General features: G+C 41.4%; 6 protein-coding genes across 6 annotated transcripts in view; 2 read left to right on the top strand and 4 right to left on the bottom strand.

The window, feature by feature from the left end:
- The window catches only part of LOC118102230, a 60,921-nt gene extending 54,307 nt beyond the window's left edge, over window positions 1-6,614 (bottom strand). The window contains exons 1-4 of the mRNA XM_047338844.1: window positions 6,451-6,614; window positions 6,090-6,210; window positions 5,341-5,451; window positions 4,682-4,735 (exon numbers count right to left, since the gene is read on the bottom strand). Of these exons, the coding sequence (XP_047194800.1) occupies window positions 4,682-4,735; window positions 5,341-5,451; window positions 6,090-6,210; window positions 6,451-6,582 (418 nt within the window). The 5' untranslated portion in view covers window positions 6,583-6,614. The remainder of the gene's footprint in view (window positions 1-4,681; window positions 4,736-5,340; window positions 5,452-6,089; window positions 6,211-6,450) is intronic.
- Window positions 6,615-7,634: 1,020 nt separating this feature from the next.
- LOC118102238 lies at window positions 7,635-11,414 on the bottom strand. The gene is made up of 7 exons (XM_047338843.1): window positions 11,249-11,414; window positions 10,885-11,006; window positions 10,210-10,320; window positions 9,798-9,851; window positions 8,715-8,873; window positions 8,348-8,470; window positions 7,635-8,080 (listed from the first exon to the last, which is right to left on the bottom strand). The coding sequence occupies exons 1-7, from the start codon at window positions 11,253-11,255 to the stop codon at window positions 8,042-8,044; spliced, it is 615 nt and encodes a 204-aa protein (XP_047194799.1). The 5' UTR covers window positions 11,256-11,414; the 3' UTR covers window positions 7,635-8,041.
- A 2,071-nt stretch (window positions 11,415-13,485) lies between these two features.
- On the bottom strand, window positions 13,486-20,861 carry cd68 (CD68 molecule). The gene is given in 7 exon segments (XM_035148254.2): window positions 13,486-15,777; window positions 16,252-16,428; window positions 16,836-16,905; window positions 18,375-18,494; window positions 18,764-19,168; window positions 19,170-19,312; window positions 20,702-20,861. Coding segments are annotated over 7 exon segments (1,104 nt in total). The 5' UTR covers window positions 20,751-20,861; the 3' UTR covers window positions 13,486-15,637.
- A 3,665-nt stretch (window positions 20,862-24,526) lies between these two features.
- Window positions 24,527-28,823, top strand: ing2 (inhibitor of growth family, member 2). Its single transcript, XM_035148259.2, has 2 exons — window positions 24,527-24,854; window positions 27,501-28,823. The coding sequence occupies exons 1-2, from the start codon at window positions 24,710-24,712 to the stop codon at window positions 28,199-28,201; spliced, it is 846 nt and encodes a 281-aa protein (XP_035004150.1). The 5' UTR covers window positions 24,527-24,709; the 3' UTR covers window positions 28,202-28,823.
- A 2,531-nt stretch (window positions 28,824-31,354) lies between these two features.
- Window positions 31,355-35,131, bottom strand: rwdd (RWD domain containing 4). Its single transcript, XM_035148301.2, has 8 exons — window positions 34,939-35,131; window positions 34,363-34,443; window positions 33,876-33,985; window positions 33,222-33,372; window positions 32,887-32,989; window positions 32,248-32,297; window positions 32,127-32,129; window positions 31,355-32,032 (listed from the first exon to the last, which is right to left on the bottom strand). The coding sequence occupies exons 1-8, from the start codon at window positions 34,960-34,962 to the stop codon at window positions 31,994-31,996; spliced, it is 561 nt and encodes a 186-aa protein (XP_035004192.1). The 5' UTR covers window positions 34,963-35,131; the 3' UTR covers window positions 31,355-31,993.
- A 26,068-nt stretch (window positions 35,132-61,199) lies between these two features.
- On the top strand, window positions 61,200-261,032 carry adam19a (ADAM metallopeptidase domain 19a). Its single transcript, XM_035148187.2, has 23 exons — window positions 61,200-61,427; window positions 96,504-96,583; window positions 152,217-152,293; window positions 182,121-182,202; window positions 194,593-194,669; window positions 206,925-207,108; window positions 211,697-211,762; window positions 212,399-212,470; window positions 212,845-213,011; window positions 215,227-215,311; window positions 220,183-220,325; window positions 220,630-220,807; window positions 224,775-224,864; window positions 226,351-226,546; window positions 229,022-229,130; window positions 234,989-235,193; window positions 239,634-239,711; window positions 246,836-246,944; window positions 247,976-248,117; window positions 252,923-253,022; window positions 254,025-254,276; window positions 256,139-256,347; window positions 260,168-261,032. Exons 1-23 carry the CDS (start codon window positions 61,298-61,300, stop codon window positions 260,217-260,219), a joined length of 2,883 nt encoding a protein of 960 aa, XP_035004078.2. The 5' UTR covers window positions 61,200-61,297; the 3' UTR covers window positions 260,220-261,032.
- Window positions 261,033-277,938: the final 16,906 nt, after the last annotated feature.

Here is a 277,938-nt window from a genome sequence, read left to right as displayed (position 1 = left end):
AAAATGGTCTTTATTTCTATTTGCCATTCTCACACACATTCCTACAATTGTGTCTATAGAGCATACCTACTCTGTGAGAACAGTACAGCCGTCAGGGAGATTTGGGGTCAGTGTCTTGCCCAAGGGAGGGATGCAGAATGGGGAAGACTGGGATCAGACAGCCGACTTTCTGGTTAGAGGACGACCCGCTCTATCCCTGAACCCCGCATATTCAATTAAACCTGCATCAACGGAATTGTAAAATAAAAGCTTCTTAGGCTGTCCTTCTTCAATTTTAATGTTGCATATGTGGTGCTATATTATGTATTTATACTGATAGTAAAACATATTTTTTAAATATACAATTTGGTTTGGTAAAATTACCTCATTTTTGTATCAGTACTTTTAAGCATATTTTAACAATGCCACAATATTACAGATATCTGTGATCCTTTTTGGTCACTATGGTGCATGACACACATTTTTTCACACCAGCTCCTCTAATTCCAAGTGAATGAAGGTTTTATCTTTCTAACTTGTCCTTTGACTCCACAGAGCCACTAGGCAGATGAACTTTACAGCTATAAGGAAATGAGCTTCCTAGATAGAGTACGAGGTGTCAGGAATGTGTGGCGTGGAGTATGTTTCATGAATACAATGAATAATAATGAATACTGACAGGAGGACAGACTGGATCCTTTTTACGTCAATCAACCTGATCATGAAGTGTTTTAACTATGTCTGTTTAGCTGTGAGTTTAATGTATTAAATATGTATAAAGTATGAAAAAAAAAACCTTGTGTGACAAATAAAATAAAACAGTTTATATATACGTACGAAGTGTTAGGTGTACACTACTCATCTGGAACAAAGTCAGACTGAATGTGCTGGATTTACTGTGTTATTAGAAAATACACATCAGCAAGTTATGGAATTACAGAACATATATTAGGTAAAAACCACCAAACCTCAGAAATTGTAGAACACGTAAAGGCTGCTGATCAGGCAAAAAACTCTTTTGGACACGACTCTCCTTCTGTTAGTAAATTAGTGATTAAGCTTTAACAAAATGAACAGTTATCAGAACTTAACTGTGAATGATCTTATGAGCTTACTCCTGTACGGATGTGTGCACCTGTGATGATTCTGATTTGTTCTAGTACGTGAAAAGAAATGGAGCAATCGGCCATTTTCTTTTCAAATCTTAACTCATTGATGCTTTTGGATCAATTTGTAAATTTGTTTTCACGAGAGTAGTGCGCTGTAAATACTAAACAGTAGTATACCGGATTAAATACCAGCTGTGCTTCAAGGTACACAGTGACATGTCTTCTCACATATTGAAACCAAATCCCATTTTTTCCCAAGAAAAGCAGCAACTGCAAGCAACTACAGGTTAACTTTTTGTGTTCTGATTAATTGCAGTGACAAAGGAAAATTAATAGGCGTTAATAGGTAGTGATAGTTTATAAAGTTACCAGCAATCTGAGCTTCAAGTGTTTTTTAAGCAAAAGCGTGTGTATAATAAGCATTAAAATGAAATGTAATTATCGTCTCCATACAGTTGAGGTATTAACCTTCTCTAACCTTCAACAGAGATATGGTTATTAATAACATGTTCAGTTACTTGTCCCCATTTCTACTGTCATCCAACGTTTTCAACATTACTACAACTGTGAACTACGACCCTGTTCACTTATCCTACCTGGCATTAACATGCATGCTGAGTAATCCAGTCCCATGTAAGCAGGTCAGTGATGAATGCACCTAGGACATATTGGGCTCCGACCTCACATTCAGAGATGCGGCCACATTCTGTCTGCAGTGTGAATAAGGAATGTTTCTCCAGGTGTAAACACACATACATCCCTAGAGTCTCCAGAATGGATATTAATATAAGTCTGAAGGCCTATGATTAGAAACCATGAGAAAATGAATACATACAAAAACAGATCTCATGGAAAAGTGTTCAGTCATATATGTGAGGACATTTGTAATTTTACTAACACTAAAGCTGCATGTATTGTTTTCATACCACTCGAGGGCACTAGGACAAGCTGTAAACAAAACACACGACATATTATCTGCAAAATGATTTGCTCCAGCAAACAGTGACAGTGGAGATCCTGCTAGTTCCTGACTTTCTGTGCCTTCCTGCTCCATGATCACCTGCACTCTCTGACTTGAGTGTCGCTGGTTGCTCCTGAGCAGACAGTGAACAAGTGGTTTCATCCATTTTAGCTTTCAACAGCTGCGACTTCAAAAAAAGCAAAACAACGAGCTAAAGAGGCTAAACAGGAGGAACTCAACCCAACACATTTCACATTACACACCATAGGGTATGTAAGTCCACTGTTAATATAAAAGTCTTAGTGCAGCTTTGACATTAGCATTAGTGTGTGACTGTGCATCCCTTTATGCCGCGTCTCCCTCACTGTTGGACGGCGGGGGGCTTGTACAGTGATCACCGTCTGGGACAGGAACAAGGACAGGAGACATTTAGGCAGAATGAGCAACTACTAAAGTAAAATGGTGAAGTAACTGTTAAATCTTTAGACTTCTAGTTTAAATGGGCCCTAATGCCAAATCTATACAATTCCAAACCCAGCTGGTTTGGCCTGATTTCCCGGATTTAGCTGATTTTCACCAGCCTTTCTTTTTCGTTTGGTATGTTCAGGCGTCATTAGGGAAACCTAGAGCTGCTGCAGCATCCCTGGCATAGTGTCTACTCACCATTTTGGGGCCTGGTGAGCAGCAGTTGACACCCTTTGCAGCAGTGACTGGAATGTAGGTAGCGGAGATGGCCAACCAGGCAGCCTGGATGAGCACAGACTCAACAGAAAGTGGGAGCGGATATTCTGAGAAAGTGAGGCAGCTAATTGGCAAAAGAAAATCAATGAAAGGAAATATCAAATTATTAGCTGTCTAGCACCAGTCTTTAAAATGGACGAATATTTCTAAATCTATCCAATAATTGTTTTATTGTGGTTTCAATTTTATGTTAATGTATTTTTTTAAACATTGACATTTACATAAAACTTGATAGACACGTGTAAATCTGACAAATAGTGTTTTAAGTAGTTATAGAAATAAACCACCTCAATGTTATGGCAGATTTCGCCAATTCGAAGTGTGCTGTTGTCGTAGTGATTGTGCCAGCAGTAGACGGGTGAGTCCTCCCATTTAATCAGACAAAGGATCCAGGTTGAACAGGGACGCATACTCATACAATCTGCATCCCCAGACAGGCTCTCAGCTGAAAGACACACACAGCAAAATACAGGGACACGACTTTAAACACAGTTCTCTCTAGAATAACACTTTTTCCCATCTACAGACGAAATGAGCGATGGACTTGATGTTTAAATCCTTAAATAGCTAGATGCAGCATTTGAAATTGTCATGTCTGGTTTGAAATAGGGGCAAGAACTAGTGGTGCACCGATGTATCGGCCGTATATCGGTAGCGGCCGATATTCGCCTCGTTTACTGCCATCGCCGTATCTGTAATAAACTTGACTTTCACCGATAACATTGGCCGATGTTCATTGGTATGTTTTCTGCAGCCTGCCAATCTGGCATCCAGATTATGGTACACTGACGCCGGGTTTACACTGGCGCTGGCGCAGCGCAGCGCCAAGGAAAGCCAGGCGCCTCCCATCCACCCCCGTTAAACCTTTGTGCGGTTCACATGGGCTGCGATGCACCGCGCGCGCCAGCACCCTTCACCGATGGTTTCCGTGCGGCGTACCGCGCCAGGAAACAGACTGAAAAATGATTTTAAACGATTTAAATGACATATTTGATATGATATAAATGATCAAATATGCATCCCATACTTTGTATTCCCCTTCTGTTGTCCTGGAGTTTTAATTTTCCCAATTTTCCCAATCACATAATTAAATGTCCCCCTCTGCCCATCCACTACAGCCACACAAGCAGTCATATAGATAAAAAGAGAGAGGGGGGGGGCTAAAGGCTTGCTTGGAGAATACGTCATTTACCCCGACACCCGACATTGAACGGGTTACATACAACAACAAGCGGAGAATCGCGGGCTGACCGGCGCGGAGAAATGCGGGTCGGTGTGAACAGCCAGGCTGTCGAAAGAGAGACGAGAGCGGGAGAGGCGGGAGAGAGAGAGAGAGAGAGAGAGAGAGAGAGAGAGAGAGAGAGAGAGAGAGGTGTAAGGTGAGCTGTGTGCCACTCTACTATAGAGTAAGATTTTACTAAAACTAGAACTAGTGTGTTTAGCTTCTCCTCCATGTTCTTTTACAAGACACACAGTCCACAGCATTTAGATCAGTCCTGCTCTGGATCTGTCTTTGAAAAATCCTGTCACTCTCAACCTGTATGTATATTTGCCTAAAGAGTCAACAGCCAGCTCCATTCAGTCTTTCCCAGCGACTCACCTGACGGAGGAAGAGACAGAATCCTGCAGAGGATTTATTGCTGTTGTGAACGCGCCTGAGCAGAGAATCATCTGCTGCGTTATTAATGTGTGAAACCCTGGAGAAAGTCCTCACCCATTTCTCAAGGTCGTGTCTGAGAACAGCTACATTTTCTTTCGTTCTTCATTTCTCAACACTAAGAATTTGATTTGTCATATTTGCTTTTCCCGAAAAAAGCAGAAGTTGCCTTGTTACTTCCCCTTCCTGTGCACAGACTACTACTGGTCACCATGTTCCCACCAGCTCACTCACCGTTGGCAGATGGAGGTTCTGTGCTGCGACAGCCACACTCCCGGCTATCACCACCTGTGGAGAGAACAAAACCACACTGTCACGGAGGCAGGGAATCACATTAAGAGTCTGGGTTAGGGTTAGGGTTTTCAATTTGGGGTCAAATAAACTTAACAAAACTGGTAAATAAATGGTTCTTAGTATGAAAAGAAGTAATCAAGCATTATGATGATTAAATACAAAAAGAAAAAGAGTGGAAAATACCCAAAATATGAATATAGTGTTCGAATAATTGGAACATTTTAAATGTTTGAGTAAAAACAGATCGACCAAAACAAAAACCACACAGTTATGTGTTTCCTTTTTACATATTTATCATCTTTGACATGTTGCCTTGAATTTTTTCATGCCACATAAAAATGAAATAACACGGCAAACCAAAAGATGAGGAGGACTGAGCTTCAGCGTGGACCTGCTAATACTACAAGTTTGAAATAGAAATGCATTGTCTATGCTAAAATGTATAATCAGCTGTCCAATCACAATCAGCCTCAATGCTTCTATAATGTCATTAAATACTTGAACATGTGAAAAGATGCGAACATGTTTTAGAAGAAAGTATCTCTGAATGAGTGAAGAGAGTGTTCAGATTTTGTCTGACATCTGGAAGACGAGCTTACCAGTAGAGATGAAATGAAGAAGGCGATGTCGATACCTATGTGACTCAGGCCTTTGGCCAGAAACACGGCCACACAGACGATCTGAAACACACTCAGGCCGATCTGAGTGACCTGAAACCAACACACACACAGAGAAGAGCTCAGGTGAAAGGTGCCCAACAACAACACACACACACACACACACACACACACACACACACACACACACACACACACACACAAGAAGCTCAGGTGAAAGTTGCCCACAACACACACACACACACACACACACACACACACACACACACACACAAGCAGCCCTGTCTCCATAACTTCAGAGGACAAGTCCCCATAATGTGTCTGTGTTAAAAGAACGAAAACACGTCATTCCCTGTTGCCAGTAGGTGGCGATATGACATTAACTGAATATTGGCATGTGGATGTCTATAACATGTGACACTTGGGGAAGATTGGCCAATTTATATGTGAGCTTCAACCATTCCTTTTTGAATGGTGAAACAGAGAAATTCACCATGCTGTACGCGGACAAACCGCTGTCACAGTGAGTGATCATCAATGTCTTCATGTCTGTCTGACCTAGTTGATGGTGAATGTGATCAACCTGCCATAGGAGAAGCAATTAAACTATGAAAAGATGTAATTATCAGTAGGTACAACTATAACTGGAACAACTATAAATCTCTCTCTCTCTCTCTCTCTCTCTCTCTCTCTCTCTCTCTCTCTCTCTCTCTCTCTCTCTGTGTCTGTACCCCCAGGGCCTTGGGTTCCGCCTCCAGGTACTTCTGGACCCTTTGGACGTTTTTCTGGAAGCTGACCTCGACCAGGGGCTCTGGGCCGGCCTGACGCCGTCCTCCACCGTGGCTGCTTCATCTAAAAAACACATGTCATGTCGTGTGTGTTGTTAGTGAGCAAAACACGGCGAAGGAGAGGAAGGAACATGGAAGAACATGCACTCGCAGGCGCGTTTGCAGCGGAAGCTTCAGCGTATCCAGCCGAGCACAACATCTGGATTGCATCACTCCGGACAAACAACAACTCGGGTCCTCATGCGCCCTTTCCTCACCGTTAGCTGAAAACTGTGCGTATTAATAAAGCGTCTTTATTTTTTACCTGCCATGGTCGCAGTATCCGCCACAAGCTCACAAACTGATGTCTTCCCCTTTTTGTTCCTGGATCTACTGGTCCCAGACTGAAGTTTTGCAACAGTTTGGACAGTGAGAGTGGTCGAGTCCCGCCCCACATCTGTCACTGCAACATGACTCCCTGCTGCAAATATATATAAATAAATAAATAAATAAATGTATAAATAAATACATAAATAAATGCATAAATAAATAAGGAAATTAATTAATTAATACAGAAATAAATACAGAAATACAGAAAAGAAACAACAGATAAAAACATAAAATGCCTCCGTACTGCTCCTGTGGTGTCATCCGAGTGTCCGTAAGCCCCGACATTCACCCACCCCTCCATCAGCATGTAGATAATAAGGGAATTCTCTTTGTTAGTGTAGAACGGGCCTATTCAACTAGTTTTCTATGGCCTGTAAAACAAGAGAGATACTGATTCATGTCGCTCGGCTACAAACAGTATATACTTGTCATGACAGATTCTCTTAATCATGTTTTTTAAAGTGAATATGATGGGGAAGACCCCGGACCCCCCCTCGCTGGTTATTTCTCCCACTGGCTTGTTACTCCATTTCTTTCAGGAGATTCAGCTCAGCCTGAGCAGCTTCAGTCAGATCCTGATCGGGTCTAATACACTGTTTTACTATATACATCTTGTTTTCTATACATTTGTGAATATGGACACAGGGATGTCACCTTTTGCACATCTGTATCAAGCCTTAATCATCGCTTTACTTTTCTTTACGTACCGACCGGCAGCTGTCTGAACAAAAGGGATGCATGTCCCCAGCTTATTCTATGTAGTAAAATATCAACTAACATAAGAGTTGTGAATATTGAGTGTGGCCCACAAACCCTCAGCGCTTTTCCTGTTTGGCCCACTTGTTATTGACGTTGAATAGCCTTGGTGTACAACATGCAGGGATATGATCTCACAACCCGTCCCGATTAAATAAAAACAATTAACAATGAAACCAGTTCACAGGGATGTTCACTATCTTGTCAGTGCCGGTTGTGCAGAATGGCCTCATGATTTATGTGTTAAAAGATCAAATAAACATCACTGGAACATTGGATGAAATGGTGGAGCTACATACGTGAATTTGTATATCGTTGCGTTGTTTTTCATATGAAGAGAAAGCTGAAGATCACACACACACACACAGAATATATCAAACTTTATTGGCACAGGCAGTTACAAACAGGTGAACAAAGTGCTCACACACTGTGGATAACTTTACATGCAGCGAGGTCCCTCATTTCTCCTCACTTCCTCACATCACCGCATTACCTGATTGGACGAGCTCCAGCTGCACTACACCCACTACTGCTGCTCCTGAGCAGACAGTGAACAAGTGGTTTCATCCCATTTTTAGCTTTCAACAGCTGCGACTTCAAAAAAAGCAAAACAACGAGCTAAAAGAGGCTAAACAGGAGGAGGAACTGCGGCAACACATTTCACATTACACACCATAAGTCATGTCGTCCACTGTTAATATAAAAAGTGTTAGTGCAGCTTTGACATTAGCATTAGTGTGTGACTGTGCATCCCTTTTGTACGCGTCTCCTCACTGTTGGACGGCGGGGGCTTGTACAGTGATCACCGTCTGGGACAGGGAACAAGGACAGGAGACATTTAAAACAGAATGAGCAACTACTAAAGTAAAATGGTTAAGTAACTGTTAAATCTTTAGACTTCTAGTTTCGTGGGCCCCTAATGTAAATCTCTGTACAATTCCAAACCCAGCTGGTTTGGCCCTGATTTCCGGATTTAACAGGTCTTTTCACCAGTCTTTCTTTTGCGTTTGGTATGTTCAGGCGTCATTAGGGAAACCTAGAGCTGCTGCAGCATCCCTGGCATGGTGTCTACTCACCATTTTGGGGGCTGGTGAGCAGCAGTTGACCACTTTGCAGCAGTAGGTGGCCAGAGTGACGGAGATGGCCAACAGAGCAGCCTGGATGAGCACAGACTCAACAAAAAAGTGGGAGCGGATATTCTGAAAGTGAGACGACGTTGGCAAAGAAAGAAATCAATGAAAGAGGAAATATCAAGTGTGCTTTCATCTGTTTTTGGTCTTTAAAATGGACAGATATTTCTAAATCTATCCAATAATTGTTTTATTGTGGTTTCAATTTTATGTAAATGTTTTTTTTATTTTTAACATTCACATTTACATCAAACTTGATAGACACGTGTAAATCTAATAAATAGTGTTTTAAGTAGTTATAGTAATAAACCACCTCAAGGTTATGGCAGATTTCGCCAATTCGAAGTGTGCTGTTGTCGTAGTGATAGTGCCAGCAGTAGACGGGTGAGTCGTCAATTTTAATCAGACAACAGATCAGGTTGAACAGGGACGCGCCACTCGCCACAATCTGCATCCCCAGACAGGCTCTCAGCTGAAAGACACACACAGCAAAATACAGGGACACGACTTTAAACACAGTTCTCTCTAGAATAACACTTTTTCCCATCGACAGACGAAATGAGCGATGGACTTGATGTTTAAATCCTTAAATAAGAATGATAAAGGCAAACAAGTTCAAGCTGCACTAGATAAATTATAACCCTAACAACAGCATTTGAAATTGTCATGTCTGGTTTTAAATAGGGGCAAGAACACACATGCATCCCAGCATCACTTTCATCTGCTGGTTATTGATGATGGTGTGTAGTTTTGTCCCAGTCTGAGTTTACAGATGTGTCCGTTGTTTACGTGTGTGTCATTGAATGTGTGTTTCTGTCGAAAGAGAGAGAGAGCGGGAGAGAGAGAGAGAGAGAGAGAGAGAGAGAGAGAGAGAGAGAGGTGTAAGGTGAGCTGTGTGCAACTCTACTATAGAGTAAGATTTTACTAAAACTAGAACTAGTGTGTTTAGCTTCTCCTCCATGTTCTTTTACAAGACACACAGTCCACAGCATTTAGATCAGTCCTGCTCTGGATCTGTCTTTGAAAAATCCTGTCACTCTCAACCTGTATGTATATTTGCCTAAAGAGTCAACAGCCAGCTCCATTCAGTCTTTCCCAGCGACTCACCTGACGGAGGAAGAGACAGAATCCTGCAGAGGATTTATTGCTGTTGTGAACGCGTCTGAGCAGAGAATCATCTGCTGCGTTATTAATGTGTGAAACCCTGGAGAAAGTCCTCACCCATTTCTCAAGGTCGTGTCTGAGAACAGCTACATTTTCTTTCGTTCTTCATTTCTCAACACCAAGAATTTGATTTGTTATATTTGCTTTTGCCGAAAAGCAGAAGTTGCCTTGTTACTTCCCCTTCCTGTGCACAGACTACTACTGGTCACCATGTTCCCACCAGCTCACTCACCGTTGGCAGATGGAGGTTCTGTGCTGCGACAGCCACACTCCCGGCTATCACCACCTGTGGAGAGAACAAAACCACACTGTCACGGAGGCAGGGAATCACATTAAGAGTCTGGGTTAAGGTTAGGGTTTTCAATTTGGGGTCAAATAAACTTAAGAAAACTGGTAATTCACTGGTTCTTAGTATGAAAAGAAGTAATCAAGCATTATGATGATTAAATACAAAAAGAAAAAGAGTGGAAAATACAGGCTAAAATGTATAATCAGCTGTCCAATCACAATCAGCCTCAATGCTTCTATAATGTCATTAAATACTTGAACATGTGAAAAGACCCGAACATGTTTTAGAAGAAAGTATCTCTGAATGAGTGAAGAGAGTGTTCAGATTTTGTCTGACATCTGGAAGACGAGCTTACCAGTAGAGATGAAATGAAGAAGGGGATGTCGATACCTATGTGACTCAGGCCTTTGGCCAGAAACACGGCCACACAGACGATCTGAAACACACTCAGGCCGATCTGAGTGACCTGAAACCAACACACACACAGAGAAGAGCTCAGGTGAAAGTTGCCCAATAACACACACACACACACGCACGCACGCACGCACACACGCACACACACACACACACACACACACACACAAGCAGCCCTGTCTCCATAACTTCAGAGGACAAGTCCCCATAATGTGTCTGTGTTAAAAGAACGAAAACACGTCATTCCCTGTTGCCAGTAGGTGGCGATATGACATTAACTGAATATTGGCATGTGGATGTCTATAACATGTGACACTTGGGGAAGATTGGCCAATTTATATGTGAGCTTCAACCATTCCTTTTTGAATGGTGAAACAGAGAAATTCACCATGCTGTACGCGGACAAACCGCTGTCACAGTGAGTGATCATCAATGTCTTTCTGACCTGGTTGATGGTGAATGTGATCAACCTGCTATAGGAGAAGCAATTAAACTATGAAAAGATGTAATTATCAGTAGGTACAACTATAACTGGAACAACTATAAATCTCTCTCTCTCTCTCTCTCTCTCTCTCTCTCTCTCTCTCTCTCTCTCTCTCTCTCTCTGTGTCTGTACCCCCAGGGCCTTGGGTTCCGCCTCCAGGTACTTCTGGACCCTTTGGACGTTTTTCTGGAAGCTGACCTCGACCAGGGGGCTCTGGGCCGGCCTGACGCCGTCCTCCACCGTGGCTGCTTCATCTAAAAAACACATGTCATGTCGTGTGTGTTGTTAGTGAGCAAAACACGGCGAAGGAGAGGAAGGAACATGGAAGAACATGCACTCGCAGGCGCGTTTGCAGCGGAAGCTTCAGCGTATCCAGCCGAGCACAACATCTGGATTGCATCACTCCGGACAAACAACAACTCGGGTCCTCATGCGCCCTTTCCTCACCGTTAGATGAAAACTGTGCGTATTAATAAAGCGTCTTTATTTTTTTTACCTGCCATGGTCGCAGTATCCGCCACAAGCTCACAAACTGATGTCTTCCCCTTTTTGTTCCTGGATCTACTGGTCCCAGACTGAAGTTTTGCAACAGTTTGGACAGTGAGAGTGGTCGAGTCCCGCCCCACATCTGTCACTGCAACATGACTCCCTGCTGCACACTTCCCCTCAGCCCCGCTATCCGCGCTGTGAAAGCAGCCCTCTGATTGGCTGACTGCAGGATAAGTCACTTCCAAAAATCTGCTGCCATTTCACACTGGAGCACACAGAGCAACACACATTACTGTTCAACACGGTGCAAGGTGAAGCACGTTAAAGGGATGGTTCACCCAAAATATGGAAATTCACTCATTATCTATACATGCAGATGGAGGGGCGGGTATGCAAGCCCATTTCCGCCACTGTGATGGAAAAAATATAGATCCTGTAAGTCATTATAAAGAGAAACCTTCATAACTAAGTCATAATTGTGATACTCGACCATTACTGACAATACTCCATCAATTCATTGACCTTCCATTATGCTACAAAATGTTTATTCTAATCAATGCTGCAAATACCCTTATCTTTCTGATGTTCTCCTTTACACATGACATCTATTGCACTTCTGTCCGTCCTGGCAGAGGATGTCACACCTTGTTAAAGACCTATGAGACAAAGTGTGATTTGTGAATATGGGCTATACAAATACAATTTGATTGATTGATTGACTGATAGTTATGAGATAATTAATATCTCATCAATACATGTTACTGACTTGACTTCTTCCCCGGAGTCCCTTTGCCTTATCGTCCGCAGATCCAGGGCCGCAGCTGTGGCCACATCGTGGATTATGATCTGTGGATCGCGTATCAGAGATCGTAATGTTGGATCCAGTATGGCGGATTCTGTATCGTGCTGGCTGATCATGATAATAATGGCAGATTCTGTATCGTGTTGGCATCTGATCGTGGTGGTGGACCACAACCGAGGTGGCAGCTGCTGATGGATCCTAATGGACAATGACTGTGGACTATAGTGGCATCCAATCTTGATGGTGGATCATGATCGTGCTGGCTGCTGACCATAGACTATGATTGCAGCAGGACTGCTCAATACATAGTATTTCTCCTCAGATACTCGACCATTACTGACAATAATCCATCAATTCATTGACCTTCAGTTATGCTACAAAGTGTTTATTCTAATCAATGCTGCAAATACCCTTATCTTTCTGATGTTCTCCTTTACACGTGACATCTATTGCACTTCTGTCCGTCCTGGGAGAGGGATCCCTCACATGTGGCTCTCTCTGAGGTTAAAGCCCTATGAAACAAATTGTGATTTGTGAATATGGGCTATACAAATAAAATTTGATTGATTGATTGACTGATAGTTATGATAGTCTGTAAGCCCCGGCATTCACCCACCCCTCCATCAGCATGTAGATAATAAGGGAATTCTCTTTGTTAGTGTAGAACGGGCCTATTCAACTAGTTTTCTATGGCCTGTAAAACAAGAGAGATACTGATTCATGTCGCTCGTCTACAAACAGTATATACTTGTCATGACAGATTCTCTTAATCATGTTTTTTAAAGTGAATATGATGGGGAAGACCCCGGACCCCCCCTCGTCGGTTATTTCTCCCACTGGCTTGTTACTCCATTTCTTTCAGGAGGTTCAGCTCAGCCTGAGCAGCTTCAGTCAGATCCTGATCGGGTCTAATACACTGTTTTACTATATACATCTTGTTTTCTATACATTTGTGAATATGGACACAGGGATGTCACCTTTTGCACATCTGTATCAAGCCTTAATCATCGCTTTACTTTTCTTTACGTACCGACCGGCAGCTGTCTGAACAAAAGGGATGCATGTCCCCAGCTTATTCTATGTAGTAAAATATCAACTAACATAAGAGTTGTGAATATTGAGTGTGGCCCACAAACCCTCAGCGCTTTTCCTGTTTGGCCCACTTGTTATTGAAGTTGAATAGCCTTGGTGTACAACATGCAGGGATATGATCTCACAACCCGTCCCTATTAAATAAAAACAATTAACAATGAAACCAGTTCACAGGGATGTTCACTATCTTGTCAGTGCCGGTTGTGCAGAATGGCCTCATGATTTATGTGTTAAAAGATCAAATAAACATCACTGGAACATTGGATGAAATGGTGGAGCTACATACGTGAATTTGTATATCGTTGCGTTGTTTTTCATATGAAGAGAAAGCTGAAGATCACACACACACACAGAATATATCAAACTTTATTGGCACAGGCAGTTACAAACAGGTGAACAAAGTGCTCACACACTGTGGATAACTTTACATGCAGCGAGGTCCCTCATTTCTCCTCACTTCCTCACTTCACCGCGTTACCTGATATTGGACAAGCTACACCCACTACTGCTCTCTGTAAAACTACTGCAGAAGCTGGCGGTCAACGCTGACACAGTTGGAGATTGGCTAGTGATTGATTCCAGTCGGTCATTTCCCAGCACTTCACATTTTTATCATATTAACACAAGTAGGGGGGGTCTTCATTAAAGGCAGGTTTTAAGCCAGCTCACACAAATAATATTTCCCCCTCATGCTTTCCATGTGTGCAGCTAGTTCTAGTCCAGGTTTTGATATAACAACTTTCACCAGAACTACCTTCTATTCGATAAAGTGTATTCCCTATAAAACCAGCTTAGTTTGTGCATTACACCAGGACAGTGAAGTGTATCAGAGTGGACTTGATGGGGAAGGAGAGAGGAGATCTTAAGATCTGATGAATGTATGCACCCACTAAACATTTAATCCACATCAGACTGACCTACACCCTTACATTTCTATGAAAACACAACATCAGGTACATAACATATTAAAAAGACAATGGTTGAAACAGCAATCAGTGCAATTAATGTTGATAAGATAAAAATAATCCCTTACTAACATCCTGTTAATTTTCCCTTTGTGCTGATTAATAATGCAAATACATGAATAATCACCAGTAAGGTTAGTGACTGGTTAACTTCCCTTATTTTACAATACAAAATCCCTGGATAGCAGAATACACGAGATTTGAATCTTTAAAACAACATAGGGATAACAAAACATTTGACACCATGCTAACATAGTGAAGTAAAACATTTGTGGAAGTAGAACCATTGGTAAAATCTGACTATTTCACTTCATGACACCATGATCACAGCTCTGACCACTAATGTCAGTCTCTCACCCTATTTTTATGGCATCACCACCAGGGGGAGATATAGATTTTAGAGGCGTCAATCTTTTTATACAGTCACTGAGTTATCTATCATAAAAACCATAACCTGAACTGATTATGATGAGACATCTTGGTCAGTTATTACACAAATACACAGGATGTCAGTTTTTACTGATGTGTATCATCATTTTTAGTGTCCCAGTGTCGAAATACTGTGTCAATGGCTTGATGAGAACCATATTCTCTGGTCATTTGTCTTGTACATTTGTGCCAAAACAATTGTCGTATAAAAACTGTCTACTGGCACGTTGAGATCAAAAGTTTTGTATTGAGTCTGAAGTGTGCAACTGGAATAGAAACAGTAAAAGCTGTTAATTAATAAAATTATTCGTAAACTGTGAATTATTAATCTCAAAGTAGCAAACATATACTTTCCTGTTTAGTTTTCTTGTCACTTTAAAAATGATTTAATACATGATTTTTAAAATGAAATAACTAATTCGTTTTTGAATGTTACTTTTTGTTATTTGATTCACTTGCATGTCTGCTTATACTATCAACTAATACCTTGGGGCTTTAGGGCTTTAAATTAATGTAAAAAGTTATAACACAGGGCGTCAACTCACAGTTCAATCTAAAGTCCAAGGCCGGGTTACTTGTTGGCAGGAGTCTGGTCAATCCGAGCTATCTCTGCTGCTCTGTGGGTCAGACTCTGCTGAAACATCTTGAATTGAATAGATAACAAATCTACACGTTGAAGCAGAAGGTTAATAAAAAGTGAGACAGAATTTGAAAGACCAATATATAAGTAAGTTTGATATTTGAATGCCTTTCTTGAATTGAAGGATTAATGAGCAAATTTAGTGATTTTCTATTCTTATTTCTCTTTTACTTTGGACTTAGATACAACTTCTAAGTGTTACTCCAATTAATTCATTTATAACAGCTTTATAAATAAGTCAACGTATTAATTGATTGTATACTGAAGCTCTTTAAGGTGGCTCACTACAGGGACTTGTACTGTAGATAATTGACAGTACGGAACAGTAAGATAGGTAAACAAAGGCATTAAAGGACAGGAAAGGTTAGTTTTCAGTGCTTCAGCCCCTGCGAAAGAGCCTCATAGCCTGACTAATTTATAACATGCATCACCTCTGGGGGACCTCTTCTCACTCTGACCCTCCCCACCTCACAGAGACTGGTAGCCATCGGTTCTCCTCCTGCGGCTCAGGATATACGCCACCACCACAATGATAATGAGCACCAGCAATGTCACTCCCACCCCGATGGCAACACCGTAATTGGGCTGGTCCGCAGGACAGGCATCAGCTGGAAACAAAACCACACAACATGTTATTCGTTTTGTCCTGACCAGTTATGTCAAAGTTCAGTAAATCAATGGTATTCATCACCTGCCCCATTTGAAAGGTGTCATTTCACCAAGCATATTTTACTACAGTATGTATGTCTGTGACTGGCAATATTTAAAATGAAACAATTAAATCCAATTTAAATTTTCATTCATGTTTGAAAATACATTCTTATTGCCAAACTAAAATCCAATCAGGAGTTTTCTGAATGTGTCTTTTGGATAATTATACTAATCATGGAAAAAACAAGACAAAATTAATAAATTTGCTTAGAATTAATACCACAATAGAGTACTTTCGTATTGTGGTATTATGTAACATTGTACAATCAGTACTTTTTTCATCTATTAATGGATCTAACAATGTATTAATGAGAAACTCTCATTTAGAAAGAAATTCTCCCTTATTGATTCTTGTATATGAAGACACTTACGGGCGCCAAAGTCATTGGCCTTGGTCAGATTGAAGGCCTGCAGCCGGTCCTCATCGACGTCCAGGTACAGTCCGTCCCCCATGTAAATTGATTCAGCCTTGCAGGAGTAGGAGTGTCCAACCTTCGCAGAGAAGAGACTCACTGAGTCGTTCTTGGCTTGGTACTGGTCCACAGCTGCTACAGTCAAACAAAGCAAAGTCAAGTCACATTTATTAATACAACACACTTAAAAACAAAGCTCAGGTGCTTCCAGGACATCATGCCATGATCTTAAAAACAAATAATGATGATCAGATATGGACTTGTTAGACTGCATTGCACTAAAAGTAGGTCGGTTGTTACCACCAACACACTTTCCAGTAACTCCACAGAGAATTTCTATACACAGACGAAGAGACACACAAACACGGAAGTCGTTCCCTCTCTAATGCTTCTTGTCTCTGCTAATCTTTGCCAGTCTTCCACAACATCCACCTGCAGCTGAAATATCAGTGCACATGCAGTGACCCAATTCGCAGAGTCGAAAGTTGAATCAGTAAAAGGCAGTAAATCACATGCAGAGACTGATATAAAACACAACTTACCTCCTTTGCTGAAGATGTAGGAGATGTGGAAAGACAGAGCATTCACATAGACAGTATTGTTTGCAGAGCTCTGAGGAAATATAAGAGAGTAGGACAGAATTTATGTGAGACATTGGTTTCCATTTCAATGAACAATGACCATGATTGAGAATATTAGCAGGCTACATTGTCCTGGATGCTACACTGATAGCCAGAATGTTCAATGGAATCCTTAATGGATCAAAAACGATAGATGAATCTGTTAAGTCAACATATGATGCTGGCATTTGAGGTAATTCAGCCACAGAGACATGGGCTGTGTCCCAATTCAGAGGCTGAATCCGATGGAGGCTGCGTTCAAAGACCAAGTAGACCAGGATTCATTGCGCGCCATTGAGAAATTGCTTTTGAAAAAGGGAAGTTGGCGGCAAACACTGGAGACAAAACAGAGTCTGAGGATTACATTTATAAATGTAAGTATCAGGCTTGAGCTCAATCAAATGGATAACGGTACAAATGCTAAAAAAAAAGAAACAACGGGCGACATTAATGATGATGACCGAGCTGCAGCAGCTCAATGTAGCTATTGATGCAACGGTAGGGCCGGATAAGCGGGTGATGCAAATAGGGAATCCTCTGTAGACCCGATCGTCTTACTTCGGTTCAGCCAAACCTCTGAAGGGTCCAGTCCCTGATTTGGGACACAGGTACAATCTGTCTAATGGTTTCATGAGTTCTACCCCATTTAGGTGATGATCTGCTTCCCTTAACAGTGCTGCTGATTGTTGACAGTGAAATGACCATGAATTTCGCTGAATATTTTTCAATGGTTTATTACATTTTGAAACTGAAAGTATATATATGCTGAAAGGACAAGCATTAAGAAGCTAACAAAGTCAATAAATAGTTAGCTTTCAAGTGGATGTTTTTTAATGCTATTAAAGCTACTAAGGATAATATGTCACAACAAGATGACAAAGGTAATTACATTCATTATTCTCAGGTTTCTAATATAACTACATGAATCTCCTTTCCAAGACCATTTCATTTGGCTATATGTACATACTGCACTAGCTGGGTTACTGTATGAGATACAGATATCTGTTGATATAATTATAACTGGGTTCTACAGTGAGTTTGACACTGGCACCGTGAAGTAATACTTCACCAAGTACCTATCACATTCAAACCTGTTAATCTGGACCGTCACGCAGAAAACCGCAAAATGAATCACACAAGCATTGTTCATTGTCACATGTCATGTGTTCTTTGAACATTCCAACCACAGTCAACCACAGTTCCCTTTTTTACTGTCGTTTCTGATTCTACTTCCTCCACAAAGTTTCAAGTCATGCTATTTTGTTATTCGTCAAAAGACCAAACGGATCAATTCTGTTAATGTTGCACTATTTAATTGCTTGAGATCTCTATTTAAATGTCAAATCGTAGTAGGTCAAAGATAAGTTAGGCCTTTAGTAAAAACAAGGGCTGACCTCATTGCCTCGCTTATCACAACATTATGATGACGTATTTGTGTCAAATCTTGGAAATCAAAAGTACCTTGTTGAACATGAAGGTGATGTGGCCCTCTTTGAACTGAAGGGTAAGGTTGGCCTTGGTTCCCTTACAATCTCCGACAGCTTTGGTATCCTTTGGCTGAACAATGAAGGTTCCATTGAGCTGAGAGACAAATAGAGAGAAATCAGTTAGATGACCACCTTGTTAAGGAAATGTCTTGCGACAAAAAGACGACACAATTACTCTTCTGCTGTCATTAAGCCCACCACAAGGAGGAAATCAAAACATGCATTGCTAAAAGCTGAGTCAACGACTCCAAAATGGCATAATAAAACCTTTAAGGATTTTTTTTATTAGAATCTGCCACAACATTGGCTAGACCTTTTTGGACTATGGTCGTTGGCACTGTAGTTGTGACAAATGAAATGTACCTTTGGTCTTGCCACTCGGATCTGCAATGACATATGAGCCATCAGGCAAGTCACATTTTTGTCTGTCTTTAGGCTGTAGTTTCCTACAGTCAAGTTGGTAGAGGGAGTAGGTTCAGGAGGAGGAGCTGTAGTCTTCGGGGTGGTGGTAGTCTTGGCGGTGGTGGTTGTCTTCGGGGTGGTGGTAGTCTTGGCGGTGGTGGTTGTCTTCGGGGTGGTGGTAGTCTTGGCGGTGGTGGTTGTCTTCAGGGTGGTGGTTGTAGTCTTGGCAGTGGTGGTTGTCTTCGGGGTGGTGGTTGTAGTCTTGGCGGTGGTGGTTGTAGTCTTGGCGGTGGTGGTTGTAGTCTTGGCGGTGGTGGTAGTTCCTGGGTGGTTGTAGTCTTGGGGTGGTGGTTGTAGTCTTCGGGGTGGTGGTTGTCGTCTTCGGGGTGGTGGTTGTAGTCTTCAGGGTGGAGGTGGTTGTCTTCGGGGGGAGGGGGTGTTGTGTAAATTCCTTTGCAGGGGTCACAGTTGCAGGATTGGATTGCTGTTCATCTTTAGCCAATGACAGTGCTTAAATCAAAAGGACAGAGAGGAAGAAACAAAGCCATTTAAATGTACATATATACATTATATATATAAATACACCACCTCCCAACTTAATGATCTTCTTGAATTAATTGATCAATATAATTTAGTTCAATTTGTATATAGCCAAATTATCATACATTACCTCAAGGCACTTTCCATAATAAGGTCGAGGTATTTTTGAAAACAAAAACAGTGGAAAAAAGCATACATCTGGCAGAGTGTCGGCTTAAGAAATGTTATGGTTAGTTTTAGAAAATCATTTTGGAGTTGTTCCACATGACGAATGTTAGTCCAATTTTTTTACTTTTATCCTTATTTTGGTCTCCCCCAACTTATGAAAAACAACACTTGCTTCATCAGTTGCCAGATGTTCTTCACAAACTGGTCACAACCCTTGTCTATCTGCTGCTTGGTGTGGGGCAGTTAGCATAGAGTGGGTTCATTGAAGCTTTCTTGCATAAAAGTTTCTGGGCTGTTAAACCAAAGTAATGAGCTAAAACAAGCCGAGAGACAAAATAACTAAGTGGAACGGCAGAGTTTGTGGATACAATTGAACCTTTTCATATTCAAGATATATAATCCACTGTTAATATAGCATTAGTCCTTGTAAAGTGCATCTTCAATGTTTGTTGACAAAAACTGCTAATGTTTGAACTACGAGCAACTCCATCTGTCAACCAGTCTGACCTAGTTTAACTTGACTGCAGTTCATGTTAATGCCAGCTGATGCTGCCATATCTATGGTAATACACTCTGCCGCACATTTATGACACTGTTAGGGGTTTTTTTTCAGTACACACCTTATCTGCAGTTCCATGCCCCATTTGTAAGGTCAACATTAAGTGAACAGCCAACCACAGTGAGCGCACATTCAGAATAACAGAACTTGATTATAACATATGACTTATTTTAGCGTCAATCATTTCACTCAATTGCACGTGAATAACCAAACTCTGGTGTTAGGATTCAAAGAAAGTTACAGATTGATCCTGTCTCTATCTCTCTATCTCTCTCTCTCTCTCTCTCTCAAATAAAAAAAAGGACCAGGCCTCTTCTGTAAGCAGACATGTGACTCAGACCTGCAACTCCACCGAAAGACTGCGGACATTTCTCTTCCCTAAACAATCCAGGAAGTCACACTCTGGTCTCATAAAAACACGTCACACCTCATTTTTAGAATTAATAGACTTTTTGATAACAGCATTGAGACCGGAGCAATCCTAACATGAATGCAGCGTTATACCGCTTAGAGGGTCCAAGTTCTGAGGTGAAATGAAAGTTTTATCTACTACACATAGCAAAGTACTGGAGCATATCTAAGTTTTGCACAATGCCCGAAGTGAAATGTTGATAAAAAAAACAATGTCTTACCTGAGAACGCACAGCAGACGACTAACACGAAAACAACTGCTCTGTTCATGGTGACAGGTGCTGGCTGGCTGGCTGGCTGGCTGACTGACTGACTGACTGACTGACTGACTGACTGACTGACTGACCGACCGACCGACCGACGCTTCCCGCTGAACTTGTGACACTGACACAGTGAAGCAACTGATCTGCAGCAGCACGAGTGTCAAGGTTTAAGAGACAGGCACCCGAGAACACCACAGGAAACCCCTTTAAAATAAAAGCACGCCTACCAGGCAAAGAAGAAACCCAACGTGCCAGGCGATGTTCACGGTAATTAAAAAGTAATGTATCTATCTCTTCTTTACTACTTGTCATGTTCATGTTATATTAGTGAATACTATTTGAACTTTCATTTTGAGGAATCAATGTGATCATTTGGGATGTGAAATATTTTTGTCTACAAATGAATGTCTCTTATTCAATATATAGGGAATATGTGGGTAAATGTACCATTTCTGTGGCAAATTCATTGACTGTAATGTTTCAAAGTGGTCTGTAATGGTGGAATGATTAAAGGTGTTTTAAGGCCTTAACCTGAGAGGTAGGGGACCTTGTGTCCTAATATGATCAATATCTTAATAAATTCTGTTAAATTGTGAGTTAGAAATTAAAACTTTAATATGTTGCAGGGCTTTGATGGGGTGTCTGCATTGATAAAGAAAGTTTAAAGGCCTCTTAAATTCACAAGAATACACTACGCATATTTTAATAAAAGTGACAAATTATTATTGGTATTATTTTGATCAATTTATGTTTTTTTTTATCGCAATATGCTCAAACATATGATTTGTCTTTAAGATAGCTCATGGATCAAATGTGGAAGTGAACTGGTATATGAGGATTAGAATAAGTGTTAATAATGTCATATTCTAGTTTTTATGCTATAGTCTGGAATGAGGGGTTATGACTTGTGTATATTGAGGGTCGCTGTGGACATTACTGCAGTGAATGTATTTTGAAAGCCCTAACCGGAAGTACTAGTGTTGATTCTTTTGTGACTACGATTCTTGTCTACTTATCATTACTCAGGAAACGAAACCACTGTGGCCGGAGGGAATGAACGTGTTGACTCTGACTGGAGGGAAAAGGTCACATGTTATTTTCCACGAGAATGAAACAAAATCCGTTCAGTCCAGTGCTACATTTTATCATCATGACCATGGAACATCTGTCAGCCGAACACATATCTGACTGGAAGTGGCTTTAGTCTCGTACAATGCACTGTGAACACTAATAACTGAAGGAAATCCATCTTGGACAGCTCATACAAAAGCCCCTGACTTAACCCACATGAAATACATCTACATAACTTAAATAAGGACACGTTTGTTATAACGGCACCACTGAAATACCAAATGCTTTGTTCATTCATGTAACCCCAGTGTCAGCCTGTGTCAACATTTTGTTTCAGTTTTGATTCCTTCACTGTTTTACTTTGTGTTGCTTCCATTTGTGTGCATGTAGAAGCTGAAGTTATTCCATCAGAGGACTGTTAGGCTGAAGTATCAATTTGAGCGGATCGAAGCTTAAGGTGGTAAATACCTGTATATAACACTTTTCTAGTCTTGATGACCCCTCAAAGCACTTTCCATTAAAGTTTTGCCATTCACCCATTCACGCAGTGCATATATGTGCAGCACTTTCTCTATCGCACATCACTCACAAACTGTCAGGGGCAAATGGGGCTCAGTACCTTGCCCAAGGACACTTCGCCACACAGAATGGGGGAGACTGGGATTGAAACATTGACCCTATGGTTAGTGGACTGCCCACTACAACTTAACTAATTTTAGAGGTATTTATGCATGCTATGATTCTTTCTCATTTGTGTTACTGTATTACATGTTGGGGACAGGCTGGTGAAACAACCAGAAGAACTCTTGAGTCCCCATACAAACAAACCTTTTTTTTTTTAAAGGCTTCGTCTCTGTAGCGTTGTGGAGAAATGTATTTTACTGAACTCGGACAGCTTAAATTATTTGCTCATTTGTGACAATACATTGTCAATAATAATATACCATTTCGCCGCGCTGCATTTGGGAAATCGGCTTTTTCTTATAAATGGCCATCGAGGAGGAACTTGTGTTGTCATAGTCAGGAGTGTCCTCGCCTCAACCCTGTGACCCAGTGTATAGCACATGATGTCAGCAGATGTTTTAGATGTCAGCAGATGTTTTAGATGTCAGCAGATGTTTTAGATGTCAGCAGGTGTTTAAGACGTGAGGCCTGAAACCTGCTTTGCTTTAACAGTAACAGTTGCCATGTTTGGATGTTAAGTCTGTAAATTCAAAATATATGCAAACATCACAGTAAAACAGGTTTGTATTTTAAATTCTGACTGGCCTCAAAGCCTAAACATGCTGATTCATATCATTACATTCACAGTTGATGGGAGAAAACGTCACATTCATATGGGCCTTTAATCTTGTGGCAGCCATGACGAGAGCTGGTGATTCTTTAAAATTTGTTACCTACACCTCGGAAATTACTGCACGGATTTTGGAAGGATGCGAATCAGGGGGCAGATCCTGGATCTTTTTTCTCACTTTCTTTAACATTGTGTGATCGCATTTTGTTTTTCATAATTTTCACCATTTCCCCCGGGGATAATTCATGGATCTTGAGGAATACAAAACAGGTACATTCAGCAAGATGATACATACTTTATGTGTGAAATTTGGTGAAGCTTGATTTAATTTAAGGGGACTGTTGGGCCTTAACTGAAGCACGCGCTCTACTGTGTCCCTTTCTAGTTAAGATTTGTGAAGTGTGGCTGGACTCTTAAGTGACAGTGAAGATGCTTCAAACTGCTCATTATTTAGAGTCTAAATCCAGTTGAGGGGATTTCTTGGTGATCATAAGCACAGATAGAAGACAACAGAAGTTAGTCTCAGGCAGACAAGCAAAGTAAACAAAAACCAGAGAGGTTGGTTCATGTGTTTCTGCGGGTGAACAATGATTTGCAGCTCAGTGAGACTGGCAGGAGATGAGTGAACAACAAGCCACTCCCAGCCAATAGCACGCACATGCAGAAATGCCCACACAGGCAGAAAAACCAGGAAGTAAAACAAGATCAAGAAAAACATATTCCTGACAGACTTGGAATCGTTTCGCATATTGCATATTGCACAAGCATATTGCATGTCTTGTTCACAAGACCATCATCATCCTCATCATAAGATCACCTCAAACACAAATAAACAATTTTCTCTTCTCAACAAGTATATGAGATGTAAAAGCGCTCATGCCAGAAAACCGTATATACTTCTACCTGCATATAATAGGTGTTAATTTTATGCTATTATTTCCACATTTCAGTCATTTTTGTTTCGTTTCCATTTTATTTTTAATAACATCCTGTATTTTTGACTTCCTATGAGTAATTGATGATCTATCTATCTATATATATACTTTCTAATTTCCAAACTTTATGTAGCACTTTCATTCTGGTAGGGGGGGGGCATAACTGTCTGTACAAAATGTCATAGCAACTCATGTAATATTTAAAGGGATATTCCACCCTGGACCAACATTGTGAATTTAGACTGAGACACCATGGTTGAAAATTTGCTTATAAGTTGTAAAAAAAGTAATTATCAATTAAATGTCCTAAACACCTTAGGACAAATGTCTGTCTGTCTGTCTGTCTGTCTATCTATCTATCAGTGTTTTGGACCTCCCCATTGGTTTAATTTCCCGGGAAAACCGTATGATAATGAGGTCGCTCTCTACCAATCCTGGTGCCGCAAATCCCCCGTGGCCCCGCCTCCGATGACGCCCGACAAGAGGAAACTGTACGATGCCATATAAGGGAAACACTGGCGCATGCGCAGCGGCCGGAGTTTTGTTTGAAGTGAACTGCCCTACAAGCTGCAAAGTCGCCAAGCATTTGATCGCAACTGTATTTTTTTTTTTTTGAAACACAATTTCCTCCCCACTCGCGCGGCAGCTCCATGCGTCGCAGGGGCGATGTTAGCCCACCACCACCCGAGCACCGACAAGTCGCAACAACTGGTCAACTATGTGGAGGATTATCTGGAATGTGTGGAGTCCCTACCTCTGGACATACAAAGAAATGTGTCCCTGCTCCGAGAGATCGATGCAAAGTATCAAGGTATTGTGCTTGGGCCCTTTTCTTTTTGTTGTTGTTGCTGATTGTCGTGCGTGTTTACAACCGGAGAGCATTAAACGCCAGATGATGAGGAGGAGGAGGAGGAGGATGATGATGGGCTGAAATGGTGGAACAGGCGCGGGGCTTCTGTTCCCATTTTGCACAGAACCCCCCCCCCCCAAAAAAGCGAGCGTCCCTTGTTCCCTTCTCTAGAGCCGAGGTGACAGGACGTGGGTCGTTGTGGTGTCGAGACGTGCGTTCGGAAACAAGCCGTCCGACAGTTAGCATAGCCAGGAGACACTCCGTCCTGTGTGTGTGTGTGTGTGTGTGTGTGTGTGTGACGCCAAACTCATTGAGAAAAGAAAAAAACTCCGAATAGAATCCTCCGTTCTCCCAGCGAGCCTTCGTGTGCGCCGCGACCCGAACCCGGTCTGCCATGACTACTCGCTGTCCGGTGACACATTCGGCGCCGACACAATCCCCCAAAAACCCAGCCCCGCGTTACAGTCGAACGTGAACTTTTTCCAGAAGGAACACACTGCACAACACCGCCGCCCACCATACTGTTTCCGCGGAGGGTTATCGTGTGGATGCCCAGAAAACAACGAGCGAACTCGGGTGGTTTTATTTGAAACAAACGCTGCTTGGTGTGTGTGTGTGTGGCGGACGCCGAAGCACCCGACGTGCAGGCGATGGTGACTTCTGCTCACTGACGTGTGCACATGCCCCCAAACGACCATGGTTTACACACACTGGCCATGTTTTTAAACGTAAGCTGGTGTTGGCACTCTGCACACGGAGGAAGCCCCGGTTACCTGTCAATTTCCGCCCGGCTGCCTGCGAGATATTTGTGCGATACATTCAGCGGATGCGGGTTTATTAACGGAGTCAATGTTGTTAGCGTGCAGACGTTTGTTAACAAGAGCAAAAAAAACCACACAAGTCTCATTGTTGCTTAATGTCGACGCGGAGTGAAGAGCAGCAGCAGCAGCTTCCGCTCCCGACACGTCCCGCGACACCCTCCGTAGCTGATCACAATACGTCGATCACGTGAACACGCTTTAGCTAACGGGATCACTTCGAGTTCGATCGCCCGATCTCGGGCTGGTGCGACGTGTGCACTCGACCACTGTGCCCCCGTCGAGTGCGAGCCGCAGAGCCGGAGCGCTCCTCTCCAAGGCAACCCCCTTCTTACGCCACACTGACGCCACTTCCTGTGTCGAGGACCTCGCTGCAGCTCAGCCCTCCTCCAACATGTCCAGCTCCTGCTCCACCTCAGCTTAGGTTTAAAATGTCCGCGCAAAAAACTGTACAAAAAAACAATGCACGCGAGGGGAGCACTTTATCCGGAACACCTCTACACCTGCTGGCTGGTGCGACTCTCCTGTCAGCCAAAACATATGACATGGTGAGATCATCCGTTGTTAGACATTCGCTGTGGTGCAGCAGCAAAGAGAGCAGTATAAAAATAGACACCAGCAGAAGTAACATTGAGGAGATAATAATTCATGTAGCACTTTTTTAAAAAACTGCTTACAAAGGGCGTTGATAGCAAAGCAGGAAAAGTAAATATGAGAGAAATGACAACCAGGCAGGACGCAATGTGACAAGGAGGCCAGGCAGCCACGTCCAGGTGGTCGGGGAAAACAAGGCAGTGTGCACATACAATCAATAAATGTAGAGCTATGGCACATACAACACATAAAAGCAGTAATATGACAATACAAATAAATGCACAAGTAAAATAAAAGGTGAAAAGAAAACGGTAAAAACACAGCAAAAATAGAAAGTTGAATAGAAATAACAATGCAAACTGAATGTATAAAGTGTGAGCAGGGATTGCACATGAGCCATTGATACGCACAGACACAGAAATGAGCAATTGCACAGTTAGGTGAGTTGAACTTGAGTTTACAGTGCAGTCCCATAATTGGTGTGTGTGTGTGTGTGTGTGTGTGTGGTCCAGTGGGAGAAGAGGTTGTTGTGCAGTCTTACAGCTGCAGGAAGGAGCGACCTGTGATACCTGCCAGGGGCTGTGATGGTGTCCTGCAGAGGGCGGGACTGGCTCTCCACAAGGGATTACAGCTTAGCTCTCATTCTTCCCTTTCTCTTCCACGGCGGCCACAGTCACCGGCTGTGAATCCAGTAGAACCTCTGACATGTGGTAGAGCAGGAGATTGGCTGTGCAGCGAGCAAACGCGGAGCAGAATCTCAAGAGGAAAGTTTCCAGCATCTTGTTAAACCCATCCCACAACGAACTCAGGCCAGTGTAGAGTAAAAGGAGGAATTCCCAATATATGAATGGTGGTCCTAATAATAAAGTACTGATTGTTACGGAGAAATCCAACTCCGAACATAGGAGTCAAGAAGTGTCAGATTAAACCAGATGCTCTGAGGCTGACACATCTTTTCTTTAAATCCATATGTTGTATTTTTCTCTCTTCTATTGTAAGGTTTTTATCAGTATTGGAATATAAAAAATAAAATGGCCATGTTTTGATTATTCTGTTATAGCAGAGAATGCATTTAGATTTTTAACAAATTTACAAATATTACTGAGAAAAACCACAGCATATAAGACTGATTAATGAAATGTGCACATTTTACACTCAGTCCCATTCATTTGTCTTTGTCTTCTGTACTTTGCAGATGTGCTGAAGGAGGTGGATGAAGTCTTTGAGAAGTACAAAGGGGAGCAGGATGCGGCTCAGAGGAAGCGCCTGCAGGTCCAGCTGCAGCGGGCGCTCATCATCAGCCAGGAGCTGGGGGACGAGAAAATCCACGTGGTGACCCAGATGACGGAGCTGGTGGAGAACCGCTCCCGCCAGATGGACTCCCATTCCCTGTGCTTCCAGGAGCCCAGCGAGGCGGAGCGGGTCCCCACAGAGCGGCGTTCCAGTGTCCAAGAGCCCCCAGCACCGGAGCGTACCTCGACCCGGCGGCCGCGACGCCAGCGCAACAGCGAGAGCCGGGACTCCAGCCACCCGTCGGCCAACGGCTCTCTGGTGGACGACCCCTTGGAGGAGCTGTCCGTCCCTCCTCCCCGTGAGAAGAAGTCCAAGTCCGCAAAGAAGAAGAAGCGCAAGTCCAAACAGGACCGGGACGCCTCGCCGGTGGAGTTTGCCATTGACCCTAATGAGCCCACCTACTGTCTCTGTGAGCAAGTGTCTTATGGTGAGATGATTGGCTGCGACAATGACCAGTGCCCCATCGAGTGGTTCCACTTCTCCTGTGTGGGGCTGACCTACAAGCCCAAGGGCAAATGGTACTGCCCCAAATGCAGAGGGGACAATGAAAAGACAATGGACAAAAGCTTAGACAAGAACAGAAAAGACCGCAGGTCCAGGTAGTGACTTTCACCTTGAAGACGTCCTCAGGTTGAGGGTTAGAACTATTGCTCGTAGTCGATAACAGTACTTGTGATGTTGTAAGAGCACAATCGAACACCATTAGTAGCAGCGCTTATTATGAATCAAGGACCGGTTGTGATTGAACTTGTGCTGTTCCATCACTGATTGTTTCCACTGGCAATAACCGTGCTGTTGTCTGTGGGATGTCCAGCTGCTGCAAGAATCATGAGCTTGAAGCTGCCAACACCCTCAAGTGTTTTATTTTGACATGTTTGTTTTAGTAACCCTTTCATTCTGGTCAAGGTCCTAATAAAATATAAGGTATTCCTGTTAATGATCATTATTTTTATCGTTATGTTTCGGCCAAACAAATTGTAATTTCTTTATTTTAACTTTCTTAATAATACTCAATTGTTTGGAATCTGCGTGTCTTTATATAATAATGGAGTCTAGAGAATAACTTTCACATGTAATGTGTAAGAGATTGATATTTAATTGAGGAGATGATTGTTGATGGGACACTGGAATAGAAGGTCATGTTTGTGGACTGAACGTTTTCACTGGTTCACTATCACTATTGTGTACATTTCTTTTTATATTCATTAAAACAAAGTATTTGTCATTTAGGAAACCTGCTCTGTTTTCTTCAGTGTGAAGCTGACGAGGTTTCTCGACAGGCTGAATTAGTGCAGCGCTGTGGCATTAGAAGACACCTGGGGCAAGAGTGAAATATCTCCATAACTATTCAAAAAACATTTATATGAAACTGAAGAGACATGCACAAGCTTCATATAATGACTTTTGTGATTCCGCCTGGCTCTGGAGGCAATGAATGTCTCTGGCGTCTCTTCCACAGATTCCATCTGTCTCTCTTCAAGCAGCAATCTAAAATCTTTCACTTTGAAAGGGACTGAAGTAAAAGATATAAAAGTGTAACCACCAGAACATTGGCACCGGCCTCCATTGTGCTTTCTTCTGTTGTGTGTCGTTTCCCCACTTCTGACACGTTTGCTGGCACGTTCCAAACATGACTCACCGGGGTATCTTACCTGTGTATACCTGCTAATACGGTGTAAAAGAGGTGTATTATATAGAATGCATTCTCCAAGTGGTGCAGTTTTGTCTAATAAGTTGCTAATGCCCTACTGTCCAAACGCCTCTGAGCTGTGTTGGTCTCAAAACTAGTACTAATTACACTCATCACTGAAAGGTAATTATATTGAGGTCTCAGTTTATGTAGGATAATGTGACATATTCCACATTCTGTCAATGTGAGCAGGAGGATCCTGTCTTTAAAGTGTGTCCGATGAATCCTCCCCTTCTTCCTCACTGCTGCTGGACTCTCCAAACAGCTCTCCGTCCTTGGAGACTCGAGGTGCTGAGCTGACGGTTCTGGATGTTGACCTGACGCTGATGGGGTGGGGGCCGAGGCCGAGCAGGACAGAAACCTTGTGCCCGCGAAGCAGCTTCATGCAGAGGACACGTGCATCCAGGGAGAGCACGGACAGGACGCTGCATGTCCCCAGGTCCCACAGGCTCGACTGTCACTGTGACACATTCTGCTGCGTATGATGACAATGAAAATAAACATGTTTCCTAAAGAAGTTAGATTGATATTTACCTTCAGCAATGAGGTTTTCATCGCTGTTTGTTTTAGTTCACAGGATTTAGTAAAAGCTACTGAAAAGCTATTACCATTAAGCTTAGTGGAAGGATTATATTCAGAGGCACTCTGCTCAATCTATGTACTTGGATGTGTGAAAACATGCTCCAGCATGACACCTTGATGTGAAAGCATCTTGAGGAAACAGTTGGTTTTTAGCAGCAGAGTGTGAAGACAAACCCACACCTCAGTCATATGACTACAGCACTGATAACCCGTTCCACAGGAACCTTTAATGCTCACTTCTGTTTTTCGCCTGACAGCAGAAGGACTATGCTCCCTCCCCCTGTCATGTCAACCTGACTGGGCTCTTCAGCAGGTTCCCATAGCCACAGATGCTCTTAGCGTTCTTCCTGAAGGGCTCCCACACTCTGTCAGAGCAGAGAGATAAATGCGGGGGGCATTTTCACACCCAGACTGAGCACACAATTCATTGGTGGCTTTTTCTTGTCAGCAGAATCCTAGTGGACAGTTACAGCTACAGCAGGGCCATATTAACCTGTGTGTGTGTCCCATCCCCCACTTGTCTCAATATCTCCTAATTAATTTGGTTAGAAATTGATTAAATTAATTAATTTCAGTGTAAGGATATAGAAATATCAAATGGTATACGTGATGGACACAAGTACTGAATTAATCTAAAACTGATCAGACCCCTTTTTCTTTTCTTTTTGAGCTGCAGTCTAAAATATACCATAGTGGCTTTCGATTGTCTGTCCGGTGACCCTCTGCTCACCCACACGAGTACTAAAACTAAACTGGACCTATGTCAGTCAGTCTCTCCGTCTGTCTTTGTGGAGAGTTTAGATCAAATATCACCCACGAGACAAGCACAATTTTCCTTTTTTCATCATCAGGAAAGTAACAGATCTGTCCTTAACCCTCAACAAGAGTAAGGACAAAATACCCCAAACCCCTTTTAACAGGGGAAAAGAAGGTAGAAACCTCAGAGAGAGCCACATGTGAGGGATCCCTCTCCCAGGACAGACAGAAGTGCAATAGATGCGGTGTTAAACTGAAAATAACAAAATAACAGTATTTGTTATTATTACTATGTTAATTTGTATCCCATAATGCATTGTGGTAGTAAAATGAATTTATTCCTGCTCAATTGTTGTGAGTTTTTGGAATACACTATGGTACAGCTTATAAACTACGGATATAAATATAGACATTTAATTCAAGATGTGGAGAGTCTCTACTCTCCTGAATTCTGCTAAAAACAGAGTAGTTCACAAGGACTTAATCGGACTTCACTGATTAGTGAACGACAGTCTGATATCTTTGAAAAGATAAAAAGATATTACATCGTGTGTAGTTGGGAGCTATTAGCATACTGGACCAGAAGTATCATGAGATGGGTACAACACCAGTGTGCTAGTGTATGAGGACTGACTACAAAACTCCTGCAGGACAAACTAGTTATTGTCTATAATCAGTAGATTATACATATGTATATATAGAAAGCGGTGATAAATGATACTGTTAGATGAGCAGCAGACCAAAGGTAATTTTATTTATACATAAAAAATTTAAGGTTTTCAATTCATAGGGGAAATGAAACATTTACCAAAATAAGAAATGGTAACAGGAGCAACATTTTGCGAGTTCTTAAAAATCTCTCTGCTTTCACAAACTCACATGGTACCTCAGATGAACAGCAGGATGCTACTTGACATTTTGACACGTGCACTCCAAACCACAATCCAACACTTACAGCTCAGCGCCTGACAGCTGGGCCTAACCTCGCCGAATGAAAACATGGCAGTGACAGCAAGTATCTCAAGCACACTCCACCCTGATGGATGATGGAGCAGAACATCTGGCGGCTAAATGAACAGAACCCGGTGCGTTCCTCTTCACGTCGCTGCTTTACACAAACACCACAAACACAGGAAACACGGCGAGGCCTTCAGATGAATCCCACCTCAAAGTCTCAGTTTAGCTAAATAAATGCGTGTGTGTGTGTCCACCATTGTCCAGCCTGCTGTGGTCGTCAGGGTGGAGGCAGCCATTGTGAGTGTAACATGTTGGTGAGCTTGGATGTGAAGGCTTCTGGACAGCAGCAGCAACAGGCTGCAGTGATGTCACTGCAGCTTCTCGTGTGAAGCGGCACCAGATCACTGCACTCACATTTGGTCGTCATCTTTCCCTCCCGTTCTACTCAACTGTAACAAAAAAGCAAAAAGAAACTGTGTGTAACTCTGGTCTGTGTCAGTGATTTGCTTCAGTGCATTTTAAGCTGAGGTGGTTTTTACTTACATGCTGGTGGAAGGTTGTTGCAATGACCAGGGAGAAAAGACAAAACATCACGAGTCAGTTATTTTGTTTTAAAAGTTGAGTATGAGCACCATCTAGTGGAGGAAAGGTAAGATGCACCTACTTTGATCACGTCAGTCCAGTTCCAGCCTCTTGGCAGTTCTCCCTTGTGATCTAAAAGCACAAAAATGGGATGTGATCATAGATCATAAGACACAATAAGACAACTTCATGTAAAAAATATTGGCTTAAAAACCAATTGAAAGTTAAATTACGATTACAGATTAGCTCGGGGTTTAGCTTATGCTTCATGAGAAAAGAACATCGGCCTTTAGAAGCTCTAATTGTGAACCAGGCAAGTATGTTTGAGGTATAATTTAAGGAAATGTGGACAAAACCATGTTCATTTCTATGTGTTGTTGAGTAAGTGTCGCTCTGTCTAAGTCTGTTCAGCTTTGGGATCTGGTCTGATCTGGTATCACCATGCTGGTCTAAATCAGGTCAGCTCCTACTTGCATCTCGTCCCACGTCAGGTTGACTTAGGTTTGGCACAGAACCACTTAGGCCCGCAGTGTGGAGAGGTGGTGTATGTTGGTTTATTTGGTTGTAAAGCAGGGCACTTTTCAAAATAGGAGGGGAAATTACAAGAGAACCTGTGGTACTTTTAGTCTGTGGGCTCAGATATATAACATATAAACATGACCATTATGATAAGCAGTAAAATCCATTATGCATCACGAGTGAACCGGCCTGTCGGAGGTACCTGTTCTGCTGACGATTCTTCTCTTCTGAGATTTGGTCAGCTGCTCCTTCTTCTCCCTCTTCTTGCCTGTTGAGCTGGTGTTGATCTCACTGCTGGGCATCGTCTGCAACCACAAGAAACAACCAACGGCTATTTTCTCGAACCTCGAAGACCTTGGCTGTTGCTGAATCACATTTATGTATGCCTGTAAACCTTCCACTAAAGTAGGAACAACAGATTTAGAAACTGTATCTGAAAGGAAGGAGAGAACTCTTCTTTCTGAGGCAGCGCAGTCCACAAACATTTCAGTGAGTACTCAAGATGGCTGTGAGACAGAATGACTGTACTGTACTTACAATGGCGGTCACTACAGGTTTATGGTTCTCCATGAGGGCCTCCTGGTTTTCCTTGGCCCACTCAAACAGGGTGTACATCATGGCAGTGCCCAGGTTCACCTCGACCTGCTCATCCAGCTTCGACAGGATCTGCTTCTTTGTCTCTGCAGAGCTGGGAGTGAAACCAACATGATGGAAAGAAGAAAACATTATGTAATGTGTGTGTGTGTGTGTGAACAACAGTATCATACAGCAGCCATGACCATGAATCTAAATAATAATAAAAAAATAAAACCTTTTAAATGGTCTGTGTATATAAAGCGCTTTTCTAGTCTTGATGACCACTCAAAGCACTTTACAGTACAGGTTGATGTGGGTCAATGGGGTTGAAGGTTGCATAGGCACTTTGTTGATGGCACAATTTTTCCCCTGGTTTATTAATTTTGTATATTAAAGAAAAAAATCCAGCACATTTCCTGGTTTCAACAAATGACAGTATTGCACGGTCGCTGCTAAAACTACATCTGCAAACCGTTCATTTAAGTCCTGTGGTCCTACAGCTTAGAACCCTGTGATTGGAGCTTCCAGATGTTTGCAGTGCCCAGTGCTTCACATATAAAAGCACAGCATGACAGAGGAGGGACATCGGACAATACATCGTGCTTGCAAACGTACATCTTTTTGTTGAAATAGCCACCGAGGGACATTTGTGGGGTTGTTTCTGGGTACGTCTCTGGCCATGTGATGTCCAGGATGAACGCTTTGGTGTCCTCCAGGTCTCCTATCTTTCATTATAGAAACACAAGATAAGGCGAGTTACGACAACAGAATCAAACCTAACTGATGTCCGTAAGGTCTTGAAGAACCAGTGAAGGTGAATCATGAAGGTTTCTGTCTTTTTTTGAAGTTGATGTATTCGCTTTTAAGACCTTGTATCGCAGATAATGGTATTTTATAGGTGTAGGAGACATAAACCCTGTTCAGACCTGGTTTTAAAATGTGTCCCGAGTGTGTCTCCTGAGTGTGGCATTAGCGTTCACACATGATCGGATCTCAGGACACATTCAGGCCTGTACTTAACACTGTCCCCTCGTGATCAGATCCCTCAGGGACGGATGTGAATACCAGGTACGGACAGCAGAGAGCAGGGACCAGTACTCACCCGGAACTGGAAGGACACTGGGCTGATTTCCTTGAAGCTCTCGTCCCCCTCGTAGATGGAGCGAAGCGCCTCCAGCTCCATCTGCGATCGAAGCAGAGGGACAGTGACAGATTGATACGTGCAGTCAACATGTAGCTTCCGTGCACCAAACACCGTTCAGAAAGATTAACTAAATTAATTCAATTATATCCGATAAAAGCAGAGGACTACACGGAATAGAAATAAGACCTTACACGTGTGCATTACGACGTGTTGTTTAATTCGTCATACATGTGAACGGAAATGGAGTTCGGCGTGAAATCAGCCCGGTTCTGATCAGCGCATGTCACAGGTTGATAAACAGCTGAAAACACACTTGACACGCTGCCCTGCACATGTCGTCAGTCTCATAAAGGTCTGACACGTCCCGCAGCATCCAGCGCGGTCACCTGTCGGACCGGACACGGAGCAGGAACAGCCGCGACACCGAGAGCCACCGGAACCCCGAGGGCTACGAGTCATGCTAGTGGCACGTAGCTGCTCGTTAGCCGCTAACAGCTAACAACAGTTTCCCAGCCAGCATCGTTCAGGCCTCACCTCCTGGTCCTCGTTAGCTGTCATGGCTCCGCCGCTGTCTCCGTGTGGTTCTCTCTCTCTGCTCCGAGCCGCTGGCGTCAACCTGCCCCAGTTAACAGTCCATTTCGGCCATTACAACTTTACTACGTTCATGTTCGCACAACTTCCCCCGACCGGTGCAGTCGCCACGCTAGTACACGCATGCGCAGCCGGACCCTCTGAGTCAACTTTGAACCGCATCATTCGCGGATGTGAAGCGACGTCGCTCAAATGAATGTATTACAATTTAATAGGAGCTATATATATATATGAATACTGTTTGCAGTATCAATACAAATCTAAATAATATTGAAAAGATTATATCATTTTTAGGGTTTAATCTAAACATTCTATAGAGGTTTGTGGATGTATAATATATATATATATACAAATACATATGTACAAATAAACAAAATAAATACAAAAATAATCTACACGTATAGATGTGTAATTTGATAAAAATACATATATATATATATATATATATATAACTAATATAAAACTAATAAAACAACACAAATATATGTAATACAAACAACTATACCTACAATCAGCTACACATGGAGATATATAATTTGATTTGACATGTGATGCAAAAATAAATCTGGTACTGTTGGAGCATTTCAGCTTATTTAAATCCACTATACGTGCTCTTTTCTACTCTTGTATGTCCCTAGTGATGGTGCCAGACACATTGAAGCAGACAGCAATATTCTACATGTTAAAAACATACACATGACAACTAGATTCTTGAGACTCATCCTGTGAAAACTATTTGGGCAGACAATAACAACAGGATTTAGCATTTCTTCAGCAGAAATTCGAAATTTTCTACAGGGTTTGTGGATGTAGTCTTACATATAGCTTACATCACTATAATAAATACATTTCAATTTAAAGGAGCTCTAGGTTTTTTATATGTGACCGTAAAATCAGTGCGATACATGTGGACATATGTAATTTGATACAAAAACATTTAATGCAAAAATACATCACATATTGTTGGCTCATGGCATTATACTAACAGACAATTTTTCACTTTTTGACTTTTTATTTCCAGTCACCTGAGAAGAATAAGGTTTATGAGGCTCTTCATTAATATTATAAAAGAAAACACTCAAATCAACATATCAGGATAATAATAGGCAATTTAACTTTGCTTTTAACAAACTAAAATTATCTTGTGATTTCTGTGAATTACAAAAGTTACACCATTTTACTTTTTTATTTCTTTATATTGACACACACATTTTAAAGGGTTACAGTAGTTTAATTTACACACTGGTCTATTAATAAAGAAGACGAAAATAAAAAATAAAGAAACACAGAAAACCTCAAACTGCATATCAGTGCTAATAACTTTATGTAATATGCAATATGAGTAAAAGTTTTAAAAAAATCACATGTCAACTGCAAATCCCAAGGTGTGAAAACATAGACGTGTTGGTTTGATCACGGTATTTATACAACTACAGTAGGAACATGTGAGACATTTTAAATAAATGAGGAGCTGGATCAGAGAGAGATGTAAAGTAATACACGTCGGAGCTGCTGTAACTGAGACTGACATAAGAAAAAATAGGTAGAAATAGCAGCCGACTGAGTTGCTTCATCTGGATTCTTTAAAAATAGGTCCTCGGGCCACACACACACACACACACACACACACACACACACACACACACACACACACACACACACACACACAATATTTACAACATTTATGAGAAAAGACGGCATCTAAGAGGTGTATTAATGTTTAAAGTATTAATTCAAAAGAAAATGTCTGACAGAGATTAAGTGTGCAGTAATGACAATTGTAATGATAGAGGTATGGCCAAAATTGGTTGTATGCATGAGTAGGCGTATTGTATATCCAAACCATCAAGTTTAATCATAATTCATGATCAGCTGCCACCATGATCACGATCCACAATGTGGCCGCAGCAGCGATCCTGGATCTGCAAAGACAAAACACAAGAAGCAAAGTCAGTAACATGTATTGATGAGACATTAATGTGACGACGAGCGAGAGGAGGAAAGAGAAGCTCCATGTGTCTCCTGACAATTCAGACCTGTAGCAGCAGAGCTAAGAGCTGGTCCAATTCAGACCTGAGCCAGCTCTACATATCAGCTTGATCAGAGAGGAAGCTTTTAGCTGAGTCAAAAACATACTATTCCTAAAACGTTGACTTTCTGCATATGAATTACAAATTGAATTTCTGTATAACTTTACTATGTAACTTCAATGCAAAGGGTCACGTTTAATTACTCAAGTGTCAAGTTTAATTTGATTGAATTGAGTTACATGTAGACATTATTCTTGATATTTCTAATATGAATGAATAATGAGAGGAGATTGTTCCACAGAGCAGAGTGTGCCTGCAGCAGCAGCAGCACTCACTGGGGAAGAAACATCGCTGAGACTATAATGATAGTGGAGTCTTGCATTAGGGAATAGACTACACTCCACAAGTTCTTACATTTTTAATACTTTATGTATCTAAAAGCAATTTTGAATTTACTTTTAAATTCAAGTAAAATGTTTGAGTACTTCCTCCACTACTGCTCAGAGATTTTGAGGTATAATGTTTAATCTGGGACGACCTGATAGCTGAATAATAATAATAACAATATCCATACTACTACTACTACTACTACTACTAATAATAATAATAATAATTCAGTATCTAGAATCATTGTTGCTTCGTATGTCCCACTTGGGGTTACCAGGAATACACAACTTTTTGTTATTATCTTAGATATTTTTGATGAAATGGACTTGATGAATACTAGCTTGTTTTCTTTTTTTCCTCTTGTGAGGGAAATGCCATGACATTTTTATGTTTGCTAGTCTTCCATTGACACTAGATAAAACACAAAAATAAGATTAAACACAGAAATAAGGATTACAAATATAAATAAAAGCTACAGTAGACATTCTTTTATATACACACACACACAAATAAATGTGTATAAAAAGTACAGTTTGCAAAGTACAGATAAGTACGCTTCATGATGCTTGTATACTTTAAAAACAGCTGGAAAGGGAAAGAATATAAGGCAGCATGGTGTAGTGAAAGTGCTGTGCGCACGTAAGTTTTATATATCCCACATATTGTATATAATGTGTGTTAACAGCATCCAATCCTGTGTGACAGAGCTGGTGCAACACTCACATAAAGTTGCAGTAAGTCTGCCTATGGAGTCACAGCGTAAAAGAGAATTAGCTCAGAGTGATGAGAGTGTGACGATAACTGGCAGCAGCAGCTTTTTTTGTGGGGGAAGCAGTGATCTTTTTTCCCTGTGCAGCTGAAAATGACACATGGTGTTTGAGTTACGATTATGTTGATCCTCCGAGTGATTCCCCCCAGGTGACGAAGGCAGCCATGGTGGAGGAGGAGGAGGATAAAGGGGGGATGAAGAGAGAGGAGGTGGCTGAGAGGGGTTCCGGCTCTCACCGGGAAGAGTGTGACAGTTTGCACTCCTGTGATAAGAAGAGCGAGGCTTTGCTTGGTCAAATAGGGCTGGGAAACAGAGGGGAACCCATTCTTTTCCATATTTAGTATTAACTGTTGTAAGTTAAAGGTGAACCCACATAGGGAAATTGTTCTGGTCCACTCTGTCAAACTGTCATCCGGCCCACTTGGGTGGTCCGCTCCTGTTTGCCAGACCTGAGCCACAGGTTAGCGATGGCATTACCACATGTCACCCAAAGGTGGCCTAAATCAGCTTTGTGCTATTTGGTCCATATTCACCATTTACCACTTAAAGGTCCAGTGTGTAAGATGTAGGTGAAAGGGATCTATTAGCAGAAATTGAATTTAAATTAATCCTAGTGATGTTTTCAAGTGTGTTTCATCTAAATTGTACAATTCGTTATTTTCTTTACCCTAGAATGAGCTGTTTATATTTACATCGGGAGCAGGTCCTCTCTATGGAGGCCGCCATGTTTTTTACAGTAGTTTTTTACATGTTTGCCAAAAAAGACCCACATTTGTTTTGGGATATTTAGGCTCACATCCGATGTTTGCGGGCCACACGAAGGCCAGAAGTGCTGCATCTTTGCCTGAAGTGGCCCACACGCTCTCTGGGCAAATCCCATGTAAAGACCAAAACCAACAATGCTTTTAATGGTTTCTCAATATTTTCTGACTTCCTCATTCTGTCAGTTTTCCTTATTGCTAAACCCAAACTGAAGACTCTAAAAATGCTGGAATCAGCTGAAATGGACTGAAAACTCCACAGGTTGCCAAACCTCCAAAATGAAAAAAAAATAGTCTGGATTTTGTTTCCAATCTCCAAGTACATTGGAACAGCATGAGGAAGTCATCTCTTTGCAGCCATTATCAAAATGGAGGAACAATTGCAAAGATAAAAAAATCCAATTACACATATGAGCGAGTTTGAATTGTTTTGGGACAGAACTGGAACTGTTATGGCAAATCCCAACTCTGAATTATTTTTCCTCACTGGCTCTGTGTAACACTTTCAACACGAATTTAATGAAATGAAAAATGAGCAAACATTAATATAGTTGCTGGAAGAATATCAATGGAAATCTTATATGTTCTCTCATTGTGCATAATACATTATAGTGCATTCATTATAATCCTTTGAAGACAAATGTCACTTTGTCTGTTTAGGACATTTTCACCTGCTTCACAGTTTGTTGTCCTCTGTCGATTTCTTCCACTCACATATATGCTACATATTTAGTGTCAGATGTCAAACCAAGGCTAAAAGTGCATACATGTTTTACTGATGATAAGGAATTGGTTAAATCTACACTTGCTTTCTAAATCCCTGGAATAAGTGTCTCAGATTTCAGACTTGACTCTGAAAATAAAATGTTCCATTGTAATTTAGTTCATACTTATGTATGACACTGCAGTCTGAGGTCCTATTGTATTGGAATACATATTTTTGAATATTTTGTTCTCAGGAAGGCAGACGGGTACTGTGCATGTTTGAGTCTGCACGTTCAGGTCGTCAGGGTGACCGGGCTCCATCCAGGGTCTTAACAAGCAAGGAGTTGTCATGAACACTAGAGGGCGCTCAGAGCTTATTTTGAGAACGTGCACACAGCTTGAAGTCGCTTTGGATAAACGCGTCAGCTAAATGATATGTCCTGTACCTTAATGTAATGGATGCCTGATTTAAGAGTTTTCTGTCTCAGTTGAATATTTTCACTCCCAAAGAACATTTGTCAGACGATCATTGAATCTGCTTTGGTCGATACAATATCACCTCAAGGGCCTTCAATGCACTTTTCTATCTTAATGGACAAACTAACTGTACCTCTCATTTACACCCTCATTTACTCTCTGTTATTTGCACATGTTTAACAAGTTCTTTTTGTTGGGGGACCACCACACCTTTTGACCTTGACCTTTGACAATAAACTCTAAGAGCCTTGAGATACCCCCTGAGGAATCTTCCCAGCAAGCTTGGTGGGAAATTGTCCATGTGTTGTTGAGTTATCTTACACACACACACACACACACACACACACACACACACACACACACACACACACACACACACACACACACAGGGGTGTGTGCGTTTTTGTTCTGTCTAGACTTACAACCAGTAGCAGATACATTATCAACCCATGGGAATGATGGACAAGAATGTTGCTTATCACACCTACAGGGATCACTCCCTCTTAATCACTCGCTTGTTGTGAGCCATGTTCAATATCCCCCCTGTTCTAACATTGTTAAATTAATCAGCAGGTTTGTAAAACTGCAGATGGGTGTAATCTTTTGGAAATATGAAATCAATGCAAATATTAAAAACAAGTACTATCTGCCAGAAATAACCAGCAATTGACAGAGAGGATACAGGCTCTTCTTAAAGTGTTCACTGACATTTTCACTATGTTCACACTATGTTTTTTATGTAGCTGTTCACGTTATCTTGTAAACTGTGGCCAGTATCAGACTCCAATGTGAACTGGTCCCTGATGTGACTCGCATGCACAGAGGAACAACAAGTAGTCACATGCAGCACGTTGTGTACGGAAGTCCACAAGGAGAAGAAGAAGGTAATCTGATTTGGGCCACTTGGGCCCGCTGTGTGCACGTAGTGTTAATACAATCCTATACATAGTAGTGGTCACAGTTAACAGGGCATGTAGTAATAGACATTCATAGAAGACCAGACTTAAAAACTGAATCACTCACTCAAAACTAAAAAGCCTCTAACAAACAGAAACTTTCATGCCATCATTTATAAACTCTATGCACAAGTGAGGAAAAACAGGTTAATAAGCCGACAACAAATGATGTCAAAACAACAAGGGTAACTGTGGCTTGCTTGAAAGGTGCAATGATAGCAGACAAAAAGCAGAAATGAAAAGAGGAACAATCCAGCACTCTGTTTTTGTTATTTTTGTTCTTGAAGATCTTTTTTCTTTTAGGAGGGTGAGACGCTGGGAGATTAATCCCCCTCCTGGTCGCCAGCGTCAGCGGCCTCTTCCCCCTCGGGTGCGTCTGCAGTGGCAGAGGCCGCGGCCGAGTCTTTGGCAGGAAGTGCTCGGGCATCGAAGGGGTCGTCGGGTATTAAATCTGAAAGGGTTTGTCTCTGGGTGGTTGTGGCACTCTCATGCTAATAGCTCTGCTCAGGGGGAGAGGGTGAGAGTCACTGACTTAAACTGTCAAATCAACATGATTTTACGCTGTGAAATGAAAACACAGGTAAATAACCACAATACAAACAGTGTGTGAATGTTTCGGCAGAGGGTCACAGGGGCCAGGATTGTGTATTCATGTGAGGATCAGATAAACAGTAGAGAAAACGCTTGGCAAGAGCCTTAGAAATAGATTAATGCAGCATTTATTGACTTCCAACATGGTTTAAATGAAATTTTACCCTGCAAAGAACAATTAGATGATTTCTTGTTATTTGAAACTTAGCGTTGAGGGACCCTAATTGATCACTATGCTTCATCAAGGAAATCATGCACACAACATTATAGCTTAGATTCACTCTAAAAACTTAAACTTAAACAAATGTGTATTCACGTTATGTCAGTGTGTTCAAAGTCTGCTTTGGAAAAACTAACTGCTGTCATGTATCCACCTATTCTATGTATGAATATGAGTATATGAATTTTTGGTGCCAGCTGAAAGACTCTTGGGAATTAAGGTGGAAGGCGAATTGCAGGCGGATTGAATACAATACAACCAATTATTATCTTATCTTTATATTTTTCCTCATCTCTTTTAATGATATTTTGCTATTCTATCTTTATCGTTTTATCTGTCATTATTTACCTGCCTTTGGTGTTTCCTCATTTCAAATCTTTGAGATTTACGATAGCGTTTCCTCACTTCCTGTTAATATTGTTTCGCTCTCTGCCTAGCTGGGTGGGTGTAGGGTTTGGATTATGTCTTTATTGCTTTTATTCTGGAAAGTAATTTCTGTTAAAGTGCTATATTCAAACGTCTGATTGATTGATTTGCATATGGTGTCATTTAAAATACTTTTTCATGAGGTATTTTTTTGCCCGCACCCTAGACACATTCAAATTTTCAAATACTTATTTGATGGTATATCGACAAATTCATTTGAATGATAGATCTTGAATCAAGGAGTCAGTGGAGAGGTGCTGAGGCTGCAACAAAAAAATAAATACGCATGAGTTCCTTCAGATTTCAGAAATATACTTTCAAAACTTCATGCTGCATTTGAAACTTACACTGAGTCATATGGATCAAAAGAAAAGAACATATCATTTAAAAACACAACATATGTTGTATGACGTGGGTTCGATCCCAGTCTTCCCCATTTGAAATGCCAAAGTGTCCTCGGGCAAGATACTCAACCCCAAATTGCCCCTTCTCATAGAAAAGTGCTGGTCATCAAGACTAGAAAAGTGCTTTATAAATATAGAGCATTTACCATTCAGTGCGCACAGACACACAACTACATGCAACTTCAGGCTGACAAGTGCACAAACACAAGCCTACAACATTTGAACACATACACACTGATTCCACATGAATCGGTGCAGGCTCTATGATGAAAACTCCCATAGTGTGTTTGTAAATATTAAAAGGTCTGTATTTACGACACTTTTCTAGTCTTATCAACTCCATGTACTTTACCCAAGGACAATTTGGAAAAGCAGACCGGAGGAGCTGGGGGTCGAACTAACAACCTTCTGAATAGTGGATGATCTGGTTGAGCTCCTAATCCAGAAAATGCTGAAAACATTTGTTCCCTCAGTCATTCACGTGAACAGACATTACTGTCGGGATTTCAAGAATTCTAAATAGGGGAACTTTTCCAGTGTTGACAAAGACAATTGAATCTTTGACCACGAAGTGTGATACAGTTTGTGTGACACGGAGAGTCTCAAACACACAGAGCAGAGACACTCCCAAGGACAGTGTTCACGGCTGCACAGTCAGCAGGGTTTGACTCAGCCACAAAACTCGGCCTCTGCTCCTTCCCTGGCACTGGGTGGCTTCTTGATGTACAGCCAACCGTCTTCCTGCTGGCTCTCACACTCTCCCTGTTTATGGGACAACAGAGAAACACAGAATGGAGGGCTGAATTACCGCTGTGCGAAACTGAGAGGAAAGAAACAACTATTTAAGTCAGCTTGGATCTTGGTACACAAATTACCCACAATACAAGACAGGGATGGTCTCCCAGTTGGGGACCACTGGTGCAGATCATGAGCCAGTCAGGCTGACTTACTGTGAACTGGGAGCAGTGGTGGGATGTAACGCAGTACAAGTACCCGTTTTTATGTATCTGAACCTAACTTAAGTAGCTTTATTTTTGCTCTTTTTCAATTTTACCCCACTACATATATCAGGTAAAAGAGGGGGAGTGGTATATTGATCCATCGGAGCCGGCAGGTAACATTAGACCCCGCCTCCTGCAGCACCATCACTCATTGGTCAAGAGGAAACGCCCGAAATGGATTCAGAAGCGACAACAGCCGAGATTTCAGCCACTCATCAATATGACAACATGTTCTCAGTGTAGCATCATCTGCAGCAGTATAAGACAGAGTCTGTATTATTCTTGTGTGAAACAGAATATAGTAGTTAATGTTGCATTGGGGAAAACTTGGCAAGTACTTTTACTTTCAATACTTTTTCTTTGTCTATTTATTTGTACTTTTACCTCAATGAAATGTTTGAATGCTTCCTTGGGGGAACAGCGGTCTTACATGAATACAGTCGGACGCATTCGATGACAGAGTGTGTTTGAAGAAACAAACAGAGGCTCATAGTTGTGAACACTCACGTCTGTTTGTTTGCATTCATCTTTGTGCTGACTCTAATCCGACAGGAGCCAGGTTTACCTCCAGTGCCTTGAGGGAGCCTCACTACATCTGCGTTGCTGCACCGGAGACGTGAACACACACAGCAGGAGATTAGACAAACTTCCTCGTTTGTGTCATCCATCCACGTGGTGTCAGAGTGCCGCCTGACACCCCCCCGACAAGATTTAGCAACTGCTCGAAAGAGCTGCAGTGGCACAATCCATCCATCCGTCATGTATAGAATACTGTTAGAGTCTCCAGTTAACCTAACCCAATCTGCACGTCTACGTAAACCAAATTGAATTCACTGCAGTGCCCGTTGTAAACGTACCTGTCTGGAATGTTTGCTTGGCCTGTGTCAATGCTACGGAGCTACTTCTGAATTATTCCTCGTCATTAGTGAGTCCTCCTCCCACAGTTCTACAATATACTGTCCCTTTTTATTGTTTGTGTGCAGAGCTTTTTTAAAAACAGTCCACGGGTTAGGGTATGCACACTCTAGTGTACAAACAGACCCAGACTTTGAGCTAATTATACCAAAGAAGATCTTTATCTGAAGAAGTGGAGAGAGGAAGAGACAGTAAAGTAACCTGGTGTGTTTCTTCAGTGCCCCTGCCCTCACATCCTGTAATTGGCTGGGAGCTACACGCCCACTGACCGTTGGATGCAGCCCAGAAACATCCCCAACACGAAAATAGATGCCACATTAACACACAACCACAAACTGAACACAGTGAAAAGACCTATTTTTGTACAAAGCTAAACGATCTATGCACCAGTACAGTATACCTTCAAATTAGCAATAAGCCTGTAAATGATTATGATACTTTTCCATTCTCTTTTTCTCAGCTGGGTTTTTCTCTTGCTTGTCAATGCTACCTGTGTGTAGGCCAGAAAACCAAAACAAAGAGCTGAAAGAAGGCTTGAAAAAAGGCTTTCTTATTACATACAATCTTTATTCAGATTGTATGTTCTGAATCTGCAGTTGTATTATGAGCAGGTCCTTCCCACCCCACTGCTTCGGGTAAATAACACATGACAGGTTGTGGCAGATTAAATGGATCAGTGGTGTGTGAGTGATCGTGATGTTTCCACTCTGTTACTGTGAATCTTCCCGGAGAGGAGAGCATTACCAGCTGAGCCGCTGGTGACCCTCCCTCCCCTCCCCCCGCTGCTCAGATCGATTGGTTTGGTCAGATCACTTCACCCTCGGCAAGCCTGAGTGCCTCCTCTTTACTCCTCAGCATTAACATTTACATGAGGGAAGATATGTGGCGAGCTTTTTCATGCCAATTCCAGTCAGATTGGATTCACTTGGATGAGGTAATTGAAGAGAGAGCCGGTGTGTGTGTTTCTTTTTCTTTCTGAAGCAGATAGTGAGACTGAAGTGCGGCTGTCCTCCGTCTTCTCCATACTAATGTGTAAAGCTCAGGGCTTACTGCATGATGATTATCATCTTAATATCCATCCTCTGGAAAACACACACACACACACACACACACACACACACACACACACACACACACACACACAAACGGCATTTTTGTACTTGCAGATCACTCATATTTTGGATGTAATTACATTTTTACCATTTAAATGCCAGGACTTAATCAATAAATTAGTAAAACCAGCGTGCAGTGTTTCCATTTGATAAATATTCTTATCTGATTGTTAAAGCATTAGATCTGTCAGGATAAGAACAAGTGTAGAATATCATTAATGCACAAATAGGTTAAAGAAGTAAAATGGTACAATTGATGGTGAATTTCCTTCATCTTTGAGGCCTTACACCCCTGATGGCATCAGGGTGTGTGCGAACTTTGTGTATCCAAAGATTTGTGTAACTTTATGACATTCACCCAGTGAGTGTGATAGCTGAAAAGTGAGTGGATAGATGTGTACAGGGGTGCAAAGTAAGTGAAAGACTTCTTCTCTTTGTCACTTTTTAGTCTTTCACACACGTACAAACTCATTTGTTTCAAAGCAGACTGTCCTTAAAAAGCACAGCAGCACGTTTGAAAGGCAAACAGATAAGATTAGATCAGAAAACGCTGTTTGGAATGAAAAAACAAATGACCTTCTTTTTGTTTGCCGAGGTTGGAGGGTCATTCCCCCTCCACCAGGACACTGAATCCTCCTATTACCTCTGCCTACACTTAGAACAACATGGAATTGGGATTTCTGCTAAGTAAATTCTGCATAGACATATTCTGGTATCAAGTGGAGTCTCTGGAAACCATTAGACTTTAACATTTTGCACTAACCCACTAAATCTGAAATATAAGTCGTTCAAATAAATGCAGATTTCATGCCCTCTCGCTGTGTTTTCATTAACTGAAACAAGACAACATATATATATAAGCTAATAGGACTTTAATACTGACAGCCTTGATTTTCCATTCGATTCTCCAATGCCATTTCCATCAAAGGCAATTAACAATTACATTGTGTTCACTGCTTCAGAGACCTTTTTGAGGGTTGTCAGTCAGTTGGCATGGTTCCACTCAGGCCTCGTACAATTATGACACGTTTTTATCTTCTCGGATACACAATGACCCCCCTCCCACAAATATTGAGCACGAAATGCAATTATTGTACTGCAGGAGAAGAAAACAAGGCGGTTATCGTCCCCTTCGCTGTTCTTAATTAACTTATCCACTCTGCAAAAAAGATTTCTGGCCTATAGGGCAAATTCTAAATTGGCTGAGGGAGGCATGCTTTCCTCTTGAGATGTGATAATCCAAATAAACATCTCTCTCTCGCCAGGATACCTCAGAGAAACTCCGCGCTTTCGTGCTCCGAAAAGAGTGAGCAGGGGGGAGCTTTGTTCTTGTGTTGTATCAGAGGGGGTAAACTTTAGGCAGAGTTTCTGTCATCCAGGGAGCCAGCTAAGCCCTGATTGATAAAAGTGGGCCTGTGTTGTGCGAAGTGTGTCGCTCTCCCCAGACAGGCCTGCTAATAACATTAAGCAGAGAGGAAGGAAACGTTTGACTCTATCTTTCACGCACAGGATGTCACTCGCACATTTCATTTCTCTTCAGAGGCTGCAAAGCAAACACACACAACACTGCGAAACCATATGGCACAAATAAATAAGTTATTTTGTGGAGAGGGAGCATTTTTATCCAGGCTACGTTCAGATAACAGCTTTGTGTTTGTGGTTTTGAACTGTCAACCCTGTGACGAGGTGGAGTCTACTCCCAGTGTTGGGACGTTTTCCTCCTGCTGCTGGCGACAGTGGCTGAGAACAGTTTGCTCAGAAACGACCTTGTTGTTGTTTGCTAGTACATTGGGCCACTACTGTTGTTCATTAAAGGAACAATCCAACATTGGGAGTAAGATGCGAAGATTAGTATGAATATTACATCTGTAAAAGGGACAGTTCAACCAAAAATGAAAATTCACTCATTATCTACTCACCACTCTGCTGATTGAGGCGTGAGTTAAGTGTTTGAGTCCACCAAACACTTTTGGAGCTTCAGGGGTAAACAGCGTTGCACCCAAATCCAATACAATTGGGGTAAATGGTGACCACTTATTTTTTAGCCTAAATCTCTGCTGTTATCCTCCCCCTATGCTTCAGTAACTGCAGCTATTGCGATTTCCCGCGACACTCGTGTCTTCTTCTCACGCTGTCGGCAGAACAGCTGCAGCTAAATGTAGAACTACTTCTGTTTTTCAAGGTTTTCAGCTATAGGTATATCGAAAATATAAAAAATTTTTTCCCTTTCAGGACTTTTCCTTTGTTGAATAAGTTAAGAGTAGAGGAGGGAGTGAAGCTGAAATCCAACCAGGGATGTTATGATTACATTATCACCACAGGTCACCCAGCGATGTTGTTATTATTCTTTTGATCTGGTGTGGAGGGAATTCAGGTCAGTTTCACATGTTTTGCACAAGAACGAAGCACATTTCAATAATTGTGTTACCATGGTGATAAATTTCGAAATTCATGTAACTCATTATCTTAACAGAAATTAGGGGGAAACGTGTCAAACACTGCTGGGATTTCTGCCTGTTCCGCCCCAGTCCCATCATTTTTGTCAGCCCTGTCTCATTAAACATCCCATCACTTTAATTTCCGATCCTGTATTTGTCACGAGCAATGTTTTCCCATGTAGAGTAACACACAGAGACTGTTTCATACGAATGAATTAGAGTCCAGGTCCACTGCAGCCTTGTTGTGTGATACACAACATTCATGAGCAGAAGAATCAGGAGGCACGGAGAGGTTGAACAGATCATCAACAGATCATTTGTTCACCAAAACCTGTCATCACCCACAATGATGATCTTCTTTAGGTTTTGAATGATCAGATTCTGGTTTATCGTTCTATCAGTTATCAGAACATACTCACCAAAGTAAAAGGATGATATTCAACTCAATTCAATTTGTATAATATACATTATCTAAAGGCACTTTACATAGAGGGTCAAGACTTTAATAATGATAGAGAAACCCAACAGTTCTCACAATGAGCAGCACTTTGGAGACTGTGGAGAGAAAAAGCTCCCTCACTAACTGGAAGAAACCTCTAGAACCAGACTCAAAGTGGGCAACATCTGCCTCAACTGGTTGGGGTGAGCAGAGAAAAATGGGGAAGAGAGGAGAGAGAGAGATAGAGAAAGGGGGAGGGGGAGGAGAAGGGGGAGAGAGAGGAGAGAGAGGAGAGAGAGGAGAGAGAGACAAGGAGCAGTTGTGTACCGCCAGGTTTCAGCTTTACAGACTAGTTGTTGAAACGATATGTTGACATCCCTGCAACTTAGTAAGCAGAAGGAACAAGTAGCCCACCGACAGTAACACAATCAGATAAGAAGCCTCACTTTAACTAGATTATGTAAACCTCTTTATTTGGAGGTTCAAAATCTGAAATGCCAGAACCTGCCCCTCATTCAACCATGTCACCTAAAATGTAGGCTGACTGGTGCCGTGCCCGCTCTGAACCTGTCTATTTGGAATGGGCTCTTTGTTTGGCTTTTGGTGCTGCTGGTTGGAGCCTTCTTACTGAAACTGTAAAAGTGACCAGCAGTAAGTAAAGACTTGCTGCTGGATTCAGTCCAGAGAAGCCCGAAGCCACTGCTGCTGCACAAGGAGCTGTTCACCTGCTTTTTCAAGGAAGCTCCACTTAGTGCACGGAACCCTGAACCGGACAATCAATTATCAGTGTTGTCATGATCAACATGAGTCCCAGCCGCTGCTCTAACAGAGCGCTGGTCGACTGCTTATACATTTAATTCATATTGAAGGTTTCCAAATCACAAGATCCCTGCACTTCCTTGGGCTCTTAAAGGGATAGTTCACCGCAAAATGTAAATTCACTCATTATCTACTCACCACTGTGCCGATGGAGGGATGGGTGAAGTGTTCGGGTCCACAAACAATTCTGGAGTCTCAGGGGTAAACAGCGTTGCAGCCAAATCCAAAACAATTGAAGTAACTGGTGACCACTTCTTCAAACTAAAAATAACAAACAGGAAATGCCGTCATACTTCTCCTGTGGCGTCATCCAAGTGTCCATAAGCTGTTTACCCCTGGAACTCCAAAAGTGTTTTGTGGACTCGAACACTTCACCCCCTTCCATCGGCATAGTGGTGAGTAGACAATGAGATGTGAACTATCCCTATCCCTTTAACAACACACGAGCCAAGTGTGATGAACGGTTCTCGAGATATGTGAGCCACAGACGGAGACTTCTGGATTTACTGGACAGATACAGGACAGCAAATGCCTCTTGGAAAGTTCAGTTGAAGTCGTCTCTTCCTGATAACTTTTTGTTCACCTAATTTGGGTTTTGTTTGAAACCTATCTGATAAAACCTAAACCTCTCCGCTTGCTCCATATTTCTTTGGAGCAAACACTTCAGCCACTTTCAGAGGCAGACTGATATTTATCCTGCACTGCACACACGGTCAGAATACGCTGAAATTATACAGGAGCAGCAGGATACAAGGGCGGCAGGCTCAGCAGCTTCATTCTGAGTAAACTGTACGTGGATGAAAGTGGCGATGAAAGGGTTGTTTAGCTTCACAGTTGGATTTCCATGATGCATGAACAAAGGACAGTTAAAAAAAAAATCATCACACTAACCTTGCAGCTCGGTCGTGCGGAATCTCAAAGTACACTTGAACAGAGGCTCTAATCATTTAGCGCCGGCGCCTCTATGTTCCACTGGCCCTGAGGTCCTCATTTGTTCAAAGTGCGGTGGTCTGTTCATTATTTCGGCTTTTTTATTTTTTAGAGACAGAAAATTATTCCAGTAACATTAGGAAGCTGATATGATTCGTCTTTCACAGGGAGATGAGGAGATGAGGGGGTGCAGGAGGAGCTTTCCATGTTAACACTAAGGAGGTGCGATGAAGGAGGCCGTCTGTCCTCCTCGTGTTACCGACTTCACCGGGCTTTGGGTTGAACTCATGGGAATAAAAAGAACCCCAACCTCCTGCAGTTTTGCATGTACTTTGCAAATTCATAGCAAGGCTGTTGTGATTGAAGTGTTTTTCAGCAGTGATTTTTTTTTATGATTATTGAATTAAATATTTTTTTGCCCTAATAGTTTGAAGGCTGTATTTCAACATGGACGAAGAAAAAAAAAGGAAGACTCCACTCACAGCCTTCATCATTCAGTTATTACTAACCATGAGCCACAATTTAATTTCAATTTGTTGCCATTTGTTGTTCAGAGAGAAAAGTTGTTCCTGTGGTTCATGAGCAAACAGGTTAGATAGAAAAAGGTGCATAGAACAAAACGTAGATTTAGATAAACCTTCCTTGAGGTCAGTGAGCGAAGCTAACTAGTAAATCAAGTGTACCTCATCTTCATTGGTTATATGTCTCACTCCAACCCTGTCTCCTAAAAAGTATTTTCTCTAAAACTAACCTGTTACAGCAAATATGATCTGCCAGAAACATAAGCTCAGCTGGATTATGTTCATACGCTGAATCATGAAGAAAATGTATTCACTGCAGAGTCGCTAAGCGGTGGATTGGAAGGCTGGTGGGGGCGTAAAAAAAGTGCAAGTTTCCCCGGTCCTGTCAAAAACACTGGTGTAGGCTAAAGAAAGACGTGGTTTAGTTAAAGGTGAATGATCACACTGGGACTGAGGTTTCATGTGAACCTTTTCTGCATCAAACTAGACCAGAATCGTTCCATCGCTATCTGAATCAATCATCTCCAAACCCACCATAGTTTCCAATTTTTGTTTTTTCTTCTTACAGATTCCTCACTGTTGACCTTGAGTTTGGAGGCCTATCTACTTATGGACCATCCTCCAATCGGGGTGTTTGTAATAACCGTTTCCTATTTCTCTCTTACTCCAAATTGTTCCAGTGGGTTTATATAACTTTTACATCCACAATGTTACAGTTACAGTTTGTTTGGTTATTTTTGCATTTATTTTATTTATTTATTTTGTATTTAGATTTGATGAAGATTGTTTTGTCGTCTACATTTTAGAAGCTCTGACTCCAGTGAGTTCCTGGTCCATGACCTCTGTCATAGTCGTTAGCTGGTTGCCACCTAGTTGTATTGTTTGTGTTTTACTGGTTGGCTGTCCATCTTGTTAGCAATTATGCCATATCCAGTGTAAAATCTGGTTGATTCATTGGAGTTTTCAATTCTTGCGATATTGGTCAGGAAAGAATCAAATTTGGGTGGTTTGACTGGTCATCAAGACTAGAAAATATATATGTATGCTATATAAATACAGACTATTTAGGGAGCTGTTCTCTGCGATTGATGCAGCTTGGGCTTTGGTGGAGGTATGCGCTCTGCTAAATGCCATCTGGTGTCAAGACTGTGGGACTGAGGCTGGCATCTTTTTTGGGGTTCTTTCATCTTTCCTCTGTTCAAGGATATTAGTCAGGGCATAATCTGTATTTCTCCCTAACGAGGGAGCAATGTTCTGAAGTTTCTTCCTCCTGGGAGATCTACACAGAGTTTTTCCACTATTGGTATTTGGCTCCACACTGGCTTTTAATTTGGAACTCTTGCCATGTGGTTAATCTTGCTTTCATGTTGTTCTTCCCTCTTTCCTCCAGGAACTCCTGAAGAGCTGATGATCTAGATGACTGGGTTGAGGGCATTTTTTCGTGGAAACTAATCATGAACACTGATTGACAAGGTGAAGGAGCTTTGATAGAGAGAAAGAACTTTTCCAAGGAACTTGTCTGCACCGCAGCAGATTGGGACTGTATTGAGGGCAGCACAGAAGCAGTGGGGTTTGGGCTCTGCTTCGTCATTTCTTGGCTTTCCAGGTTAGCTCTCTCCTGATGGTTTGATATTATTACTTCTTGCGGTTGATTTTCCAGCAATGTAGTAGACAGGGCTCTGATAGAAGTTTCATGGTATACTCTTGTAGGCTAATCTTAAAGCTGGGCTTTCCTCTTGGATCATTCAATAGGGACGCCTGTTGGCCAAGTGTAGAACAGTTTGTATTTTGGCATGAATCACCTGCAGGCAGGACAATGGCTGCTCAAAGGCATAGAGGACCGCCTCTCCCTCCTCCGTGTATGAGGTTCTGATTGGTGTGGCATGTCTGAGAGTGTGTGTGTGATTGGCTTAGCAGGTCTGGGTACTGGCATGACTCGTGACTTCTCCTCTGCAGGTTCCTGGTGCACCTGCAGCCGATTCCCACGAATAGTCTCCCACAGTTTAAGAATCCTGGTCATCCCTCCACTCCTCGCCAGATTAGATGTCTAATACTAGATAGTATCGCTCAGTAGTTGGCTCTGATTCAGTTCTTTGCTCTATGCTTTACCTGCGAATCCCAACCTGTCCAAGAGACTAATTGTTCCGCCCGATTAGTTGGCCTGCCTATCGACCCCTCCTGTATCCTGCCTGCCCTGTCTGTCCTGCTGGAATCCTGTCTGAAGTATTTGTATTCACTGAGTAGGCTAGTAGAGTTGTGCATTTGGGACCAGTTCCTGTTATTTCCACAACAAAACTTCTCTTAAGCTTGTTATTACCGGGTCATGGGGCTCTGACCTGTGGTCAAATCTATTCCTCACATACAGAGGGGTTGAAACATCTCTCACAGTGGACTCTATTCCCCTGGTACGGGTGTGGAAGAGGATTACATGCTATTGCTGGGTTCCCTGGGTATTTAACTACATAACTATTCCCTCTTAGGGGTTTTATTCAAAGTTATGGTAAATGATAAATGACGAGTATTTATATAGAGCTGTGTTTATAACATGGATGAGTTTTGCCATTCACACACACATTTATACAGTGCATCTATGTGTAGCACTTTCTCTTTATACACACACACAATGCCGTCAGCCCTCAGGGGCAATTTGGGGTTCAGCATTTTGCCCAAAGACACCTTGACACGTAAAATGGGGGAGACTGGGATTTGTTTGGAAAACTGGTGCCATGACATATTAGACTGGCTCTGCTCTGCCTCAATATGCCTGTTTTATGATTTCACACAGTGCATCAATGTTAAACGTTAAAAAATGAATGAATTAATTAACCAAAAAGTTTAAATCTACGCTAAAAAATCTGTCTAAAGTTTCCCGGCAAAAACCTGAAGAGTCAAAGCATGTTCTTGGTTGAATGAGACATACATTCATTGTTCGTACATGTGGACAGTCCAAATAAAACGATCACATGTGCTTGAAATATGTTCTGGCACAGAGCTCTCACACATGCTGTTATCTGTAGAACGAGGCTTCGCTGTGGTTCCCATCATAACTGGCAGCACATGTTCATCTCTAACACAAGAATTTTACAACAAGTACTCTCAACGAGGACACTTCTCTCCGAGCTTTTTACTCTGTGGATTAAAGCAGTTATCCACAGACCTTCATTGCCATGGTTACAATAATTAACATCCAGTTAAACATTTGTTTTGGTCACATTTAAGCACCAGGGCCACCGCTCCCACCGTGCACATCACGTGCTGGGCGCAGGGCACCAAGTGTCGGAGGGAGCACCACAATTAAGATCATCATCATGATAACCATTCATAACGATGAATTGGAGTATGATTGAGAAGCCTCAGAGACAATCATCCCAAGACCGGAAGATGCACGGCTTCATACCGGGTCTGGGCGTTAAGTTGAGTACATGGCCCGACTTTAATCAATGCAGTAAATATACCAGAAACCTTGCGTAGCAGCGCGCTGAAATTTACAACAAGAAACTGATGGTTTGAAGAAAAGTCAGTAACCCGAAGGCAGGGGCATCCATGCAAGGCTTCAACACTTAGTTTCAATCATGCAAAAACCTTTTTTTATTAATTCTCAAGCTTTAAATCCTTTTTTAATTTAAATTTGTACTGATATTTATCCCCCTAACCCTAACCCTAACCCAGGATTTAGAACCTATACTGCAGCCAGCCACCAGGGGGCAATGGAGACTCTTTGGCTTCACTTTTGTGGAGCAGTCATGTCGATATTGTTTATATACAATCTCTGCTCTTCATTCAACATCAGCTGACGGTCTGTCATTATTACTGTGGCTTTCCAAAAACATATCCTAACAATACGATTTAATAAGCTTCCGCACTGTGCGTCGTTGTCAGTTGATGGTAAACATTTTAAAGATGACCATAGGAGCGATTAGTTTTTCATAGACATTCTTCCTCTATACTGTGCATTTGATTCGTGTACCATCAGCATGAAGGAGGAGTGCAGACGGGTGAAGACGTCTGTCAAGGGGAGCGAGATCCAGGAGAAAGAATTTACAGGGACGACAGGCACCTCAAACCCATGAAATGGCCTGATTTAGTGTGTTTGGTGTCGTAAACAGCCGAGTCACACACTGAGATGGGGCTTTTGTTGCGGCTGGTGGGCGGGGCCCAGGGGGAGAGTCTGCAGCTCTGCATCTCTACATATAAGGCTTATCTTAACTCTTATCTTCTCCCCTCTCTGATGTCGACAGTGCTTTTCTCTCCCAGAGCAGTGTGAGTGCAACGGTGGATTTATAGAGACGTGTCTGGGTCTTATAGCTTTTGACCTTTTTATTGTGACAAGTGGCGGTGACAGTATTCCCCCCCCCCAAACAGAGCTGAGCAACAACAAAAAAAACAGGCCATTAGTGCCACGGCTCAGTGACCGAGCCTAACGTCGACTCTCCCACTGGCAGGATAAAGAGTCACTGAAATGGTCGAACGGAGGAGGAGACATTTTCCAGATGAGGTGAAATAAATCCGTCTTATCCAGCACCCCCTCCTTCACGCTAAGTCTAAATCCCCGCCATAATTCCAATGTCAAAGAGAGGGAGCATGACACCATGGCAGGGGAAAGGATAGACGATGACACCGGGGCTTCCTGACGAGCCAACCCACACATTATGGAGGAACCATCTCATGAAGACATGTCCTCTGGAGGACACGGGCAGCTCTTCTGAACTATAGACCTGAGCTGTGGGTGAGAAGTGAAGCTGTTGAGATTGAGTTTGCACAGAGCTCAGATATGAAGAGGGCAGATGGGAGAATATACCACAAAGAGGAAGGAGGATAAAGTTTGAATTTCTCTAAATGTTTGTATTCAGTATGCTAGAGGCATAAAGCTTGATGTTTGAATTAACACTGAATAGATGCTTTTACTCTAGTGGTAATGGTTTTCAATGCTGTATGCAAATCGTTCTACTATAGTGTCCAACTAAAGGCAAGGCAGGACAAGTTTATTTAAAAAGCACCTTTCATACACAGAGGTAGAGTCAAGGTGCAGTGCAGAGACGTTAGAAAATAAAAATGAAAGAAACCCCAGTTTTATACACTTGTCAAGCAAAATAACATATTTAAAAGAGTAGAATAAGAGATGAAAAGATTAAAAGAGGTTAAATAAATTAAAAAGGATAGATCTGTGTGAAAATGAAAAAATAAGTTGAAAGGGAAAAACATTAAATCAATGGAACAGTGTAGAATATTAAATAGAAATGGAATAATAATTCAACGACGGCATGACCTTGTAAAATAGCTTACTTAAGGCACTTCAATAAAAAACGTGTTCAACCTGGTTTTAAAAATTGCAATGGATGGATCATTCCTGAGATCACCCGGCAGTTGGTTCCAGTGCTGTGCTGCGTGCTGACTAACGGCTGCTTCTCACCACTAGAAGACCCCTCCTCAGTGATCATGTCTGTTCGGTATTTGAGCTCCATCCCGAGATTTATAATTGAGCTGTGAAACTTCTGTGGCTTTCTGGCAGCCAGTGTAGAAATGTAAAAACACTAGACGTGGGCAGTCTTTTTAGATTTGGTTAAAACCCTAGAGCTGAATTTTGAACGAGTTGTAAGTGCCTGTTTGTCTTTTTAGGAAGTCCTGTTAACAGTCCATTGCAGAAGTCGGTTTCACTGGAGATAAAAGGATCCATCTGTTTTTCCAAGTCTTGTTTTTTGGTCATGAGGTCCCAGCTGATAAATGTAAAAAACAGCTCTATGTGGCTGGATGAAACCCACAGTTTTACAAAACTTTTACCATCTGATTCCGAGCAATCAAATTCCATAGTTGACCCTTTTGAGGGTATTTCATCCACAAATCCCTTACAGTTAAATTATTATTATCACAAGAAATTATATTTCATTATTGGCCTTATTAGGGCAGTTCATCCACAGGTATAGACTACCTCATAGTTGTATGATTATTATCACAGGCATCCGTGTCTTTCCCACTCCCACAAACTTATCACACATACACCTACACACACACACACACACACACACACACACACACACACACACACACACACACTTTTTGGATGTGATTTAGATTTAAATGCCAGGAATAAAGGAATCAATAAATCAGTAAAACCAGTGTGCAATGTTTCCCCTTTATGAATATTCCTATCTTCTTACACACAAACTCACACAAACAATAAATAAATAAATGTAATTACGTAAAGAAGGAACCATGGTTTCTGTTCTAAAGGTTTCTAATGGTATATCTTCTCAACATTTTGAAAAAAGAAGAATCATTAGTGAAAATGAAACTTTATAATAACAGGTTCTTGAAATCCATATTTCAATGTTGTCCCAGATTTATGGATTTGTGTTAAGTTTTGTGGTGCGAAAAAATATATTTATATATTGTTTCACAAGTTATTATCCTCTTCATGCTATGAAGTTGTTCACACAAGATATTATCTTGTGGGAGTGAGCATGATATCACCACGCTGCTGTAGCAGGAAGATGGACAGTTTCCTTGTTATTGTAATGTATGCATATGAGTCATATAAGCACACAGGTTTTGTTTGCACCAAAATGAAAACACATGTTTCGGACACCGGGGCCTATAAATAACTTATTTGTGAACACAATGCATTTCTTTACACTTTGCGTGGAGCTGTAACTGTTTCAATAAAGTTCCCCCCATCCGGTAATCTAAATATTCAATGGGATCTTTGTGTGTGGGTAAATGGCGACCGAAGTGAAAATGGAAATGCAAGTGGTGCCCTGCGATGCATTATTCATTCTGTCTCATTTTCCTAACTTTATGCAAATTGATGAGAAATAATTCATACACATTACAACAGAGTGGGGCAGTGCTGTGTTTCTGACATCCTGCCACCCTGCACTTACATTGTACTACACCCCCACCCCCTTTTTTTTTGTCTTCTCTTTTTTTCCCAGACAGCACGAGCTCCGATAAAGTTTTAAAGACAGGGTATTCAGCAATTAAAACAGAGCTCCAGCTGCTTTTGTGTATTAAGTGAGATGCAGAGCTTCATGTGGCAGTTTGGCTGAGTTTGCCAGGTTTTTAGAAGCTAATGTTGAGGCTGAAGATACTTTATATTCTGAGTTTACACATATACCTCCAGTGACTTCCCCTCTGCCAAGTACCACTGTTCTAATGTGGGCTGCCAGATACCATCTCTAAGAGCAGATGCTGGTTCTGGTCTCTGTACATACACGCAGGTTTAGAAAAAAGCTGGCGAAGCTCGGTTTGTATTGTGTTTGTGAGCAGAGAGATTATGTACGCAACTGTAACCTTTGGTTCATGTACAGAAAACAATAACCTGACCGGAGCTCTGACAGGTCCCGCTCACTGAAGCTAAATTACCCATGGTCCTCTGCTTCCTGAACCAGAACTAATGTCACAGACCAAAATATAATTCTTGACATTTTAAAAGTTTCCATGGATATCAGAGATAACCGCTGGTTTTGAATGGCCTCCAAGTCTTTTTGAACCGATCTACAGTTCAGCTTTACTCTTGAACTTTCTTGGCCTGACTCCTCTGACGATGTCTCACTTCTCACATGGAGATTGTACCTGATCACCACAATTAAGCTGTTTTTAGACATGAACTCCAGAGGATGTCTGCAGAATTTGGTCTGGACTTTCTCTGGAGTTGGCCTTTCACACATGGACAAAGCAAAAAGAGATTCTCCACTGCAGACATCACTTTTTTTTTTTTTTTACAGCACATGGATACTGGCCTTGGCCTTTATCACCAAAAGCTCGATTGACCTGAGATTTAGTTTTTTCAGTTTTGCATCTGTCCCATGTTAGAAACGACATCAACACGCTCACTCATGAATCCTGTGGACTTCATACTAAAGGGGGCTGTCCGGAGAAAGTCTGGAGAAAGTCTCGAGACTCTCACTGGGACAGTTGCATTCACACATTCAGCCCCTCTGGAGAATGTCTGGAGGTTCTCCAGAGTTCAGTATGTGTCTGAAAGCAGCTTTAAGTAGAACAGACGTTCAAGGTGAGGAGTGGGAATTAAAGAGGCATCATTATTCTTACTACAACTACACTAACGTGCAGCCTGTACAACTCCATTCTTAACATAGAGACAGATTGATATGACTCTACTGATCATACACTACAATATAAAGCTAATATTATTTCACAAAATGTTGACATATTCCTTAAGACTACATTTCTACATAATATAATTACTTCAGGCAACATTGCCCTCACGAATTCCTATGTGATGGCAATGTAGTTTAAAATAAAAATATATTTCCATTCAGCTTATTCTTTCCCCTTACAAATTACAGTTTTACATGTTTATTTTTACTTTGATTCATCGTGTAATTGTTTAATTGATTATTTCTGATCAATTCTGATGCATGAAACCAACATTTTGAAATCAAACTCCATAGCTGAGACATTCTCAGAAAAGTCTTTCTGCATCCTGACAGTTCAGTTTACGTTGAAGCAACAAGAGCAAAATCCAGCCCGTTTTTTATCGAGCGCCGAGCGGCGTCAAGTCAATGGCAATCACAAAACGACCGGATGACAGATTATTTGAATTTCAAAGTAAAAGCCCAAAATTGAGAACATATTAGAGCGAAAAGTGTGCACATTAAATAAAAGAATAAGATGTAAGTACTTAATAAATCTTTTTGATATTGCATTTGGTGGTATTTAATTGTCCAGTGTAGTTTATTTGGCTGTGGAGCTGCAGCCTGTTTGCAGCTGCATGTCCCCAGGCTGAAGAATGAATAAAACAAGCCTGTTTGAAGCATGGAACTTCAGCCGACAGTTTGTTCTCCCCATTCTCTCTCTTCATGTTTTCACTGATTTCCTGAAATATTTGGACACTTCAAACTAAGAAGCTGTGATATCTGAGTCTGCTATCGAACAGCTTTACATTCATAAACTGTATATCTTGAAACCAAACGCATACAAACAAAACAAAGAATACCGCTGATGCTGGCAATTCATTTGGCCATAATGCAAAATAGAGTTATGAGACAGATAACACTCCTACAATATTTTCATTTAGAAAAAAATTGTTTTGACCCATGTTTTTCAATGTGTCGTGTAAGTAAGGCAAACTGTGGGTGGTGTCGACCACCCTTCTGCAGGTGTGCCTGCAGAGAACTGTGTCAGCCAAACCAAACTGACCTCAATGTGGAAGCATCTAAAAAAACAACAACACAGAATTATTTATTACAGTTTTGAATGTAAATTCTAACTTAAGATGTGACATTACATGATGAACGTACACAACATAGGGTTAAAGTTGCTTGATTGCCCTTTTTGACTGAGCTGCCCCTCTGGAGAAAAAAACGTGTTTTAAAAATGTGCGTTAATATGAGCAGCCCAATTGTTGCTACAATTTGACCAAATTAAATCACGATATGAAATATGAAAACGAAATGATGCAAAGCGAAGCCCTTTGCCTCTTATAATGTGACACTGTCCAAACCGATGTTGACATTACGACTTGGAGTCTGAAATTGCTAAATGTATGTTTTAACATTTCTTAAGAAGAGTTTATTTTCGAAGTTTGAATATTGTGGTTTGAAATTGGATGAACGATAAGGTAAAATCTTATCACTGCTTCAAGTAGCTTCCAGGAAATATAGCCTATTTGCAACAATGTGTTGATTACGATAGTATGAGATGAGATAAGATAAGAGAAGAAAGGATAAGACTTTATTAGTCCTTAAGGGAATTATTGTGCCAGCTTTACTCCAAGATTACAGTATAACAATACATGACAGAGTACAGAGAATGGTCTGTATTTATATAGTATTGCTGACCACTCAAAGCGCTTTACAGTAAAGAGTTATTGACATTCACCTATTCATACAGCACTTTTTCTGTGAGGGGCCATTAGGGGTTAAGTATAGAGATTCAGTTAGAGGACAACCGCTCTGCCCCCTCAGCCACAGCTGCCCCCAAAAAGAATAAATCAATACAGCGTTAAGTCTGGGGGATACTGCTGATGGTATTTAATTGGTATTTAATTGTCCAGTATAGTTTATTTGGCTGTGGAGCTGCAGCATGTTTGCAGCTGCATGTTACCAGGCTGATGAATGAATAAAACGAGCCTGTTTGAATCATGTAACTTCAGCCGACAGTTTGTTCTCCCTGTTCTCTCTCTTCATGTTTTCCCTGATTTCCTGAAATATTTGGACACTTCAAACGAAGAAGCTGTGACATCTGAGCTGTGACATCTGATTAGCAACTGTATGGTTGCGATGGTTGCGATGCGCGCCTCGGACCTTTATTGTGACGGAGCAGGGGGGAAGTGGCGCGCGTGAGTCCCGGCTGGTTCGACGGCCGGCGGAGCGAGAGAGGGAGGCAGTGTCGAAGAACGGCGAGGAAAGGGAGGACGAGCCGGCGGCACCGAGGGTCACAGGGATGTACAGTAAACACAGGCAGAAAAATGGCCAAACGTCACCGGCGACATGTGCACGTCTGCTGCTCTTTCTTTCCGTCCTGCTGCTGAACGGAGCTCCGGGAAGAGCCGGCGGACCCACCGGGGACGAAGGTAAAAGAGACAGCGGGGCGAGCATTGTCCAACTTCTCCGAACATCTACTACCAGTTGCTGCTGGACACGCCGGAGCCCCCCCCCCCCGGCACGGGAGCGAGTTCCCAACTGTGGCACCGGTCGTGTTTTGTGTGTTGCGCGGAGACAGGCGCGCTCCGTTGTGATGCTGCTCAAACTTTTCTCACACTAGATCCCTGGTTTTATCAGGACGAACCAAATCCGATGTAGAATAATGGCAATTGAATGTCCCGCAGTGGCTTTTCTCGATCTAGCCCTTGTGTTTATTCTCCAGTGTCACCGAAAGCTTTGATTCACAACCTCTGTGTCTCACTGTGACACATCTGTACTTGTTATACTTCAGCATCTGCCGCCTGACATCGGAAGGAGGTTTGGAATGTGAGAGGGGGGGGAAATAAGGTGAAACGCTGATGAAAGTTGACTCCGCTGAGTTGTGCTTTTCTCGCCGAAATCCCCAGAGGATGTCCGTTTTTCGAAGAGCAGACAGTTATATGTTTCCCCGCGTGTTTTTGTTGAGCTGTGTGCAGAGCTGCGTGGAATTGTGACATTCATCAAACGGCTTTCGGGGGGGAACGAGCGTGTCCTCATCAAAGGCACGGGTGAAGCGGGCTGGCTTTTCTGACAACCACAATACAGTTATAATCGATTTCTTTCTTTCTTCAGTCTCCCATAACTAAAGATCGTCCGTTTATCGTGTACTTAGGCACGAGGACTAGCTCCATGTAGTATTCATGTTACAAATCCCCCCTCCCATCAAACCAAAAGAAAGAAAGAGCCCAGTTCTCTTTGTGCCTTGTCCATAAAAGGCAGAGTTCAGAGTGTAGTACGGGTACAGTAGAGCATCACAGATTTCAGCCAGTTATACCACAGAGGGTGTGTTTTTACAGACTTTTCATTTGTTGAACCCACCACAAGGCAAATTCCTCATTGGACTCATCTGTTCACTTTTGAGGGACCGTCTCAGCTTGGAGGTCCTGACGGGAAAGTCTGTATTTGAAACGAGCTTAAAAAAAAAACGTTTCATTGAATGTGTTCAGCACCTTCCCCCTGTCAGGCAGCCAGGAGCGGTGAGACAGTGGCTGGTATGAAGATGCATCAGTCTGTCCAGTCATGTGGGGCTGACTGAGCCTCCCCAGGGCAAAATGAGACTCAGACAATAACCCCCATTCAAAAAAACATGCTTCAACTTAATGCAGTTAACCGCTTCTCTCTCTCTCTCTCTCTCTGCGTTTGTGTGTGTGTGACTTGTGTACAAACCAATCACAAGGTCAAGTGTTTAGTGGATCATACTGTATTTAGTTCATACAACATAGCTTGGTTGAGTTTGTTGTGTTCAGTTCATTTTGGAGTCAGCACTTTGTCCACATTCTGCATGTTTACTGTGGAAAGCTCTTACCACTGCTCATCATGTTGTTAGTTTAAGAACTCAACTTGTGGCAGTGTAGAAAACCCTCTGTTTGTATATGATGTGAAATGACATGTTTTTTTAAAATGACTAACACAGTAGTCAGCATTTATGATGAAAGCAGTTCCTGTGGGCATGTTTGACAGTGTACCCTTTCTTGTCTCACTTAACTGGAAGGTCAGAGGTTACATTAATGCTGCAGAGCTGGTAGACATTCAGTAATGTCCTTGAGAACAACTGGGTACGTGTATACTGGCCCCTGAAACCAGTGAAGCGTCTTATACTTTTCATTAAATGTTTTTCTTTTTGATTAAGTCAAAAAGAAAAGAATTGACAGTTCTGATTATCAGTGAATATAACAATAAAGTGCATTGTATAGAACATATACAAAAACAAGAGATTAAGTGCTTAAAGGGATGACACAGTTAAGAAACACATTCAAACAAATCCCTCAAGGGAGTAAAGTTAAGAAGAACCACTACAGAAGCAAAATAATAAAAAATATTTATGAAATATTCAAAGGAGCTTATTCCAAAGCCTTTTGAAAGAAATCTGTTTTCAGAATCTATTTTAGAGACTACTAATCTTGCAGATAGATAGTTTGTGCTGAGGTTGCGGTGCCCCAACAGCAAAAGCTCTGTAACCCTTCAGTGTTACATCCTGACGTGGGTAGTACCAGCGAGATCCTGTCTGAGGACCTCAGAGTACGTGCAGGTTGATAAGGGGAAAGCAATTCAGCGACAGTCTGGGAAAAGGCCACAAAGTGCTTTAAAAGTCACAAATAGAATCTTTAAATGGATTCTGTGATAAACTAGTAGCCCATGTTGAGACATAAATAGGGGAGTAATATGATCTCTTCTCTTGGGTTTTGTTCTACTTGAAGTACATGCATAGTTCTCTGTAGTAACCAGTTAAGAGACCATTACAGAAATTTAACAATGAAGAAATGAATGTGCGATGGTTTCTGTGTCTCTTAAGCTCTGACATGAGGTTTGTTAGGAATGTTTCGTCATCTCTAAATGAAGGTTTGAGTCAAATAAGACAGAGATTTCTGAGAAAACACTTGAGTGTTCTTAGAAAAAAAAGCCCAAATTAGACTTTAAAATTTATTAGGGTCAATGATAAGGATCTCCCCGTTTTCTGGATTTTAACTGAATTTAGCAGACATTCTGTTTTTAATGTCACTTAGACACTTTAATCTTGGATAAGCTGGTCGTGTTTTAAGGCTTGACCGGGACATATATTTGAGTGTCATCAGCATAAAAATGGTCATGCTTAACAAATATCTCACCTATTGATAGATAGAGAACAAGAATTGGTCCCAAAATGTAGCCATGGGGCATGCCAAAATGTTCAAAGGAGGGGGGTGAAACATGGTCACCAATAGAAACAAAAAATATTAGGTTAGACCAGTAGGAGATCAATCCTTGTCCCAGTTAAACCCAATCAGTTTTGCATTCTACTGATGGGAATATTGTGCGGTCTCATTGCTGTGGTATTTTTCGAGACCGGACAGGAATTTTCCATATATGTGGTTATGTATCAGAGCCCCCACAAATTGTAAAGCCACTGACCTTTCAAGGAGTTTAGCTGTAAAGGGCAGCTAAGAAAAGTGGTACTTGCTCTTATTTAACGGGTCTGGACCAGGATTGGTTGTGTTCAAGCGGTTCTCAGATATTTTTGGTCACAGATGAGCAGAAGTTTTGAGAGATTTGTGTAAATTGAAATACAACTTAGACAAGGGGCATCAATAAATGAAAAAACAAATGTTATATTATATAATAATGAAACTTAAAGATTTCAAACATTTTTCAGGAGATGATCCACACTTGCATCTGACATCATTGATCAATAGTAGTAAAATGGACTTTGAGACTGTATCAAAACAGAAGAAAACATGAGTTTTTCATTTTTAACATGTTCATTGAAGGAGGTCAAAACATGATTTTTACCTTAATATTAGTGTCAATTATTTTTCTTGACCCCTAATACAACAGACCCATGTACCGTTATGATAGGGATATCAGAGAGTATTCATTCAAGGTTTGGAAACAGAGTAGGCATGTGATTCAGGTGGTAGAAATGCAGCTCAGGGTGCTAAGTGGGACGAGGTAAGAGGAACTACAGGGAGGGGGGGGGCTGATATCAGATCAGGAGTGTAAGTGTGGCATCAGGTGAATTTCAGATGAAATTTATGAGCGGCTGTATGAAGAGAGTAGGAACTGTTTGAGGCCAAAACACAGGCTCCCAGGGGCATTTGGATGGATTGCATGCTTTTCCATTGAGGGTTGCGTGCTGCCAGAAGAGATTAAACCTGTCAATGAAAACCATGTCATGTGTCTGGCATGTACACTGTAGCCACGTTTTGGAGGCGGTGGATCCCTCTGAACTGCTCACCTCCTTATCCCAGAGTTGGAATGGGGCCAGAGATAAAAACATGTTAACTGCTGCCTCGAGGAGGATTGAGAAGGTCGACTTTATCATGCCGAGGTAGTTCTGACTGTCGCGGTGCTGTGTTGCTTAAATCAACATCAACTCATATGTTGGCAGACGTGTGGATATTGATAAAGGAGAGTCTGGGGAACCGTTCAGCGGCATCCGGCACGTTAGCACCTGACATGCAGTGTGTGCCAGTGTTGTGTATGAATGGCTAAAAGAGCGCTGTTTAATGAACCTCATATTTTTTGGTGAATGGTGAACTGAACGGATCTCAAACATGAGACGTTGCATCTTTTCTGTTTTGGATCACTCGAATATCGTTGCCTTTCCTCTATTTTCTCGTACACCATTGACTAAATGATTGTAAAAAAATTATTGATTGATAATCCTTTTATAAACCTAATCGTAGCCGCTGCTCCTGTGAGTTGCTTAGACCCAGGGAAGGAAACAACATGACTTCTGGTGTTTAGAGTAACAATCCAATAACAATAACAATGAATCAACCGCAGAGAGCACTGGACCTCTATTTGATTTGGCTTATATTGTAGACGGGTCTTTATTTCAAATATAATGATGTGATTTCTTATGTTTTTGTAATAAGCCTCCCTGTTTTCTGATCTGCTCATGTTTTAATTTGCAGTAAATGCAGTTTCAGCCCATCCTGCATGTATTCGTCTTGATGTCAACATCATGTATATTTCTACTGCTCTAATTCCATCAGTATGATAACGTTTATTTTTTTATTTTTAGAGAAAATAAATCCACTACAACCAGGAAATGTGTTTAGCCTACAATGTAGACAGTTTTATACTATAGCAAACATCAGTCTTGCTCACTTGTTGAATGTCAAATAAATTAAAGTTTAAGCTAATGAGCAGTTCAATTGGGCTATTTATTTATTAATATATAAAACGCATCCGAAACTAGAAATTGGCAGCAGTTGTAACAGGAGAGTACTGTACCACTTTCCCTCTCGACTCCCCAACCAGACCCTCCTCCTCCTCCCTTATTGTTTTACCATATTGTTTCATTTTTCTGTGTCAGCGTTCCCTTCTGCAGCGTGGCGTCAACCAGTAGAGCGCTGGTTAACTGGCCGCAGAGCATCATGTTCTAAATAGAACAGTGATAATTGGCTGTTCCTCCTCTCCAGCTGCCTTTTCAAAAAATATGCTCCAATAGCACAATACAGATGTCAGCAAAGCATTTGTGCCATTAACACTGGGGAATAATTTGCAGAAGTCAGCAGAACCATAGTCATTAACCATCCCATCAGCCATCTGCCACGACGGTTCATTGCTCAACATTGTCTCTGATCGTCTGAAGACCAGAGAATAGACTGTGTGCCCCTGACAATAATGCGTTGTTTTAAAAATAAGCACATTACAAGCAAACAAAACAATGTTGAATGCTTTCCAGCGCTGCAACCGACGATTGTTTCCTGTATAATTTAATCTGCGTATCATGTTCTTGAATAATTGCTTGGTCTAATCTGTCAGAAAGTGGTCACAATTTTATAAAACATTTTCAAATGTGTTTTTTGTTCAAACAGCGTAACAAAAATATTCGATTTACTGTCAGATATGATAAAGAAATGTGGTGGCGAAATGACTCAAACAATTCATCTAGTATCAAAATAATTGGCCTTTAATTTGTTGATCAACTAATTGAATAATTGGTACAAAAGCAAGTGTGCAGTAACTTGTCATGAATAAATTAGCAAACAACTGGCAAAATTAGTATTCAATGCTGCATTCATTGTTTTTTGGCCCGATAATTGATGTATAATCACTGTATAAAGTTGTTATGGCTAACATGTTTGCAAATAGTTGCCTATTACATATCCAGCAGACACAGAGCATTAGCATTTATTCGATGTTATCTCTATTAGCTCAGTTTTTCTTCTCCACCACCTCCTCAGATAAATATGTTCGGCTGCTAAATGCTCCATTATGTTCAGCATTACATCATTTCACATTACAAATAGTAATTTCAATTGTTCATGTGTAAATATTGATTAGTGCTGCTTTAAACCAGGGACTAGCAAATATATTAATAACGAATGGCCGGGCAGTTGATGCCAACATTCATCCTTTTACACATTTGATACTCGAGAGCTACAGACACAATTCTGACTGCACCAAAACAGTATTTGTGTTCAATGATCAGTGAGAGTAATACATTACAATGAAATTATTTTTATATTTGAAATCCAGCTATTTGAATTGTTCTCAGAAAATCAAACTGCAAGACCAATGTCACAGAAAATTCTTACTAAAATAACACATCTTAGTACGCACCATGTTATTTTGTACAAACATATAATGCTAATAAACATATAAAGATAAAGTATTCGTAACATATAGAAATGTACTGTAAACACAAGGAAGCTTTTAAAGAGGCTTCATCTCAATGGCTGTAATGGGAAAAGAAAGGAGCCCATTTTCAATCAATACATAAGTGCTATAATGTTATTTAAATATCATTCCTCTTATGGCAGGGATCTTTCTGCATGGCCCCCTGAGCACAGCCTTTTTATAATCAGCAGAAGATATGATAGTTCAGGGTTTTTTCAACATGAAAACATTTTTATTTGCATTATCATATTTCACTTGACCAAGGAAGCTCACACCCCTTATAGATATTAAGATCTTTAAGTATTTCGCATAACAGCTGATAATTGTAGCTCTAAGTAAAAGAGAAGTAAAATAATGGTTACCATGGACATAAATAATGATGCTATTCATTATAGAGGAACCACCAACTGATATGAGAATTAATTAAGTTATCTTATTAAAATAGAAGGCTATATTTTTCTCAGTGTATGGTGGAGACCAAACCAGGGGTGAAAATATTTAAATATTGGACTTGATTCATTGACTGATCTCTGTATCTGGTGGATCTGTCAACCAGCGGTTGTTGCTCAGGAGATAGAGAGGGTCATCCACTAACCAGAAGGTAAAATACTCAACCCCAAATTGCCCCTGATGACTGTCCTGGCAGTGTATAAATGGTATGGAGTAGAAAAAGCCCTGTGTATAGAAGTGCTGTATGAATTTGTGCCTCGGTAAATGTGACCTGTACTGTAAAGCGCTTTGACTGGTCGATAAGAATGGAAAAGTGCTATATACAGTCTATTAATAATTTGCTCTGTTGCCCCCAAGTGGCCAAAAATTCCAACAATGCAACAATAATCAATAAAAAAAAACTGTCCATCTATGTGTAACCTGAAAGTGACACTGGTGTCAAGGTCAGAATGTGTATCTGTCAGACTCCAGCATTGATTCATATTCATGTTGTCATGCTATTAAGTTGGTAAACCTTTCTGCAAATGAAAAGGTGAGGTGGTAATCATATTGTTGACAATGTCTGCACAAAGACAAAGTCATAATTGAATACAAATTGAGTCCAAACTTTCCGAAGGAGCGCCAGACCAGCAGATCTACGAGATCCAACTCTTGTAATTCGATACATGGACTCAAGGACTCTTGCAAATCACAATTCCGATTCGTTCCTCTCTCAAAGGCTTTGGCTAATGAATTTTAAAATCGGGAACTTTTTATCAAGCACGTCTGGGACTCTGAGCCCATACAAACTTCCTATTCTTCCACTTCTTTGTGCGTGTTGTGTTTTGGTCAGGCACCTGCTGACTACTCATGCCTCGCTCACGAATACAAGTGACCTGTCGTTTTGAAAGGTTTTACAGCATGGTTTCTCGCCGCAAGGTAAATGCAATACATCTCAGTGGGCAGCATGTTTTACACCGGCAGAACTGACCAGAGTTTTAATTCACTTTGAGTGTTTACTTTGGCCCAGTTAGATAAATCCGGGGGTGCGGTTTTCACGGTAGACATATTTCATTCGAGTTTAGTTTGATCAGTCACAGATGCACCTGATGTATCTCCGGGGTGAGGAGTTATTGTGGCCATTGTGCGTTGTAAAAACATGTTATTTCTAATCATTTTGGAGCATTATTACTAGAATATTTATAAAAACACAACACAGTAACAAAGACAAGAAGTCAAGTGAAATGCTCACTGATGAAGTGAGAGCGATGTCCTGAAGTCTGTCACGTTTCTGAGTGATCACACTGTGTGCACTGTACAGAATAACATTGGTCAAATAAGGCTTACAGGAGTGGATTCGAACAATATTGCAAAATTATCAGCCTCCCACAATCTGGCTGCTATACAAAGTTTCTGTTTGGTTGATCGTCTGTAGACAGCTCTGAGTCCCAGTGGCCACTAATCAGCTGACTGAGTTACTTTGGAGAGTCTCGTTCCTCTCGAATCATTATTTCCTCTGACAGTTAACAGTTATTTTTCTCACTTCAGTCTTTCACAGCTCATCATGTGTGTCAGCTGTAATTCTTGTCTGTTTGACATATTCTTCCCTGGTTCATCACTGCGTTTCAAACTGGACCAACCAAGCACTTATAAGGATGATTAACTCCGAGGGACTCACTATAGACAGACCGGAAACAACTTGCTAACTTAGCAACATGACATGGCTACAGCCTTCCATTATCTATACCAATTATCCTTTTAAGGGTCATGGGGTCAGGGACTGGAGCCAATCCCAGCTGATATTGGGCAAAAGGCGGGGGGGGGGGCACCCTGGTCGTCATACAGACTCACTCCTCCAGTCAATTTAGAGTCTCCAATCAACCTAACCCAATCTGCATGTCTTTGAACTGTGGGAGGAAGTCAGAGTATGTAAACTCCACATAGAAAAGCCCCGTCAGGATTCTAACCAAGAACCTTTTTTGCACCACCAATGCCGAAGGGTTACAAACAGTGCATAATGCATCATTCTGTGTGAATACACTTACTGTATTCATAAAGAATCTGTTGCAATAATTGAACACCACATTTTTTAGTCCTGGAATATGAAAGAACCTTTATAAACCCCAACTTTCGGATATCTTGGAATATAAAAATATATTGTCAGTTAGGGTGAATTGGGGTATTCTGGGACGTAATGTAATGTGGGACACCTAAGCTTCAGTCGGTTTATTTCCTGTTCTAACCAAATCTATTCAACAGGTCTTTTACTATAGGTTAGCATGGGTATCATGTGACTGAAATTGCATGACTTCATGGGGGTTGATGTCATGGAAAGGGGTGGGGTAAGTGTCAATCAGAAGCTCCCACTTTGGAATTACATGACATAGGAAGATTAATGTTGAAAAAATATGACTTTTGCATGTTAATATGAATCAATGAAATGTCTATTAACAATATACATTTTCTTATTCTTATGCTTAAGCTTGACATGCATAAGTGACCCGTCCCAGATTATCAAATTATTATTTTTTACACAATAGAACACTGAAAGCTGTGCCATGTCTCCTCTGAGTGTGATATCTCCATTCTTTCTTCTGATGTGGTTAGAAAACATCTTGAGGATTACAGAAGGGTGGAGAACAAAGCGACCGGAGAGGATTATGGGACAAGAATCTGCTGACATTGCTCAACCCTATATTTCAGGTCCTAATAACCTCTGATTAGTGTTGATGTTTATTTTTAAAGTGTAAAGTGAGTGCAGGTCAGTAGGGGAGTGAGGAGGGAGAACATGTGAACATAATACAGCATGGTACATGGTACCCGGGCCTCCGCTACAAAATGAACGTAGCATTGTAAATGCAGGCTTGGGAACATTTTTAACCGAATTAACAGACATGAGCAAGATTAAGTCAGATAGAGGTTATAAATGTTGATTTTGATTCATTTTCGCCTAATTGCCCAGCCCTATCATGACCTGTTGTTTCTAACACCTTTGCCTGATGTCATCCATAGTTACCAGTTGGTTTTATGTGTAGGTTTGCACATCTGTATGATTCTGTACCCTTAAACATATGTGTTAACCTCAGTAATGTTGCTTCCTGTAATCATCATGCTCTGCACTCTTCCCAACAACTTGTCAATCTCAGACATGACATCAAAGGGTAAAAAAAAAACGACCTACAAGCTTCTAATGCATCTTTGCTGTGCAAGGATTCACATAAACTGTGCGCTCAGCAGTTTTCTCTACAATATCTGCCTGCAACATGGCCCATTTACCAGGCACAGAGCGCAGCCTGCCCCGGGCCTGCGCCCCACATGCCTTTTGCAATGCAAAACCTGTTCTTGGAGCCCAGAGGAATCTGTATGGGATGACTTTAGAGTTCTTGAAAGTGTGGGCTGTTATTTCCAGTGTGTGTGTGTGTGTGTGTGAGGGGGCAAGCACTGGCTGTGCAGTCTGCAGAACTGTCGTGGCTCGACCGCTGAACAGGCAAACTATCATTAGCGACTCGATCCCTGACAGTGCCCAGCGCACCTTTTCACACTGCCTCATTTTTCAGCCGCAAAACACCGGGGCCCGGTGTGACAGAGAGGGTGCACCCTTGAAGAATATTTTGTTTGAAATCTAACTAGATTGCGTGGTGTTTATTTTTTCGACACCCACAGAAATACTGTGCCTGGTCCTCTCTGGTCTGCTGCGTGGGCTTCTTCCAGTCATTATTCATTCTCGAGTGTTGTGCTGAGCGTTACAGGTCTGCGGTGTGTAGGTGAGGGGCTGCCAGGGAGCACGGTGTTGCTGAGAGCTTCCTGTTCCAGTCTAATGCTATCGGTCCCGGTGTAATGTAGTTCCACAACAACATGTGACAATGGTAACCCCTTTTACACTGAACAGAGATAAAAGCCTCTCTTGCACAACAGATTAGTGATGCGCCTCTCCTCCGTCAGAGACTTTACATGATGTAAAGCAGAGAATCAGAAAAGTTCGGTTTTATGCCTCCATCCAGTAAACCTTACTCTAAATGCCTTTTTAATATTATTGTCTGATATGTTCAAGAACAATTCTGTTTCGAGTTTGTAGATTGTGTTTACTGTCCCTTTTACTATTAATTGAGACTGTGATTTATTGCAGTGACAGTTCTTTATTTTTTCAGACAGTGAGTAAATGTGTCATCCAGACCGAAATTATATTTTGAAAAAATCTGTGATGACCACCACCCATGCATCCATACATTGTCTAAGTTTACAAATTCGGCTGTTTTTACCCAGTCTCAGTTTAGACATGTGTCCGATGACACTGTATCTGTGTGTGTGAGCTACGCAATTCTTTTATAGTGATCGACTGCCTATATTGATGAATTTAGTCCCGGACAAACGTGATCACTATAAGCAGTTGTCGCCTCACAATTAACCCTTAAGGTAAAAGTTCTGGTCTATCTGTCTCTTGTAGAAACTCCGAACTCATAGAGGTGTAGTAACATTCACAACTCTTGTTTCGAGTTGCGGTTTGAAAAAAAAGGATCAGTCCCTGGATTTAGATGCATTTCTGAATATTAGAAGGTGGTGTGTTCAATTGAAAACCGAGCGTGAAGTTGCCCTTTAAATGCCAGACTAGGCCATTACCCTCTACCCTGGCTAAATGATATGCTCTTTATCACAACACGTACTGGAGATGATGTGACAATGAAGTTTCTAAGACAGGCTGTCTGTGTGTCTGTGTGTCTGTGTTTCTGTCTGTCTGTCTGTCTGTGATAACTCGGACAGTTTTAATCCAATTTGGATTAAACTTGGCAGGTGGGTTCAGGTTATTTGTCTGTCAACACTCAAGGACACAGCATTGGATCAAAGTTTTCGCCCAATGCTAATGCATGGGGAATACATTAAAAGCACAAATACATATACATACATATATTTTATACAGTTACACATTGTGTTAAGAAACCACACGTATACCCACAGAATAGATATTTTATACTCATCAGGACTTACCATTTCCTTTTACAGTGGCATTATCAATGTGTTATTATTTGGCTGGCCTGCATCCCTCTTGTAATTGTCATGTGATAATTATTTCATACCTTGTCAATCAACAAGATTCATCTGTGCTCTAAAGTTAAAACGTTTACTGTTACTTAAACAATCCAAAAAACAAAGCTTTTAACAATCAAGCAAAATTGAATATTTCCGACCTGAAAAATTCACCGGTTTACACAGTGCATCTACAGTATGTGCAGCACTTTCTGTATCAGTATCTTATGCAAGGACACTAGCAAGTGGAATGGGGGAGAAAGGGATCCAACCGCAGACCTTTTTGTCAGTGGACGACCCGCTCTACCTCCTGAGCTCAGTGTTTTTTACTGTTCTTGCTGCAGAAGGAAGCCCATCCTGTAAAACAATACAAATCTAATCGGAACTAAACAAGATATCAAAATATTACTTTTGTGTTTTGAGAAAAAAAGCCCAAAACATTATTATCTCAGATATTATGGACAAGCTGCTGCTGGACCTGTGAACTCCACACGAGGGCCCTTTGTTTGATTGGTTTCCTGATCCACGCAGCCTGTTGCAGATGCTCCTACTTGTTTTCTTATTTTTTCCCCAAAGTTGTCCTTTCTTCTTTTGTCATATGCTTTAAAATATTTCAGAAGTAATTTATTTCAGCTGCAACCTCTAAACCTGCTAGTACTGACAAATTCTGGTTTGAGAGAAATTACTTTTTCAGCTACTGTTTTGTATTTATGTAGGAACTTGTTTACACCTAAAGCACCAACTGATCAGGTCGTCATGGTGACCAGGACAATGCACATCCCTGCAGAAATTAGGACTCATTATCACAGGCAAAGTGAGAACAGGGGACAATGAAATGGTTGAGCTATCTGTCTTAGTGAGGAACATGAGGAATTTTTGTAAGTGTAGTGTTTCACAGAGTTGGAGCTACAGGATGATACTCGGGATCCCAATGCTGCCGTCAGCACAGAGGCAGAGAAACATTTCTGCAGCCCAGACATTGGACTGTTAGCTGAAGGGCTACATCCATACCACATGTCCAGAGAGTCATCATAGGCCTTGGTCAGTTAACCTGGCAACGGTGTGTGACATCATCCACTGCACGGCCCGGTACCTTCTCCATGATCCCCCTCTGTCCACGTCCACTCAGTTTCTGTGATACCAGAGGACGTGCTGTGTGCTGATGTCACAGAGGCCCTGATACATTTGTATTTTTACTTTCTTCCTCCTAACTGTTGTGCAACATGACCAATTCCCCTTTGAGGAATTGACAACTGAGCCATCTCCATGACAACTGAGTGAGCGCCATCCCCCAATGTTTTGAAGCTTCAGAAAAAGCTTGTAAGTGGACCTTGATTTTAGATATTCTTTTTTTTTCTTTTACCAAGACACAAAAGTAATGTCAAGATTTTTTTTGTTTGGACTTGTCTGTGAGAAAGTCAGCCTTGCTTGTGCATGATGGGTATCTGAGTCAGAGGAAGCAGACATTTTCTGTAAACACGCTGGATGAGTAACATTTACCAGAACAGGAAGAATAATTGACATCACATACAGTTTAATCCAATGTTTTGTAGGGCTGATAAAAAATCTGTGTGTGTCTTCTAAGTCACTTAATTTACCAAGATATGTAAAGATGGATCCTTTAATTAAATAAAACCGAATTCCTAATCCCTGTTTCTTTGAAAATAAAGAAGAGCCTCAGCTCATATGCACATCAGACACAGAATCACCTCCGAGCGGAACACAATCCCTGAAGCTATAATGTTGTGGAAGTGATCCCTCCTTCTTGCAGACGAGAATGGTTTGATTACATCTCCTCCCTGAAGGAAGGGGCACACACACTTGCGATGGCACAGTATCAGCGAGCTGTGGCTCAGCTCAGAAGAATGCTGTTTGCAATTCTGTGTCATCACATGTGCGAGTCACTCTTCCACCCTGTCTCGAGCCAGATGATTATCAAGTGCTTATACACGGTGCGATCTGTGGATGTTCTTTCCCTGATTGGCCGAGCTTCACTCAAAAGGGCCAAAACCAACCAGTGTTTTCATTATTAGCCTGTGCACTGATGTGGCAAAGAGCACACTCTTACAGTGCCGGGCCGGTGCTAAGCTGATAAATGTGTGCCAGAATACTAACTACCTATTAGCTCCGTAGTTCTGAATCAGCACCTCCAATAGCTTGTGAAGATAAACAGGCTGTACATATTTTTTGTAAGTGTTCGATAGGGCTGCATCTATTGCTTACTTTTTTTAACGATTGATCTAACATTTATTTTTGCGATTAATCGATTAAATTAATGATACATTTTTATTATTCGATTAATATAATAATGAATTTATCAAAAATAAAAAAATTAAAATGGTGTCATTTTTATTTATTTATCTTGTCTTAAATATGAACAAATCTTACAAAAAACAAAGTATGCACTGCAAGGAATTACGCCTCAACAAAATCTAGCCCTGTCTGAACTGCTAATCTGCCTTTTACAGTCCCATATCTCTCCAAAATAAAATTAGTGCAAGGTTTGCATTTAAAAACAAAATGAAGAGCTTTTGAAAAAGGCATCCTAAAATAAGGTGCTTAATTTTAGAACAAAATTATAAAAGAGATGGTAACCAGTGAAGGGAGCGGAGGAGCGGAGTAGTGTGAGTGAATTGATAGTTCCTGTGTTGATAGGTTCAAATAGAAAAACCTAAAAAAATAATTTCCCTCCTCATCATAGAGTAAAAATATAACAGGAGAACAGCAATTTTTTTCCACAACACAATGAAACAACCTGAGTTAATAGGTGTTCAGAATGTCTGCAGCGTTGTATCACTTGCTGAGAAAGACGAGTAAAACCCACAGTCATTCATATGTAAATGTTACAGCTTTTCTGGAATTGCAGGAATAATTTTCGCCGTGTCATTGGATCTGGTGATTATTCTATCCTACACACACGCATTGTAAAGGCAGCTCTCATTGTACCTGGTGTGAGGGCAGGTTAACGGAGCCTTTGACTATCATCAGTGTAGCGATAGGGAGCTACTCTCCCCTTGGAAAGCCCTCACGCTGACAGATAGCATCAGTTCAGTCCTGTGGAAAAACTAAGAAAGATGAGAGAGGTGAAGAAAAAAAAACTAGGATGAGCTTAGGAATCCTTGAACTGAGTGAGAGAGAGAAAGAGTGAGGTTAGCAGATGAAGTCTTCGGGGATTTGGGATATAGGAAATATAGTGTAAGAGTAAGCTGTTTATAGGGGGATTGGGCTTTGCACTCAAACACTTAGATGGAGAGCTCTACTGCTTCTGTCACATGGACCCATGGGATTTTTAAAACCTTGTGTCCTTCGATTTGGGCCGAATAAGCGTTGCGGTTCTTTGTTGCTGCGTCCACACATTGTTATTGTTTAATGTCCTGTTCTCATGTCCATATTTCTTAATGAGATGCTGCCCTTTGATAATCAGCTGTGTAGCAGGGTAGTGAAGTCAATCGGATGTGTCTTTTGTTGTAAAACTGTGTGACCAGCGCATCCAGACTGGAGTTTTCTCAAGTTGACTCATTTACATATGAGCATGGGTTATAGATTGAATACAACCATTGTCCTGCTGATTGTTATGGGTGCATTCTCAAATTCAGTTCATGGGCAGTGATTTGTAGGCTGCAGGCGAACTGCTGCACAGTAGAAATACCAGCATATAGAATGTTCTTTCTTTTTTTTTTATTAAAAAAACAAACAAACAAAAACAATCGGCGTGAGGAAGAGTGGTTTTACTTTTAACATCTTAATGATACCCCCACCCGAAGTGGACCCCTGCGCACATAAAGCCCAGTAACACTTGGAGGCATAGATTTGTCAGGACATAACGCCAAGATGTAAGCAAAGCAACGTGCAGTGTGTAGTTCAATGCAGCGAGGAAAGATCAGACCTGTGCATTCCTATATATCTAAGAAGAAATGATGTGATTAAACTGTAGTGATCCTTTACTTTTCCAGGAAAATGTGGAATTCTGTGACTTTCTCCAACACTCTGTGCAGACAGTGTGAAAGATTTGTCATTTATCTGTGACATGATGTGCTAAATTGAACATGCATTATTAAAATCACGAAAAACCTGTGTGCAGTCCTCCTAATTAGCAGAACTCAGTAGTAGCCTTGAGCTATGGGAATGAAGGATAACCTAGAACCCAATATGACTTCTCTATATTCCCACTAATATCTGATATGTTTCTGTAAAGAAAACTCGAAGCAGATTCTACTTGGTGCATTGTTTTTCAAGTTGAACTCCAACTTGAGGCATTTTCACATAAACCATTTGAACATAAAACTAAACCCTCAACAATCAATATTGCATATCTGCCTTCCCAACTGTGCCATCCTTCTACAGCCCCTACCTACCTCCTTTTCTATTTCACCATCAATTTAGTTCCAAATCCATGTAATTTCCCTGCTGCGTGGTTTTAAATGTTTATGAAACTCTTCTTCAGTTCTCGGAAAGTGCCTTATAACCATTGAATATTTGTAGTTTGCTTTGGTTTTGCTTTTGGTTTGACACAAAAATTAACGACATACACTGCACTTTATCATGAAATGTTTAGGATGAAATCACAGATGGGGACAAAGTGCATTTTTACTGTGGGGCCCAGCAAAGTGAATGTGAGTGCGTTGCTCTTTGGAATATTTAAGCAGTCATTTTGCTTTTAAATGAGAATTGTGCTTCGGGAAAACAGCCATAACAGTACAGTAACATATTCTGGAGGCATTTACATGTCGATAGCGTAAGTGATGTATTCATAGAACTATTGATTTGTATGGTGTCCTTGATTGTAGACTTTCAAATTTGGGACAGATTTGGACACATATTCTAGAAGTTTCATCTCCGTGGTGCAGACTAACACAATGCTGTTTAAAGTATAGGGTATGAAAAGTTGTAGACTCATGCAACAGGCAATGCAAATAAATGGACCACCCTCTGTATTTTTATTTAATATTGTATCATTAGGCTGAATGATAATAAATAACAGGCACAGGGATTGAACCTTGGGGAACTCCACAGGTTATGTCTTTTTTTTTACGACTGCTTCATTGTCACCTGAGGTGTTATAGTTCTTGTCATGGAGATGAGAGAGAACCCTCCACAGGACTTTTTCTGCAATACCAACCCAATGTCGCAGTTTATCTTGTAGTAACTCATACAGCAGGACTACGAATGGGATTAGTCTCAGTCTCTGTCTCTCCTCATGATTATGGCTTTTCAATATTGTATCCTGCCTTATAGATAAGTATTCATGCACATTGGTGGTGAATAATTCAGGATGGTAATTTAAAAGCTGAAGTTTGAACAGTAATAACAGAATCCACTCTAGGTTTTATTCAGTTAGAGAACTCATTTAAATATTTATTTCAAGCATCAAGCATAAAGACACGTGTTGTTTCGCAGCAATGATATGGAAGACTTGGAAAGTTGTTAACTAGACAGGTCTGGAGAGTTAGATGACTTGTCCCTCTGACTGTCGTCATTCTACCAGCTCACTCTTCAGAAGACAGAGATCACAAAAAATGAGTTTCTACCAAGATCTTTCTTTTAATGAGGCTGTTGCATTAGAAGTACGAGTCCTTAATGTCTAGTGAAAAAGAAACTGCTACACTGGCATACACCACGTGTCACACTTTTTTTATGCTTTGTGTTCGTACTGCAGGAGTTGTGAATACATTTACGTTTCTCAGTGAGTGTACAATTTCAGTTTGGGGAAAAGTGACATCCGTCCTGTCTTTCTGTCTTACTTTCTCTCCCTGTTGCCGACCAACAAACTTTCACCCAGTTTCGCAAAAAAGTCCCCAAAGTGTGGACTCATTCACATTCAATCTGGCACTGGATGGCAGGGAAAGCGTATGCTGCTGTGCCATCTCATCTCTCTGGAGCTCCACACTGGGCATTAACCCCAGGGAAAAGAAGAAGGGATTCAGCTCTTGAGTGGGACTGGGCATGCATGATATGGAACAGTAAAGCAGCGGCTATGCAAACAGGCCAGATCTGTCATCACTGGCAGTGCCGGCAGTGGCAAAAGGCCAAACAGAGGTGGCTTTTGAATGTGACAACATAAAGCAGCTGATTCCCCCCCCCCCAATTTATCTCCTCCCCTTTTTGTCTCCCTAGAGAGCTATCTCCACGCCCTTTACAAAGTGAATCCATACAGTAATTTCTCAAGAAGATAAAGTATTTGCTGTGTCTTATTCCTCCTTTCTATGCACATGCCTCACCCCCGCTCTCCCTCTTCCTGTCGCCTAGCCGCTGGGGTAGCTGTCAGATATAGATCATGCCCCTCATTGTAAGTGCCGGGGGTGAGTTTGAATCCTCCGGCTTTCTCCCTTGATGTTGGCTTTGAGTTCCTCAGGGTCCCCAGGGGTAAAGAGAGTAAATTTAAAAAACATTAATAAGCCGAACGTTTGAGGTGTATGTGATGGGGAAGGACAGGGTGTAAGTCCTTGAATATCTAATCAAAAAGCGAATGTAAAACAAGGACAGATTGTTTGGGCAGTGTGTGTTTTTTGAAAGTAAAAGAAGCCTGAATACACCACACACATCCTGTACAGCTAGTCTGGTTCTATGGATGGCAATGTGGATTGGTCTGTTGGTCCATTGCGAAATACTTCATTAACTATTGGATGGATTGGCCTTAAATGTTTTGCAGACATTCATGGTCCTCGGAGGATTGGCTCCTGCTAAGTGCTGGCTGTCTGCTGAATGGTTAAACCTTTCCAGCTGACTATAGTGCCACTGTGTTCAGACATGCCACTGTCCTGTAACCACATCACAGCTCACATAATTAGTAGCAGCAGCAGCAGCCCCCCCGGCCCAGTCCCCAGCAGGCTCGTATTCTTACCAGGCCTTACAGTTCCCAGTTTTATTCCTGTGTCCCAGTGTTAACTGCTCATTTATCTCTTGTTGTAAAATATTTATATCCTAACATTTTACCAGAGGTGGGAAGTAACAAAGTACAAATATTTTGTTACTGTACTTGAGTAGATCTTTCAGGTATCTGTACCTTACTAGAGTATAATTTCTTCTGACAAATTTTTACTTTTACCGCCTACATTTTACCACAAATATCTGTACATTCAAATCCTTGCATTTTAAAAACAGGCTTGTTCCTTTGGTTTTAATGCATATGAGGGGAATTTTCCCATAATTTTTTTTCATTTTGCATCATCGAGCTCCCCCTTTCCAACATCAAGAAAGATTTCAATCTAAATAGAACAGAAAAGAGGATTCTTTGTTCTGTATCTACCAGTGCATATGAGCACAACATACGTAACAAGGACTTAACAAGACGAAGCAGACAAGAGGGAGAATCAAGCGCAGAGAAGAGGTGAAGTGCACATCTGTGACAATTTTATTTGAAGTAAGAGTGGTTCAAGTTAAATGGTCTTCGAGCGATATTAATGTGACATGAGTCTCAGTTTGCTTTGCACAGATACAGCCGGAAGATAACTCTTTTACTTTTATAATTTGAATACATTCCAGAACCTGTGCTTTTATACTTTTGCTTGAGGAAAGATGTTGAATCAGTACTTAACACAAGTATCTGTACTTCTACTTGAGTTAAGAATGTGTGTACTTTTACCACTCCTGCATGTTTACAGCACAGCAGAGTATTTTCTTCTTCCTGTAAAACATGTTCGACTGCACATAGGGGCGTTTGCTCATTTTGTGTCCAGTGATGATGCTCTCAGGAACTTTTCACTTCCTCCCCGTGACTATAAATTCTGCCAGTTAGGGACCTACTCTGTCCCATTCATCAGATAAATTCACAGGTGTAGGTGAAGGTGGTGGTGAGAAGTCCTTGACCGCAGAGAGCAGGCGTCATTATTGCGCTGCTAGTAACTGTCCACTCTGCCGTGGAGGGTGTGACACATATTTAACACTAATCTGCAACCATAGACAGCAATCGACATCCACAACAGTTCCCTCCATTTCTCCGTGCTTTTAAACGACACATATGCAGAATAAAACAGCTCTGACATCTATTTTACTGGGTCTTTAACCCCTATACACTGGGGCTTAATGGAATTGGAAAATCGTATTCCATAGAATCCTACTTAAAAGCATTGGATGGAGTTTCCAGGGTGATAAGGAAGATATATATCGCTGCTGTTTATTTAAAATTGTACTTCTCAAGGCTGTGAGCGCCACATTCACCATTATATCGGAGCTTAGGCAGAAATCTCACGGACAGATATATATATATGTCTGCATGGTTACATCCCAGCTGAAGTAAGTGAGGAAAAATGTCTGTGTAATTTGGCGAAACAACACTTCACTGCCAAGCGGATGTGTCCGTCGACTCCCAGTGTGAGAGACAAGTTTAAGAGGGGCTGTCAGAGCGGAGCAGTCCAGGCTGCAGCAGCTGCTCTGTCAGCCCATTTCATGCTTCCTAAAAACTAGACGTTACAGGCAACAGTCGGCGCTGTCCACGTCCACTCAGTCAGCACAAAGCAATAATGGGAAGTGTTTTCCTCAAGGAAGGATGTCTCTTTCCCAGGGAGGCCAGTCACCACAACCCAAATCTTTTATGCTATTCATGGTAATTTTGTTTACCTACTTTTTTAAAGTCAAGCGCTTGAGGGATTTGCCTTTCGGGGGAGCTGTGGCTGAGGAGGGAGAGTGGGTAGTCCTCTCACCAGAAGGGCAGGGGTTCGATTCCCAGGTTCAGTTTGCGTGCTGTGTATAAGTGTTGTGTGAATGTGATTTTTACTGAAAAGAACTTTGAGTGGTCTATACGACTAGAAACATGCTATATAAATACAGATCATTTACTATGCCATTGGTGTCATTACTTACAAAACACAGGTTACTTGTTTCTCACAATATTCACCATCAGCATGTGGCTGGAATTGAAAAGCATTGAGCTGATATATATCAAAATCTATACACCTTGGGCCATTTTATGTGTAGACGGCCTCCACCTCATTTTATGTTCTCAAAACATTTACTAATATTAATCTCCTGACTATCATAAAAAGTGCAGCGGATTTTGCAATTGGGTGTGTAAGCATCTGAATTGGGGATAATCACATAGACTCCATCTCCCTAGAATAAATGGCAGGTGAAATGCCAGCCAGAAAAATATAGCCTGAAAGAATGTGCTTTTTTTTCTCAGAGCATTTCACTTTGGTGGAGTTATTAGGAGTTTCACAACTTGCTCACGGCAAACCGACGTTCCTAATCGACTGTAGGTGGAAGAAAACATTGTTGTAACCCTTGTTGCAAATAAAAAGCTGAATACCACAATACAGTATCAGGGAAGATGGACTGTCTACAGCATTGAAAGAACATTTCTATGCTCTCCTGACCCTTCATTTTATGTATTTGCCGGTCTCCTCTCAGGTTCTACTGTAATTATCTATCTGCTGTTTTTTTGCTGCTGTGATGACCCACTTTAATTTCATCTAATTTACAGGGACTTGTGTACCTTGTGTCTACTTGAGCAGACAAAAGACAAAACACATTATCCCCAAGTGATTAATTATTTCAAGTCTTTTGGGTGTATTTATCGAAGTGGGGAGATTCACCTTGAAGACAAGCTGTTTTACATTGGTAAGAAAATAAAAACATTGTGTTTTTGATTTCCACTTTCACCAAAATGTAAATGCGTGGAATTAAAGTGGTTTACAGGAAGTAAGTAGATTATAATGAACAAAGACCAAGCTGTGTCCTGTCATCTTAACTTACCGGCTTCTATATTGTCATTTTATTTAGGATCCTCAATCTCAATGGATGTGCATTTTGGAGTAGCAGGGACAAATGATTTGTTGCAGAGAAAGAAAGATTTACTTCTTTTTTTTTTTAATAGTTCACTGTGCAAAGATGCAGAAAATACTAGTTTCTGCGGACTGTCTCTGCCTGGCCTCCTAGTATAGTGTTTGTAGAAATTCAGGAGAACTCAACATGTGTATAAAGCAGCGGATCCCCGCTTCTAACACGCGACAGACACAAAACTGAAAAAAGACAAAAAGAAAAACAAATGTTTCCAGTGAAAAAGCTGTTGCACATAGAAGACACAGACGAAGACGTCAAGAGAGTTTATGGTGATAAGAGCTGACGGGACGCTGTAAACATGATCATCTGATCTCTGCAGCAGAGCTAATACGGAGGATTTGTTGCTGTCGTGAACGCGTCTGTGCAGAAAACCTCCCTCTGTGTGGTGCATGTGTGAAAAGCAAACTCTAGGTTAACTCTGTAGCCAATTCTCTGGATATAGAGCACTCTCTCTCTCTCTCTCTCTGGAGGTGAGAAAAAGGGCAGAGTTTGAATTCTCTCTGAACCGCTCCATCCTCTTTCTTCATACAACTGCTTCTGACGCTTTTTATGCTGTCCGTACGTTTGTTCGACCATCCTATTCTACAAACGTTCACTCGGACTCAAAGATGAACTACTACGAGTTTGGTGGTCAATGGCCAAAGCTCAAGGTCACTGTGACCTCTCAAACCACATGTTTTGACTTGTGAATGTGATATCTCAAGACGGCTTTAAGGGAATCTCTTCAACCATGTTGAGCATCTTCAAGCAGTTTGTATCTGTCGTATGTCGGTGTTGCAAAATGCAATGAAAATGGGAAAGTTCATGTGCCTATTGGTTTCTCAACAGTAAATCTGCATTTTTACCCAGTTCTTATATTTGCCTTGCCTTGCCTGCCTTTTCTTCTTGATTGCTCTGTCACAAGATGGGGACAGAGAAGTTAGGCAATATCATAAGCTCATAATGGAAACTGCTTCAGGTCTCTTCTCAGTTTATTTTCCCGAATGAGTGTAAAATAGAGTGAAAAGAATAACACTTTCTCCTTAATGACTCCCTAAAGTCCAATGTGGATTACATCATGTAGTACAATGTATCAGAGCCCCTCGGTTTTGTCAGTGTTTTGACTTTAAGATGGGCTCAGTGCTCTGCTTTAAATGCGGATTGTAAATCCAGGGAAGTTGGAGGCTGAGCTTCACCTTCTAACCTTTTTTCCCATCATGAGATTTTCATGAACGACCAACTTGGAGAGGAGCTGAAAAAATTGCTGGTTAGAATATAACACATGAATTGATTTACTTTGGACCCAGGGTAGGCTGTTGTGGAAGACATGCTGAACTGCCTCTCTCAAACTTTGTCCAACCCATTATTCATCCGTCTCAAAGTGGATGCTGAGGTCAGAATTCTTCCAAACTTTGAAGCCGCTCAGTGCTCTGCAGCCTCCGCTTTGCACTCAGCCAGATGTCGAATTATCCAGCAGCATTAACAGAGCTATAATAGGAGACAAGTCGGCGAAGAGGGTGAAGAACATGACATGCGATTACATGAGAAGAAGCATTTAAATGATCACCAGAGAGCTCTATCTCTGTTTCTGACAGATCCCCTGAGGTTGGTGTTTAGAGCAGGGGGATAAGATGGTGCATCCAATGAGCTGCTGCTAAACCGAGTGTTGAGGTTTAGGATCTTGTTTAAAGGAGCAGCTGCCCTCATCCTTCCTCTTCCTCACCCTAATTACTGTTTCCTGCAGAGAGGACGTCCTAATGCCAGAGACTCCGGACCAGTGTGTCATCTAATGATTTAGGCAGTGAATGAATATTGAAAACAGATGATACTTTTTTTCAGGCACTGCCCAAAACACTCCCCTGATGCTATTTTAAAAAATGGAGCTCAATACCAAGTTAGAAGTGAAATGTTCTGAATTTTGGATTTGGATTTCCATGACCAGGTAACATGAACTGAGTCTGTCCACTACAGTTGAAAAGCAAAGTCGAGCCGCACCAAGTGTATCAAACCAGTACCGAGGCCTGTATCCGAACAAAGTCCCATTTTCTAGTCACACATCGACACTTCTTGTGTGCAAAACAAGTACTTTTACAAGTTCAAATTGAACCCTGCAGTAATGATCGATTTCCATGTAAACTCAAGTGGATTGAGTGGGCACCCTTGTTCTCCGAAGGATATGCAGAGGTGGGTTGCTTCGGGGAGGATGTCATTGTTTAGCAGAGTGTAGCTGGAGATAAGTAAGTTAGATGCTGATATTCCATTAGGTTGTTGTGCTGTGCTGCACTGTAAACCACTGCGATCAGAGCTCATAATGTCTGTGGACAACACAGCTTGGGGAGAAGTCTTGTTTATCATGATGACATGTCAGAAACCTGAGTTCACTCAAGCTGCAGTGAACACTTTTTTGTCTACAGCTCCTTAATATGAACATGTTTTTACAAACAATCAAGACTGGTGCCATACTTGACATATCACATCCCACCTGGTGCCTCCATTACCCACAATGCAACTTGATTATTAAATGTTTGGGTTGTGTATTGCTAGTGGAAGCTAATGTAGCCTCAAGCATCCCTCAGCAGAGATGTGGAGCAGGCTCCAGAGGTTTGGTAAACTCACCCTCAGATTTTCTTCCTTTCCAATCTTTTAGTCTTCAGAACCAACTGATGCTGACGCATATGATGCGATCACTTGAGGACATTTATCAGACATCACACAGCTCCCTCTGGAGACTCTCAAGGCTCTAAACCACGTTCTTCTCATGTGCACAAGGGTCCTCAACACCTGGAAACAGATTTTGATTTGGGGAACGAAAGATATTCACTGTACAGTGTTACAAAGTACATGTATTAGAATAGACTTATTAAATTCAAAAGAACTGCAAATATATCCCCAACTACTAAATATGAATGTTGTTAATTCCTTTGAAATTCTAAATTATAAAGAGTAGATTTGATTCAGCTCACTATATCTAATATTTTTCTGAAAAAGAGGGTAACCATGACCAGCACTCTTAAACAAGTTTCATGATACAAAATTAGATCAGGGAGTTTTTTTCTCTCCACAGTTGCTTGCTTGTCAGTTATTATATATATATATAACGAACACATACAAACATAAATCGTTTGATCGACTGTTAGTTCAAATGGTTTGAGCATTTGACTTGAAACTAGATGAATTTTAAAGGTGTAGAGCTTTAAAAAAATGGACCAATGTGGAACTAGAAACTGGAGCTGAACTGATGGATAGAGCCCAGTGCCTCTACTATTTACCCTTAAATATTGTACATGACCTGTATTTGGTGAGACTTAGAATGATGCTGCAGTTTGTTTTTGGCTGCCTGCGGAAAGAAAAAATCCTTGTCTAGATGCACAAGTATTTTTATTGATTGAGCAAAGAGTAGATGATGGCTCCTCTCTGTGGCTAAATCAACAACTTCTGTGGCTGCTTCACGATAGAACCCTTCCTGCTGTTTGCCAGTGGGATCAGATAATCGTGAAGCAGTAGTGGTCGAGTTTGAATGACAGTAGCAGTTGCTGTAGTAGTAGCAGTAGCAGTAGTAGTAACACAACAAAGGACTTCCCGCAGCTATGCACCATGAAAGAGCATCAGAGAGGCTTCTATCTATAGCAGTGGTTCTGCAACTGTGGAAGGGGGGCATAGAGCCACGGGAGGGGAGGTGTGGATGAATAGGGGAGAATATAGAGTAGAACTATTCTGAAAATGAAAGGGAGGGAAAATAAAGACCAGGGTTTTTTATCCTATCCTGCTGTTCCTTAATACACAAAAATTATACATGGGTCCTTTTCTTTGTGGTTGCTTCCCCTTTCATTGGTTCTACATCTTGTGCTTATGACAACAGATACAGGATCTGGAGTTACATGCCATCACCTGGCTGAGGCAAGAGAGAAATTAGTTAGGTTGATTTTTTATTTCCCATGATTTCCCCCCTCTAACTGGCTGTGTACTATGCGTGTGCACCACCCGGGTGCCAAGACTGGCCATTGAGCATACTGGGCTGCCATATTAGTTGGCTGGTGGACTGTCAAAAATCTGTCAAAGTCTGTACAGGCTCTGTCAGTTATTTTACGGACCCTCTGTATGTGCCTGTCATGGCGCACATGAAAGTGTGCTGTATGTGTGTTGCGAGTGTGGGCTTACTGCACCTGACCCTAATGGGTATATTGGGGGCAGTGGACCATTTTTGGCCTCTGATGGGGGCATGCTAGACATTTTCTTGACAACCTTTGTGATTCACTGTTCTAAAAAATGAACTGCAACTGACAGCATATTTAAAGAATGGCTGCATGACCACACATTGAGTCAGTCACCAGCTGGAGCACGCTGACCCGTGAAAACGCACCTTCTGATGTGGGGCTGCTCTGGAAACCTATGTGCAATAGCATGTCAGAGGGTGAAAGGAATGGATAAAACAGGATCTCAACCTCAGACAACCATAGATTTCAATAGCACTCTGCTCCTCTCATTATTTTTACCTGCACATTTGCTGAGATCCTCAGATGTTCGAAGAAATGCTTCCTCCCGTCTGCAGCACTTCCAGGCCAAATGCTGCTGCCATTTGATGGATTCCTGTCTGTGTCATCAGCTGTTGGTGGTTGGGCTTCGCTTGTGGGATAAAGCATTTGATCTCGCCCAACTTGAAGAAAATACACCGCAGGTTGCTGTTCTGATATCAAGCTCTATAACCACAGCAGATTCAAAGGCTACTTTCCCTGTGCAGAGCCTTTTGTTATAGTGTTACACAACTATGCAGATTGCGCACTACACAGAGCGCGTTGGGGAACGAGACAGATTAATGGATTACTGTACAAACAGGGAGAGTGTCTTTCAGGCACAGTGGATTCAAGGCTTTTAGAAGAATAGGTGACAGGAACATGACAGAGGCCTGTGGTGACTTGCTGGGTGCTTTCGTTCAAGCAGTGTGATGGACTTTCCCAGTGGGATCTTGGCTCAGTTGGATCTTAGCTAAAAGGGTAAATGGCCAAGAGAGCAGTCTCGCGCAGTCAGTGGTCTGGTTGTTGTTCTCAGATTTGGCGACATCGTCTATCAAGCTCCTTAAATATGTCCGATATAGACATATTCAACTGATACACTATTTCTGAGTCATAAACATGAAGGAGAATTTTGTGAGCACAATTCACATTAGGTGCAGCAATGTGCTGGTTGAACACAAATCCATCCACGTTTTTAGTAAAACTTAATTCCTACCAGCATTAGGTCTTGGAGATGGACCTGGGCCAATTAATCAATTATCAATTCAAGTCAATTTTATTTGTATAGCGCCAAATCATAATATACATAATCTCAGTTTACATAGAAAAGATTAAATAGTAGAGAGGAGTAGAGGGACCAGGAACAGTTGTGTAACCATCATGCTTCAACTCTTTCAGGCTGTTTGCTATAATGAGAATAATAAAAGTGATACATTTAGATGTAAAGATGTTATTAATGATAGCAGTACCAGTTAATATAATAATAATTATAATAACAGTAATGATGATAAATAATAGTAATAATAAATATAATAGTATAACTGCAGAATATGAGAGAGAGAGATAGAGTCTCTAAAACTCAAAACACAAAATACATATGGGGGCAGAGAGACAAAGAGAGGGAGAGAGAAATGTGCTCAGGGCATGATGGGAGTTCCACCAGCAGTCTAGGCCTATAGCAGCATAAGTGATGGTTCAGGACTCCGCCCCTAACTATAAGCTTTATCAAAAAGGACTGTTTTAAGTCTCACCTTAAATATAGAGATGTCAGATCCTCCATCATCCATCAACACACACTCGGATGGGTGTGTGTTGATGGATCTGTATTGGCCAGAATGAAGCCGATTGCTATGCCCATCTGTGTTTTGTCCCCCTCAGCCTGCTAATGTGATAGCAACACTCTCCTTCAAAACAGCTGGGCTCTATAGATTGAGCAATCTGCTGCACGCCCAAGTGAAAACTGAAAACAGACACTGGTTCGCCAAGTACCTAGAGTCATCAGGCTACATGGCTAATTCTCATCTCATTAGCAGAAGAAAAAAACAGTCATCAACAGCTTCATCTTTAGTGGACACTGACACTTTCACCGTATTACTGTGACAAATGGCACAAGTGGCAGGTCACATCAATTTAAACCGATTTAAAGTTGGCATGACTAAGTTGAGGACTTGTCTGTAGTGGGGTTTGTGTGCTCTCTGTAAGCGGGTGTCTGCCCTCAGCCAAAGATCATTTGTCAGGGGAAGAAGTTAAAAACACTCTTCAACACCCCAGCTGTGAATGGACTGACTGTGTCGGTGGTTTCAACAACTCGAGCGGAGTGATACAGCTTCACTTGAGTGCTTCACATCAGTCACATGAGTAGTCTGGCATTTAATATCTTCCAAATAGGACCTTCAGTATTTGGATAAAGAGGCTTGTAGGGAAACAAGGTGCTTCTTCAGTTTGATTCGTCATTTCAATCAATTACTCAGAAAGTATTGGGTTCGGCGACTGTATTGGCAGATACATCTTAAATACATATTAAAGGATTGATTGTGTCCAAAGACGCTTGCTCTCGACATAAAAACAACCTACTGATTTAGAGCTGAAAGAGTGACATTCAAAAAACCGAAGCTATTTACTGTGTTGTTCAGCCACATAACTAGCAAGATATGACGGACATTGCTCTTTGCTGATAAAGAAAGATTGAACAGATATTAAACATGAAGGGCACTTAGAGAGCGCATACTGGATACGTTGCTGGATCAGATCTGGACCCAAATGAAATGGTTCTTTCCTTTAAATATGTGATAAAATATTAAATTGGATTTCTCAAATTGGAATATCTTACCACATTATATTTATGAATATTTAAAGAGAATAAATTAAAAACTAAATCTCACACTGTATTTTATTTTAAATCTCAACAGAAATATTCTATGTTAAAATGTGTCACTAACGTCATAATGTAAAAGTTGAATCAACACTTTAAGTATCTGAATTTGACATTGCTTGTAGATTAAACACCATTTGTCTATTTGTAAAATGTCTTGTAAAAGAAATTGTAGAAGTGATGATTTCTCTCTGATCGACACATGCTTCACACACGCACCACACACCCATGTCATCAATTCATCAATCATGTTCCTGACCCCACTGACATGATTCCACGGCACCTGGACTCCAGAGTTAGATTTACCATCAGTGCCACAGAGTGGAGATCGTTTCCATGTTTCTGTGTCTGGCCTCTGCTGAGCTGCTGGGGCTGGTCGATCGTGGCCTGTGGTTACACAGTACCAGGGCGGAAAAATTAAGATGCTGCCGCCTTCATGCTGGCAGGTTAATAACCATGTTCATAGTCACTGGCTGATTATTGATTTTTTTCGTTGGCTTTGGGAAGGTAATCTTGAGACGGTTTCTTCTTGTCATGTCCCAGACATCTCCTGTTGGCTTCTGGTTCAAAAACGTCCATTATTCATTTGGTAGAATTGGAAAGGATCATTACTACAGGTTGTTTTGCGGCTTTAATCTTTTGTAGCTTGAACAACTGTGTGTACTTGTGTATGGGTTTGATTCAAATGCTTGATAAACCACAGCCTCTGGTCTTTATAAGCCTGTTACACTCCAGCCTCATATTGCATCTTGTTGTGTCTACCAGATGATATCAGCTAAATGTTCCCCAGAGTTGAAATGAAAGTTCTGAAAACCCTCTTCACTGCTTTCCTGCGAAGATTAAAATGATGTTGTTCCCTAGTTATCTGTGATAGAATGTATCGCCGCCTCAGTCGATGTATATGAATCACTCTGTTTTAAATTCAATGTTCCCCGAGAAGTGTTTTTGTCAATTTGAAGGGAGCTCATGATTCATCTGAGCTGATCTAGTCATCGTGTTGAGATGCTTGCTCAGTGGAAATAGTCGCCATTATTCCACAGAACTGCTCTGGTGATTTGACTCGAAAATCAAGTCAGGACGAATACCGAAACAAAACCTGAGGAAACAATACTCATCCAGTGGCTGTGGAATATACATTTTCAAGTCTATACAGCTTGGATAAAGAGAGATTGTCCCAACAGGTCGTTGCCATGAGTAAGCATGAGACAGCGGTGATGCAAATTTGACTTAAAAATGGTGTCTGTGCTCACAGTAACTTAGCTGTTAATACATCATAGAGGCCGTTTAGACCTGGTGTTATCACCCATCCAGAGGGATCCGCTCTAAGTCTGAAAAGGTTATGAAAACAGCCAAGAGGCATTGAGAACATATTTGTGATCCGATAACTCAGAAGACATTGGGAGGTGGTTACATTGCAACTGTTTCATAATGTGGCATAACAGTAGTTTTACAGTTCAGTGTTCATACTGACATCGATTTATTTGTGGACACCAACACAAAATGAACACTGACCACAATATATTGATTTTCACTTTTTAAAGCCCCTCCTGACACACACATGCACACGCGCACACACACACACACACACACACACACACACACACACACACACACACACACACACACACACACACACACACACACAACCACGTTTATTTACATATACACAATGCCAGGTGTGAGGTGTGAATGATGAACTGACCACAGATTTTAATACCGGGCCTGAGTCTATTAGCAGGGGCCAGATCAGTGTTCCTACTACAGGGGGTTTAATTCCCACAGAATCAACATTTTAAGTGTGGACGATCTGAAAAACGTAAAAGCCACGGGGATTTATCTAGCTATATATTTTTTAGAGCCTTTTTGCCTTTATTTGATATAAAAAGTTGAGATAGAATTAAAATGTAGTGAGAGAGGAGGGTAGAAACGTGCAGTAAAGGTTCTGGACAGCTGGGAGACCTGCTGCTAATATATATATATATATATATATATATATATATATATATATATATATATATATATATATATATATATATGCCTGTGTGCTACACACATTTACCATTAACCAATCATGTTGCTTCGCCCAGGAGCATTTCTAATGCTGCCATGAATGATATTGAAGAAATACATCAAATCCAAACGTAATGTCCTGTTATCACTCATTTTAATATTGTTTCTGCAGCTCCGTCCTGAGTATGTGACTTTATGTTCGGTCACTAATGTGTGTAACATGATCCAGTATGCTTCGATGTATCACAGCTCATAGCTGCATTCATCAGAGGTTTTATACATCAATTGCTGTTGGTATATTGTCACTATTCAGTAGTTTTTTCGGTTGCTGAGACTTACCTCCTGCTAGCACCTCCAGTTCAGCAGCTTTTGTTGTCTGTCTATCAGCAGGCAGCGAGGCCTTGACTGCTTCTCCTGATCACACTCCTTTGTGAAGCGTTCTTATTTATCTCAGCCTCATGATATCTGAAATTGCGATGTGTTTTGTGTCGTGACAAATAAGTAATGAAACAAGAAAGAGGACATTTCTCACGGAGTGGTGTTTTTTTTCTTCTCTTCCTATTTGTGCGCGTGTAATTCAGTCGTACTTTAAACGATGGCACTGTAGGTATTTCAAATTGAGCCGACTCTGATGTAATAAGGTAGAGATGGAAAAATTTGATGACTGATTGAGTCTGATAACGAAACATTATTTGGGCTGTTTGCCAATTTCACCATTTTTTCCTGATTCTTTTGCAGTCGTCTGGGAGTATACAAGTCACTATAAGTGACTATAATCCACATTTTTGTAATAGTAAATCAAATTAAAATGGAAAAGAGTGTGAAATGTGTTGCTTGAAGTGATGAGCCTACAGAGAATCATCAGCTGAATGTGCTGCTCCCCTCGGGGGGGCTTTGTAGTGGCTTTCATCTCATTATATCTCTGGACCACAACTTAACTGTTTTGGGTAAATCTCTCACTGCTTTTATAGAGTCGTTTTCCGATCCACCAGCTAGCTGGTAGTGAATGTTGGACTTACGGCCACAATAACACCACTTCAATGAAATAACAATGTTGATGTGCAGCTTCTGGGTGTGGAAATAAGCTCTCCATGCTACTAAAAGTTGATGAAGCGCTAATGTTCTGTTCACAACTTGTCTACGCCGAACAAAAATACAAGTTATTGGAGGTTTAAATTTAAAAACTACACCACAGATGATATCTCTTCATTCAAGATGACTGCTGGTGGTAGTTTACAGGTACATGAGATGAATTTATGAAATTTGAAATGAAGCGTCTTGTTTGAAATAACAGCTCCAGCACCAGGGACATAGCTGGGGGTTGACATGGTCTGGGGCTAAACCATAGGCTGTATATAAAGATGCACGCCATGACAGCTCCCAGAGGTGAAGCCAAATCATCTGGATCGCTCCCTGGTGGCTGGCTGCAGAACAACCTCTGTCCCCTCCATTTTTGCAGATGGACACTGACCAAACTAAATAATCAAACTACAAAGTACATGATTTCTGTGATTTTCTGTAATCCTAAACGTATATGTTCAAATGGTGAATTTTTCAGGTAATTTTGTTTCTTGACGCGATTAAAATGAGCAGAAACATAATTGAAAGCCCAGGATGATGAGTGATTGGTTGGGTGGGTGTATGGGACATCTATACTGCAGCTCCCCTCCCCAATCACAACTACACAGCTAAAAGCAGTGCCCATATCCGGGAAATTTCCTGCTTCCTTTTTGCTCAGTGGGAGAAAAGTAGGGGCATTTCTGACATGGGCTGAGGTCAAGGTAGGATTTTGTATTAATTAATACATTTTTTTCAATGAGCCTGGAGTGCTCCTGTGGGTTGAATGGAAATGTGTAGCCTTGAAAAACCTAAGCTCAACTTAGGTTTGTCATTTCAATGTTATAGCATGAAGGCTTTTGGAGGCATGTGTTAAAACGTTTTGAGGCTAATTGCCACTGTGCAATCATTCATTTGTTCTGCGGTGAATTTCCAAGTTCTTACTTGAATTTGATCTAAAAACTGCATTTATTCTCCCTCTACAATCCAAAACTTACTTTTTCTTCATATAATTTTGAGTCAAATTTCTCTGAGCTATCAAGTGACAGTGACATTTAAACCAAGAGTTTTAACACTTTTTCAACTTGAACTTCATCAAGGTAAAAAAAACTGAGAGATGACAAAGTAAGTTGCATTCCCAACACCGCTGAAGTATAACGGCTCTGTGGCCCACTCCCCGTGCAGCTGAGGAGGAGATACGGTTTGCTGCTTTGTTCCTGTTCCCTGGATGTGAGAAGATGCAGCCTCCCACCTGACTGCTCTTATATGTTTTTATATCTCTACATTTATGGGAACAGCAGAGTGTGTGGGTGGTATGAGGACACAGCGATGGCCAAACACAGTTTAACATCACAACCTCTAGACTTGCTGAACTGCACGTCTGCTTTCACAGTAGTGCCAGTCAATAAGCGTAGGCGAACTCAGGGTCAGACTTTAAGGCGTCATGAATGTTTTTGTTTTTGTTGCTAAAAGTCCGACGATTATTAACATCTGCAAGCTGCTGGAATCCATATATACAACCAAATGAGGGTTTCATTTACAGATAATAATAATGTTTAAAATAGACAGCAGTCAAAGTACAAATTCTGGTCTTGCTTTTCATAAATACAGCTCACGAGCTTTAGGCTGTGTCTGAATTTATTCCCTTCTTCACTTATTCCCTCTTCCATATATAACTATTGGTTTTTTCTCTCCTGTCTTTATTCAAGAGCGTGGTCTTTCAGTTCGAGAGCTTGACTCATTGATTTTGCGCTCAGATTTTGTAATGCTCTCTCTCAAAACCCTGCGCTCAAATATACTCTGCCTTTGCTCGATTTTGTGCGCTCCAGCTTCCCCTCTTCTCATCGTGCTCTCGCTGCCTCTGTGCACGTCTGCTCGCGGATTTCTCTTCTGCTTTCTGCTTTTTTTTTTTCTCTCCTGAAACTGTAAAGACCACGCGCTTAAATAAAGATCCTATATAAAACAGTCTTAAGTCTAAGTGATCAGTAACCTGTGATTTCAGACACAACAGTTAAATCGCATGTTGTAAGTTGGTAACTCCCTTTAAATATCTGTGGATCTTTAAAATGTGATGCATTGTATGGTGGGACTGTTAGAAAGTACATGGTGCCACGGGCACTATATGTTCTGCTTTAATCAGCCTTTTTTAAACACAGTCGAGTTACAACTCAGGAGGAAGGATACAGCTGTAAGCGGGATCCTTAATGTTAAATGTCGGAATGCACCAGCAGATATCACAGTACGTAGCTTTGCTCAATACAACTCCCTCGCTGAAGTGCTGCAGCTGCAGCTGCTAGCCCTGGCACTCCCACTACTCTCTTCTGCAGTCCAGAGAGTTTGCCTTTAATAATGGCCATTGATAATAATAATCAGCTGTCGTTGTGCGAAGTGTTGTAATGAGAGAGAGAGAGAGGGGGAGAGAGAGGGAGAGAGAAAAAAGAGACAAATGTTCTGTTCCCTAATTGAGAGAATATAGTTAAAGCCGACTGTGGGTTTCTGCTTCAACTCCAAACATGTAGCCTCCACTTTCTATTTTAATAAAATGTTTAACGCAGTAGCAGCATTGATTGCACACTGTCCATAAACGAAGGACGAGACATCCCACCGATTTAAAAAAAAGGTTGAAAAAAATGAATTGATTATCAAATATTTGTCAATAATATTTTTGAAGATTGATTTAATGATTTACTGATTAAAGGACTTGATTCACTCCGACTTTGGCCTTCTATCTTTTTCTTCACCCAGGTTTGACTGGCTGGTTTCTTTGTCTCGACTTTTCCCAACGCAGATGGTTCATTTTCTCCTCCCCTTGTCAGCAAAGTGAATGTTCAATGCATGTGCTCAGTAAATCACACGCAGAGCTGAGTGAGACGGATGCATCTCATCCTGGTATCGATTTGTTTAGATTATCATGTAGACAGTGAACTGCTCATATACTACATGCTCTTTGCTGTACAATGCTGTACCCCTGTTCATTGTCGCTGTGGCTCAATAAAGTTAAAGGGGTAAATTAAAATGCACTCATTATCTACTCACCCCTATGCCGATGTGGGGATGGGTGAAGTTTCAGGGGTTAACAGTGTAGCTGATTAGTGACCTATCTTCCGACGTGAAGTGTCCGGAAGCCCCGACATTCATATTCAACTCGAAACAGGGTCATTTCCACCGTATTTTAAGCTTAAAAGTCCAACAGAAGTGGCTTAGCTAGCGCACGTTAGCATTTCCGACGGTCCCTGAATGCAACTCGTCAGAAGATATCAGAGGACATTTAGGCTAAAAACTTTGCGTCGAGTCGAAATTGAATGTCGGGACTTCCGGACACTTGGATGACACCACAGGAGCAGAACGGCGGCATCATATACTGGGTGTTCTGATGGGTTGGGTTAGGCTCACTGAAAATGGTCCAGCAAACCCTGAAATGTGGGTGTTAATAGCCACATTGTTTATCCACTTTCGGTGCAAATAGCTGCTTCCATAGTTTTGCCAACATGTCAAAATTGACTTTTATTGTTACCCTGTTTGCTTTTTTCTCAGTGGTGTAAAGACACGACACCGTGTGCAGCTGACTGCATTCATTTCACTGCTCTTCATAACCTCCGTGTGAGCATTTCCCATCTGTGTTGACCCTCCTCCACATGTAATGTTACAGTCTGTGTAAGCAGTCCTACATCCTATTAATCTCCCTGCTGCTTTGTGTCCTCCAGGGCTGAGGAGGGGAAGGACAGTGACGGCGCAGTGGATTTCTGAAGGCCGAATCAAGAGGGAAGCTGAGACCCCGCCACAGGTCAGATATCTCATCAACCTTTTTTTTGACCCCACACTGACCTCACCGAATAAAAAGCAGCTTAAACACTACAACTGCCTTGCCTTTGGCCAATCACTTAACTGTTATGGTGAGACCGACATGTGTCTGGTAACAAGAGTAAAAGTCTGTTTATGGACACAATAGCCTGTAGTGGTTATTACATACAAGATTTACTTGTTGTACAATCTCAGCCACCCACACTCAGTTTCCCTTTTGCTGAAGCCTCACCAGTGGTGGGATGTAAGATATGAAGGTCATAAAAGTGTTCAGCTCAAATATACAGTATAATGAAGCATTTTTTTTTAAATTTCACCATCTCTTCTTAATGGAACGGCTTTTGGTGGTTTAAATATTTAAATGTTGCAGACGACCTTTGTTGCAAGATGCTTGTTTTCCAACCACCCTTCGTCACAGTCTGGTTTTATGGCTAAATGGAGGGCATCTGTTCAGGTCGTTTTGTACTCGTATCCTAAGGGGACACTTGACATTGTGGTGAGATTATTGATATGGAAGCTTTTTACTGCCCCTTGTTTTCAGCCACCCTATTCTCCACAGCCCCCTCATTGGTCCACATGCAGTTCTGAGTATTGCATGCCCGCACGCACGCACGCACGCGCACACACACACACACACACACACACACACACACACACACACACACACACACACACACACACACACACACACACACACACACACACACACACACACACACACACACAAACAATACACACACAGGTGGAAGGACAAGCAGGTTAAAGACTGTGGGCCCTTCGGAAACTGATGATTACAGAAGGGGTTTTTGACCAGTGTGGCTAATTCACCAGCGAAAACAAAAGAACAGGCAGCTTTAATGTAGATTAAAGACTAAAAACAGGACATTTATAATAGTAATGGTTTCCCAGACTACAGAGCCACTTTAGAGCCATGTCATTATAGTTAGAATTTTGCATCACAAATTGCAGCGAGAGTTGTGTGTGCGTTAAATATTGAAAAGCCGAACCGCCCACTTTTCCCCTCACCATTACCTTGACTGACTGTGCTGACATGTTAAACTCTTCTTTTTTTACTGTCTCACCCCTCCCACATGCAATCTAGGATACCGAAATTTGGCGTCCGCCTCGAATATTTCTGGGGGCACAAAGTTTTAGTTGGTTTTGTCGACCATGATTATCTTGTCCCCATGCAACTTCCTGATATCGTCCCCATGTTCTTTATGCTTAGGGAAAGGTTTTTGGTCTGACACCATGCTGCCACCAGATCCACTTATTCTCTCTAAGCTGCTTCATTACCATTGCTGATGAGGCCCCCATTGCTGTGGAGAACAGATGTTACCATGTCCTCAGTGGAGTAGTCAAACTGGATGGGGTCCAGGGTGATATGTAAACAACCAAAAATTGTACAAGTCTTCCAAATGTCTTCTTCCAAAAGAAATCATATAAAGATTGCTGGTTTAAATTAACAAACTGGTGAAAGTAAACACTCCCCTCTCTGTATATCACAAGCTTCCCCCACCTGTTTGCTGAAACATCTCTGAAGCACCTGTAAAGGGTGAGAAACCGTGGTTGAAAGGCTCCTGCTTAGGGACCGTCAACTTGTTATGGCAGTGATATCTGTTATTGTTGACAAGGAGTTGGATGGCCTTGTCCAGCTAAGCATGGAAACATGGCTCAGTGCCTTGCTGTACAGATGTCCCTGTTTGGCCTAATGGTTGCCTTGGCAAGGGAGGAGAAGTCGGGGTAGGTTTGTTGGGGCGTGAGAGGAAATGAGTGATTGTAGTCGAAGCTTGAGGCCTGACACCTTGAGAGCAGCCATCAGTCTTGTCTAGGGCCTCTGTTTAAAGAGAAAACCAGAAATCAAACATTTTAATTCTATTTCATCCTCGCTTTTATTCTGATGGAAGTAAGGTCAAGGTCAAGGTTTGACTGCCAAAACAGTTAGTTTGTAAATCAAGGTTAGAGAGACTCAACAATTCAAAACCTGAACATATTCAGTTTACAATAAATTAAATGCTATGAAATGAAAAGAGTGAGTTGTGGAACGAGCTACCCATTGACATCAGGACAGCAGAAAATATACACATCTTCCACCTCAGGCTAAAAACGCATCTGTTCCGACTAAAACTCACACTTATATGTTGCACTTACATGTAGCACTTTGTAGTTTGGCTTTTTTGATAATGTACTTACATGATTCTTGCTGTTTTGAGTTTCTACCCTCATGGTTGAATGCACTGATGGGTAAGTCACTTTGGATAAAAGCGTCCACCTAAATGATATGTAATACAAAATGTAATGTGACGTGTGACGGAAGTTAAACTCAAAAAAAACAACACCAATACAAATATATCGGGACAAAAAACAGGAGCCATACCCGTAGAAGACACCATCAAAGATTTCATCATGGAAAGACAACACGATTTGAGATCTTTTGGTGATGAGTTGTGTTGATGTGCTGCAAACTCAAACTAGCAGAATCTATACGTTATGTCCTGTCTCCTGCATGCTGCACCACCTGATGCTCCAGAGATTGTCCTGCGCATCTCACCCAAGAATCTCCTGCTGCATTCTGCATATGTGAAATGACACCATTCTGCACATTTTCCTGTCCTGAGAGCTGATAAATTCCTTTTCATAATTGTCAAGCTGACACAGGAAAGACAGTGAAAAAGACTGGATCTCTGGGTTGAAGCTCAAACCTGAAAGTGTTAAAGTATTGCAGCACATCAGGCCTTTGTCAGTTCATTCTCATTTTCCTGTTGATGATTCCCTGCAAGGCTCAGGCCAGCTCCCCTGATGGGTACCATGTAATTGACGGTAATCACTGGAGGCGTCTTACTGCCTCTTGTGCATCTTAATGCTTACAATAATGGGGAAGAGAAGCCCTGCAGAGAGACATTACCTCACAGAATGATTTAGACCCATGTATTCATCTGCATACAAGAGTCCTCACGCTAAACAGCATGCCGAGGAACGGATATTGATGCTTGACTGGCCAGTGCATGCATTAGTGGAAATGGAAGAGGGTTAGTGTCAGTACAGGAGAGATCAATGGGATTAGAAAACAATAAGAAAAGCAAGGTGGAGGATTGATGGCGAACATTTGTGTGCTCCTTTGTATGAGGAGAAAGTAATTGATAACCACACAACAGCATAAGGCCTCGTCTTCCCTTAGAAGCGGGCCTGAATTGAAAACCTTTTTGAACATGTTCTTGATCATGCAGAATGGATGTTTTGCCAGGTAGTAGCAGTCTTGTATTTACATATATATACATTTTTAAATGGCATGGGTCACCCAGATTGTTTCTTCTCCTTAGGGCAGCTTAAAGGGTCCAGTATGTTTGAAACGATCTAATTTGTACAACGTGGCGAACTGAAATGTATGATATTGCCCTTGGATGTACTCAAAAGTAATTGAAGTGTTAACCACACCTACGTTCACAACTCTCCGCACCTCGCCTGTGTTGAATGGACAAGATTGTCAGTTAAATGATCTAATGGGCATGCTGAGCTCCTCGGGTCATGGTCTGATGAAGACTGGCATTGTGTGAAATTTGCAAAATCTCTCATTCATTTCAATTAGGCTGTTATGTGAAGAACAGCCTTGTTCTCATAAAAACACACTAAACACAGAGGCCAGCAACCGGTGAAACAGTGAAACTCAACATTTGCTGCAGCACTATTAGAACGTATCCTGCAGTTCACACAGTCGGCGAATGTAATATGCATGTTCACATTCCTGGTCTCACAAGGTCTCAGTTGGAAAATCCTGTCTCATAGCATTTTGAAAAAGTGCACTAATTTGGCATTGAATAAGCCTTCAAATTTGTGGATGCTTTAGTTCAACAGAACATCCCAGATTGCATTACATTGTCTCCCCAGTACCTTAAAGAACACAGCCCTAGCCCCTTGCCTTTTTATACCCTAACCGGTAAAAGCCAAGGCATATTGGTTTTGGGTTTTCAATCCCTCCGTCCAATCCATCCATCTGTTTCTTGTTGAAGGACTCGGTTCAAATTTGGTTTCAAGGATGAAATAGATCCTTAGATGTGTGAAGCCTTCACATTTTTCGATTTTTTTTTCTAGCCCCTTGCAGCAACATCCAAAGCATTGTCTATTTTCATGGCTACAACTTTGTGTTCTATTCGAATCAGCTTTATTGGCCCGAGCATGTGAACACACACAGGGAATCTGACTCTGTTTGTTGTTTCTCTCCACGAACGTTCACACGAATAAAATACACAAATCAAAGCTTAACCAAGTCAAATAACTTTTATTTATGTATCCCTAGACTGCATGTTTCTCACACAAGATTATTGACTTGGAATCATACATGTGAAAAGTTATATTTAACATTTTACCTGGTTATGAAGGAATTTGTGAATAACAGGATCAATAGGCTCAGGAGATTGAGTGGGACATCCACTCACTGGAAGGTTGGTGGTTCAATTCTGCTCCTCAAGACTGCATGTTGAGGTGTCCTTGGGCAAGACACTGAACCCTAAATTGCCCTGATATCTGTGCTGGCAGTGTGTAAATGGGATGCGTAAGTGAAATAGAATTAATGGGCTAAATATAGAAGCACTGCATTAATATGTGAGTGAATGGGTGAATGTGACTCACAATGTTAAGTGCTTTTGAGTGGCCATTAGGAGAAGTAAAGGTCTATATAAATGCAAAAAGATAAGCTATTTACAAAAGTTCTAGATGTGAGAGAACTGTTTATATATAAACACATAATCAAAGCTTGGTTGCAAGAGAGTGGGGTGGGTTGGAATAGAATCACTTGCATTTAAGGGTCATTGCTCAAGGGTACTTTGATACCTATGGCTGCTTTGTTCTCACCAACTGCATGTTTGGAAAGAAAATCACCAAATTGGTGCAGCATTCAACTCCTTTCATACCTTCACCTTTTAATTTTTGCCTACACAAAAGAAGTTACGCAGGGTCAGAGGTTTCATTTATCACCATTTGTTGTTGTAGCCTTAAACTATGTCTTAGGCCCTTCGATTATTTGTCAGGGGAGTTGAAAGACTCACTTTGGCCTCCGTCGTCCTCTGACTCATTTTTAATCTCCCAGTCCTGTCAGCGCTCTGCAGCCTCTGTGGTGGCTGTGGATCTGGAGGTTCAAAGGGTCGTCTATTCAGAAGCTTGGTGGTTTGAAGTTTCCTTGGGCAAAGACGCTGTACCCCCAAATGCCTGGGATTGGCATCAGTTATAGACAAAGCACTGTAGATATAGAAAGCACTGTATGAATGTGTGTGTGTGAGTAGGTGAACTTGAACTGTGATGTTCAAGTGCTTTGAGTGGTAGCTACGTTTCGAGAAATGATCCATAAATGAAATCCATTTACCATCTTCCTACCTTCCCCACATCTTTACTTTCTTTTCCGTCTCTCCCGGGATTAGATTATGTCTTACCTCATGAGCCTGCTGGGGATTGCAATGACATTTACACTGGCAAGATTAGGGGGTGCACATGTGGATTCAGGCCTGGTGCAGGCACAGTGAGGAGAAGTATTTTACAATATTCTTTGATCAGCTTTTGAATGCACATCCGACAGTCAGACCAATTAAACTCGCCAGCGTTCGGTTGATTTGAATTTTAAAAAGCTGCTCGTAGAAACCCAGCAAATGAAAATCCCCCAAAAGCTCTGGCTTTCCTTTTAAATCAATTGAAGCTTAAGGCTTCCATTAGACAACTGGGTTTGTATTGATTAGTTCATGGTTGAAATATGTCACCAATCAGTTAGCATGGTTTTTTTTCACTTCCTGGCCAGTATCCAGCCAGTCATACTGACAAAGTGAATGTGTGCAAAAGAGACTCTGGACTGCCTATCCATTTTGTTTGATTGCGTCAATAAACAGAACTAAAGACTTGTTATTGATAGTTTTTTACTCACAGAGCTTTTTTCAATTTGGTGTGACATTTCTGTCCAGAAGCATTTGTAAGTATCAAGGCATTTCGAGCTGTCAAATGAATCTGGATAAATTGTATGTCCTCAGAGGAAAGGCACATTTGTGTCAACGATGTGGGGGTGTGTGTTTGAGTATGCATATATGCATTTTTAATATTTGCTTCAACTAGCATTACATGCCCTTTCACTGTCTTTGTATTTATACAATGTTTTTATGTCAGCTGACCTACATGCAACATTTACTGCACCTTCACGTTCCTACAGGAAAAAGAAATGCAAGAGATCGGTTGTCAAATGGAGGTGAACTTTGGGCAGTGGTTAGCACTGCCACTTCACAGCAAGAAGCTTCTGGGTTTGAACTCTTAGGTTAGACTGGGGCCTATCTGTGTGGAGGTTGCACGTTCTCCTTGTGCTCCCTCTGTTCTTTAAACTGTGAGCATGGACGGCTGTTTGTCTCTACCCTGTGATACAGCCGAGACCTGTGAAGGGTGCACTTTGCCTCTTGCCTAAGGTCAGCTGGGATTGGCTCAAGCCTCCTCCTGGGCCTGAGCCTTCCCTCTCTGAGCAGTGATATAATAATCACGGATTCAATTATACTGTCAGTTCTTAAAGGGGACATAGCATGCCCATTTTACCACAAGTTGATATGGTTCCTTGGGGTCTTAATGAAATGTCTGTAACATACTTTGGTCAAAATACCACAAGGATCATTTAAAACAGCTCCTTTTTACCCTGTATAAAACAGCCCTCCACAGAGTGACCTGTTTTGAGTGCCTGTTCCTTTAAATGCTAATGAGCCAGCTCCCCCCTCCCCCCTCTCCCCCATGATTTTAAACGATATAAATTACATATTTTATATGATATAAATTATCAAATATGCATCCCATACTTTGTATTCCCCTTCTGTTGTCCTGGAGTTTTAATTTTCCCAATCACATAATTAAATGTCCCCTCTGCCCATCCACTACAAGCACACAAGCAGACAGACAGAGAGAGAAAGAGAGGTGGGGGGCTATGAAGACCATCATTTACCCCGAACCCCGACATTCAACGGGTACAACAACAAGCGGAGAAAGCAGAATCGCGGGCTGACCTTATATATACAGTCTATGGGGCTGACCAGCGCGAGAAATGCACGTCCCGTGTGAACAGCCAGGCGGCTGCGTGCTGGAGAACGGCGCTGCGCTGCCTCGCAGCGGCGCTTCCGCGTCCGGTGTACCCCGGCGTAACGAGTGGGGGGGCTCGGTGTCTTTGTGCCGGTGTTACAGTAGTGCTGAACACTGCGGAAGTCTTCCACACTGCTGGCTGTGTGGCGTTGACACAAATTCCAGCTCACGCATGGGAGAGCGAGCGGTCGCGCCCGAGCAGCTGCTGCAGCCTCCCAGTCCCAACGATCCAGACAAATGCCACATGTGAGTGAATCGCGGGCTGACCAGCGGAGAAATGCGGGGGATGAGGTGGGGGGTGGGCCAAGGCCATGTAGGGAGACTTCCAGTTCCTTGTTACGACACAAAACCCAGGAAGCTCAATCGAGTCGCTCAAGCATGACGTTTCTGACTTAGAGGAACCATAACAAAACGCGCGAGTGTTTTTTTCCCAGAGTTTTTGGGTTGGTAGACATGCCAGATACCCACATTAACCTGTAGAAGCACTAACAAAGTGGAATTTGCATGCTATGTCCCCTTTAAAATGAAACAGACCATTATTTGCATAGTCCTACTTGTGTTGATCAAACCCCATTCAGACAGAGCATTTATAGTTGACAATTTTGTTTAGTGCCACATCATTTGGTGTATGGCATCTACGGCAGTCAAGGGAGAGTAAATAATGATTTAAAATGGTAAATGGTCTGTATTTATACAGCACTTATTGTCTTGATGACTCAATTTGCTATACAGTACACTTTTTCGCCCATTTACACACACATTGACACAGTGCAGCAATGTGTAGCACTGTGTCTATTGCACATCACACACTGCCAGCACAGCCATCAGGGGCTGTTTGGGGTTCAGTATCTTACCCAAGGACACTTTGGCACGTGGGGGAGACTAGGATTGAACTGCCGACCTTCTCGCAAGTGGACAACCATCTCTCTCTGTACCTCCTGAGCCGTTTAAGTAAATAAAGGTGTGCCACAAGGCTATATGCTGGGATATTGGAAACAATTGTTCTCCATTTCCATTTCCATTTTGGCATAACCTTTTTCTTAAATGACGAGTCCATCTTTGTACAGATGATACATCTATATTTTGTTTTGCTAATTCCCCACAGTTAGCTGTTATGAACCTGCAAACATCCTTTATTATTCCCAACTCAGTTTAATTTTGAAAGTTCACAGAATAAAGTTTTTTGTTTTGTTTTGTTGAGAGAGTAATGCAGTCACGGGTAACCCACATAACTCCACTGTAGATGGATTCAGATTTGAGAAACTTTCAGAATATAATATCTTGGCATCTAAACTATGGGGAGAAAATCACTTTCCTGTGTAGAAATGGAGCCAGTTTCTCTGTGTCTAGCAGAGAGAGGATTATTGAATCAGTATTCCTGTCAGTTTTAGATTATGCTGATGCGATTTAAAAGCATGCAGCTCCTTCTATCCTCAAACCTATGGTATCATTCTGCCTTCTGGTTTTTATTACCGGTGATGTTAAAGGTACCCATAATTGCACCATATACAAGAAGGATGGTTGATCCTCTCTACTTAAGAGACTATTCCAGTGTCCATTCTAAACATGTTTGGACTGGGCTGTTTGCTTGTTCTGTGTTAATGCTGGTGGCAGCTTTATGAAACTGCAAACGTAAACTAAGTGTTTGGATGATTTACTGAGTTGGAACCTCCCTGATCTAGAATAATAATCGGCTTCAACAGAAACCCGCAATAGCGAGAGCGAGTTGATGGGAAGCGTCACCAATCGGACGTTGCGTACTTGTACAGCTGCGGCTAAAAACAACAATACATTTCCACCTCACCTGCAGCTCGCGCTGTGAAATGCATAATCCCGCCATGACTGAATCCATAGTTGTTGTTCCTCCTCCGTGTGTGTTTCTCTTCTGAAGTCACGTTTAATCACGTGAATTCTCCACACTCCAGTTCAGAAGGTAGAAGATATCACAAGTTTCTGGGAGTGTTCAAGTTCAAGTGTCTTGAATCGCCACTGGGAAATTGTTTCCTACGTGTGTGTGTGTGTGTGTGTGTGTGTGTGTGTGTGTGTGTGTGTGTGTGTGTGTGTGTGTGTGTGTGTGTGTGTGTGTGTGTGTGTGTGTGTGTGTGTGTGTGTTCTGATGATTTAAGAATAAAAATCGGTTAAATCTATCATTATGTTTGTGGTGTTCCCATCAGTCAAAAGTTGTAAATCCCCCGCAGTCGTCAGTGCTGCTCGTTGTGGGCTCCATGTGTTGAGATCCCTTCTGATGCCACCACACTGCAGGCTGCTGAACATGGCCTGCTTCTGCTGTGAGGTAACTAATACAATAGGAATACTGGTAAAAGTAACAGTCCATGTATCTCGTAAGGCCAACCCATTGACTGAAATCTCTGTCGCTACAATGTGATTATGTCAATATGATGCTAGTTCATTAAAGCATTTCGTATGGAAGAAGATCCATGCGCTTGTGGACCAAACTGGAGTAACAGCCTCAGGAAATGACTCAAACTTTCCGGTGCTGGAAACAGATGAGAGACTTAGAGTTCATGGGAGGTTTTTCCTTTACAGCATCACAAAAAGACAAAAGATCAGCCTCTGTCAAAACCTTAAAAACATAAAATACAAATCATATGCATTTTGGAATCAATGGCTCTGATCGTTAAAAAACACTACTTTTCAAATAGTATCATCAATCAAGCTTTTATAAATATTAAATGGTGGTCTGTTTTTAAGTCTGAAAATATCTTTGTTGTGTTTCATCTGATACTTTCATCAAACTCAACTTGTCAAGTTGGCCACAAAGAATTACTTTATCTTCCCAAAATACAAACATGCTCCCGTGAAAACAAAAGCAGGCCAACATCAATATGACAGAACCAAATGACATTTGCTTGTTGTGAATGCATCACACTGTTCTTGCCTGTAGCTGAGAGGAACGTGCCATAGTTTTTTACGTTGGCTTATTCTTTGTCTTACTTTTTGTATGAATAACATTTGTACACACTCTTGCTTTTCTAGTGTGTGTGTGTGTGTGTGTGTGTGTGTGTGTGTGTGTGTGTGTGTGTGTGTGTGTGTGTGTGTGTGTGTGTGTGTGTGTGTGTGTGTGTGTGTGTGTGTGTGTGTTGAGCGAAGTCAGCAGTAAGCTGCTGTCTGGATTCCTGCAAAGCCCCCCCTTCCACTGCTATGTGCCACAGTTTAGGTTTGAGTGTAGAAAGAAATGTTTGCATTGATACTTAGTGTCGACTTATTGTCACACGTGGACCAGGCCAGAAATGTTATCATGGTCATGAGTCAGATCCGCATCCCCATCCTCACCTCATGAATTTTTTTACCAAGTTTTAATTAAAAGTTATTTTTGGGAAATTCTTCTAAAACTTAAGTGAAGGATTAAACTAAACTTCCTTGAAAATGATTTGTTAATCACAGACCCCTAAAATAAAGCATTACCAATTTGTTTCCCAAAGTGAATGTCTAAATGGGATTTCAAATCCCTCCCCACTCCACTAAGAATATAATTCTGGTGGAGAAACACTGAATCCCGGTGCAAAAATACTTGTTTTTAAAAACTGGAATAAGTTTAATAATATTCAACTTTTCAAGTCAAGTTCAGCTGCTCAAGAATGTTTAAGAATATGTACTTCCCCGTCACTGGTAATGTTGGGGAAGTCCCAGAACAAATACTGACTTGATGTCCTCAGTGTAGCCCTGTCCCCCCCATGGGAGATTTAAAGTGTTCAGATAAAACAGGACATACGACTTTGTCCCATTATTCACATGATGTTATCTGCTGTTTATTACCCAGTGGATGTGTTCCCGCTCTGCTGTCACATCATGCGCTGACAGCGTGAGACAGCACGTACTACTGGATTGGAAAAGTCCGCCCCAAATTTCAGCTCTTTCTTATATTTTTCATCAGCAACATCTCCCTTTTAATTTTTTGTCTTAAAACATTAATGGGTCACTACTCACAAATGATGTCGTCTTCCTTCACCCCAATATGATTGAGGAAAGAATTTTCATTTGTGGTGCTTAGTGTTGAGAAATAAGAAATTCCTCTGTTAAATAGTCTTAGCTCAACTAGTTCCTAAACTAAAACTACTGACTGTATATGTTCTTATTCAAAGTAATACTACTACTACTTGTGTAAGTCATTTGAATTGGCCCTTTAAGAAAGTAGTCATACAGCTCGGGGTTACTGCAAATACAGGATGTTGCACACATTTAAATATGTTCACTTCCTCCAGACTTCACCGCAGTGACATTTTATGAAAATGCCAAACATCTTCCAGTTCCAGATTCTGTATGACGTCTTTTGACATTTTGTCAAACCAAAAATAAAAACTTCAGCTTTAGGACAATATGATATACTTTCACTTTTACTATATTTTCTTTCTATCTTTTACTAAAACTATTGATTAAGTAAGGACTAAAATAATTGATAAATAAAACAGAACAATTACATGTGCTGTACACTTTCATGCCACTTTTCAATTTTATTTTGTGCTGTTCCTTTTCTTAATAAAAAACATTGTAAGGCCAGAATTAAGAGAATGCATGCTTTTTTGTCAGGGTGTGTTTTTCCTGGTATGGGGTCCTTAGTTCCAGTAAAGGGAACTCTCATGCATACTGATATTTCAGACAACTGTGGGTTCCAGTTGTGTGTTTAGTGAAGGCCCTTTCCTCTTTCAACATGACAGTGACTCTGTGCATAAATCCAGCACGAGATGTGCCGGCCATGCAGAATGTGTGTTTGCGTTTTAAATTTTTTTTTAACCTTAAATCCAGTAATTGTCCCGACCTTTGCATTCTAAAAAAGCAAGGGAAATTGAAAATGTCATTTCTGCATGCAGATCCAAGCTGTCAGTCTTAATTTGAGACATTGCTGCACAATAACGTAAGCTGTGCGGGGGTGGAAGAGCTCTGGAAACTATTCAGGGGGAGGAATTACATTTCCAGACAAAAAAAAGAGAGGGGGAGAGAGAGAGAGAGAAACTCTGCAGCACATCAGAGCACCAGATTGTGTTATACCAATGTAAATTCATTTACTGCTCATAAGTTGACTTAAAGCTTTTGAGGAACCTTGGGCAACAAGGGAAGAGGATGACTTTTTAAAAGCCACGTTCCAACTCTATTTTGAGAGAAAGGATTCCTGCCCTTGGTTGAATAACACAGGAGATAATTGATTTCGGTGTATTTATTCATGCTATATGAAAGTAGCCAATATTGCTTGAGGAAATGTCAGGATTATATTACCATCTTATGAATATGTGTGCAGCACTGCAATGAAAGGTAACTTCGAGTTCTGAGTTTATTAAATATTAATTGCCCTGAAATATCCCATTTAAAATGCATCTAAAAGTGTTTTTGTGTAACATTGAGCTACACATCTTGAATTACAGTACAGTCCTAGCCATAGCAATGAACTGGGGGAGCAAATATGAGGATCTGTAGCCATTGATTCATGCTTGGGGCTGTGGAACACAAATTCATCTGACTCTGCATTTTTGATAAAGCTTGTAATTTAGTCCAGTCCTCCAGATTCAGTGGTTACGCGAGAAGCAGTCCAAGTAGAAGGATGCTTTGAAGTCTCGGCATCCCATTCCGCACAACCACTGTAGTGAGCCAAGGTCAAAAAGACAAATCTCCACTAAACGCAATTTAGTGTCTTTCCAGCTTGTAATGTTTCCGTTTTGGTTGTTTTGTTTTCTATATTTTAATACTATATGTAATTGAATGACTAAAGGAGAATCTTGACAGCCAAATGTAAACTGGCTAATGAAGCAACTGCTAACTCATGGTGGTGTTAATAATAAACAGTGTGAGTGCCAATGTGTAAATTTAATCGAATGGAATTTTATCTATCATTTCAAACCCTTATACTGAAACCTAAAGAAAATAGGCAAATCCTTTTCTACCCCTTAATCTAACCCTAACCCGCCCCCTAGACAACCCCAATGCTGTGAGAGTGGAAGTTCTCCCTATAGTAGAAATTCTCTGTTTTGACAAATCAAAATGTCTGCCATCAGAGAGATGAGATCTATTTTTATGAGACGCGCGCACAAAGCAAAGCAAAGTGTGCCACTCAGCGAAAACAAACTCAAACAGAAGATCAAAGACAGAAGACATCACAGTGCTGTCTGTGCTGTTTGATTGACTGCTGATCAAAACACAAACCCAGCACGGTTTTAACAAGAGAAATTTAAAAAACAGGTTTCCACAGACTGCACAGATTATCACTTTTAACTCTTTACTACTGCTGTTTCGTTATATTATGTGTGTGCGTTACTTTTCCTCAGTCTGCAGTTGTCTATTAGTTATTCTATTTGTATGGCATGGACATTAACTGATTTGAAATGGAATTGACCCCCAATCTTTTGCCAACTGCTGCTCACAGCTGTGCCGAAACTCTGTTGGTTATCCTGCCAGATTGACAATGAGATGTTAAGCAATGCTGGGACTGCTCATCCCTCGTGTGCATCTGGTTCCTTCCCCGTGTGACTATTGTTGAGAAATAAATTGGCAAACCATCTCCACTAAACCTCCATCTGGACCGGAACACATGACACCAGTGGCTAGATGCACACACAGTTCTGTGATAATAAAACTGACAGGTTTGTGTTTAACTCCAGTCACAAAGGTCTGCCAGTGTACCTTACAGGCGGCAAATTATATTACACCCCTACGCTGGTGTTTTGTCCCAAGGGTGGTGCTAGAAGAAGGTCAGTGGGGTAATAAGATACAAAGAGGTTTATATGGTTCATCTCTTTGCAAGGTTTTGCTGACAATGATCCTAGAAGAGAGATCTGTGGAAATCATTGGGATGATGAATATACATAGCAGACTTCATAGAAATACTGCTGCAGCCCGTCCCCTTGATATTACACTTCCATAGAACTAAAGTGCAACACATTATTTAGGAATCGTACATGCTGGTTAGATTATGTTCAGCGCTTTAGTTAAAGTTAGAGAAAGATGAGGGTTTAGGCTAAACAGCTGCAGCATCATCCAGACAAATACTTTGTAGCATCAACTGTGCATTTCTGCTGTTTACCCAGCATCTGTTGTGACAAAAGATAAAATGATCGCTTCCCAAAATAAAGGTTTTTTTGGTCTCTGATAAGCCTTTCATCGCTTGAATCAAACTGGACTTTGGAGATTGTATTTTCATTGTCCCATCGGTACCTAGAGCAACACAACCCAACTGACGCAGCTGATGATCTTCTTAACCCCCCTCTAATCTGATCTTGTAATGTGTTCAAACTAGTGTTGCACAGTATACCGATACTAGAAAGGTATCGCGATACCCGGCCGTGAAAAACATTACGATACCTAATTTTGTTAGTATCGGTACTTTATGAATGATGCCTGGCACACACCGGCTGCATAATGGCTGCTCCGCGAATGGCTGCATGTCACGGTTACCATTTGTTTGCACCGGCTGTGGTTCAGCCTCAGTTCTGCTACTGTCAGCGCTGTTTTTACAAAGAGTTTATACTGAACATGACCATAAATGTGTGAGTGTGTGAGAGAGTGTGTGAGAGAGAGACTACTGCCCATCACCTGAAGTTCTTTATGTTAACTTTTAACATAACTATAGCCTTTGTGAGGTTTCTGGTATCTATGAAGCCGTGCCTCTTCTGCTCTTGCAAATATTTCACAACCAAAAAACCAAATGAATGGATTCAGTCAACAGAAACACTGGAGTTCATTTATTTTGAAAAGGGTGTCCTACAGGAAGTGTTAGGGTGTCTGAAGAGCACCGCCGGACAGCAGCTGTTATTCTGGTATGATCTTGATCTTTACAATAATCCAAATTATATATAGTCTTAATGCATGAATACAAACAAAAAAGAAAACAGTTAACAGACAAACTACAATTTAAACGAACATGAATGACATTGTAAGTCTGGCATTTCATGGTGATCAAACCCAGGACTAGCCTGCACACTACTGTAGCCTCACAAACTACTTAAACCCTCATTTTTCTAACCCATTTGTTTTTCACTACAGAAGTCTGGTGCCTCTGTCGTATATATACACCACACCTCTGGCTACGATAGAGCTACTCTTTTTTTTCAAACAAAAAGTATTGAAAAAGTATCGGTATCGAAATTCATGACTAGTTATCGGTATCGAAACCAAATTGTTGGTATCGTGACAACACCAGTTCGAACAACACATTGCACATTCTACTTTGTTAAGAGCATACTGATTGCTAATGTTTAATCGGTGAATCAGATTTTGACCTTTTAAGAATTATTGCTTCGTGATAAGTGTCTATAAATACTTTCAGACATTTGTATGATTTATGGTTATTTTCCTGTAAGCTTACTCAAAACGAACTCGATGAGGCTGTGTCTATGCTGAATCAATACCCTTTTGTGGGAAAATAAATACAGGCCATGGTCCTTGGACCGGTGTCATCCATCTGCACAGAGCTCATCAGTAAATCTGACAGCACATATGTTTCCAAAATTATTATTCATTTTTTACTGTCATCCAGTTTGAACATTTGTCACCAGCTGTGTATCGGATAAACCAACAATGACATCTTGTCGTCCTCTCCAACTGTGCATAAGAAGCCCTGTGGCCTTGTCACGAGTTTAGGAGCAACACAGCTGTTTTCTTGCTGGAGTCCTATTGTGAATGAGTGCGCTGTGTCCCAAAATCCTCCTCCGGTGTTTTTGTAAACACTGGGATCATATCTTCTTAATCCCTTCTGCTAGTTCATCTTGCTCGAGGTTGAGCCGGTGGGTCTGATTCTCAGAAGAGATGCTGTAAAAGAGATCAGTGATTCCACAGGGCCGCTGAGCGGGGACTCAACCAACCTGGTGAAGAGCTTCAGTCAGCTCTAACCCAGTTCTCTCTTATAATTAGACAACGTATAAGATGGACTGTTGTAATCATACTGTAGGTTTCACTCTCCACATAAGTCTAGATGGTAACATTTAATAACCATAAGAATGCAAAACATGCACATAACATGGATTGTATTAGTGTCCATTAGGCACGGACTATGGCTGAGCAGCATTATTAAAGCTCCTGGATGAGGTGGCATGATCAACTCACTGCTCTGCACAGTGCCATATTGGATTCACACTGGGCAGATAGATGTCTGAACTTACCTAAACTACTTTTTCTCTTTGTAATTTAAGTCTCATGTGATTTCATTTGTTCCTGATATGGTGTTAGAGTTCTGAGCCATCCTGTCATTAGTACTTTAACTGATTGAAAAGTAAATGAATCAGAAACTGTTTGAAAATCAGATGATAATGTATCTCATAGCCAAACATTTGATGGTCCCACTTTCTCAAATGTGAGAATTTGTCGCTTTTCTTTGACTTGTTGGAAATAATTGAAAAGTTTTTTCCCTTTGATGAAAAACAAATGCAGCGAATGCAGTTTTAAGATGTTTTAAAGAAGATAAAGAGCAAGAAGAAGAAGTACAGAGGATCTCAGGTGACACTCGAGATTACATGAAGTTAGCAGGTCAGAAGAAAAGCCACATTTATATGTGCCCTGATTATCCAGGACTCAATCCTGGCTCCTATGCAAAATATTTATCAGATATTAAGTGAAATAAAGGAACTAATCATTTTCCCTGTGTTTTAAGAAGCTTTATAATGGTAGCAATGCTTTGATCAGCCATGGCAGTGCCACTATTCAACACCCGTTTAAATGTGAACATGAGTAACAAATCTAACTCATTACATTGTGTAATATTTCATGAGACCGAATGAGCAGTTTTGTCCATTTAGTTGTTCTTGACAGTTTCTCCACCTGCTGAACACAGCTTCAGACGTCACAGTTGCTGTTGACACCACCCGTCCACTGTACTGCAGTGGAGTTCCATCATGGTCTATTTTTGGGCTTTGCTGCTCAAATTGTAGAAAACAGGATCGTTTTTATTTCATAGAAAAAGTTTTGTCTTCTAAAGAAAATGAAATGTGGCTCAGTAACTCTCTCAGTAACTGTCACATGATTTTCATCTTATGAGTCAGTAAGTGCAGAGAGAGATTGTTCGATAAAGCATTTTGTAGACAATATGATGCAATTAAAAGCTCTGGGAACAGTAAGTAAGGGGACCTTGAGTCAATATTGTTTTGTCAAACTATATCAAGACTATTATCATCTCACTCTCTCATTCATTTTCAAAACTGTAGATTGCGTCTATTGCAATGATTTGGTCTGATCTGACAGGATTGCCACGGCCTACTTAGCCCAAATGATAAAATCATTTTTCTCAAACATAACATACTACAAGCTGTGGCTTACATTCTACTCACATCAAAAGATATTCAACATGTCCCTCTGAAACCCCCCCAAGATGTTGGGTACATCTAAATATACTGTAGCATGTCAAAAGTAAATTGAATGCCTATAAGGACTTAAACTGAGGCTTTAAAAGCAATCACATCTATTTATTCAGCTGATGCTTATGTTCCTGTCACAACAGAAATTGAAGCCAGCTGAGGAGATAAATGTTTTACAATTTATATATATATATATATATATAATGAATATAGGTGGAGAAAGGTAGAGTGAGAGAGACATTTTGTACTGCATGTAAAATAGCAGTAAAAGAGAGCATGGATGGATGGATCTGTTGGCAGTCTTGTTTTGATCACAGCAGGGTCGGCTTTCTGAATGCCATGGAGGCAGAGTCTACAGCTGTGCTGTTCCAATAGGAGGCTCTTTTGATCAGGCTCTCTTAAGAATACAGAGACATCTTCAACAATGAGCAGGGAGATGTCAGTCTGCTGGGGTTTAGGGATATTTCAAGGAGCACAAATGGGATATGACTTGTTTTCAAAGGAAATTTTTACTTTGAATTGTAAGCAGTGTGCCTTTTTTTTTTCTTTCTTGAAGCAGATGCCAAGCGCGCACGGCCGTGACTCATAATAAAGAAAAAAAAAATACAAATGAAGACATGGAGAATGACAGGTGCATACAGAACACGAAACAGACACAAACAATAAACACTTCCTTGTTACGTTTATCATGACAAGCCGATCCCTTTTCTCAGAATAAGCACCTTCTTAAACAATCAATTTTGTCCTGCGAGATAAAGGTGCAGGCTGCTCGTGAACAAACAGGCTGCACATTAAAACACTGTTTACACAAACAAGGATCGGATTTATAATGAACCCGCTTCTGTTTCATCCCACCCATTCATCTCTGTCCACGCTGCCTTTTGGAGGATATCTCTTGATGATATCTTGATCTTTTTCAGCATATTGTTGACGTGTTTACATTGAAAGTCTCTGAAAACCGTTTCCTGCCAACCCAAGTGTGCACAGTGAACACATCTGCAATAATGTTGTCTTCAATTTGAGCTTCTGACTACAAAAGCATCCTCTCTGGCTTTGTTCTAAATACAAAGCATTTGGTAAAGCTTAGAGAAACATTATTGGTCTTGCAAAAGTCAAGAGATTCATGATGCTTTGCCTCAGAGGATTTTTATAAGTAAACAAAGTGTTTTAATAGTCTAAACTTAAGCACATGTGGGATATATAAAACAGTAATAAGAATCTAAGTACATGTAGAGAGAAAAGCAAATGTGCAGAAAGTAAAAGTCATATTTCCAGTGTGTCCAGAGATAATGAAGAAGGCTCTGTCTTGCAGTGACGAGTCAACGACACACGCTGTAGCTGGGTTGGTAGCAGTGGAATCCTGAGTATCGTTCTGTCGCCATGTCCCTGTGAAACACATAAAACTCCAATTCCTCTCTAGAGCAGCGAGCTCGTCCATCTTATTGTCTTACGCTGCTCATTATAGTAGAATGGAGATATGGCTTATACCTGCCTGGGCCCAGCTTGAATCCCCTCATGCCTCTGTCCGTACTCTGCAGCCTCGGTGTCTTCAGCTCTCGATTTTTGAGGTGATGTCAGTTGATCTGGCCACCGTGTTGTCCCAACTTCAGCGCCATCGGCTGGTCCCTAATGTAAACAAGTAGTGTTGCTAAATAAAAATAAATCACTACTGTAGCTACAACAAGTTACACTATGAAGAAATCACCCCAAAAAAACACATCCCAACTGTCTTCACTAGCAGGTATGCAGTTTTAAAAAGTTACTAAAAGGAAGTTAAGAAGTAGGAAAAGTAAGAAAACAGCTATAAAGCATTAAGTTTCCAATTTTTAGGAGAAGGGTTTAAGGTGGTGATCACACCCCACAGATAGTGAGGCTGTTTAGAGCCAATTGGATTTCGACTCATCGACCAAAGACCTGTGGCAATATAGTTGCACTTCAACACATGATGAGGGCGTTTGAGGCTCAGGAGGTAGAGCGGGTAATCCGCTAATCGAGAGGTCAGTGGTTCAATTCCAGATTCCTCCAATCCTGAGGCTATAGAAACTTAATTTTAGGAGCAATATCCTCCCGGGCTTATTTGTACAGAAATGTGTTTTATTTGCACCAGGTAATAATGAAATAAGCAGTCTTGACATACAGTGTTGGAACAGTTCTAACAGAGAATGTGAGACACATTAAGGAAACAGCTTTGGTGAAGAGAGAGCGTTCCCAGGACCCGAAAATAACAGAGTTGAACAGAAGGGGGATCTTGCATATCTCTTTTCCACGAAGTCAGCCAACTGGTCATAGCTCAGTCTGTCACACCCGGGTCCTTTGCTACCTCCAAATTCTGTTCTCTAGTCCCATTACTTACGTCTGAGAGACATTTGGAGCGCACATGGATTTGAATTTGGAGATAACTTGGCTCCGGACCGATAATCCTGTCATGTCGCATTTGGGCTCAATTGTATTGACTGCGCCTGGGTTTTGTCCCAGTCCCTGAGTGAGAACCGGATGCAGGGATCAGAGAGCAGGAGCACAAAACACATGTAAAAAAGAATCGTAACTCCTTTCAAATGGCTTGTTTTTGGCGAAAATTATGCAATGATTTCCTCCTCACCCAGAGCACTGCAGGCGGCCCAGTGCTACATCTTAATTCAAGCCATATTTTTGGATCGGATTGTCTGAAAATGAAATTGAGAGTTCCCAAAGGTCTTTTGCATGACAGTAAATTGATTGCCACTGGTATTGTGTGGCGGGTATTCAACCGTGGAGTGTGGGATTGGAAGAAAAAAAGAAGGAAACGTAAAGGAAGAGTGATGTGAATGCTGGCCCTTGTTAGAGCAAACTGAGGTGGCGGTAATTACAATTGGCCTCTCCTTCCACAGAATGGATTAGATAAAGATTGATACGGTAATAGTGCTTTCATTTCAATTTCATTACAAGACTCTTTGTGTGTGTGAGAGTGATAGAGAGAGAGAGGGAGAGAGAGAGAGAGAAAGAGAGGAAGAGAGGAAGAGAGAGAGAGAGAGACGGTTTGAAAATGACTTTGTGTATGAATTGTGATATGTGGCGAGTAGGCATGTGCATATGGAAGCGTGGATCAGTATATGCTTTCACGGAGGAGCTCGGTAAGAGGGAAGCAGCAGAGGATCTGTCATAACGATGAAATGAGGTGCGGCGGGAGATGGAAGCAGCACATTTGGCAGGAAGTCTGTGAGAAACCAATATCATTGTATTTAATTTTGGGCCAGTGATTTGTCAAAGCCCGTGACTGTGATGGAAAGTTGGATGCGGGGTTGACTGTTCTTTGCAGTCACATGGGATGGAGGTGGGGGAGGGCGGAACTCATTGAGTGTAGGTCATCCACTAAGATGTGCTCTAAGATGCTTGTCTTTCATATTTAACTCAGTATGAGTCACTTTTCTGTGTTTCATGTATGACACAGAATGTTCATTTTAGACCTTTAAAGTGTGACGTACTTTAAAGCTTTGTATGTGCAGAAATACAAGGTTCAAATGCAAGACGGCTCCATTTACATCCAAGTTGACTCAGTCATTTAGTCGATTACGTCTCTACTTAATCCATTTAATCTGAGTGACAATCTAGTAACTCAGTTAAATGCACTGGATGTATTCATGCTTTGAATGTAAATGCTAAATTCAGAGCCAAATTCCCTCTGTCCATTTCTCATGAAAGCAATACCTGAGGATTCAAGTATGAACTGATTAGAATTAGGTGGTCAAAGGTCAAGGTCACTGGGACTTTGGAACCTGTGAATGCAGCAACTCTGGAACAGTTTGAAGGGATTTCTTCAAATGTGACACAGATATTTGCATGGTCGGAGAAATAATCCCTTGTGCAGGAGGCACTGCTTTAATGAAAGTGATGCTTAAAATCCACATGTGACCTTATTGCAGCAGACAGCCTGAATAAAATGTGGATCTCCTGGTGGCAGTAATTATATTTACGAGCGGAAATGGCAGGTCATAAATGAAACACAAGGGCCTTGTTTACTTTTATTTTCAATTACCTACGCTGCTTAATTGCCACCACATTTATTCCAGGTAGTGTGGGTAAATGCTCTACCTGCAGTTCATTGCATAGTGTAGATTAGTTTCCAGCTGCATGCACGCAATCTCTTGCATTGTTTGCGTTGCCATGTGGACCAGTGAAACCTGAATCTTTACAAGCCCTTTTCAGGTCGAAGCCGCCTCACGTTGGTCTGTGATTACTGTCTGCCACAGATTAAGGCAGGCTTGTTGGCCTGGATGGCAATAAAACTACACGACTGTATTTTGGTGTGGGAGAAACAACTTTTCCCACAGCTAGTAATGTGCCTGAAGGGGGCTAGATAGTCACAGAGCTGTTATACAAAGCTAAATTAGAGCTGAGTTGGTGCCAGCGAGCAGCAAACGGAGGAACACACCTCCAGATGCTCCTCCATGCCAACCTTGAAAATCAATATTTTAGAAAATATTTCTCTTTCTATTAGTTTCAGGTATGTCCCTGACACTGAGCTTTTTTCGTTTAACCTAAAATGTTGAGTCCCTCCAACCAGCCTCACCTGAAGCTAAAGCTAACAATGTAAGCTTTGATTCTCCCAGTGCAGCGACATGGATGATTTGCCATTGATGTGGTAGAGCGCCTCCGAGAGGAACCTTTAACAGAGGTATTGGAAATTGGAGTTGCACCTTCAGAAGGTGCAAAGCTCTGAAAAGGAACTCCTGGAGAGGGTGTAATCTTTTAGGGGGCAGGCTCTGGAGCTGGGGAACTTTCTAGGGTTCTTGGATAACACAATCCCCAGCCTAAAGATTTGAAAACAATCCACTCAAGCTCAAAGTGAACGACCTTTAGTGTCAGACGCGCCACAGCAACACTATAATTGTTGGGACTATAAAGGATGTGAACCACTAGAATCAAGAGCCTAATCCTGAACTTTATTTTCTCTGACTACTCAACAGAGATGACATGGAAGTGGTGCAATTCTTTTCAAGCTCAGGGTGGAGTATGGCCTTCACTCACCAGAAGGATCAAACACAAGGGCCAAGTCTTTCAAAAGAGCGATGAGGAAATGTCATTAATGAACACTGACTTAGAGAACTCTCTGTTCGTTTTTATACAGAGGATAAATCATACATCTTGACTTTTTGGCTGTGAGATAACCCAGTTTGACTTTATGAGAGACTGTCAATTCGTTTTTTTACACCAACCAGCTATCCAGCATGCATTTGGTTAAATGTGTTCTTTTACATTACAATGCATGTTTTTTATGTATCTTGTACTATATAAAATTTTACTTTGCGTGTCCTTATCTCCGAGATAATGTCAGTATAAGACAGCACTGGGCATAGCAGATTTTGGGGAAGGAGGTTTCTGGTTTCCGTTTGTACTTTGACCAATCACGTTTGAGCAGGCTTTGGTTTCCTGCATGTAAACAGTCCATGTGGAGAGCAAAAGAGGTGGAACACATTGACCGAAATGCATCAGCTATCAGGCTTTTAGTTTATCTACTTTCATATACACACAGTGGTGGCTCCTGCCAAATTTCTCAGGGGGGTGCAATTGTTGCGATGATGGCTAAGGTTACCTGTTTAATGGGTAAATAAATGAATCCGTGATTAGTTCAACTTCGGCTTGGTTGTTCTCTGTAGTGTTTTGGTTTTTCCACAGCACCTGAAGGCAGCACCGTAGCTCTGCAGCCGCGGAAGCCACGCCCAGTTAGGGAGAGCTGTGTGAGATTTTTTTCATGATTTTTAACCCTGCTTTTACATACTGTTGTTAGACAGTTTAATGACAAGGTCATCAGACAAAATAAACAGCGAAATCACTCATTTATTTTGAAGCACACGTTTTTTGACATATCATTTGCCTGTAGCTTTCTCACAGGCCGTTTCATTAAATCATTAGATCTGTGCAGAGTTATTGGTCTGACCATTAGCATAACAAACCAGTGTTTTTGAATGATGTCACCAGAACATTCAACAGAGTCATTATTGTTTGATCTTACCTCTTGACTCACTTTGTTTCACTCTTTGCTGAATTTTCAAAGTAAAATGTCATTGCAACTTTAGAATTTTTTCCAAAGTCAACATTTTCTGCTGGGCTAAATTATGTTTTTCAACCTTGAAAAAAAGTTTCAATTTACTCAGAATTCATTGTAGGCTACTGTAGACCTGTTCAAGGTCGTTTAGAACTAAACTGCTTCCAGAAATGCTTTAATCTAGACATCAATATAATATACGAGATTTGTCATTTTTAAAGCTAGGGTTAGTAATCCTGGAAAAGCTGCCAAGAGCAGGCTACAAAACTGAAACCAATACATCCCACCCCCTTCCTTCAGCCCCCTCGCCACAGATACGCTCCATAACATATGAAAGTGCACTGACAACTGACTTTTTCGCTCACAAAATTCTGTGATGTATGTCTGTAGGGCGCACACAGGCAAGCAGGTCTGTAAATGACAGACCTCTACATCATTCTCAATGAAATGGTTGGTGGTGTTTATCACAGTGCTGCAAGGGCCACAGACACTGGCTTTTTAATATTTTTGTCCATCAGGATGCGAAGAGGATTTCAACAAATAAGATTCAGATTCACAAACAACTGACCAACACTGACTTTAAGCTAGAATGTATCTGGCCTCAGATGAGATTCATCTCCATTGCAAGGGTAGCTGAGACTTTTGGGTACTATAGTGTTTAGATCCAGCTGCCAAACCAAACTGCCAGCAGGGTGGGGTTTGCACATTTCCAACCACAACTGCCAGTCATGCTGCAAGGAGATTTCTGAACCTGCCTCTTTACTAATACATCAAACAAGAGCAGGCAGACAGGCTGGAATCAAACCAACTGGTATCATCCATCAAACTGATGTCTTTAAAAAAAAAGAAAAACTCTGATTACTTTCCATAGAAACGTTTCTTGCACAGTGAAGGGTAATGAGCAACACCATGGGGCCTTCAGCATGTGACACAGTCATGTTTGGTACACTGTATTATCTCAGCCAACATAACCTACAGTATATCAGTGTTTAGGTATTCAGGAGGTTTCATGTTTATTTGTTGAAGAACATTAAGGACAAAGGCTTTATCCAAAAATGAATGAATTTAACGTGACACATGAAAGATAAGTTCTGGCGTGAGAGAATGAGCTGCATTGCAATGCTGTGGTGCAAATGTGCACACTGCAAATACCACTGCGCACACCAACTTCTAAGAGATCTCTTATGTTATTATGAAAAGTGTAAAACATTGGTTTTGTTGCTAGCAGGTGAGCCTCCAGATTTCCTATAAGGCAGTTGCATGGTACAAAGACAACAAACAGCCTCACCTCTGATTGTTCCTTTGCCGTCTACGGTGTCTGATGTTTTGTTGTCACGATTATCTTCTCAGGACAGCTTCGCTTGCTAGTGGCCTCCATTTTCATAGCAAAATAACGTTACATTGCTGTCTTGACTTTACTGATAGTAAAGAGGGGAAGTCAACAGGTCAATGTGACCGTGCTCAGCCCCTGCTGGATCAGGACACAATCTACTTTCAAATAAAAAGTCTTATCAAATAAAATTTTCCAATGCAAATATACAATGGGGAGACATTCTTCGTGAACCTTTTCTTGCTGCCGTGCGATTATGTTTTAAAATAAAACTCCTGACTCGTCACAGTGCAACGAAGCCGTGGTCTTCTCTGCTGCTTTATCAGCCCTAAGGAAGCACCTGGTGAATTAAGACATAAACGTTGGTTATGTAAAATAGATAAGACAATAGTTAAAGCTGCATCATAAACATAATGTAGAGGTGATTAGTGTGTTTGTGTGCTAATCACCATCACCTAGCTGGGGTACCGTCAGTGGTGTATCTGAAGGTTAATGAGGTGTTTCATATTTAATTACCACCATGATTAGCCAAACGTGGAAGCACAATGGCTCACTAAATCCAAAGAGAGTTTGGAAATGGTTTTGAAATAAGCTGACGACAAAGGAACCTTCAGCATTTCAGATTGTATTGTCCACTGCCTTTTTATAGTGTAAATCCACTCACACACACACACACAAAAATACATTAAAGTGTGTCTGTCTTCCTGAACTTGAATTTAACTATCCCTAACTTTTAGTTAACTTTTAGCTAACTGTCCAACCAGTTCTGGACAGTGTTTTTGTATTTTCTGGCTGGTTGGTTGTTGGGAACCAGGCTTCCTTCTCTGTATCTGGGGCTGCCATGCAGACCCTCTGCCCTCAACCAGCCCATTCTGTAGTTTATATGCTCATTGGGAAAAATTCGTATTTCTACAGTGTTTATGCATTTTTGTGTCTGTGTGTTTGTGTACATGCATTTGCTTGGACCAGATTATAAATCACATTTTCAATTGGTGATGGGCCAGTATTTTCACCGCTTTGTTTGATTGAAAGATTTTCAAGAAGGACTTTGTGTTTTTTAGAAACTGTGTAAATGTATTATTCGTTATATTGCTATTTGTCTTTTCATTTGCTCAGAGGGACAGAATATTCCATGTTGAGAAGTTATAATATAAGATAATATACTTGTTTTCACATAGCTGTAGGCGTCCTCCTCTTCACACTCCACCTCCTCCTCTGAATTCTGGAAGTATGTTTTGGGGATTATTGGCTTTTTGGGAGATCAGCGCTCGCAGCAAAGTAACAAATCACCATGCAATCCAACAGACAGAAGACATGTTTTAATTTGTCACCTTGCTAGCTTTCTTGCCGCCGTCAGCAAGGGGAGAAACACCTTTACTATGTGTTTCATTTCATAGGCTTTAGTGTTGTAATCCACTGTCACCTCCACTCATATATCTGGTCTGGGCTCAGGGTTCAGGAGTGTGTGTAAGTCGGTGTGTGGTTCTTCTTGTAAAGACACGAGGACGCAAATCCTCCAGTGAGGATACTTAACCATTTCTCATTTTTTTCTCATTATTAGTTTAGGATTAGGATTTTGAGTTTTAGATTAGTATAAGAAGGTTGACTCTCATCCTGTCCAAAGAGATTGGGATTTGTGTTGAAATCACACTCAGAGTGAAGTTTCAGGTCAATGATGTTCCCTATGATCGATGAAACTGGTGGCACTGTGTGTGTTTAAATGTTCTCTTGGTGTTTAGAACTTGATGACAATTCTTGTCTCTGTATACGAACCTAGGGTTGGTTTCAATTCACATTTGAACTGATTCAGTACTGTTACCCAATGTTACCTTTATTCTGTACATCACTCTCTCTGTTGATGTACGGCTTCCATTTTAAGGTGTGTTGTTGTTGTCGTCTTTGTTCCTACCGGTAATGGTCTGTATTTATAGAGCGTTTATCTAGTCTTATCGACCACTTAAAGTGCTTTACAGTACAAGTCACATTCACCCATTATTTTTCTATCACACTCTGCTGGCAGAGACATCAATGGCAACTTATGGTTATCTTGCTTAAGGTGCACTTTGGCATGTAGACTGGAGGAGCTGGGGATCGAACCCCCGACCTCTCTGTTTGTGGACGACCCGCTCAATACTTCAAATATCCTCAAGGTTTAGGACATACTGAAAATCAATCAAAACTACTCGAGTGTGTTGTAGCATGTTAGTAGGATGCAGTCAATGGGCATTTGGCTAACGCCAGTAAGTCATCATCCATGGAGGCTTGAGCTTGCCATTTCATCACATCTATGAACTGGACTTAACATCAAGGTTTGACTGAATGGAAAGGCTCTATTTTCATCTCATGGGGATCAGATCAAGCATTGGAGATTGAAGAGACAAATGTGTATTTATTGTTTGACCATGAATCACCACAAGTGCTTTTGCTCTGTAATTTGAATTGATAACTTTGCTCTACGTTCCGCCAATTCTGAAACTGCACTGTGAAATCAGACACATCTGCAGTCTCTGCTGCGTCGTCACTCTAGCTGCTGGTGTGAGTTACTGTTAATAAACAAGAACTGTGACTAAATATGTTCATCAATGACCTTTTATCTCACGATGAAGGCGAGGACGTTGATGAGCTAAATATGACACCATTAAATAATTACTGCTACTAAATTTCCACATAGAAAGATCTGACAAAAAAGGGATGAGAAGTGGGGTTTTCTTTACACAGTGAGGCAACAATATACGTATAGGAACAATCCAGCGGAGGAAATAACCTGTATGCTATACAAGAGAATACCAGTGCACTTATGTGGCACTGCTCTTCCGTCCATGCACTGGCACAAAAATAGAGCCCTACGTGTTATGAAAAAAAGGAAGGATATAACAATACCAGCCCATTATCCCAATGAATTATTATGTCTTTATTAGATCATTCTGAAGTGTATGATTCACATGTGACATCAATGGCCACTGCTGTTGTAGGAAGTGTTTAGCTTAAGTACTGAAGGGGGAAGTACAGGGTTGGTGGATGAGCAAGAAGTGCGTCTGAATTATAAGCGAGATGTGTGTTGACATGTGCTTTAAAAAAGAAAACAAAAAATCCCTTCATTTAAAAAGAACATTTTAGTTGCATTACTTCAGCTGATTAAAATGCAGCTCCTTGCCTGTACAGAGAAAACCAGAGAATTGTCACACACACACACACACACACACACACACACACACACACACACACACACACACACACACACACACACACACACACACACACACACACACAGTTTAAGTCTTGAGTGTAAAACCCACTCACACATTGCAGATGTGTGTTTCTGCATTATCGACTAACGGTCCAGAAATCACTGAATTGTTAATATTGAATTGTATTTCTATCTCTGCTGTGTCTGCTGATTAGAGGTGTCTGTGTAATAGAGCAGTCGGCTCTTATGTAGATCCAAGTCGAGTCCAGTATGGCTGCTCATCAGAACGGGGGCTCATTAGTGGAGGAGCTGCAGATGTAACATGACATCTGAATCAGTGTGGCCATTTGTACTGGAGGGAAAGAGGATGATTAAACCCATCGCTAATGGATTTTGACCGCAAAGGCTCACACATGCTCATCCGAGCCCACAGGTGTACTGCAGCACAGATACATCTCCTTTAAGAAGTACATGTAGTCAGTAAAGGCTCTTACAAGTATAGCACAGCAAACACACACACACAGACATACACACACACACACGCACACACTCAGTCATGACTCATCCCTTTTATCCCTGGCGTTAACACAGTCAGGCCTGTTTGACACGTCGAGGGCCAAAGCACTGCAGCCAAACACTGATTTCACTTTCCCTCATTTAGCTGCTCAACAAAAGCCAAGCCTGTGTGTGCGTGCGTGTGTGTGTGTGTGTTTGTGTGTGTAAGGGGCGGTCATGTGTTAAATTAGCACACAACACCTGCCTCCATTACATGGCAATTAGACTCCACATCACATCCACACACATTACGGGTGAGCTTTTCACTTGAACGTCTCTGTCTCTTTAGTGCACTGTAGTCTGTGTAGTGCTCTGTGCTTGTGCCAGCACGCCTCTGTTTATTCCCGTTTGATTCCGAACCTTTACACTCTGTTCCGCGCGCTCTCATCTGACTATTTACCTTCGGCTTTCCACGCGTCCACATTTTCTCGCGGCTCGGTCTGCGTTTACCTCGGCTTTTGTTGCCACGGAGCTTCTTCCTTTCTTAACTGGCAGGCTTGAAAATGAGAAGCTGCAGCAATATTAGCATAATACTTTAAAACCGAGGGAAGTATACAGAGTCGTTTAATAGACAGAGCAGGAGGCAGATATTTGTGAAGAAGAATTTGTCCTCCTCAGCAGGTGGTCCAGATGTTCGGTCTGTCCTTGGTGAGTCGACTCAGTTGACTTTCAGACTTTGTGTTCAGATGAAAACGATGTCGGACATTGGAGCTGGGCTACTACACGTCTGTACACCGATACATTAAAACAGAAAGAGACTGTGCGAGCATCATTATGCTGTATTCCTTATAGCGATTTAATCTTGTGAATGCGTTATATAGGGCTGTTTATCCAAAAACTGAACTCTTATTTAACCAAACACACACACACACACACACACACACACACACACACACACACACACACACACACACACACACACACACACACACACACACACACACACACACACAACTGATGACAGAAAGCTAGAACATTTTTTCATTTTAAATGTTGGTATTAAATGGCTGTTTTGCCCTGTTTTGGTCATATGTCCAGATAGTCAGTCAGCCTGGCTCACTGCTGCAGCTTCTCCCCCAAAGAAAATGTCATGTTATTTGACTGAAAACTCTGCATTCGAACATCAATTTGTACTTTTGTCATTACAGTGTTTATTATGGACAACACAGGTTGTTTGTTTTGTTTCTGACTCTATAAGTAGAAAAGTAGAACAGATATACTCACAGACGGAATATGTCCTAAAGTATTCCTTCACTTTTTCAAACCTAACTCGCTCGTATTTTAATCCATACAGTATCCTTTCCTTTCAGAGCTGTAGAGAACTCAAGGCACAGCTAAGTGCTGTGTGAAAATCACATCATATCTGATCCTATTAGCACACAGTCTCGATCCATGATCTGAATTCGAGTTCCCTATATTTTGAAATGTACTGTTGAGATTACGCGAACTCAAATCAGTCTATGGATCTATCCATTTATTAATTTGCACCATTTAAAACACACTATTGCATCAAAGACACTGGCAGATCATCAGTGTCGTAAACACCACATGTTCACACCTTTGAATGCCACCACATCCTTGGCTAAATAGAATGTGATCCGCTCTGCCACCTCCAATCATATCTGCTGCTTTTATCACTTGTTTTCCACTGATAACTGTTAGTTTCAGAACCTTTTGAGATACAGATGAGTGTGGTTGTAACAACCTCCCTGCAGGTGCTTCCTTTTTAAGGTGGTTGAATAAATTTGTCGTACCACCTCCAGAAGTGTCACCCAGCTGCCCGACAGAGTTTACAGATAGCTTATCACAGTGTTCAGAGCCAAACTCCTGACACACTGACGTCAGGCACTTCTTTGGGCATCAGCTCCTCATCCACCACGCTGCTGGCACAACTGTTTTTACGTTACAACTCATAGGAAAGATACCGGTCGTCATTCTGTTGGTTTGTGGACGGAGCATAGATTGTGTTGTTATGGTAGACTAAGAGTAAATGTCATCAAATGTCACCATCTCTGATTCACCTGAAAAGTAGATTGTAGTCACCCACCCATAAAAGTATTGTTATAATAGTGGGGAGAAACCCTTCCAGCCTCTAGTAACGAGTTTTTTGACCAGGACGATTCTTTTCTTGTTCTACTATAGAAAACATGATGATACGTGACATGAAATAAAAATGTTTACTCCCCCCCAAAAAAAGGCATTGTGATGCTAAAATCATAAAATTATGCAATTTTATTGTGGGAAGAAGCAGGCTGAAATACCATTTCTTAATAATGACCACTTTGCTTCTTTATCTGGCGCTGGGATCGTAGCGCTACGGGAAAAACACCATTATTGCAAATGTACAGGCATTGTAGTTGTGCGGCATGTTTATGGAAATTACTCTAACACTGGTGTATTTCGAAAGATCTGACATAAGGACGGAAAAAAAACGTGCTGTGAATTCAGTTCCTTCCTGTTTTTTTGCTCTCTGCTTTCCATTAACTTCTCCCTCTATTTTCCACACCGGCTCTCTGCGCCCTCTCTCCCCCCCAGTCATGCAGTAGAAAACACCTTTCTCAAAACACTCCAATCAAGAAGCTCTCCACATGTTCCCTTCCCATCCCTGCTCATCTATTATTAGTTAAGCATCAGCCGAGCAGCGGGATGGATGCACCCACTCCGCCCGGACTCACCTCCTCGGGTCCATGCATGGGCAAATACCCCATTTTCTCTCATCATGCCGTCCATTGTTTGGGAGAAGTCGTTCCACCGAGGAACATGTTGTGCTCTTGTATTTTGCTGAGCAGTCCATAGCAACAGGAAGAGGAAAGACAAGACACATGTAATGACACAGAACAACAGTTCTTTTCGTGCATTGGGACTCTGGTTTCTCTGGTTCCTGCTCTTTCTGCTTGGTCTGTAAAGAACAGGTTGAGACCCAGGAGCGTTTTTCTTAAGTGGAACTTGACTGTACGTTTTGCGGAGAGGAATGATAGTGATTTTGACCCTCACCACTCACACACACACACACACACATTCTCTCTCTCTCTCTCCTCTCCTCTCTCTTTCTCTCTCTCTCTCTCTCTCTCTCTCTCTCTCTCTCTCTCTCTCTTCTTAAACTCCCCACTTCTTCTTCTTCTTCTTCTTCTTCTTCTTCTTCTTCTTCTTCTTCTTCGTCGTCATTGTCGTCTTCTTTTCTTGCTCTTCCACTTTTGTCAAATCACTGTAATTTCATGGCCAAACCACACAGCACTGGATTTGATCGTCTTCTCAGGAGGTGGGGAGGGGAGGAAAGGGGGAAGCAGACCACCGCTGACCTAAATGTGGCTCTCATTAAAATGGCCTGCACACGAGGGGAGGAGTGCAAGCCAAGACAGCCCCTCATCCTCTCTTTTTTCCTCCTCTCTTACTTTCGTCTCATGTTGTGTTGGCCTTTTTTCCCCTGCTCTCCACTCCTTCTTTCTTGCCACTCCAGCTTTTATTTTTCTTCTTTCTTCTCACCCTTTTCTATTTTCATTACGTTTCCGTTTTCACCACCCCCCCTCCATATTTTTCTTCGCCTTCCCTTTCTTTATTTTATTTCTGTTTCTTGGCTTTAGAGGGCCAGTGTTTAGATGTTACAAAAGAGAGGGTTTTGCAGCCGGTCAGGGAGGAAAACAAGGTTACAGCACAGAGATGAAGAAGAAAAAACAAAATCCTATTTTGTGGCAGCTGAAGATTGCTATACATCATTCTCTGTTGTTTTTTTTGTGTGTTCTTCAAAATTGAGGTTGTAACTTTTTACCATTTCACCTGCCGCCTAGTATTGCGGTGTTTTGCCATCCCAGCCTATGGAACATGATTTACTATTAACATGGATATAAGAGTTGCCTGACCTACTTTTTTTCCACCGCAAAAAAAACAAAAAATCTATACAACAGTAAAATAATGGCGACAATATGGTTCCCCGCCTTTAAGCCTGAATAATAATAACACGAGGAGCAGAAAGCAAGATTAGTGCAGACGAATAAAACAAAATAGGGCCATAACAATTTCGGGCTCAGTTTTGAGTCTCTCCCGGCAGAGAGAGAGAAAAACCCAAGCAGGCTACGGACATTAGAGAGTGATGCATGCTGTGTGCGGAGGAGCAACAAAAGAACATCACAAAAAACATGGCTTTGTCCTTCTCCCCCTCAAAGTAAAGTAAATGGAGGCTATATGGGCGTCTTGTACATTAGTCTGATAGATGAGTGTGTATTAACCAGGAACAGAAATGGGGCGTTGTCTCTAACGAAATGTCTAATGTACCATAGCTGATGCATCTGGAGATGGTATCCATATGTTAGTGTTTATGCGCTGTGTGTGTGTGTGTGTGTGTGTGTGGGTGTGGGTGTGTGTGTGTGTGTGTCTTTTCCTGGACATGAATAAGTCTTTTTGCTCAGTCATGGTCAGAAACAGAGGCAGGAAGGAGCTCGGCATTAAGGCGTAATCAACATTTCCAATCAGGGCTACGGCTTCCTAGTGATTAATTTCATTATCATTAATCTACTGATTATGGGCCCAAAGTGACATTACTTGAGTGTCTTTTTTTGTCTGACCAAAAGTTCAAAACAAAGAAATCTCAGCAAACTATAATGACTAACTTGAAATAGTTGATTCCCCCCCAGTTTTGCTTCAGTAAGACGGAGAAATCTCTCCTTTCTCTCCCTGTTAGAGTTAAGTCAAGACGGTGCCATACATTGTGCAGATTGCACACACTGCTCCGATGTGAAGCTGCATGTAGTCACAGTGGTGCTTAGAGCTTATACTAATATCCATAAGTTAACATGTTCACATGAAATTGCTTCTATGTTTATACAGTTTCCTTAGACTCATGGGAATCTTGTTATTTAAAGGCTGCTGCACACTAGAGGATTTTCGACTCATAACTGTTTTTAAAGACGTGAGAGACCACAGACATAATGACAGGTTGAACCGATTTTATCGATTAATCTTATAATCTTCAGAATGCACACACCTTCCATATGTAGGAAACAACAGTGGTGATTCCAGAGACTTGAAATCTCACAGGAACTTTGGATATCTTTTTTTCTGATGTTTGGAAAACAACTTTAAGGTGCATTACCGTCACCTTCTGAGCTGGAGTGTGGGACACCCGAGTGATTGAATGTAACTTCAGAAGAAAAAGACACATGGAGGAGAACCGACGTCGTGTGTTCTGTTTTGCAGCAAAAAAAAAAAAACTATGGATAAAATCATGGCTGAGAAGGCTCATACATTTTGCAGCGTGAGCTGGAGGCGAGTTGGAAATGTATGGTTGCTTTTAGTCCCGGCTGCTCAAATAAGCAACATCCGGTTAGGGATGCTTCCTGGTCAGCTCGCTCTCAATGGCTTTTGCAGGTTTCTGTTGTCGCCGATTATCGTCGATCAGGGAGGCTCCGGCTTAATCGGTGGCTTTAAGATTGTTTTGTAAACCCCTCACACTTCAGCATTATTTGGGCAGCTAACTGACACCAACTGACCTTTAGTCAGGAACGCCACCGCAATCGTCGGAAGGAGCGAATTGGGTCTAAAATCAGCCTAATTATCCTCTCGTGTGCAGCACCCATTAAAATGTGTTTCACACACAATAACTATGTGGGTGGAAATAATAATCACATGGGAAATTTTCATAACTGCGAGAGATACAACAGCAGCCAAGCAGCTTGCAGCCATTACCCAGAAGCAGTCAACATCAAAACTGTGCATCTCAGCTTGACTTGCAAAGATCTTTTAATGATCGCAGAATAGTTTGACTCATTCGCTAGTTCCAGCTTCCCAAATATCATGGATGTGCCGCTCTGTGCAATGTCACTGTAAACTGATCGTGATCCGATAGAAGTGAGTTTCTGACAATTTTGTGAGTTCCTTACAAATCTGTCATGTAAAAAGTATAATCAGCAGATTAATCATTGGAAATATTTGCTATAGTTGGGGCCTTAAATTCAGCAGGTAAGGACTTTTACAAAAAATACCCTAGATTTAATTTTTAAGAAGCTTTTAAGAAGCAGAACTGTGGTTGTCATTTTCTAAGTGGATCGCAGTCCCTCCAGCATATCACTGCGTTAGAACATTCTTGTTTATGTTCATTAGTGGTTTCTATTACAACAATTTTTAAACTTGCAGGGGAGAAAGGGGGGAGGAAATCAAAGCACTGTTCTTTCAAACCAGGCTATTGCACACAGCTGTTAAATGAAAAAAATAAATAATGTATGGTGTGGGCCTACATACTGAACTGTAGCCTAGTTCTATAGAGCTCAGACCCAACAAAGAGTCCTTGTTGAGGCTCTCTTGTTATGTCTCTCTCGCTCACACACACACACACACACACACACACACACACACACACACACACACACACACACACACACACACACACACACACACACACACACACACACACACATTCACATTCACACTGCTGTAATGTCACTGTCATTATTTTACAGCGTGGTGTGTCACAGTGTTTGTTTCTTTCATGCCATTATATACTTTCTTCTATCAGCTATGCAGCCTGTGTGCAGTTGTCTGGTATGCATAAACCCTGTTTTGTTAAATGCGGCGCTCAGATTTTTTTACTCTTTCACATGCAAGTTAAAAAAAAACAGTAAAGAATGTGAACAAGGAAGTTCTACTACAGACAGATTTTGCTGGGGGACCCATCAAACTGTGATTGTAGGCATCAAAGTGTCAGGGATCCTTTTGGTTAGTTGGTGGCATCTTAACGGTGAAAAATGTTTGTGATGTGTCTCCCTTTTGTAACTTAACTGTTACCTGTCTTTGCGATACGACTTCAAATTGATATCACAATTATTTCAAACTTTTACTGCGATAAATAAACTATTATTACATTTTTTATTTCCTTGTGCCTCAATCGGTTCAGTGGTCGCACACACCATCTCCTCTCCACATCATCTTCTATAGCTTTTCTGCATGGCTGTACTTCAGTAAAACTTTTTAAACATTCATTAAGTCTAACTTCATTTTTAAAGGCACCATTGTTTTGAAGTACTGGAAACCCCACCGCCAACTGAGAAGAAATGCTTACAATGCGGTTTAGGCTCCGTGTCAATCCTTCTCCAACATTCAATCCAACTCCCCTTTTCTGTAAAAAAATCCAGACCCACTGTGTGTGTGTGTGTGTGTGTGTGTGTGTGTGTGTGTGTGTGTGTGTGTGTGTGTGTGTGTGTGTGTGTGTGTGTGTGTGTGTGTGTGTGTGTGTGTGTGTGTGTGTGTGTGTGTGTGTGTGTGTGTGTGTGCATTTGATACTAGTGTAAGGGTTTAATTGCTGGTCAATGCCTCTTGGATGTCAAGTACAATTAGCGAGCTGAGGGCTGTGTGTTCTGTCCATCTGGAGGTGGTACAAAGTGACCAGGATGGAGCCAGAGATGGACTTGCTCATGATCCCAAAAGCAATCTGCGAGCCGGGCTCCTCGCCTCTACATGCCACATTGTCACCACCCGGGAATTGAGCCTGCCACTCTCCGATAAGGGCTCAGCTGACTGCTTAACCATGCCAGCGCTCATTACCTCATGCTAGATCAAATCCCCGAGGGCCTTCAGCTCCCCTCTGAGTCCCTCTTTACGGGCCTCCGGCAACTCATTTAGAAATGAAAGTGGAAAGACTCACCTGTGAACTGAAGCTACAGGGACAGCAGGTGGAAGGAATGGATGTGAAGCCATACCTTCTTCCCTCGTCCAGGATCTCAAAGCTGTCATATTGCACTTTTTCACACAATGTGCTTCCTCGCAGAATTCTTTTCATCTCGTTCTTTTTTCCAATCCCAGCAGCTTATTTTGTATTTTCAGTGCCAGCAGAGAGCACCCCAGAGCGTTTCAAAATTTCCTACGGTACCTTTTGCCTTGAAAGCTTGACCCTGAAAGGAATGACAGGTACGTCCATGTTCTGTAGGTCAGCTCTGTGTTTATAAAGCACAAGGAACATGTTCTGTAAAGTCGTGATTTCTCACAGTTATCAGATGCTGTGTGTACATGCTCGGAAAATTGTTTGTTTCCCTTGGGGAGAAAGCATTTTTACCACGGTGATGGAGAGGTTAACCCTGGTTTTCAGTGGGATCTCTACGTTATCTGGATAATCACACCTGATCAACGGGCCTTTGCATTTACACCTGGCATTACAAAGTGTGGATGTAATCTCCATTCTGCCAGCATTGTGTTCAGATTTCAAAAAGCAAGTTAGTTAAGCAGGGCTGTTGGACTTGTCAATAAACATGCAAATACTGATCCCAGGTCATTAGAACCAATGCAGTGAATGGGAATCTTTTATTTCTCAATCACAGTTTGCATGGACAGACTTACTCGCTATTGCTACTGTGGGGGACACAAAGTGAAGTGACCTTAACTTGATCACAATGTGAGTAAGACCTCCTCTAAGTCATCGGCCTGATCTGATTGCATTCCTCTCACAGTGCGTTCCCTGTGCATTTGCATCTGTCGTTAAGTTGCATTGCCTTTTTCCTTTTTTACAGATAAGGTATCCAGATGCAAATCTCATGTTGAAGAAGGGGGGTAAATGGGGGTCTTGATGCAACACTTTAAATCTGAATCACTTCTCTTTGTGCAATGGGACAGCAGTCGCTTGTTGTGATGAACCTACTGGTGTTTTTCAGGGCTTCACTTTGTTCCTGTTATTTAAGTCCAGACCTGTAACCCAGTGGTACCAACCTATATTCAGTCTAACAGGGTATAATAGGTAGCAACCTATTTCCAAGAGTTTGGTGTTAGTGCGTGAATAAACAGGAAGTCAGAGTGGATGTGTGCAGGTGCTTTCTGCACAATAACTGGTGTGGTTTAACAGTTTTTTTTTTACTTAGAATTAAAAACAACTTTTGGGGGTTTTATGGATGATGGGTTTTCTTGCAGGTGTTACATCACTGGGTTTGTACCAAGTGTGATGGACATACTGCTCAGCGAACATGGGTTGGAAATATATGAAATATCATTCCAAGTGCATAGTTGCTTCAGGGGAAGGCTTACACACAGATTCTTGACAAGTTCTCTCAAATATATGAATGTTTTTGCAATATTTACACACTCAAATTTAAGATAAATGTGATGATATTGGAAAAGGCAAACAAACAATTAGGACCATATCTTATAATAAAAGAGTAAAAGAATAAAACACTATGACTTAACATAATCAATGTTTTGAGAGGTGGAGATAATCAATGACTGAATAGTTTAGAATGTGAGAGTATAAAAAAACGGAGGCAAATATTGAAAATGAATGGATAACGGCGTCGTCTGTCACTATTTAGGGATTCTATCACCTGAAGTGTGTTAGAGAAAAGAAAGGACCTCCATCCGTCACATGACATACACTAACACGATGCATGGTCAGGGAAGGATAACAGTAGTGTTGAGGAATTTCTGACCAACCTCACACATTACTGTATATGCCACTTATATATTATGTATATTGTATAATACACATTATATCTGTAGAGGAGAATGGTGCCTGTCTAAATTCCACAGATACTCCCTTCTCTCTCTATGCAGTACCAAGGTCAGGTTATAGATAAAGGGCCAAACAACAGTGCATTGGTCCCCGTTGAGGGACTTTCATATCTAACTCAGATGCTCCAGACAGAGAGGCACCAACTTCAACTCTCACCGACTTCAACTCTTTTGCATATTACACCAGGGGCAAGACGTGAGGACACAATGTGATTCAGGAATGCATACTTTAGGCTTAACTATCCAATAGGATGTGAAGACCTTCATGTAACATAGAGAGTGACAGCAATTCTAGCCTTTCATGGATGTGCTTTTAGAATAGTAGAGTAGAGGAAGATATATGGGGATGTTTCGGGAGACATCTTCAGACTTGGGGGGTGACAATTGCTCATGTTACTCTGTTGAAGTTTGTATATTGTTCCACCTTCTGGTCTCCTTAATGCATCAAGTCTGCATTAAAACCTTCTGCACAAGACATCAGCTGCTGCCTGAGTTCTCCTTTCACCAGCTTCCAGGAAACTTCCATAACAAGTAGGATGACGGTGCAGTCTCCTGCAGCCCAGTCAGGAATCCCTCATGCGGGTCAACTGTCAGCATGAAACTAGCTGTTCCATCGAAGCTTTTTGTCGGCAGCAGGTGTTGTTTGACAAACTTGGCAGGTTGTTGAGGTAGCGTGGTCATACCACACCGGTCTGATGACACTTCTTTGGTTGGTTGCCAAGGCGATCGCACCACATGGAGAGGTAAGCTGAAGGTGGGCTCATGTCATGCAGGTGGGGAGAGACACTGGGTTTCGGATGTAGTAAGACAATGACAAACCTCAGGACCAAGGCAAGGGTATTTTTTTTCTCACAAAACTGCAGTTAAATGCAAATCAGATCTATCACAAGCACAGTTAAAGAAGGGTGCTGAAAGGAATGTGTTCCTCCACCTACACCCTATCTCGGCATGTTAAAAAACGTGGGGGAAAAAAATGCCTGGACCCTCCTCTAATCCGGATCCGCCTCATCCCTCCGCAACATTTCATGGAAATCGATTCAGTGTTTTTGCATAATCCTGCAAACAGACTGCAATAACAACATAACCTCCTTGACAGAGGAAATTATTACAGTCAGGAATACCATTCTTACACTTAACGTTCAAACCATTTCAATACGTGAAATTCTGTGGTTTGCATTTCTCAGATCTCTGTCAGATTTCCATGTAGATCTGAAAGGAATTCAGTCAGATTTCCTTTGGTTTGTGAATGTTGGCCTGAAGATTGTAAATGCAAATGTAAACAGGGATCATCCAACAAGAGGTTTGTGTCTGTTATCAGACGCCGTCCTCCTCTGGTCACACACCAACACCAACAGAGGTTAGACTGGAGCAGGGAGAAGCAGGCAGTATGAAGTACATGGAAACCAGTGTATCGAATGGCTCCATCCCACTGCTTTCACCAGCCTGGTTTCCTGCTGTTGCAGACAGCTGTTTCTACCTGTAAGGCTCTGATAAACTCACTGTGATACCTGCTCAGCACCGAGCAGCAAAGTTAGAAACTAGCAGGTAAACCAAACAAACTTTTTTCAGGAGATGATGGAGACCAAGTGATAAAAGTGAATAAAAATTGGACTATATTGGAATTATCCGACAGTAACATGATGCCACAGGAAGGCAAAAAGTTTGTGTTTGCTGGATGTGTGAATACGAAACAGTAGCACATTTGTGATATGTCAGAGATTTGTCTTTCCTTGTTGTGCTACTCACAGTCGACTGCCTGGCAAAATCCGAACCCCTTCTTCACAATGTCATAACACCTTTAATTTGCAATGTGCAGCTCTTCAATGTGACCCTAAGGTTCTTATAGGTCTTATATTCCTGACACTCTCGTCTAGCCATCCATGTACAAATATTCAGGAAAAAAATCTAAATAATTCAAAACTGTGTAAGGGTTCTTTAAAAAATCTTCCGAAATAGGGGGAGCGGGGAGGGGAGCGGCCATGTTTCCTTCTATGTCCTCTGATAAACTTCGGCAGGGGTCAGCAACTGGGTCAAAACCATGTCACACTGACAGGGTCACGACACTGAACAGGGTCATAGATAGTTGGGATTGGCCTGACCTGTCTCAGGGGGGGCAGAACCATCCGTGAGAGCAAATAAACATGAGCTTGCAGGTTGTTGTGGTTTCAGGCTAGGCTGTTCTAAAACCCTGTAAGTCAAAGGGATGACAGCTGAGACATTAAAGGGCTTCAAGGTTTAGAGCAAAAGATGATCCAACATTTAATTCTCCGACCCGTGTCAAGAAGCGTCAGCACATCCTGCTGCTTGCTCACCTCAAATCAGTGCTCTTAGATAAATGGAGAGTGTATCTCTTTTGGAAGCAACTGGTAATGCGGCTGGCTCTAAGCAAGCCACATTATTGACAGCACGAGTGTGTTCCAGGCAAATGTAGAGAGGGGTGTTAAGATAAAGCAAACAAGCCAGAGGACGAGATATTTTCATATTAGCCTGAATTCAGAGAGCTCTGTCAATCGCTTTCCCTTAGTTTCGCTCTCAGGCTCTTTATTTCTAAATGGCTTTGGAGGAGTGGTGTTTATGGTGCCTGGCCCCAGGTGAATATTAAATAGGTAAACACAGGCGCTTTTCAGCGAAGATTAAGTACCAAAGTTGCAAACGAGAGCCCCCTATTTCTCATATCAGCAGTCATCCAGCCACCCACGTCCATTTCCCAAAAAACATTTCATGCTGCTGAAGAGTGAGGCAAGGTGCTAAGCACTGTGAGTCGGGAGCAACTCGCTCCTTGGCTGATAAATTACCCTTAAGGAGTGCGTCTAAGCCTCTTTCTTCATGGTGCTCAGGTAGATAACTACAAAAACACCTGCGACTGAAGTCTTTATTCACCAGACGATACATTCTTTTCCAGAATTTCTTTTTTTGTGTCTCCCCTTATATATATTTTTTTCTGTAACTTGAATTCACATCTGTAAGAGCCTCATTTACCACGGTGCCTCAATCCTATCATTCCAGGAAAGCTCTCGGTGCTAGGAATAGATGAAGATCTGAAATCCAGGATGACGATGGCTTGGGTGATTGGTCACAAGTTTAAAGTGACTAGAAATTGAAACTGTCCTGTTTCTTTGTCCTTACATGCAGCTCCATTGGGTGCATTTGTTGCTTTTTTGGAGGTGGAATTGTTTCCCCCCCCGCCACAAGTAATGTAAAGAGGAATTTCCATCTTCCGTAAAAGCATCATGCTGTGAATTTGCCTGGTGAAATATGATGTGCTGAGTCGGAGACGGAGTCGAATATATCCGCGGGAGGAGGCGAGAAAAAGCATGACTTTTTGGCTCCAGTGGGTTTGATTTATATGGAAATGATTTTGTACAAAATTATACTTTCAACTCCCCTGTTTTTAAGTCTAAGTTGTTTTGATGATTGAAGCTTGAACTCGTACAAGACTGCTTGATATACAATATGTCTACTCAGATACTCTAACATCATTTACCTTCCATTATGCTACAAAGTGCTTATTCTAATCAATGCTGCAAACACCTTTATCTTTCTGATGTTCTCCGTTACACGTGGCATCTATCGCACTTCTGTCCGTCCTGGGAGAGGGATCCTCACATGTGGCTCTCTCTGAGGTTTCTACGTTCTAAAAGTTTTTTTTTTAGTAGTTTTTACTTGATGGTTGATGGTTAAGGGCAGAGGATGTCACACCTTGTTAAAGCCCTATGTTTCAAATTAGGATTTGTGAATATGGGCTATACAAATATGATTTGTTTGTTTGTTTGTTTGTTTGTTTGTTTGTACAGGGCTGGCAAAGTAAAGTGACTTTACAATGAAGCTGAAAATCACAGATCCGGTGACAAAGACAGTAAATTGGCCTTTTCATGTAAACAGTCTTAGATAATATGGTGATGAACAGAGATCGTTCTTTCATCTTTGTCCTCTGTGCAGGTCAGGGACATACAATGCCTTGACTTCTGCATTTCTATTTTCCTCTAAGTAACTGCTGCTGAAGATTTCTAAAGCCTGATTCCAAGTGAAACAAATTAAACATTCTTCATCTGATGGAATCTACACTTTGTTTGATGTCGTTTGAGGGCTTTGTGATAGTGGGTTTTGAATATCTGATGGCAGATTAGTTGGTTTACTGTTTTTAAAATCTAATTTCATGTATTCTCAAAGGTCTACAGCGCCCGATGTAAACACTCCACTCATTGTAAGTAGAGTTGCAGGGAATGACAATATGGAGGAAATAATCCCTATGGTGAGATACAAACCAATGGCGTAATGAGCTGTTGTTGAACTATATGTTTAAACTAATGATACAACAGGAAACTGATTTAAAACCCTGATAGTGGTGGATTCTTAATTCCCTCAACCAATCAGAGAAGATCACTGTTGTCTAGCAACAGATGAGGGGAGAAGCATATGCTTTGACATTATTTAAAACTAAGCAACTGCAAATTATTTCCCATACATTGTGTTCAAAAGCAAGACATCAGATAATAAACAGTTACACAGTTAACACGGTACAGTTAATATAGCTGTTTCACTGTCGGCCACAATTCAAATTATAAGTTTTCAATCATATTCTTATATGAGTCTATGTCTATGAGTGTATGTCAATAATTAATTATTAGTTTGGAAATGATGACGTAGACCTGCTGGTTGGGTATTTTTGGTCACGCTGTAGCCTTCACTGATTTGTCAAGCTCCTGTCACATGACCCTCTTCCAAAAACAAATTAACAGGCGTTAACCTCGGCTACCAGCATAGAACACAACATGGATGATCAATTGCAAGCCTTGCTGATCCTGTTGTCTGCTAACACTGTTGTGGGGTTAAATTCTCCAGTGATACAACTGCTTACATGCGGAGATTAGCTGTTATTTGAGCAATCTGCGACCAACAACCAAAAGCTGCCAGTGCACACCGACACGCACATGCCTTGCTGTTTAAACCGGCACGCCCATGCCCAGTGTACATAATTCATGTAATATTCATTTTCAGGCTTGTTAGTACGGATCGGGAGTAAAACTGAGCCAAAATGTGCGTGTGGATTGTTTTCGTTTGAAAAAAGCAGTTTTCAATCAAAAACATAGTATCGGAGTATTTTCGAGTATTGCCTTACAGCCCAGACATGCAGATGAAGTATTGTTAACTTGAAATTTCTGGTACTTGCCGTTGTGTGAATGGTTGTGTAGACAGTATGCAGTATGTTACCTTTTTGACTGGCGCCGTACTCCCGACGGGCACCGCCTTTTACCCAGTGTGAGCTGAGAGGCCGGCTTCAGATTCAAACAGAGGTTGTAGGAGAAGTGCTCTCTGCACATTTCTGTCAGTACCACTGCTCTGTGAACTCTGAGTGAACCGAGTGAGACATCTCAGTGTTTCATATCATCGTCAGGGAGATCATGCTCCTAACTGAACTTTCAGTCATATCATATCAATAAACTGAGCTTACAAACTTACAGAGCTTCAGTATTTGTAAAGAGAAGCTCAGAAAAAAACAACATGTGAGATAAAGTATTGCACAGCTGTGTTGTTTTACTCTGTTAGATACATAGTGTTAATATAATAATCAACATTCAAGTAACGGAAATTCAGAATGACATCAAAGTCAGTATTGGCAGATCCCCAATATTAAAAGGCTGCGTTCAGGATCAGGGCCAAATTTGATCAATACCAGACTCATAAATAAGAAATAAGTATTAAATATCTTATATAGAAGAGAGATTGGAATCTAAATAGAGAGAGCGAGTGAGAGCGCGAGGGAGAGAGTGTTTTTTGGGAGGGGGGGCTCATCATGATTGTGAGATACTTGTGTATTCAGGTGGTTGATTAAGACATTGATCTCTTTCCAAGTTGCCTGAATGCGATTCATCTGATGAGTCGCTCATCCAGTGTACCCGGTTCCCACATTAGCATCGATTATTTAAAGAAAAAATAATTTATTCTATCAAACCTCATCTTTATCCCACATGACAGTTGTTGTATTTGTAGCAGTCACTATAAACTCAGGAAGAGTGGAAGGCAGGAAGTGTACAGATCTCTCTTCATCATGCTTTGGATTGTCTTTTATTTCTTTAAACTAGAGGGAAAGGATTTCAATCTTAATGCACATACCTATATACTGGGAAGCATATGTGAATAAGCTAGAAATGTTTCTAAATAACTTGATGAGTGAAGATTATTGGTTCTGAAAGTAATGATTTACACCATTTGAATTTGAAACCAACAAACTGATTAAATTGCACTTAATTAAAGATAATCACGTCGCACTCAAGAATTTTTCGACCTTGTAAATTGTTCTGTCCGAGGCTGAAGCAGTGGCCGATCAGTCCATCTCCCAGCAGCAATGTCCTGCTGCTGTTTTACTATGTGGACTGGACAGCAGACAGCAAACCTTGTGTGAAGTTTCTCCTTCTGGAATATATTCTAGTCTTCAAGTCCATCGCGGCCTCGCAAGGATTTAATCAGTGATCAATTGTCTCTCAGAGCAGCGTTTGGGGACGTGTCCCTGAGCTGTGCCCTCTTCGCCTACTGATTATGTCTTCTCCTTCTTTTCTGTTCCCTGCATTGACATAATCCGTGTGACAGAAAGTAGCACAGGCTGGAAATGCCTGGGCTGTCACTTGTTTTTAGACCAGGGGCCAAATGAATATTCATGACAAATGTTGCCCAGTTTTCATTTGGAACGATTCAGCTGTAAAGCTCGACGTCTGCGTGGAAACAAAGCAAAAACACAGCTCTGCCCATGTTTTAATAAGAAAGTTCTAATTTCTGGGCCTTTTTGTTTGACACAAGCCCCCAGCTGCGCAATCACAATAACATGCTTTTCTGAATCCCTCCTCAGAATGGATTTGGTAGCAATTAAGCAGGCCATTAGCTTTTTATTGTTGTTTATCGCATAAGGAGTTCTTCGATGTGAATTCATAGAGTAGATCTGAGTGCCGCTGTGATGCATGTGATTAGCCCGGATACCATGTCGTTCGCAGCATGAGGCAGCGTCACAGCCAGGGGATCCTGACAAACATCAACACACTCCCAAACAAGCTGGTGTCAGAGCAACCGCGGCCTTATAATAGAAATTCATATTTGGTGGCTGCTTCTCTGAGAGAACCAAGTGAGGCTTTTTTAAATGTTACAGTACTGGCAACCGTCGTGCATTGCCAGAAGCACTGTCGACAAAGGAGACCGTTAGATCTGTGCAGATAATAGAGGGGTGTATGGTTGATGCTACAGATTAATCATGATACATTCCCACTCAGATTCAAGAGGATCTCTTGTTTTTGCTGGCTCATAAATAAAGTGTGGCAGAGTATCAATATTTTCGAAATTCTAGCACTGAGTCCAACATGACCCAGAAAATCATGTCTACTGTTAATCTAACAATATAAAGCCACAGTGAAGCAAGAACAGCCGGTAAATGAATCTTCTTAAAAGTCTAAGTTGTCTCAATGTCAGCCTTGGGACATAACAATAAAAAATCATTGATAAACAGCAGTTACAACAAACTAACATTTCACCTATTTCACCATTTCACCATTTCACCTAAACCCTATGACCAGGTTTTACTTTTTCAGAAAGTCAGAAGAAAGAATCCCTTAGTGAGAGATAGTGTAACCCATCATTGTAAAGAGAAGGTGCAGCTTTGGCTTATAATTGTCGGTAGTTTCATCACAACCAGTAACCCCATTCATCCCACACTATCACAGTGTTGTCCTTTATTGTAAACATATAGATTATTAATGGCAGTGTATCCCAGTTTGAGAATAGTTCACGAAAGGCTAAAAGTAGGTTTGTGAATTGCAAGCACCAGGGTCCGCTGATTGTCCCTGCGGAGTTCCTCCAGAAGTTCCAGCACTCAAGACTCTTGACACACAAAAGCTGAGTTTGAACACAAAGTAGATGAAACTTTAATTCCCAGGAACCTTTTTCAAGGAACTAAAAGGTTTTTGCACACACCTGTCTGTGGGGACACTCATACCACTTTTAGTCTGGACAGGACAGATGGGTATGGACACATACAGCAAGGTACTTCTGAAAACGCCATTTTTGACAGTTGCATTAATTTTCTTTTCTCCGCATTTAGATCTCGACAAAGGAGTGCACTTTTTCTCCAATAGGTATTCCATCAATTTCCAACACTTAACATAACAAGATATTTGATTCCCACATTATTCAACGTTATTCAATCTTAAATAATTCAACAACTTTTAGGTCGAGCTCCCGTCAGTCAAACAAGTTTTGAGGAGTTATATTTTTTAATAATTGTCTTGTTCTCAAGCTTTATAGTCTTCTGTTTTCATGACGTGACTATTTGACGACACCAACATAGCCATCGGTTTCTCAGCCTGACGGATCATTGGAAGCAGTCGGAACCCCACTTTGGCTCAGTGGGGGACTGAAGGGAACATTAATAAGTACCGTGGTTTATGTGGCCATGCCCGTCTGCCCCCTGCCTCCACCCCTCCACTTTCCTCCTCTGCCTCTCAGAACAAGACTTGTTTAATTTTAGCCGCTTTGACATACATTTGACATCGATTAATTACAGAGGCTCTTCATGTCATTTAGTGACGACCACACACCCACCCACCCTCAGACACTCGCACAGAACTGGAGGACCCGATTATTCCGGGTCCCTCTTTCTCCTGCGACAAGTCAACTTCCCCCTCGGGAACCTGCAGCAGCTGTCCCTCCTTCGCCACACGCACACCTCCTCCACTGTCCTCGGCATCACTCCGTCCTCCTTCGCGCCCACTCTCCGAGCCATCTCGAGTCTCAAATGTGATTGCCTCTTCCTGTAAAGCTCCATCCAATCACACCTTTCCCTGGCCCTTGCACATGCTGCTTGACTGATCAGGTGAAATTGCGCTGGAGATGACTGTGGCTCTTTCAACAATTTCATGGCCCAGTTTCACTTGGATAAGAAAAACAGTCAAAACAGGAGGGAAGAGGTGAATGGTCCACAATCAGTCATCAACCAAACTAGAAAGCTCCATCGCTGGACCGCTTCTCTTTTATTCACTCTTCAATTTGTGTGTGTTGGCAGAAATGATGAAATGAATCACGTGTACTCTACGTGAACCATATTCATATCCAAATTCACAGTTACTGGTCCAGTTAGTGGTGAGAAATAATCTTTGGAAACAAAAATTCAAATTCTTTAGGAAGTTGGATGTTTTATTCTGTCAACCAATATGTTGGGCGTTCTATTATAGACATGTGGGCTGAAAAGTCAAAAAATGCAGCCAATCAACAACACCCACAACAAAAAAAACAGTCTATCTAAATATATATGACATAGAAAACTAATGTTCACGCATTACTTCCTCTTTTACTTTGAAATACTCAGCTGTCCAGTTGTTTCAGCTCCTGAGCTTGTGCGTCTGCCAGCTACTTACCAGCCATTGAACCCTGTGTGTATTTATACAGTGATCAGCCACAATGAATAAATAAGGGTTCTTTCAAAACAGGTCACAGAATGGTCAGATACAACATTAAAAACATTTACTGTCTTAACTGCTTGTGTTTTTGGCCTCATCTGACTATGGCCGAACTAGGGATGTCAGGATTAACAGATTTTACTATGACCGAGCATTCATAACATCACGTTTTTAATAACCGTAAGAATTGTAAAAACAAATTTATAAAACTTAATTGATATCTAACTATGGTGTCCTGCATCTTCGGATTTAAGTAATTTGTGTGTGCGTTGTGCTGTGAAATCTCCTCTTGTGAGTCACGTTTTGTGTGTGCGGTGCGCTTGTTTGTGTGTGTGAGCCACTGAGACGTTAGTTGAGAAGAGTAAACTGACGTAACAGCCTTATTTCCACCAACGCTGGCCAAAAAAAACTCCGTCGGAGGAGTTCAAAGAGAGAGGAGAAATCCTTGTTTGCTTTCGGTTTCTGACCGGATCCGAAGGAGCGGCTGACATTTATTCACCTACACTGAGAGGTATGATGAGGACACAAAGAACGTGTGCTTCAACCAGAGCAGTTTGCCTGTTTATTTTTTGCACAAATAGTCAACACTTGGCTCCCAAAACAGAACAACTTCTGTTGTATAGTTGACGATAATAAATATTTTTGTTCATTAGCTATATTATTAGCTATATATTGCTTGTTGTGTGTCTTTTTCCTTCTATAGTATTGATAATCCTGAAAACCCTGAAACCGGGATATTTCCTCTGACAATAATGGTGGCTCCATATTGGACATATGAATGTAAGTCTCAGGTTTCAATTAGCCAGAATTATCCGAGGTCTCACAGGGACATTTTGGGGCAGCCATTTGTGCAAAATTTCAGCTTTGAGTTTGTTCTTGTGTCATTAAATGAGGACACATTAATTGTTGCTCGACAAAGCCTGACTGGCGTCATTTCATGCAGGAGATGAGCTTTAATAGAGCACACTTACTGTCACTGTGTCAGCCCACAGTCGCATCAAAGATGTGAAGAGCGCATACATCATCACATCTTTGTATGTTTACTGTTCATAACCCGGTATGATAATCAGCCCCTCTCAGGAGGAAAGGGAGGATTGTCAGGGCCCTCTCATCATATTCTTAGCATGTAGATTAGACAAGCTTTGATCCATCTAATAAGCCCTCCTCTGGCACAGTGTGTGTTAGCTCTGCTTCATTATAGAACAGAGAGGACCCCGGCTTGGAGCTCCATCTGATGCATGGATGCTGCCGTCTTCCCTCCTCTCCGTGTATATATCCACAGCCCCGAGCAGACAAGCATCAGTGACACCGCCAAGTTCAACAACTGTCCTCCTCCTTTCTTGTGCCGTCTCCTCTGCTTCCTCCTTTCCTGTTATTTCACACCATCGATTTGTCTTTTCCTGTCTCTTTGTTGTTTCGCCCCGTGTTTCTCTTTCAGTGCTCTCTGTTTTGCAAGTGAGCCTCCTGAACGGCGCTTTTCTAACTTCTCGGCACGAAATGGTTTCTACCTCTTAATTTTTCATTTTACAATCTCACCCTCTAGGATGCGGTGTACTTAAAAAATCCAATTTGACTGACACTGAAACATGATCAAACATGTCACTACACACTGTCGAAATTTGCGTACGCTTGATGCGGCTTTACATTATACATTTATTTGCTCTTTAAGCCAGTGGGGATGCAGGATGAAGATTAAAGCTACGCCAGCGTAACCTCGAGAAATCGGGAGGAGCAGCCCTAAATCACTCAGAGCACAAACACCAGTGGCTGCTTTGCCAGATCGACAAATGCGACTGAGGGAATGTGGGGATTTGGAAAGTGTTTGATCAGTTAATGTGCAGATACCCTATAACAAATTCAGTAAGCAGAGCCTCCGAGTCAGTCATTTTTTGGAAGAATTGACCCTGAGATGTTACCCTGCAGATATAAAGAAAAGCAGTGGAGTGGAGAAGGGAATGAAGATGCTTTCCCACATGGCTGAATAACTGGTCATTTGAAATCTAGAGCTGTTAGAAAAGCATGAAGATGATGAAATCTGATGAATTGCAGTGTTGTTTTTAACCCCTTCTCTTCTGCATATCAATGTTTCACAATGAGATTCTATAGCGAGAACTCACTAAGTTTCAAAACATAGACTGTACATAAAGATGGACGGCATGATTGCCCATACACAAAAGTACAGCCAAGGCCACTTGGCTCGCTGCAGTGTGGGTTATAAATCCAGTTTCCTTCATGTTCGTGGATGGGACCAAACTAAATAGTCAAATAAATTGTTCTTCAAATATTGTTTTTTTAATTTTCAAGGTCCAGTGTATAATATTTAGGTGAAAGGGATCTGCTGTCAGAAATTGAATTTAAGAATGTGTAGTGATGTTTTCACTAGTGTTTTTCCTCTAGTTTGTATGAATTGTGGTTTTCTTTACCCCAGAATAAGCCCATTATATTTAAATACTTTATATTTACATCGGGAGCGGGTCCTCTTCACAGAGGCCGCCATGTTTTTCATTGTAGCCAAGACCTTTTGAGTTGTTATGAAAACTGAAGGCTACCACAGGTTCTCTTTCATGTTTGGGAGGGGAGGTCGAGGTGAGGGGTATTCAGCTGCAACATGCAACTTCACCACTAGATGTCACTAAATTCTACACCCTGAACCTTTAAGCATAATTCTTATCACACTGATATATGTTTAAGTGCTACAATTACATTGTTTTAAGTAATTTGATGCTTTAAAGGGGGGTGAAACATCACAATTAAGAGCTAAGACTAACTCACGATTGGTTGAGCATGTCAACTGGATAGTTTATGGATAGTGGGAGGAAGTGGAGACACGTCGTCCATCTTTATATACTTTATATATATGCTTCAAACCACCTAGGTCACATGACAGTTGTCATGCCACTGAAAGCATTTACGAGAAGAACATAAGGGAGCCACTCATGGCCAACATTGCCAAAAGGATGCTGACGTGATTTGGGACATGGAATTTGATTGGATTAGAGCCTGGGGAGGCCATGGGAGAAGACTTTTTGTCTCATTTTCAATGTTGGCTGTAGGGAAAAGGCATAAACACTCTTGCCTGCAGACATATATGGACAACACCCTTCTGAAGGCAAAAATAACATTCTCTGGACTCAGAATTTGTGTAGGGAGTAATGGTGTGCCCTTCCAGACAGTCTCCCTTTGGTGGTTTTGTGTGCAGTTGTACATGCTAGAGTGTTAAATGTACTTGTGTCTGAAAAACAATGTGAAGGAAAGAAAATCACACTGTTCCTACTTGTACACCCCAGTGGACACTTTCAGTCGAGGAATAAAAGATGGTTCTTGTTGCATCAGATTTTTGGAAGTTTGTTGAATACAGTTTCCCCTGTTTCCACTGTCAGAAAGCCTGTTTGAAGCATACTGAGGGTTTTCTGACCTTTCCTCAACTATTGTTGCTGTTTTCAGGCCAGGTTCATTTGAACATTTGAAGCAAAAGTGTTTATAGCTGTTGGACAGCCATACTCAAAGGCTGGGGGTAAAGCCCATTGTATCACAAAGGGACAAGACCAGGTAATTCTTTAGTGAGTGTTAACAGCTCACACTTTCCGTCTTTCTGGAGGCAGTCATGGCATTGTATTCTGTTGAACAAACACAAAGTGCTGAAAGTTGTAGAAGTAAAAGTATCAAGCTTTCTCACTCCTAACCTTACCCTCCCTCTCACGGCTCCCACTCTCCTCTCATTGTGACCCTGTTGTGAGAACTTGCGCTTTTTTCTTGTAGCTGGAAAGAAATTTTGCGACTTAACAGCCAAAAAATGATTCAAGAGAGGTGGGAGTGCATCTCGTGAGCTTGATGTTGTAATGTTACGTTTAATGAAGTGGTAAAGAGCAGTCTTGAAGTCACAGTGGGTTGTTTTGTTTGGAGATTTGCTCAGAGAGGGGAGCCAAATGAGAAAGCTGGTACATGAGGCATGCTCAAAATGAACTCCACCGATTATTCATTGCACTATGTGACACTCGACTGGGGGGGCAGCACGTGGTGCGGTGGTTAGCTACAGTATGTTGCAGGGTCTTTCTGTGTGGACTTTCTATTTCGATACACTGGCGACCTGTCCAGGTCCATTTTGCCCAATGTCAGCTGGGGTTAGCTGCAGCCCCCAATAACACTCAAAGGATAAGTTGTATAAATAATGGATTGATGGACTTGACTTTTGTTGCATCAGTATCCTGGTTTTACAATAAACCATGGTATGAAAGTTGATGATTATCTTATCATGCAACTGAATGATAAGATAACCTGATCTGATGACCTTCTGAAGGGAGGACTACTGATAATCGCACAAAATATAAAAATAATACCCCGTCACCCACAGAGGCCACTGCGGCTGAGGGCGTAGAGCGGTCGTCCTCTAACCAGAAGGTTGTGGTTTGATCCCAGTCTTCCCTATCTGCATGCCAAAGTGTCCTTGGGTGAGATACTGAACCCCAAATTGCCCCTAATGTGAACAAAACTGCTGCCCATAGATGCACTGAATGAATATGTGTGTGAATGGGTCAATGTCAAAAGAAACTGTTCTGTAAAGCGCTTTGATGATGCTTTGATCAAGACTAGAAAAGCGCTATATGAATACAGACCATTTACTGTGTGCTATATTACTGTTCATATGCAATATTACTATTCATATGTAATATTATTTGTGTATTTATGTTTAATATTGGTTCATCTATTATATTCAATATCATGATCAATATTACTCCTATTATTATTACTACATACTATTTTATTTTACTTATCTTATTTTAAACATTACTATTGTTGTTTATAGGCACTTGTTTCTGCATTTACTGCATTTACACTTTCCATTTGTATTTTTTATCTATAATACATTTTATACTTTTATTTAAATTAACACTTGTATTATTTAAATGTAATACTGTACTGTCTTATTCGCTGTACTTTAATCTGGGGCAAGCTGGAACAGGAATTTCCTTCAGAATGGAAAAAATCGTACATTTTCTTTTGTGACGGCATTTCTCATATACTTACTGACTTTTTACAAACAAAACAGTCAATCAATAACATAGTTGCAAAGATTCCCACCTCAACCACCCGCAACAGTAAAATAGTAACAGTCACAGGGGATATTTCTCTACCCTGACTACGTTTAATGCCTGCGCTACATTTGTTTTGTAACATTCATGCACTTACTTTAAATTAACATTTTCAAATGCAGGAATAAAGGATGTGAATATTTCCATTACCCACAATCAAACTCAACCACCAATAGGTCAACTGGAGATTCAGGCGTGTTGGCAGCGTCTAATGTAGCCTCGGGCCTGTAGCCTCAAGCACAGATGAGGATTTGTTTTTTTACTTTTTTCAAACTTGTAGTGTTTAGTCCCACCTGACATTGACTCTAAGTGATCTAATAGAGGTCAGGAAAAAATACGAGATGTTTGTCCGGGTCACAAACAGCCACATGCTCATAATGGCATCAAAAGCACCATCCCAGCTCCGAGCTCCTGGCACGTTATAACACTATATGGTTCAGAAACATCCTCTTTGAAAATGTTGTAGGAGTAGCAGGCGTGCGGTGTCACTTGAGATCCTTCACAGTTGCTCTTCTTTCCTCTCTGATATTTGGCAAAGGATTTTCTCAGTCGAGACAAGTGTAACGATTTCACAGAGCTTGTAAAGACTTTATGTTGTTTGTCAGCTGCGGTGCAGAAGTCTTCCTTAAAGCAGAATGCTCGAGTTAACTTTTACCTGGGGATGTGTAATTTCGCTGCAGATTGTTCTCAGCGCAAGTGTTCTGTTCTCAGCGTAGACACAAAAGGTTTTTGTCGCCGCAAAGTGCAAATCAAAGTCTTCAACCTCTCCAACCCCTTTTCTCTCACATCTGACTCTTACTTTGCTGAACTGCTGTTACTCAGCAGAAAGAAAAAACATATTTCAGCTGAGTTTCATCATTAAAATGTGACATCCGCTCGTTGGTGGTGCGTATGTCTAAATTAGAAAACATTCATTACTCTGTCAGATAAGCTGCCATCATATATCATATCAAAATGTGCTGACATCAAGATTTGGTATCTGCTTTAAGGAGATTTTTTTCTGCACAGTTAACTCAGTCTCATCTTGCGCGTCCTTTTCACTCTCACTTTTACTGTATGCTAAACCGCTGTCAAGGTCAGGCTCTTCTGGGCTTGTAACATTTCGTCACCCCCCTCCTCTCCTCTCTGCATCTGTGAAATGTGTTATCCGAAAAAGAAAAATGTCAATTTGCAAATGGAGCTATCTTTCCTTTGTTGCCTTTTGAAAAGACGCAGCGTGAAGCTGTTGGACCTCATTGTTTGTGGTGATTGGCGATGGTGATTAGCAATGAGTGAGGTGTTTATTTATAGACATAAAAAGCTCATACACTTTTCTCATCATGAAAACCATATGGACAAGTTCAAATGAAATATGTCTCCGGATTTTTTTCTTCTACTGCCAGTGTTGGTCTGATGGTAAACAAATGACCAATGGAGACAAAAGAACAAAAGTAATATTTATTTTCAGCTCATTTCCCTCAACTTTCCTAGTATTTAAAAAAAGATAACAAATTGACAACAGATGGTTTAATCTGTATTCTTCAGTTGTACTGTTTCAGCGATTGAACATCATTCACAACACACTGTGAACAAGTGAATGCAGCTCTGGAAGCCACTCGGATGATACTGTTATGCCGACAGCTACTTAGATCACTAGGAAATGTATAGGTCAGTGATCAAGGTCTCCAGAGGATGACTCCTATTGATCGCCCGTCTGAGCTTTCCCCTTGTGACAACACGAGTTTAGATTTTTTATCTGCATATTCAAATTATGAAAATCTGATCCCCCCGATTTGTACTAAACATATTCATGTTCCCCAGAGTGGAAACTTTCTTTTTGCTGAAAAATGCTGAAAGTCATACCACGCGGGGATAAACCTCTTTCCCTTGAATGGTCATTAAAAACTACAGTTTTTGATCCAGCATTTTTTTTTACCCACATTAGCAGTCAGTCCACCACTTTGATTCAGACTGAAATATTTCAACAGTTGTGCTAGTTTTGGTGTATGGGCAATCATGTCGTCCATCTTTATATACAGTGCATGGTTTGAAGCTTAGTGACAATTCAAGGCAGAGGTTCACGCTATATATTGTCATTGTGAAACATTGTTATGCAGATAAGAAGGGGTTAAAAACAACACTGCAACTCATCAGCATAAACTGTCATAAATTAGTCTAATCACAAAATTTAATACATGACTTGACACAATTTACAGATTATGATAATAAGAATTGATTGATTAATGGAAATATTTGACAATCTCAATCGTTTAAGGAATTTATCAGACAAAAAAAGACAATTTTCAAATTTAAAGGTTTGCTTTCTTTCTCTCGGTTCAGTGTTAACCTGGATATGTTTTTAGCTTGTTGGATGAACAAAACCAGACATTGCCTCGGACCCAGGGAACCTGCTTTTAACTATTTCATAGACATGTCTTAGATATTCAAAAATGAACTTACATATAATTGAAAAACGTAACAGATGAATAAAATAAAAATTGGTCATTAACTTTACCCTTAACTCTTACCCTACTAAACTATGACATACTAAACATTATTCCTGCTAAACATTGACATTTAGCATCATCATCAGCATTTAGCACTTAGCTCACAGAGTTGCTTACAAGGCTTTAGAAACTTTTTCTCTTTCTTTTAAACTGCCTGTCATGAGAGTGACCAGAAAGCCCGCAATTTGATCCCATGCTCCCCCATTCCACGTGCCGAAGTGTCCTTGGGCAAGATACCGAACCTGCATTGCCCCTGACGGCTGTGAGAGAGAGATGCACTGTGGGAATGTGTGTGGGTGAATGACCAAACTCTGCTGTTAAGCTCTTTGACTGGTCATCAGGACTAGAAAAGTGCCATATCAATACAGACCATTTTCCAGAGTGCGCTTTGAATATATTTCCACTGAACTACATGGTCAAATTCACACCTGTATCATACAAAGAAATTGTCTTTATAAAGGTTTTGAAAATATTTGTCAAAGATATTTATTTGCCACCAATGTTCTTTTGCCAGTCTGCTTAAATGTACTGCCTTTAAACAACTTGTAGACTGTGTTACCTGACAGTGACATAAATGCACTTTCAGTAAAGTGTTCCTGGATTGGTCCTTCCACTGCAATGACCTGACCTGATCTCTCCTCTTTAACTCCACAGGTCGAGTACCCAGTCAGAGGCGAAATAGCACTCTCATCCAACGACCTCCAACTGGTGCTTCAAGTTGAACGTAATCAGTGAGTATTCCTTCTCTTGTGCCATCTTCACTGCTGGAACACCTGTAATACGCTCCTCTGTTAGCCCCCCGGAGCAATGTGGAATTAACTGGGAGACTGGAGGGTGACTGGAGAGTGGGCTGATAATCGAGGGATGATGCTGTCGGGGCTGTTGCCGTTGGTCGGCCTGTGATTCACTGCACAAGCTCAAGGTTACTCTTAGAATCTTCCACTCTTATTTTTATTGTGTTTTCATATGGATGAAAGTAGTAGCACCTTCAACTGAGAGGAAAAACGAGAGCCTCATCTCTGAGAGATCCCTCTCCCAGGACGCACAGAAGTGCAATATCTGCCACATCATAGTTTACATATATTTACATACACTTTAGCCTCCAGTACACTAGTACAGTAGTGGATGTTAACAATGGTTTACATTCTTTGCACTTCTGTTTTGAGATGCGACTCCCTCTGGGTGGGTTGGCTGCTTAACTACACCTGTTATCATTGAATACGTGTATTAGAATCTATGTGAATACTTTTGTGGTTTCTCAAGTCTTTGTGCAAACATTACTTTAATCAATGCTGTTTACTAACAGCCTTACACATACTGTACGTGTGATGAGCATATTATTCTGCTCGTGTTAGTTATTATACACTGCACGAATCTCTGTCAGGTCTTATTAGGCTTTTAATTACTCTATTATTAAAAGCTAAATGTCTGATTTTAAAACCAGGTATAAAAAATGGGTGCCTGTATATTGAAACAAGAACAAGACCAATAGATTGTTCGACAGCCAGTATTAGCTTTTCAGATATTTTGGTGTCAGTGTGCCAACATGTGTGTATGTATGGAAAATGTATATCAAATTTAGGTAGTAGCAGGTGAAAAGAACAACATCTAGCAATATATACATTTACATATAAACACACACACACACACACACACATACATAAGACCATACATTACCAAGAGGAATGTAGCTGTCAAGGCTGTTGTATTCAAATATGAACTCTGGCTTTGTCTCAGTGAATGTTTGTTATGAAGCAGCTCCGCACTGCAGGTGCGTGACTTCAGAAGGCATGAGCGAGTGTGCGACGCTCCAACGAGTTGCACACTGAGGCACATCTCGGTGTTTGAGTCAAAGGCAGTGTACACATAGTGGATGCATAGGATTGCAGTTGCTTGGAAACAGATTGAGGATTTGGAGTAAGAGGAGACAAATGGAGGAAGTGACAGAGACCGTAAAGGAGGCGGCTAGAAAAAAACAGAAGCCCTAAGACAATGGTGGCATGCATGAAACAGACAGGCAGTGATAAATGAGATGCAGAGGAGACGGAAATGTATAGAGAGTTGGCTGGTGATGGTCCACTGAGTCCGGGCCAGGGAGTCACTGTGTGTAATTCACTGTACTGGCAGACTCTGTGTTTATTTTAAAAGAGCAGCTGAGTCCCAGCAAAGCGCATGGGCTTGGTCCGGACCGTCGAATGTAGGTCAGAGACAGGGGGACGCATTCTGGGGAAGCAGTTGCTCTTGCTGAAGGAGGAGTTACTGGAAACTGAGTTTATTTTATGTCCGGGCCGTCTTCCACTGGGAGAGGACTGGAAAATGGCCAGGAAACAGCCTGGTGCTCCGAGGCCAGGATCATTAATTTTACATTCATGAAAGGAGGAGAAAATATGTCCGGTTTAAATGATAAAAGTATCAGTTTAGTACATCATTAGGAAAACATACAGTGCATCTCATTATAACGGTATCTGTATCTCATTATGAGTGTTACATGAAATTTAAAAAAGATACCTGGTTGTTGTAGAAACGATCCTGTTTTCCTGACAACTCCCTTGAATAAAGGAAAATCTTGTTACATTGACAAAACTAACTTTTTCACGACAAAACTTCTTATATGCTAAATATATACAATATAGTTCTACATTTATACTTAAAAAAAATATGTTGTTATCCAAACAAAGCTTCAACTTATTAACAATAATGCATATTTTGTATTAATTACGCAACATGAATCAAAGCTAAGTATGTTCTTTAAGTAAAAGAGGATCATCTCAAGTGAAAAGCATCTTCTTATTCTGATCACATGACCTCTTCAATAGGAGAAAATGTTGTCTCCAGTATAAAAGTACCTAGTTATGCAACTATAAACATTTAATTGTAGCGTAATGATATATTTGGAGCCATTACCTTTTGCTGTTGTTGTCGATAGCAAGGACTCAAATTGTGTTTCTTATCAAACCAAAAACTCATTCTCAATTGGAAAAAAGAATAAAATAAGATTCAGCTCTCATACTGCCATACTTTATTTTTCTTGAAGTTTATACAAATTAATCAAATCATCAAGTCTCATAACATAGTGAAGTTTGACTGTACAGCACTGTACAGTTCCTGCTGTTAACATCCACTATCAACCAAAATGGCATTCAGGAGGTTATTGACTATTTCCATATTGATTATTTGGTGCAGGGCAGGTTGTTCTGTTGTCTCGGTCTAATCATCAGACATCAGATTGTTTTCTTTGACACTGTCAGTCCTTTTTTACTTTGAAGGGGGACATTTTAGATGGATGCTTTTTTTGTGAAAAGAAACAAATCTATAACAGAACAGGCCAATTGGTGTGGTTTTTGTGTTTGCTTTGGTCGGGGAGGAGAACCCCATCACACTGGAGCTCGGTGGAAATGATTAACAGATACCTGAAAAGTGCTACATCACACTGATAGTGTGGCTCCTTTTGTTTCAAGTGGTTTAAACAGACATGAGGGAAGAGGAGAAGAGAGGGATGGAATGAGAATGAATGTGCGGCGATGAAAGCTGACCTCACCACACACATCCTGAGCTTGAGCGTGAGAGTGGGGAAGCCTGTGTGTGTGTGTGTGTGTGTGTGTGTGTGTGTGTGTGTGTGTGTGTGTGTGTGTGTGTGTGTGTGTGTGTGTGTGTGTGTGTGTGTGTGTGTGTGTGTGTGTGTGTGTGTGTGTGTGTGTGTGTGTGTGTTTGTGTTGGGTCCTGGAATGCCAGCTGATATGGGGCTGGACATGCCTTTGCTGGCTGAAGTATCCGGAACAGTTTAACTGGGAAGCACGTCTGGCCGTCATGACACTGGTTTGCTTGTTTGTTTGCTTGTCTGCTCGTTGTGGTGTCCCAGGGTGTAGAGTGGGGCCTCATGGCATTCGACAGCACTGCGAGTCAGGGCAGCCCACTAACAACTCCAACCCACAGGAGGGTGACCTCAGTTATATACGCAGACATGGACACGGATGCATGGATAATCCGCAAAGGAGATTATGTTTTCATTGCTGTTTGTTTGTCTATGTTTCTGCAGGATTACCCAAATTTAGGAGTGGATCTGAATAAAGAGGTGGATCAGGGTTTTTTTCTTTTTTCACTTTCTTTTAGAAATTGAAATCGGACATTTAAATTAGCAGAGGTATGGACACTTTGATCGCCCCTCTACTTGTTTGTTTTTCACTCTGCTTGTAGGACATTTTCCACATTGTAACCCCTTCCGTTTGCTGACGAGGGCGGTGAGATGTTCAAACCTCCAAACATGCAAGCAGTTGTTTTGTCACTTATGAGTGGTTATAAGATGACCCCCTTTTCTAACATCTTGTCGATGAGGAAAATACTTTTTGAGGACGAGAACCACACTGGGAACATTTCTCTGATAAACATTAATCCAAGGAGATGGTTCTCATCACTGAAGCCTTTTAGTGCATCCTGTCCGTCAGTGACTCCCTCTCTCCTGTCAGACTGTCAGAAGCAGTCAGATTCATTTTCTTGGAAAGGCAGTGTTGGACAGTTAACAGGCTGTTTTTTTGACAGATTTTATTCTTAATACATCATTGTTACAGTTGTAGCATCCAGATCAGGGGTATGTCGTTATATCACGGGCCCCAGAGAAATATCTACCGTTTCAGTAGGCAACCTGATTGGCTCACCTAAATAAAAGGTCATGGGATCAATCTTAACTATTTACATGCCATTGAATTGGTAAATGGTCTGTTTTTATATAATTTTCTAGTCTTTATAACCACTTAAAGTGCTTTACAGCACCGTTTTGCCAATGATTCATTAACACATTCACTAAGGCATCTATGTGCAGCACCATTTCTCTCTCTCAACTCTTACACTGGGGTCTATTTGGGGTTCAGTGTCTTGCCCACGGTAGAGTGGGGGGGGAAACGTGGATCGAACTGCCGACTTTCTGGTAAGTGGATGACCCCCTCGACCTCCTGAGCCACCGCCGCTCAGGAGATTGATATTTTGGTCAAAGGACGAACCACAGCATCCTTCTCAACCCTGTGTTTGTGCACCTGTTCCTTTTGAAAGCTAATATAGCCACTGCCCCCCCCACCACCACCCTGCATGCCCTCAGAGCTGGGAGCTGGGTATTGTTTTGTTATAAATTTTCACCATAGTGGGAACATTCCCTCGGAGAGAATCTCCGGATAAATAACTAATAAGAAGCTGATCGAGCCGGTGGGGATTACACACTCTCTTACAGAGCAGGTTCAGTGTTAAGCTGAGGTCTGTATACTGCTGACAAGTGTATGGTTGTTTTGCGTGAATGCACACAATGCAATAGGTTTCGATCGAGTTTATTCTGAATCCTGCCTGTCTGCCGGGGACGGTAAAAAACTTTATGGATTGTTTAATGGCCACAGACACAGGTGTATGTGTCTGAGGAGCAGAGCTTGGTTAATGTTATAGGGCAGAAGCACAGCTGAGTAAGTGTTAGGGCCTGATCTACTAAAGTTTTTGGGTGTGTAAAATCGTGTGCAAACCGGATTGCATGCAGTATTACCAGCGCTGTCCATTTAGTACGTTTGCCTTAATGAATATGCAATATCTGGCGTTTCTACCCGAGTGCGCAAAATATTGGGAGGAGTAGATGCAAATAAATTAATTTAGCACACGCATTGTGATTTACAAAGCCTGAAAGTAATTGCGGTGATTGTGACTGCGTCTATATTTCATACTTTTGAAAGGTAGGTGCTAATCGGCACAGCGTTGCGCACAGATGGCTGCAGTTATTGTGGTGAGGGGGAGACGGCAGGAAGAAGACGGAGAGAACGGGTTTATTCTGCTCGTGTTAACATGATTGGATTGACACAAGCATCTTCTCTTAAATTCATCCGTTGTTGATGTTTCTTTGCTGTAGCTCAACAGCATGTTTGTTTGCCTCTTCCACTAACACCTCCAATTCCATGGCATTAAATTTCGCTTATGGGATCTTAGTAGATCAGGCCCTTAGTTGTTCTAATTTACTAGTGGGTGGGTACCATTTGCATGCCGCCCAGGGCTGCCGGCTGTGAAGTTATGCAGCAGATTTTGAGGGCGAGGTTCCTGTGTAGTGATGGCAGGGATTTTGGAGTGCCTTCTTCACTCTTCTTTCAGGTGACGCTGCATCTCCACCAGGTCCAGTAGAGCCTTAATTCCCACACACACCATCAGATCTTTGTGGCTGGGATGCTCTTGCCATGGTAAATAAAAGTAAATCCACTTAACTCCTGTGTCCTCTGAGGCGGGGTGTCCTTGTAAAGATGCAGCCAACAGCAGAGTGTGTTTTGCGCTTGGCTCTCATTCACGTACTCCTGCAGGTCCAGTGCTTGATGAAAAGGAGTGAACGTTGGCGAAGATAGTTCTGAATTTAAGGGGTGGAGAGCAGGTGCGGGTTCTGAAGGTGGTTGTAAAATTCAGTGGTTTCTCCCACATGACATCATTAGGGGCTCCAAATCTGAAGGGCTCACTGATTCACATGTTTGCATTTAACTACCTAGTTTCTTATGCAGTGGTAGCCACCACAGAGAACCAAGTGCATGTTCAAATGCCCTGAAGGGGGACATTCTCATAATAAGTCTTGTCGTGCTATGAAATTAGCCATTGTCTCATCCCAAAGGACATAATGTCATAAAAGCTGAAGCTAATTAAAAGCTAGTTCTTAAACATATACACTGAAGCCACTTTCATGAAAAAAAGGGGGAAAAAAGTTAGTTCATAAGTTGAACTGGCACAGTGTCAGTTATTAAATTAAGAAAAGTTTTTTTTCATATTAGAAGATAAGAAAATGTCAATGTATAATGTTCAGATTGGTGCCTGTCTGGGTGTCTGAGTGTGTGCATGTGTTACTTAAGCAAGTAAAAAGAATTACACAAACACACTATATTGAAGATAAGCCAACAGGGTGATCATCATGTGTTAAATATTAATGCAATCAAAACAATTGGCCATATCATTCAATTAGTCTGCGGTGGCTGGTGGCGCTCAGCAGCTTTATCTCCTCGCCTCGGTATCTCTCTCACACACACACACACACACACACAGCTCAGGATGCTGGCATTGCACTTAAGGACCACATTTCATTTTAAATGGCAAATTTTCTGTTGAGGGTTAGTAAATGGAGTGTAAGCTCCCTTTATGTTAATAAAAGCCTTGATTACACTGCCACCCTTGGATGATACGTAATGAAATGGGCTATATATGCCATTGTACATGATGATGAGGTGGACCCCTGCAAATGTTTCTAGTTGAGCTGACAAGGTGTTAATTAGCACTCAAGTCTTCGGAGAGTTCCCCCTCACATAGAGCGGAGTTTAGAGGCACTTTTTAAGCACCCTCCTGGCAGCCTCTTTTATTATCCCAGTTCCTTCATCGATTCTTTTTCTTTTTTCCTCAGGAACTAGCTTGTTTGAACTTGGCCGCGGTCTGACAGTGTTTCCACTTTAATAATGATTCAAATCAATAATGAGCTTTGTTCTGTTAATCTGCTCTAATCCAGCTCGGATGTCAGCTCAGACGATGACTGGCAGCTCCGAGCCAGCTGCGCCCAGGTTTTATTTGCGAAGGAAAATCCCAAGAAAACCACTTCGATTTGGAGCCGCTTCAGCTGGCAGGATGAAGGGAGTAAGGGGAGAGGCAAAGGGAGGGAGGGGGATGACTCTGTAGTGTGGGAAAGACAGAGACACTGCAGAGGGTTAGCGAGGCTCACAGGAAACAGAGGAGGCCTTCAGCAAGTTAGTCCTGGGGGTCATGGAGGGTAGAGATGAGGACGAGTGGATGTAAAATCAGACTGAGAGCAGGTGGTGATGTTGGGAGATGTGAGTCTGGGCCTGCTAGACCTGCTGTATACCCTGAAGACTCTGTAGTGCTTCCTGTTTGGCATGCACTGAGGAAGTCCTGCTGTGCAGCCTTGAAACTTTATATTTTTACTCCGCATTTCTGCATGATTGCGTGGCTGTACACACACACCGCAACACACGCCATACGCGCACACACACACGCACACACACACACACACACACACACACACACACACACACACACACACACACACACACACACACACACACACACACACACACACAGACACACACTCCCTCTCTTACTGACATCTGAATACAGTACAGTCCTGCTCACCGCTGTGTATGTGTCCGTAAAGACAGCATAGCCTCATCTGTCAGGCCTTCTGTGACCACGACTAAGTGCACTTACTTTGTTTGGTTCAGACCTTCAGACTTTTCAGTTTAGTCCCAACCAAAATAACAGGTGGGAGAGGAAACTGAGACCATCATGGTCCGTACCAAAATTGAGTCCAGGTAGTTGACACAGGATTAAACAACAGAAGAAGAAAGCACAAAGAAGGGAGTGGGGCTGGTAGGGTTTCTGCAGTCCTTCCCTCCGATATAATGTTTGAACAAGGAGGACGTTCATTTGGTGTATTTGAACCGTGTGGAGTACTGCGCCTGAAGTTGGTGATGCACCATGGCAATCACATGAACCAAATGAACCGGTTCATTCATTTTCTCCATTCAAACAGAAACACTGCTACCTGCCCAACAGTAAACATGCCGACATCAGACACACGCCAATTTACAAACTAAAAAAACTGTACGTTTGTCATACAGAATTCTTTAGTGCGCTCCCTAAATAACAATGTGTAACCAAAATGGAACAAAGACATAAAGCTTGGTTTGGACCTTGGTCCGGACTTTCAGGTGTGAATGGACTCTAAGGCTCCATCCTGTAGGACTTTGTTACCATCTCACATTTCAGGTCACACCTTAAGGTCAAATCACACTTTTCCCACTTTCTCAAACAGCTAAATTATAAACCACAACACAGCTACGAGGTTGCAAAACCAATTTAAATGTTTCCAAGATTTGATCAATTGGTTAAATGCTCCGTATTTATATACAGAGTTGAATTACTCTACAGCAGAGGTAGCCAACACGTGGTTTATCTCCTGCATTTCCTTCAATACAAGTCGGATTATGTGCGAGACTAGATGTCAGGACTCTACGTTCTGAAGATGCGCATCTTTCAGTCTGTCGATAACAATCAAAGCCCCGTTGGAACAAATGAGTGGATTCAGAAAGTGAAACGCTGGAGTGCTTTTACTTTGAAACGTGTTCGGAAAGTGTTGTAAATACATTTGTGTCATAGACAGATAAACATTTTGGTTCACAGCAGAATAAACAGAGAAAATGATCTTTCACCTGAGTTTTAATGTTTATCTGATGAATTTATGTCACAAACAAATGGTTGCAACACTTTCTGTAAGCCTTTTCAAAATAAAAGCACTCCAGAGTTTGTTAATGATACCCATTCCCTTGTTTAAAAAGGTTTTTTTATTGTGAAATATTTGCGGGAGCGGAAAGATGCACGGCTTCATACTGTGTAGTACTGGTTTTTATTTGAGTACAAGGGACTTCTTTCATACAAGGAAATAATCATATTTGTGGCCATATTCAAATCAAAGCCTATTAGTAAAAACATTGTGCTGCAGTAGCAGCTCCTCTGCAGAACATGATGTGGAACTGAGAAGCTACATATTTTGCATTGTAAATATGAATTGATATTAATTTGAATATTGTCATTGAATAGAAAAAGTTGCACAACTGCCTCTCTTTGTGTATATTTATTTCTTCTACATTCAGCCTTTAACAGAAATTGCAAAAAATAATAAATATGACCCTCCTAAGTGGGTTTTTTGGAAGATATCAGGGTGGTAGCTCTCGGCTTACGTTTGGAATTAAAAAGTGCTCTTGGGCTCGAAAAGGTTGGTGACCACTCATCTACAGCAAAGACTCTTTTTCAATTTTAGAAATTTATTATTTTAGGTTTGAACGGCACATTTTTTCCAGATTCATTTTTTGTTCTCTTTTTTACCATGTAAATACATTCCCAAATATGTTAGGCCAATTGTTGCCATGAAAATGACATTGAGTTTTATTTTGTACTGAGAAAATCTAAGCCACGGTCAATGGATGCCTCTTTTTTTGAAAAAAATAAAATCTTTAAAAATATGGCTATATAGCCTTTGCTAGGTCTCATCTCTTTACAAGCCTGTTTTGTTAGATTATATAAATCATGCAAATATTATATAGTTTTTAACTCTTTGGGACTGTCAATGTGTTGGCCTTCATGTTGTTCACATATGATTGTATTTGAGTCAGTTTTTGAGATATTTAGCTCAGTGCAAATTCAAGTGACGAAATGCTAAATAATGCACATTCAGCCAAGACTGCACCTTGCACACAAACACCTGAATGGTCACTGTATAAGGCACGAAAGGCTCACATTTGGTAATGGTACAAACACGTAGTTGCCCTGAGCCATCGTCGCTGCTTTTGTTGTCGGAGGAAGCCATTAACCTTGATCCTGTGACAGGGGCTTCGGGAGTTGACAGCGCGCTTCACAGACGGGTGACAGGCCATGAACAGACGTAGGGGCCAATTAGAGCTGGTGTGACAAACATGGAGGTTCCTGGTTGTCGTGTCACCCCTTGAGCCTGTTCCACTGCCCTTGTGTGAGAGTTAATCCACGCATACATATATGCTCGTGGTTCCAAAAAGTAGTTCAACTGATACAATATTAATGCAATACAGCATGCTTGTATCACATGTGATCAAGTGACAATAGGCATTTGTCATTTCTGTCATTTCCCCAAAATGACATGTTTGAAGAAGCAAAAGATGACAATGTAAGTGACAGTGTTACAGATCAACACTGATTTGATTCCTACTTCAGACCGGATCGTTATTTCTTATGATCACAAGCGTCTCTGTCGTTATCCACGATGAAAGAGTTCTCCAAATGTGTCCCTGACCGTAACAAAGTACTGACGCTAAAGGAAGTTGTTTTTGAAACACACAAAGTCTTTTTTACATCCCGATAGCCATCGATAAAAAAAAAAGTGTCTGTGGCCCTTGCAGCACTGTAATAGACCGAATGAAGTGATTGGCTGCTGGCGTACCTGTCTGTCATCAACCAACCTGCCTGGCTGCGTTTCCCCTGCCCATGCTCCCGCTGTAGTCCTCACAAGCTGTGGCTCAGTGGCTAGAGCGGGTCGTCCTCTAACCAGAAGGTCAATCCCATTCTTCCCCTCCTGCATGCCAAAGTGTCCCTGGGCAAGATAATGATCCCTAATTGCTCCGGCAGCTGTGCTGTCTCATAGAGAAAGTGCTGCACACAGATGCACTGTATGAATCTGTTTATGTGTTAATGGGTGAACTGTACTGTGAAACGCTTTGATTGGTCATCAAGACTAGAAATGCTTCATATAAGACTATGTACCATTTACTACTATTTAGCCAGAAAGAAAGAGAGCGAGTCACAGGAAAGTTGGCTTCCAGCAGCACACACACACACACACACACACACACACACACACACACACACACACACACACACACACACACACACACACACACACACACACACACACACACACACACTAAAAGAATAAAAGAAACTGCGGAGTTGACGTTAATCCTCTGTGGCTTTGTAGGTGTGAGAATCAGCTCTCACATTCTGCAAAGTCATTGGATCCATTGCTAATATGAACATTATTGATCGTTGCAGCTATTGGTTTCACGCAGTAAACCATCAGGCCCATATGCTGAATGAGTAATCATTGTGCTTCCCGCTCTGCCACTTGCCTCTTGTGAAGCAGCAGTCATGTGTTTCATAGATTGAGTTAGGTCGTGTGCTGCAGTGAGTAATCCTCCTCAGCAGGAAGGGAGCTCTGACTTCCAGATGTCTGTGAGAGGACCAGGCCGAGCTGCACAGTTCTTATTTTTTTTTTCCAGACACCATCACCCGAGTGTATCTCCAAGTTAGACCTGTAATTACAATTAAAGTATTTGTGTACGCTTTACAGTGAACAATAATAGGGTGTATGCTATTCTGATGAAGCTATGGGAAACTGCACCTGAAACCTGGCTTCTATCATTACTATATAGTCTTTTATCACCAGCGCTCCTGCTCCCAGCACCACTCAGCCCTTCATCCCTGTGATGAATGTCCTCTCTCAGCCCCCCCGTGTTTGTGTCTTTGAGGCTCAGCACAATAGGCTCATTGCAAAAATGCATGAATCTTCAATTATACCTGTTTTTCTCCCCTCTCTTTTCTTCTCTTTTGGTCTCGTTAGGCTCGGAGCCAGTTTTCATTCGATAAGAGCGTGTGCCGTTTTCTCATTTCCCTATTTCACAAAACACAATTTGTCGTTGGCCTTCATGTAATTTAGGTCATGGTAGGTATGGCATGTCTTGGTGTAATCCATTATGAAATGATTATGCAAAAGAGGCTGTTAGTTATATTTATGAGACTTTTATGAGTCTTGTGTGTTCACGGCACGCAGGAGGGGCTCTTCTGGAACTTGTGTGTGCTGGGTATGGGTAAGTATTGATGGGTAAATAAAAGGCAGGGGAGGGGGTTGGGGGAAGATGAACAGAGACATGATAAACAACATATGGCAAAACCAACGCTCCTGAGGAAGTGTGTGAGCAACAGGAGGATGCACATGTTTTATGCGTTTCCTCATGTGTCTTTCTGTTAGTAGGGCAATGGGTCACTTTTTCTACCCCCCACCTCCTCTCTCTCTCTCCCTCTCTCCCTCTCTCTCCCTCTCTGTCACCCGTCCCTCCTCGTCCCTCTGCCAGCTCTTGGCAGTACTTCATTTGTAGACATAACCAACAGCTGTCCGGGCTCTCAGACTTGTTGTGTTGTTTCAGCTGGCCAATAAATACGCCGTTTCTGCAGCAGAACAAAAGGACATTAACGAGTGCAATCACAGTGAAACATTGAGCACTGTTTGAGTCTTGTACCATATATTTCAAATTACCCACTTTTTTGGGTCTTTCCCTAGTTAATTGCCCACAGATCAGAACTAAGTTGGAGTGGACTGTGCCGTCACTCCTTTATGGCCTCTATTGATCCACTGCATCCGAGGGTACATTGTAAAAATCGGAATCAACCCAACAATAAAATTCATGTGGCCACACATTTAAACAGACCTGCTGGACGTTTACCTGAGAGAGAGGAAGTGAATGAGGTGTAAATAATTACAGGGGTTTCTCAGATGAAAAGGCAGGGGCAGTGTGATACTGCTGTTGAAAAGTCCCACTGCACTGGAAGTGGAAATGTGTCGTGTTGTGTAGATTGACATCTGCTGCTTGTGATCACCTTTTCCGGCGCACACACACACGTACGCACGCACACACACACACACACACACACACACACACACACACACACACACACACACACACACACACACACACTATATATATTTTTGGATGATAGAAAAATGTCCTCTCATTTCATATTATTCTCTAGTGTTTATTTAATTGTTTCACAAATAATTATATAGCAACATTTTCATCATGTGGACAATGTTTTGCCTCCACACAGCAAAGATGTGAGCAGAAAACCAGTATTTACTAATTATAATAAAAAGGAAAAGTAAAAAGAAAAAAAGAGAATAGTTGATTCAATATATACTGTATAGGTTGGAGGGTTTAATCAGGTTTAAGTCAAGGATGCCCTCTGAGCCACAATTCAACATTTCCTGTATATTAATGAGCTGGCAGCAACAACTCTGAAGTCATCTGCATCACCTCAGCTCACTGCAGGGGGCAAGAATAAATGACTCCTGCACGCAGACAACCTTGTCAGAGTGTCTCCTCCAGCACAAGAGCTGCTGCAAAAATCTGCCGTTATTGGAGAAAACTGGGGAAATGAATTAATACAGAAAAGCATCAATTACATTGCTAAAAAAAACCCCTTATTTTTAAGAAAACCCTCAAACTATCAGCAGATAATAAATGTGCTTCAGTACATGCTCCTCTACGTGGTTTGAGATGGTCTGAAAGTTAACTATCATTTAACCCCTTGAAATAATATGTCACAGAGAACATGGCAGATGGGATGGATGGCAGAATAGCTCACAGTCATTGCCTGGATGTCTGCTGATGATTCTGGATTGTGTATGGAACATGTAAAACTGTTTGACAACTCAGTGCAATCATCGTGCTTAATCGCTTCATTTGGAGTATGAGACCGGGAGATATATATGGAGGTGTTTTCATCTTTATTTAAGGATGCAGTCTTTCAGTGTGAGAGCAGAACTCATTGATTCCACGCTCAGATTTTGGAATGCTCTCACTCAAAGAGCTGTTGGTACTGTTCCAGTGAAAAATAAGGGGGAAAAAGAAACAGAGCTGCATCTATATTGTTTTTATAGTTGTTAGCCACAGTGTTCTCACGATGTTAAGAACTTGAGATCTTTGATTTTTTGGAGCTCCACGGTGACCAGCGATCTGCTGGACTCATGCTCCATCAAGGTGTCATTGTTTTTTTCTTCAAGCTAACCAATGAGAAACTGGTGAAATAATAACGACGTGGAGGGCGTCAGTGCACCTGGTTAAAAAGTTAGAGCTAACACATCCACAACACAGATCCGACGATATCACTTGTCAACACTACACGTGAGTTTCCATTCGTTGGGGAATTTTGACGGGCTCGTTGCACAAAAAAAATCAAAGAGCAGAAGAAAAAATCGGAGAGCAGAGGAGATATCTGAGAGGAGACGTTTCACGGGCGCCCAGAAGCAGCGTGGGCATGAGGGGAATAGCTGCAGCTGGAGTAGCCGGAGTGCGAGCGTAGGGTTTGGAGTGAGAGCGTTACAAAATCTGAACGTGAAATCGACAAGTCCTGCCCTCAGACTGAAAGACCACGCTCTTGAATAAAGAGAGGGGAAATTATCCATAGAATTAAAGATGTGCCTCGTGGTGTTTGGAATGGACTCATCAAAAATATTCTCATTCCATGCAGAAGAAAAACACGACTGTCCAAACAACAGAGAATACGTTAATCTATTTCAAATTAAAACGGACTCAGTGGGATTTACTTGCTCTTCCTCTTATTTAATTTCTGGCAGTGAGGGTGCAGCATAAGAATATTTCTGCCCCCCCACTGTTAAATGTCTCAACCATAACTGACTCACCCCTGCCCCTTAAAAAAAAAAGAAGCAGATACTCACAGTCATGTTGTGTAAAGCAAATCTAAAACTTCTCTAAATTTAATATTTGGGCTTTTTTTTTGGTCTTTACCATAGAGCATTTCCCGTGAGCCCTAGACCATCATCTGTGAAGCAATAAACGGTTGATGGGTAGTTTCTAGTTCAGTTAAATGAAAATGTCTCAATCACCCCCTGCTGCATTTTAGGTTACGATCAAGTCGTTTTTATCACATTGTTAAATGTTCAAATGTTAATTTTGCAAATAAATGATGGTTTTAATTAGTTTTTCGATACTTTAAAAGCACCAGTGGTTGCCGATTGTACTGGGACCTCGATACCACGGCTCAACTCCATGATCACTACTGGGCAAACTGACTTAACCAGTGCAATATGACAGAACCCGTATCAGAGATATTTTTGCTTGGAGATGCGTCATCCATCTTACAGTCATTGATTCAGACTGAACAGTATAAAAGGTTTTTGGCTGCAGAGAATGCAACTGCAAAGTTTGAGTTGTACGGATTTGACCTCAGTATACAGTCTGCCAGAATTTTTTAGATGTGTTTGAAATCATGAAGATTTTTTGAGAGACTTTTGAGCATGTGTCTGAGCATGCAGATCTCTTTCCCAGTGCAATGGACCAATTTAAGAACCATGTCTTCTGACCTAACCACATAACAATTTATAAATCGAGAATGGATGACATCAATGTTATATATTCAAGGGGCCCGTCCTGTGGTAACCATTACTTTGTCATCTTTCGGTTGCAGTTGGTCTCGTACTCATTTTGTTGTTGTGCGGCCACAACATCTCGGTGCAACTTCAATGCACTGCAAAAAAGCTAGAAAAGGTGTGAAAACATTCTTCTAGAAGCTCTGGCCCCTCAAACTCTGTTGCTCCCTCCTCCTCAGGCATGTTTCAGCCGCTTGATTTGTGTTTGTTGCTGAAGAAGAATTTGGTCTGTTATTACAAGGTCAGTGACTCACCGACACTTAGAGTGTCAACCAAATGTGTCACCTTGAAGGCGACGTGGTATATTTTTGTCCCATTTTCATTTGCAAATTTGGCTTTTGAAAAATAAATTTTGCTTTGCCCTGACAAAGCTCCATCTCTTTTCTTTGCCTACGATTAACGATCAGCTTTCAGGAGAGCAACATTTTTGTGGCTGTTGATTAATGTTCAGTTCACTATGGGGAAATTCACAAATTTACACAAATACATTAAACTGGGAGTATTCACTTGGTATTCAAATATGTTCAGATGAAAAAAGAGCTTCATTTGAGAACTCTATTTCACACCTTAACTCTTAACACATCTCATATAAGCAAACAGCTTAAACACCTCCTTATTTCTTTGTGTCCATATAGCTCTTATAACCCACTCCCCCAACTATCGCCTCTCCTCTCCTCTCACCCTGGCTGTTTATGTCCCACTGACCTATGTTGCAATGATGCGTGACTTGACCTGAGAGGCATCATGTGAGACCAGTTACAACACATGCAAATTGTATCTATGTTTGCATCTTTGCTGCTAAACCAAGGCTGTAAAGCCTCTTTCCCAATATTTACAACTTCTTTGTGGTTTATTGGTTATAGATCCGGGCCTGGATCTGGACCACAGGCTGCCTATTAGTGGCCCTGTCCTTAAACTGATACAGTCTGCGGCCGTGCAGAAAACAGCAAAGTAATTGAACAACCATAACGACATGTAAATCACAAAGAAAAAGCTTCATTATTACCATACGTGTCCCCCCCCACCCACATGTTCTGTCCTGTTTCCTTTATCTGAATGATATCTAACGCTATTTCCTGCCAATGTGGTTCCTGAGACGGTCCAATCAGATCAGTTGGTTGATCCACCACTTTGGTCCAGACTGAAATCTCTCAACCACTGTTGGATGGATTGTCATAGTCGTGGCCCCCAGAGGAGGAGATGGAGCCTAATGAGACTTTGGTGATGTTGGCATTTCTAGTTAGAAGTGACTGGTTACTGTTGGATGGAGCTCCAAGAAATTTGGTTCATGGTTGAACTTTTTCCTCTAGTTTTATCATCTGGTCAAAATGTTACTTTCTCCTGATTAGAACATGTAAGCAAACTAAAGTAAGAGGAGAGATTAGCTAAGTAGACCCTGACAAACCTGAAGACTCTTCATCTATATATATGCACATCTATATTGCTGATTTTGCTACCAGCCTCAAAAGTCCAGTACTGGGTGGTCTAAGATATACGCTCAATCTACAGTTCAGATACACCTTGCTAAAACAAATCCTCCATTGAAGTTCTTTGTGCTATAAATGTATTAAAGAGGTGTTGACTCATCTGTATGATAATTTTGGAGGCTGTAATTTGTTGTGCTGCTCGGTTGAATTTTGCTATATCGAGATTTGTATTCTGTTATACTGACATCTATTATATTCTCGACCGGATTTATATTAATGAGGGCAGGGTACAGAATAGAAACACCTTTCTGTATAATGCAGCACAGGTCTCCAGCACCACAAACTGCATCATTCAAAATTAAAACCAAAACAAGACACACATATTGTATTATATTTGCACAATGGTTTGCATTAACACACAAGTTCCACTAGTTTCAGTTAATAAAAACAAACTGATTCTGTGATCTTCCACCTTATATCTATCCCATACATGGTGTAGGGAAACGTGTTCCACCCATCAAACATCTATGAAAAGCTTGAACTATTTTGTATGGGTGTGAATGCACAGTTTGCCTCATCACATCCATCTAGGAGAAATAATATTATTCTCAAAGAATTTGCATTTTTGTCATCTATCAGACTCAAGTGTAGTTTCCTTGGAATCCAGCATATTGTTTGTTGGTAGAAGAGGTGTGTGCTGTTTTAATGGACTGTTCTGAAACCTGCACTGCTCTCCACATCTTGCCGTGTGTGCAAAAATAAAGCCAGTAATTAATAACACATGTGAGACTGTGGTTTACATAGGTTTTTATAATTAATTAAACCTCACATAAAATGTTCATTATTAAGTCTGTTGCTGCAAGGCTAGGAAAGACAATCGTGTATCTTTTGAATATGTATGCTCTCACCCTCAGCCTTGTATAGACTGGTTGCTTAGTGAGATATACACAAAGCTGTGTGAGGTGATTTTCCGGTTTTTGCTTTGCAAAACAGATGATCCTGCTCAGCCTATTCCAACCTGAGACCGTGTCAGCGTTTGTGGTAAACCTCATCCTGTCACACCTTTTTACCGAACTTGCACACCTGCTGTGTTTTCAGAGAAGTCAGGCATCACTCCCGGGCAACAAACCGCTCTAAAGCACAAATATTAAAGATGTTGTTCTAACACATGCAGGAGTGTGCGTTGACACTTCCTGCAGCATCAGGGCAGATTCAAAAAAACATCAGCTCCTCAGCGGCAAGCGAAATCACAGTGTGACAAGAAGAAGGAACAACACCCATTAGAGTTCAGTTCTCACTTCCTTTGTGCCTCGGCAACATGATTTCATGGTTGACTGCAACATCAGTTCCTGTTTAAGGCTTCTCTGATGATTCTGTCCGCTTTGAAATGTGTTCTTCGAGATGAATATAATGAAAATGACTTTATCCACCTACTTTATTTCGAAGAGCAGCTTATGGCAGTTATGATTTGGTTGATGGAATCTTTCGACAGTCAGTAGGTGTTTACAATGGTGGTAACTGGAAGGTTGGGGAGAAATCCTAGTCATCCGAAACTTCTATAGACCTTTAACTGCAAGCTAACATTATTTGACTCTATCTGCAGTTGGCAAGTAGATACGGGGACACTTGCCAAAGTGGTACACTTCTACCGTAAGCTGGCCTTTTGAGAGTATGTGCACCAGTGCCTTTTGACAGTGCTGTACCAGACACAGAGCAAAATGTTCTGGTGGTGTTGAACTTTGCATGAATAAAGTATTGAAGCAGGAGGCTGCTAACAGCATTGAAATAGTTGTAAAACATTTTTGTGGAAAACATTGCATATTTGCTTTCTTGCTATAAGCGAGATGAGAAGATCAATGTCATTCTCATGTCTGTGCGTTCTCAGGTAAGGTTGTGGTTGGACTAGTTTAGCATAAAGTAGGGGAAAACCACTTTTTTGTTTCACTCAAATTGAAATGTAAAAACAACTTTTTGTGAGTGTATAATTACGTCCCAGTATGTTTGTTTGTTTATCAGCAGGATTACACAAAAACCTCTGATTTGCACAAGACTAAAAAAAAGGCCAAAATAAGAACCCATCAAACTTTGGGAACGATATGGACAAAAGGGCTTTTGTCAACATTGCGAGTTTTTCACCAATTCCCCAGGCAATAATGTCTGGATCTTAATGAAAAAATATAAGGCACATTTAGGGGACTGATGTATATCAGTGTGTGACATGTGGTGCAGTCTCAAATAAAAATCCAATGTCTTGATTACCAATGGTTTATCCATCTACCCAGTACAAATGTGCAACATGTACAGGTTGCCAGATACTAGTCAAGAACAGGCTTTGTTTTAAGTGTGAAGACAAGCCCCATGGTACCAAAGCTGGAAGCCTCACTTTCATGTCAAGAATCTAGGAAACCGCTGCAGTTAATGCAAGGAAATTTAAGCTGGTGTTCACCAACAAATAGTTCCTGCACAAATGGTCATTTCTTTATGTGTGTACAAAATAAACACCACTTTTTCTGGAGGTGATGTCAGGTGTAGTTTTAGCTGTTTCCCCTTGCTTCTAATATTTACACTAAGAAGGGTAAAGTATGACTTCAGCTCCAATGATATATAACTGTAAATGAAATCAAATTGCTTTATATCAGTGGTGAGTGTATACAAACACAGTGTGAAAAATATGTGCTTTTGTAAAGGTGTCTACAGAAACATCCGATGAAATACTCAGTGCTTAAAGTAATCACACTACATTTTAGAATTTGCTTCTTATTTGCGGCTACATCCACATTTCAAGCATCGTTGACTGTTTTCTATCAGCATCACCTCGGCCTCGGGGTGAACTGACTTTCAGAGAAATGCAACAACGAGGTGGAAATTCTACTTCTCGTTTCATGTGTGGTCTTGATTGTGATCAGCATGACTTACACAGCCAGCTCATTTTTTTTTCTCTCACTTTATCAGTGTTACATGTATTTCCGTTTCCTAGCGACATGTTTTCGTACCTTTTTTTTGTTGTTTCACTGAAGTCCTGGTTCCTCGTAGAGGTTGTATGTACAACTATCGCAATGACTCAGTACTTTAACTTTATCAAGTAGAGTAGAAAGCATGGAGGACATCTAAACGAGTGAGACTGGGTCACTTGGGGCTTGTACTATGAAGTGTGTTCAACACACTCAGAAGTGTTTTTTAATCTGGCTTCATTTAGTCTCACGGGGTGTCTTTAAAGAGTTACCTCGTACTTTTGGAATCTTTAACAGAGAGGAGAGAGAGAAAAGGATTATGAACATATGTTGCTGATAGAAAGTTAAAGTTATGTCAGTGTTTCTTCTGCCAAAGCAGAGAGGACAGGACTAGATGACCAGCTCAGTCCCACTGACATGTTCATTATACTCATGGAAATACTGAACAGTGTGTGGAATCATTTATTTATTTTTTAATTAAAGGACATCAGAGGCTTCAATCTGTATTCCTCCTCATGTTGTTCTGAGCTGCAGTAATAGAACATCAACACTGTTAGATTTTATGTCAGAAATCAAAGCATCTCCGGTGATTTAAAATGAACCTACAGTATTTGTGATGTATTTATATACGGTGATAAACTCTCTCTTTGTTTGTTTGAAGCTGTTTTAAAACCATCACACTCAATATTTGCTGACATTTATTATTTTTCACGTTACTGTAAACTCTTTTGTCATACATCTACAGGATCCCTCTCGGCATGGGTTACCATGGTGATTTACCTCGATAACCCAAAATCCTGCTTTGTAGTACAGGAGCCTTGTTGTCACTTGGCAGACAGTTACATAATAAGGTTGAACCTTCCCCACAGCACACCACTGGGTGCCTTCTGTCTTCTTAGGCAGCACATATGTTTTTCAAGGTTCGGTTATTTCTTTTGTGCAGTGATTGAATGTGTGTGAATTGTTTTTGTTGTTGTTTTGTTGAATCAGCTTGGGTCTTTTGTAAGGCTGTAGTTGTTGGTCTAGTTGTTTTGAGTACTTGATTATATTTTACTTTAGGGCAAGGTAAGGTTTGAACCACAATGTTCTGTTGGGAGGGTTCAGTTCCATTTAAAAGCTAAAAATAACAACTGCACCAACATTTTTTTTATTGTATTGCCTAGAGAGATAGAGGTTCTTGTGAATTATAAGAGAACTGCTTGATTCACTAGTCTATGGCTAGTCTTGCATAGAGATGTTAAAATTACTCTATATCTCTGATTGGTGTTGAAAGCACTTACCTTACATAGCACTACCCCTCCTGATAAATACTTACATACACCAAACGTCTTTTTGAACAGTCATGCACAAGGTTTTTTGTCAAGATATAGACTCTGAACTATAAATGTAGCAATATTCCTTTCTGTGTGAAGTTTGCATGTTCTACGTTTGGATGTCAAGCCTTAGTCCACCACCTGCCACTCATGGTGAGGGAACAGGTGATGATACTTCGTCGTGTTGTCTCTTCAGTTGCAGATTTGCGTGGTTTTGCTTAAAGACTCAAAAACCTAAATAATATGAATAAAGCTAGAAACCCTTCATCATGAAGCTGAATATACAGCTACACTCAGTTCCTGAAAACCAGCCACCGTAGAAACACAAGGTTTTCACCTGCAGTGATACTCGATGCCCCGTGGAGACTGAGATCTCTGTTGTCAGCTGTGAATGTTTAACCAATCTTCACGTACATTTGTCAGTGAACCGGAAAAAATATACCCTGATCCCGGGGAGATATCACCATGGATACTATCAAAGACACGTCCTCCATCTCGATCCTTTAAAATCCATTCTCTATGGAGCTATAGAGGGCTGCAGTGTGCAACCACACAGATAAGGAAGCAAGAAGGTCTGTCCCTCTGGTTTCTGGCTGCGGGAGGCAAAAGTCAGCACATATTCTCCCCTGGACAAAGAAAGCTTTCAGGCTGCAGCCAGGCTACAGCAGCAACTTTTATAGCTCTAGAGCGTGACGCTGTTGTTAGAAACCCTCCAGAAAGCTCCATCTGAGAGCAGATACACCCCAAGCATTTACTGTATTTAATATTCAGCTGGTGATAGTTCCATCCAGCTAGTTCAGGACAATAATGATGAGCTCTGCTTCAATGAAGCCATTCACTGGCTCTGGTATTCCCTGTTTTACTATGAGTCCCAGCAGCCCGTAGGCCTGCCTGTTAAGTAAAACCTATTCAGACAGCTGAATATGCTACTCATTTTAGAATTGTCTATTCAGAATATTGGAGTCATTTTCATGCGATGGGCTTATTTTGACTGCTGCAACACTGCCTGCATTTAGCTGTGTTTGCTCATGAAGTCTGCTGATGGCAGAGGCCTGTTGATCAGATTTGCAGACAGACAAAGGTGAGGTCTGTGTGTTGTTGACTGTTGACATCTGGGTCTCTCCTCCGCTGGATCTGTGGTTTTCCACCCATCCGGTTTCATCAGCGAGCATGCCGAGCAAACAGTCACAGGCAATGACAAATAATGAAGCAACTGATCCTCAAGAAATGCTGAAGAAAAACATATTTTGCACTTTTGGCCATAATTACCAAGTGTTGATAATAATAGCTTCATTGCGAAAGAGGGACAGGTGTTCAGGGGATCTTATCAATACTTGTAATGAAATGTAGAAACACAAGTTATTTAGGGATGCACAATATTGATTGTTTCTACCGATAATTGGTAGTTACCTGCTTCTCATGGCCGGTACCAATACTGTTCACCGATTATCTCTCATTTTGTATATAAAACAAAAATGTATATGACCTGATCAGTGTCTCTGTATGTGAACCAGAGAACTTCTTTGCGTGCAATATTGCCTCTCTCAAGTCTCCATCCAGCCACTGAGTTTTTGAACTAATTATACCCCCTGGACTAATGTCAGAGGTCCATATGTCCGTAGTGAAACTTAGGTCACTTGCATCATGTGTGTGGTGACCACAACATACAGGGTCGAGCTCTCCATGGGTCCAAACATTTGTCACAAACCCCAAAAGACCCGGAAATATTCTACCTGAACCTGAACCTGACCCGGACCTTTCTATCATTTGAAAGCTGGGACCCAGACCCCTGCAGAACCAAGAAACACTTGACCCAAACCCGGGCGGGAAGCACAGACCCAATGGGCACCATTTTCACAACTGATTACTTTAACAAGTTCAGGTTCATTCACAGGGATTCCAAACCACCTTTTGTGCCTGGCCAAGATGGATAAAATCTTTCATCTAAGAAAGTTCCTAAAAAAAACCCTGAACCTCTCAAATCCTTCTCAGAGTCAATTGCATTGAGTTATCTCCGGCGACAGTCAGCAACCAACTCCATATGGCTGTGGAAACCACTGGTGGATTTATAGTGGTCTGGCAGTTGTGACGTCTTTGGGCATACCACCCAAAGACGTTACATTTCCAAAAATGTTTTTCAACTTTTCTTTCATGAAATGCTCGTGCTACTGATGGGATTTGTTGCATTTGTGGGGAACAGTGTGTTCTGGCCATTTTTAACATTGAAGCGTTCCTCATTCAGAATCTCAATGTCAGGGACGTTCTTGCCTGATGCTACTTCATAGTAGGATACCGCCGTCTTATTCTTGCAGTAACCGATTATTTGGCCACTTGAAGGCAGCAGAAGCAAGTTGTGAACACAGCAGTAACATATCATCACCTTCAATGAGGATATGATGAACCCATTAGCTAACAGTACCTAACGTCCAGATCCTTGAGCTACAGAGCAGTATTATCATTCATCTGGAGTCCTGTCTGCATCCAGCCGATGAATGTCAGTTGTGGTACAAACTGATAAGAAATGAGCTGAAACTCATTATAAAGCTCATTAACGCCGAGGGGACTTGCAGATGCAGCTGATAATTCTCTGCTGGTTCATCACGGTGAATGACCCTTTGACATTGTTTTCACATTATCAGTTAATACATTGTTTTTGTAAAATTTCAATTACCAAGTATTGATAAGTGGTACCCAGGTGCAGTCCAATTTTTTATACTCTAGGACAAAATGTATGCCCTCAAGCCTATTGCAGACCTAAGTGGACACACATCACACACTTTATATAAACCTCTCACCTAACCAGTGAAAACTCTGACGACAACTTGGGGCAACAAAATAGTCAAATGGGTGAATTCTATATTTATGATTTGAGAAGCAGATGACTGGTTCCACTCCTAGATGGGAAATTATTTATTCTTCTACATGGTGATGGTTGAGGATGTTAAAACAATAACATCATCAAACGCCTGTGAGACAATGCTGTAGTAATAACGATTACAGACCAGTATCTATCTTAAGTTAGCCAATATTAGCCATCTGATGCTACTGGTCATACCAGACCAACCAAGGCTATAGTTGGCTAGAGTTTGTTGACTTGAGAAAGGGTTTGTTTTATTGTTCCTGAATTAACTTTTCATTCGAATGAGGAAAGATGTGTTTTTAGTTCTTATAGAGTCTCACTTTATTTCTTTTTTTAAAGCTGTTATGGCTCCAGCTTCTAAAATGTATAGGTCACCTGCTCCTCTCTATTTAGTCACTGTTGACTGGGTTTGGGACTGCTATCGTGGAAAATTGGTTCTAAAGAATGTGTGTAGGTGTTTATGTTGTATTTTATGACACTTTCTGGACTAAATTAATAATTAGCATAACTCAACTATCAAGATACAGGGGTATGTAGTTGTTATTATTGTTTGAAAGCAGTATTTTCAACATCTGATCTCCGTGTCAGGGATTTGTGCAGCAGCATCTTTGTAGCATGTAATCTGAGACGACACATCTCATGCTTTTTCCCTTACCACTGACAGTAGCATCCCTTTTTACATATAAGAAGTCTACCTCTTGTTTTCTCCCTCCCCCTCCCCTTGTAATTCCTCCTAGAGCTTCCAACCAGAAGCCAAAAAGATAGAAAAGATAAAAGATCATGGGTTTAAACACAGGACCTCCACATCCAGCCATACACACACATATAGCTGTGTCCGGCTGCTTATGCTCTCGGCCTGCTCGTTAGAGCAAATTATATTGACACACCAAAGCCAGGCTGCCTGTCTGTTTTCCTTCTGCCTCGAAAAGAGCACATTACTTTTATTCTTGGAAGTAGCAGCGCTTTGACCCCAGCTACACTGTGTTGCTTTGCAGCTGATGCTCTGAGGGAAAGAAATAAGGTTGTGTGTGTTTGTGTAATTATTCAGTATCGGGGCTTCTGATGAGTTGTTCCACTGGCTCTTTTTTTTTTGTGAGCATTCATGGTAGACGATAGTGCTGAACGCAGCATGTGGCAGCGTCTGCTCATACCCGCACTTACAGAGGGTTTGAATCTAACAGGGAAAATAAGGAAGAAGTCAGCATTAGAGTCAAATCACGTCATCACATTTTCTGGGGCACAGTCACTTAATTTTACACCAGCATTAAAAGTAATTCCTCTTGCGAGCTAGAATTGCATGTGCTCTGTTCATTCAAGTGATATGACACTACTGTGTGGACCTGAGCAATGATCTGTTTTACAGCTCCAAAATAAGCACTGTTAATACTCAATATCGTGTGTGTTTCAGTTTTGTCAATTTCATTTTCAACATAACTAATTTCCACCAAAGAACATTTGTACAAATGAAGTATATAGATGGTGTTTAACAGCAGATGCAATGTATCACGTTAAATCTGTCTCAATACCTTGTATGTGATGCTTGCCCAAAGAACAGCAACATCACTCTTGTGTTCCAGGGGCTGCTTAGGCTCAGTAGCTAGACCAGAAGGTTGGCGGTTCAAACCCCGTCTCCCCTATACTGCATGCCGTAGATAATGAACCCAAAATGGCTCCTGATGGCTGTGCTGGCAGTGTATGAATGATGTGTAGTAGAGAAAGTGCTGCACATAGATGCACCGTGGCAAAACTGCAATGTAAAGAGCTTTGAGTGGTCATCAAGTCATCAGAACATTTACCATTCTTCTGCTCATGTGTATTTATATAGCAGCTGACAGAAAGCAGCAGAACATCTCTCAGTATCGGGGGCCTTCAGACACCATGTCTCCCTAAGACTGACAAACAGCCTTTATCAGCACCGCAGCGGTGTCCTCCTCCTTTTATTCTGATTGAAGCCTCAATGTGGTTCAAACAAACCACTTGTCTAACAGTGCCGGGACCTCTCAATGACAACACATTTAAGAGGGAGGCTCCATCTGATGGTTAAATAATAGATAAAAGAATAAAAGACGTTTTTATTAAACACGGTGAGAGAAAAAAAGGGCATTAGCTGGTGTCACGACACTGTGCACATCTGAATGCACACAAAGTCACCTTGAGCGAGTCTGATCAGACATCACTCAGAATCCTGCTGTGGTCGTCTGGTCTATCCGCTGCTGCAATAAAGCACCGAGTCACGAAGTAAATATTCAAGGAAGGCGGGTTTCTTACAACTCTACCTCGTGCCTTTGGTCATTTCAAAACAATCATGATGACATTGTATTCAAAGTTCTGCAAAGTCATTGCTGAGATCATGGAATGTGGTCATATTGTATAAAATGGGTCCATCGAGACAAGAAATAACAGTCAGACAGATATTAAACATCTTAAAGTTCCAGAGTCCTGTATTATGAAGTAATATAATTTTTTTATTATAATATATTATTGATTCACTAAGCCTAAAAACCACCATCTCACTCAGAGGTTACAAAGTGGTGATTATAGGTGTTCAGGTCTGCTCTGGACCCTGGGGAATGTGTCTCAGTAAAAAAGTGAACCACCGTCATTACAGACCCGAAGTTACCTAACTAACCATGAATCATCAAGAATCTGTCATAAAGATGCATCACAGTTCCCTGCCCAGTTTTTAAATGCCCATATTACATTGTACAGTTCACATTTTTCCTAAGCAGCATTTCATCTTATCTTGATCATCATCAGAGCTGATTCAGAATCAATGGCAATCAAAGTTTTCTCTCCGACACAAACGATGGAAATCCAAGTGTCCCTAAGCATTAATGAGCCAATCAGTAGGAACCATTTAACATTGTAAATGTGTGTGTTTGTAAATGAATGATGCTCACAAATGTTTGGAATTGGTCCAATACATAGCCTCCGTCCAGCAGCTGCAACACGGCAGCAGTGGCTACAAAATGTCCTCCAAAAGTGTTTTATTTTCCTCAACAAAAGGCTCAAATTCTTATGCTGGGTCCTTCTAAATCCTGTCTGGATAAACAAGACATCTCACTCTCCATCACGCAGCAAATCGTTGTCCCTCCTCTGCTTATTGGTTCAGTTTGGATGACAAGTAGGGGACGTCCATCGAAGTCAATTGCTTAATCGACAAGAAAACGAATCAGCCATAATAGGTTCTCTCAGTAAAATCAAAAAATTCCAACTCTCACACTCACTCTCACTCCCACTCACATTTCCACCTCTGTCAATTCCTGCAACGTCCCAAATCTCAGTGAGACGTCTCGACTTGTCAAATTGACAGACTCCTAAGACTTAGAATAACAAAGCACCATGGACATTTCGTGGACTTCCCATGTTGCCCCTTAAAGGGATAGTTCACCAAAAAATTAGAATTCACTCATTATCTACTCACCACTATGCTGATGGAGGGGTGAAGTGTATTAAATTCACTCTTTGCCAGGTTTTGAATTCAGCAGCAGGAGATATAAGACTGTGATCTTTGTTTCTCCACCATCCTGACAGCTTGAAAGACACTGGCTTGCCATGGAAAGCAATCAGCTTTCTCTTCATTTCTCCCTTCGATGGAAATGCTGTGTAAATACTGCCCCTAATAAGACGGAGTTGAATTTCACACACTTCTTTCTGCGGACCAGCTTCAATCGAATTAACTTTAGAGGAGTGCCACGTAAGACAGTCTTTTTATACAGCAGAGCAAATTGTCTTGAGTAAAAGGGGTGAGAAAGCTGGATTATGTTCCATTACGATTCCTTCAATGAATAATACAATAGGGCCCCCGGGACCAAATGGAGATTCGGCTCATCTTTTCAAGTCCGACTTCCATTTTTTCCATTTGTGCTCAGGGATCTGCTGCTTGTGTGTTTCTGCTGCCCGGTCAGTATTTCAGCCACACACAGAGGCTGAATGAGGCCAGGCCTCTTCATGCTACTGATCCCTGCATCTGGAACACTGTGAGGCGTTTGTCCAGAGACGTCTTGGCATTTGACAGCCAACTCCTTCATTCACAGACATGACAAATGTCACTTTTTTTTCTCCTGCAGGCTAAAGTGGAGCCAATCCATTTCTGTTGTACGCTGACCTTTAGTAGACGTCAAACAATAATCTCATTTATTTATCTTCAGCATTGCAAGCTCTCTTCCAGCAGAGCAGGAACAAAAAGTGTGGATAAAGACAAGTTCAGCTGCACAAGATAAAAAGTTGCATGAGATGAGCACCTCACAGATGGATTAAATTTGATACGATCGGAATGAATGCATTTGATATTTTTCCCTCTGTTCTCTCTGTTATCAACGCCCAGCTCCATCAACATGAAAGTCTCCAGTCCTGCTGATCCAACATTTAATTTCGGGGAGATTATGCTTTTTGCAATCAAGCTTGGCAATGTCTGAAAGTGATATGAGGGACGCCACCAAGCAAAGAAAGAAGCTATGAATATTTTTCAAGCTTTGTCTGACGTCGCACTTTCTTCAAAGCAGGAATTCATCAGGCAAGTGTAGCGTGAGATTGAGGTATCACACATCACAGGCATTTACTGTCACTACGCCGAGCCTGCATGGGAGTGAGGAGGTCGCTGACATTTTTTTCTACGGAGATTGCATGTGGTTGTTGATTTTTCTCAGTCATGTAATCCATCAGTTGAATTCAATATGCACAGAGAGCGTGTGTGGTAAAACCTGGAGGGAGTCGTACTCGTGTTTGTGTTTCTTTGCTTGATATGTTTCCATTTCAAAGATCCAGCCAACATCCTGTTTGGATTCTCCTCTTGTCGCGGATGACCCAGTCCACATGTCTGCCAGCAGGAGACTGTAAAATGACTCTAAGAATAACACTTGATATTGGAGGCCGGTGATCTAAATTACCTTTTTTGGGAGCAATTCAACAACATCTTGGGAGCATTCCAGCTGTTTCATATTGCAAATACCACCGTAGTGGATTCTAGTCCCTGATATCGGGCAAGCTTCTAAAAATGCACGGCCTCTTCATTTCCATGATGTAAACAGGCGCATGTTTTCATGAGGGTCTCCCTACCTCATAAATCCCCACCCTCCAGTTTATAACACAGACTTTAAAATGTGTAGAGCGGGGGAAGGGTTCATTTTGTGCCCTGACTGCTTGATAGCAGTGTTGTCATCTATCTCCAGCCCTTTGACTCTTCCATTCCAATGTAGCAATGCATTTATGCATACATTGGTATATTTTGCTTTGTATATTATGATGGTATTTCCTAAAATCAATTTAAAAACAGAATATAGATTGTTGCTTACAGTATCACAATAACAATGTATTGAATCCAAGTGTCAACACACCGTGACGTCACCCATTGGTTTATGAATCCTCGTTTGACATTTCGTCCAGTGCCATTTTGGATCTTTGAAACCAGAAGTAACCGTAACTGTACGCCCCCACCGACACCTGCCGCCTGCACCCATTGGACGGTAGTAGCTGTCAATCATACAGTATCCATGACTCAATGCATACTGGGCTTTATGGTCTATGAGACTCTAAATGGGACCATCATTTACAAAATTCTGTGTTAAAAAAGACTTGAAGCCAGAGACTATAAACTCAATCAAGTTAGAAGTAGAGTCATTTTCTCATGGACTTCAATAGAAATTGACTTTTCCGAACCATACGCCTATTATATATTTAGTATTAGGCAAATCCATGAAGTTTTTTGTGAGATGGGAGGTTTTTATGACATTTCCACAGATTTCTCAGTCAACAATTCATGCATCTTGATGAAAAACATCAGGCATATTTATGGAACTGATTACTGTGAGTGTGTGCAATTTGGTGCAGCCTGATTGAAAATAAGGGGAGCACTGGGCCTTGGCGGAGGTATGCGCTCTAGGTACACCATGATATGATCTGATGACAAAACAAAGTTGAGCAGAAACATTTGCTGCTAAATGGCAACCACTTCTTTATCATGTTGTTCTGGTGCATATGACGGTGCTTTCAACCTGCTGGACACAAAAGAAAAGATGTTCCAAGTGGATAAGCACAAGTTCCTGAAGTGTTAAAGCAGCGTTTGAAATGATTTGTCAATAAAAAAAACAATTGGAAAATAGATAAAAAAAAGTGTTCTGTGCGATCATGGCCTGAGACTGTAATTGTCTTGTGTTCTGTCCCGGCTTCTGCTAAGACCTAAATTCCACTGAGATCATTAAAGTTAAATCTTATCTCACCCACCACCTTTCTCTCCTCTCTTGTCTTTTTTCTTTCCCAGTGAGCTTTTAGGCCCAGACTTCACCGAGACCTACTACACAGACGATGGGCAGCCGGTGACTGTGACCAATCGCAATTACACTGTAAGTACAAAGCAACAGGTCGACGTGTGTCGGAGGTTTTTATCTCTCCTCCTTGTCTTTGTCAGCTGCTGCTTAACAGCACGGTCCTGCCACGATCAAAATCACTGGGTCTCTGCCACATTGTGAACATTGACTTGGGTTTCTGGCCTGTATCTGCAGAATTCCATACATAGCGCTGCTCACATGTGATTGGCTGGTGGAACGCATGAATAAGCAGGAGTTCCCAATTAAGTGCTGGATGATTGGAGAACAAAAGGAACCCCCCAGTGTCACTAAATGTTTCACTATAAATCCTGTCCATTTCATCTAATTAAGAAAAAGAAAATTGTAAAACAGAACTAGTTGACTTATTAATCTTCAATGAAAAGTCCATATTTAATAATCAACTTCAACAAAAGACACGGCATCCTTTATCATTGAGCTTCTACTCTTTTGTTCACTTAAGCTGCTTTCAGTCATGCACTGAACTCGGGATAATTTCAGAAAATTATCCAGGGGAGTGATAACGTCAGAGTTTCTCCTGGCAGCCCCCTGGTACAAACTCAGAATGAGCCCACATGGGATTACAGCAGGATGTTGTCTGGAGGATTCAGCGTGTGCGAGTAGGCATATCAATGACGTTTCTAGCATGCAACAGACACAACACTGAAAAAAAAAACCCCAAAAAGAATACAAATCTCTCAGGATGAAAAAGTGGAGAAGTCAGAGGACAAGATTCGAGAGCTTTTGGCAAAAAGGGCCGATGTCTGTGTCGATGTGCTGAAAAGAAAAACATTGGATCCCCACAGTGGATTTCACACATCATGTCCTGTCTCGCACATGCTCTGGATTTTCTTGTTGCTGTGTGGAAATGGCTTTATTTCTTGATTTCTACCTTGACATGGATGATACAAATCTGTGGAGAAATGTTGTGCTGTTATTCACGGATGATTCTTTTCGGCTGATCTTTCCTGGAGGGTTTTTTTTTTGCTTTGCAAATACTAACTCGTTTTTTAATCTATCAAATTAGAGGACAGCCTTGGTCATATCACAGTTTTCACCTTTTTTTCTCTTTACAAAAGCTTCTTGAAACTTAAATCATCTTTTTGATTAGTATTTGTCTTCAGGAACGTATAGTCACAATTTAATATAATCTCCAACCTTCATCAGGCCGTGGACGGACACTGCACCTTGTGTTTTTGGTAGTGAGGCTCGTCCTCTACCTCCTCACCACTGTGTGTCAGCTGATGTTCAGGAGCTGCTGAGGCTCTCGTGTCCTCTCTGGTCTCTATGAAGTCTTTCATTGTTCAGGCAGTTTATTACCATTAATATTTAATAATTTGGTTAATGTGGTTAGCATCGATTTGAAGGTTGTACAGTATTTCAAGGCTCTGTATCTTATCGTCTATCTAACCTGTTTATTTGTAAATATCCCTAAGATTGAATATTCAAATATTATAGCTAAAATGATAGAGTAATGTCAGTTCTTTTTGTATATTTTAAACCCTAATTCATTTTCAAAGCATAGCAGTGTTTAACATTTTTGAAATACTGCTGTGTCCTCAGGCAACCACGAGTTTTCATACTTTTCAGTATGGTACTAAATTCAGCAGGCTAAAGATATTAAATGTATATGTACAGTATGCATGTGGTTTTGGATTTCATGTGGGACTAATTTCATTTCATAAAGGTCTTGGCTGACACAGTAGGATTCACATTTCAAATATTTTAGATTTGTTATCATACCAGGCTGCTCACTCGCCTGATGTCAGTTGATGTCAAAGAATAAGTGGAATTGAAAATAGATGTCTGTAAAAGTGATGCATGTTTTAAAAGAGGGGGAAAAAAGGTTTCACTTTGTTCAAGCCGGTTTCACACCCATCGCTTTATTCATCCAAAGAAAATGTTCACATTGACTCATCACAAAAGCATTCCTGTGGTAGGATACATCACAAACTAATAAGTCTAGACTGCAGATGGAAATCCAACCCTGCAAAATTGGGATTTTCCCTTCAATTTTATTTCAGTCCAAGCAGTGCTGTGGAATCTGCTGAGCCAATCTCCATAAAAGAACATGAATTTTGGTTAAATCAACAACAGGAAACAAGCATGGGGGCACTATGGCAGCAGATTCTATGAGCATGAGTGTGATCATCAGCATAACAACAGCATAATAACTCATCTTAGTAAATATGATTATGTGTTGCTAACCACAGCGCTGGGAATGAGCCACTCATTGCCAATCAATGGACAGGTCGGGGGGTGGGGGCAAGGCTTTGTCAGTTTGGGTGAAAAGATGCAGATGGAAATAGAAGCTGTATGAAAGACAAAAGTGCTCTTAGCACCACACGGCTTATTTAAATCTCCAAAACATGCACTCGTAAACAATATGCAGTCATGCACAATAACAGAAACATATCACACAAGAGGTGATAGATTTGATCAATAGTACATATATCCACTCTAGGCCTGAATGCACACACAGTACATACAGAGTAATATTCTATATCACTCAAATTACTATTTTATTCAGGCATAAAACGTGAGAGCACAGATTTTGTTCACGCACGCACAAATCTCATTCAAAACAGAAATGTTTGCCTGTGGTAAAAACCAGTCAAACACTAATCCCTGCATGCATTATACACACATCACGCTGTTAGTGGTGACCTGCACACATATGGCTACACTTAATATCATCTACACGGTTTCACTGAGTAAGCTCCAGCACAGGGGTTCCCAGACTTTTCAGCCCCCGGACCCCAAAAAAAAAGGTGCCAGACTTGAGACCCCAATTATTTCCGGAGGTAGTCAAATCTCACAAAGGGTATTGATTTGAGCTAGTGTTAAAAACAATAACCTGCATGCACGTTTCCTGTGGTGTTTTAAAATGACCTGCACCAACTGTACTCACCTCAGGGGTTGTGTGGGGACAAAGACAGTCTTGAGACTGATGACATATAGTTTTATTTTTGTTGTTTTAATTTAAATTAAACGGATAATTTATTTGAAAACCTGTATAATGGTGTAAGGTGTAAAACACAACTTCATTTTCTAAATCCACTTACAGTTATATGTCATTTTTGAAGATAATTATCACAGTACAAAGAAAAGCCGTCCTCCTGCAGTCAAACAAGGTAAATGCTACAGACTGTGTCCACGGCTTGTCTCTGAGGACACGAGTTTGATTCAATCTATAAAGACACCGATTATCAGGCTGTTTGCAGACGCCTCAGATCTACCGGAGCTTTTGATGATTAGAGGCGGTTCAACACACAGACTGGCCCTTTGATCAACTTAGCTGCTAAGTGCTACATCACAGGAACAAATCACCTCTTCGTCAACCAGCAGACTTTTTGGCCAGTTATGCACATGTCTGCTTTGTTAGGTGACTCTAAACTTTTTCAAACAAATTGAAGCCGAAGTCGAAATGATGCCGTCTTTAGTTTCAAATCTGCAACAACCTTTTGTTTTGAGGTCGCTCAAGATGCACCACTTGCTTTAAAATCAGGATGGGTGGGTTAGAAACAGGAGTTTTCTAATTTGTTTCCATTTTGTCTAAGGTATCTCTGATAGTATTGATGATACCAGCATCCGATAGCAGCCAGTGAAGCTGGATAGCTGATGACATTATGTCCACTGTTGTTTCCGCCAGTGAATCTGGGGACTCCACCGGACCTCTTGTCTGCCTAGAATGTGTTACTGTTGAATGTGAATGTAGTACTCCTGGGCTTTTTGGGGGTTTTGTTCATTTTTCACACACAACAAATTAGATTGTGGCACATTTGCAGAAAGCATTTATAATTTGAATCTAGACACTTGGCTGAGAAAGCTTAAAAATTGTTTTTTTTTGTTTCTCAAATTTTGCTGCTGAAACCATGATCTGAATCTGTAACAATAACTGAATGGCCGGTAAAAGGGCCCGACTTGGCTATGATCCCGCCTGCTTTCAAGGATTACATCTGTTCTCCTGACAGCACAGAGAATTCTGATGCTAAATCAACAAGTAAAAACAAAAACCAGCAAAATGTTCATGACACATGACAGCAGTACTATAAAACATGATGAGATACCAAACATTCTGTACCCTAAAGCAGTATAACCGATACATTCTCAACACATACCCTATCATAAGGCCAAATGGGAAAGCACTATGCCTAACACTATCACCATCACTTGATTTCATCACATGAAAACAGTTGCTCTCAGGCTGAAAGTGGCTTTTTAGAGAAAAAACATTTCTCCTGGCCTGGTCTGACCTCACTCCTCAGGGCCCCATGCATACCATTCTCTCTCTCTCTCCTTTACAAGCAGGCAGATGCAAATACACACAGCACTCACACACACACACACACACAAGGAAAAACAGCAAATACTGCTTTAATTCAGTCCAAATGGCTCAGGCGTTTTTAAACACGCTCCTTGCGTCTCACACCATTCCTAAACTGTAGCTGCTCTGTGTCGTTGATTGTATGTCTTTTATGTTTATCTGCATGTGTATTCCCACTGCCACTCTGTCACCTTGTTTTGTTATGTCACCTTATTTCACTATTAATAATTTAAAGGTTCACAGTGTAGAATTTAGTGACATCCAGTGGTGAAAGTTGCATGTTGCAGCTGAATACCTCTCACCTCACCCTCAGCTTCCAAACATGAAAGAGAACCTGTGGTAGCCTGCAGTTGTCATAAAAACTCAAAAGGTGTTTAGTTTGTCCAGTGTGGGCTACTGTAAAAAAAATGTGGCGGCCTCTGTAGAGAAACATCACTAGAATTATTTCATATTCAATATCTTCCAATAGATCCATTTCACCTATATATTACACACTGAACCTTTAAAAAAGAGAGACATTTTTTTATTTTGTGTCTTTACACTGGAGAAGCCAACGGGTTTTATGAATACCGGGCTGTCAAGTGCTTTATTAAATAATAATAAATAATAAAAATGAATTATTAGATGCTTTGTATAATCGTAGGTCACTGACCACAGGTTTTTATTTAAGGGTTACATTAGTAAAACCCAGAACAACTTTTTAACCACAGTTAAATGCAACGTACACGTCAATGCGCCATAAATAATAATCCATAAAAAATACTATTTTAATATGCCATAATAAAACACTTACAGGGCTTTTTTCTTTCTGTATTATGAGGTTTCACTTAAATCTGAATACTTTCTGCTCCACTGCGTGTTAGTAGCACTCACAAGAAGCCGTATGTACACTAATGTAATAAGGAATCCCTAAAGTATTTTTAAATATACTTGTAGGAATATAATTCCTCTGCTTTTGTAAAAGGCTTGTGTCTGTCAGGATGAATAAGAAGGTGGCGGAGACCTAACTTCCCTCAGTGCTGAAGCAAAGGCTGCACCTTCACCTATTGCTGTGGTTTCATCTCATGCGGCCGACACAAATGTAAAATAAGAATACCCACTCATTCAACGGTTTTCCCTACTGCCTCATTAAATCATTCTAATAAAGGGGTTAAGGGCATGGGGATGTGTAACTACAATACTCTGATGTTCCTGCCACTCCCCAAGGTGCTTGATAGGAGACATGTAGAAAAGATAGATTTAAATCTTAACAGCTACATCAGCTCCTGGAGCATTTATGCAAAAAAGGTTTTCACAAGACTATTATAACAATGTCCTCATGTGCTGAGCAGTTTTAATGGAGACCAGGCAATGGTACAATGGTACTTTCAGTGATGTGGATAGCTGTTTCTATTTTATTCTGCTGCCAGTGGCTGTGCCAGTGTTTATTGGGTACGCCACATTGCAAACACCCTTTAATAGTCATACGGGTTTATCTACTGCATTGCCTTCAAAACAAGTCGATTTATGTACTGAACTAAACACCAGGACTCTACGGTATGAAGAATCTTCCGGTCTGTCGATAACAATCAAAGCCCCGTGAGATCAAATGAATGAATTCAGAAAGCGAAACGCTGGAGTGCTTTTACTTTGAAACGGGTTCGGGAAGTGATACGTTTGTGTCATAGGAAGATAAACGTTGTGTTTCACAGTAGAATAAACTGAGAAAATTAACTTTTTAATGTTTATCTGTTGAAATTATGACACAAACATGTTGAAGAGTAAAAGCACTCCAGCATTTCTGATGACGGAATCCATTCTTTTGTTTAAAAAGTTTTTTTTATTGTGAAATATTTGCAGGAGCGGAAGACGCACGGCTTCATACTGTATAGTACTTGTATTTATTTGAGTGCAAGGGACTTCTTTCATACAAGGAAATAGTCATATTTATGGCCATATTCAAGGCAAAGCCCATTTAACACATGCTGCAGTAGCAGCTCCTCTGCAGAACATATTGTTGAACTGAAGCTAAATATTGTGCACTGAACAGATGCTGTAAATATGAATTGATATCAATGTGAATATTGTGCATTGAATAGATAAAGCTGTACAACCTCCTTTCTTTGTGTATATTTATGCTCGTACATTCGGCCTTTAACAGAAATTGCAAAAAACTTATAAATATGACCCTCCGAAGTGGGTTTCTTGGAAGATATTAGGGTGGTAGATCTCGGCTTACGGAATTAAAAACTGATCTTGGGCTCGAAAAGGTTGGTGACCACTGCCCTAGAGGCTTCTTCTTTAACAGAGGAGGTGGTTTAAGACACCGACTATCAGCCACCTACACTGCGGTCCTAAGTTCTCTGTCCAAGTATAAAAGCCCGCGGGAGTCCAGAAGAATTCCGAGCATGCATCACATTAGGTGGGCGTTGCGCAGAGCCACAGAATGTGGAATACACCTAATGCATGTGAATGGTTGTGGAGGGTGGAGCTCCCGGGGGAGCAGGGAAGGGAGGGGTGTGTTTGTTTGGGTTTTGAGTTCAAATTTCCGCAGTCATTCCCCAGAATTGCTTACCCCACCTTTAAGATAGGAATTGTGTTCAATGTTAACTAATTCTAAGGCGACAGTTCCGATTGGAATCATGGCTTCTTGAATGGAGCGATGTGCAGTGCCCTTTATTGTTTGGATTACAGCAGTGCTGCAAATGTATGCCCCAGACTGACGGGGTCACTGTGTAAACACTCCTCCCCACACACAGCCGGCCTGTCCCATCAGATAAGTCTGAGGCTGAATGTCTTCCCCAGTCTGGCCCTTCTCAAAGGGGAGACGGGGCAGGGAGTCAAATTTGGGCCCAACAGTAAAAACAACAGCTCTCAGGCCCAACTCGATTAAGATGTTGGAAAGAATGTGATTGTTTGCTAGCATCACTCAGTGATAATATGTATTTTATCAAAACAGACATTTTTGGGGATATTATCTGAAAGCTGCATTGATGAAACGTCTCAGTGTTCTGTTTACACTTGACTTATATACAGTTGTGGTGTGAGAGGCTCCGTGGATCAATGTTTGTGTCGTCTTTACACTCAGACTTATGATGAGATGGTGCAGTTGTTGTCTCTAAATGACCGGGAACACATCTTGTCCATTTCTGTATTACACATTTTTCCTGTGATCAGCTTATAGCAGCCGACACGGTATACCAGTGTGCCTCTAAAACCAACTGTGCCCCGTGTCTTAATGGCTTCTGCTGATTAAAAACACACAGTCGTACCAACAAACTTTGTACTCATTCGTTTTGGGGGAGTTTGGCTGCTTACAGCATTTCCTTATCCTGTCCCCCCACAACGGGGCAGGATCTTCAAAGAGCTCTGGAATCATGGTTTCTCATTTAGTAATTTGTAGCTTATTTACATTAATAAAAAGAGCCAGTGACATCCACGCTTAGTCTCATTTGCTTCATAAATATGGCTTCCTATTTCTGTGAGTTAATTAGGAAGGCCATAGAAATAAAGTCTTCCACTTTTTTTGTGTTATGGGCATCAAGGAATGTAGTGTAGTCATAGACAGTCAGAAATAATGTCAAGTTCTGCTATAACTGTATCTGTATCACTGTTTACTGTATGTTTTTTAGCATCTCTGTTGATGGAAAGTGGGCATGACTCACCCAAAGCATACGTGATGGGCCAAGCTCAGATGAGAATGAAACAAAGGGCTGAACACAATGCAGGGAGAAGGGATGCAGAGAGACGGCAGCAGAAAGAAAGCTCTCTTTTTCTGAAACACGTGCCCCGTGTTGCAACACTTGCTTGAATCAGTTTGCATGATGCAAACATTCTTGGGTTGATCTCTTGCTTTGCAGGGAGATTCGTGGAGCCCGACCGTCTCACCTCACGTGCCTTGTCCAGATTAGAGAGGATAAAACGAGGGTTTTGCTCTGATGTTTCGGTTGAGGCAGAACATATTTCCTCTCCTTTCATCAGAATACAAACATATATTAGCGCGGGAGTGGCTCTTCTGTGGCGTCCTTTCGAAAGTTCACTTGTATCTTATCAAAGAAACACTTCATTTACAATGTGTTATATATCCACGGGCTATGGTCAGTGTATTTCAAGAGGAAAAGTCAGGATCTTTGAATACCTTTTAGTTGTCTTTGTTATGAATTCTTACAGATCGAAGAGTGCCTTTCATTCATTTTCTCTGTAATTGTATCCAGAGCTGTCCAAGTGCCAAAGGTAGATACTTTATCAAACATGCTTCAGCAGACTTTTATCCCACAAAGGTTAAAGACATTTGTTCCAATTCTTTTCTAATCCAGTTGATTCCTATTAGATTTTTTTTTTTTTAAAACCTTTGGCATTTGGCTACATTTCTATGCAGACACTGGGCGGAGACAATCCATTTCCAGGGATGGCTGCATAGAATCTTTGAAAGCAAAATAGCTGCCTACTTATACGACTAATCCCTCGCATTTGGTTCTGGCCTAAAACTGTTTTGGGTTTCGTTCTGCCTTCTCACTTCCAAAAAGCCAACTTTTTTTTGTGTACTGGACAATGGACCTGCAGAGTAACGAGTAAGTGAGTTCTTGGATGTTCGCACTTGGCAGGTTGAATTCGGGAGTGAGTACTGCAGGGAATGGGAGGATGCACTCTCTCTCTCTCTTTTGCAAATGAAACAACAGCATTCTTGCTGACGCCTTCCAAACAATAATTGCCATTTCAGTATTTTACAGTCGACACAAAGCGGCACCGAGACCAATTTTCAACAAAGTGATCTTTTCAGAAAAGTGTCTTTAGAGACAGAACCAGTTGTCATTTTCCTGTTGAGCATCCATGTGGTTTAAATAGCAATTCTCCTCAAATGAGGTTTGGTCAGAGGAATTGCTTTTATTTTTGCTATCTTGACACAGTGGAAAACAATAGTGCTTTTGAACGATGACAGCCTGGTCTAAAGTCAGTGGTGCAGTATTTCATGGTTATTTTAAGGAGCGTTATCAAGATAAATAATAAGCACACAGGTGGTGGCACAACATGCGTGCCCTCTTCACACATAAATGATCTGCTCATGTGCAAAGTAAAACCATTTTCGTCTTTGTTCCACGCTGCACCCAAAACACACCCATGATTAATTAAAGACGTTTTCAGACATGAAAATCCAGAAGATGTCCCCATAATCGGCTCTGGACTTTCTCCGGAGTTTGTCTTTTTCATCTGAAGAACGCAGCAGGAGATTCTCCAGTCAGATAGATTCACAGTAAAGAAATCTCTGAAGCGTTCAGGTGAGGGATGGCACAACAAGCAAATTCTGCCTCAGCGGTGTCGGCCTTTATTCACCAAAAGCTCTAGAATCTCTCATCATCTTTTTTGGCAGCTTCTGTTTGTGTGTCACATCTTTTTCATTCAGAGATTTTTTTCTCTTCTTCTTTTTCTCGTGGGGATTCCTTTGGATAATCAGGGGGTTGGCAGGAGAAAGCAACCGACTTGTGCATTTGCATTCTCGCACGCAGCCCCTCCGGACAATTTCAGGGGATTCAGACGCTTAATTCACTTGCTCCATGTGCTTTAGAACATGTGCTCGGATTGTTAAAACACAGCCCCAAAAGCTTTACACCCTCCTGAGTTAAATGAACTCCTGCAAATGTGATATATCCACTCTGGTCCCGCAGTAGAACTGTCTGTGCACATGACCATTGTTTGCTGCACAGTGGGCTCTTGCAGATGGCAGTGTATTCCCCACACACCTGAAACAAGCCCCAGCGGGCCAATCCCTTGGGCCGTGTCCACATCACATCCTGTACATGTAACGAGATTAACCGATGGGAGCTGGCGAGGAGCGCTCCCACTGACAGTTGATTTGTATGTTGGCTCAAACGGAGCACTCACTTCTCCTGCTGCCGCTGTTCAAATGAAAGAGCTCATTTCACGCTCTGATGAGCTGACAGAGACTTTGGAATTGTCAGAAATCGACATGCAGGCATCATTTAAACCTCGTGGTGACAAATCCCCTTTCAGCTTTATAACAGGCCGCCTTTGGGCTCGACTGAGAGCTGCTTTTAGAATCCATGAAAGGTGGGATACCTTTGCACAAGGTTGTATTGAGGGCGTTCATTTCCTATGTCTATTTTTATAAAAGTTATATTTTTGTGGTCTGGTCTTTAAAAAAAAACAAACTCTTCTATATGTCGTTTACTTAGCTTTTTTTCCCCATGAAAGTGAACTCCTCATAGTTCATTAGGAGTGCGACGGTACACCCGCTCGTTCCTCTGTTTTGTGCTCACAGCAACAGTGAACAAATCCAGGTGCTATTTTTGTTGCTTATTCTGAAAAATCTAAACATTGCTTATTGGCCATGATTCTCATTGTAAAATTATGACATTTAAATGTCACAATCCTCCATCGTTGTTAAAAAAAAGATTCTAACCTTTATATTCACAAGTACATCCATGAAGACAAATAGATTATATCCATAATTAACTTATAAATAAACCACTGAAGCCGGCAGTGCATTTCTATTCCTTCTCGGGTTTACATAGTCGAGCAGTGGATAATTCCTGGTTATGTACAGTACAGCCTGTACTTATTGATGCTGAAGTACTGCAATTGACACATTTTTAGATTTTCCTGATTCTTTCACAGGTGGTCAAAGAGGTTAATGGGATTTTGATTTTGATGTGGGCGCCAGCCTTCATCCGAATTACACACAGGAGTTTCCTGGTCCATGGGACTTACATACTATGCTTGAGGACAACTTCTGTCTTATGGATGTGACACAATTAGTCCCTCCTGGTAAAAGCTCCTGGTTTTGTCTTGGCTGGTCGGAGTCACTCTCCTGTTCAGAATCACATTAACTCTCCTTCATGTTTGCTGGTGCTGACTTCATTCAAATTCCCAGTTTGTCACAAATGGCAAAAAATTTGTGACACATATAGATAAACAATTGAGCATTTTATTAAAAAATAGATGCCCAGCACTCTGTAGCTGTGTCTCAACTCAGGAGCTGCGTCCTTGGGAGGCTACACTACACTGTCCCAAAGAGGCCTCCAGCCGGTGGAGCCTTCTTGGGCCAACCCATCCCAGAGTTCACTGTGCAAACTGCTTTTTAAAGCGGCAATGGCGCCGGAAAGCGATGAGATGTCCGATGCTTGAGTATCATGCTTCAACTCGACTCAGACATGATATAAAACGAAAGGGACATTCAAACTTTCTAGTCGCAACTGGAGCTCTGCTGCTAGGGGACAGCCGTTAGTCCGGGTCAAGCCTGCCAAACACAGGAATCCTCTGTAGACCTGACCATCTCATTTTGGCTTGGCCGTGTAGACCAAATCCTTTGAATGAGGTGGCCCCTGAATTGAGACCTACTTTTTGTCCACTGTTGCTACATCCAGCTTGTGAATTAATATATAAGTGATAGTTTAAAACAATGCCAGAGGATTTTTTTTCACCATAGCAACAGTGTTATTTGGTAAACAGGCTATAATATTTGAAGACCTCAACCTAACGTTAGTGTATTACACTAATTCAACAGGAACGTTTTACACAGTCTTTCTCAGAGTGTTAGATACTTAATATGTCTAGTAAATACCGATAGCTGCACAATTGTATGGTTGAGTTTGTAAAGTTTCTGTGGTTAGTACCATAAAAGACAACAAATGTATTATTGTACTGTATGTATGTAAGAAGGAAAGAATCTTGATCTCTCGCATAGAATGCAATGTGTTATATTCCATCTCCATGCTGATATATCGGGGGTACGAATATCGAAAATAACAAGACTCGACAGTGACTCATTGCAGCTTTGACTCCACGTGTCCATCACACCCTCTCAAGCAGCCTGCCATCTTCTTATTGCAGGTCTTCAAGTTCTTTTGTTGTCACATTTTCATCAGGATCCTCCAGCCTTCATTTGAACACCGATATTATTTTCATATATTTATTGATTTCCCATCCTCGTCCATATACAGCGGGCAGTGATGTTTACCAGCACCTGTACTCGTGAGAGTGGAGCATTTGACTCGCTTTACGGGTCGATTCACATCATAGTTGGTTGCATTGACATTATTGTCATGGCTTTATTAAAGATTGATGTCAATTCTTTTCTCTTTCAGGATCACTGCTTCTACCACGGTCATGTAAGAGGTCATCCAGAGTCCTGGGTAGCTCTCAGCACATGCTCAGGAGTCAGGTACAGTCAACAGTTCCACGTTCAGTTCTGTTACACTTACACTGTTTGTATTCTTCTGCGCTGGGGACAGCTGTGGCTTGATGCATCATGTGGTCCAGTTATCTCGCTGTCCGTCCATTCATAAGTACACGTCGCTCTCATTCTTGTGAATGCTGTATCCAAGGAACTTTCTTCAAAATTGCCACAAAGGTTGACTTTCTCTCTAGGATGAACGGATCAATCAATTACATTTTATGTGTATAGCCCATATTCACAAATCACAATTTATCTCATGGGGCTTTAACAAGGTGTGACATCCTCTGCCCTTAACCCTCAACAAGAGTAAGGAGAAACTACCAAAACACCATTTTAACAGGGTAAAAAGACGGTAGACCTCAGAGAGAGCCACATGTGAGGGATCCCTCTCCCAGGACGGACAGACGTGCAATAGATGCCACGTGTAAAGGAGAACATCAGAAAGATAAGGGTATTTGCAGCATTGATTAGAAGAAACAATTTGTAACATAATGGAAAGTAAATGAATTAAGGATTTATTGTAAGTAATGGTAGAGTACATGAGTAGGCATATTGTATATCATGCAGTCTTGTTGAAAATACTAGTCCAAGATCAGCTGCCACCACGATCAGGATCCACCACCACTATCCACCATCAGCTGCCAACACGGCCATGACCTGTGTTAGACCTCACCGAACATGTTTTTGGCCATAACTCAAGAATTTACTAATTATGATAAAATAATGTCTTCACTACATATATTATATGAGTCTGGACAGACTTGGATGTAAACTGCAGCTGTACTGGTTGTTGGAGGTGTTGAATCTCGAGGTGGTTATTCTCTTTTATTTTCCAGTTTTGGTAAAACTGCTCTGATTTGACTGAGACAAATTAAAGAAGGTTACAAACTGGATTTAGTTCATTAAGGTCATTCACATTGTTTCACTGTTATTGTGGCCATAGCCTTGCTAATGTGGATGGTCCTGTGCATGAGTGGACACATTAGATTCATACATAACCACTCATTGCAATCATGACAGAGTTATTAGAAATACAGTACTTTGTTTTTGAACCAGTTGCACCAGCTGCCCATAGACGTCAAACCTGACTTATTCATGTGTTAATTTAGCAATTCAGCTGCAGGCAATGCAAACGTTGTAAATGAAAGATATAAAATTAGTCTGCTAAAATATATGTAAGTTGTTAGATTGAAGAGTGCAGAGCAGTGGTCACCAGCCTTTTCGAGTGATTTTTAATTCCAAACTTAAGCCGAGATCTACCATTACATTACATTTCATTACATTACATTACATTTCATTTAGCAGACGCTTTTATCCAAAGCGACTTACAATAAGTGCATTCAACCATGAGGGTACAAACCCAGAACAACAAGAATCAAGAAAGTACTATTTCCTCAAGAAAGCCAAACTACAAAGTGCTATAAGTAAGTGCCATATAAGTGCTACTAAATTGACTTTATGAGACTTTCTGCTGTCCTGATTGGGGAGCTCATTCAACCATTTAGGAGCCAGGACAGCAAAGAACCCACTTAGGAGGGTCATACGTATTATTTTTTTCAATTTCTGTTAAAGGCTGAATGTACAAGAAATATATACACACAAAGAAGGGCAGTTGTGCAACTTTTTCTATTCAATGCACAATATTCAAATTAATATCAATTCATATTTACAATGCAAAATATGTAGCTTCTCAGTTCCACAACATGTTCTGCAGAGGAGCTGCTACTGCAGCACAATGTTTTACATATAGGCTTTGATTTGAATATGGCCACAAATATGATTATAACCCTAAATGAAAGAAGTCCCTTGTACTCAAATAAATACCAGTACTACACAGTATGAAGCTGTGCATCTTCCGCTCTTGCAAATATTTCACAATAAAAAAACCTTTTTAAACAAGGGAATGGATTCCATCAACAGAAACACTGGAGTGCTTTTATTTTGAAAAGGGTTACTCGACAGTGAAGAGTGCGAGATCGACCGGTAGATCGCGATCGACGGGTTGGCGACCACTGGTGTAGAGGATCATACACAATGTGCTCGATCTGTCCCAACACTTAGAATGTGATTTGCTGTTGCATAACAATGGAAGCAAAGGTTTTGATTTCTGTTTTACCCAAATAACACAGCCTATCTCAGATTACAAAGCATTATGTCAATAACCATGATTGGGTGAAGCAGGGACAAAGCTGGAGATGAGATGAAATCTACAAAGACTGGATAAATCACCCATTTTCCATTAATTTTTTAGTATTAAATTATGTGTTTATTCTTGCTTAGACTGCAGGTTACTTACCCGCTGACACACAGTTATAGTTTCAACCAACAGGCAGGTATCTTAGTCTGACAGTCAGGAAGAAGCGTAAAACCTCAGGACTGAGTAAATACATGAGACAACACACTGAGCCGCTGTAAAGTAATGAACAGCTGTCTCGTACTAAAACAAACATGGGTGGTAACCATGAACCGCAATCTTCACTGAAAGAATCCATACTGAGGTAAAAACTGTCCGTCTCTGCTAACATCACGAATGCAGAGGCGTGGGCAGCAGATACTCAGTGTGATTTTTAATAACTGGGCCGACTTACGAGATCAGCAGAAAGTATATTACTACAGGATACAGTTTGTGAAAGCCACTAAGTAAGAAGTCAATATTAATCAAGGCTGGATTTACCAACAGTCCTGGGGCCCGACACCTTATACTTCCTGGTTGTGTAATTAATTACCGATGTGTTTGAGGATATGCTCTGCTGAAGCACAATTTAAAAAGTGAGATGTAGGGCTCCTGCATCTTGTAGACCTGCACTTTCTCCAAATCGACCTATGCTACCTTTTATATTTCAATGAATAATATGCTTACACTCTGAAAACATGGACCACAGTAGTATTCCCAGGAACATGTGTTTGTGCTGCATATGAATAGTATACAGGCTGGGCTATGGAAGACGATTGTGTTTTAATAACGACTACATCAGATATCTTAAAGGCCCACTGAACCTTGAATGACTCGTCTGCATATTTGACTTGACGGTTGTTCTATCACTGCTGTCAGGGGAAGCTCATTTACTCTGTTATTGCATAAACAATGTGACAGGCTCCTTCCCGCTAATGAAAAGTTGAGTTCATAAGTAATAAAACACCCACATGTGCATTTTGCTGCAATAGTCTTAAGGTCATTACACACCGGGGTCGTTTTTTTCTGGATGATTGATTCGTGCATTATTTTATGTTACACAGCGGAAAAAGTAACATTGTTGTTTTTTGCAGTAAGAGCTTTTTCTGAGCTTTTCGCACTGTGAATAAAAGCATCAGCCTATCATCGCTCTCTGTAGTAGTTTAGGGTGTATAACTTTCCTCAAATAGATTGGGGCAAGAGTGGTATGTTCTGCAGAGACCCAGTTCTGCAGAGATCCTCTGAAAACAGCTTATGTCTTAATCAGGGTCGCAGTCGATCGTCGGCTTCTCTTTCTCTACATTGTAAAATGTTTTGGTGAATACGGTAACAATTTTAACAATTATTTTGATTGCAAAAGATTCAGAGTTATTTCTAACTAATTAGATTTCACACTCCTGCTGTGCAAAGGCCTTCAGTTGTTGGGGTTTGACCAGTAGCTTGTGCTCGCTGCCTGGCTCCCCTGGTTCTAGATCTGCAGAAAACATGGTCCCTGAGTGGTAACATGAAATAAAAGTAGAAATAAATGTCTAATTCCACAGTTTTAATGTTTTTTTTAATCGTTTCATTCTTCTTCAGATCGACTCGTAGAAACTAATTTGATCCTCTCTCGGGATCAAGGCAGCAGTTTGAAAAGTCTTAAATGTTCCCATCCTCAGACAGATTTAAATGTGTGGAGCGGCCTGCACAGTAAAAAGCTCAGATTGAAGCTTCCTCCTGGCAAAGATGCTGCATATCCTCAGGATGTGTGTCCCCCAAAAAATATATTCATGAATTTGATCGGATAAAAGAGACACTAAGTTACAGCTCAGTGGGGCTTTTTGCATAACTGAATCCAAATGCCTTTTCAGTAGATGTGAACAATTAGGAGTTTGAGGGGATTTTTCTAATCAAGTTGTGAGAGAATCTTGATATTTTTTTCTATCTGATAGCGGCGGGTTCCGTGGTGACACGTCCGTCAGTGCCCGTCAGTCCCTCCGTCAGTCCCTCCGTCAGTCCCTCCGTCCTGCTCTGGGAAGGTGGCCAGGCCCTGCTCGTTGACAGCGGCTTTGATGAGAACAGAGCAGACGTGGGGGGGAATAGAGATGCGTGAGCCGTGCAGAATGTAAATGCTCTCTGGATCTGGATGTCCAGTCATTCAACAGAGTCATCCGAATGTTGAATGCTGAACAAGTTTGTTCCCGGACTGACAAACAAACAGAGATTATGTTAAGTCATTAAGTTCCTTGCAGGGGTGACGTGGTAAAGTAGGAGCCACTTTCGCAGTACAAATATTATTCGGTGGTTTAACTTCTCACATTGCTTTTCAAAAACGAAATGTTTCTCTCTGACATTTGATAGGATCCCTCTATTGGTTGAGAGAACTCTGTTTAGTGACCAAATAATTCAACTTAAGGTCCAATAGCTGCCCTGTTACAATCCTCCTACTGTTTACAGCAGTGCGCCACTAGGAAAACAGTGCTCATGTATGATATGCAGCATTATATTGATGAATCCCACATTCTTTTGAAAACATATCAAATGACTAAACCCAGAACATAAAGCACAGATTGGAAAATGAATGCTTTCAATCCTGCAGTGTGTGTGTGTTTGTGTAACATGGAATGACGTCTTGTTGTCCTGCTCACTTTGAACAGTTCCCCGTCACTCAGGTTTTCTGTCTCTGCTCTCATTCTGCGTGTGTGATAAATGATTAATGTTGTGTCGTTATAAAAATGCTAACAGACATTTGCATTCCTCCTCACTTTCGACGATCATAGAACCAAAGCTTACTCTGTTATTATCCCGCGGTATAAATCGCTCCTGGACAAAAGCCTCAACTGAATCTGTAAATTATCACTGTTACTTTAGGAGGTAGACTAATGGCACCCGGAACATAAAATGATAATGTCAGAAGAGGCAGGAAACATATCAAATCAGCAGAAAGATGACAGAGACTTGGTGAGATTGAGCAGGGAACCAGGGCTGGGACGTTGGTTATTCTGGAAGTAAGGCTGTCGCGAGTCTTCAAAGCTATAAATCCTTCTGACCTTTGCCTTTATGGTCAAGATTTGATTCTTTTCCATTTAAACATTCATTTGTCAGCAGTTACTGCCAGGCCATTGTTCAACTCTCAATTTGTAAAGATCAACCGATCATCTGCTTTCTGCCCAAACTGCCATTTGCATTTCAGTTTCTTCTTTAAATTGACAGAAAGAAATACTGGGACAGTCAGTAATTCTGCTTTTGATTTTCAAAAGTATAAATTGAGGACATCGTTCAATTTTTAATTCCGAATCAAAATCGCTGCACCCTTATGGAAGCCATGATGATACATTTAGTCATAGGTCATGTCTTTAAAAAAACAGCACTGACTTCTCATTGCTTACAGTATATATACAGTATAAACTGTTTCCTGCATTTTAACAAAATAAGAGACTATTTATTGGACTCTTTCCTATGTGGGTTTGGGTCTTTTTTATTATGCCTTTTTTGTAATGTCTGGCAGCACCTACTGCCACAATAATGGAGTTTGGAATCTGAATATTTTGTTTCGGTTTCTACATTACAAAGACCATCTCTTTTCTAGTCTAGAGTCCTTCAGTAGTCCTGTGTGTTTTCATTTGAACCCTACGCCGCAGCTCCCAGCTCTTGTTTTAACTGCTGGCAACTTTCCTGCAACATAATGAGTTGTTTTGTATTGACTCAGGTTGAATTTGATAGGGTATATTGTTCAACAGCCTTGGACATATACGGACATCGTAATTATTTAAGAGGTTCCATAAGAAAAAGAAAAGAAAACAGTGTGTTTTCTCACAACGCGTGGCTCGGAGCTCAGCTGGGCCTGGATGGTCGTGCAGGGTGGATGAGCAGAATAACCAGCAGCACTCCTCTCACAAAAAACAATTTCTTTCTCTTTGTACCTATTGTGTTTGCTTTGAAATAAATAGCAACTCTGACAAAGTGCTCACATATAAGATGAAATCGCTTTTTAAACAAACTTCAAATGGATGTCGAACCACAGCAAGCAGGGCCTGAATAACTCATTACTGTTCAAGGTCAGGATGGAGACGGATAGATTTATTTCTTCGAATTTGTTTGCCTCCAGGACTCTAAGACTTTTTTATTTTGTAATGGGAACATAAAAGTTGATAAAAGACATCCTTGTAATTGCTTACTGCAATTTTAAATGTGATTAAATATTTATGAAGTCATTATGAGAATGTCCTTTCTAAAAGGTTTTAAAGGAGACGTAATATGTTCATAGTCATGTTCCATCATTTTAATTACTGTTATTATTTGAGAGGGATTACTTGATGTAATGTTCAGTAATGCATCACTGTCCTCGCACTGCCCATCGCTGCAGCTCCTCTCGTTTAATCTTCTGTCTGAAACACTTGGTTTCAGCTCCTGTCTCTTTTAAGGTCCAGTGTGTAAGATTTAGGTGAAAGGGATCTGTTGTCAGAAATTGACTATATAATAGTGATGTTTGCATTAGTGTGTTTCATCTCAATTGTATGAATTGTTGTTTTCTTTACCCTAGAATGGGCCATTTATATTTCAATACTTTATATTTACATCAGGAGCGAGTCCTCTCTACGGAGGCTGCCATGTTTTTTTACAGTAGCCCAGACTGGACAAACTAAAGAGTTTGAGTTTTTATGACAACTGAAGGCTACCACAGGTTCTCTTTCATTATTTCAATTTGGGCATCGTGATGTTACATGACATCCCGATGATGTGTAAGTATCAGCTGACGAGTGAGGGGGGGGGGTTTCAGGAGCTTCCCTGTTTATTGTGGGATCATCATAAGAATCGTAAGATGTTTAAGTTGTAACAATTACAATTGTTGAGGTAGACATCAATCTTAAAATTGAATTAAGTGAAGAAGTCTTTTAGAAAGTATTCTAATAGGTATACTCTCATTCTCCAATATAGTGAATGCATGTTAAAGGATCGCAACCAATGTGTATTGAAACTTGTCAGCGCTCAGAGAGAACACTTTTAAATGGACAACACTTTATAAATGAACTCAAACAGATCTTTGACATTTCCGTGCTGACATTTGCTTGTTGGGCAACACAGTAGCGTACGTGTTGGTCATTATTGTAGAGTATTTGTATTGTGACAACAAGACTTCGGCAGAGGCAGAAGGAGCTAGACAAGCAGCAAATTAAGCATTATGATGGAAATGTCAGGCAACCATTTCCTTCTGCCGAGGACGTTGTGTTATCTCCAGTGTTGTGTTTGTTGGATAGTCAAAACCTACTGAACCCATTGCCATGACATCTTGTGGAGGGGCTGGGGAAGAGAAATCCTATTAATTTAGAGTGAATCCGAATAAATGGGCAGATCCAGGAATTTTTTTTTTTGTGTTTTCCACAGAATATGTAATAAATGGTAATAAAAGTGCATGCGCACACATATTAAAGAGTGAAACAGAAGTTCACCAGTGAGAGAGAGAACAAGACAGAGAGAGAACTGCATGGCGTGCCACTTGTGTTGTGACCGTCTGCGTGGAAGGTAAAAACCTTATGGACGATGTCGATTTTGGTCCACTTTAAGAGGACTGAGCTCAGTTCATTTAAAGAGAACTATATGTGAAAACACCCTTAATGTGATGGAGGCCTGTTTTCTCATTTTGAAGTACTGAGTAGGTTCATAATTAAATTCTAATGAATAATTCAATCAATAGCAAATACACTCTATATAATATATGTGCATGGTATTGGGAATCAGTTTAACATAATAAGCTTAATAGCTTTTAGCTCTGTTTGGTAGTTAACCCCAAAATGCTCAAGTCAGTGTTGGAAAGTGTAGTTCACTTATCTATTGTGAAATGTAGGGCGATGAGGCCAGAAAGGACCTTCCACGTGATATTTTGTAATTTTTCTGTCTTAGAAAAACTAATCCCGGGATCCATTGAATTAAAGCACCGATTCTCTGTGTCCTTAAAAAATCCATTTGGCTACATTGTATGTTCAGTGGTCCATTTTTTTGCAATGAGAGATAAAAGGTGATGATTCAGTCCGTCACTCAGAACTGAAATGAATTAGACTTGTATGAATCAGACGCTTGCTCTTTTAAATGCAAGCACAACCATTTCTAAGCAATTACAAGGCTCCAGTCCAGAGAGTGAGGGAGAGCAGGCTGAGCATCAGGAGACACATCACACAGGTGCATGGGTGAGGTCATGTAGCGACATTGGGGTAAAGACGAGACCCATGCTGTCAACAATGATACTGTTTCCCGGAAGGCACGTTTGTGTAGAAAGTGAAAAAACGAACATATATAACGTAGCTTCATTCGGGTTAAAGCAGCAGCTCCTCAGAATGTCCGTGCACGTCCCCTGTGTGTCAGTAAAAGAACTCGTCTGAGAGTCTGTCTGGACGACGCAAGAGGCTCCGTCTCCTCCTCAGTCGCACACACACTCACCCAGACAGTCTGACTGTCACTGCTGCAGAATGACTCTGTGCTTTAAATTGCCTTTTTACCATCCGGCGTTGTCTGGGACAGAGAGTCTTCTGGCTCCACTCTCCATCGTCATGGCTTTTTACTGTGAGCATGCATTAAGGACTCAACTTCAACTTAATGACTGAACCATTGTCTCCTCATACTTCTTCCGCTCTCTTGCAGGGATCACGTTTTTTTTCCGGTGCCCTTTTTAAGCACAAAGGAGATCTTATTAACTTGACCCCGTTTCCACCAAGCATTAGCATGTGACCTGTATGTGAATACATTACGTCAGAGCTTTTAAACTGGGGGGGCGTGGGACAGTTGAACGATTTGCCCCGAGGGAGAAATGTGAGGCACATATACAGTGTGAGGTGAAAGACAGACACACACCAGCCGTCTATAATAACAGGAAGCTTTTCACTGTCGTTTGACCCACTGATTTGGCCCTTTGTTAACTCTGTCAGCAGTTTGAGCAGCAGATTGCAGCTATAAGCATCAAACATGGGAGTCTTTGAAATTGTACCTCAATCAAATCTGAACACACAGACATGATAGACATATTTTTAAACCCCTTGTGATTTACTCCTCCTGGGGATATATCATTACCTTTGACGTCCATCATGAATAAAAATCCACAATCCCTTAAACTCGTCCTTGTAAATCCTAGAAAAAAACTCAGTCCTCACAACCTGTAGAGCTTTCCAGAGGACTTTAACTTTCTATGTTTCCCTCCATGTCAGACTAATAATAACAGGAACAGGAAGTGCTAATAGCTAATACAACTATCTCAAAGTGGTGATTCGCCAAAATGTAAACAAATACACTGAAGACTAAACACAAGGCTCAAGTTGTGGCCCACAGCTCCACTGAAACATTATGCGTCCTATCCATCTATCCATCTATCCATCGATCCATCTATCCATCCATCCATCGATCCATCTATCCATCGATCCATCTATCCATCTATCCACCCACCCATCCACCCACCCATCCATCCATCGATCCATCTATCCTTTCAGTGTACTACTTGGTATCCCCATAGATTTATCAAACCGATTCAATCCAAGCCTTGATTGGCTTCAGATTTGGATGCGTTCGATCTAGAATCGATTAGAGATATCACTTACAGCACCAATTGTTCTAAATTTTTTGCTCGTAATTATCATTGAATTGAAGCAGTTAATTCTACAACCAACCGTCTAACCTGGTGCATTATTGAAACACAGTTCTACAGGGACAAATGACTTTATATCAGTTACTTTTTATTCATCCCTCCCGTTGGCACTTTGACTGCAAAGCCCCATCCTTGTTGTACATATTTGATTTGTTTGGGCTTTTTTGCAGCTCTGCGTGATCTTTTTCCATCAGACACATCTGCCTTCAGGCCCGGCAGTGCCTTCTGCCACGTGTAAGCTTGGAGACTTCGATTGTGTCACCACTGTGATCTGATCTCAGTGTGTCACCTGACCACATCTAGCAGGAAATGTGTTTTTTTTGCCACTTCCAAATGGCCGCGCTCTAAGGCAGAGTGAAAACTCCTGCTGTGAAAGGAAGCGGCCGGATTTGATGTGAAATTAGAAGCTATTACTGATGATGCACTCAGCAGTTGTGAAAAAAGAAGAAAGCATTTGAGGGAGAAGCTGAAACCGTGTCTACCTGTGAATGTCGAATTCTCTATTTTTGAAAGTTCAAAAAAAAAAATCCCTTTCAACAATTCCAAGTGTGAGCGAGGTGCAGCTTTTTTCAACAAGCACTTTATTTTAAGCATACTGACTTTTTGAAGTGGAAATCTTTCAATTACAAAAGGTCTATTTAGTTGCGGTGGCTTTTAATACTAACCGGTCACAAGTAATCAAATGTGTTTAGCACTTATCCTTTTTGTGTGTGTGTGTGTGTGTGTGTGTGTGTGTGTGGACAAAACAGTGGTTTTTAAGCATTTTCTGACAGCAGATCAGTTTGATATGTGTTGGGCTCCACTGGCACAGTCAGTAGCAGCTGCAGTGAGTTGTTGGATGAAAAGGTGCAGGCAACAAGCGGCTCACCTCCCAACTTCTCAGCCAGGTTCCCTCTTTAAATGTTCCCCGCTGCTCACAGAATGGGTGGAGGAAAATATTATGATCAACAAACTTCTCTATTAAAACTGTTTAACAGTCTTTTGCTGCCCCCAGAATTCTACCAGCAACATTAGGGGTGTGGGGCTGTTTTAGCCTTTGTATTTGAAGTTGTCCTTATAAACCACAGCACAGTGCATGATGGTATTTTCAAAGATGCATTGTGGTAGACAATGAGTCCACTGACTAATGTATAACAAATCTCACTAAACAGTCAGACAGCATGACAAAATGGCAAACTCACTACTCACTATTTAAAGCCAATGAGTCTGAGACTACTTTTTTGTTTTTAGAAGAAAGGATCGTCTGTTGATGGGCAGTTTGAGGTAGCAGGAAGAGATTCTTCGAATTGTGAAAAGGAACAAAGACTCTCACTGCAAGAGAAAACCTTTTACAAAGTAAAATATGTACTTCAACTTGTCGAGCTACGTGACGTTAGAAAAATGCACAGAGCACAATCCACAGTCCATCGGGGGCTTCAGTAGGGGAGAGGGAAACCAGTGGAAGAGTGATGAGCCGTAATCTTCATCTCCCTGGGTGTTGCGGTGGTGGTTGTTGAAAATTCACTGCAGCATCCTGCAGCTGGGCTTTACTTTGCCCTGCCTTTGTGGAGGGAAACAATTTCAAGGCAGAGCTACAGCAGGTGACCAAACAAATACAATAGAGGTCACATTAGGTCGGTAAAATGTGTGAGCATTTGAAGCATTATGATTTGGATTTTAAAACCTTGATAAACGTTAAACCCGCAGTTGCTTCTGCAAAAGCCACTGCGACAAAGTAGCCACAGTTTGTTATGAATGAGATGACCTCACAACTGCCTTATCCCAGTGCCACCTGTTTCTTTCACACACAAGTTCTAGTGCTAGCTGTTCTCGTAGCACCACCAGCTGCTGTAGATGAGGAATATATATTCATCTCTCAAACAGCGGATCATTTTACACTATCTCTCATCACAGACAACTTTAATCCACAACTCAGGACGTGCATCAGATTTTTAAAATGTACTGTTTTAGTGGAGAACTTGGCCTTACTGTGAAACCCCGCTTCAGGGTAAAATATTAAAAATACAAAAAATGAGACAATAATCATGATAAAGAAAGTACAGCAAAGAGCAGCTGGATGAACAGAGAAATTATTACATGGTGCGATGCAACCTCATGTTTTAAAGTAATCATGTCCAAAATCTGAATATAACTGAAATTAAATCAAAGTAAGTGTAAAGGAGTCATTTTCCAACATTTGACTATTTGTTCATTAGGATTTATTTTGGGCATTAGCCTCTATTGACAGGACAGTAAGTGTTAAATGGGGAGAGAGACTAGCGCAGCAAAGGGCCGGGTCAGAAATGAACCCGCCGAGTTTCAGGGGTAAACAGCGTAGCAGCAGAATCCAATTCAATTGAAGAAACCAGTGACCAAAGCTTCAGACATAATTAAACAACAGAAAAAACATAACATGCCTCACGTCACCGTCACGTACGAGCTCACTAACATTCCTTTTTTCGTTCCTTTCTTAACACAGAGGCCTGATATCCTTGAATTCGAGCTACACCTACTACCTGGAACCTGTCAGCGGTGAGGACCCTCTTCAACACTCCCTGCTGAATGCTGAGGAACTACCAATTAAGGGAGGAAACTGTGGCCACGGTCATCACACTGCACAGTCCAACCATTTCTCTGACCTGCTCAGACCATTTCACTTAAGGGTGAGTCTCACAGACACGTATTTTTTGGATAATAAGTAGAAACTTTATGAGTTGTTTACCTGATTGAAACATAAGTAATGTGGCGAAACCTAAAAGCAAGCTATTGTTTGGTTTGGGTTAGGATTCTATATTTTGGCAAAACTTTATTCTGAAGCCTCCGATTTTAATATTTCTACTGTGTAAACACACATTGCTCCACATACTGAAACCTATTGTATTTTTTGGTTAGCCCTGACTATGGAATATTCAAGATACAGCTTCCTGCATGACCTGTGTTGTTAGGAGGGTTTCACCCTTATGTTGCTATATCCATTTTGGATCTGGTTCCCAGTTGGCAACACATCCAGCTTCATTAAAGTCAAGTATCAAAAATAACCATTGAAACTTAAAATTCCCTTTAAATTTTGGGGGGAAATGTAGAAAACATTCATAGTAGCCTGGTTAGTTTTAGGCAGGTGCTGACCTTTACTTCCTCATGTTAAAATAACTGTAAAATGCTAACTCTGCCCACTTTGACTAACAGCCACAGTGGCTATTAAGTGGCAATCACTGCATAATAAATATTAAGACGTAGTGTTATAAAGGTATTACAAGCATACAGTTGTTATAAAGTCAGTGAGTTTAATAATCACTCAGTTACACAGCAAAAGCTAGATCTAAAGTTTGCAAGCATGGAGAAGTAAAAAAAACCAAAGTGTATTGAACTGAGCAATGTTGGCTTTTGTGAGAGAGAGTAGTCATGATATGCTCCCAGATATATTCACTTCAGTAATACTGTTCCGACTGATTGTAATACTATGTACCAAGCTGAATGGGTTGGTGGAATGTTCCCTTCTCATCAGTAGCAGATACATCTTCGTAGAACAATACAGCCCAGGGTTCAGTGTCTGTGATTTTAACAAGTCATTCCCACCTCGCAGTGGGATCAGTCAAGCTCTGCATATTAAAAGAGACCTGTTTCGCAGTCAGTCCATTGAGAAAGACACAAACATAATGCTACATTTATTTCCTCTAACGTAATGGACTGGGTCATAATTTTCTTTTGGTTTATTTATTATGTAGCTAAATGAAATCACCAATCACATGTGCACATTTGGCTCTGCAGCGGAATGCTCTTTATTGAATCGGTCTTGGTGCCACTTAAGGGCTCAAAATGACTCCCGATGCCTGGAGATGAAGGGAATTATGGCTTTGACTCAGCTGTCCAGGTTGGTTTGGGCCACGGATATGAGGCCCCAAACCGAACTAAACACAAGTCTAGCTGCCTCATGATGCTGAATCGTTGCCTCTGCCTTCATTTGTCTCCGCTGCCCGGACAAACAGTCAGTCTTTCAGTTTCCTTCTCGCATTTATTCACTTTCCCCGTTTCCATTCTCAATCACTTTAAACTGTTTTCTCTGCTCCTTATATGCTAAACCCCTCTTAGTTGTCCACGAGGGCGATTGTTCTCTTTCTCTGTTTCTTTATCTCCCTCCCTCCTGCACTTGGCCCCTTGGCTCTCCCAATTCCCACCGCAGGCACCCATTAATCCTGGGCTGTTATGCAGAAATGCCAGCCACAGCAGACCCCAGACTGTCCTAAGGCGTTTGCCACTATTTGCTTCTCAAATGAATAATGTGATGAGTGAATGCATTACTGTGTGTGTGTGTGTTTGTGTACATTCAGTACACACCGTTCACACACACACACACAATGTACTGTGTGTGTGTGTGTGTGTCTGCCTAGCTCCACAGGCTGCCTTCACAACTCCACAGATTCCCCGCCAATCTGCAATATTGGTGTTAAATCCAGACCGAGCCACGGTGGTGGTCCCCTCACATGTAAATCAATAGATTTAATTACAGCGGAGCCTTTCCTTAATTGTGGTAATCATGTATTAGGAAGGTGAAGACTGAATGATGGAAGGATATAAGGAGTCATACAGCTTTGTTAACACAGCAGCATGAATGACTTGCGAAGATTAGGATTTTAAAACTAAACACAAGCTTATAAGCTTTTTAAATCAGTCAATTCTATTGACATAAAATGTTTTTTTGGGAAGGTATTTATTTTACAGTCTCATACTGGCTCCAGTAAGCTTTGAAATTCCAAGTTTTTATTCTGTTCTTTTCCCTTTCAAATATCTATAGTGGAAATAGATCAATAAAAACAGCTTAAATTATGTTTGTGTTAGTTATGTGTTTCATGGCATTTACAAGAAGTTATAATTGCTTCAGAACTTCTCTCTTTCCTTCATATTCGTTCAGCTTTATGCAAATATTCAACGTGTTTGAAGTTAAATCTGCGTGGTTTTCACTGAGCAGCATTAATCTGCTTTTTTCTGTTGGTTGCACAAACAAAACGAGAGCCAAGCTCCTTAGCTGAGCCTTAGTCCTGCTGTCCTCACTCACAGTTCACTAATGGGGCGTTCATTCAGAACCGACACCTGCATCAGAGGTCTCATGTGATGTCACTGTATATGAACTTCCAGCCAGTCAGAGAAGAGAACGCTCAGCAGCCAGGGTACATCATATCAGTCAAGTGTCCTGGTGAGTTGTTGGAGTGCGTCCTCCTCCATTTATGTTTAACAAATAATGTGTGTAACGATATACACCACTTAACTGACGACCTTGCTTTCTAGCAAAACTCATTTCAGGATAGCGCGTCAAAAATCCTATTACGATATTTGTCAATAATTACAAACTAAACAAAGATGTGAAAGAATAGTTGACTTATTTAAAAGTCAGCGTGCGTGGAATCACAAATTATTGAATCAGATTCAGCTGCTTGAACACTTATACACAGCATCACATCGCTGCTATAGTTAATGGGGTGGGGGGGCTGTAGTTGATTTTTCATGCTGGACACCATAGCAGGTTAACAGCCATTAACCATTATACTACCATATTTTATACTTATAGGAACTATACTTGTGTCTATTAAAGTAATTACAGTGACACATTGCTCATGGAGAAAAAGTTGGATGGAAAATGAATATGAACCTCTGGGTTAATGACATCAACTAAAGCTAACATGACTCAGGATTGCTCAAACCTGGAGTCCAGTCAATGAAAGCCGACCGGAGGTGTGAGTTCGAGCTACTTTCATTTATAGAAGCCACTCAGACATTTTGAGTTTGCTGTCGACGAGAAGAATCTGCTGAGATTCTTGTCTGTGATTACTTCATTGGGTGTGCACTGACGTTCACAGTCAAACAAACTTTGTGTTGGTCCAGCTATGATGACTCCCGATGTCACAAGACCCGTTTCAACTGCCGCCTGTCAATCATCCCTGAGTCTGTGCGTCAGTCAAACAGTCACGCCCCTAGAACTACCACACTTAGAGCTCTAATATCTAAATAATTTGTTTTTTTCAGATGGACCACTAATGATTAGAAGGAGTGAATTTAGCAAATAAGACCGTAAAGACTGAGTATTTCATGGGAGAACCCCTGATGCAACCCCTGCCTGATCTGGGTGGTATTGCAATGTGACAGCACTTCCGCATAGGCTTCATCTTTTTTGAGCTACGTCCACTATTTACAGACATAGTCACAACACAGGAAGCTCAGAGTAATCGCTAAAGGCTTAAAGGAGCTGGTGAACTTCTCTGTTTATGAGTCAAGCGAACACACATCATGGTGCATGGAGCAAAGTGACACCACAGAGGAAGCTGCTGTTCTCCAGAAACACATCACTGTGTCGGAAGTTTGCTGAAGAGCAGCTTAACTCTCTGCACTCAACACTGCTGGAAAATGTAATGAAACTAAGACTGAATTGTTTGGGAAGAACACGCAGCTGCAGTTCAGTGGAGGGAGCTTCATCTTTCCTTATAATGTCAGGGAGGCTGTTCACCTGCTGGAGATCAGTAGAAGTTGATGAAACAGCAGGACAATGACCCTGAGCTTTAAAGTAAATCCACTACAGAATGAGTTCAAACAAAGAAAATCCACCTTCTGAAGTGATCCAGCCAGAGTCTGGACCTTAACCCAGGAGAGAAGCTGTGGAATGAGCTCAGAGGTCCAGAGAACAAGTCTGAGTAGAAGCAGCTCTGCAATGGAAGCTAAGATAATAAAAGATATTGGCTAAGGTTGTTGCTGCTAAAGGACGACCAACCAGTTATTAAAACAGTTCACCTTCTTTATCCCCAGCACTGGGAGTGTTTAATAGATGTGTTCAGTTAAGAAACAAAAAATGAGACAACTTGAAAGTATTAGATTACACACATTCTGTTTGTCCTAACTTGTGACTCATTTCGAAAGGTTCCTTAAGTGTGACTTGCCACTTACATTCAGTCCATCATGAATCATACATTTATTAAAATGAATAGAAAAAAAGGTTTCAAATACTCTGAATCCTCATATTATGTTCTTTAGTACTGTAATTGAGTGATAGTAAGCAAATAGCTTATTCAGCACGCAGAGCCAATTTACAGTTATATCTCTATTTTGTCTGAAGGGCAGCCCATTGTGGCCGACATAAAAACTCCCTCTTATATATTGTAGTATACATTTTTTTTATAGCATAGTATTGTGGAGCATACCATGAACAACGGATGCTGCATTGACCACGTTCCCATTGTTCTTTGTCTTTCTCTTTTCATGTGTCAGGTTAAACGGAATGCCTGGGGCACCACTAAGTACATGGAGCTGTACATCGTGGCTGACAACACACTGGTAAGCTCACGCTAACAATCCACCTACTCCACCCACCTCCACTATAGCATATTCCTCTGCGCGGTACATCAGCGGGACCACATTTAACCGCCTCGTGTCCAATGACCATCAAGTGACACATTGGCATGGAAACAGGGTCCACATCTTACTCAATTAGCTCATTCCAGCTAATGGAGCTCCTTTTGTACTCGGAGCTCCACGCTGACATCATAGTCACAGCGAGGCGAAAGCATGTGGAGACGAGCCAGAAGGATTTGCCTGCTTCATGAGAGAGCAGATTCAGATGGAACCAAAAGGTGGAAGGGCCTTTAAATAGACACTAAGCTGCAGTGAGGAGATGCTGTATCTTTATAAAAGACGGTTTAGGATTCTGACTGCTACGTAATGTCATAGTTAGAGCACATGGTGACCAATATGGACGGTCTGCTCTTGTCCTTGTGTAATTGGCGTAATTATGATGATGGACCAATGCTTTAAAGTGGTGACGCAGGGCTGGTTGCGGTGCGTGGTGTTTTCACGGGTCATTAGTCTCTGCAGGTGAACTTTAGAAAGGATTTTCAATAACATTTTATTTATTTGCCTGATCGCAGACCTCAGTCACGCCTCTAATACTCCTCCATCTCCCCTGTCCTGCAGTTCAAGCGGCAAAATAAGGACTACGAAAAGACCAGGACAAGGATAATGGAAATTGCCAATTACGTGGATAAGGTAAGGCTGATGGGTTCTCCTGCTGCCGACGGCAATTCTCCGGAGAACAAACAGCTCCATTCAGCAAACTAATAGATATTGTTGTACAGTCATCACATATCTTGATGTCATCTATTACCGATCTCCTCTGAAGTTTGTTGTCTTTGCTTTTCAGAATAAATGATTAGTGAATGAAAAGTGCACACAAACGTCTACCGTCGCATTAAGCCTCTAAAGGATTTAATCAATACTGTCCTTCAACAGTGCCTTAGGGGAGATTGAGAGAGAAATTGCCTTATGTGACCAGACTGTGTGATGGGAGCTTATGACATGATTGAGGACAAACCTGTGTGTATGTGCAGGGAAGATACTGTATTTGCTTTGTGTGGGTTCAGTTCTACAGGGCTCTGAACATCCGCGTGCCTCTGATCGGACTGGAGGTTTGGACCGAGAGGGACCAGTGTATCGTCACGGAGGAGCCCAACGCCACCCTCTGGTCCTTCCTGCAGTGGAGACAGAAGCTGAAGTCGCGCAAGAAACACGACAACGCGCAGCTGCTCACGTGAGCGACAGCCACACAAATACATACACAGTTTACACCGATAATCCAAACCGCACTGTTGCAGACAATGTTGTTGCTTGATTTGCAAATATGTTGTTATAGAGACAGGCAACAGCAACCCTCATTTTCAGCTGCACAGGCCTACATGTTAGCGGGCTGGAGACTGTGATTGAAGGGAGATTGTGCCACTTTTGAAAACTATCACAGATGTTCTCCGACAAATTAAACTCGAACTTATAAGTAGTAAAACACTGGATTCATGTGTTGCCATAGCTTCACTCGCCCATGACCATTTGGCCCATCTCTGTCACATCACAAAAGAAGAATAAGATAACACTGTACCTCATCAGCAGACATGTTTCCTGTTTCCAGGGCAGCAGGTGCTGTCGAGGGAGCAGGAAGTGTTCTCATATCTCATATTTCCCAGTGTGTGAGGACAACCAAATCTGCAGCTCTGCGTTTCAGCAGCTATAAGTAGTAAATCCCATCTATTGTAAAGTCAAACAGGTGAAGACATACAAGTGTCATATGATCAAACATGCCAACAGTTCACCCACATTATCTAAACTAGAAACTAAACCACCATTTAGAAAGTGAACAAACCTTGCTGACAATCCCTCATTACACAGTACAACTGTTACAAGTTGAAGTTTTGTTTACAACCTGCTTGATGTATTCTTGCTATTATATTACCTGAGGGAACAATTACCAAAACTATTCAAATGAGACCATATTGTCGTGGGTTGGCGATCCTGGAAATGTTAGCAAGGCTCGCAGGCTACGCTAAGGATAAAAATCCAGCCTATACAACCCACCCCCCCATCTGCCCTCTCGTCAAAGCTACGCTCCCAAAACACGTGGACGTGGCACTGAGAGCACAGACTGGGTGCACGCAGGCAGGCATGTCATCAGGTCCCAATTAAAGGCCACAGACACCCGATTTTTTTCTGTCGGGACCAGGAACAAATAAGATAAAAAAGTGTTACAACTTACCAACCCTACGTTTGATTACATGTTTGATGAATAAGACCAAATCGATATCAAAGCCTGGTAATGGTCCTAAAAGCGGACAGGTAAAGACTGAGAAGCGACAAGAAAGAAAATCATTGCATCCAAATAGCCCAGCGCTCCAGGGAAGATAAGTTCACCTGTGTGTCATAGTGGAACCTGCAACATTAAACACAGGGTTCATGTGAAACTGTTGTGAAACCCTCCCTGTTCACACCCGTCCCATAGCGACAGCCCATAAGCCACCACGTTCCATTTCCAAGAGCACAGCCAAAGCCCTTACAGGGTGAATTTAATGAATGGAAGTGAATGAAGGAGATGCCTTTCACTGTGAAAAATATTGTATTGCAGAAGTATTCTTGTGAAACAAAATCACGGCAGTAAAATTTCCATCTCAGAAACTATATTTTTATATATTTATATATATATATACAGCTTTCTTAGTGGGGCATGTACCTGCCTATTACATAGACTGCACCACAGGCAGGGTAGTTTTGTTTTTGTTTTTGAGAGAGAAGCTGCAGATTCTCTGCCCTCCTGATGTTAATACATGTGTTCATAATCATGATTGTACCTCCTACGTACACCTCCTATCCCCCCGATGAGCCTCTGTGTGGCTCTAATGACGTGCACACTCCCAGCTTTGGGTCGGTTCCGTTCATATTCCATGTGTAAATTGACAAATGATTAGTTAAACTGGAATTTTATGAAGCAAAGATCTCGCTTCAGTTGGCTGTAATTGGCCCGAACAACTCGGCATGCCCGCAACAGCAGCCTCACAGCACGCAGACACACACACACACACACACACACACACGCGCGCACACACACAGATTTATCCATAAGCAGTAAATTGTTGGCCCCTCTTGCTCTATAATTAGTTGTGCTGATACCACAGGGCCTGTTTTGTTTTGATTCATCGAACGGGGCTTGATTTTGTTTTCGGATGCTAAGTGACAACTGCCAGGAGAGCACATGGTGGATTGAGGTTCCTCGCACGCCCCCCTCTCTCCCACATCTGAAAGGCTTATCATGTCTGTCACCATGCTCCGAAGTAGCATCTGCAATCAATGTGCATCCACTGTGAAGCTGTAAGTGAACAGGGAGGAGATTATGGTTAATGATCTCTCTCTCTCTCTCTCTCTCTCTCTCTCTCTCTCTCTCTCTCTCTCTCTTTTGTCCGTGCGTGTGTGCTTGCATGTGATAGGGGTGTGATTTTCAAGGGGACAACTATCGGCATGGCACCGCTGGAGGGGATGTGCAGCCTGGAAAACTCTGGAGGCATCAACGTGGTATGTAGGAATACATTTCTGTTTTTCCCCGACTCTATCATTTCTCCTCTCAGCTTTTCTTTCCTCTTACTCATAAAATCTTAGTCCTGTATCTTTTTTTTGCCACATTCCCAAGAACGTCCTCCAAAGTTGTTTTTCTCTGGATGTTGTGCCTGAGGGTTGGGTTAATTGGTGACTCTAAGTTGCCTGTGGGTGTGAATTTGAGTTTGTGTCATGGCGACCTGGAGTCTTACTCAATGGTGCTGAACGCTCATCACTAAGAGTTGACTCTTAAGAGCCTTTCAAACTGCTCAGTCCCTTTCACTGGGGGGGTAGTAGGTGAGGGAAGTGGCATCCAGGTTCATGAATGATCGTCCTTGTCTACAGTGATTGGTTGACTGTCTCATTGAGTTATTATTTATTCATTTGCATAATAATGTTTACACTTCAATCTTAGTTCCGAGAGTGTTCAGCCATGTGGGCACTCATGTGAGGTGGAACAGGCACAATGTCAGTATGTTAACATGCTCTCAATCTCAATGTTAAAGTACACATAGGGTCATGAGTACTTATGAATATTTAATGTTATAGAGAAATCCTTAACTGTTGGTAAAGGTTTCTTAAGTATCTTTCCTACTGATGCTCCCCAAAAGTGAAGCCCATGTTTCTCGATCGCCACCTGGTGGCTGGCTGCAGTACAGGTCATAAATCCTGCCTCCTCTATGTTAGTGGATGGGACATGGACCAAACTAAAATCGCAAAGCTGGTTTCTGTCTCTTCATGTAGTTCTCATCACACTGATGTATGATCAAGTGATTGCTTTAAAGATATTTAAAAAATGGCGTGTAACGTCCTGATTGACAGCTGGGACTATCGGCAGGATCTTGATCTCCAAATGAGCAAGATGGCAGCGTTGTTATATGGAATGTTTTGGAATAATAATCAATAATCAATGTGTGTATAAGCACCCCATAACACACATGACACAGTGAGGTAGGATCACTAAAGGTGCAGTACACCTCGACTGTGTCTAATTTGATTTAATTCTGATATTCAGTTTCATTTTATTCATGCACAGCTCAGCTCTCTAGCAGCTTTCTGCTGCATTAGATGGTAAAGAGACCGAAAACAAAAGTGGAGAAAAAAATTCAATCTATAATGAGCCACAGAGTATCCAGCTGAGTCAATGGGACATTTCGGTACTGGACTGTTGTCCTGCTGGAGTCTCTGCACACTGCTGCTGTGCACTCTGCAGTACTGTCTGTTTCTTGATGCTTCTACCTCTTGTGGTGTTATGGTTTTAATGTTGTTTGATTTCATGTCTTTTGAATGTTGAATGAATGGATGTTGAACTACTTTAAATCAAGTCTCTTTAACTTAACAGGACATGAGATGAGATGAATCCTAATTCATCTAAAAATACTGAAATATACTGTGATTATTTTATATATATATATATATATATATATATATATTGTCATGATGATAAAAAATATATGACAATAATGAAATGATCTATTCTACTTTATGAGAACATAACTTTGAGAACATTACTTTGTTCTTGGAATATTTTCCCTCATAAAATCACAATAAAATTACAAAGTTCTACTCTAAAACTCCAACCTACCTTCATAATATAATGATCTCTTGTTAAAAACACCATCAAATGTCTCCTTAAAGCACACCTATCAGAGCTTTTATGCCTTTTTAATAGTCATAGAAGATTATGGACTATTGACTTTAGTTAGTATCACAGGTTTATGTACACTTGTTTGTCCAGGAGGCTATTGAAAGCATAACATTATGTATTGCTTTAAAATTTTAAAAGTGTGTGTGTTTGTGTGGGTGTGAGTATGTGTGTGTGTGTGCATGCGTGCACTTTTCCTTTGTACTATCTGAACTTAAAAAAAACTTATGACCAATGAATAAGAAATAAAGGTTTGTGAAACTAATTCAAACCCTCTTCTCTTAGAATAAGGATCACTATATTATTTCATGATATTGAACTAGAGCTAAACTAGCTCAGAATTTGGTAATTGTCTAATTTGGACAGAATGCATCCCCCCTGCTTCTCTCTAGCTAAGCTAGGCTAACTATATCCTGACTCCTGCTCTGTACAGAGACATGACATGAACGTCCCTAGCATCCGTTGGGGTTCTCTAATACCTGCTGGTGGTTGGCAACTTAAAATCAAGCTTGTGCGGAAACATACAGACCTTCAAACATACAAGTGATAGTCACCATCTCGTCGTATGTTCTAAATTAGCAAAATATCCAACAACTCTACAACCCCATAACTAATCAGACATGTGTGGGGTTGTGTTGTCTCAACAAGTTTCAAAACTTGTGTTAATAAAGTTGGTAGATATTTATCAGTGAGATGTCAGTTTGTCCATTTACCCCGTCTTACCTACAGCTTATATCACAGTCCTATCTAGTGTAGTCTAATGCATGACAAAAACTATTTTTTAAATACAGACAATACTCTGTCGTCAAACGATAAGATGGTATTCTGTAACTGTTCTTTTTTGCAGTTTCACTCATCTCCCCCACATTGTTGTTTGTCTTACTCTCTTTATAGGGGAACTTGTTTGCCGGCAAGTTTCTTCCATCTTACATTTGAATAGTTTTGTTTTCATCTGGAAAATTTAACTCACTCAAGGGAGGAAATGCACCGGAGATGTTCCGGTAACATTCATATCTCGCCTGGTTTCCCCGCAGCTTTAAAATGTCCACTCTGTACCATTATTCAGCTTGTGTAACTGTATGGCTTCGTATACATGTGCAGCGGTGGACTGGATGGATGCGGCCACAGAGATTGATAGCTTTTCCATGCTTGATTTGCCTCTAATAGGCTGTCCGCTCTCCTGTTGGCAGGGGTGGCCTGTGGAATCCAAATGCCCTGTGGCTGACCGAGCTGTGAAGTCACTGCTCGCCACAGAACACACACACACACACAAACACACACACGTTCCCTCTGTGCTGTGGCCCATGGTTGCACTGTAACACATCCCCATTTTATACAGTATGCATTATTCAGAGGGGGACTTAAGAGTGAATGACAGCATTCTGTGGATCAAAGAGGAGCTAAATACATACATCTACACTGTTTGTGTGTGTATGTGAGTGTGTGTGTGATCATGCATCCTGTAAGTCTGAGTTTCTTATCATTACTAGGACATTCTACCAGTTTGTTTTCCTCCTACACAAGCTTCAGTTTAACCTCAGATAACCTTAACAAACATAAGTACTGATTCTGCTCCTTAAACTCCTTGCACCCATCTTGTTTTGGGCAGTGTGATCTGTGGGGTCACCATTTAACCAAATATTGTTATTCTGCAATGGGCAAGTTCCTGTTTTGTCAAGTCGCTGTTAGCTACTGTCGGTTCTTAGGCTGGCAGTATTGGTCATTTTGAGGACATACAAAATAACAAAGACGATGGATGGATAGCTGTGAAATCTTTTTTTTAATGCTCCCCAGAGGATGAATTCTTATGACTATGGTCACTCAGATTTTTCCTCTCGCGCTTTCCCTTTAGGATGAATTTTAATGACTAAAGAACTAAAGCTCTGGTGCCTTTATCAGGTGATTCTGTATTACTGTATTACTCTAATCTGATACTATAAATACTGCGAATGTTCCCAACACCTTCAGCTAGTGTTAGCGTGCATACACACTAAACTCCGATGGTAAACATTATCCCTCTACAAACCATCCATCAGCATGTTAAAACCATCATTTAACATAAAACTCAAAGTGCCTTAATGTCTTCGTGGTGCAGCTACTGTGATGTGAGGTCAACCTCCTTTTAAGCTTTGTGTAAATCCCATCAGCACTTTGCCTCCTTCGGGAAAACTGAAAGAAACACAATCAACACATTACATTACATTACATTTCATTTAGCTGACGCTTTTATCCAAAGCGACTTACAATAAGTGCATTCAACCATGAGGGTGCAAACCCAGAACAACAAGAATCAAGAAAGTACTATTTCTTCAAGAAAGCCAAACTACAAAGTGCTATAAGTAAGTGCCATTTAAGTGCTACTAAATTGTTAGTTTAAACTTTTAATCAAGGTATAGTCTGCGACGGAAGATGTGCAGACTTTCTGCTGTCCTGATGTCATTGGGGAGCTCATTCCACCATTTAGGAGCCAGGACAGCAAACAGTCCTGATTTTGTTGAGTGGTTAGCTCGCAGTGAGGGAGTAGCAAGCCGATTGGCCGAAGCAGAGCGGAGTGAACGGGCTGGGGTGTAACGTTTGACCATGTCCTGGATGTAGACTGGACCCGATCCGTTCGCAGCACGGTACGCAAGTACTTATGTTTTGAAACGGATGCGGGCAGCCACTGGTAACCAGTGAAGGGAGCGGAGGAGGGGAGTAGTGTGAGTGAATTTAGGTTGAAGACCAGTCGAGCTGCTGCATTCTGGATGAGACCTGTCAACAGTCTTGTGCATTTGTGTTGATTTTATTTCATAAAAGGGCCATTAATGAAGCAAAAAATTAAAATATAAAGAAACAACAGATGCAGAAAGGTGGTATATGTTGGTATGATATGGTAATTTTATTGATTAAACAATACATAGACTCAAATAATATGCTCTCAATCAATTCTAGGTTTCAGACAGTTATTATCTTGCCTCATATGGTGCTTACATGGTAAATATTCATAAGTTTGTGCTTGATGAAGTTACCACTCACTAAATAATACATACACTATGAACACTGAATGGGTCGATAGGGTGCCACAGCTCGGTTCTGCCCTGGGGCCTGGATAGAGGGTAAATCCAGCCCTGGAGCATAGTACCGTACATAGAATAGTCCCAGATTGTATGTATTCATACAGCCGTACCTCTTTTTCCTAAGCCCTCCCTGTATCTCACCCCCGCAGGACCACTCAGAGCTGTCCATTGGTGCTGCTGCCACGATGGCCCACGAGATCGGCCACAACTTCGGTATGAGCCACGACCACGAGGGCTGCTGCGTCGAGGCCTCGGCTGAGCAGGGAGGCTGCGTCATGGCTGCTGCCACCGGGTGAGCCGCAGGCGCCGTGTCAGGCTTCAGCACAGACCTGCCCTCACTGGGATGTTGTTGCTTACAGCATAACATACTGTATGAATAGCATTTTCATCAGCCAAAACAGAAAAACAGATTACATATTAACGTTCCTTCCTGAAGAATTTGTCTCGTCACTTGAGACTGTTGATATCTCTCAGATATAAAAACACAAGACTGTATTACTGTATGAATCAAATACGTCAACAGGATGCCAGAACAACAGAATGAGAGAAAACACACAACTGTAGAATGAAAGTTGAGTAAAAGTCTGTGTGTCTAGGCATCCGTTCCCCCGAGTCTTCAGTCGCTGCAGCAAACGTGACCTGGACAGCTACTTCCAGAAGGGAGGGGGCATGTGTCTCTTCAACATGCCCAACATGAAGGACCTGGTCGGGGGCAAGAAGTGCGGCAATGGCTTTGTGGAGGACGGAGAAGAATGTGACTGTGGAGAACCTGACGTGAGTTGATTTGTTCATAATTCACTTCGCACGCCAAAGGCCTGCCGTGATACATGCATTTTAAAAGCACGTGCATACAGTACATACATTAAGTAAAATACAAATTCTAATTCCATAAGGGACGACTAGCTAGACAAACTATCCACATGTCACTGTAAGTTAGCTCTTGTGTACATACTACTGAAGTAGTAACCAAGATATTATTTGTTTGTCCAGTGGACCTTTTCTAAGACAAGCATGATCACTCTCATTTAAATGAAAAGCAGGAGTTGAATTGTGCTTAATGCAGCTGAGTATAACCACTGGAAAAAGACAAAAACAGTTTAAAAAGATGCCAAGCAACATCTCTAAATCTCACCTGAACAGGAGATTTCATGAGGTTTGTTTTAATGCATTCACAAACAGAAATGTAAAGGTTACAGGTAACAGTTTCTTGAATTGCAGAGCCACATGCTGCAAATATTTCCCGACACTCTCTGTACTTCTTCTGGGCAGCATCTCAGTCTGTAGCGCAGGTCGCCTGATACGGGGGGGCGATGAGAGGTTAGGGTTTGGCTCTGTGGAGGGCAAGATTGTACCAAACAATGTTACTGTGATGGCAAGTTTTGTGGAAGCTGTACATCATTTTCAGAAACTTCCCTAAATCCTCAAATTGTCAGATTCAAGACTGATATTAATCTTCTCCTCCAACTTTTTGGGGAAGTTCCAAGTAACCGCTCCTTTAATCCCTTATTCTGTTCAGAATGAGCTTTTTCCAATGGACAGATGTACCTAACACACATAAATGCTATAAGTTGATGTTTCACTTTCAAGTCAAGTGAGCTTTATTTTGCAGCCAAGAATCACAGATTTATCTCAGATAAGAAAAATCTCTTTCAACAGGAAAATTAAGCATCAAAAAAGAGAACTCTTGACTCATAATCATCTGGTGCAATATTAATTTATCAAAATAGTAACCAATATGTAAAAGTGAACAAATGGTTGATAAATATGAATATACTGTCAATAGTTGGTCTAATGACTGCATTAGTTTTGGTATAGGTGTAATTATCTTTCCACCTTTAAATTCATATATTGAATACCAAAGCACAGTCAGAAAATAATAATGAGTTAGGCAGTGTAGACACTCTTAGGGATCCTTGCCAAAGATTTCACCTGAAATAAATTGTTGGAATATATATTTATCTTTACAATATTTTTTGGGAGGTGAAGTTGAAAATACTGTTAAATTAAGTAATGCAATTTGAAAACTTATTTAACTAATGAGACTTGTTTAAACACATTGTTCTGGACTAAAACATATGTGTTGGAGCCATATTGAAAAGAGTTTCTCAAAAGTACCTTTTTAGAAGCTTTATTTATCATTTGTCACATACAATTGGTTTTGTATGTATCAAGTAGACAAGAGTAGCAACAGAATTACGCGGAGACATGATCAAATATTTGAATAACAAGAGTAACATAAACCACAGTGCATTCAAAATGATGTTCTATCCACTTTGTGTTGATGTCTCCGACTGGGATCCTTTGCGTCAGCGCCTGCTGTGCGTGGGGCAGCATCACCGCAGTCTCATCTCCACTTCTCTCTGTGACGCTTTTCTCTGTGCAAACACATCTGAAAGAAAGCGGAAAGTTTCCTCAAATCGCAAATGAAGTGTTTTTGCGCTCGGCAAACCCGGAGGTTAAGTAAACCTTCTTTGTTTCAAGCGGAGCAAATTGAAAAACGGAGGAAGCAAATTGGTGGCTGACAGCAGCGGCGCCGCTGACGGGGCCGTTTGTTATGACTCCCACTCGGAGCCGAGCTGACAGTGGAGCCCAGGCTGCTGACAAGCCACCTGTTCTTAGCATTGCTAATGAGACCGGCTACAGGAAGTGGACTAATGGCCTCACCTCGTGGTTCCCCCAGCAGAGAGTGGTACACAGTACAAACATGCGTGTGGAGTTCCAGATGACAATTCTAAATGCCGTCTTCTTTTTCTTTTGAGGATCGTTTTTAAAAAAACAACTCTTTTACAAACGCCAATATTTTTGCGGTAAATTTAAAGAGGAAGAGTGTTTCTTTTTCTCATTTTAAATGTATAACGGAGAGTCGGAGAGACATTTCCGCTTTAGTATTCAAGCAAACTGGCTCCGTCTGGATGTTCAAATGAACATCACACTACAAACAAGCCGGTGTTCTTTGTTGTTGTTGTTTTGTTCAGCCATAATCCCCTCTCCCTTCTTCCCTGCCAGTATAATTGGCTTTTTTTCCTCCCTGCTTTATTCAACTCCCACATTTGTTTTGACTGTAACACTGGCTCAAAGGATGGTGCCATGGCAAAGGCAGAAGCGCGCGCGTGTGTGTGTGTGTGTTGTGTTTCTAATAAGTTAAGGTGACTTGTAAAACAGTGGCGGATCTGGTATTTTTGTGAACCAGAAACAGGTCACAATTTACACAGAGGTGCCAATTATTTGTCCAACATCCATGTACAATTGCTGCTTCAGTGAGGTGCATATTTATATTCTTGTTTACCGTTAGTTATATAGATGAGAGCAAAGCCTCAGATCAATGAATTCGTCCATCCGTTTTCCAAACAGCTTATCTGTTGAGGGGCGGGGGGGCTGGAGCCAATCACAGCTGAGAAAGCGGGGATACACCCTGGTCAGGTGACCAGCGTATATCAAAGGGCCACATCATTGAATGTATTTTGAAAGTTGTTCCTTGATCAAGCACATTGTGTACTTCAAAGAAGCCTAGAAAATTAAAATTCATATTGATTGTTAGTATTGTTAGTAAGTGAAACGTTTTTCTCAAGACTACTGACAGAACAGGGCCACTTTAGGAGCCAATCAGATTTCAGATAGGGCCCGTTGGCCTCGCCCCTGGATCCACCGCTGATGTATAATGTCTTCTTAGCTTTTTAGTCCATGAGACCCCCCCGCATGACCTTTGATCTGGAGCAGAATCCAAAAGTAACCCACTAACATTCACCACAGGCCACTTGGAAAGTTAGGAAACTGTTTATGAACGACTTGCAGGCTTCCAGCTCCACTGTGTCACACTTAGGAGTCTCTGGGCGAGAGGCTGCCAAAGTGCCTGTGCTGTCAGGAGGTGAACTCCAGCTGATCTGACAGCAGATTCATCCACAATAATTACTCATCAGGTGCACAGATAAACAGCGAGCCACTGCGGAGCATGAAAGCAGCCAGTGACACGTTCAAATGTTCCAGTCAGACATATTGTACTATATCAGCATTACTAACAGCAGACAGGGTCAGAGGCACAGACCATGGCAGAGCTGTGCACATTCAGAAATGGCCTGTGACAGGACATTATTATTGTTTATCCGATTTTCAAGCTGTCACCAAACAGCGAAATGTTGTTGCTCAGATTTATTTTGTGTTAACTCAACACCAGCAGCACCAGCCCTGTGATTTGAAGACTGATTTATCAACATTGATATTTCTGTTTATTTGAGATGACTCAATACATCATACGTATCCACTCACTAGAAAGAGAGAAAGTCTTGACACCTTGTTAACCACTTGTTTATTAGCTTCCTTTTGAAATTAATTTAATTTTGATGCTGATATATTAATATTTACTATATGTTATCAATGGCTTACTTGTGTTTTGTCACAAACAAATATCTTGTTTGCTATTACTTCAGTTATATGTAAACAGCAGCTAACTAACGGTGACATGTAGCTAGTTATTCTAGCTAGTTGTGCCTTTTTTAACTCTCCACTAAATAACTTGACATAATTTATTACTCAATAGGTAGAATAAAATATAATAAACTGGTAACAAAGGCTCATGAATGACTTATACATGATACATAAAGCATTAGTAAGTGATTCATTAACATTCTTTAGACAAATAGTGACAGGTTCTATTAGAAGAGGCGCCATTTGACTGGGATCGGGCGCGTGGGTGTGTACGTTTACAAGCTTCACCCCACTGATATGATGGCTTTGTGTGTTACAGGAATGCACCAACGACTGCTGCAATGCCAATAATTGCACCTTGAAGGCAGAGGCTCAGTGTGCCCACGGAGTGTGCTGCGAGGGCTGCAAAGTAAGAAACACACACACACACGCACACACACACAGACACACACACGCACACACATCCACACGTGCAGGCAGAGTGGCGTAGGAGGGAGCTGAACTGGTGTACAGTAGTATCTCAGTATCATTAGTTCACTGTCAGTCATCGTGTCAGTGTGTTGACATACTGTACCCGCAGCGTGTCAGCTCCCATCGCAGCGGGGCTCGTCGTCTTCACATCACACCAACACTTTTCATCTCGTCTCATCTCCCTGTTGAAATGCAAATCCTGACAGCCCATTGTAGCACACAGCCGTGTGAGTTTTACTGAGCCGGGGCGCTGACAGCAGAGGCACATACTGGGGATGATATTAACTTCTTCTGTGTGCACAAGGAGAGCTGCAGCTCCACGCCACTGTTTGTTAGTGTTATTGTCATTGCAGTATTGTCAATCTTTCAACACATTTGTCCCTCTTACTTCACGTGTCATTTTGATATTTCATTATACATAAGTACACATTTTAGCATGTTCACGTCTTGTATAGCTTTCTTCAGTTCTGCTGCCGTTTTAACCCCTTTTCAAAATTCCCCCGATACCTGAATGAAAACAAAGCGTCAGTGACTGTGTGATGGAAAGGTGGAGTAATGTCCCTGGATTTGAGACGTGCCAAAAACACTCTATCAGTCTCACAAGAGCAAAATTCCTTTTTCATCCTGTTGACAAGCAGCCAAAACATCTATTACTTTAGATGTAAAGTGGTGTGAGTTGGAAAAATGTAATACACTAGAATTTTTTTTTAAAAGTTCTGCCGGTTTGAAGAAAGCAACATGAGTTTGTAGCAATGTATCCACCTGCCCATTAAACAAAGGCAAAGGCAAGGCAAGTTTATTGTTCAGCACATTTCAACAACTTGGAAATTCTGAGTGCTTTACATAAGTTGTAAAAGGCATTGTGACAAATTGTAAAAGCAAGATAAGAAAATAAAAAAGGAGTAAAATACAGAATAATAAATAAATAAAAAAAATAAAAGATGATTTGAAAAAACTAAGAGTTGCAGAGGACCTGCAGTTTCCATGGGAGCTCGTTCCCCAAATGTGGAGCAAAGAAACTGAATGCTGCTTCTCCGTGTTTAGTTTTGACTCTGGGAACAGAAAGCAAAGTAATACAATTAATGCTTTTGTCATTTGGCTTCTGTCCATATATTTATATTCATTCTTAGTGTTAAAGTCTGTGTATGTAGTGTGTTGTATGTGTCTGACTGTCTTTTGCTGTTCCATGGTCCAAAAACAGTATAATGATACTACTGATATTAGTTTGTGATCATTTATTAGCTCCACAATTATTTGGGATTATTCCACATTCAAACAGCTTCAGTTGAAAAACTAAATGTCTTAAAACAATATTTTTTACGAGCAGATTTTTACAGGAAAGGCCTCACCTTGCATCTTCCTCACTCACTCCTCCCCCCCTCCCCCATTCCCCTTCCTTCCCTCTTGTTCCCTCACTGTGCCAGTTGAAGCAGGCGGGTACCATGTGCCGGGGGCCAGCGGGGGCATGTGACCTGCCAGAGTACTGCACGGGGGCCTCTCCCTACTGTCCCTCCAACGTCTACCTGCTGGACGGCTCCTCCTGTCAGTACGGACTCGCCTACTGCTACAACGGCATGTGCCTCACCCACGAACAGCAGTGCCTGCAGCTTTGGGGCTACGGTAATGAAGAGTCAATGATGGCCCAATGCAAGCCACACACTTAAAGACCCACACTGAATATTCTAGTGATAATCATGCCCTCAAATCAGTGTTGAGCCTTTGTAAACATTTAAAAATCAGATATTTACAAGTGGAGGTTTTGTTTTAGGGTATATTGCACCAGTGGCCAATATTAGTAATTCAAAGTGCTTTAAACTACAGTGTAACTGCCACAGTATTTATACTTCAGTGTTTTCCAGAGATTAGCTCACAGAGTTAAAAAAAAACCTCATCAAAGTTTGACATTCTGGTTCCTTTTCTCTGTCAGATGTGAAAGTACGACAGTCTTTGTGCCGAAGCACTGGAGATTAAAGCAACATGAGATGACACACATCATCTGCGTTTTCATAATGTTGCTCCATTCAAACAATCTAAGCTCGCGGTCTCCAGCACATAGAGAAAGTACATTCTGTTTGTTAATGGTTTTTACTTTGTCTATTATATAATAGACAAATAAACCAATCAGAGTTCCATCTCCCGTTCAAGCCAGGTCATCTTACACCTTGGAATAATTACACACAAGCAGAAAATTGTATACGCTAAATCTGATTTATAAAACCATGTGCACGTACAGCTTAAGGCAGTATTCCCTTTATAAATCAAATTAAATGGTCAATGCAAAGCACCTCGTGAATCTGAAATGACTCTGATGATCAATGGGTTTTTATGATGAATCATTACATGGAGCGATGAGAAGAAGAAGAAAGAGAAGAAGCACAACTTGTCCGGCACTAAAATCAAGGAGCTTGTGAGTGAGGTGGAGGTGAACAAAGACAGATTGTTTGAAGTATAAAAAATTATATGAAGTTAACTTAGAAATACATTAAACTAGAAGGGTGCACAGAGCGTGCATCACTCACCAAGACTAATGCCCTAAGGCCATGTCAAAGCAGTGTTTCCCATTAATTAGCTGGACAGTGGTGGCCCCCGATATTCTAATATGTCCTGCCACAGTGTCATAATACACCAAACTTTTTTTTACACTTCCCATAATTGCAGAATAGATCTCTATCTTAGTAATTTGCTCCTTTGCTGATATCTTTACAGTACTATTTGCAGTACTAATTGCTGTGTGCTCACTTGCGCTGTCGTCCATAAAGTGGTTCCTGTCCATGCAGACAATCAGACCGGTCGTTGAGTTGAGTGGCATGCAAGGCAGTTTTCTCTCTAATGCAAGAATGTGTCTTTTCATTCTTCAGTCTGTGCACCTGTCACCTGGAAGCTGTTGCACGTGATACGGACGTCCGTGCACTCCTGCCACATAGCCATCTGTAGATTGAATAAATTCTGTGGGAAATGCTGCAAAGAACATGAAACTAAATCCCTGCATTTACCCATTTATTCAGATCTGCACAAAAATATGATATGTTCTTCGCTAACCCATACTACATCCTCCCTTCAAGATCTGTAGTAAACCGTCAAGTAGTTTTTTCATCATCCTGCTTACTAAGATAGAAAGAAAAAATCCTTAAAATCCTTAAAATGCAACGATTTTATTCTCAAAACATCTCAAATTAATTCTTCTTTGTTCCTGACACGTCAGATTCCTCTTCCCCTCTGCGTTGCCCTGATACTCCATCACTCTTTTCAACTGTGGCCCTGTCGTCACCGTCTGTCTCAGGTGATCCGATCGGGACAGGTGTTAACATCAGGTCTGGACAGGGCCTTAGGCGATAGCACAGCAATCTCTGTCACTTATCTGTGTCCCCTGAGGTCGGTAAACATTCCACTGAACCGCCAGTATACTTAGGTTACTAGAGCTGCCATATGCCAATGCATCAGCAAATAGATGTGATGTCAACTAACAATTAGACGTTTTGTGAAAAGTATTAGCTGAGGAGAGTAGCAGCAGATTTATTAGTCAATAAATTATTATTATTAATTAGTCAAGAGTTAGCAGTTTATTAGGAACACCTCCCTCACACCTAAACGAGCACTAATACAGGTGATGATACATGTATATGGTCAGGATTTAGTTTGTGTTATACTGTTTTAGACTGCATTAGTTTAAGTGTTGCTTACAAACTGAGTGGGTGTATATGTAAACACAGTATCCAACAGTATGTTTAATCTGTTTAAACTCCACTGTGAGCAAAGCCTACAGCTGACTTTGGATTCTCCAGGCAGTGGATGAGATGAATATTGATCTTTTCATTTGACTCTGGCTCAGACACCAAACAAGCACATTTCCCAAAATATGCCTGTCTGTTCCTGCAAATGTCTTTTCTGTGCAAAGGGGTTGCACAGTGTACATGGTGAGCACCTCATCTCTGCAGTGCACAAGCAGGCTCCTCAGACCTATATTAGCGGTGTCCGTGTCTGTTGCCATGAGCTCCGAAAGTCAGGATGTAACCATCAGTTGTGAAGGTCATTGCTAACACTGTTAGCAGCAGCAGTAAGGAGCCCGAGTCCTGATGCAACGCACTGTCTTTTCAGGAGCTCGGCCCGCCCATGACGCCTGCTTCGAAGACGTCAACGCTGCAGGAAACGCTTTTGGAAACTGTGGGAAAGATGAGCACGGCAACTACATGAAGTGTGCGAAAAGGTAAGAGTTCCAATTTTTTTAACAGATATTTTCCCCTCTGTTTAACTTTCAGCATTTTTACCAGGCAAGGTGTCCAGGGAAATGAAGAGAGTAAGACGAATGACATAGATCCAGATCGAAAGGAAGACACAGACCTGAAGTTATGACAAAATAATGTGTGTTCAACATAACCAAACTAAAAGGAGGCGAAGCAGAAAACTGAAAGTAAACCTCTACAGAAGGGGGAGGCCAGTACCCATAACAGATAACACAGTTAGTGCAAAGTAAGCCCAGAGTTAAATCACGAGTCTCCATGTTCCAAACAAAGGGAATCACCTACGAAATCCTGTACACACCCACGCTGCCACATGGCTCTCTGGCCAGTCTGCTTCTCCAGCTGCTTTCAGTCTCCAATCCCTGCTTCAAACCTCCACAACCCTAACCCTTCTACATGTGTATGAGGGGGCAGGTGGACCCTGGAGAAAGAAGACGGGAACATACATTAACATGCACACGACACTGCTGATGTTTGACATCAGGCCTGATAGATCGTCCGCTACTGGAAGCCGAGTCATGTGATGCTCTGGGCCATTTTGATGACCCTCTGCAGAGCTGCTCCTTCCTTTTTAAAAAAAAAAGGCGTGTGGTGCAGTTTCTTTAACCCACAGAGGTTTTTCATCAGTGCCTCTTTTACACCAAAATTAGCAGGCACGGTTTTTAAACCTAAAATAAGGTAACTGACTCCTTTCTAAAGCCAGTAGAGGAGATTGCCTCTGTGCTGTTCCCCCGGTGAATCATGTTCGACATCCCAAATGCGTCGGAAACTGAGAAGCTCTCTCTCACCTCACCGTCTTGCCACCGTTGCATTTTTGCACAATACAAAGTAAAACATTGCTGTTAAAGGTTTTTCTCAAGATTTAAAAAAAGAGATATAGAAGAGGGAGAAGAAATAAGTGCGTTCACCCTGGGTGTCATGTTTCCATTGTTGCTGATCGCTACCAGAGTCAATAAAAAAGTGTCTTTACTACAGACCCGGGAGTGATTGATGAGTGTATCCATTCCCATTGCAGAAAGTCTGATGTTAGTGGGTGTTGGTGGGTTTTTAGACCAGTGGACAAAGGGCTCAACTCCCTTTAGTTCTACAGAGCTTTTCAGCCTCTTTCAGCTCGTTGTTTTGGTTTAACAGCCCTCATGTTTACTGTCTGCGTCAGTTTCAATGCTCACATCAGCCTTTTGTTCACCAGTAACAGCTGTTTCCAGTGAAGGAGCTCAGGTGAAGCCACCGTCCACTACCTGCTCATGTACAAACAGCAGACACACCCAGTCAGAGAGCAGCTGGTGAAACATTTAGCTGCTGAAGAACCAGTTATTTCCTCTGCAGTGTTGGTGGAGACCAAACATGAGCTAAAAAGGAGAGTGGACATTCTACTTGAATGATTCTCCTTAGTGTACACAAAAGGAAACTGTTCTATTCTTCTACACAAAATAATAAGATGCAGCCTTAACGATACGATAATAAAGTCACAGTTACACTTCACTTCTATAGCCATGTAGTCATCATATGTCAACATTTTGTTCTTTTCAAATTCATACTGCTCTTTGCACGCACACCTTTGCTGAGTTTCGTTTCATCACACAATCTCCCTCACATTGCAGAGCCAGGCCCAACATACATTGTCAGCACAGGTCGCTCAGAGACTGTTACCATGGAACTCTGCCAGAGCAAATTAATGGAGCCAAATTAGCGATTTAGTTATGTAAATGAGCTCATGGATTAAGGTGGCTGACGGCCGCCTTGTATGATCCACTGCTGCCCTAATCTATTATGAAGTCCCACAGGAGTCATTAGAGTGTTTTTCTGGCCGAATTGAGTCACAGTGCTGATAAGAGGATATGTTAATGACTATCTGCCTGTTATTAAGACGTGAATAATCTACACACAGCTGCTATCCGCCCATCATTCTCTGATCCAATTGTTTTCCATAGGACACACTGAGTGTTTGTGTTTGTGTGTGTGTGTGTGTGTGTGTTTGTGTATTTATTTTCATTTACCAGTTTGAATCTGCATATTAATCAAGAAGATGAAGATGCTGACAAAAACATTAAGTATATGACTCTTGCCTCCTAAAGCCTCACACCTGCCATCTAGGAATGGACAAATGTAGGAATATGGAAACTCTGATTTGTTTTAACAATTCATACAGTTGTGCATCGTGCAATACTGATGGAATTCGTTGTATTTGGTACAACATGAAGGGGAACAAAAGAAACTTCTCATAAATACAAACAAAATAATCTCTTTTGCTGTGAGGGGTGCGGAAGGTCCATGTGAGGGAGGTTTGCTCCAGGCTTCTCTTCCTGAGGAGGCTCAGAATCTCTGGTGTGAGCCCAGCTTCTCGTCTATCATGCAGCAGCATGAGAGCGTGCTGCGCTGCAATGCACGGTTTGGCCACTTGACAGTACGGTCAAAGGCTCAGAACAGCCGACTTAAACACACGGCCATGGAAATTATGGCAGTCCATTAACATCCCTCCATTATGAATAGCAGCTCCTCCCCTCAGACCTCAGACAGATGGTACAAGCACCACTGTTTCATACACTCCTTTGTCCCCCCTGTCCATTAAAGCCCCTCTCACCTCCAAGGTTGAAATAGCTGTATGTTGCAGCATTGCTTTTTGTTGCACTATGTGTAAATGTTACCTGTAGGTGTCCGAGGCTATCTCATCTTATCTATCTGATCTTATCTTCTAAACACTCTGTATTTATAGTCCTCTTTTCCAGTCTTGATGACCACCTCACAGTACAGTTTTGTCATTCACCCACTCCCACACACATTCCTACAGTGCGTCTATGTGCAGCACTTTCTCTATTACACATCAATCATGCACCGCTGGCACAGCCGTCGGGGGCAATTTGGGGTTCAGTATCTTGCCTGAGCTCACTTTGCAGTGGATTTGTGGAGACGGGGATCGAACTTGCTGCTATATCTCCTGGGCCACAGCTTGTCTTGTCGTGTCCTTTTTTGAATCCAAAAAATAAGTAATGGTGTAAAAATGTAGTACCACAACATTTTGAATTCCTCATTGTATATTCTGTACTACTTTCACATGCACCCTAAATTTCTCACACATGATTTAATATGTATTTATTTATTGTATTCAGAGTCAGACACAAATACATTCCCGCCTCACATACATATATATGTATTTTATTGTATGAAATGTTGGTAGACAATGGCAGCTGGCTGGTCTATGGTAGGTCCCTGCATGTGGCCGTATGTACAGTATGTGATCCCCCTGGATGACGTACCTGTTAATGTTGTCTCTCCGCAATGACCCTGACTGAGTCATGGCATCAAGCAAGAAGCGCAACCTTTCTGACGCTGACATGGAGGTGCTTGTGAGTCGCACACATTGTTGTTGGCCACAGCAGTGGCATTATTAGAACTTAAAGAAAATGGGCTTAGTGGTAACAAGTTGCTGCTTCGGCTAATGAGACGGAGAGGACAGTGCCTGAAATAAAAATAAGTGGTCAGATTTAAAGGTGGAGGCAGAAAGAAAATTGCTATGTACTGATTGCTCATCCGGCCACTGAGAGATGGATGTTGTTGCTCTCCGTCACACTGTGTTGTGTTAGTTAGCTGGTGACACTTATTGTTAATTATATTTCTAAAGCGGTGCACGTCAGGCTATACGCCGTACAAGGCAGAAGTATAAAATTTGCCTTAAGAGGCATGAATTCCATTTACAGCCCCACACAGTTGATCTGTTTTTTTTTTTTAATGGTTCTCTGGGGTTCGGACATATCTAGAGCCTTTCCCTTCATCATCATTTCCCTCATGTTAGAATGAAGTCAACAGTAAATTCACATCCACTCCAAAAATCATCATTGATATTCTCACTGAAGACCCAGAAATGCTGGAGTCAGTGTCCCTGCTGACTTATTCACACACACACACCAGATGTATCTGTCTTGTTATCGCTGCAGTTTAGACCTTTAAGTCAGGGTGAGGGCCAGCCGAAATATCCCTGAGTCACCGTGGCCCTTATATCAGCTCCAACCAGTGTGACCATTCCCCTCTGACCTCCCTCATCAGCAAGATGTTTACGTCCACAGAGCTGCAGCTCACTGGATGTTCTTTCTTATTTTTAGCTCCATTCTTAATAAAAAGGTCTGTTGCGATCTCGGGAGATCAGCAGGTTCGGCCACACTCAAACCAGCCAACAATCACACACCATCGTCCAAACCACTGAGAGTCACATTTTGCATCACTGTGATGTTTAAAGTGAACAAGCTCCTGACCTATATCTGCAGGATGTGACTGACTGGATAATTACATGGATGAGCAAGATGGTATATTTGATGTACATTCACGTTTAAAATTAGTGATCAGAGAGAGTTTGTCTTCTTTATTGATAAAAATTAAACAAGACAAATTCTCGATTTTAGCTTTTAGCTGAGCGTGAAGTGGTGACTCAGAGCTCATGACAAAAAGATCACCTCTCAGCTGTTCTTACAGCAGCAGCATCATCTACAGGACTCTGGGACTGAGACAATAATCCAGGCTATATACCAGACCTCCCTCACACAAACCATCACACCTCTGATTGTGTAGACAGACACTGTTTGTCCATGTAACAGGTACCAGACTGGTTTTAGTAGCTATACACATACCATCCGGAAGGATTTACATGTATGTTGATTACACTACAACAGGACAAACATGTGTGACTGATGGGTGACTGTGTCTCAGTTAGAGCGGGTCGTCTAATAACCAGAAGGTTGGCGGTTTGAACTCAGTTTCCCCCATTTTGTGTGTCTTGTGATGGCCACTCAAAGAGCTATGAGTGGCCATCAAGACTATATATAAACGCTATATAAATACAGATCATTTACTGACCAACCACATTTGAACACATCATGTTCAATCTAGTTTTTTTAACCATTCAACTGTTACACTCACTGCAAGTCACGAGCATTGAGGAATGACCCCATCACACCGTGTTCACAGCAATCAATACGTTTCGCACACTAAGTGAATAAACACATTTAATGTTACCCGCGTGATTCTTCCACTGCAAACAATGAACAAATATGTCACATCTTAAGCCCGGCCTGACTGTCTGGCTGGGATTTACAAGACCAAGGTAATTGGTTCGTGGGGGGGAAGCAAACAACAGAATAACAAACAAACAAAACTCAAGAAAAGATAACTAATCCGCCCCAAAGTCAATACCAACATCTCTCTGCTTGCTACCGGCTCACTTGCCAGGGCGGACTAGACAAAAGAAAATTCCCCAAACAAGCAAATGGAATAATCCCACGGCAAGAGCAGCTAATGGAGCACTGATGCTCTGCAGGGAAACACATCATAGTAATCTTACAGACACTTGTCACAAATATTAAAACCATCCGGCCTAAATGCTAAAAACGAAATAACTAATATTACTTGTTAATACAGAAGGCTACATGTGGTACTATAATAATAATATATAATAATGTCAACTAGTCAGAGTAGTGGTTTTCTGGCGCTCTCTCCGCTTTCTGGTTTCAACTCTTCACTTCTCCAACCTCTCGTCAGCGATCCATGGTTATTATTAATGATGGTCATTATCAATGGCAAAGTCAGTGTCTAAAATAGAAACAACCACAGTCGACCAAAGTGGAGTACAATAAAAGAAGACACTATGGGACGATTTTCCTCTGATGATATAATACTGAAGGAGACAAAGCTCAGCTCCGGGGGGCTCTGACCTGCTGATACATATTGATAAGGATGTTGATATAGTGACAGATATGACTAAAGCAGAGCAGAGATGCTCGACTGGCTCGCCATCCAAGAGTAAAGTATTTCTTTGTGTGCTTTTATCTCTGTCCAGCGATGCCAAGTGCGGCAAGATTCAGTGCCACAGTGCCGCCAAAAAGCCCAAAGGCACCAACGCTGTTTCCATCGACACCACCATCAGGACAGACGGCATCGAGGTGAAGTGCCGCGGTACCTACGTCTACAGCACCCAGGACGGCCAGGGCGACCTGCCTGACCCCGGCCTCGTCATGACCGGCACCAAGTGCGGAGAGGGCAAGGTTTGTCCACAATGGGCTGGGTTACGGGGGGGGGGCCAACATGTCTGTCAATGAAGTGATGAAAATGATGAAGTTATAGTTGTCGTGCATATGTCAAAGTTGCAAACTAATTTTAATCTTATTATCCAACACTCATTTGGAGCAGTAAATCTAATTTTCTAAGAGAACGAGGAGTTTTCCTGCGTCTCACTATGGAGTGGCCATGAGGTTAACAGGGTTTTTGATCAGCACCAACACTTGGCTCAACACATGTATCGGGCCACCTGCCGAGAACAGGCACCTCCGCCCGATACTCTGAGCTGGGCTGCAACAGAGCTGTGAGCAGGGAGGAAGAAACTGACTGCACAACACATGTCAATCACACCTGTGTTCTCAATCCAGGAAACAAAATGCCAGAGCAGTGTCTCCACCCTCCTGTCTGGATATGAATGTAGTTCACTTGGCTTATCTCTTCTTTTACTGTGGTACTGTTTGTAGGAGTTACAATATCTCAAGTGATGGGTTATAGTGTGTTTGCATGCACCATGTTATGCTTTGACATGTTTAGCTATGTGATATGAACTGTAGCTGGTGTTTTCAGTTCAGGGTGCCAGGTTATCTGGGAAGTAACAAAACTAATTTTGAATTTGCAGCTTAATTTGAGGGTTTTTTTCAGTTCCAGTTAAAAAGGTTGAAAGCTGAACATGATTCATGAGGATTTGCTTCAAAAAATGGAAGTTATCCCCAAACCTCACTCCAGCATCCTGCATGCAGACGTTGTCTCCCTACTAAAACAACTTTGGAAGGTTTACTCAAACGGATAAGGATGCGCTGAAAACCCATCATCTATACCTTCAAAAGATCATGTTATTAATATTCTCCCGCTGGAGTCCAATTTGTACAAAACGAAGTGTCAGTGGGAGAAGGTCTGTGCTGTGTCAGGTGCTTGTTTGAAACCCATTTTCAATCCAGTTGCTGCATTGGGTGCATCTCTCAAGTAAACCCACCTACAGAAACACACAAAAAACATACAAAATACAAGCTGAATTATGCATGTGAGATTCCTATAAATATATAAAAATGCACACACACTGAGTGATATCTGCACCCCCCTTTTTTCCGCCAGTAAATTCTATTGCTCTGTCTATATTGCTTTGCCTCTGCAGCATATCCCAGCCACTTGAATTCCATCTCGGCTATTGTGCGGGCAGAACTGAATAGTGCTGCATGAGTAATATATTATAAATAGGCAGCAGAGAATATTGTCTGCCATCCAGCCAGATGAATTTCGAGTCATCATATTGAACTGGCCTTTTGTCAGCCATAAATGCACAAAGCGGCCGCTTCTAATCACACGGCCGCACAATCACCGACACTAAATTGATTCCCCTGCTAACAATAGCAAGAACAGGCATAGCAGGCGATACAGTACCAACTAATATTAGCGGTAACACACAGTGATGGAGTGCTAAAGAAAAACAGTGCTCAACTATGACCCAACTGAGAACAGACATGTGCTGCTCCTGAAGAGTTGTGGTGTTTTGTACATAGTGTGAAAGTTTGTTTCAGTCAGGAGAGACTTTTAGAGTAAATTAGAATGATAAATGATTTATTGTGAAATAGACTTTGGAGCTTTCGACCCCAGCAGGAAGTAGAACACAATGGGACAATGCATCAGGAGCTTTTGATCTGAGCTGGTGGAGATGATGATGAAGGATGGAGCACAGACTTGACTCTTCGATGAGGGGCTTCAGGATGATGATTTGAGCAGATGGCCACGTATCCAGATCTGAGGAGGTGCTGAACTGACATCTGAATGAGGCTCAAGTTGAGCTTGTCACGTTGTAGTTGGATAGAAAAGAGGACGAGCTGGTGGAGGCCAGGTATCGCTGAAACTATGCATATGACTGTGTGAGCAACTTAGGAGGAAGAAAACAGTCTGGTGTTTTTCTCCAAGTTTTAAACCTTATCCAGACAACATTGTTTTTGAATGTTGCCAGCCAATCATTTTTAATTGATTATGTCTTCGTATGATGTAGAGTGGTGTGGAAAAGCTACAAAACCTAAAATTCCTCTGTGAAAGAAACAGTTGGGGAATTTTAAGAAAAGCACGTATTAGTGTTCTTCTTAAGAATGAGATAGGATATTCTAATTTAAATGTCATTTAATCACAAATACAGCAGCTAACAGCTTTTGAGTATAAAGATAAAGATATAGTGGGGTAAATTCTTCTGTGTGTGTTGTGATCGGAGCCTCTTTTTATTTTATTGGTCCAGGCATGTGGCCATGTTAGTGCATCTGTGCGTGAATGTTAGTGCAGGTGACGCCCTCCCTGTGAAACCACTTTGGCCCTGTCCCAAGTTAGATGTCAGACTGCAGTACAGCATTCAGCTGAAAGAAGCCCTCTACTGAAGAAACTAGGTTTTTTTAGATCAAACAGCTCAGACAAAAGCTCCTTTGACACTATACGAGATCCCACATCCAATGTTCATGTAACATCAGTTAGACTAACATCAGCTTTACTCCCTGGTCAGATGGCTCTGCAGTAGTCTCGGTTGTAAACATAAAATCAGTCTATGGGCTGTATACAGCGTTGCTATGCAATGATGCCAGCCATGCTCAGCAACTTCTATTCTCTGCATAGGCCCACGGAGAAGGTGCAGAGCCCTGGGTCGCTGACTGCAGTCCTTATATAAGTTTTAAAGACCTGTCTTCATCATCTTCATCATCTTCATGAACCGAAATGTTTCACACAGAGGGGGGATCATTTGCTTCGGTCCAAGATGCTGGTGCTAGTTCAACATCTAATAGCAGTAAATGTCTTATATATTAATGGAGCCGAACATTGAGTGCCCACCTTTTGAACGGCTCTGGTTCCGCTAGTAAATTAAAGATAAAACAATCAGATTCAAAAACTATATTGGAAAATGAAAAAAAGGCAAAGGTACAAATCTGTGTACATCATTATTTTGAGAGTGAAGGAAATAGCACCCCATAAACCCTTTTCCAACATCTTCCAGCGCTGCTTCTGTAATTTAACCTTGTTATTAATATAGTGTTGTCATATGTTGTAGTTTGTGTCTTGTGTGTTTGTATATAGTGTTTCACATGTAAAGTGTTAAGCTACCTTGTAAATCTTGTCTTTCATACTGGCCCTGACAGAACCCACAAGCTGGCCCTCACTAACTCTCACATACATGAACTGATTTGTCCCTTGGTCTATTTCCCTCATCCCTTAAAAAGCACAGTATTTTATAAATTGTTGATTCGATGTTGGCATTGTAGTACTTCTCCTTAACATCATGAGTGAAACACATGTTTTTCTTCAAATGTAGTCGGATATCGTACAGACTTGTTGCTTCTACAGAAACGTATAACATCGTTTCACATCTTGGATGGTTAAATGATAATCAAAGTCTATTTTCAGAAAATGAAAAGGATTTTTTTTCTATCAGAGCAACACTCTCAGAACATTGTTTCCCTAGTTTTGCATAAAGACTTGAAAATAGCCAGCCTGAAGCTCAAAATCTCTCAAGCTCATGAATCTGCATTTGTGTTTTGGGCAAACTGTTTGCAGAAGTTTAAGACATTTATGGTAGAGGTTGCAAATAAGTAACCCACATGCAAATTTTTACAGAATCAGAAACACAATGCAACTCCAGAAAACACCAGCAAATAGAGCTATGCCTCATTCCATGCAGAACTCCACACACATTTCCACACACACTCAAAACTGGCACCCAGTAGCACACATGGTAGGCAATGACTGTATTGACAATTAGCTATGAAATGTATCACTTGTGTTCATCAGCTATAGATTTTCTGGAAACTTGAAAAAAAGGGTATGGACTTGAAGGCAGATGACTTGTAGACCTGTGTTTGACTGTGATCACTCTTGACAGAATTGGGATTTTCAACTCAAATCTGTGTTTTCAGCTCCGATCCATCACCTCCTCCCCACACAGCATGAACTGACAAAACAACAGACTTCAGCTCTTTTGTACCTTTTTAATGCCTTTCATCCTAGATTAGTGTCAGTGACTAAAACTAATGACTCTACTCCTGCCTATTCCCAAATGACCTCTCCTAGCACTGTTGGATAGATGACTGACAAAGCTCAGAATAAAAGGACACATCATAACACTGCTAATGTGAATTAAAATGTTGTTAAAATGAGAAACACATTTGGTAATAGCAGCTCAATAAAGCATCATTACAATCTTTGAATTCCTATTTCTGATTTAAATTTAGAATTCTGATCTAAAACAGGATTCTCATGCTGCTTGCCCAAACTCCCCAGGCAGCCAGGTTGTTCCAAAGCCCAAGGGCACTGGCAGCATGCCGATCAAAGCCTGTGTGTGTGTTTGTTTGTGTCTGTGTGTGTGTCTGTGTGTGTGTGTGTGTGTTTGTGTACTGTAATCTTTATAACAGTATGTGATCCTTCTGCTTGTGTTGCCACAGGTGTGCCGAGACCGCCGGTGCCAAAATGCCTCTTTCAACGAGCTGGGGACATGCATCGCACGCTGTCATGGCAATGGGGTATTCACACATATACACACACACACACACACACACACACACACACACAAACACACACTCACAAGCACACCGAGTCATGCAACTGACTCAACTCACTTAGCTGCTGGGCAAGGCTCCCTAATCTTATTGTCACACTGTGTCCTTGGGCAAAGGTAGCGCTCTGCAGCTCTGTCGCCAAGTCTGCCGAGAAAGGCAGGAAAATAGATGGCTGGGATACAACAGCAACTGAAGTGATGAACTATTTATTGGAGCAGTACAAGCAAGCCTGAGGCAGATAAGGAAGAATCATACATAGTTTATGAGTCAGTAACCAAGCTCTGGAGTGTTTGGGACTCAAACACTTGTTACTTGAAGACAAGATGGGGATGTAGATAGGAGTTCTTTGTCGGTTTACTCCGAAGTTGACCTCTGAAGGTGCTATCTAAAGTTGAGAATGTGTGCATTGACCCACTGAATGATTTTTCAAAGGAAATCCATTAAATACGAGCTTTAGCATAATGCTATAGTTATTTTCCACCAGTCCTTGAAGCTAGCTCCAAGCAAAATATAAATTATCTCAGGGAATTTGTGCAGCAGGAGCAGGTGCAGAGCATGGAAACTTGAATGTATGGATAGATGTGCACACACCGCTGTAAAGTGTATCCCATCCTTGCTAGCTGACACCAAATGAAATCCAGACAGTGATGTGGTCACTGATGGGAAATCCCATCTCTATAGAGAGAGTGAGATGTCCTCCATTTCCAATAAGATACAAACTGTCTCCTGAGAGCAGTCAGTGAGCCGTCCGCCCGGATGGAACTGGACTTTTCATTTTTACAACTCTGGCCTCTGTCGTGCCTTTAACATCGTCAAGGATAAACACTGCAGGCAAAGTTTATTGTCGCTGACTGATGTCACATCGGAAAATATCATCAATAAAACCTCAGCGTCACAGTAAATTGTGTTTTCTTGAGCCTGGGTCTGCTCGGAATGTGCCACTGCAGGATAATAGAACCACAGGTCTGAGCCATTGTAAATTGCAGTTTTTGTGGCGACAGTTAAAAAAACCCCAGTTCCCTCTGCAGGGCAGTCATTCCCACTGTTGGCACTGCTGCTGTCCTGGGGCTGGTGTAGACTGAAAGGAAGCGGGAGGTCTGCTGTCTTCTATGTGTGTTCCATCACTGGCCTCACACTTCAAAACACAGTCCAAGACCCCGTGAAGCACACATCTAGCTGTTTGATTCCACGTATTTACGTGTGTCTAGTGGGACCATGAAGCTACACAGGGAATAGTTTGGATATTGGTACATAATAGCGCTGAGCATGCGTAAGCAGAGAAGTAGTGACTAGCAGCTCAAGGTGGAAAGTCATGGCAACAACTGTCACCTGCGCCTGTGGATTTAACTGATGAATCATAGGATGCTGTGCACGCTGTGTGGCAAACGTCATACTCACTGGGAGGAAGATTACATTTTTAAATGAAGAGAAGAGACCGGTATTTAGATGTGAATATAATATGATGTTTTTTGGTGAAATATATTTGTCATAAAGAAGAGATAAATGAACAATTAGGAGAAGGAATAAGGATTAAAACTGGGGAAATTTGGTTTCATTTGGCCTTGGGGTCTTTAACTGTGCTTTTGAACCTCATTTTAATCCTTAAAAAGATAGCAGAGTGTTTATTCTTTTTGCCATTCTGTTGTGCTCCATGTGTGCAAACTCTCTGTTATATTATCTTATTATATCTATGTTATCTGTCAGCTATATACTCAAAAAAATGTTGTTCTCCAAGTTTTGGACTTTTTGTCTTCAGTCTAGAGGCATTATCTTTATTGTGCTGAAGGTGGCACGGCACTTTAAGCACATAGAAATAATCCTTTCCCAAAAAAGTAATGAGTGGCTTTTCTGCTGTGTGCTTATTTGCTGGCATAACTGAATGACTCTCAAACTGAAGCTGTGACACTAACATCCACTATCAATCCACAATATGCTGCGATTACGAGGACAGAGCCATGCTCCACAAAGGACCTCTGTAGCTCAGCCAGAGTGACACTTGGGGTCTCTGTCACCTCCTTCTCCTTCTGACTGCTCAGTTTGAGCAGGCAGCCAGCTCGAGGAGCAGCCCTGGTGGTCCACATTTCTTCCATCTAAGAATTATGGAGGCCATTGTCACTCTTGGGAACCTTCAATGCAGCAAAATATATTTGTTGTTTTCCCCCACATCTCTGCCTCAATGGCTCTCCTGTGCTAAATTCCAAGTGTCATAGCGAAGGGTCTGAAAACATATGTCTATATCATTTGGATGATTCAGTTTCCCCAATGAAATACATTTGAAAATAATTCAAAAATTGTCTTGTCAGTGTGGGTGTTGAGTTTAGATTGATTCATTATTTCGATGTTATCATAAGACTAACTACATAACATGTAACGGTGAAGGGATTTAAATACTGTCTGAGTGCATTGTAAATATAGAATTACTAGAAATGTTAACGTACATTTCAACACTTCCAACTCTGACTTGGAACCAACTCTGTAGAAAGACGAAAGTATATCTGACAATAGCTGTAAAGATGTATCAAATTCAATGATGTCGTTTTAATTTTAGACAGCACTTTGAAAAGGGCAGATTCTTCCCAGAAAACTCAGATTTACTTTGTCATCTTTCTGTATATTGCTCCACCAGGCTCAGAAAGGAATACAGCAGTGTAATGCAATATGGCAGTTGCCATTATTGTTCCACCAGTGTGGCTTTTTAATGCGTAGGGGGTTCCAGACCGAAGTTGCCGACATGCTGACAGCTGAGATTTTTGTCTGCAGTGAAAAAATTAAACCTTCATTTTACCCTGTTAGAATTTAACAGTCGACAGTTTTTCCTTTCAGTCCTCTGGGGCGCTCCTGTGTGAACATGTGCAAGCCAGTCTGAGGTACAAATGGGAACTGTTTAGTTTCCACTTTCATGTTGTACCACAAAACATGATCAGTTTCATTCGTCTGTGATGTGGATCAATCGATGTGCATTCGTGTCATCAGAGCAAAAATAAAACTAACAGGCAAGATATCTTAGTACAGCAGAAATCAGTAACTCAGTCATGTAATCTCTGTTTGCAGTCAATATCTCCTTAAATGCGCTGCTTTCATCTCAGTGGCTGTTAGTGTGCTGGCTGCTGTTTGACAGCAGAGGCACAGAAACATGATGTAAACAAATTTGCGCTGATAACTGCAGCTTACAAGCGGAGGTCTGACACTATTGTGTTAGCGGTGGTGTTGCAAACACAAGAACTAGGCCACTCATGCATCTGAACTAACTGGTGTTAACCTTTGTGCTACAGCTGATGAGCTAATTATCTATGTGCCCTGCAACCTGACTGTGCACTTGTTCAACAAGACAATGAGCAGGACAAGACGTGCGTCCGTGTTGCCGCTGATGGCGTGTCTGACTCCCACATGACAGGCTCAGTGGGAGGGCAGGTGGGAGAGTGGCTGAGGTGAAAAGGAGTCTGAGGTCATTGTGGTCTTGGAGGGAGCTGCCGCCTTCAGTGGTGCCAGACTGATCCGGAAGGAGCGAATAAACTCTGCGCTCTGCCGCCACGGGAAGCGGGATACAGGCAGGGAGGAGTCAGCCTCACAGGTCAAGCGAGCTCCAGTGAAGAGCTTCATCTATATTCCGTCTTCGGAGTGGCTGAGTGAATAAGTCAGACAGCATCAGGCAGGACTGAGTGAATTATCCAGCTTATCATGCCTTCTAGCCGGCAAAAGCTGCAGCTGGAGGTATTAGGTTTCTAGGGTGTCCCTCTGTCTGTCTGTCCATCCATCGTCTATCCGCGGGGTCAAGGGAACACCATGAGTGAGTTTCTTCAAATAAGACTCAAATGTCCACTTGGACTCGATGTGATGGTCAAAGGTTAAGGTCACTGTGACCCCATGCCCTGTCCTATTCATATAAATGCTATATCTTAAGAATGCTTGGAGAAATGTCTTTACATTTGGCAAATATAACTCTTCTTGGACTCGAGGAAGAATTGCAGAATTTCCCATGTACTGCATGAGGAACGGACTCGCCACTCACCAGCCAGTGGGTGTTATTAGGATTTGAAATATTATGAGCGAGAACAAAAAAAACCATATATCCTCTCTTCCTTTAATCCCCTCTCTTTACCTTGTTGTTTTGTGTTGTTTGTCCCTTTTGTTCACCTCTCTCTCTATAACAGTGACGGATAATGGAAATGGCTTTGAGTCAGGATTATTCTAAATAGACGGCTTTCCCTTCCTTCCAGCTCAGGGTCTCCTCCTGTGTTGGGTGTGCTTTTTTGTATTTTTATTATTTAGCATTATTATTTGATTCATTCATTTACGGATCCTCAGGCAATTTTTAGTGATTGGATCTTCATGCAAATAAAAATGAACATCGCCGGTTCTGAGAGCACTGCTGGTCCGCATATCTTCAAAAAGGAATGCAGCTGATTTTTTATTATAGGAGCTTAAAAGACATTAGAGCACCTGGAGACTTCGCAGACTGAAGGATATGTTATTTATCACTGATGGTGTGTTTAAATCCAGGTCATGGCTTTTCATTTCATGCAGCTTTTTATCTTTATTGGATTTATAAATGCCTTTTTCAATAAGCCCTTAAAAAGCAGCATAAGAATCTGAACCTGAATCTGAAATAAAGGGGCGCCCTTCATGTCGACTGAGTGCTAATGGGGTATATAGGCATGTTAATCACCGATAGGATAATTACATCTCGATGTAATTGGAGCATGGCGGTATTTTCTCCTCCATTTAGAAGTGGTGAATTACACATGATGTCTGGAGATATTAATCAAGTTCAAAAGCTAATCTCTGGTTAAAAGTTCAAGTTAAAGACAAGTCAATTAAAAACTCTTAAATGCAATCTACTGCCAAATGTAGTGAAGTGAAACAACTTTTGTCTGTAGCCTGGCACGTCGGATGCATTTATATACTACAATACCCATGAGCCTCCGCCACCCCTTGCCATGGAGGAAAAAGTCAGTGAATGAGAGTGGTTGTGAATTCAGAATGTTTTGTTCTTAGAAAACTGCACCATAGTCCCTGTAATGACCCCAAATCCCCCCCAAGAAGAACTGGTTGGAGCTTCAGAGTGTTTTCAGTTGATCTCAGCACTACTGTCTTCTGCTTCCACCCACATTAGCAGGTTCAGTAACAGGAGTTTGAGCTAGGAGATTGAACGTTCCACATTCAACCTACGCGTTTAACGTCTACATCAGAGTGGTTGTGTGCACAGGTCTTAATCTTTGACTTTTTAATCAAAGACTATTTAGATAAATTGATATAACATGAGCTCTTTTGCAGTCATAAATCAACCGGAAGAGTTTTATGCTGTTTGAAGGTGAAAAGAGGAAATGACTGTGGGGTAAAGTGGATGAGGTGATTTTGGATATGGTGCTTTATCTTTCCCAGTTGATGCTGAGGCTAGGTAATTAACAGAAAATGTATGAAAACCGACATTTATAACCTCTCCCCGACTTAATCTTGCTCATGTCAGTTAATTTGGTTAGTACTTTCCTTCCTCCACACCCTCATACTGACCTGCACTCACTTTACACTTCAGAAATATACACAACACTAATCAGAAGTTATTGTACCTGAAGTTAACTTTGTGTTTGTCTGCCCCTGCTGCTAAACAAAACTCCTAGAGGAAACACTGCGATGTGCTTAATATCAAAATGTTAACGTCACATTACAATGTAACAAAATGTTTAATTGAGCCATCATTAAAGTAAAGATTAAAATATAATAAAAAAATATTTCAGCTTTTAAAGCTCAGCATATTTCCAATAAAGACCTCGTCAAGTCCATTAATGGTAATTGAGGTAGAAGCTTGAAATAATCACAGCCCTAGCTGAGGGTGCAGATTGGAAAGGAAGCGGAGGTCTGATGCCATAGTTACTTTCTGCCTTAATGGCTTATTAATATTTATTGATCCTTCATTAAGACGAGGACCAGATTAACCCGGGGAGCCCCGCAGCAGGACTAAACTGAAGATCCCCACTTAACCTCTGCTTGGATTTACTCTGCGTGTTAAGAGTGTAACCTGTGTAGACAGTACCAGGTAAACAGTGCACAAAGTAGACCACACACTACAGCTTCATTATGTTTGACCATTTTTGGTTCGTTTCATTTTTTCATTGCTTGATTAAAATTGGCATTTGGCAACAACGGCATTTATTTTGAGAAATGCACTATCATCATTTAATGTCAACTGAAATGATAAAGGTATAAGGCTTGATTTCAGACATATTAAATTTCAGAAACAGTGTTTTAGTTTGTATTGGGCTTTAGTGGCACTTCATACCAAACACATTTGCAACTAGAATTGCAACAGTCTCCTTATGAAACCACATTCAAATTCACTAGATCCGGATCACGCATACTCATTTATGTCAGTCCCCTAAACGTGCCAGATTTTTTTCATCAACGTCCACGAACTGTTCGCTCAGAATTCAACAAAGATGTTTAAAAAACGTTCTATCTCACAATGTTAAAGAAAGTGAAAAAGAGTTCCTGGATCCACACCAACATTTTTCCCTGACCCATACCACTTCCTTCCACCAACTTTCATGCTAATCTGTCCAGTAGTTTTTTGTGGCATCTTGCTTACAAACAACCAAACCAACAAACTAACCAACAGACAGGGGTGAAAACATGCTTGCCACACCATGAACCTCGGTACCTGGGGGGCCTGTGATGGTTCAGGGTCAGGGCAGTTTGCCCGAGAGGAAGTCGCGGGAACTCACAAAGCACGACAAAGGAAGCACGCCCTCCAGTTAAAAGCTGACTGGCATCACTCACACAATAAGAAACACAATACAAAAGTGCATTTGACATCACATAATGGGAACACCTTGTGTGGAGCTATCACAGCTGATAATCTCTGTGTTTTGCAGTCTGTTCCGGTTATGAGGTGGAAAAAAGGAAATCTCATTAAGACACATGCAGTGGCAGAGTGTAGTAAACAGGACATTAATGCTTCTGATTTGACTGGTACACCTCCAGGCACATGTACATGAGATTATACTGAGACTGAACAGCAAATCACATTTACTCACGCCTTGTTCCTTTGTGTGTGTGTGTGTGTGTGTGTGTGTGCGCGTGTGTGTGTGCAGGTGTGTAACAGCAATGGGAACTGCCATTGTAATCGAGGCTGGGCACCACCCTTCTGTGAGAAGACAGGACTTGGCGGCAGTGTGGACAGTGGACCTATCCAGTATGACAGTGAGTTTGTGCGCACACACAGACACACACACACGCTGTCCACACTTGTGAAAATAGGTTAATGTGTGGAGTTATATTTCAGATTTCCTGTTTTCAGATTTGAAAAGTGAAATTGTTTCCTACTCACTGACCCACAACCTACTCTGGACAGACTCTCGACATCACATATTTATGGCTGTGAAGTTCCAAACACAATGACATATGGGAAAATGGGAAATGAACTGTGTATATATATGTATGTATGAGAGAGAGAGCTCTTCTCAACCACACAGTGCACTTTACAGTTCAAGTCACATTCACCCATTTACACACACATTCATGCAGTGCTTTTATACGCCGGGCTCTTTACAATCATGCTAATTATACACTGTTGTCACAGCAATCGGAGGCAATTTGAGGTTCAGTATTTTGCATAAGGACACTTACAGACAGGTGGAGCCAGGAGGTCAAACCACCAACCTTCTGTTTAGTGGACGACCCTTCCTTCCTCCTGAACCACAGCCATCGCTAACACGTCAACAAATCCCAAAACACAACAGTATGCAGGGAATCACAGCAGCCAACCACAGACAACAACGCAAATTACACAAAGTCAAACTGGAAAGCACAACTAATTCACAGCAGACAGCAGCAAAAAGAAAAACACCACAACATGAAGCTGGATTGGAGAGGTAGGTGCTTGATACAGACGAGGATGGTTGCTGATTGGGCGGACACGTTGTTCCAAGGAAAACAACACAGGAAGCACAACAGTAGAATCACAAATATCAAGATGTATCGTTCTCATTGGAGCAAAAAAGCAGCCATTTCTTTCTGTCAGCACTCGTCCTGCTCTGCCTGTGACAACAGCTGGGGAGGAGACCTGACAGAGGTGGTAGATGGGCTCAGATTAGGTGACAACATAAAGACTGATTTATGAAGAAGATGGTTGACGGACGGTAAACATCATATCACTAATACAGTGATGAATGATGTGTGACTGATGGTGATATACTGTGTGTGTGTGTGTGTGTGTGTGTGTGTGTGCACAGGTCAGGTTGGGCTGGTGGTGGGGCTCCTGTTTGCCTTCCTCGTCATCCTGCCTGCAGTGCTGCTGCTCTTCTACTGCTACAGGATCAAGACGTCCTACTACCACAAGTGGCTTTCCCAGAGAGAGAAGAATAAGAGCAACAAGTACGGAGCCATGTCCTGTCTGTCTGTCTTCATTTCTGTCTGTCAGTCTGTCAGTCTGTCTGTCTGTCTGTCCGCTCGGTCCGCCTGTCGGTCTGTCCGTTCGTCTGTCTGTCCGCCTGTCCGTCTGTCCGCCTGTCCGGCCGTCTGTCTGTATGTACGTTCGTCTGTCTGTCTGTCTGTCTTAATTTCTGTCTGTCAGTCTGTTCGTTCGTTCGTTCGTTCGTTCGTCTGTCTGTTCGTCCGTCTGTCCGTCTGTCCGTCTGTCCGTCCGGTCCGGTCCATCCGTCCGTCTGTCCGTCTGTCTGTATGTATGTATGTCTGTCTGTCTGTCTTAATTTTGCTGTCTGTCTGTCTGTCTGTCTGTCTGTCTGTCTGTATGTCTGTCTGTCTTAATTTCTGTCTGTCTGTCTTAATTTCTGTCTGTCTGTCTGTCTGTCTGTCTGTCTGTCTGTCTGTCTGTCTGTCTGTCCATTTGTCTGTCTGTCTGTTTGTCTGCCTGTCTGTCTGTCTGATTGTCTGCCTGTCTGTCTGCATGTCATTCAGTCTTTCTGTCTTTCTGTCCTTTTCTGAATTAACTATCCATCACATATAAATTCACAGTTGTTTATTCTTATTATGTCACTGTTGGATTTTACATTTCTCTTATTAAAATCTAAGCCCGGAGTCTGACCCACGAGGCCCTTGTTATATTAGTTTTATTTTGTCCTTGACATACTGTCAGGCCAATGCAACACTTCAGTGTGCAGGAGACCGACACAGTCTGACGGAGAAATAAATTACAAGTGGAAAAAAGAAATGTTTTGTCGGAGAAAACAAGCAATTTGAAGACATCCACTTTCGCACTGGTAAATAGATATCGGAGGTTTTCTCTCTGTATTGGTATTTTACAGACAAATAGACTACATGACTTAAAAGATGGGGGACAGAAAATGCAAATAATTGAAATATTGTTGGTTTCTTCACCACACAAAATATACACTGTTCACAATATTTATTATTTAAGGAAATGAATCCTGCATAGAAGGAAGAAAGGAACAAAAAGAAACTGGGGTAGAAAAGAAGAAAGAAGTGAAAATATGGCAGCAACAAATCAGGTCATTTATGGAGTAATAAATCAATTAGAGAGGAAGTAAAGGGAGGAGGGTAGGAAGCGTTGAATTTACGGGGAAGAAAAGAAGGAAGTGCACCTTGGCGTGTCCGACCAGCGGATCGATGTGTACACCACAACTTTCCATCTTCACATCAGCATAAATGGCGGCGCTTTGTGCTGCAGCTCACCACCGTCACAACTAAACAAAATCCATGTCCTCGTAAACCCCAGAGCTTCCTTTATGAGTGCAGCCATGTACCTCAGCCGTAGAGACAGCCTCATCATAACACCGGCTGAGTTAGGGCCACCTAAAATACTCAAGTCCTCCACGGTGATTTACAGAACGGAAATGTGTCTGGAGAGAATCCAGCATTACGGCAGCCTTTTAAAGACCCTGACCTCCCAAATGAAGACAGAGAAGAGGCTAAATACTGGTGATATTGGGCCTCTGCGGGATTTTATGGTAACTGCTGCTTAAGGGAGACAGCGGCATGAATGAACGATATGGAAAAGTGAGCAGCTCCGATGATTAAACGACTCTTAACAGCAGCGACTGCAACAAAAAGCCTCGGCTTTATTGGTTTTGTTCCATGGCCAATACTTTGAGTTCACTCACAGTTCAACGGTGGCTTGAGCTGATTAAAGGCCTTTCCAAGCACATACTGTACATCCAGTTTGCATAGGAAGCCTTCTAATCAGTTAAAAGCCTGCAGTATATGCGGCACATATGCACTACAAGTTCTTAAAGTATGGCTCTGTGTCGTAATTCAATCCACAGCACCAGTAAATCCTTCCTTTGTAGAGCTGCTAATATTAGGTTCAGTTGATTCAGCTGTATGGTTGTCTGCAGATATACGGACGGTGTAACATGCTGTACACTTCACAAACTGAAAGTTAAAAGCTGCAGTTGTCAATATTTGTATATCTATGTGGAACAGCTAGAATAACTAGAAGGGGTGTCACTGCTATTTAGGCTAAAATATAAAAAACATTTACCAAGAAAGTGTGATATAAACCAACAAAAAAGTTTTTAACATTTAGATTTTGCTACTAAGTACAAAATAACTTACCAAACGGACTTACAGTTCAAAAATAAATAACCATCCATCCAATAATTCAAATGGTCAGTGCTGTAAACTGGTGATTTGACAGTTTTGCTGGTGGTTGCTGCTGAGTTTGCACATCACTGGGTTTCGCCCTGCAGATATGGAGGTTGTTTATTGTCGGCCATGTTGTCGGAGTCATTTTCTCGTTGGTTGTAGTCTGTGGACAGTATTTGTCTCTGAAGTCTTGGTACAGTTGGCGTTTGTCCCATTTTGTAAAGTCTTGGTTGACGAGTTGACCCCAAACCTCGCGGCCATAAAGAGAAATAGGTCCGAATCCTATACCTTAAACCAGATTTGAATTGGTACGGTCCACCTTGGTGATCCTTTTGATGGGGTAGGAAACCCCTCTGCTCTTGTATCTCAGCTTTGTTGACATTAGGTTTGGTACTGATGGCTGTACTCTATAAATCATATTTGGCTTTTCAATAGGAACATTAAGTAGCACATTACTTTTTTTCTATACAGATCATCAATTCATTTTTTGCCAAACTGCCATATTTCTGAAGAGGGCTCATACTTTCAGGGAAACAGCTTGTTGTGCTTTGAGCTAATGTGTGCTAACTATGCTAAAGACATTTTAAGTTTCTCTGAGCTGTAAACTCACCACTTTGCAATCAGAAGGCAGCAGAATAGTGTTGATCATGCTGCCTGACCCTGCAGCTGCCTCTGACTCACTCGGCCTTAGTACAGTATCTTGGAGAAATAGATATATATATATATTTGATGTCTTTGAGGTTGTTTTTTTGGAATATCATAACAGGTCAGTGCTGTTTTAGACTTCCCTCAGAGACAGGAGCACCACACCGTCACACAGATGGAGGTATTTGACTTCTGTTTGCTCAGCTAGTGCCAAACGTTGCAGACTCTTCTCAAACCTTTGTTGGTCCATTGGTGGATATTCTAAAGACACTTGGACGCTGCATCCTCTGACCCCCGAGCTTTGGGGTCATAAGTGTCCCCCCCACCCCCAACACCACTTTCTAACAGGCGTGTTTGGAAATCATCACCTTTCGAAGACCTACGGAGCTTCAAGCTTCTTTTAGCTCACTGGATTTGGTTTACCATACAATGTTTCCTGGTGGCTCAGCTTCGGTGCTCTGATCCGCCTCTTTTCAACAGGAACAGGCTGCTGTTTTCAGTGGAAAAGCTCTGATGAAGCCCCTGTGCACCATTACACTTGGAGACCAGCTGGTGAACACAGCGGAGCGTTTAGATGCTTAACTGCCAGGCACTTTTTCTCAGGGGGTGGTAAAGGGTGAATATTGGATACAAACATGACTCCACCAGCAGTCTACCCCTACAAACTAAAAGTCATCAGCATGGCAAAGGCTGTGCAGACTGTAATACAAACAACTGGAAAGGATTCCCATTCTCATGTCTAAGTGTTAAGGCATAACGATAGAACTTTAACTGAGCCACAGTGCCCTCGGCATCCACACATGGCCATTAACTCCGTTTGGCTCCATTTCCGAGCAATTAAGTGGTTTTCATGTTGAGAAAAAACACAGAAAAACTGTCAATGTGTTGACACATAACTGAATGGTGGATATTACCCATGATCCCCCGGCTTCCTGCAACCAAAGAGCTGCCGCTGTCACAAATCCACAGCGTCTACTGGCTTAATATTGGAGATAAACGCTGGTTTTAATGACTTAACAGTCTTTTTCTGACTACCAGCTACTATTTATCACTTGCACACTTTTTGCAGGAGGTAGCTCACTATTACTCACCAAGGTTACATAGAGCAAGAACTGACATTCAGTGTGAGGGATGGGAATGAAAGTGGCACCATTCCAACTGTGTATCATCAAACTAATATTGAACCTCTCTATTTTAAGGTATATGCATAGTGTGAAGTATCACAAAGCTGTAGTCAGGCTGGCTTAGCATTAAGACTGGAGTGAGATGGAAACATCTAGCCTGGCTTGGTCCGACGTTCAAAAACGACCACCAACCTGAACGTGTTGAACCACCCAGTACTTTTATATAAACATATGAAACATGTTGCTGGATGCAGGCTGCTTGATTTTGTTGTCAAAGCAATGTAACTGCTGTAATTTGAGGCTACATTTTTGTTTTGCTGAGCCTCTATAGTCTAAATGTTTAGCTACCAGATACTGACTACAACTCTATTCTTGACAAATGGATATTGTCATCTTCTTATATGAAGTCCGATAAGTCAAGCATCACCAGAGATGAAGAATTATTATTAATTCGACTTACAGTTCCACTTTCTAGGATTATATATCTTGTTTATGCACAGTTTAGCACTCAATGCTTAAATGTGCGTGTCTGTGTGTGTGTGTGTGTGTGTGTGTAAAAAACTCTTGAGGTCCACCCAGTCCTCTCAGCTCCACCTGACAGCCTCATCAGAAAGCAGCTCCCCATACACCGGCCTAAAACATTTAGGTTTATCCTTCACCTCCTTGTTTCCTCTCACATCATCCTGCATGAGAAACTTCTTGTGGACTTCTCCTCTTTCCCTTTTCCCACCTGGGGCCCCCAAAAGAAAAAAAATCAATGCCAGATTGGAAAGAGTGATGACGCAGGGCAGCTTTCGGGTGTCGGGCTCTGGTTTATTTTCTATCTGTCCTCATTTCTCTGCTCAGGACGGACGCGTTAGTGGAGAAAGGGAAGAACGGCCATCTGAATCCTGCCTTTCACCTGAAGGTGGTCGGACCAATCAACAAGGCAAGCAGTCACAAGGGGGTAAGTGAAAAGTCTGGGAAAAAAAGGGAAAGAGAAGGAAGCAAATGACTGTTTCTCCTGCTGTGTTTTTGTGAATAATGGGCCATCCATGAGTTTAACCTTCATATTAAATGACCTCTTTTTACAGCAGCTTGTTATGCTCCCACACTTTCTCATCTGCCCTGCTTCACTGTGCCTTCAGCGCCTTTTCATCATGTTGTTATTTGCTTGTTTCTATAGCATTTATTTAATTGGATGGGTTAGAGGCTCAGGGCTATAGGACACATTTGTCATTGGCAATGAAAGAGATACAAAAGATGCAGGGAAACAGGCAGAAGGACAGAAGGACAGAGGGGATGAGGAGCGCTGAGTCATTATGTGAAGTGAAGAATAATTATAATGAATGTGGTTTATGAAGAATCTTTAATACACAAAATGTAGCTCAATTTTATTTACATTGACTGTAAAGGCTTAGGTTGATTACTAATGCTCAATAATCCACTCACTATTTATAATAGAGATTGATATGTAGTCCTTGGCTTCAGTCACATTAAGGACCAATCCCATATATTTTCACGAATATGACATCTTTATAGTTGTACTGTATTTAATATACTGCTTTTTTCTTATATAGCTGTGAATTAATACCCATACTTCTAATTGTCCATTTCAATGTAACCTTATACTAATGCACAAATACAGTAACATCCCAGCACAAAAATCTGCAATTTAATTAAGTGCATTTCCCTACAAACAATATTTCTGTTGTATATTATGTACATTTACTCAGTATTCTTATTTAATTTCCTATTTTTATTCTATTTTCTTTTTTACTCTCTTGTCTACACCATTCTGACTTTATGCTGCTGTAATTTCTTATCTTAATGTTTTTAATGGATAAACTGACACGTAGGTAATCAGGGAATGTCTGTAAATTAAATGTTTGCTTGTTGACACCGGGTTGGAAACTGGTCTTAAGTTATTTAGTTGTAAAAGTTTTCGTTGTGCTTGTTTTGGTCTCAGCTTCCTCACACCAGCAAAGAGGTCCTGCCGCTCCGACCAGGCCTGGTGCCCAATGGCACTCAGCCAGTCAACATTGTGCGACCTCTGAGACCCGCCCCGTCTCCCCAGGGTGGGCCCCGGCTCCTCAAGGCCGTTCGCCCACCACTGCCAGCTGGCAAGCCCCCGGCTGCCCCACCCAAATCCCCCCAGGCCCCACAGAGGCTCACCCCGCCCAAGAAGCCTCTGCCCCTCAACCCAACACGCTCTCCACTGGTAAGACCCTCTTTGACCCTGGTGTGAACTGTAATCATGTGTAATTCAATTTACATGTAAAAACTAAAGTGAAGCGTCGTCCAGCTGACAGATACAAGACCTTTCACAGTGAGATGGGGACAGTGTGGGGAGATTGGTTACACGGTAAAATGTAATTACATCTATTGACTTCATGCTAAATTTCTTTTTTTTAAAGCCTCTATGGTAAATGGTCTGTATATATATATGTAGCTTTTTAGTCTTGATGACCACTCTTTACACTTCTGTTTTTCCCCACACACATTCATACAGTGCATCTGTTCAGCACCTTCTCCATCACACACTGCCAGCACAGCCATCAGGAGCTATTTGGGGTTCAGTATCTTGCCCAACATCTTGGTTCCCTGGTCAACTGTACATATTTGTGTTTTTTTTGTGTTTCCATGTATCAGAACAGCAAAAACATATTCAGCTTCCACTTTCCTCTTAATAGTGAATTGTAAATGACACATGCCAGGCACAGATAGTTTGTGAGGTCGATGGGACAGTCAGTATTTGTATTTTGGACAAGATGCACATATTCTAGATTCAGTTTGATTTACATATCATTTCAAATCTTATCACCATTTTTTCTAAACATCCTCTAATCTGCTTAAAAACCATAAAAACAATCAATTAATCAAACTGCATTTATATAGCACCTTTCATATAGGTAAGTGAATAAGACAGACATGTGAAAAAAAACTAAAAGAAAGAAAAGAAAAAATTAAAACAATATGAGATAATGCATGCAGTAAAATTGAGATGAAAAAATTATTAGAATAATTATAGAAATATGAACCTAATATAACATAATAAAATGACCAATAAAACAGTGAAATACAATTTTTATTAAGAAACTAAATAGAAGAAAATGGGGAAAAAATAATAATAAGAAAAATATTGAAACAGAGTTAAACAGAAGTTGAGATAAAAGAGTGATATAGTAAGAATGAGTGAAAAGTAGTTCTATTGGCTTGGAGCATAAAAGCTTGAGAGGATGACTCACCACAGGTTTGTGCCAGAGGACCTGAACAAGACCATGGTGCCAGACCATGAAGTGCTTTAAAAGAACCTTAAATCAATACGTGAGTGTGATCAGACGCTGTGTGAATCATCATGTTTGTAAGTTTCCTTCAGTAATCCAGGGACAGCTCCTTGTACATCCAGGGACACACACACAGCCAACAGCTCATTCCGTTGGTCCTTCAATGACGCCCCTTTGCCCGAATGTTAAGGAATATAAGCTAAAAACACCACAAGAGCCCACATACTGAATTCATGGCCACATGAGACTTCCTGTTTACCGAGGGAAGTGGTGGGCAGGCGTATTTATCCCACAGTGTCAGGCTCGGAGAGAACTTCACTTTGATTGCAGCTAAATGCGTGATTTGTAAATGTAATTGCCAAATACACGGAGCTAATGAGGAAACTGTTGGACTCTGTGTCACAGTGCTTCTTAGATGAATCACAGAGATTTCTTCTGAGGAAAAAATAAATACATCTGCGGGATAAATAGATATTTGATCTGTTATTGATTAATCCTGTGAAGTGACTCATCGGTGCACCTCTGTGAAGTGGGTGAGGCCTTTACATTTGAACGCCTTTTTTCCTGTTTGTGTCGAATGCACAGTATTTGATGAGTTGACTCAATTGCCTTTTTTGGCCAAAGTTATCCTGGAAAACTTTAGCTTTAAGCACAGTTTGCAAAGTTATTGGCAGTGTCAAGTCATTTATCAAGGCTATTTCGACACTAACCTGGCTGTTGTGTCTTAGTTTGCATTTGAAAAGCTCAATAACCTAATTGTCGACAATCAATCTCTCTGTTCTGCCTTTTTTTATAGCTGGTGTCTGAGCTGCAGCCCCGATCGTCCCCCTTCCCTCCTCAGAGGCCCCTCCCCCTCAGCCCAGCCAGAGGGTCCTCCCCCACAGTGAGTCGAGGCCTGACCGCTGTGTCCAAACCCTCCCCGGGCCTGCTGGTCATGATGCCGCCAGTGGTGGGACCCAAACCTGTGGGCAAGGTCTCAGCCATACCCCCTCTCAGAGCTCTCAGGTGGGCAAACACACAGCACTGACAAACTGCGGTGACGTAGGAGTCGTGTGTTATCGTTATTTTCTCCCACTCACATGAAAATGATGGTCACTGATATCACATAGAAATAGGTTCAATAGGTTCAATTTAACACAGTTTGACAACAGCTTAAAAAATGTCTCTCTTAGCATCAGTGGCTTTAGTACAGGGCGTTAGAATTAGAAGGAATATCTTGTTCGAGAGCTGCCTGGTGTAACGTGTCATACAATGAGGGGTTTGACAAAATAAATATAAACTGCATCTTCGTAGTCAGTGTTGAGAGAAGTTAAGTTTACTGGGATTTTATTATTCCAGTAAAACATGTTTTTATAAGGTCACGGCATATTAAAGTTTTGGGAGGAGAAGCCTGTCCTGCCTGGTAAGCAACGCCTGGCGTGACACCGGTGTGGTTTCGGGACGTGCTCCACTGGCGCTGGTTGTGGAACGTTGTCTGGTGTTTTGCCTCCTCATAGTCCCGGACTTGATGTTTTTCAAGTGGTGAAACAGGATGATTGTGTTTCCACTTTTTGTTATCGCAAAAAACGGTTGCATAATAGAGTGTGGGTGATACACAACACCCCCTAGGATATTTGGGTTCGGGTTCGGTTCGGTCACGCTGGCTGTGTGAGAGACAGAGTTACACTAACTCTGTGCAGTGTATATATAGTATATTTATATATATAGTGGACTGTAATTGTTAGTGGTTTTCAGAACGCCTTACAACACTTTGTCATGATACACTTTGCTATGAAAATAGCAAAGTGTATCATGACGATATATTATTTCAAACCCCCTTTTGCCAATTGAATACATATGAGGGGATCAGCTGATTCTCGTCTCTCATATTTTTTTGGACCCACGTTTTAACTCAAGACTAAAAATGAGTCCCTCTTGGTAGCCTGCAGTCAGGGTGGTGATTGATGTCTGGTCATTTCTCACCTTTCTCTCTCCTCATTTCCTGTTCTCTCACTACTCTGTCAAAAAAGAAGGAAAAAATACACCCTCCAAAAAATATTTAAATAATGCAAAAAAATGATTTCGTCCTGAGCACTATCTTGAGAACATTCTTCTCAGTCCAGACTGGAGATAAAAGCTCAGTCAGTCAGCTCACATGGAGGAGACTGTATATTTTGTACAAAGGTAATATTTGGTGTCCAGGTCTTGTCGCTTGCTGCAGGCAACGATGAGGTCAGCACAGCAGACATCGAAGGACTGATGGTAATAACTTTCTCCAGAGGAGAACTCAGATTCAGAGCCTGCAGGTGGATGGAATGTTAGTGTCCAGCAGCAGAGCTGAGGCCAGACTACACCCGACACCCCAGCAGGCACCACATCACTGCTGCTGGTGCAGGAAGACAGGCAGAGGAGCTTTTTAGACTTTAACAAGGAAGCTGCACACACTGATGTCAGTGATGGAAGCTGTCTGGTCCCTTTGTGTGGCGTCTCAATCGACACCATGAGACACTGTCACTACTGATGCTACTGAGACCACCAGGCTTGTTGTCTCAAAACTCAGATGAACATGAAGAAACCCTAGTCAATACCCTAATCCATTTTCTGCAGTTTATGAGGGTTTAATCTAATTTAATAGCAATTAAATGTCATGAAGAATGAGGAATGATTTTTTTTTTATATGTGCAACGTAGCCCTGGTTTTCCCTCACACTTTGATAGTTTAGCTGGGGAGACCATGAGACAGGTATTAAGTGTTCAGTGAAGTTTTAAATGGTTTAAGTCTCAAGTTCAAGGTCCAAGGTATCTCTATTGTCCCCGAAGGGCAATTTGTTGCACAGCCAGCAGAGCAATCACGCAACCAGTGGACATTTATAAAACATTAACAACATAAACAAGGAATAGTTAATGTTGTGGAAAATCTGCAGATCAATGGTCAACTCATCAGTGAAGAAAGCGTTCAGGAGCCCTTTGACGTCTTGCGCTGACATATTTGTTGAAGCTTGGCCGAGGAGAAAATCTGAATCCATCAATATAACATGTGCATGATGTCTGCTGTCCTGCAGTCACACTTTGAACCCCTGCAGGTCATTCAGTCTATGGGTCTGCCAGTTCCTAAACAATCCAATGTATTTTCTAGTCCTGGAGACAGTATTGCTTTCCTCCCTACGATTAGTCCTGTTGTCGGTATTGACTCAACACTACTAAACATTTTTAATCTTATTCTGTATTTTTTTCCCCCAGATATTTCTTTTCATTTGGAATAAGACACCCCCACGCACAGTTGATACACCGCATTTCTATAGTAGCCGGCGGCGTTGTGTCCTCCACCCACAGAGGTCACTGCTACCGTATACGCACAGTCGTGAACAACGTGTCTCACAGCTCCACACACGCCACTGTATACTGGAAACTCTTGTTTGCTGCCGCTCCGACTTTAAAGTGACCTCGGAGGGAATGTTGCTTCCACCAACTCAAACACATCTAATGAGAAAAGCTGTGTTGAAAGAAAAGCAGCTGTTGTTTGTCTTTTTTTTTCCTCCTCCACACCCTGACGTTCCCAGGCCTGCTTGAAAGTCCTTTTATGACCCACCTATAAAATTACCGAGAAATATTGCCGCGCAATATTCCCACCTTGCCATTTCACGCTGTTCCCCGTGCAGAGCAGGTGTGAGCACATAAACGATCCGAGTTTACAAACCATGCAATGCAATGACTCAGTCCTTTATCCGCAGTCAGTTTTCATTTCGTCACCTGCAGACCAGTGTTTTCTTTTCATCGCACTTTATCTTTAAAGGTAGAAAGAAAATCGGTTCCTCTGCTCCTGTGTGAATCAAAATATCAGGTCTTGCTCTGAACATCCAGCTGCTGTGTGGCCCCGTTCAGACCTGGTATTAACATTAGTGAACCAATCCCAAGTGGACAACACTGTCAGGTATGTTGTGATTGGATCTCTCATTCTCGCTCAAACAGCAAATTAACAAGTAGGTGATTTGTGTTTGTCATGACCAAATAATGTTGTCTGAGTTTACATATGTTTCCAATGACAATGGTTGTCTGTGTCAGGGTGAGAGAGAGAGAGAGAGATATCTTTCCATCTCTTACTAGGACTGACACCGGTGTGGTTTTAGGAAATGAGGACTTAGACCCTTTTAGAAGTGGTCTGGGACGCATGTGACCACGTTTGTAGTGTGATCTCAAATGTGTCCTCCCCTCTGTCCCTTCTACACTTTCATTAAAAAAAGTATTTTTAAACTTAATCACATTCATTGATTTATTTTTGGCCAACTGACACAATATTCATACTCACCTCCACTTATCGATTTTTCTAACATTTCAAAACAGTGAAATCTCATTTCATTGGAGAGAGGTGGGAGCTAATGTAATTAAAGCTGTCCACTTTTGATCAGATCAGCGGGGACACAGGTGAGTGGCAGGTGTGGACAGGCCGTCCCTGCTTTCACAGCAGAGTCCAACTCTGCAGGGAAAGTCCGTGTCTTAAGTGCTCACTGACTGATCACTGGTATTTGTGCTGATAACACCTGTTCTTATGATAATGGGTAATTGATGGATAATAAATGGATTAGGTTCTCAGCAGGGTGGGAGAGTCTGAGGCAGCAGTGGAATCCCATCTCTGTTCTTTGCAGAGGAATGAGATCTACCAGGCTCTGATCCACACACGACTTGTTAGCAGGAGACACAGATTGCTGCTCTGGCTCTGCACATGGGACTTGTTGACATTAAGAAAAGTATAGAATATATTTCCAGGCTCATTCTCGAAAAAAAACAATGTCCGTGAGTCATTGTGCTGCTGTATCAGTTTAACCTCAAGCTGGTCTCTCTCCTTCCAGACCGGTCCCAGGTGCCAAACCAAACACAGCCTCGCCTCCGGCACGAAAATGACCTTCTCCTCCCCCCCACCCGCCCTCTGAGGAGGCGGCGGCGGCTGACAGCCTATTTGCACTAAAGAGACTTTGGCTGGAGAACCACGGAGCTGTCTCACACGCCAGAGGAGGACGAACACAACGGTTCAAATGGAGACACGAAAAGAACAAACCGGACTCATACCAGTTTAGACTTCAAAATGAAAACTTAACCCCACCCCCCTTTTTCAGTTTTGACCCCGCCCCCATCCGCCCCCCCTCCTCCCAGCGAGCTAACATTCACCACGACGCGGTTTTGCACGGAGGCCTTGCAGACTGAGACAAGTGTTATCGAACGGGGGGGACGGTCACATTTTGCCAAATCTTTTCTTTTCTTTTTGTTTTTAATTATTGTTTTTTTTAACGCTGTCTGTGTAAAAAAAAAAAAAAAAGATGCATTTTGTAATGACAACTGTTTTGTTTACAGATTCTTTTTACGTCAAGTTTTATGATTTGTGTTATGTGCCAAAGAGGTCTCTTCATAACTGGGGTGTGTCCCACGCGCTTGAAAAATCTCCTTAAGTTTACCACGAGCCTGCCTCTCCACAACTGTAGGTTTTGTAATTTATTGTATGAGGAATGTCTAAAACACAACCTGGAGATGCAGAGGCCTATCAGGAGGAAGGAGAGCCGATCACACCGCAGCTTCTTCTCAACACTGTTTACATGGTGGAGGACTCGGTGGATGCTTGTGATCTGCAGGACACACCTCAGCCGCTCATGTTGATTTGAATGTCTTTTGCTGTGCGTTATGACTTTTAAATTGTTACATAAAATATTTTTACTAAACGAACAACACGTTTATTTCGTTCTCTTTTTTTGTGTCTTTTCAAAATAAAACACAAATTAATGAACCCTTGATGATCAGCAAATTACAGATCAAGATCTAATTACTAATCTTTGTTAGAACTACTCAATACCGATGATGCCATTGTGATGTCATCAGGGTTATCTTAGTTTGGGCTTGAAAAAATGCTGATGAATGAGAGAAAATCTGGATTATAAACTGAGATCTTGGTGTTTGAAAAGTGTGGCTGATATCCACAGACAGAGGGAGGGAGGCACAGATCAAATTTGAGGAAAGATGGAATTTATCAGATTTATCTAACAGAACCACTTAAATATTGAACAGGCAATGTAATTGTAGAACCAGCAAAATAAAACCAAGAATGATTTCTGTTGGTGGTCAGTCCAAAGTGTTTATAATGCATGAGTGAACTGAAGAATTCACTTGAACTCAGGGAGAGTAATTAACAAAGGAATCAGGTACAAAATGAAAATAATAAAAAATAATAGTTCTTCTCCTTCACGTTTACAGTTGTATCAAAATGCTGAATTAAACTGCACAACAGCTGTGAGCAAAGACAACGGGGTCAGCCACGCTTGTAATTGATCTATGTTGTGTTTTACTCTGGTAGCCGAAGCTAATGCGAGTTGTTTTCTTCTGGAAGGGAGGTCATGTGATCGGAGCCTGACGAATCAGAGAAGGCTACGTCTTGACCAAAAAGACCAATCGATGCCAATCATCTCTGTTTCTGTCCATCAAGACTAAAACTCAGCCCCACAGTTCTCAAACTAAAAACGGGTCCAGCAGCGTTTACAAACTAAAACTTTGCAGAGTTGAATCATTTTCAAAAGAAAATAAATGTAGCCAAAGGAAATAAAGGTTTTGTTATGAATAGAGGTTTAGAGACACATCTGGTCAATCGTGATGTTCAATAGAAACCAGACGTCACATGTCTGATTGTCTTACAAGTTCGTAATAACCCTATTTTGTAATTAGAGACTCATGATTATTAGAGATCAGGTATCCTGATGCCCAGTTGACTAAACATCACGTTTGGACGAGATATTAATGAAGGAGGAGCTGACTGACTTCGTTGCAGGTCAAAGGGATAGCTCACAAAAAAAGGATTCACTCATTATCTTCTTACCACTATACCGATGAAGGGTTGGGTGACGTGTTTGAGTCCACAAAAAAACAACAGAAAACACATAACGTGCCTCCATACTGCTGCTGTGGTGTCATCCAAGTGTCCGCAAGCCCCGACGTTCATGTTCGACTCGAAAGGTGAGTATTAGTTTCTTTACTATTTACGATTGGATGTTAAACACAAGTGCAGACTGTTCTTACAGCTAAGCAAAGGGAATCATCTATTTTCAGATGCAGTAACTGTGTGGAGCTCATTCAATGAGAGTGTCTTTAGCATTTTACCCTTTCACCGTCCAGTCATGGTCTGGGTCATTGAGCTGCAGCTGTGTCACAGGAATGAAGACGTACCTGGAAGTATCCGGACATGAGCGTCATCTTCTCTGGCATCACTCAGACATGCAGGTGGATGTTGGTACCAGAGCATTGAGAAGATTTTGCAGATTTATGAACGGAGTTATGGCTCCATGTGTTCATTGTTTAAGTCCCAGCCTCGTCACCATCAGGTCTGATGCTCCTGGGCTCTCTCTCTGCATGAGGGACTACATTTCATCACATGGAAACATGATCAGTCCCAAAGACTAAATTCAGCAACAGTGAAAATGTGTGACAGTTTGTTCACTGTGCAGTTGAGTATTTTATTTAAATTTTTCTTCATCCCCAAACACAGCCCACAGTGTCTTATGTGATGAGACACTGAAGACACTCGCGGCCATAAATCTGTTCAGTCTTATCAGCGGTGCAGCACTCGCTGCCCCCATGTCAGACGTAGCTGTGAAAAACTGTAGTTTAAAACATTACAGTCCATTCAGCTCATAGTTCTCCTCTATTATAACTGATAGCGGTTTGCTGTTCTAAGAGTATCCATTCAAATACTGTCAATACTATTCTTAATTTCTACCATATCCATATAATGGATTTAAAGCCACAATATCTCATCCTCTAGTGCTTTGGTTTCTTTTTAAATGTTTATCGTAAAAAGGTTCCATCTTACTTTATGAAAGTGCAACATTAACGAAAAGTGCTGATTTTAACACTGCAGATCACTTTGTGTCAAGGTTTTATTCGGTCTAACTTCAGGTAAAGATGTCAGTGAATCTCTGGAGCTCCATTGTCAGAGTTCTCTATTTGCTGTGAAAGGTTTGCTGTTGCTTCTTCTTGTTTGAGCATTCCACATCTCAATACCTCATTGTGGGTGAAAGGTAAGCAGGGTCGGGTCCAGAACAAATAGAACTGTGGGGGCGGGCGGCTGTGTGATGGCAGCACAGTTCAAAAAAATGATCCTCACACACCCAGAGTGCTTTGCAGACAGCTGCTTCACTCAAGGACAAGCACAAACAACCAGTGTCTTGTATGAGCCAAAACAACTGCTGCAGCTTCCATGTGACATGTTCACAGTATCAATCAATCAAACTTTATGTGTATAGCCTGTTTTCATAAATCCCATTTTCCCTCACAGTATTTATATAACACTTTCCTAGTCTTGATGACCACTCGAAGAACTTTACGTATCTTGCCCAAGGACACTTTGGCGTGCAGATGGGAAGGACTGGGATCGAACCGGCGGTCAGTTGGATCTAAAGACCACACATGTGGATGCCTCCAGGCGACATTCACAGCTTGAAAAAGTTCAAGGAGCATTGTGGGTAATGTAGGCACTAGGCTAGAAGAGTTAAATTGGTGGTCCACTGTTTTCAGTACCAAAGTCATAGATGCATACCCTGCACTTGCTGCATACTCCATTGAGGCAAGGCTTTTTTTTTTCAAATGTAACGATGCCCTTTCACAATGATCATTAAAACCATAATAATGTCATCATACAGGGATGGATTTATTTATTTTTCTCATTGACATCAGCTTTAGATTGTTTATTATTTATGGAGATATATTGGAAAATATATTTTTTCAACCATATTTATATTGAACTTGACCTTTGACAAATCAGCTCCAATAGTGAATCATCTCGAGATACCCTCCCGATGAAAATGAATCTAAAATGAAAGCAAATTAATGAAAATCTATCCATAAGTTGTTTTGTATGCACACACACACACACAGAGACAAACGACCAGGGTAAGGACTTGTGACAGTGTCATGCTCAACAGCACTGTAGTAGGTAAAAGGTTCGATCCCCTGTGGGCTCTTTTACTATCCCAGCTCACAGCCTCAAGAACTGTACAACTGTACAGGAATAAAAACGAGGACGTGAGATGTAGCTGCAGGTTTGAAGGCTAAAATAATCTGTCCTTTCACGTTAGTCCTTCTTCGTGTCTGCCACTGTTCCTTTGCAAAACAAAGAATCAGGCTAGTTCGGTCTCACAGCGTTGTCATGATGATCTTATAGTTCTTGGCTGATGAGCGAGAATGAAGGCTTTACATCGAGGGTAGTCTCCACTCTCACCTGCTCTTAATGGATTCGACTCTGTTGGAAATGAGATATCTGCGAGAGGCAGCCCTCTCCTCCCCGGAGTCTAATGCGTTTGGAGAGTCCACAGTTCGAGTGCAACGCTATCAGACAGCGAGGAGGAATGGCCTCGTGGGGAGATATATCGATGTAGACGTTTTCTTAGCCCATTACCAGGGAGCCCAAACAAACCTGTGGGGTGGATTCTGCGGCAGGCAGCCGACGTGAGCTCCATGAAAAGAGCTGAGTTTTACCAGGACCAATGTCTATAAATCAATCTTCAGTCGGGGAGCCACAACAAATAGAGCGAGGGGTTTATAAAAACAGCATTCCGTCAGATTTCATTGTCTCCTCTTTTCCACAAGCCACCAGGGGACATGTTCCTATGATAATCTGTTAAGTGTGAAGCATGATCAAAGCGCTGGACACTCTGAGCCGGAGTCTGGATGTGGGCTAGCAGCTGCTCTGCTCGCCTCCTCACACGAGCTTCTTCAAGTTGAAGTTCTTGGCGTTTCACTGTCAGTAGCAAGAAGATGGAAAACAAGGTTCAGGTTGGAAATCAACATGGCCCATAAAGTTATAATACTCTATTTCAGTGCCATGCTACTTCTGTCTTCTTCCCACAGACGAGTCATGACTCAACCAGCTAGAATGAACAAATGGTTGTTGAATACAATGTAAATAATTAGTTATTTATTAATATTAGTTTTGGATTTGTGCAATTATTTTTCCACCTTAAATGTAAATTTGGATGCTTAAAATATTAAATATCTGGTCAATAGAATGCTTAGATTATTGTAAACACAAGACACACCCACAAAATATTAAAGGTATTAAATTATTTTTTGGGGGTAATGATGTAGAGAATACTGTTAAAAATTAATTTAAGTAGTTTGAAAACTTATTTAAAAAATTGGACTTGTTTAAGCACATATTCTTCAAAATATGTATTACATATATTGAAAAGACGTTTTTAAGAATACCTTATTAGAAGCTTTATTTGTCATTCGCCTTTTTAATAGGCTCCCAGGACTTTTGAATAATCCATGTATTAATACACGTTATCAGCTGTAATCTCAAAAACAGCCACGTCCTCTAGTCCGCTCACAAAAAGTATTGCTCTTGTGGTATGTGAGTTTTTTTAAACTAAAGTTTTGCTTCATTAAAATGTATTTATTTGCTAAGTGGAAAACATCTAGTGTAGCTTTGTCCAACAGTGATGGAATCTGCCCACCAACACCTCTAAAGGTCACTTATTAATAATAATTATTTCTTTATGAATCCATATAACAACTGTAAACGTGGTTTCACATATTGGTTTAAATGTATGAGAATGGAATATCTTGTGAGGTTGGCCTGCTCAGAGGGAGGCACTAAGGGACACTTTGTGAGTTTTCCCAAGTGGAAGGTTTTATCCTCTTCGTGAATATGGTTTGTAACTGCCATGAAAGTATTTCATGGTATAATATTTCAAAGGTTGTTTTTGGCCCAATAAAGGCACAAAGTGAAGGATCCAAGGTCGTCGGGAAACTTTCATCATCTGTGGAGCATGAGGATCCACAGCACGCTTCACACACACACTCGCCTGTAAATGTCAAGTACGAGCAGAGGGACCTCATGTCATCTACAAAGTCAAGCATGTTTTGTAGGAGGACCTTGCGGCTTTGTTGCTCCAGTGTCTGAGTTTAACATTATTCAGTGCTACATCATTTTGTGAGGGATCGTTCAAATCACTGTGGTTATGTTGGAGTCTGCCATGCAAAACTGGGGTTAATGATGTAATCCCTCATTGACTCCGCTGACTAATGGCTTTTATGTAGGCCAGAGATGGATACGAGTTCAGTTAACAAACTCAGCAGCAGCAGGACGCTTTGGGAGCAGAGAAAATAATCCAAACAGAAAGTCCCATGAAACGGTTGTTCTGATTCTGCTTCAGAGAAAGAAATCAAGCTCGAGACAAAGTGCGACAGACTGTTTCTCTCAGACTTCACTATGAAGCTGTAGCTTTCAGTGACACCACCAAATGAGACCCCTCTGAGAAGTCCCCCCAAGCCGAGCTCCACTGACACATCAGAGCTGTCGCCTCAGAAGCCTTTTACTGCCCTTTAGCTCATCTGTTATACTCACACACACACACACACACACACACACACACACACACACACACACACACACACACACACACACACTTTAAATGTTGTGTGAAAGCATAATAGATGACAAGATTGACACCACTCTCATATCTACATGCAAAGTATCAGGCTACGGAGAGAGCCAGACTTTTCCTTTTTCTTGGAGGAGTTAACTTGAATATGCTAAACCCTGAAGTTGGATTTACGACAAACTTGGAAATGGAATGAGGATGTCCAAACTCACAACGACCTCTGACTTTTAGAAGATCTCTCTGCTTCCGCCAGTAAATTGCTCATTTCAACATTTCAGAAAATCCTTATGAATAAAAGTTTCAATCCTGGCACCAGGCCGACCAGCCATGAGATTAACCATGCGCAGAAAGAATTTGATTCAGAGCAAAAATAAATGAATAATTGAATAACGGAAAAAAGGGCAAAGGTAAAAAGTCTGTGTACATAATTCATTTAGGAGTGAAGGGACTACGCATCCCATAAACCAGTGCGAAGCCATTCTGGCCCCCACTAACATTCTTCTACAGACTCGGTTCAATGTAATGTAATGACGAACGATCTGACCACAGCCGACATCATTTTTGAGGTTTTGGTCAAATTTCCACGGTAACATTAAGCTCCACCGATTTCAACCATCGCTACTTCTACTGAGGATGGTGGGAAGTGTAGTACTTCTCCTTGACATCACAAATAAATCGTGTTTTTCTTAATACGCAGTTGATATCATGCAGATTACCTTGGATGGTTAAAATACTGTGGCTCATTTTTACTTCCAGAACCCTGATGTTGAACTCCAGAGGCCCTGGGAGTACTTGTAATTGTAGAATCAGCTAAATAAAACTAAGAATCATTTCTATTGGTGGTCAGTCCAGAGTGTTTATAATGATTGAGTGAACAGAAGAATTCACTTGAACTCAGGGAGAGTAATTAACAAAGGAATCAGGTGTAAAATGAAAATATTGCTCATTTCAACATTTCAGAAAATCCTTATGAAAAAAGTTTCAATCCTGGCACCAGGCCGACCAGCCATGAGATTAACCGTGCGCATAAAACATTTGATTCAGAGCAAAAATAAATGAATAATTGAATAACGGAAAAAGGGCAAAGGTAAAAGTCTGTGTACATGATTGTCAGCTTCAGAACTCTTCTAGTGAGACACTGTCGAGCTGAAGTGTTTGAGTGGAGCTGTTAGAGTTATCGATCAACTGAGGGAACAGCTCAATGAAGCCAAACCTTTCCCGTCACTCCATCAATACAAGAAGGTTTATTGGAGAGCTCAACAGATTTTGAGTGAAAGTGTCATGCAGAGCTACAGTAGGAGACTAAACCAAGATGGAGCATCGCTGCAGTGCCTGTGTGAGCTTCTCCGAATAACCCACCAGGATCTGGAGGTGGTCACATCCAAGGAGATCATGAACTCTTACTTTGAACAAATGTCTCTCATCCAATCTTCCTCTGTGAGTGAAACCCTCAGACAAGGGGACACATGTCCTTAGTCTATCGTTCGACACCTCCACTCCCGACTAACCCCCCCTACCCCCGTATACCAGGCATATTGTGCCCCTTTTGTGTTTCTAACAAAATGAGAGAAATTCTTTCTAAAATCTCCTTTAAAAAATCTGAATATTTACCCATGTAACAGTAATTCATCCAAAATCCATTTACATTGACATCAATTTCACCTTTTGTGGAGCTTGGTCAGAAACCAATTATGCACTTTAATAATTTCACGATTGAATTGAATTTGTCCATGGAGACATTAACACAAAAGCACACACTTTATTTTCATTTATTTTTAAAGAATTATTATTGTATGTGACCCTGGTTTAGAATCATTGACCTGTTATTAAATAAAAAAATGAAATAATTTAGTATTGACTGAGTAATAATCATATTTTTGGATTTGATAATGAGCTTCTACCATAATGCTTAATACTGAGGGTTCAGTTCAACCAGACATATTGTTCAGGGAAGTTTGGGCTCTAAAGCCAGAAAAGCTTCCCAAACATAAAGTAGACAATAGTTGATGTATTCGAAATGAAATTGCAGTTTAGTAAATTATCAACAAACACACAGTTATATCAAATAGCTCCAGGGTTCAGAAGAAGCCACGCAATGTCATTTTATTTTTCGTGTTGGCTGCAAATATTAAAAAGACACATAACCATAACCATAACCATAAAGAGACACAGTGGAACCTCGTCAACAACTACAGGGACGAGAAATAGATTAGATATTGTACTATGTAGAGTGCTTTGAAATAAAGTAGGCCTGTGTTATGATTTGGTGCTATTCAAATAAAATTGAATTGAATTAAAATGAATGAACCCCCCTTTTCACTCCCAATCAGTCCTGTGAGCAGCTCGGAGGACATTTGAGACGATGACAAAAGCCTGACAGCGTCTGGTTACTAAGGTGACAGAAATGAAGAACATAATAAACTGTATTTCTAAACATTTCAGATTGATAAAGTATAAATGGTTGACTCTACGCAAGCATTAGTCCAAGGCTGTTTGAAACACCGGGTGGTGTTATGAGCCATTTTCAACCCACAAATGTCGTTTTTTTTATAAATTTGATAATAAATGTGACGTTAAAACCTGCGTTAATGTGCCTCTTCTAAGACAAGTCATATAATTTTATTAACCGCTCAATAAGCACATTTAAGAATGCATTATCTCCTCTCGTATAAATCTAATCTCTATCGTTTCAACCCTTAAAAAGGTTTTTTTGAAATATTTTCCGATGAACTTGAAGGGAGAGCTGCAGGATTCAAGGTGCCATGTTAGGTGTTTACTCGACACAGAATTCTGCGATGCTAAGAATACATCTTCACATCTTAGCAGCTGTCTAGAAACCTTGAAATTCTCCGCTTCTGTTTCTTTCCAAGCTTTTTCTTCCACCGCAATTGATTGAAATCTTTGAGGTTTTTTCTCCTGAAGCCTGATTTGATTTCCCTGCATCGCTCCGTGTACAAAGATCTGGCTCCTGCAGCTTCACCGGGATCACTGTGACAGCTCAAGTCCAGAGTAAAGGCTTCACATGAACCAGCAGCAGCGTACCTGTAGTCACACTAATTCCTGCTTTTTCCCTCCCTGAAGAGGAGCATTATTCCTCTTTAGCTTACAGCAAACTCAACCCGCCTACCAGTGGCTCCCAGCCTGGGGGGGTCAGGACGTCTCCAAGGGGAAACCGACAGGGTGTGTGTGATGCTTAGCATGAGAGTGAAGTGCTGTGTGGCTGTGTGTGTTTGAATGGGTGAATGTGACTTGTACTGTGAAGCCCTTTTGTCACTGAAAGCTGTTATGTCATTTCTAATTATATTAAATAATAATAATTAAATGAAAATCAGTGATTCATTTTGTGAGCAATTACTTGAGCAATCAAGGGAGAAATGTTTTGCTAAGGAGAGGTACTATCACAGCAGCGCTCTGGCTTTAGGGTAGAACGGCTGGACTGTAGTCTGATAAATCCAATTCTTGCGATTCCGACATTTGTGTTGCCACATACAGCCGGGGTGATGTCTAGGAAGGTTCGTGGCAGCAGTGCATGTGTGAGAGCAGCTCAAGTGTCATGTTCGGCCCTTGAGCAACCAGGCGCCACTCGTCACCGGCCCATTGGTGGAGCAGGGCACTGACAGCTAGAGGCTTGTGGGTGTTTCTCAGCAGCAGGGACGGGGAGACTGGTCAGGGGTGAAGAAAGGCTGAACAGAGAAAGTGCCTTTGATAGAAATCTGGTCGAGAGGACCTCAGAGGAGCCATTATTCCATAACGCTGTATGAAATGTGACGTTATGTCACCTTTGGACCACTGATGTGAGAAATTAATTTCTCAAAATAAACAGCTGGTTGAGACATTTGAAATACTTACCAGTAAAAGAGGCAGTTTTTTCCTTATTATATCTATAAATATTCTATTATATAATCTATATTGATTGATGAAAAGTTAAACATTCATTTAAATATCTTCAGCATAAGGCGGCAACATAACTGTGAAACAAATTAAGGGTCTGCAAACTTGTCTTGGAGACATTTACACCTAATGTGGCTGGAATGAATCTGTGGTTTGAAAATTCTCATCCACCTGGTGTCGTGTGTTCATTTCAGCTCCTAAGACATTTTTTGAAAACTGTTTCTGTAAATGCTCTCGTTTTTTTTTTTTTGTCGTTGTTTTGACCACAAATGAGCAAAGCAATGTTAAATTGCAAATTAATTCAATGAAGTCCATGGCACACTGTGCTGTAAAAGCCTCTTACTCGTGGACTTGTATTCATCCCCTGTCCTCTCACAGCTTCAGACAGGCTCTTAAAACAGCCGAACACCATGAGCTGTCACTTGTCTCACTGCTTCAGCCTCTACATAAACTGCACTCTTTTCTGCTCGGCAGGGTCTCCGTACTGAAAATGACACTGATCTCCTGAGAGGTCCGTTCTCCTCTCGCTGGCACGCCCGTCTGCCACCGCACAGCGCGGTGCTCCGCTCATTTGTTTGTGGTGAATTTTACTTCAGAAGTTGAGCGTTGTTCAGGCTCAGGCAGAGTGAGAGGGAGATGAGTGTGGGATTCATTATGCAGAGACATTATGCAGAGACATTCAGCAGAGTCGCTCAATCAGCCGCTGCAGGGAGGAGAGTCAGCGGCTCCACTGGGTTGTTCTCCTGTCCAACTTCACGTTTCTGCTCCAGAGGAGAAGGAACTATTCAAGTGTTGAGCAGCAGAGCGTCCCGATGTGCACACACGTCACTACAGCTCTTTACTCTATCCACTGGCTACTGTGATGGACTGTGCTGTGGCAATGATGGGTTGCTTGGTGCAGTGTTGGGTTTTATTTTATTCACTATTTACTTTATATCGTAAGTGGTAGCTGGTGAATACGGAGCGCTGGCCGCCCCCTCCTACATCCTGAGACATTGTGAGCATTCAATATTTGTTCTCAAATTGTATTTGGTTAATTTCTGTCTAAATACATATACTCCTGGGTGCGGGCGCCGGCAAAATGGTTGTGAATTTGGGTCCTTATACTTTTGGCAACCACAGAACCTGAGGCTGCTATTTAATTGGTTGTTGCAGATTTTCCACCGGATGAAGCCATATGCTCCCGGACACTCCCACTTTTATTTACAGCCAATAGATATTGATATATGTTCTTTTTTGATCTAACGTGATTGGTCAACCCTTGATGCCGTCTCAGGTATGTCCGGTGTCACTGAGTTACGTCCGCTGCGAGCTGACCGGTTTCAGGAGAACTGCGGCAAATCTGGTGATTTCTTTATAGAATCACCCCAACAAGAGATGAGGACGAGCTCACACCCGGGGCTCCTCCCTCCCTTGTTATGACAAACAGAGTTGGCTAACTGGCCTGGAATCAGTGTCAGTGAACATAGGGAAAGTGCTGATGTGCTCAGTTTTAGTCCTGATTTTAGAATGAATCAGTGTAATGATCGAAGGTTCCCTGTGGGGTCAGGTGATTTGAGGACACTTGAGGACATTTATCGGACCTCACACAGCTCCCTCTGGAGACTCTAAAGCGTCAACACACCTTTTGTCACATATGCAGTCATATGAACACGATACACAGTGCTAGTTGTATTCAGAAGTATTCAGACGCAGTGACTGGTGACCCAGTATATACAGCCCATAAGCACCCACTTGCCCAACAGTGACGTCCCCACATGTATCCAATGAGGAAGACCTTCCTTTATGCTTACACTCTATCAATAAGGTTTATCGATGTTAACTGAGTGGTTACTGGGGCCGATCTGCAGAAGTACACTGCTATGGAAACAGCCTTTGCTCAGATATGTAATATTCCCTCATGGATAAACTGCAGATCATACAAATGACGCATGGGGACAGGAATAGAAGCAACACTTGTGACTGCTCCATTATTGATTTTTAGAATAAAGTAAGAATTATTTGAAACGTGTGTTATATGGTTGAAAGATGAATCATGAATAACGACTCTTGTGCCTTCTGGCTCCGTCTTTGTCTCCTTTGCCTTCACTTCTTCTTCTTCTTCTGTCCATGAGCATCTTGGGAAAGGGAAAGTAAGAGAGTTTAATTTGGCAGCTGTTTTTATTTTATTTTTACCTTTGTCTCAGGAAATCAAGCCGAGGCATTGATAAGGACAGTCGCTCATCATCTTACCTCTTACCCAAAACACACAGTCATTGCTGAGGCACCCAGCCAGACTGAAACCACTGAAGTCTTTCGAGTTCTCTCTTACTTTACTAATGCCACAATCAACACTGCAATTGTTATTCTGTTATGAAAGTGGGGGTGGGCTGTATATACAGTGATCACATGAGGCTATAGTTTAATCAGTTCAAGATGGACAATAGCCCTGGTGTTGCAGACTGAGGGCAAGACTGAGTTCTGCACAACAACGCAAAAATCGAATCATTGCAGTACTATTACACTAATGTACTGCTATCAGTTAGTGTCGGCCCATATACGGTGAATTAACATCGACGACTCCTTCATGTACACAAATGAAGCCGAACTATGTTGGGATACTGGCGCTCAGAGCAGTTCAGTGCAATAAGATGTCTTTCACAATCATCACAAACCTATTGTGTCCCTCCACAGTGGAGTTAACAGTGACAAGGTCTGTTATGACAAGGAACTGACATCCCAGAATGGAGGGAGAGGAAAAAACAGAAACTGGGGAGATTATTAAGACATTTCTAGAAGTGCCAAACTAGGTAGGTATGTATAAACCATGTGGTTGTCTGAATACAGCAGGTACAGCCTCCACAGATTCTATTCAATGGAGGATTCTTGGTGCCTCTCAGCCATAAGCCTGCAGGTTCCCGTTCGTATCGAGCACTGGAGCTGCCACTGATTAAAACAACTTCATCTGGAGGACATGAGCACGTTGGGCTTGTGGGATTAGAAGAGCTGCAGAGGAAAAATAATTTATGAAGAAAGCGATTTCTCAAAAGTTTCCCAACGTTCACATTTCAACATTGGTCTGAACCTTTTGTTCTTTTCTCATTGAGTTATGTTTTTACGAGGTTTAAAGTTTCTGCAATGTCAGGACTATTATCAAGAATGTTAATAAAAAGCATGGGGTGAAATCATGTTAGAATCAATAGTCTACAACCAAAAGGTCAGCAGTTCATCCTTCTGCTCTCAGACCCCATGAAGTTAGAAACTGTAAATGCACTAGATTAAACTGAGGATGTGAAAGTAGCCGTATCTTGTCAAAAATCTTAATATGTACAACTAGATATTGAGGTCTGAAGTTTTATGGTTTGTTTCTGATCCAGGTCCCTCGGTATCAAGTCAACTTTACACTACGGGCAGCCAAACAGGAAGGTTGCCAATAGTTATGATACATTATAATGTGTGTGTGCCAAAGTAAGGTTAAACTAGAATTACCGCTCTGTGGTTGTATGCCTCGGCCAACACGCAGTGCAGTTTCTGTTTACATATTTCTACAAAGAAAATGTCCAGATTCATATAAGGACACTGCGACCTTTGACCCCTGAAACGTAATCAATTTATCTTTGAGTCCAAGTGACGACTGATCAAAAGTTGAAGTAATTCCCACAAGCAGTCTTGAGACATCACTTTCAAGAGGCCAAAAACATGTTATACTAACCAGTTGATGTAATGAAATTTCCTATGGGCACTAATATATCACATTCACAGGGAGGTCAGGTCACTGTCACCTTGACCTTTGACCTCCAGGCACCAAAATTACTTATTATTATAAAATAAGTTGTAATGTGTTGACAGGGTGAAATAAGTCCATGGCAGGTCAATTGTAAAGCCTGATGACCGCAGCTAGAAACGACTTCCTGTGGCGCTCAGTGGAATGTGTCTGTAGCTGAATGCACTCGTGTGCTGAGTCAGCACATCCTGGAGTACGTGGGAGACACTGTCCAAGGAAGCTTGTGATTGGACAGCATCAATGGCCTTTCAAATTAGTTTGGTAGGTCTGTAGCATTCTGCTACCGCCAACCACCTGCCCCAGCATCAACCTCGTCTTTTATGTGTATGTGTGTATTTATGTTATTGTGGAATTTGTATATAATTTATAATAATTAAAAAAGTACGCTTGCATATAGTTAATGCAATAATGGTAAGTGTCTGTTCATCCATCAGATTCTGATTTCTTTTGGTTTAGGATTTGTCTTTGTCCCTCTTTTTCAATAAGACTTGCTAGATAATAAATGGTTATATTGAAATATTAACCAGAATTACTTCCACACCACGTGTTTACAACAGCAAATGTAAAACAGTTGGTGAAGGTTGAATCCCTCACCATCACCGCTGAATCAGAACAGATGAGCTACCTGCGTTCCATGCATGATGTATGATGCCATTGAAGCCAACCTCTACAGCACTCGGCTGCCCGGCGCCTACGGCCTGGACGCTCTCGCCCTTCAATTCCACCTCAACCTGCCAGACGGAGTCCACTGGGACCCGTCCACACACCAGCTGCTGCAGCGTGCTGCTGCTGACGCCTCGGGGGGAAAGCTGCTTTACCCACCCAGTGTTCAGAGCATTTTATTGGCCTTTGACTTCATATGGAATGTGGTTGACCTCAATAATAATGCATTTTATTGACTCCAGGTTTACTGTTCTGTACACCCAATCAATAGCACAGTGGCTGTCTATAGGAGGACCTTTATCAGACTCGCCACACAACTTATGAATGAACATTTATGTTATCATTCCAGGTTTCAATACAAATCTACTGAGGTTCTAAGTTACTAACTATAATGTAAGGTACAAAACAGTTTTTATTATTTATTGTGATAGTTTTTCTTTACTCTAGTTGAGGGTTAAAGGCAGAGGATGACGCACCTTGTTGAGCCCTATGAAGCAAATTGTGATTTGTGAATACGGGCTTTTCAATTTCATTTGTATAGCTCCAAATCATAACATACTTTATCTCAAGGCACTTTGCATAGAAGGTCAAGACCTTAAAATTATAGAGAATGAGCACAATGAGCAGCACTTTGGCGACTGTGGGAAGAAAAAACTCCCTAAATAACAGGAAGAAACCAGACCAGACCAGTGGGCGGCCATCTTGATTGAGTGATTGATTAAAAACCCACGGGTTTAATTCTACTGGCAAAATGAGCTCTTGTGATGACAAGGGACTGCACACAAAATGTATGAAATTATGTAAAATGCAATGTTTTTACATGGTGAAATGACACAAACAGAAATTGTACAAGTCAGGAGGACAGGTCCAACACTAACAATCTGCTCCAACTGCTAATGGCTGGTAAACTGAATAAAGATACTGGCCAAGAGCTGCACAAGTCAGTGTTTCTTTAAGAGGTCTGAAATGGGGGGGGCGACCACCTGTGAAATGATGCATCTGGTGCACGAACAGTGTGCACGTGAAGAAGCCATGCCCGAGGTGGTAAACTGTGTGTTTATTGTTTCAGGGCCACAGGGAAGAGTCTGGACCTCACAGTCTCAGATGTCTCAGGCTGTAACTTCACGTTTTACTTTTCATTGTCAGTCAGTGCCAGTTGAAACACCGGCTTTCATTTTGTTGGTCCCCTGAATTGTGTGTCTGTGTGTGTGTGTGTGTGTGTGTGTGTGTGTGTGTGTGTGTGTGTGTGTGTGTGTGTGTGTGTGTGTTGTTGTGTCCAAAACCCAGATTATTCGACCGATCTATAAAAGATGTTATTGCCTGTTGAATGAGTCTCTCCTGATCGAACTGTGCTCTCACATCACACTGTAACTGTGTGATAACACGTAATAACTAACCAATAAAAGTACAAACAGTGGAGTCAAATGTTGCCGAAATGAAATTGTACTGTTACAACTTGCCACTGCTCTTATATTTACAGCGCCTGTAAATGAATTCACCCACCTGAAGCGTGAACCTTATCTCACTAATTATGTGCTGTATAAAACCAACTGGCCGTACCAGTGATGATTTAGGTGCGTCTTACTGGTGGCCAGACAGATGCACCCTTTGCATACTAAGCAGAGGTGGGTTTTCACTTTGACATTAAAGTGTCTGTCATGCAAATATACTTTGGTTGAGTATTTTACATAAAAACATCCAAGGAGGACTTTTTATAGACGCTGCCTGTCTCCTCTGATATCTTTCCAAATTTGATGAAACAAAATACCCGTGTTACGGATATAGTTCAATAGATTTCAGTGTTCACGAGTACTACTGCATATATAACATGAAGCGTTCAGTGCAGACGTATTCAAATATGATTCAGACATAGAGAAAATGTCTCACCAGCCTTATGCTTCTGTGCTATATATATATTGAAAAATTAGATGTATCAACGTGTGTGGTCAAATTAAAGAAAGTCTAATTTTATAATAGTCTAACAATGTTTATTGTCAGTTTTCACATTGAACTGGAGGAATTTATAATAAATACTCAAAATAAAATATGTAAATATATATAGAACATGCTTCTTAAAATTAGTAATCAGTATTAAGTTTCACTTTTAATTTTCACTTCCACTTGTTTTATCCAATTCTCCAACAATTTCCACTCATCTTCACAGCTGAACAGCTTGAGCAGCTGCTTTTCTCTCCTTTTCTTGAACCACCACTTTTTGTTGCTCAGTGAGAGAAGCTCCAGCTTACCCTGCCAGAATATCAAAGTTTGGGCTGGAATGTTCGAGTGTTGTTTCACATCGCTGGTTTTAACAAGCACCAGTATCTCGGAACATTTGAAACATAGTGTTTTTGAACCGAACATCAGAAGGATAAACATGTTGGGGTGTGTCCGGTCTTGATTAAAAACTCTACTGTCTCCTTTTCCGTTTCTCGTCCCTCCCTGCTGTGTATATCCTGCGTATCTCCCTCGCCAACCCAGAATTCACAGATTTGACTTGCTGAGTGGGATCACGTGAGATTTATGCAATTGTTCTGTGAGTTTGTTGCCACACCATTGCCATAGAAGCAAGACAAACTGTGCCGGTTAAAATAGAAACCCTTTATCAATATTTGACAATTCCCAATGATTTATTGGTGATAGGCCTTCATTGGTCTGGACAGGGCGGCTTCTGGGTCGGGTTCCAGAAAGAGCTGTATGAAGTCTGATAAATGAAAAAGAAGAATACACACGTCATAAAATATATCTTCTTCTTTGGCTCTGTCCATTGTGAGTCAGACAGTGTTATAGCAGTGCAGTAATAAATGTGGGCAGTATTTTCAAGGTGTGGTTTGTTGTGGAGAATAATGTGATTTTATAGAGTTTGAAACATTATTACCATGTACCT

The sequence above is a fragment of the Hippoglossus stenolepis genome, chromosome 23 (assembly GCF_022539355.2).
Source record: "Hippoglossus stenolepis isolate QCI-W04-F060 chromosome 23, HSTE1.2, whole genome shotgun sequence".
NCBI classification, from domain to species: Eukaryota; Metazoa; Chordata; class Actinopteri; order Pleuronectiformes; family Pleuronectidae; genus Hippoglossus; species Hippoglossus stenolepis.
Note: the sequence above shows the minus strand (reverse complement) of the source record. Positions and strands in the feature narration are given on the sequence as shown.

Coding starts and splice junctions, on each gene's coding strand:
- ing2 (XM_035148259.2), top strand. CDS start 24,710: ATGTTAGCCCACCACCACCCGAGCACCGACAAGTCGCAACAACTGGTC. Junction 24,855..27,500: donor GATCGATGCAAAGTATCAAG/GTATTGTGCTTG, acceptor TGTACTTTGCAG/ATGTGCTGAAGGAGGTGGAT.
- rwdd (XM_035148301.2), bottom strand. CDS start 34,962: ATGACAGCTAACGAGGACCAGGAG. Junction 33,986..34,362: donor CAGTGTCCTTCCAGTTCCGG/GTGAGTACTGGT, acceptor CTATAATGAAAG/ATAGGAGACCTGGAGGACAC. Junction 32,990..33,221: donor AACCTGTAGTGACCGCCATT/GTAAGTACAGTA, acceptor TTGTGGTTGCAG/ACGATGCCCAGCAGTGAGAT.
- LOC118102238 (XM_047338843.1), bottom strand. Junction 9,852..10,209: donor TCTTCATTTCATCTCTACTG/GTAAGCTCGTCT, acceptor TTCTCTCCACAG/GTGGTGATAGCCGGGAGTGT. Junction 8,081..8,347: donor GCTCACCAGCCCCCAAAATG/GTGAGTAGACAC, acceptor TCCCTGTCCCAG/ACGGTGATCACTGTACAAGC.
- adam19a (XM_035148187.2), top strand. CDS start 61,298: ATGTACAGTAAACACAGGCAGAAAAATGGCCAAACGTCACCGGCGACA. Junction 229,131..234,988: donor TACATGAAGTGTGCGAAAAG/GTAAGAGTTCCA, acceptor ATCTCTGTCCAG/CGATGCCAAGTGCGGCAAGA. Junction 256,348..260,167: donor CCCCCTCTCAGAGCTCTCAG/GTGGGCAAACAC, acceptor CTCTCCTTCCAG/ACCGGTCCCAGGTGCCAAAC.